This window comes from Sus scrofa, chromosome 9 (genome assembly GCF_054392235.1).
Source record: "Sus scrofa isolate SSC_HxYL_T2T_F1_AM1 chromosome 9, Sscrofa_HxYL_maternal_Yorkshire_Landrace_v2.0, whole genome shotgun sequence".
In the NCBI taxonomy this organism is placed as follows: domain Eukaryota; kingdom Metazoa; phylum Chordata; class Mammalia; order Artiodactyla; family Suidae; genus Sus; species Sus scrofa.
The window spans coordinates 32,824,541-33,050,864 of NC_139391.1; the positions used below are offsets into that span (position 1 = coordinate 32,824,541).

At 39.0% G+C, this 226,324-nt stretch overlaps 2 protein-coding genes and 1 long non-coding RNA gene across 24 annotated transcripts; all 3 read left to right on the forward strand.

The window, feature by feature from the left end:
* Positions 1-2,241: 2,241 nt before the first annotated feature.
* CFAP300 (cilia and flagella associated protein 300) lies at positions 2,242-44,453 on the forward strand. 15 transcript variants are annotated; one of them, XM_084975835.1, is made up of 9 exons: positions 2,242-2,472; positions 2,815-2,951; positions 14,510-14,858; positions 15,084-15,165; positions 25,614-25,689; positions 31,931-32,097; positions 35,934-36,106; positions 42,854-42,920; positions 43,909-44,453. In XM_084975835.1, exons 3-9 carry the CDS (start codon positions 14,749-14,751, stop codon positions 44,035-44,037), a joined length of 804 nt encoding a protein of 267 aa, XP_084831961.1. In that variant the 5' UTR covers positions 2,242-2,472; positions 2,815-2,951; positions 14,510-14,748; the 3' UTR covers positions 44,038-44,453. The 15 variants fall into 15 exon arrangements, 14 of the variants coding, with proteins under 14 accessions (XP_084831961.1, XP_020918361.1, XP_084831966.1 ...); XM_021062702.2 differs by having other exon boundaries at positions 14,510-14,606; XM_084975840.1 differs by lacking the exon at positions 35,934-36,106 and having other exon boundaries at positions 14,510-14,606.
* A 16,217-nt stretch (positions 44,454-60,670) lies between these two features.
* Positions 60,671-174,695, forward strand: YAP1 (Yes1 associated transcriptional regulator). Of its 8 annotated transcripts, none has more exons than XM_084975826.1 (9): positions 60,671-61,428; positions 64,220-64,470; positions 114,507-114,622; positions 135,407-135,526; positions 151,869-152,062; positions 155,006-155,053; positions 164,935-165,065; positions 169,001-169,113; positions 170,928-174,695. In XM_084975826.1, exons 1-9 carry the CDS (start codon positions 61,105-61,107, stop codon positions 171,164-171,166), a joined length of 1,536 nt encoding a protein of 511 aa, XP_084831952.1. In that variant the 5' UTR covers positions 60,671-61,104; the 3' UTR covers positions 171,167-174,695. The 8 variants fall into 8 exon arrangements, with proteins under 8 accessions (XP_084831952.1, XP_084831954.1, XP_084831953.1 ...); XM_084975828.1 differs by having other exon boundaries at positions 151,869-152,050; XM_084975827.1 differs by having other exon boundaries at positions 135,407-135,520.
* A 13,042-nt stretch (positions 174,696-187,737) lies between these two features.
* LOC146399827 (uncharacterized) lies at positions 187,738-193,237 on the forward strand. The gene is made up of 2 exons (XR_014816725.1): positions 187,738-187,953; positions 188,736-193,237. It is a non-coding gene; the product is annotated as an uncharacterized LOC146399827 (long non-coding RNA).
* Positions 193,238-226,324: the final 33,087 nt, after the last annotated feature.

Sequence of the window (226,324 nt, forward strand, 5' to 3'; positions counted from 1 at the left end):
ACAAAAATAGTTCACCCATTTCTCCCCCCTCACCCACTCACCCCCCAGCTCTTGCTGACTTTTCTCTGCATCTATGAGCTTGGGACTTTTTTAGATTCCATATATATGAGAGATCATACAATATTTGTCTTTCTCTGTCTAGCTTATTTCACTTAGCATAATACCTTCACTGAACATATAAATCTCTATGAAATAGACTATTGGAATTCTCATAGGGCTTGCATTGAATCTCTAGATTTCTTTAGGTGGTACAGACATTTTAACAGTCAGCACCCATCAGCATTGAGGCAAGACTTTATCATTCCTGTGTTCACTGGAGTAGCACTTTCAATTTCCTTCAAGATCTTTTCCCTTGCATTCACAACTTGGCTAGAGGCCTAGCTTCAGGCCAAACTCAGCTTTTGACGTGCTTACCTCACTAAGCTTAGTCATTTCTAACTTTTGATTTAAAGTGACAGTCATTTCTAACTTTTGATTTAAAGTGACAATTCTTCCTATCATTTGAACACTTGGAGATCATTGCAGGGTTATTTATTGACCTAATTTCAACATTGTTGTGTCTCAGGAAATAGGGAGGCCCAAAGAGAGGGATAGAGATGGGGGAATGACTGATCAGTGGAGCATTCAGAACACATATAACACTTACTGGCTAGGTTTGAAGTCCTATGTGGGCATGCTTTATGGTGCTCCAAAACAATTACAATAGTACCATCAAAGATCACTGAACATAGATCACCTTAACAAATACAGCAATAATGTAAACATTGAAATTTTTTTAGAATTACCAAAACGTGACACAGAGACATGAAGTGAGCAAATGCTATTGGAAAAATAACACTGATAGACTTTCTTTATGCAGAGTTGCCACAAGCCTTCAATTTGTTTGCAAAATGCAATATATGTGAAGCGCAACAAAGTGAAGCACAGTAAAATGACATAAACCTATATAATGGAAGCAAAAGTGGAAGTAGATCAGTTGGAAGATTATTTATAGTACAAGTGAGAAATGATGGAAGGTTGGACTAGTTCTGAACAGTGGAATAACAAAATCTCACTCTGGTTTAGATTGTCTTTTCTCTAATGACTAATAATATTGGGCATTTTTATGTGTTTATTCGCCATTTATTTGTCATGATTGGGGAGGTGTCCATTTAAACAATTTGCCCTTTTGTTGTTGCTATTTTACGTTTAGGTCCAATACTCATTGCAGGATTTTAAGTAGAAGAGTGACAACTCTCATTGCAGTTTAATTGACATTTCCCCAATATCAAATGATGTTGAGCATTTCTTTGCCATCCATTTAACAGCTTTGGTAAAGTGTCTGTTCAAATCATTTGTCTGTTTGTCTTTGCATTTAGTTCTATGATCCATTAAAGGATTTTAAGCAGAGGAGTGACAAGATCTTTTCACAAGATCATACAGCTGCTATGAGAATGGATTATAATGAAACAAAAGTAGAATCAGAAAGATTAGTTAGGAGGCTATAGTCCAAGGGAGAAAAAATGGAAGCTTGTACAAGTGTGAGAATAGGAGATGGGAAAAGAAAGGGACAAGTTTGGAATGTTTTAGAAATAGAATTGATAGAAATTTCTAGTAAATTTCTGTGGAAGATAGGGGAAAGACAGGGATTCTTATATTTAGGACAAACACTACGAAGAAGATGGAGAGACTATTGACTAGGATGGAAAAAACTAGAAATCAGTGGAAGAGGCAGGAAAGAGAGGTGGCCTGTTCTGGCCACGTTAAATATAGGTACTTGTTTGACATCCATGCAAGATGTTAAGGAGGCATTTAAAGATATAAGTCTGGAATTTCAGAGAGAAGTCAGAGTCAGGGAATTCTTTTTTTTAATTGACATCTAAAAGGTATTTAAAACCAAAATGACTATTATGTACAAAGTTGTGCGTCCCACCCCAAATTTCTTAGGTTGAAGCCCTAACCCACAATGTGATTGTAATTAGAGATAGAGCCTTTAAGGAAGTAATTAAGGTTAAATGAGGTCATATGAATGGAACTCTAATCCACAGGGCTAGTCTCCTTATAAGGAGTGAAAGAGACACCAGAAGTACATAGCTGCTAAAAGGTCAAGTAAAAGAATAAATAAGAAACAGTAAGATTTAGAAATGTAGTCACTAAATTCCTTGACAAGACAGTCTGAGTGGATTGGTGCAGACCAAAGTTTAACTCTCCAGTTAAAGAGCAGATGGAGGAGAAAATGTGAAGTAGAACAGTGACTAAGACAAGTTTTCAGGATGTTTTGCTGTGAAGGGGAGCTAAGAAATGGGGCAGTAGCCAGAAGGGCATATGGAGTCCAAGGAAGTTTTTATGAGTTTGTTTTGGTTTTAAGGTGGAAGATAATAGTGCAATTTGTGTGGATGATCAAGTAGAGAAGATCAAATAGAGAATCAAAGTACAAAAAAAAGAATCAAATAGAAAGAGCTAATGCAGGAGAGAAGGAAGCAAATGCAAAAGGTAAGTTCTTGAGGAAGTTGAAGCTTTAGAATACAAATGAAGTGTTTGATGTTTCATGGGAGACATGGCAATGGTGTTTCAAACAGGTTTACAGAGTTGATAGTGTGGAAATGAAGAAATTCTCTCTAACTGCTTCTATTTTTCTCATTCAAATATGAGGCAAGGTCACTAGCTAATGTTAATGTAGAATTTAGGGGCTATCAGAAAAGGTATGATATAGGTGTTGTAGAAAGTGGGAGAGTGAACATACTAGAGAAATTTCATAGGATTGCTCAGCAGTGTTGAAAGTCCAGGGAGGAATATTTCCTGGAAACATTCCAGCCGATTTCCCTTCTATTTCAGCATCTTAAATGGAATTCAGATTTATCCTTAAACCAGAGACTGAAACTGCCTTCACTGAGAACATCAAACCTCTACCCCATTTGAAAACATAGCTATGATCCTGTTAGCAAAGAAGAAGGCTGGATGGTGGCTTTTGGGTAAGTAACCAACAGTATCTGCCATACTTTGCCAGGTTAATATGTGGGGGAGAAAAGGATGTCGTTCTTTTAAGACATCCTTTTCTTTGATTATTAGAAATTTCTTTGATTCTTAGAATTTTTTATTGTGGCTGGTATTTAATATTTTATCTTTTATGAATTAGTGGTTTATATAACTGCCCAATTTTTCTATGTTTAAGTTGATCTTTAAGAACTTACGGTCAGAATTGTAATCTTTATTTTATTTGTTTCCGAATATATTTACCATTTATCATTTGGCTTTCCTTTTTAGTTATGGTGTTTTATATGTGCAAATGTTTCTAATATTTCATCTAAATCTGTCAAATTTTTCTTTCTTTCTTGAGTGTCATGCTTTAAAAGGTAACTCCTGTGATATCACATTTTTAAGGAAAACCCCAAGATTTTGTAAATATTTATGTATTGTATAGTAATTTTGTGGTTTCATTATGTGTCCATATATAATCCACCTGAGAACTGTTATAGAATGTGAGGTAGAGATTTCATTTTTTTCCCCTTACATTTAACTGTTTGCCTCATTGCGGCTCTGATCACGTCATTCCCTTAATTAAACACTGTCAACACTCTCTACCCTCCTACGCTCACCTCCAGAATAATGTTCAGACTTCCTATCCTGACATTCAAAGCATTCAATGGCCTGGCCCTGGTTTTTTTCTTACCCTATCTCATGGATTCTGTGATTTTCCTACTAGTTTTCAAACTGTACTCAGATGACACCCAGTGGGTGTGTAAAGCCCTCTGAAAATCATCTTGGCATAGAATCAGGAACCCAAAATTGGCAAAGACAGTAGCACTCACTCCCACTTCAAGTACAGAAACTCCTCTTTCACCTGATTTACATGATAGTGCTTCCAGACAAGAATTTTATTGAAGAGATTAAACTGCTTTGAAAGGAAAAAAAAACCATCTCACACTTCTCTAGACCAACTCTTCCTCCTGTGCAAGTCTCATGATGTCTGCATTTATTTATTTATTTATTTTTGTCTTTTTAGGGCCATACTTGCAGCATATGGAGGTTCCCACGCTAGGGGTCAAGTCAGAGCTGTAGCCGCCAGCCTACACCACAGCCACAATACCAGATTTGAACTGCATCTGCAACCTATACTGCAGCTCGCAGCAACACTGGATCCTTAACCCACTGAGTGAGGCCAGGGATCAACCCTATATCCTAATAGATGCTAGTCAGATTCGTTTCCACTGAGCCATGACGGGAACTCCCCATGATGTCTGCCTATTTTAGGTCGAGGTGCACAGGAAACAGACTTTGAGGCAGAGATCTGTGCACCAGAGTTTTATCAAGGTGTGCTATCTGGTAAAGGAGTGAAGGAAGTAGGATGAAACAGAGAGAGATCTTTGAACTATGGAAACAGTTCCAACAGAGATTCCAGTCAAAACTAGAAGGAACTCTGAAGCTCAAATGAGATGCCCCAAATCAAGGCAAGGGTCAATGTCATCCAGCCATTGGACTGTGGATATACTGAAGAAGTAAACTTGGGTGAAGGAGCTCCCTTTGGCTATGGGTCTTTCCTGGAGAAAGACTCACTTGTAAGCCACCTCAGACCACAGTTCCATCAGTTGGACGAATGAGTGGCTCACCCAGTTCGGCAAGGCTTTCTGGGTGGTACACACAGCATCTGCACCGTTTCCAAGCACTGGCTCAGGCTATTTTGTCAAGGGTGATTATTTCTCACCACCTCTAAAGCCTACCCACCCATTAAGCCCAGCTCTCAAACTATATCCTCCGTTGAACACTCCCTGATTCTTGTCATTGTGAATATTTGTCTCTACATTTCGAGTACTTTGTCTGTACTCCTCTTATGGCACTATGGCATTTATCCTGATGTATCTTCCAGGAGAGCTATTTTTCACTTCAATAAATTGAGAATTTTCAGTGATCTAGGCAATAAATTGGGACCTGGGGATATAGAGTGAACAAAACAGATATGAGTCTCTTCATTCTTTAAACAAATAATTGAAAGTTTTAAAGTACACAGGAGTAAAGGAGCATGCGGAGTGAAACTGAATTCAAACAAGGGTGTCAGGGAATGACTCTCTAAAGAAATGATATTAGGAGTTCTCATTGAGGCTTAGCAGGTTAAGAACCTGATATAGTGTCCATGAGGGTGCAGGTTCGATCTCTGGCCTCAATCAGTGGGTTAAGGATCCGGTGTTGTCACAAGCTGGGACGTAGGTTGCAGATGCGGCTCAGATCCAGTGTTGCTGTGGCTGTGGTGTAGGCCAGCAACTGCAGCTCTGATTCAACCCCTAGCCCGGGAACTTCCATATGCCACAAGTGCGGCCATAAAGAGGAGAAAAAAAGAAGATAAAGAGCGATATTAAACACAGACCAAGAGGATAAGTAGAGGGTAGCTCAGTGAAAAAAGGTGATGAGGATAAGAAGTGGGTTGTATTCAAGTAAGAGAGAGCCACGAATTCTAACCCAGACACTTATTCAACAAATATATATGTATATTGATCTCTTCCTGTGTGTCAGACCTCCCCTTAGCTGCTGGAGCTCCATCACTTAAACAAAACAGAAGAAAATTCCTTCCCCTCATGGACCTTGCATTCTAGGAAGCGAAAAAATCCAACATAGTTAGAGTTTAGAGAACAAAGGAGAAAGTGGTGCAAGGTGCTACAAGATGTGGTTGTTTTGGCAGGTTAGAAGCAGATGACTAGTGGTCTGGTACGAATTTGAAGATTTTAATAGCACAGGATATGGTCAGATTATTTTTTTAAAATAATAACCCTGGCTGCTATGTATATGTCCTGTCTCCCCTACTATATTGTAAGCTTTTAGAAGACTGCTCTCTAAGAAGCATATAAAACCCCTTTGTAAATAATGAGCACCCAGTAAATAATAATAGTTCACACTTGAATGCTTTCTGTGTACAGGCGACTGGTCTAAGCACATTCCATGTGTTAAATCATTAATCCTCACAATCCACCATCTCAGTTGACTGGCTGCATGAGAGGAAGCATGCTTATTCATTTGCAGCACTGGTACTTGGACACACCTGAAAGTCTACAGATACCACTCTATGTGCAAGGGAAGGGGAAAAGGAAGTTGCACAGGGGAACAAAAAAAAATCGGAATGCCACATGCACAACTCCATATGCCTTGGCATCTTATCTGAACCAAATCATTGAAAAACATTCACAGTGAGCTACAAGATGAGAAATACATGGACCAGAAAACAGTGTGATCCTAGAGCCAAAAAAGACTGATGTACCCACTGGCACATCTCTAGGACCCTCATTGTTTCATCCGTATTAATAACCATTTCAGGAGTTCCCATTGTGGCTTAGTGTGTTAAGAGCCCAAAAGAGTGTCCCTAAGGATTCAGGTTCAATTCCTGGCCTCACTCAGTGGGTATTGCTGAAAACTGCAGCATAAGTCAAAGATGCTGCTCAGATCCAGTGTTGCTGTGGTGTAGGCCTGCAGCTGCAGGTCCAATTTGACCCCTAGCCTGGGAACCTCCATATACTGCAAATGTGGCCAGAAAAAGGAAAATTAAAAAAATTTTAAATAATAGTAACCATTTAAAAGTATGTCTAAAGAACATGATGAGCTGGTTTAAAATATTTCTGAAGAGCCATTTATTATAAATCATAACAATCACTTAAAGCATCACCAATACTCCATCCCTCTTGTAAAAAAAAAAAAAATGTTTTAATTTTTTTAAACCTCGAGAATTTGTCTCCTGGAGTCCACAAAGAGACCTGCTCTGATTGGGGGTCGTCCCACCCCGTCCCTGCAGCTCCCCGACATGGCAACACACAAATGAAAGAGTCCCCTACAGCCTGGAAAGAGCAGCCATGCTTGCCTGCATGAGAAGCTAAATATTCCACTTATGAAGAGGCACCGAGGAACAAATAGCTATTAGACTTAAGTCTCACAAATTAGTTCTTATTTCCAAATAGTAAACAACACAATGAGCCAGGACTTCTCAGAAGATGAGGAAAGGCAGTTGAGGTGGGAGGATACAGTTGTGCAGTGAAGGGTGGTCAGGGTTAATAGGTTACCATGGAGGATCTTTGACCAGAATTTTATTTGAATTCAAAACAAGTGTGAAACAGCTCAGGGGACCTTTCCTTCAAGCAATCCCAAACAAGTCAGATCTTGGATCAAGTGTAAGTCTATCTATAGACTTATCCGTAAAGAAAAATGTCTAAGTAATAAGGAGCCACACCCTCCCCCACTCAAGTTTTATTTCTGCTCACCAATTTCCCTAAGATTTCACCCCCTGCTTCCTTTCCTCAGTGTTTGCCTCCATCTCAGGCAAGAGGTATAGCCCCTCCCTGCGCCTTATCCCTCTTGCAGTGCTGGAGGCATGGCAAACTGATTGGAGTAGGAAATCAGGGTACCCTATTTTATAACATTTCATAAATTGTGTTTGAACAAGTATAAACCAAAACCAGAATTTTGCAATAAAAAGTATTTTTATAGAAACCAAACAAGACTAACAAGAGCTGTACCCAGCCATTAGAAAGGCAAAGGAACTGCTTTTCTTGACAGTCCTGAAAAGCTTTAATGTCAAAGACAGGAGGCCTATCCCAGACCAGAGAGACAAGTTCCAGCCCCTACTTGTTTATATCTTCCCTGGCCATAACTCCACCCCAGCCCATCCCCCCTCCTCCACCCCCAGGCAGAGGTCTTCCAGAAATGAAAGGCGTCAGGTTTAACCCTTTCCTTTACCACAGGGCCTTTTAACTGCCCGCAGATACACAATGTGATGAGCTACAGGCTGCTGCTGTGCTAAAGCATCCAAGTCAATACGAAAGCAAATAATGATAATGTTCATTTAGTTCAGCACATACCAGACACAGCAGATAAAGGAGTATATTCTTGCAACAACCCAGACGAGGAAACTGAGGCTTTAAGAAAGTAACTTGCCAAGTTACCGTCACATGATTAGTACGTGGCAGAGCAGATCACTTGACCTAAAAGTCTATATTTACCCACAGTACTACACTAGCTATAAATTAAATTTATAAAATGTTATCCTTTGGGGGGGGGGGCTCTTCTGTAAGCCATATGGAAGTTCCCAGGCTAAGGGTTGAATCAGAGCTGCATGCAGCTTCCTGCCTACACCACAGCCACCACAACTCCCAATTGGTAATCCACTGAGCAAGGCCAGGGATTGAGCCTGAGTCCTCATGGATACTAGTCAGGTTCATTACCACTGAGTCACTATGGGACCTCCTATAAAATGTTATCTTTAAATACACTTCTTAATCCTTAGAGTGCAAATTGTTTAATTTCTTTATTCATTTGGCCAAGCCCACAGTATGTGGAAGTTCTTGAGCCAGGGATCAAACCTGCGAGGCAGTTGTTACCTGAGCCACAGCTGAAGCAACGCCATACCCTTAACCCACTACCCTGCAAGGGAACTTCCTCAAATTGTTTTAAATACATCCAGGTAGCAAGTCTGCCTGTGGCAAAAATTAATACCACAAAAATACAACTTAGTCCAGTTATTTGTCTTATTCATATATAATATAAATCAGTAAAAAGATTCACTGATTTGCTTATTCAATAAATGTTTTGGAATTTCCTTCTATGGGCCAGCCACCAAGAACACATGTTGAACAATCTCTGACCTCTTGAATTGTACTAGCTAGTGAGGGAGACAAACATTAACTATGGAAGCACACAAATATTTAAATAATTGCATAGGGTTATAAGCATTGTGAGGGACAAGTATGTGTTATGAGAGTATAACCAGGAAAACCAGTGTTAACTGGTCTGTCAGAAAGGTCAGCTGAGGGAAGCAATTAATAATCTGAACCGTGAAGAATGCATAGAAAGTAGTTAGGCAGAAAGTGCAAAGAAGGAAGGTGGTCCAGGCAAAGGATTCACTTTTTACCAAGGCCCCGATCAAGAAGAGAGAGTTGCTTTTTCCAGACCAGTGATCCCTGTGTAGGGAGCCCAGGAAAGAGACAGGAAAAGAAAATAAAAAATAAAAACCATGGAGCAACAGGAGTTGGATTTTATCCCGAGGGAAATGGAAACCCATTAAAGGATTCTCAATAGTATAGTTTTAGAGTCTGATTTTTTATTATTAATTTTTTTGTCTTTTGAGGGCCACACCTGCAGCATATGGAAGTTCCCAGGCTAGGGGTCTAATCGGAGCTGTTGCTGCCAGTCAACACCACAGCCACAGCAACACCAGATCCCAGCCACGTCTGTGACCTACACCACAGCTCAGGGCAATGCCAGATCCTTAACCCACTGAGTGAGGCCAGGGATCGAACACGCAACCTCATGGTTCCTAGTCGGATTCGTTTCTGCCGCACCATGACAGGAACTCCTGATTTATTATTTTTAAAACTCCGTCTGGCTGCTGTTGTCAGAAGGGCAAAAATAGAAGAGGAAGATGAGTTAGGAAGTCTTGCTTACAGTCATCCAAGCAAAAAGATAGTGCTAGCTTGGACTAAAGTGTCAATAGAGGAACCTGGAGAGAAGTGGACAGATTGTAGTACATACATTTAAAAGATTATATGATTTCATGATGAGTTTGATTTGGGAGAGGATGGGAAGGGGTGAGACAAGATGGGATCAGAGATAATTCTAGGTTTCTGAATTGAGCAGTTAGGTGGACAGAGGTGTAGAATAGCTTGAAAATAAAGGTGAAAGGGGGTAGGACTGTTGGATAGGTTTTGTCTAAACCAGCACTTCTCCTTTAATATGTATATGAGTCACCTGAGGAATCTGATACTGTAGGTCTGTGGTCCAGTCAGAGATACTGCATTTCTACAAGCACTCAAACGGTATCAGTGCTGCGATCAATCGACCACACTTTAGGTAAAAAGGCTCTACTCTAACATGCCAACAGACATAGGGTTTTAAAATTTGTATTTAGTTGTCATGATTTCCTAAGGAAAGGAGATCTCAATTATTAAAAAGAGTATAATTTAAAAATAAAGAAGTTTTTATGAAAAGCTAAAAGTAACTTAGTTTTATGAAAAAGTAGAGCACCCTAGGAGTTCCCGTTGTGGCTCAGTAGTAACAAACCTGACTAGTATCCACGAGGTTTCAGGTTTGATCCCTGGGCTTGCTTAATGTATTAAGGATCTGGCATTGCCATGTGCTGTGGTGTAGGTCACAGACATGGCTCAGATCTGGCTGTGGCTGTGGCGTAGGCCAGAGGCTGCAGCTCTGATTTGACCCCTAGCCCGGGAACCTCCATATACCACAGGTGTGGCCCTGAATTTAAAAAAAATAAGTATATCACCCTAAGTGTGTTCATTTGGCCACGGATGAAATGAAATATTGATTATGAACAGACTTTGAATAGCCACAGATCTAAACAAAATAACTTATTGATAAGCAACATTTCTCAGATTTCAAGTAGTTGTGATTACAACTATTATTTCATTCCTCCAGAAAAGTAAAAATTCTATCACTATTTATCAGGAACACACAACCACTAGAATCAACTTAATATTGTTCTTGGCTTCTGTGTTCAGTAAATCTTTTTCATATCATTAGAATCATAGAAAATTTATACCAAGTAAAAACATAGAAAGAAAGAAAATAAGTGTTACATTAATATAAATTAATATTTAAATTCATTAATTCTAATCATTAATATTTAATAATTTTGTAATTAATAATTAATATTAGAATTAGCTTGCTCCTCACGTTATTGAATGTTTTTAGTAAGGCTTACTTTCAGTCAAATATATGTGTATCATAAATTATCAAATAAAAGCTGGTGGCTTGGCAACTTTAAACAGTGACTAGAGAGCAAGTAAATGGTCAATGAGAAGAGTAGATTGAATTTTGTAAGGATGAGAGGAAGCAAGTTGAGTTTAAAAACATGAAATAGCAAGAGACAAGAATTTTTCAATAATTTCCAACTAATTTATAAGGACTTTTCAGGCAGAGATGGATATTTTATACATCTTGCAATTCCCATAGCGCCTAATAATATGCAGAGTATGGGCTACCTAGTCAGATGAAAGGAATGTAAAAAAACTGAAAGAATAATAACATCTAATGACCAAATATTAGAACAGTGGTATGTTTCACTTGGTAAACTTTTACGATTAAATTAAGTGAATGGGAGCCAGTAGTAGTAATTAACACATTCATCTTGTGGCAACAATTAATTACACAATCCAATAAGACAAAGTCCATGTTTTAAGGATGCAAAATTAAGATTCATAGCTGGAGTTCCTGTTGTGGCTCAGCGGTAACAAACCTAACCAGTATCTGTGAGGATGAATGTTCAATTCCTGGCCTTGTTCAGTGGGTTAAGGATCTGGCGTTGCCATGAGCTGTGGTGTAGATTACAGACAAGGCTCGGATCTGACATTGCTGTGGCTGTGGCATAGGCTGGCGGCTGCAGTTCCAGTTCAACCCCTAGCCTGAGAACTTCCACATGCTGCAAGCGTGGCCCTAAAAAGACAAAAATAATAAGATTCATAACAATTAAGTAATGAAAAACTTGAAACAGCTAACAGCTAGAGGAGAGAAAGCAATAATTTCTAACCCAGTTATTCTCTGGGGGATAGTCATAATCTGAAATATGACAAGTCAAACCTCATTTCCTATATACACAAACTATATATTGAGATTCTGTTCTTAGAAGTCCATATGAAAATAGCCATTAATATTAATAACTACCATACATTGGACTTTTAAGTGTCAGTCATTGTGATAAGCACTTCATACAAATTAATTTAATCCTTATGGTAACCCCATAATGTAAAAAAAAAAATTACATTCAATTTACAGATGAGGCTACTAGACACCACAGCTGCAGTTGGATTTCTAATCTGACTTCAAGCTATCAAACATAGCCATACTGAGATAGGCTGGGATCTGGGGCCTGGGACCCTTTGCTGCAGTGCTTGCACCTGGACAAACATCTCCTCCAGCAACAGAATATGAAGAAACTATAAAGGACTAAAAATAACTTCACATTTGCAATTGGGCCAAATTACTAACAACAAGATACAAAAAGGCCAATATCCAATTGCCACTTCTGAGGTGGTTGGAGCAAAAGCAGAGTATTGCAGGTGATCCCTCCACACAGCACTACAAAGGGCGTAGGCAAACCACCTAAGCACCTTGCTGGCCCAACCCACCACTTCACCCCTACCCTCACCCCGTAAGAGACCAGCTCCCTCAGGGAGTGAGCAATGAAACCTGTTACTTGTTTTTGTTTCCTTGTGCTACAGTCTCAATAAAGCCTTTCCTGAATTCCTTTTCTGGCCTCTCATCAGTTTCTATGGATAAAAGAGTCCAAGGACCCTGATTAGTTCCAATACTGTGAAAATACCAAAACTGATCATAAAATATAAAACAAACCACAAATATATGCAAAATTAAACACAATCTGATAACTGTATTGTAAATATGGAAGTTTTTTTTCCACATATACTTGTCTGGCCAAGGCTCCTTAAAGTGTGAGTCAATGAAATTTAGACTGAAAACATGTTTTTTCTGGTAAATCTCCCTATGGAAAATGTTCTTCAGTGCTCCAAGAATTTGAAAAATTATATGTCTGGGATTATGGGTGTTTTTATTCTTTTTGCTTACTTGGTTTTTTTCCTCTCTGTTAAATATGTGTCACATATGCAGTTTAAAAAAGAAAAAGAAAAACTTAAAGATGATTCGGAGATTCAAAAAATGATTTTCCAACTGAATTAATAAAGGTTATATAGAACATATACCAATCATGCATATTTGTGGCAAATACCAATTAGAAAACTATCATTTTCCAAGTAAACATTGAACTTAAGACTATGTAGTCAAAGTATAATCACTGATTATAGGGCTGAAAAAAAGAGGATGAATTTCATTAACAATGCAATAAAAATGATTTACTTTTGAATAATACAAAAAAAAAAGTTCCTAACTTAAATTAGCATCTTAAATCCAAAATAAATATAATTATATCTTTATCATGTATTACATATTTGAGGAGTTTTTAAAAACACTTTTTTAAAAAGACTTTTTAAACACATATATAAAATTTAATCACATGGTATACTTTAAATATGTGCAGTTTGTTGTATGTTGTTTATACCCCAACAAAGGCCAGAAAAACCTAGAAAAAGAATTAACTAAACAAATACTATATCTTTAGGCCCTGTGCAAAATGTTCTTATAAAATGTTAAGCAAATTCCCCCATGTTGAATAGCATGTAATCTGTTTGGAAAGATGTCTACAAAAAATCAGAAAGATAAAAGTACAAAGTAGTATATGATCAAATATTTGTCTAGCAATAACTAAATATATTCGAAATTAAAGGTAATGGAATAAATTTATTCATGAGATGGGATTTAAGATAAATTTGTGTGTGTGTGTGTGTGTGTGTGTGTCTTTTTAGGGCTGCACCGGCAGCATATGGAGGTTTCCAGGCTAGGGCTCTAATCAGAGCTACAGCCACGGGCCTATGCTTATACTTTTTAAATATGCCAGGAGTTCCCCTTGAGGCTCAGCAGAAATGTATCTGACTACCATCCATGAGGACTCAAGTTCGATCCATGGCCTTGCTCAGTGGGTTAAGGATCCAGCGTTGCCCTGAGCTGTGGTGTAAGTGCCAGATACGGCTCAGAACTGACGTTGCTGTGCCTGTGGCATGGGCTGGTATCTGTGGCACGGGCTGGTAGCTGTAGCTTCAATTTGACCCCTAGCCTGGGAACCTCCATATGCCTCAGGTGCAGCCCTAAAAAGACAAAAAAAAAAAGAAAAGAGAAAGAAAATAATCCCATATTCAGAATTGCACGAAAGGAGTAAGAAAAATGTAAAGGGTAAATATACTGGTAAATATGAAATAATATTGGCTGTTTAAAATAATAGTAACAAAAATAATGTATTTTGGATGAAGGTAGAAGTAAGTAAAACACTGACCCCTCCCCCACTAAAAAAAACCACAATGAAAAGCGAATAGATTTTATATGTTGTAAGTTTCTTGTTTGAAAGTGTGTGTCGTGTGTGTGTGTGTGTGTGTGTGTGTGTGTGTGTGTGTGTGTCCCTCTCCTACTGTTGGCTGGGTAATATCAACATCAGTTTTTGGAGAGCTATGGGAAAGGGAGAGGGAGTTAGCAAAGAAGTGGAAAAGAACTGTATTCCTCCCTCCCCTTTTCAAAGCCCAGATTCACAGATATTAGGCAAAACAAAACTATAGATACAAAAGGTAATTTTTAGTAGAAAATAAGAAATACGTGTTTCTATTAAACAGCATATTGTACTGCAGTGTGTATGGAAAAATTTGTTTAGCCTTCAGATGTAACTTTTAAGGGGGGAAAAAAAAGCCGTAGGTGGTAAAAGAGAATAGTTTCCCAAGTAGTCATACAAACATCTACCTTCCAAAATAGATAGCACTAATTAATTCAGAATAATTTTTTCTGCAAAAATGTTTGAGTCACTAAATTTAGATGGCTATATATCTAAGATTACAGGGTTTGAGACTAAGAAGTTAACCCACGTTGAGTAATTATTACTGAGTTCATTTCAACAAATAAGTACTGGCAATTTTTCTCCGCCCCCGACCCCTAGTTTCCAGCACCGCGGGCTGGGGTGGAGAAGCCAGAGCGCCGGGTCGCGAGAAGAAAGGAGAGACTGGCAGGTTTCCTCCCTTGCCCACCGCGGATAGGTAGGGAGGCGGGGCTCCTGGGTTGCCAAAGTCCGTGGCCCCGCCCCCCGCAGCGTCCCCCCCCCCCCACAGCGTCCCGCCCACCCGAAGGCCGCCGCGTCGCTATGGAAACGGCCACGGCTTTGGCGCTGCCAGGACCAGGATGGCGGCTGGGGAGCCGGGGGATTTGGGCGGCTACTACTTCAGATTCCTGCCTCAGAAAACCTTCCAGTCTCTGAGCACCCCGGAGACCACCAGCCGGCTCCGCCAGTGGTGAGAAGCCGAGAGACAGGGAAAGCAGAGCCCCTCGGCCTGCATGGATGTGGAGACTCCAGCCGACAGTCGAGGCGGCCTGGACCCGCCCTTAGGCCCCAGCCTGAATGAAATCCAGAAGAGGCAGTAACACTGTCGAGGGGCGGACTCCGTGGGTGGGGCGGGCTGGATGTGCCCTCTCTGGGGATGCTACCTCACAGACTGCTTTTTCCTCCTCTGCCTCAGGTCCATGCTGGGCAGAATCAAGGTGCAGGCATTCGGCTTTGACCAGACGTTTCAGGCCTATCGGAAGGATGATTTCGTTATGGTTGGTATGGGGGTTGGAATGTTCCTTGAATCACTGCTGATTTCACCTTTTTACCCACTTCAGGCATAGATTCGTAAGAGCACACTGTTACTTAGTCGTTTTCTTGGAGTTTGAGAATAATTAAAAGTTCAGATGATCAATTTGAGGAGGAACATTTCCCATCACCACAAATTAGCTCATCTACGGTATCCTGCCATAGAGAACTTTTCAATTTTGAGACGTCAGTGGTCAGTGTCTCTTCTCTTAGAAAATCTCTTTTTTTTTAGTGAACACACCGTCAATTTTAAATATTATCCAGCTTTATCCCCAGCTTTATTTACTAGGCTTAGCTTCAAATTACTTTTGGTTGTTTCTCAAAATCAAATCTACCTTGTGAGAACAGGCTCTATTAGCAGTTCCAAATGAAGAATTCCAAAAAAAGTTTTAAGCAGTAGCAGAGTTGTTAGAATAAGTCTTTCCCTGTTAAAGGTAGCTGCCTTGAAAAGGGAAAAACTCACTTGAAAATACAAATCCTGATGTGTTAGTTGAATTCCAGTCACACTATTTAAAAGTCCTGGGTTTTTTTATCCTCAATTAAATGGAAAATGCTGTTATTGTTTGTGATATTATCTTTGTCAATAATGTTCTTAAGGTACTGACTCTAGTGTACAGTTGGCATAGTTTATTCACTCATTCACAAACACTTCCTTAGGGCCTACTATGGGCTAGGAATTCTGTCAAGTGGTAGGGATGCAAGAAGGAGCAAGACAAAGAGGAACCTGGCTTCCAAAGATCTTACAGACCCATGGCAAAACTGCCAATAAACAAACAAATCATTCTCATACAAAGTGATAGTACAGTGAAGAAAATATTAGCCTAATTAATAAACCAAAATATTTATTGTGAGGGTGTATTAGTTTCCCAGGGCTGTTGTAGCAAAGTACCACAAAGTGGAGGTTTAAAATAGCAAGAAATGTATTGTCTTACAGTTTTGGAGGCAAAAAGTGCAAAATCAAGATAGCAGAGTTATGCTCCGCTCCCTCTAAAATCTATAGCAAGAGTCTTTCCTTACCTCTTCCTAACTCCCAGTGGTTGCCAGCAACCTTTGGCACTTCTTGGCTTGCAGCTGCGGAACTTCAATCTCTGCCCCTGTCAAGGTCACTTACCTCTCTCTCCTCATCTCCTCATGTATCGATGGCTGTGTCTCTTCTTTTATAAGAACATCAACCATATTGAATTAAGGGCTCACCCTACTCCAGGATAACCTCATTTTAACTAATTATATCTGCAGCAAACCTGTTTCCAACTAACGTCACTTTCTGAGGTTCCAAGGAGAACATCAATTTGAGGGCTTGGGGGAGGCTGGAGGGACACTATTCAATCCTGAACACAGGGTAGATTGATTAAATGTTTATTTTCCTTTACTAAGATAATGTTACAATGTTAGTGTAATATACTACTGATGATGGCATTAATGATATTTCTCAAATATTTATGGTTAGTCTTTTTATATTTTTCATTTATGCCAGAACTGGCTTTCAAAGTAATATTTTTAAAAAGAAGATCAGAATTTTAATTCACTGAATTTTATTAGAGTTCTGTAAAATGTTTAATGTAAGCAATTCATTCATATTTATTCAATATTTATAGAGAGTTCCCACCGTGGCTCAGCGGTAACAAACCTGACTAGTAGCCACGAGGCTACAAGTTCAATCCCTAGCCTCACTCAGTGGGTTAAGGATCTGACGTTGCCGTGAGTTGTGTGGCATAGGTTGCAGATGCAGCTTGGGTCTGGCCTTGCTCTGCCTATGGTGTAGGCTGGCAGCTGCAGCTCCTATTTGACCTCTAGCCTTACTATATCCCTGCGAGGAGGCTGTTAAAAAGTTGAAGAAACCTGATCCCAGCTTGAAAGTATATGTACAGTTTTGGAAGCTAGAAATGTGAAAAGTTCTCTATAAGACAATAAAATAAGTGCTATACTGGAAGATGTATAAGGTGCCCTGGACACAAGGCAAAAAAAAAGATCACTCATTGGAGGGGCATTAGTGTCAGAAAAATTTCACAGAGAAGTGTGTAGAATTAATTTGTGTTGTTCAACAGACACACAATTCTTCAACAGAATCAAGATTTCATCCATTAAGCACAATAGATTTCCATAATACCAGGCAGGTTTCTTTAACTTTTCAATGTCGTCATGTTTATTCTAATTTTTTTCCTGTGAGGTAGACAGTATCATTCCCATATTTCAATTTAAATATATATGCTCAGGAGTTCCTGTCGTGGCGCAGTGGTTAACGAATCCGACTGGGAACCATGAGGTTGCGGGTTCAATCCCTGGCCTTGCTCAGTGGGTTAAGCATCCGGCGTTGCCATGAGCTGTGGTGTATGTAGGTCGCAGATGCAGTCAGATCCTGTGTTGCTGTGGCTCTGGCGTAGGCCGGTGGTTACAGCTCCGACTGGACCCCTAGCCTGGGAACCTCAATGTGCCGCGGGAGTGGCCCAAGAAATGGCAAAAAAAGACCAAAAAAATAATGATAATAAAAAAATAAAGATATATGCTCATAAAATCATTATTTTTGCTCATGTAACTAATTTGGAGGAAATACAGTACTGTGGCTAAGAGCATGACCCAGAAGGGGATTAACCTTGAAGCTCATAAATCTTCAGGTCCCCTCATTAGCTCATGCTCCTCATTTCCAGAATACCCTTCCAAGGAACTCTCAATTATTCCAAGCAGTATGTTTACATGGTCATATGTTTTTGGAGTTTCTCAAAAGTAGATGGTTTTGTATTCTTTGAGCCCCTAAAATTATATATACTTCAGGTCCTATAAAACCTGGATCCTCCCATCAGTTGGACTCTCGGTAGCTGTCTCTTTTCAAATTCCAGCTCTGCAAGTTACCAGCTACCAGCTACATGACATTGGGCAAGTTACTTAACCTTCTACAGCCTCTATTTACTTTTCTAAAAAATGGTCACAGTACTTGATGCTTAATAAGTATTTTTGAAAATGAAAATAATGCTGAATATCTGATGGTGCATTATGAATATTAAATGAAATGTATAAAATAGCAAAATGGATGAAATATTTAGCGATACAAAAAATGTGTAAAATATTATAGCACTATTATTATTATTAATATTTTTATACTATTTTAAAAAGTGTTTTCCCAAAGCAGTAGTGACTCCTCTGTGCCACATTTAGCTTTCAGCACTTTTTATCCATTTATCACTAGTCTTTACAACCTGGTAAGTTTGGTGTTTTGACCCCCATTTTACAGCTGAGGAAACTGAAGCTCAGAATGGTTAAATAATTTGTTCAGATTGCCCATTTGGTAAAACCTAGGCCGTTTGATTCACACTTCCATGTTACTTCTACAAAAACTGTAACTGAACAAAGGGTACTGCTTAAACAAGGATTCTAGATTTTGAATTTTCTCTTTCAATTTAAAAACAAATTCTGTTCCAAAAGTTTATTTTTGAGAAAGTAAGTGGATGGAAGGAAGGAAATATTCATCCAGCAAACATTTCTTTACTTCTTAAGTCTGTACACAGGCACAAGACACAGTCAAAGAGAAGGAAACAGACCAAAAATTGCATTGCAGAGTGAGAAGTGATATAAAACAGCATGTGTACAAAGTCGTGTGGTAGCACAAAAGAGAAGATGGTCATTTTTGAATGAGAAGGTTAAAGGAGAGTTTTAAAAAGGCAAGCACCTTGAGCTAGGGCCTGAAAGATGAGTAGGAGTTTGTCAGGTAGACAAAGTAGATAATGTTAGACAAATGGATGGGACAATATAAGACTTTCTGTGCCATGCAAAGGAGTTTGGGCTTTATCTAGCTGAGGAGTTGCCAAAAGGTTTTCAGAAAGACACTAAAATTTGAAGTAATGAGATCAGGAGCTCCCTGATGGCTCAGAAAATTAAGGATCTGGTGTTGTCACTGCTGTGGCATGGGTTCAATCCCTGGCCCCGGAACTTCCATATGCCACAAGTGTGGCTAAAAATAAAATAAAATGTATATCTTACTGTGGGTCAAAAAGTACTGAGGTCACCTGGCAAAAGTATGGAAGGTGAATTGTTAGGACTGAGTCTGGAAGCAATTAGACCAAATTAGAAAGTTATCCTCCAGGCAGTGTATGGTGATGCCCTGAATTAAGACAAGAGCACCAGGGAGGCTCCCCTCGTGGCTCACTGGTAATGAACCCAACTAGTATCCATGAGGACCCGGGTTCGATCCCTGTCCTACTCAGTGGGTTAAGGATCCAGCATTGCTGTGAACCATGTGGTGTAGGTTGCAGAGGCGGCTCAGATTCCGTGTTGCTGTGGCTATGGAGAAGGCCAGCAGCTGCAGCTCCAATTTGACCCCTAACCTGGTAACTTCCATATGCCCTGGGTGCGGCCCTTAAAAAAACAAATAAAAAACAGAAGCACCGGGATGGCTTGGAGGGATATTTATGAGAAAGGAAGGTAGTACTTATGGACTGATAAATTGCTGAGGTTAAGTCAGAGGGCGATATGTAGGATGACCAAGTTTCTGATTTGGTTGACTAGAGTGGCAGATTGCAATGCATAGCAAATGCAAAAGAATAAACAAGGAAAAAGAGTTCAGTTTTCGGCATGCTAAATTTGAGGTGCATCCAAGTGGCAATATCCTAGATAGGTGAATGTAAGATCTCACTTTGAGTCTCAAGTGAGAGTTCTGGGCTCAGTATATAGAGCTGACATCCTCACCATGGACTAGGGATGATGAGTGGAATATTCCACGTACACTGCAAGGGAGCTCGTTAATTTACAGAGCTTTCTAAAGGTCTGCAGAGCACTCTGCTTGTATCTCATGACCCATCTCACTGAGACTACTAGAAAGTGCAGACATTTAGCTGAGCATATTGCTATTCCAAATACAAATGGGAATCCTTAAGGAAGAAGGAGAGATTTGATATTGAATCAGAAACCAGCAGTCTGCCAGATAGATGATAGAGTCAAACATCTACTTATATGTGTGACATATAATTAGCATATGTTTCTACTTTCACATTTTATGAAACAAGTTTATTCAAATCTTCACATGCATTTTGACATCAGTATCTTTTTATCATGGGACCTCGTTTGTGAATCAAAATTTTTCCAAAGCACAGCAGCTTTCCTAAAGTTATTTGAGATACAAAGAATCCCTTCCAATGCCTTACTGGAAATTCTATAACAATCCCAAAATACCATTTACACACACTAGGGCAGGGTTTGTTTTTTTTTAATCCATCAGATATTGACTGTATGTATAATTGTGATTTAAATAACGTAATAATTATTGCTTTATTTGAAGGACCTTTACGAAGATTTATTTCCATTGCCTCCAGGCCAATTCACTTTAGGCCACTTAATCTACTTCCATTTATAATGACATTTAAAATGTAATTGTAGATGGATATCCCCCAGGAATAATTTCTAAATGTGAATTAAATTTTCCCTTTTACTGATTCTTTCAGGAAACCTAAAATATTCAAAAACAGTATTGATTGAGATTAATTCCAGAATATGTCTTTACACAAAGTGTGTATTATATAAATTAAAATAGTTGAACAAACACTCTTTAGTTTGACTTTTTAAAATTATAAGGCACCTTCCCTAAAAGAAGAAAGACTGAGGAATAATTTTGGGGGAAAATATTTTTTTGTCATTGGGTATATATGATAGCTGTCAAGTATTTACCTTTAACTTCCAACATTAGAATGTAAACACCACAGGAGCAGGGACTTTGTCGTATCCAGCATAATGTAGACATTCACAAATACTTGTGAAATGTACTGATCTTCACCCACACACTTTGTCTTCTTCACTGTTGCCTCTCATTAAACGACATTCATTCTGCCTGGCTTTTCATGCAAATATTTCAGGAGTCATAATTCCTCCTCTCTTGGTCCTTTTCTTCTAAATATTCATTGAATCTGTCCACTTCTTTCCCTCCCCCCACTTGCTGTCATTTTGACTGATGTGAACTTCCTGGATTACAGCAGTACCATCCCCTCCTAACCAGTCTCTTTACAGCCCCTCAATTCATTTTCCACACTGCAGCAGGAATGAGCTTTTAAAAATACAACTCTAATCACATCTTTCCTCTGCTTAAATCCTCCAGTGTCTTCCAACTGCCCTTACCTCAAAAATACAGCTTAATGTAGATCAATCTTAGATTAAGATAAAAAATTTTGACTTAACCTACAAGGTCGAGTTTAATTCCCCAACCTCATCAGACCATCAACCCATCCACTCTGATCTCACTGGGCCAAACTACTTTTCTTCAATGGGATGTCCCCTTCTTTCTCACCTTACAAATTTAAATTTGCCATTTTCTCCGTGTTAAGAAATAGTCTTTCCAGTGTTGTGCTGGAACCAACACAAGACAGCCTAACTGCTAAATTTTCAGGAATCTTTGCTGGTTGTTAAACTATTGGCAACTTGAAATCCACTCTGAAAATCAGCAAATGCTATAAATCAGGCCTTTGGGGGGAGGAAGGGGAATCAGTTGATAAGCATTTGCCCAGCTGACTCCTACTCACATTTTAGATCTAAACCTAAATGCCAAAAATCATTAGAGTAGGTCTGTCTATTACATACTTCAATAATAGCACCCTGCACTTTATAACACTCATGGCATGTTAATATCTTCCCTTTTAGTCTATAAACTCTGAAGCTGGGGACTGTGTCCATTTGATTTTTAGAATTAGGATGTCAAATATATGGGAGCAGGAGCCAATGCAGAAGGAAAAACTGGTAGAGAAGTGAAACGATAGACTCCTCTTTCAAGAAGCTATTTAGGAAAAGAGAGTGTCAAAATAAGAGAAATACTTATTGCAATAATCTGAACAACAGAGAACAATTCACAGATTCAAATCCCAAACAATCTTTCAATATCCCAAACTAATATCCCAAACTAATCCAACCCCCTCAACCCCTTTCTTCTGACAAGCCTACACTTAGTTAACTATTGTGAATGGTTTGATGTATATTCTTCCGTACTTGTCTTTATGTTTGTGAAAATAGAGGCTTTATCTTGTCTTGTTTTTTTCATGTATATTACTCTTAAACTACTCTCTTTACTCAGAATACTTATGGCTTTCCTTCAAAGTCAGTACAATAAATGGGGATATAGCAGTGAATAAGAAAAACAAGGTTATGGAGCTTACATTCTATTCTAATACTTTCTTTTCAATAACTGTATCATTCAGTATAGATGTAGTATATTCAATCATTTTTTAAATCGTTATTATTCAGCCATATTATTCAACCATTCTGTTGATGGGCATTGAAATTTCCAGGTTTTGACATCACAAGCAATACTATTAAAAATCCCTACACATAAATCTTACGTACTAGTGATTTCATTTTTGTATAATACATTTCCCAAAGTGGAATTTGTTGGATCATAAGTTACACATTTTATTTTAGGGCTACACCTGCAGCACATGGAAGTTCCCAGGTTAGGGACTGAATTGGAGCTTCAGCTGCTACCTATACTGCAGCTTCTGACAACACTGGGTACTTAACCCACTGATTGAGGCGGGGAATTGAACCTGCATCCTTATGAATACTAGTTGGTTCTTAACCTGCTGAGCTACAGCAGGAACTCCAAGGTATACATGTTTTTAATGTTCAAGGTAATATCAGTACTTACCCCCAAAAGGTTGTAAAGATTCACACTTCTACCAGTGATTTGTAAGACTGCATATTTTCTGGTACTCTTACCAAAAGTTACTAGTCTTTTAAAAATATGCCAATGAAATTGGTGAAAATGATGTCTTCTGGTTTTTATTTTTCTCTCTCTCACTCCTCTTAAAGATGAGCATCTTTTCATACATTTGTTGGCTATTTGGTATCCTTTGGCTACATTGAAATCATGTTGTCAGTTTTTCTTATAAATATTGGGCATTATTTTAGCCATTGGGGATGTTAGCCTCCCTCTCCCCCATCACCATGTGAATCATATTGCAAATATTTCCTCCCAATCTATTGTTTTTCTTTTCTTTTACTGCTGATTATGAACATCATTATATTATCTTACTCCCCAACACCTTTTGAATATACTTGTGATTTCCACTACTCATTTTTAGGAAGTCCAAAGTGGAACCCAAAACCCTTGTCTTTTTTTAGGTATAAATGACGTATGATATTATATTAGTTTCCGGTGTTAGCATATACTGTGAAATGATCACCAAAGTAAGTCTAGTTACCATCTGTCATGTTACAAAGTTACATTTTTTTCTTATGATGAGAGCTTTTAAGATTTATTCTCTTAGCAACTTTCAAAATGCCTTACAGCATTATTAATAATTGTCACCATGCTGTCCATTACATACCCATGACTTACTTATTTTATAACTGGAAGTTCGTACCTCTTAACTCCCTTCACCCATTTCATCCACTCCCCAACCCATCTCCCCTCTGGCAACAACCAGTGTATCCTCTGTATCTATTTGTTTGATTTAATTTTGTTTGTTTATTTTGTTTTTTTAGATTCCACATATAAGTGAAACCATAGAATATTTGTCTTTCTCTTCCTGACTTATTTCATTTGACATAATAGCCATAATAACATCCATGCTTTCACAAATGGCAAGATTTCATTCTTTTATATGATTGAGTAGTATTCCATTATATATATGTAGCACAACTTCTTTATCCATTCGTCTGTCTGTGGACATCTAGGTTGTTTCCATATCTTGGCTATGGTAAAAAATGCTGCAGTGAACATAGGGATGCATACAGCTTTTTGAATTAGTTTTCACCTTCTTTGGCTGAATACTCAGAACTGGAATTGGTAAATAATATGGTAGTTCTATTTTTAATTTTTTAGGAACCTCCATACTGTTTTCTATAAGGTATGCACCAATTCACATTCCCACCAACAGTGCACACGGTTCCCTTTTCTTCACATCCTTGTCAATACTTGCTATTTTTGTCTTTTTGATGATAGCTGTTTTAACAAGTGTAAAGTGATACCTCATTGTGGTTTTACTTTGCATTTCCCTGATGATTAGTGTTGAATATCTTTTCATGTGCTTATTGACCATCTATTTGTCTACTTTGGAAGAATGTGTAGATTCTGTGCCCATTTTAAATAAGATTGTTAGTTGTTTTTTTTGTTTGTTTTGTTTTGGGTTTTTTTTGGTTTTTTTTTTTTTTTTGTCTTTTTGCTATTTCTTGGGCCGCTCCTGCGGCATATGGAGGTTCCCAGGCTAGGGGTCGAATCGGAGCCACAGCAACACAGGATCCAAGCCGCGTCTGCAACCTACACCACAGCTCACGGCAACGCCGGATCCTTTAACCCACTGAGCAAGGCTAGAGATAGAACCCGCAACCTCTCGGTTCCTAATCGGATTCGCTAACCACTGAGCCACGACGGGAACTCCGATTGTTAGATTTTTTTTGTTACTGAGTTGTGGGAGTTCATTATGTCGTTTGTTCATTATGTATTTTGGATAGTAACCCCTTATTGGATATATAATTTGAAAATATCTTCTTCCTTTCAATAGGTTGCCCTTTCATTTTCTTGATGGTTTCCTTCACTGTGTAACACTTGCCTCTTTTGCACCGAGAGCACAGATCTGGAATCTAGGGTTACCAATCTGACTTATCAGTGCAAAACTAGTTTTTCAAAGTGAGCCACTTAAGACGTGCACACTGAATCCTGAATTTTAATGGCAGAGGTGGTGGCAGAGGCATCCAGTTTTCAGGCAGGGCAGTCCTAGCACTGTAGTGATCTTGATGAGAAGATGGTAGCTTTTTTAGTGCTTGATGGGGCTGTAGCAAAAGTGACGGTTTCCTCAACAGTGCAGTTCTACATATGATTTTTGTATTATTCCCAGGGCCCAACACTTAGCCTGATTCTCTACATCTCCTGAAAATTATGTGGGCCTGAGGAACTTTTAATAAGTTTTTCTTCATACCTTTTCGGACATTGTTAGCTACTGATGCCTGGAAGTAAAACTTGTGGCTACTTTTCTTTCTTTTGCCATGTAGAAATTTTTCACTTATTAAGAAGTCAAGTTTATAACTTTTTCTATGTGTGCTTCTTGGGTAGAGTTAGGTTGACAATTACATTTAGATTTAGATTTAGTTGGGGAGAGTGGGAGCAATGGTTACTAAGTCAATTAACTGGGAAAACAAGGTTGAAAGAAAATACAATTCTCATATATATATAACCTCCTACTTTTCACTGTAAATCATTACTTTTTATTTGTTAAGTCACAAAGATACCTAATTGAACATAATAGTACTGTTCATACTTTTCTACCTTGTAGGTAACAAAGCTTCATTTCTTTATGAAATATTTTATCACTTAGACATTTTTCCTATTTAAAATTATCCTTCCTCAATTTGAATTAAATGAGATTTTACTATAGTTATGTTAGAAGTTAATTCTTGTTATTCTTTGTAATAATGTATCTAACTTTTTTTCCTCAAATTTGTATTTTAGGCTTTTTTCAAAGACCCAAATGTTATTCCCAATTTGAAGTTACTTTCAGATTCTTCTGGACAGTGGATTACATTAGGTAAACAAAATTTATTTGGTTTTTCTTCAGATTATTCTTTTACTATTATAACAAAATTTTACTTCAAGAATTTTCATTTTTAAAATAAAAATTGTTGGAGTTCCCGTCGTGGCGCAGTGGTTAACGAATCCGACTAGGAACCATGAGGTTGCGGGTTCGATCCCTGGCCTTGCTCAGTGGGTTAACGATCCGGCGTTGCCGTGAGCTGTGGTGTAGGTTGCAGACGCGGCTCGGATCCCGCGTTGCTGTGGCTCTGGCGTAGGCCGGTGGCTACAGCTCCGATTCGACCCCTAGCGTGGGAACCTCCATATGCCGCGGGAGCGGCCCAAGAAATAGCAACAACAACAACAAAAAAAAAATAAATAAATAAATAAATAAATAAATAAAATAAAATAAAAATTGTTAATAATGACTTGTTTGATAGAATCAAGGTCAAAAGTCATCAGCTGTGCCAGGCCTGCTCTGATCTTTCTCGCAGAAGTCCATTGCTGCTATCCTGGCTTAGCACATAAGAGCAATTTTTCTCTCTTTACATTTGTCTGGAAAGTATTTGTTGTGTACCTTTCATGGATTCTGCCAGATGCAGAGAACATTAAGGTGAATAAGAGAAAAAAACCTTTACTCAAGGAACTCATTGATATATTTTTATTTGTCTTTTTTTTTTTTCTTTTTAGGGCTGCACCTGCGGCATATAGAAGTTCCCAGGCTAGGGGTCAAATCAGAGCTGCAGCTGCTGGCCTACACCACAGCCATGGCAACGCCAGATCTGAGCCACATCTGTGACCTACACCACAGCTCATGGCAACACCAGATACTTAACCCACTGAGAAAGGCCAGGGATCAAATCCGAATCCTCATGGACACTAGTCACATCCTCGCGGATACTAGTTGGATTCTTACCCGCTGAGCCACAGTGGGAACTCCTCATTGATAGGTTTTTAAAACTGTGCAATTATATATCACAGGTTTTAATGTAGTAACAGGACAAAAAAGAGGGGAGTGATCAGTTCTACTCAGAAGGAAAGGGTCAGGTGAGATTCCATTGATGTGAGGATCCTTGGGCAAAATCTCAGTTGTGACAGGGGAATGGATTTCTTACAGAGAAAGCAGCCACCTTGGAACATTCTTAAAAATGACGACATATTAAATCATAAAGAGTCTTAAATTCTCAAAAGCAGCACTCTATATAGATAATATTTTCATAGTACATTGAAACCCAGCTAGAAATCTTTAAAGAAAATTACCCAAGTACTTCAACACTTAACAACACAAATATCTCAACTCTCAAGGAATAAAAGAGTTAATAAAAGACTTTTTTTGTTGCTTTTTAGGGCCGCACCTGCAGCACATGAAGGTTCCCAAGCTAGGGGTGGAATCAAAACTATAGCTGCTGGCCTACACCACAGCTCACGGCAACACCAGATCCTTAACCCACTGAGGGAGGTCAGGGATCGAACCCTCAACCTCATGGTTCCTACTCAGTTCCGTTTCTGTTGTGCCACAACAGGAACTCCTAGAAGACTATTTTTAAAATAGAAACATAAACACTGTATTTTAAAATTTAGGTTGAGGCCTTTTAACAATGGAATAGATCATCCCAACTAGAAGGAGAATCTGGTTGGTAATGAGGATTTGTGCTCACAAAAATGTAAATTAGATGGAGGTGTTTTGGTAAATTCTTAGACTGCATTTTCATGGAACTCTGGTAGCCTTACACAAAAATAACTTGTCATAAAATATTAGTCAAAAACAAGTTTACAGATAGTTCAGCATATTAGACTTAGTAGATCATATTTATTGATTTTGACTAAAGCAAAAATTATAGAACAAAAAGCTGGTACAGTGTGCTCTTTAGACTACTTATAAGGTTAGGCTGAATATCTGAGCAAATTTGTTTACAAGTTCAAAATCTTCAAAAGGAAATAATTAGAGTCAGGGGTCACAGTGTTTACAAAACATGTTTACAATAACTTCAGTAAACTCATTTACAAAAAATATAGTTCGTTGAAATAAGTGTTCCACCTTCCCCGATTTTGGTACATATGTCATAAAACAGCACTGGCTTTTTTCTAATTTTTGAAAAAGGCTTTGCAAAAAGAGGTTCTAAAATTCCACATGTGCCTGACAGAGTCAATTAGAAGTACTCTGAGAAATAAGGCAGAAGAGGTAGCGCTCCATTTCAGAATCAGAAGTTTCTAGAAGATTGCTTGTACTCTCACATTAGCTGGTTTTTATCTCCTCCTACTTGCTTTTCTTCTGCTTTTTCTCATACATCAGCTGTCGTCTCTCTAATTTTCCTCTGAGGGCCTTTATAAGACTAAAAATCACTTTTTAAAATAAAAGACATTCTAGCAAGTGTACCAGTTTTAAAAAGAGTGAAGATGGAATCTCCATCACTAGGCTACATGCCCTAGGTTGCCAACTCTTGGTACCAATACATCCCCTCAGCCAGCTGCCCAGCCCCCCTCACTTAGAAGTACTTTGCCTTTTTTGGCTGACATGTAATGGATGCTTCCTATGTGCTCTGCTAAGAGCATTATGTACATTTACCTCCTTTGATTCTCAAAACAGCTCTGAGAGAGGTACCGTTATATATCCCTATTTCACAAACGAAGAGTCAGAGGCATGAGCTAAGTAATTTATGCAGTTTTACGCAGCTGGCTGAGTGGAATTGAGATTCAAATCCATGCTCTAGAATTTAAGACCTTGACCATCCTGCCTCTTCACTTCCACATTAACAGGGGTGCCAGAAAGGCACCAGCTTGGACACTAGATAAAAAAGAGATACCCAGTGTACTGAGGAGAAAGAACAATACATTCTTCTTCTGTGATCTCAGCGATGCACTGTAAAGCTTATATATGCTGGAGATGTAATTTAACCAAATTCATACATGACAGCATGGATTATGCACTGGATTGTGACCCCTCCCAAATTCTTACGTTGAAACCATAACCCCAGTGTGTTTGGAGATGAGGCCTTTGGGAGATAATTAGGTTTATAGGTAAAGTCTTGAGGGGCCCCCGTGATGGGATTAGCGTTCTTGTAAGAAGGGTCTGTCATGTGCAGACATAGCTAGAAGGCAGCTGCCTGCAAGCCCAGAAGAGAATCTTCACCAGGAAATGAACCAGCTGATATCTTGATTTTAGACTTCCCACCCTCCAGAACTGTGGAAAAACAAATATCTGTTGTTTAAACTGCCCAATCTATGGTATTTTGTGATAGCAAATACCTAAAAATGTGGAAGTGGCATTGAAATTGTTTAATGGCTATAATCTGTAAGAGTTTTGAGGTTCATGCTAGAATATGGTTGATTCTGGTGAGGAACATGGCATTAGAGACTGGAGGAATGGCAGTCCTCATTATAAAATGGCAGAGAACCTGGCTGAACTCTGTTCCAGTGTTTTGTGAAAAATAGAACTTGCAAGTGAAAAAATTGATATTTGCTCAAGAGATTTCTAATCAAAGTATTGAAGGAGTGGCTTGATTCCTCCTGAATGGTTATAGTAAAATATGCAAGGAGAGAAATTAATTGAACAAGGAATTATTAAGCAAAAAGGAACCACAACTTGAAGATTTGGAAATATCCACATTGCAGAAAATGAGGAAGCTTGTTCTGAAGAGACCACTAAGTGTGTCATTGAGCAACCATTTGATAAAGAGATCATGGGTGCAATTCATGGACTTAATCAGCCATTTCAAAAGAACCCTGAGGAGTTCCTGTCGTGGCGCAGTGGTTAACAAATCCGACTAGGAACCATGAGGTTGTGGGTTCGGTCCCTGCCCTTGCTCAGTGGGTTAACGATCCGGCGTTGCCGTGAGCTGTGGTGTAGGTTGCAGACGCGGCTCAGATCCCGCGTTGCTGTGGCTCTGGCGAAGGCCGGCGGCTACAGCTCTGATTAGACCCCTAGCCTGGGAACCTCCATATGCCATGGGAGCAGCCCAAAGAAATAGCAAAAAGACAAAAAAAAAAAAAAAACCTGAAACAGAGATAGGATTGTACCAGCAAAGACACTGCTGGTTTGAACTAAAAGGGACAGAAAAAAATGAGACAAAATGGTAATCAGACTTTTTAGATCCTACAGGACCAGATCATGGAGCCATTCAACTGCAAGCCACGTGCTTTTCTTCAAGAAAAAAGAAGAAAGAGAAGGCAATTCAGAAATCACCAGAGCTACCCTCTCCATTTCAACAACACCCTCCCCTTGGGGGGAGGACTGTGGAGGTGGGGCCCCAGTAGTTCTGCAAGGCAGAACATTGAACCAAAGAGGATTATTCTTGAGTCTTAAAGTCTAATAGAATTTTCCTTGCCAAGTTTTAGGCTTGCTTGGGACCATCACCCCTTTCTTCTTTCCTGTTTCTCCCTTTTGGAATATAAATGTCTATCCTATAACTATCTTACCCTTGTATTTTGGAAGCATGTAACTTGTCTTGTTTCACAGGTTCATAGCTAGAGAGGAATTTTGCCTCAGGATGAATTGTACCTCAAGTCTCACCCATATCTGATTTAGATGATGTTTAGATGAGACTTTGGGCTTTAGCCTTTAGAGTTGATGCTGGAACGAGTTGAGACTTTGGGGGCTGCTGGGATAGAATAAATGCATTTTTCATGTGAGAAGAACATGAATTTGAGGGGCCCAGGGGCGGAATGCTATGGACTGAATTGTGTCCCTTCAAAATTCATATATGGAAGGCATCCTTATCCTGCCCATGACTTCATCTAACCCTAATTACTTCCCAAAGACTCCATCTCAGAATACCATCATCACACTGGAGGTCAGGACTTTAACATATCAATGTCAGAAGGATACAGTTCAGTCCATAGCCAGGGCTATTTCTGCATCTCAAATTAAGTGGTTTGAATTGAATTATACTCTCACACCACCCACACCCTCCTACCACTCCCCAAGTCGGAGCTAGGGTAGATTTATTGAAATGGCATATTTCCCAGTGTCACTCCCCCATCCTGTTGCCACCAACCCATCTTCAAAGATTGTCTGGCTTTACCCTTGTTCTTTAGTCTTCCAATATTGCCCAGATCTACTCTATCATTTCCTATGGTCTTTTCACTTTAATCCCCCAGAGGATTTGCCTCTGAAACAAAAGGAGCTTTACTTAGCAGCATAGCTTTTGAAATAACTGAGGCATACACAGTTCTTGGCTCCAGGCTAGAGCTCCTTGCTTCCACACTAGCCCAGCTTAGGATCAGAACAAGAGTAACAGGTCCTAGCAGGACTATGGGTGGACAGCCAGAGAGAGGAAGTACAATCACCAGAATTCCTCTTCTCAAGCTTAAACTGCTTCTCAGGTCAGTGATCCAGCAAATGTACTGGCAAGAGGACACATCAGGGACCACCACATCTAGGCCGGCAATCTTCCTAGAACTTTAAAAAACGGAAAACACCACCCCTGTGTATCTAGTGGGTGTATGTGCAAATGGATGCTTAAAAGAGATTGTTTCACTGAGGCAATAATACAATGTCTTTCTATAATTTAATAGAAACTTTAGTTACACACAATCCATTCCTGAAAGACACATTCAGGAAATGAGTACAGTGTAGGGGAAAATGTTAAAGGGGGAAGAACTGGAGTTACAAGAGAAAAATAGAACATTATGATTTCAAATTTCTCTAATTCCAAACTTGCAATAACTTGATTAGGGCCGGGTTTGAAATTTACCTTGACTTGGAAAACCTTTTTTTTTGTGTGTGTAATAAACATGTCAGTGTGTAATATGAACTGTAAAGCATTAAGCATAATACAAATCCAATCTTACGAAACAATTTCTATGTTTTTATAGGCAATTCTGATACATACATTAAAACTGATATAAGTACCCACTACTTCATTTTCAAGAATTTTCTTATTTATACCTCCTTCATCTATGCCTGAAATGATAAAATTTTGTTGTAAACTTTTAATAATTAGTAGAAATAAAAAACCTGAAAAATAAGATTATAATAAAATTCCTGAACTAATATATCTTTTCAATATTTCAAAACTTAGGAATTCCCTTGTGGCACAGCAGGTTAAGGGTCCAGTGTTGTCATCGCAGCAGCCTGGGTCATTGCTATAGCATGAGTTTGATCCTTGACCCAGGAATTTCCATATGCCATGGCGCAGCCAAAAAAATAGTAAATATTTCAAAACATATGTCATATTTTGTTACTTCTTAGTAATTCTGCATAGTGATATTTGTTTTGGAAATCACTGAGAGTACTAAATTTTTATATCTCTATTCAGGAACGGAAGTGAAAAAAATTGAAGCTATCAACGTTCCTTGCACACAGCTTTCAATGTCATTTTTTAATCGGTTATATGATGAAGATATTGTACGAGACAATGGCCATATTGTTAAATGTTTAGATTCTTTTTGTGATCCCTTCCTTATTTCCGATGAGTTACGCAAAGTAAGTACTGAATTTAAAATTTTTACAATAGAATTTCATTTCAGAAAATGCTTAGTGTCAAAAACTTTTGCCTGCTTAAAACCCATAAAATACTTCCTCTCGATGAATAAGGATCAGCGAATAATCATTCCACTACTAGGTTTCTTCTTGGGTGGCACTTTTCTTAACGACTTGATTATTTGTGGATTTTATTAGTTCTCAAGGGGGTTCTACTGATATCTAAACATCAAAGAGTGCATAGGAGAGTCCCCACAGCAAAGTTATCTGGCCCAAAATGTCAATAGTGCTGAGGCCAAGAAACCCTGGCCTATTTAATTGATGACTTTTTTCCTCCAGTATTTTCTCTTAACATAGCAAATGAATATTTAAAAACATCCCTGGAGTAAAATAATCTTTTTATATCATTGCCAAGATCAAAAAGCCATTCGATTAACTCAGTTAATTTTTATTTTAGTGAAAGGTATACTGAACTTTACCTAATTCTGGTTTATTCTTTATAAAATAATAATAACCATAGGGAAGTCATTCAGTATATTGAGATTCAAGATCTTATCTGTGCCGTATGAAGATTAAAATATCCATTCTACCATATTCTTAAAAATGTTGAGAAAATGTTTTGAGAAAGCATTTTATGAAATGCTGATAAAGTGAAATATTAGCATTATTTTAATTATTGAGAAAGAGTATTATAAAGTGGTCAAAAATTAGGGCTAAATAGACATAGGTTCATATCCAAGCTGTGCAACTTAAAAACTGTCATATTTAACCCGTTTCAGTTTTTTATCTATAAATTAGAAATAATATAAGAATTATGTGAGATAATACATCTAAAATGCTTTGCCAAATGTCCAATACTTAGTAAGCTTCCAATAATATTAACAACTACAACTGATTACTATTACTATTATCATTCTACATTAAGAGAGAAGGAAGATGTGCAAGTTTAATGTATTACAAATCCAGATGGAAATGAGCTAGGGAAGCTGTTGATGTACCATTCTGGAATGGTCTTATCTGCACTAAGACAATACCTAAAAGAACTCCTAGTTTAAGAAGGAAATAAAATTAACTAATTGAGAATAACCAAACTCACTGAATTAAGTGAGACTATGTATTGTTTGCTCTTTAGTTAAGTGAAGTATATTTATATGTAACACAAGATGATATAAACACTATACAGTGAGGATCTGCTATTAATTTTTACTCCTTACTAACGATTGGAAATTAATATTCAGAAAGTGTCTGGTCTAAGTTTGGGTTTCCCTCCTTTTGGATACTACTTACCTATCTCAGCTCTTCTCTCTGTCACTAATCTGTGGAGGCATACTTACCTCTTTGTCTCAAGGCCCTTACTCTTAATTTCAGAGAGTTCACCGTCACTTCTGCAGGGAGAGCCTCAGTAATGGACATTTTAAAAGGAGGATTTCCATTTCAACAGAATACTCTGCAAAACTGCCTGTTGCTTGCCTGTCTTATTTATTGCCAGGAATAGCATCTCTATTTAGGAAGTGCTGGGACTTGGTGTTTTTTGCTAGTTGCCTGTATGCTCTTCCCTTGTGTTCCTTGCTACTCCGTGGCAACAGGGAGGGCTTTAACTTGGTTTGCTCTTTGGCTGAAAAAAATATAAATAACTTCTAGCTTTAGCCTGTACTAAAAAGGGCCCTCCTGTTGTGTAGCAACACAGATTCTGTTGGCACACTGTGTAATGGAAGTACTGATAATAACCTCCTTCCTGACTGCGGCTCAGAAGTTGGACTCATTAACTCTTGCGTATCTACTCTCTGAGAGCTACACAACTAAATGGATTTGTATGTGAATATAGAGAAAGATCAGACATAAAATGTTATTGTGTTAACATTAACTCCAAATTTTTTATTGTAATTTTTTAATTGCACAGCCTAATCAATTTAATATATATGAGTCCTGCAAAAGGAATGTATAAACTGTTCATCTGTAAGGACTTTTGTCACCCTTGTATTAAGCCAGATCTTTAAGTAACTGCAAACTTGAGCTTCAATATCACGTCATTTCCTTGGAGAGAGAGAGGGAAGGAGGGAGGGGAAATGTGTAAGCACACAGAGAGCAATAAACTGTGGACTACTTCCCCTTACCTATCTTTTATTATATATAACTTCAGCTTTCATCAGGTCATTATAAGTAAACTATATTTAGACAACACTATAGAGTTTATTATTATTATTTTGTGGCCACACCTGCAGCATATGGAAGTTCCCATATGCACAGAGGTTGAAACAGAGCTACAGCTGAGGCCTACGCCACAACTATGGCAACACTGCACCCAAGCTGCATCTGTGACCTGTGCTGCAGCTTACAGCCATGCCAGATCCTTAACCCACTGAGCAAGGCCAAGGATCGAACCTGCCTCCTCATGGAGACAATGTCGGGTTCTTAACTTGCTGAGCCACAATAGGAACTTTGAGTTTATTTTTTAAATGCCTCTTACATAATGACCTTGTGATGATTTTCATTTGAGATTGGGGTAAATAAAATGTTGCTTTTAATCAATTTTCCTAATAAAGTGTATTTCTTGCTGCTATACAGCAATTGTTATCTGACTCTTATTTCCTTCCTTTACCTGTATGGTAGTCTTAAATGTTAAGCACAATTTTTTTTTTAGCTTTTCTCCATCTAGAATTTCTTGCATGTATTTATTTTCTCTTCCCACTTTGTATCTTGGTTACTGTCCTTGTCTTATTACTTTTATCTTTATATTTTATTGTTAGCTGTTTCACATTCTTTTTCAAATAGGTGGGTTGTAAGCAATTCAATAAAATGAATATGTTTTATAGTATATATTCATCAGCTTGTTCAAGTCTACCACAGTCAACAAATTAAGCAATTATATGTAATGCCCAATGGTATAAGGAAATCCCTCACATCAGGCCCAGCCAGTTTGTTTTCTGAAAAAGGGAGCAAGTTCTCAAGCGAGCAAGAGTCCATATAGATTGGTGATGTGTAAGGTGATAATATTAGAAGAGAGCAAGAAAAGGAGAAGTGATCATGAGGCTCCAGCTACCTGAGTAGTTCAGAATTAAATATCTGTGGGCATAAGGAAAATAGTGATCCAGACACTATGAGAGGCCTTAGAAAATGACCATTTGTGTTTAGCCTCTAGGTAAAAGCAAAGACTATGGACTTTATGGGATGGAGAAATTTCTCCATTTATTTATACTCCCATTGTTTCCAAATGAGATTCAGGGTGACTAAGCACTAAAATTGCAGTAGCACTAAAACAATTACTAAAAATATACACTTGGGCAAGAAGTAAAGCAGAAGAAGGGAAAGCCTAGATTTAGACTTATTCCTTTCCCTGAGTGATGAAATAAATGGAGGGAAAATCAACACAGGTCTCACAGATCACTTTCTCCATTGACTCAGGCTTGGTTCTTGAAATAGGTCTTAAATTATTTTTATTTTTATTTTTTTTTATTTTATTTTTATTTTTATTTATTTATTTTTTTTTTTTGTCTTTTTGCTATTTCTTGGGCCGCTCCTGCGGCATATGGAGGTTCCCAGGCTAGGGGTCGAATTGGAGCTGTGGCCGCCAGCCTACGCCAGAGCCACAGCAATGCAGGATCCGAGCCGCGTCTGCAACCTACACCACAGCTCAAGGCAACGCCGGGAGCGTTAACCCACTGAGCAAGGACAGGGACCGAACCCGCAACCTCATGGTTCCTAGTCGGATTCGTTAACCACTGCGCCACGACGGGAACTCCTTAAATTATTTTTAAACATATAAATTGAAACTTTTGAAAACATAACAATTAGAATCTAGAATTATGTTACATTAAGATGGAATTTATCATCTTACATAGGTTTTGCTAGTGGAAGACTCAGAAAAATATGAAGTATTCAGCCAACCAGATAGAGAAGAGTTCCTGTTTTGTCTTTTCAAACACCTTTGCCTTGGTGGAGCCCTTTGTCAATTTGAAGATGTGCTTAGTCCATATCTGGAAACAACAAAGCTTATCTATAAGGATCTAGTGAGGTAATGTTGCTCGACTACAATACTTAAATCTCTGGTTAATAGAGCAAATTACTTGTTTAACTCTGATGGGATTACCTAGCATCTGTTTGTGGATTTGCTAACAACTAAAGTGAGTAAACCCCCTGAGCCCTTTCTCATAGCCTCCTCCTCCTCTTCCAGACTATAAAATTTCTAGATTCCCCTAACCCTCTTTTAGTCCTTAGTCTTCCTATCTGCTTCTTGTCCTTGTTTCCTCATCCAGATTGTTCCTTATGAGCAACAGGCATTTTCTAGGTCTCCCTTTTCCTCCAGGCCTCCTTTTAAATCTCAAGGCAACACGAAATTTCCCAGGATGTTTGAAGTTGCTTGACTAATACTGATAAATAATAGTAAAAATATGTATATATTACCTTTGTTCTAAAGAGGTAGAAGAATTTTCACCTAGGTGTTAATCTTTACCTTTTCAAAATTAATCCTAGTCTTGTTTTAGGTATTCTGCTACAGCTTTTTTTTTTTTTTTTCTTTTTGAAGATCAAATGAGGATTAAAACTTTAAATCTTTTATTTATGCTTTTACTTAAAGTGAGCATTCTTTAGTTGGGTTTTTCAATGATGAAGATACTGGATCATCTTTATAGGCAAAAAGGATAGGAACAAGAGAAAGCAAAGGGTCTCAGAGTTTAGTTTAATACAAAAACAACAGAATTAGCTTCTCTTCAGACCCTTTGTTTGTTTGTTTGTTTGTCTGCACCCACAGCATATGGAAGTTCCCAAGCCAGGGATCAAATCCAAGCCACAGCTGCAGCCTATGCCATAGCTGCAGTAATGCCTGGACCCTTAACCCACTGTCTGGGGCCAGGGATCCAATCTGCACTGCCACAAGCAACCCAAGACGCTGTAGTCAGATCTTTAACCCACTGTGCCACAGCAGGGACTCTTCATCAGATTCTTGATTGAAACTTTACTTATCCTCAGCATCTCAATTCTCATATCCATTATGTGTGTTGTGTAGGTACACGGCAAACTACGGGATTTAATTATTCTATTGGGTTTATTTCTGATGTGGTTCTAAAAACAGAAAAACATTTCTGTAATGTGTCTCTGATTTTTAAGAAAAAGTTATTATGTCAATACATAAAGATTATTGGAAGAGAAATTATAGAAACAGAATTTCAGAAACAGCATGCACATACATCAGACATACTCTGTTCTTATCATTTCCAGCTCATGAAAACTTAAAATACTACTTCTAACACTCCCACTATATACTTACTCTTCAGTGTACCCTAGATACACACACACACACACACACAACACACATGCACACACCACTGTGTATTCCAGTGTTTTGTACCTCCTCAGCCACATGAACCTGTGGAATTCCTCACTACCATGTGCTGTGGAGGAAGAGATTATGTTGGAGATGTTTGAAATAGAAATAACTTCAGACCTAAACATTGAAGAAACTGCCTTTTCTCCCTGCCAGTATTCCCTTGCCTGAATTCTTACTCATATAATGATTTTTATTTTTTTTCCATTATAGCTGGTTTACAGTGTTCTGCCAATTTTCTACTGTACAGCATGGTGACCCAGTTACACATACATGTATACATTCTTTTTTCTCAAATTATCATTCTCCATCATAAGTCGACTAGACAAAGTTCTCAGTGCTTGCTACACAGCAGGATCTCACTGCTTATCCATTCCAAAGGCAATAGTCTGCATCTATTATGGATTATCACTTGTGATTCTCTTCTGTACTTTTTGGGTGCTTAGAAAAGGTATGACTCAAATTATAAAATGATTATAAAATGAATAGCCAAAATTCATGACATCTTACAGAAAAAATAGGAATTGTGTGCATGGAATCACTTCAGCAGGCAACCAGCAAGCGTTAATAGACTTGGGCACAGAACTCTGCAAGCCCTGAAGAGGGCAAGAGGAGGAATCAGGCAGTCTTTGACCTTAAAGAAATTACAGCAAGTTAACATAGTAGCATAAATAATAGTAAAGTAATTGTTTAAATATTTTGTAAGTAAATATTTTTATATAATCAGATGCTCAGTTTATAGGCAGATTTTTACAGCTCTTTATACTGTGATGAAACCCCCAGAAGTTCAAAAGAAGAAATTGTCAGTGCAGGTGTGAGCGGTCAGGGACGTCCTGAGGGAATGGAGTTCACAAGGGCCAGCAAAGAGGAGTGCGGTCTGTTCCCAGTTCAGGGGCAATGCATCACAAGTCTGTCATTCTAGGGGAGACTAGGAAGGAGACCAGTCCAGTCACAGTATTACTGTTGTTTTGTTGTTGTTTTATTGTTTTGTTTTGCTTTGCTTTTCAGGGCCGCACCTGCAGCATGTGGAAGTTTCCAGGCTAGGGCCTGAATCAGAGCTGTTGCTACCAGCCTAGAACACAGCCCCAGCAATGCAGGATTCAAGCCCCCTGCCTGCGACCTACACCACAGCTCACCGCAACGCCGGATCCTTAACCTACTGAGTGAGGCCAGGGACCAAACTCACGTCCTCATGGATCCCAGTTGGGTTTATTAACTGCTGAGTCACGAAGAGAACTCCACAGCATTACTGTTCTTTTGAGAACCACGAAATATTTCTCTCGATAATCCAAGTTTAAACATGCTTGTGAATTTCTTTGCTGAATGAGGAAAGGATATGAAACTGTCTTCTTAAAGTGACTTGAGTAAAAAATTAGGATTAGAATAAATATTTGAAATGGCTTAGGTGCCAACACAAAGCAATTGAATGGATTAAATGATCTCAGCATCCCTTAAGAACTATGTTGGTTTGCTTATCATATGCACTTTATGTCGCTTCTCTAATGTTAATCGTGCTGATTTGGGTCAGATGCTGTGTCGTTTGGTTAAGGTAGAGATGTAGGATGGTTCAGCATAGCAGTAATCAAGGTGTATATAAGTAGAGGAAACACAGGTGGAACTTGAAGTATCGTAGTAATTTCTCAGAGTTCTGAGCCATATATCCAATTCAGTCATCAGTACAAGCTAACTTAACCAAGCAGGATATTTTTTCCTATCCTTTACTTGAATTTGGGGTGTTTTTATATACTTTAGAAAAACATCTGCTATCTTTCTAATTATACATGCAGTAGCTACCTTCCAATATCAAACCTGCACTTGTAGATAAACGTTGTCATTAGTTCATTCTAGCGAATTCCATCTCTTATGTTTGTAGATACTGGGGAAACAAACATTGAGCCAGGGGTCTCTGGCTCAAACAAAAGGGTAAAAACATTCTTAAGATATTTTCTCCCTCTTTCATTGTTACAAGTCCTATAAAATACAGCTTTTAAATGTTTTGGAAAATGCCTTATTTTCAAGGATTATGATTCCTTTAAATCACATAGGCAATATACGTCAGAACCATTTTCCTGGAGTGCAAATGTTTCATTACATTTCAAAGATGTCTTTTCAGAAATAATTCTATAGTTACTAATGGTGCCTGTTTCATTCCTACTTTAAACATTAAACACACGTTCTTGTCAAAGTTTTTGGAGAGGTTCCCCAAACTACACATCCACCTCAGATTTTCTTTTTGAACTGAAAATCTTAGATCATAGCCTTCAGATGCTAATTAAGCAGTGGGACCCTTTTTTCTTAAAATGAGAAGAGTTACCTAGAATGGTCTGCATACCATGATCTTTAGAGTAAATATGGGATCCATCCTCAGAAATTAGCACAAATGATATTAAGAAACCATTATATTATTTTATTTCTAAACCACTAATATAATCATACTTTAAAAAAGAACTGTATGGAAATTATGTTCTAGCATCCTTAAAAACCGTGGTTACTTAGAGAGCGACTTAGTGACTGCAAAAACTCTGATAAAATGCAATTATTAGTAGAACACCCTAGGACACAAATTGAATATCACTTTACATTTCCTTTTCTTTTTCTCTTAGGAGATATAGGACAGGTGATATTATACTACTTTGCTTGACCTATAAAAAAATCAGACAAAACGTTTTAGAGATATTTTAAAGTAACAGTAGGAGTTTCTGTCATGGCTCAATGGAAATGAACCATGGGGCTGCAGGTTCAATCCTTGGCCTCACTCAGTGGGTTAAGGATCCGGCATTGCTGTGAAAGCCACGGTGTAGCTCACAGACGTGGCTTGGATCTGACATTGCTGTGGTGTAGGCCAGCAGCTGCGGCTCAGATTCAACTCTTAGCCTGGAAACTTCCATATGCCACAGGTGCAGCCCTAAAAAGACAAAAAATAAAGTGAAATAAAAAATAAAGTAACAGTAATACAGGATCAGAGGTAATAAAATTGAATAATATGATTTATTTCTATTAGGAACCAACTTCTAATGTACAGATGATAGTTTCTTTTTTAAATAACACACTTATGGTGTTTGGTGTGTTAAGTGATATGTGTTAAGTGATTACTATATGAAGTATCAAATGCTAAATTTTCCTTTAAATTTATTTGATAAGCACAAACTTTTACAAGGTTCATTTTTTTTTAGAGTTTTTTTTTTTTTTTTTTTTTTTTTGACTATGCCCAACGGCATGAAGAAGTTCCCCAGGCCAAGGACCAAGCCTGCACCACAGCTGCAACCAGAGCCACAGCCATGACAGAACTGGATCCTTAACCCACTGAGCCATGATGGAACTCTTAGATTTTTTTTAACTGAGGAGTAATTTACATTCAGTAAACCAAACAAATTATAGTGTACATATATATTGGTGAATTTTTATATATGTTTATACCCATATAACCACCTCCAGATCAAGATTTAAAATTAGATATAACCATAGATATGTTCTATATTTTGACCTGGGTGATCATACATAGGCATACACATACATTTTATATGTAGTGGTTCTAGTCATCCCTTGGGTAAATAAAAATTTTTTTCCTTTCTTTTGATGACTGCTCCTGTAGCATATAGAAGTTCCAGGGCTAGGGGTTGAATCAGAGCTATAGCTGCTGCCTATGCCACAGCTTACAGCAACACTGGATCCTTAACCCACTGAGCCAGGCCAGGGATCAAACCCACATCTTCACAGAGACAACATCAGGTCCCTAACCCACTGAGCCACAATAGGAATTCCTAAACATGAAGTTGTAAATGTGGTCTCCAACTTTAAAACTGTGTTATCTTAAGCATTATAGAAATGAAAGACAATGACCTCAACTCATGTCATAGAAATATATGAATTAACTGCATTATTCCTAGATTTAAATCTGAATGAAATGTTTTAGAGATGAAAACCACCTAAGAATCTTGAACTCCAAACCCTGAAATGGCTTAGGTCTGGCCATTTCCAAGATGTGCACCAGCTCAAACATACATGCACGTACACCTTTCCACAGAGTTCCCCTTCTTCCTTCTCCTCTCTCTTTCTCCCCATTACTTTATGTCGTAGTGGAGGGAGAGCAATACTTTCACCTGAAAAAGTGAAGAAAAGGGATAACTTCCTTTACATTTAACCTACACATGTAACACATGAACAATACCTTTGATGCATGTAAATGTATAGAGTGGATGTAGAATAAACAGGTGAGATGTAGGGAAAGAAAACTGGATTCTGTATCACCTAAATTCTGTTCCCAGAGATACAACTTTTCGTTGGACATCTTAAATATCTCATTTAACTTCTCTAGTCTAGAAAATTAGCAAAATAGGAGTTCCTGCTGAGCCTCAGTGGTTAGGGAACCTGACTAGCATCCGTGAGGATGCAGGTTCGATCCCTGGCCTTGCTCAGTGGGTTAAGGATCCAGCTTTGCCGTGAGCTGTGGTGTAGGTCGCAGACATGGCTCGGATCCCACATTGCTGTGGCTGTGGCATAGGCCAGCTGCTACAGCTCTGATTGGACCCGTAGCCTGGGAACCTCCATATGCTGCCAGCACAGCCCAAAAAAAAAAAAAACAGACAAAAAGACCCTCCCAAAAATAATAAAATGAAATAAATAAAATAAAATTAACAAAATAATGCCTCCCTCACTGAGTTGTGTGATCTTTATGGAGGTAAAGTATATCAAGGTATTTTGCAAATTGTAAAGCATTATAAATATAATGTATATGTATTTATATATTAACTATATATGTTTTTTTTTGTTGTTGTTGTTTGTTTTGTTTTGTTTTGTCTTTTCTAGGTCATATGGAAGTTCCCAGGCTAGGGGTCTTATCAAAGCTATAGCCACCGCCCTATGCCAGAGCCACAGCAAATCGGGATACGAGCCACATCTGCAATCTACACCACAGCTCATGGCAACACCGGATTCTTAACCCACAGAGCAAGGGCAGGGATCGAACCCGCAACCTCATGGTTCCTAGTCAGATTCGTTAACCACTGAGCCACGACGGGAACCCCCATATATGTTTATAGCTTATATATTAGTTTATTTCCTCAGTCCTCAGTTGACTTCCTCACTATACACCGCCACAGGTAATCTTTTATGGGGAAAGTAACTGAAAGAGAGCTATGAGAGAAAATGATGTTAATATGATTTAGTAATATATAATTTAACAAATAGTTTTCATGTATATTACTCCACTTAATTCTCATATAATTCTAAAGGTACCTATATCATGTCTAGTTTACACATGAGACAACTGCAGTTCAGAAAGGTTAATGTTGCCTAAAGTAAAATAACAAATCTGTGGCAGAACCAGCATTTATGTTTAGGTTGTTTAATTCTTTAGTTTAGCATGCTTTTATCACTTACAGCTGTTTATACTTCAATCTGACTTTAACCAATTCTTGTTCCCTTCCCACCCTATTTTAGTGTTCGAAAGAATCCTCAAACCAAGAAAATACAAATTACCTCTTCTGTCTTTAAAGTTACAGCATATGTAAGTGTGGAGGGGAATCTTGCAACCAATCAATTTAATTACTTGTTATTTAGAAGATTGTTATAAATGGAGTCAGCAACTTGGATAATGTTATGCCTCAGAGAGGTACAGTTAGAAGAATATATGTATATACATATATTCTATATAATATATGTATATATTATATATATTACATTATATAATATAGTTAACAGAATATCTTTATTCTGTATATTATATATATAATACATATATTACATTAACAGAATATAGTTAACTAACTAGTTTTCTATTAAAATTAAAAGTTGATCATGTATGCCTTTATTTGGAGAACAGTGTAAACGTTTTCGCCTGGATTCTTCTTATTATCCATATCTAATACTGGTTCTTTCTTATTTTAAAGCTAAATCTGTGGCTCAGATGAAGTAGAACACAGTTCTTTAGATTGTCAAACCATAATTTATAGGGCAAATGGGAAAGAATGACAAAAATGTCTTTATATCACAGACTCTGATACTTGAATTTTAGTATCACAAAAAAAATTAACACATATGAAACAGTTTCTAGATATCTGCCTTCAGTTACTTAACAAATATTTATTGAATATCTGCTGCGTATCAGCTACTGTGCTGGGCTAAGGCCCAGTGAGAAATAAAAGAAACACAGTTCCAGCCCACGTAGTATGTAAAGACTATGTTCTCAAAAAAGCAAAGACAGAAGAAAAATGCAAAACAAATTTTTGTAATATTAGCATTTTTTTAAAGATAGGATTTCCTTTGGACTATAAATTCCTTAAGGTCAAGTATTATGCATGTTTGTATAGTAGATATGTATTTTTAGCATAATAGACTGTGCTCTCCACAAATATTTTAAAATTAGTTAACTGCCAACTTATTGTCAAGGATTTGATACGTTTCATGACATTTTAACAGAAAATATATGAGCAAAATATGTTAATTATTATTTAAATGCAGTCGTATACCAAATAATTTAGGTTTATCTTTTTCAGGATTCTGTTGGTATGTGCTACCCTTCAACAAAGAGCCATGAACAGACATTTTCTTACTTTATTGTGGACCCTATCATGCGTCATGTTCATGTTTTATACCACTGTTACGGTGTCGGGGAAATGCCTTGATGATTTTTTTTTTTTCAGATTTTCTCTATTTACTATTTTTTATTCACCAATTTTACATTTTAATACTGATTTATGGATAAACATTTACTTTGAAAGTTAATTCAGGTAAAATTTAAGGAACTTGCTTAAAGCAAAAGAAAACAAATACCAAGATGCCTTTTTTAAATTTTTCTGGAATACACAGGAATCAAAAATCATCCCTAACATAATCTATACAATACAGGAATGGAATTTTTACAGAAAGTTACAAAGAACTAAAAATCTACTAGTTCATGTTTGTTGCATTAAGATTTGAGTGAGTCTTCAAGTTTTCTATGTATTTTATTTTAGAAGTGAATTAATTCTGGATTGAAACTGTTGCAGAAAACTAAATAAAATCTCTAACCACTGGTCATTAATATCATTAACTTTAAAAATGAATTCAAGCTTTCATTTGATTATGTTTCTTCATTGCAAAGATTTACATCTCTGAGGCTGTGAAAAGCATAACAATTCCTTTGCTTCATTTGTCCCACTTAAAATCCTCAATAAAAAAAAAAAATGATATTCTAGGAGTTCCCATCATGGCTCAGCAGAAATGAATCTGACTAGCATCCATGAGGATGAAGGCTCGATCCCTGGCCTCGCTCAGTGGATTAGGGATCTGGCATTACTGTGAGCTGTGGTATAGGTCGCAGACATGGCTGGTGTTGTTGTGGCCATGGCCAGTGGCTACAGCTCCAATTCGACCCCTAGCCTGGGAACCTTCACATGCCTCAGGTGTGGCCCCCCAAAAAAGACAAAAAAGAAAAATCTGAACATAATTGTAAACTCTTTTGTCACATAATAAATTAAAGTTGGAGCTGCCCCCACAGCTAATACAAGAGCTACATATAAACAAAGAAGGTTGCCCTGATATTATTATCAAGTTAGCAAAACGAGTAAAGTGTTGGGTGGTTTTAGTACTGTTCCTTTATTACCTTCATCCTTTGAATATATAACTTAGATTTTTTTTTTAATGGAAAACTTAATGACCTGTATTCCAAAGGTGATGGTGGAGAGCCTGTTAGAAATGTTGAGACCTTGATAAAAGGGCACGTTTGGAATATGTGTTTCTAAGTTGTAGGGATAAGAATGACAGCCTTAGATTTGAACCTGTGGCTGTATCTGAAAGGCAGCTGGCAAACACAGCTCAGGAGAGAGAGTTTTGGGTTGTTTTTTTGTTTGTTTGTTTTGTATTTTTTTCTTTTTAGGGCCCTCCTGTGGCATATGGAGGTTCCCAGGCTAGGGGTTGAATCGGAGCTATAGCTGCTGACCTATGCCACAGCCACAGCAACGCCAGATCCGAACCACGTCTGCAAACTTCACCACCGCTCATGGCAATGCTGAATCCTTAACCCACTGAGCAAGGCCAGGGGTGGAACCTGCGTCCTTAGGGATGCTAGTCAGATTCGTTTCTATTGAGCCATGACAGGAACTCCCTATTTTATTTCTGATGCTTAATATAATGCTTTGGCACATTAAATGTTTATTGAATGAATACTTTCCAGATATGTTCATAATATCCATAGATTTTTTTTTTGAAAATCATGTGAAAAACATCAAATCAAGAACTAAAATGTCCATTTGCTACCAGCTTTGCTGCTACCACATAGACTGCTATAATCTGGGGACCCTCTCTTAACCAATCAGCAATTCTTTTTGAGTACCAATTCTGTGCAAGGCACTGTACTATTTACTTTGGGAAAACACACTCCCTATAAAACTAGGAGACAAGGTAATCTGTAAGAGTGTGTCTAGAGACAGTGATTGTTACATGAATTCAGAGATGGAAGTGATTACTGTGATCTAGGCCTAGGAAGGATTTTGTCTGGCTTCTGTAGAACTGATGGTGTTTCAGCAACTAGAAAGGAGAGCAGTCCAGCCATGTGAAGCATGATATGGCTCTGAGCCTGGCCCTGGGATGAACTGCAGAGGCAAAAGGTAGGAATGCACCTTTGAGGAAAGATTATGTAAATTCTCTGTACTGAGAGTCATAATAACATAGTAGTAAAGAATTTGGGCTGGGCAGTCAGATTGCCTGGATTCTGAATTCTGCCATTACTTGCTGTGTGACTTTGAGCTAGTTATAACCTTTCTGTGCTTAGTTGCCTCATCTGTGAAATGAGGAAAATAATAAGTCTCCTTCATAGGTTATTGTGAAAATTATGTAAATTTGTATATATATATATATGGTTCAGAATGGTGCCAAGCACATCGTTTAAGCATTCATGCATTTTGGGTCTTTTCATTCTCCATGCAGGAAATATTTATTTACTTATTTTAATTTTTTTATTTAATGATTTTTTTTCCATTATAGCTGGTTTATAGTGTTCTGTCAATTTTCTACTGTACAGCAAGGTGACCCAGTCACATATCCACAGATACATTCCTTTTTCTCACATTATTATGCTCCATCATTAGTGACTAGATATAGTTCCCAGTGCAATACAACAGGATCTCACTGCTTCGCCATTCCAAAGGCAATAGTTTGCATCTGTGAACCCTAAATTCCCAGTCCATCCTGCTCCATCCCCCACGGCAACCACAAACCTATTCTCCATGTCCATGATTTTCTTTTCTGTGGAAAGGTTCATTTGTGCTGCATATTATATTCCAGATATGTGATACCATATGGTATTTGTCTTTCTCTTTCTGACTTACTTCACTTAGTATGAGAGTTTCTAGTTCCTTCCATGTTGCTGCAAATGAAATTATTTTGTTCTTTTTTATGGCTGAGTAGTATTCCATTGTGTATATATACCACATCTTCTTAATCCATTCATCTGTCAGTGGACATTTAGGTTGTTTCCATGTCTTGGCTATTGTGAATACTGTTCATGCAGGAAATATTTAAAAACCAGGAGCTAAACTGTCTGTATAATAATGTAAAATGGTGTCTTCCTTAAGGTCATAATTGCTTTTCTATAGATTATACCATTGTTAATTTGATCAGACATCCTGTAAGAGATGGAAACATTGGGGTTTTTTCTTCTTTCTCTGGGCCACAGAGAAGATAGAGGACCTAAAATTGTACTCCAAGCATTTCTTTGGCAGCATTATGCATACTTAGAATTTTTTTTTTTTTTTTTTTTTTTGCTTTTTAGGGCCGCACCTGTAGCATATGGGAGTTCCCAGACTAGCGGTCAAATCAGAGCTACAGCCGACAGCCACAGCCACAGCAATGTAGGATCCAAGCTGCATCTCTGACCTACACCAGAGCTCAGGAATGCTGGATACCTGACCCACTGAGTGAGGCCTGGGACGGAACCCGCACCCTCATGGATACTAGCCAGATTCATTTCCACTGAGCCACAACAGGATCTCCCACATACTTAGAATTATTTTCTCAACTATTTGTAATAATTTATTTAATGTCTGTCTTAAAAACAGGAACTGTGTCTATTTGGTTCATCTCCAATACCTAGCACAGTGCCTGGCACTTACCTGGCACTCAATATCTGTTCCCCAAGTGAGTCCACTTGCTAGAAAGAAACTGGCCCTTGAAGTGTGACCGCAGGTGTGGAGAGAGAGGAAGTGGGAAAAGGTAGACAACTAAGGTCTGCAAATATAAGTAGTGCAAGAGTTTCTCTAACTATCCCTAAGGCTTTTGTAAAATTTTGCAAACTGCTATAATCTTGATTTAGCTGAACTGTGTGGGATTAGATATGTAGCCTCAGAACATGCCTTTGGACAAAGTTGTCCCTGGAGAACAGCAGCAGCCTGTGAAACCAACTTTGAAAGAGCAAGCTGTGATCAACTGAGGGTGGAGGGTTTTTCTGAGGTCAAAAACTGACCTTGAAGGAGTTCCCATTGTGGCACAGTGGAAACGAATCTGATTAGGAACCATGAGGTTGTGGGTTCGATCTCTGGCCTCACTCAGTGGGTTAAGGATCTGGCATTGCTGTGAGCTGTGGTGTAGGCCACAGCTACAGCTTGAATTTGACCCCTAACCTGGGAACCTCCATATGCCACAGGTGCGGGCCTAAAAAAAAGACAAAAACAAAAACAAACAAACAAACAAAACCTGACCATGGAGACAAATGACAACAGAATGGTTTGGAGGGATTTGAGAGCATTCTTCAGAAATTTTGAAAATTACTTAAGGAGAGAAGGCTCACAGAATTATAATTTGGACATTCAAAAAAGGCTTAGGCCAAAGATAAGAGAACTTGAGAATCTTAGGGCCCATGAGCAAAAAAATGAATACGGAGGCATAGAAACACAAGGTGGCTTGGGGAGGACATACATGCATCTGATTAGTTGGAACTGAGGGGTTCTGTCCAGGAGTTCTGGGCAGTAACACAGGGGAGACAGATTAATGGGATCTTAGTCACTGAGGGCTATGGTTACAAGGCTGAGAAAGTGGGTGATGTATAGGAGTTTTTGAAGACTTTTGAGCAGGAAAGTAGCATCATGAAAATGATATTCTGAAAAGATTAGTCTGGCGGTGGTAAGTTGGGGTGAAGAAAGTCCAAGGTCTAGTGATTAAATAGAAGAATACATGAATTGTCAAAGCACAAAATTGAGAGTGGTCTGAGTTAACAGCAATGGAAACCTTTCTGGGCATCATCACGATGTATTCTGTGCTCATTAGAAAAAAAATCAAATATGGCCCCCCTAAAAAGGTTAGTTATTGGGTGAATTATGAAGTGTTGAGTGTTTGAGGTACTAAGAACTAGGAAGTGGAAATAGTAGTAGGAAGCTGTGGTCAGAGAGGGGAAATCCCTTTTCTGCCTGTCATTCCTGTTCCAGCCTGTGCTCAACCAACTTTGGTCCTTAAAACTTAGAAAACCTAGGTCTGAAGTTTCTGCAAAATGACTGAAGGCTTCTCAGTCATCCAATTGTTCAAGTGTTTGTTAAGAAGTAATATCCTTCATCCTTCCACAAATATTTATTGATTACCTACTATGTGCTAGGTGGGTGCTTTGCAGGTACTGCAGAAACAGTGATGAATAAAAAAGACAAAAATGTCTATATTTGGGAGTTTACATTCTAGGGCCTATGACTCTTGTTAGATGCAATGAGAGAGAGAAATACCCAGCTACTCTTAAGAAACTTGAAATTTTTTTGGAAACATGACACACTCAATTTTTAATTTTTTTCAATGTGATGGATGTGAAATGGTATTTATTGTTTTAGTTGTTTGACTTTTTCTTAATGAGGTAAAGCATTATTTTGTATATTTCCTTGAACATATATCGATTCTACTGGGCAACTTCATAGTCAGGAAACACTACTGTTCTCTACTTCTCTGGTTTAAAAAAAAGGAAAAAAATAGACGAAAACAGAAGAACAAAGGAAAGAATAAAAGACAAGGAAGTGTGCTGTATCTTACAATAAAAGCTGCCTTAATTAGCACTAAAAAGCTGCATTTAGTGCCACATTTAGCAGTGTCCAACTGGCAAACTCTAGCAGCTGGTCTATCTGATATCCTCTAATGTAAGTCTTCAATCTCCAGACTTGGCACACATGTCGAAGTTCATTGGGATAGGCAGGCTAAACTGGGTTTCAGTAAAGTTGAAACCTACCATTCCTGTTTATCTTTTTTTTTTTTTAAGAAAAAAAAGTAAATCACTGGGCTAAGAATCTGTAAATTATTTTTCTTATTTTTTTGTCATTAGAAAGATATGTGAGAGAAATAGTAGAATAGAAACCACTTATAACATTATAAATTAACTTTAATGCAGCCAAATTTTAGATCAGGCATCACCCCTTATCCCCTTAACATGTTATAGCGTAAAATACTTATTCTGCTTGAAACTACTACTTCCTACATATAAAATAAATATTACTTCATACAATGTAAAACGTACCACTGAAGTTCTTAGGGAACCTAGAGAGATTGGAGTCAAGGACAATCCACAAGGAAAGGCCTCCTTGAGAAAGGAATTGAGGCACATTTTAAAAGGATTATCATGGATTGGCTTAGGAAAGGAAAGAGTTCTAGGCAGAGAGGATGTTGCAGGCTGTGGTATAGAAAGTACATGTGGGATTACAAATTTATTTGAATAGAGCAGCAGATATGCTGAGAAAACTAGATCATTTATCTAATGTCCGCTGTGCGCCAGGCACAATGATAAGCCTGGGAACACAACGATAAACAAAATACAAAATCACTGTTTCCAAAAACATACACTCTAGTGACCAGAAATATATTAAAATATATAAATTAATTATAAATTATGATTTTTCTAGGAAATAAATTAATAGTGGTTAGTCTGATAATGTTCTCAGATAAAATACAGCAAATATGAAGGCCCTGGGTGGAAATGAGTTTTGTGTATTCTATGAATTAACAGAAATCATTGTGAATGGAGCATAAGAGGCAAGAAAGAGTGACATGAGTTGAAATTGGGAAAATAGAAAGACAGATCATGTATATCATATTAGCCAATGAAGTGGCTTATTTAATGGTAATACAGTGAGAAACTACTGTAAGTTTTTTAAAAAAGGGAATGATGTACTTTTTCAAAAGATCACCATGGCTATTGAATGATAAATGGATTGAGAAGATGTGGGGAAACTATTACCTCTGTCTAGTGATAAATTAAGGTAGTTTGGGCAAGGATGGTTTTGGTGAAGATGGTGGGTTACGGGCTTAGTTTTGTCCTTCCCAAAGCTCATGTGTTGATGTCCTAACCCTCAGTACCTCAGAATATGACTTCGTTTGGAGATAAGGCCTTTATAGAGATAGTTGAGATAACATGAGGTCACCTTTATGGGCCCTAATCCAATATGACTAGCATCCTTATAAAAAGAGATGGTGGTGGTTCTTTTGTGGCACAGTGGATTAAGTATCTGGGGTTGTGACTGCAGTGGCTTGGGTCACTGCTGTGGCATGGATTTGATCCCTGGCCCAAGAACTACATGCCATGGCAGGGCCAAAAAAAAAGAAGAGATTAGGATACAGACTCCAAATGAAGTCTGTGTGAAGACTCCAGAAGAAAGCCATCTACAAGCCAACGAGAGAAAGCTCAGGAGAAACCACCCTTGATGACACCTTGTTTTTGAACTTCTAGCCTCCAGAACTGTGGGAAGGTAAATTTCTGCTGGTTAAGCCGCACAGTCTGGGGCACTTTGTTATAGCAGGAGAGAAGTGGATATATTCCAGCTGATTTTTTGAAGGGGACCCAAGATTGACATTAACTTGCTATTGTATTGAATTGGGGGATGAAAATTAGAGAAGACAAGAATGACTCAATTTCCTGGTTTTAGGACTTTTAGAAAAAAAATCTATTTAAAATATTTAGCAAGAGGAGTTCCCATGGTGGCGCAGTGGTTAATGAATCCGACTAGGAACCATGAGGTTGCGGGTTCAATCCCTGCCCTTGCTCAGTGGGTTAAGCATCCGGCGTTGCCGTGAGCTGTGGTGTTGTAGGTCACAGATGCGGCTTGGATCTGGAGTTGCTGTGGCTCTGGTGTAGGTTGGCAGCTACAGCTCCGATTGGACCCCTAGCCTGGGAACCTCCATATGCTGCGGTGAGCAGCCCTAGAAAAGGCAAAAAGACAAATAAAATAAAATATTTAGTAAGAAACAATCTTATGAAATAAAAGGACAATAGTGATTGAAGGTCTTGAAATCTAGAAAGAAAAATGGGAATAAATTAAATGAGACAGTATATGGGGGAGTAAAGCTATACGCAAATGTAAGTAGTTGACTATAGCACAGTTACCGTTAGTGTATGATACGCAATAGGAATCTACTACAGTTTTGAGTAGGAGATCAAGAGTGAAATGGCCCTTGAGAGAAATGAGTTTCAAATCATAGAAGATTGATGGGATCAGGAAAGGCCAAATGTAGCCTAGGCAACCAGCCAGGAATTGGCTGCAGGAATTGAGGTGTGAGCTGAGAAGTGTCTGATGTCTCTGAAAAATCAAAGGGACGGAAGACATTTCAGTGAACATTCAGTGCATTCAGTAAATGCACATTTGCCTACAGATACAGTGGACCCTTGAACAACACAAGTTTGAACTGATTGGGTCCACTCACATACAGATTTCTTTCACTAAATATACACTATGGTACCACATGATCCAAGGTTGGTTGAATCCTCGGATGCAAAACCAAGGGCCAAGTGTAAAGTTACATGTGGATTTTTGGACTGTGGGGAGGGTTGGCAACCTTACCTTTGCATTGTTCAAGAGTCAACTGTATATATTAAATAACTGGAGACCAGAGGGAGATGTCACTAACCCACCTGCCATTTTCTAAATAGGCAATCCTACCTAAAATTATTTTCTTCAAACCTTCTGGGGGTCAGGATCCATGCCTCACACAATACTTTGTACAAAAACTTAATAAATGTTGTAGCTAGGATAAGTAATCTCTTATATTTTGCCTTTTTAAAAGAGAGTAGTATGGTGGGCTATCTCTGGACCAGAGCCAGAACCCTGGCTCTGTCACGCAAGAGCGGTATAGCTTTGGGCAAGTCACTTACCCAGTGCTATCCAGTAGAACTTCCTGTGACGAGGGGAATGCTCCGTATCTGTTCTGTCTAGTACTGGGGCTGCTAGCCACATGTGCAGCTACTGAGCACCTGAAATGTGGCTGGTGTGATTAAGGACTTGAATTTTCTATTTTAATAAGCGGCTAGTAGCTGCCGTAGTGGATGGTGCAGATTAACTTCTCAAGACCACAGATTCTTTTTATGTAAAAGGAGGGAGTTGGACTGAGTGACCTTCTTGGCCTTTTAGTTCTAAAATGCCATCATTCTAATTCAGCCTAAAAATTCATGTGCACATCATAAGCGTTCAAATTTTAACATCCTAAAACAAAATGTGTTTCCAAAGAACAAATTATACACTTTTACACATGAAAAACATGTAAATAATGATCTTCACAAATTTTAATCAATTGTGTATAAATGATGTTTTGGGCATTGTATAGCATATAGTGGGACATTAACAGCTGGAGAAGAACATAGGGTACTTGGAGAAGAGTCAGGACTGCAAGGAGATTAAAGAGTTGAAAAACAAGACATTGAGTAAAGGTTAAGAAACTGGGATTGTTTAGGAAAAAATACTAACAGGAGGCTTAATAAATATATTCAAGTATGAAGTGTTGTTAGAGATGGTATCCAGATGTTCTCCATTAGAACACTAGAAATGTAAGTTAAAGAGGAAATAAGTTAGATATTAAGAGGCACATTCAGAATTTGGTTTGTTAAATTCTCAAAAGAAATTTAGACTTCAGTTGTTTTTAAAACATTTTCATGCTGTATGTCATGTTGAAGATATGCAAATGTCAAAATAATAGTCATAGAATGCTAAAACTATAGGCAAGTTGAAATCACTGCTTAATAGATCATTTTAAATAGGATCATTGTCAACTTTTAGGTAAGATTCAAGACATCCATCACTTTTTGAGATCCTTTACAATGTGAATCAGTTACCAAATAAGTAGATTTTTTTTCAATTATCAAATAATATAAATAGAGATAATTCTAGAACAAATGATGAACTTAAAGGGATAGTTATCTATAAACTGTACAGCATGGCGTTTACAAGCATGATATTTAATAATTTATAGAATAAAAACAATGTGAAATACAGAGTAGTAGTTCTCTACACTACTCTACACAGGATTGTTAAAACTCAGATTACTGTATCTCCAGAGTTTCTGTTTCAATAAGTTTGGGTTATGGCCTGAGCATTTATGTTTTTAACAAATATAAAATTTTATATTTTACATTTTACACTTTCAGTGATGCTGATACTGCTGGTTTGGGGCCCACACCTTGAGAACAATTGACAGAGAATATAATATATTTAGTATTTTCAGAGGACACCTTTCCATTTTTAGCAAATTTAGAAAAGTATAGTAAACGATGAGACTAGTAGCCTTTACTTTCAAGCCTGGATGTGGAAAGCACAAGCCTGAACTTGACAACCTGTGTTGCCTACAGCATTTTCCATTATATGCCCCACTTGTTTCTGCCCTAAGTCTGAAGGGCATCATATGCCAACATTCTTCACATCCAGCTCTCAGAACAATCTTTAATTTCTCCCACATGGAAAACTTTAGCTATATTTTAGAAGAAAAAGAGATATGATTTAAAATGATTTTTTACTCCAATATATATGACATTATGTTAAAAAAGAAGCCTGTTAATCAAAATACATCTATAGTGGTAAAATAGGAAAATTTTATACATTTGAAAGGAACAGTCTTTCTGTAATAGGCCTGTCATGTCCTCCAGCACAAAAGAACTGAGCAATTTCCCTGTGCCCCCAACCTTTTCTTGAAGGTTGTTATACCTTGGTGTATTATTTATTAGTTTAGGCAACAAGCTCATCCAGATAGTAATCTGGGTAGAGTTGCTCATAAATATTTTTTCTGCTATCAGGGAAAAGTGTCCACTATACAACCAATGTCAGAGGAGGCCATTGAAATGAATGAAAATTTGGCATTATACAAAGTATTGTCACATACTGTGGCTTATCTTTTTCTAACCCTAGCTTCCTATCCCAACTGATACTGTGGTGACTAAACAGGGGCGAATGTTATTCTGATTTTTAAAATAATTATTTGCATATAGATGTCCATTTTTAAAGTACTTTAAAACTTCCTGTTCCCTAAAATTGGTAAATAAATAACGCTTTGAGATCTTGCTTATCTTTCTTATTTTCTTAGGCTTATCATAGCTGAAACTATGAAAAAATCCAGACTAGCACCATTTATTGTCACATTTCTCAAAATAATGTATCCTGAATTAAGAAAGTTCCCCAGGAGTGGCAGCACATACCCTTTGGCTGAGTATATAGCTTTGCAGTAACCTGTCTTTAAGTATCCATCTGTGTGCTAAATCCCTTTTCCAGTTCTCCTTATATCTGTTCAATAATAAGATCAGGGAGTTCCCTTGTAGTACAGAGGCTTAAGGATCCAGCAATGATACTGCTGTGGCATGGGTTTGATCCCTGGCCCAGGAACTTCTGCATGCTGCAGAGTTGGCCAAAAATAAAAAATAAACAATAAAACATCAGTAACTCGTACTAGTTTTAGAATTTTTTTTCAAAGAAGTGGGTAGTGGAGTTCCCGACATAGCTCAGTGGAAATGAATCTGACTAGCATCCATGGCACGCAAGCTCAATCCCTGATCTCAGTCAGTGGGTTAAGGATTAGGCACTGCCGCAAGGTCACAGACACAGCTCAGATGTGGTGTGGCTGTGGCTGTGGCTGTGTCGTAAGCCACAGCTGCAGCTCTGATTCGACCCCCAATCCTAGGAACTTCCATATTCACTTCCGCATGCCACAGGTGTGGCCCCCTGCAAAAAAATTAAAAAAAATAAAAACCAAACTGTAGATTCAAATTCAGCTCCACCATCTACTAGCAGTACAACTTTGGGCATATTATTTAATCTGTGCTTGATTTCCTTACCTGTAAGAGGTTAGTTTTTAACTTTAATTTTTAACTTAAAAGACTTTTTTTTTTTTTTTTTTTTTCTTTTTAGGGCTGTACCTGCAGCATATGGAGGTTCCCAGGCTAGGGGGCAAATCGGAGCTACTACTGCCAGTCTACACTACAGCCGCAGCCACACAGGATTCAAGCCATGTCTTTGACCTATACCACAGCTCACAGCAATGCCAGATCCTTAACCCACTGAGCAAGGCCAGGGATCAAACCCATAACCTCATGGTTCCTAGTCGGATTCGTTAACCACTGCGCCACGACGGGAACTCCTAAAAGACTTTTTATAAGAATTAAATGAGGGAGTTCCCATTGTGGCGCAGTGGTTAACGAATCCGACTAGGAACCATGAGGTCGCGGGTTCGGTCCCTGCCCTTGCTCAGTGGGTTAACGATCCGGCATTGCCGTGAGCTGTGGTGTAGGTCACAGACGCGGCTCGGATCCCGCGTTGCTGTGGCTCTGGCGTAGGCCGGTGGCTACAGCTCCGATTCAACCCCTAGCCTGGGAACCTCCATATGCCGCGGAAGCGGCCCAAGAGATAGCAACAACAACAACAACAAACAACAACAACAAAAAAAAAAAAAGACAAAAAAAAAAAAAAAAAAGAATTAAATGAGATACTCTATTTAAAGTACTTAGCACAATATCTGACATAATGTTAACTGTTGCTTTCATTTCATTTGAAAATTTAGGCAAATTCATTAGCATTTCTTAAATGTTGTTAAGTAGTAAAGGTATATGATATAGAAACATCTGGTCTGTGAAGACTGAATTGTCAAAATTGGAATCATGGCAGCAAACCCATACCTTTAGTTTTGAGCTCTGAAATCTCTCCTTACCCCTCTCCTCTCCTTTTCTATATTTATTGAGCACCTATTGTTAAGTGGTGCTGGCATGGGAATAAAGAGATGGGAAATAAGGTTGAGAAAGTACCCAGGGTGGTGTTGGGGACACAGAAACATTAAAAAGAAGTGGTAGCTGGATTCTGTGAGAGCCCAGAGGAGAAGCCTCCTACCTACTGTGGGGTGGAGACCAGTGAGAAGGGGAGAACCAGGAAGACTTCCCATTAGAGAAATCTTGCAAATTGAGAACCAAGGAAAATCAGATGAAAGGGGGAGTAAGGGAGTTCCAAACAGCAAGAATATCATCTGCAGAGACCAAAGGGTGAGAGAAAAAAATGGCTTTTTCAAGTGGAAATACACCTGGAGTTGGGCAGCAGGCTTTCAAAGATGTGAAAGAAAATTAACACACATTAATAACTGGTCAGATATAAGTGATGGTAAGAGGGAGGTGATTAAGAGGACATTCCATTTTCCAGCTTGAATAAGTGGGTAGATCCTGATGCCATTAACTGAGATGGTGAATCAGAGGAGGATGTGTCTTGGGAGGGTGTGTGTGTGTTAGGAGGAGGAGGGTAGGGGTAAAGAGTTCAGCTTTAGATGTGTTGAGTCAAAGGACAGATGAACAAAAGATGAGGAAGTGAAGAATAGGCATGTGGGCTGCTCTTTCCAAAAGTCTACCTGTGGTAGGAAGGACTTTTATACAAGATGTATACATATTTCTGAAGCTTTGTGGTGGCCTCCACTTCCCTGAGCAGCTGGAGGTGATATGATTTTCTGAAGAGCAGGGGGATGATGAATAAACATGATAAGGAGAGTGGTAAAGTTTAGACTATCATATGAGTGAGAAGCTGACTATGGACACAAGGAAAAATGGTCAGAGGTTATAGATATGGAGGGGCATCAAACTACCAGCCTGTGAAATTACCTCTATTTGCCCCCAGGAACCTGGGTGCCAAGCTAGGCTTTCCAGAGGCTGGGAGTGGGAGAGGGCTGCACACTTTCTCTTTTCAAGCCCCTAGGATACTCCAGCATGCTGGAATGCCAAGAGAGGGTTATAAAATCAGTGTATGTTTCAAATGCTTACGCTTAGGAAATTAATAACTTTTACAATCATTTCAATGCAGTATAATTATGCTCTTCAGATAATTACTGAATTTACTTAAAATATTAATTTATAATGCATTACAGACAGGTGCCATTTGGTACTAGACAGGGTTTAAATTCTACAGTGAATGCTTTCTTATAATCGCATAGGTATATCTGTGGGATGATAGTATAACTTTATTTAGCATGTCAAAAGCTTTGACTGAAGCTTTTAATGAACGTGGGACTCAGGTCCCCATAAACCTCAAGTGTTGGAGTGGAAAAGACAGATGACTGGATTAATCCAGTTTAATGGATACAGTTCATTGGAATACATGGGACAATAGAATTGAGGGCACAGATGATTATGAGAGGTTGAATGAGTTATGATTTCTAAACTGAATTGGAAAAGAAGTGAAAACAGGAGTGATAGGTTGGTAGAAAAGAGAGGTTAATAATAAATGAGGTGCAAGTAATTATGAGAATAATATAGTTTGATTTCACAACTGGAGTATTTCTGGATGATAGCAAGGTGTGGACATAGACACACATAGCTAAAGTGAAGTGGAGAAAAGGGTCTATTGTAGTTGAGAGGGCAAGTCATTGTAAGGCTAATGCTCTCAGATAGTGATCTACATGGACATTGAAAATGATCCAGGATAACATGGATCTTCGTATGAAGAAGGCAACTCCCTACATCAAGTTTCCTTAGATTGATCATTGCCCTAAAAGTGGGGCTGAAGAAGGAAAGGGTGGACAAAGGGTTGAATATGTATTATTTTTATTCCTTACTAACCTGTAACTGAATTTTTTTTTTTTTTTTAAATAAGGCCACACCCGAGGCATGTGGAAGTTCCCAGGCTAGGGGTTGAATTGGAGCTGCAGCTGCAGCTGCAGGCCTACACCACAGCCACAGCAACGCCAGATCCAAGCTGCATCTGTGACCTATGCCACAGCTTGTGGCAACTCGGATCTTTAACCTGCTGAGCAAGGCCAGGGATCAAACCTGCATCCTCGTGAATATTGGTCGGGTTCATTACCGCTGAGCCACAACAGGAACTCCTGAAATTTTATACATGAACAGTCAATTACAAAATCTTGGTTGATACTACAGAGGAGCTTATGGAATATAAAATCACTCCAAACAGCCTTTAAATCCACTTATCAAAGTAATTTTGTTCTCAATTGAATAGTAGGTGAAACAATAGTGAACAAAGCAACCACTGCTGTACCCTAAACCCTTTAATTATAGTGTTCATGGTAATAAATACTCTAGTAAAGGGACAGCTTCCATTATAATCCCAGGTTTTCAGTCACTGTGGATCTTAAAGTTTTGTTTTTTTTTTTTTTACTTCCGGTTGAAAATTTTAATGCATGGTTTCTGCCCAAAGCCTTTGTCTGTGTGAATTAATTATTGGATGTGAGAGGAAGGGGTTAATTACTGGATGTGAGTGGTCCCTGGGGGTCACTGCCGCAAAGGAGAGGCCATGCCACTACCTGTGAAGAAACCCATGAACATGAGACAACACAGATAGCTGACATTTATGCAGATCTCAACACAAAAGCCAAAAACTGGGCCAAGTGCTTACTCTATGTCCATTGACTCATTTTATTGTCTGAACTTATGAAGTAGGTGTCATTATCCATGATCTTGATATTAAAGAAATAAAAGAATAGGAAAAAACTTGTCCAGTGTCACAGTGCTAGTAAATGATGGAACTGGGATCTGAAAAATCTCTGTAACTCCAGAACCTATACATTCGTGGTTAAATATACTTGACATTTGGGGATGGGGTAAGGGATAAATATAAGCAGCAGTCATGGGCATCATGGAGGTAGATCCCTTTCTTCAGTCAAAACTGGGTCCAGAGTAGTTGATTAGAATATTGCCTTAAAATCTTGAGGGTCTGAAGTCTTTTTCCCCGGCAACATCAAGTGATGAAGATCCTTCCTCAGAATTATCCAGGGCATGTCCTGGCTGGAGGAAGAGGTAATTATTATTATTGTTATTTTGCTCAGGGGACCTTTTCTTGCTTAATTCTATTTATACATCTGTTTGACTAGCATTGCAGACAAAATCATTAAAACAGGAAGCTAGTTTTCTTCAGAATGAACTAGTGGATTTAAAAATCAGAATGTTGCATAACCCTTAGAATACTCTAAAAACATTGGATTGCTTAAATGGACACATAGTAAGGTGTGTGAACTATATCTCAGTAAAGTGGCTTTTTAAAAAATCAGAATGTATGAATTTAAAAAGTCTCATTGCTTCTGAGTGATTTCAAATGGACTCCTTGCATTTATTAACACTGCCACAAAGAGAACCAGGTGCGTGGGGTGAGCTTCTCACCTGTTCATTTCTTACTGCTTACCGAGTCCGTGCTTGTGCCAGGCACAGGGATAACAAAGAGGTAGGCGCCTATCCCTTGGAGGATGAATGACAGGTACACAGATGACCGCTTATAACCCAAATTAAGCTTTTTTTTTTTTTTTTTTTTTTTTTTTGCGTTGAGGTTTTCATAACTCTGCTGCAAGTTTGAGCACTAAAAAAAGTTTTCACTTTTTAAACAGGCAATTTTTTTGTTTAGTAAATTACCTTGTCACAGATCTGGTCTTCGAGCTTCAAATTACAGTAATCGTTTACTCCATTCAAGTGTGTTTTGCATATTAATAAGTTAAAAAAATCAAGTCGTTAAAAAAAAGGACCCTTATTAAAATCAGTGTCTGTTACAGGTACCATTGTGCTCCAATCTAGTCCTGAGGCTTTGAGCCCATACTGACACTCGAGTTGGTCAAGTAGAGCTAACGCGGGGAGGGTTTAAGTGGATTTACACGTCCTCTCTAGACTTCTCTCGGCCTTAGCTGTTTCGCATCTACGAAGCCTTTCAACCTTTCCCGGGGACTGGCGGGGAACGGGCCGCGCCGGGCGGGAGGACTTCCTGCGGCCAAGGGCGGCCGCGTTCCCCGCAGAGACCAAACTCCAACCCAGTCTAGACCCAACATTCGTCGTCGGGCCAGCCGCCCTCCTGGTGCGGATCCCCAGGCACGCTCCCGGCCCCGGCCCGAAGCCCGGTAGAGTCCAGGCCGGCGGGCGGGCTAGTCACGTGCGGCCGGGAGGGGCGTTGGAGGCCCAGAGTCTGCAGGAATGTAGTTAACTTGCTGGGGAAAGTTTCCCTCCGCGGCCGGCCACAGATTCGGTGCGGGCGGGCGCGCAGAGGAAGGAAGAGCCGCGAGGAGGCGGAGCCGCGCGCGGCTCGGGCGGGCGGTTCTCTCAACTTTAGTTTTGGCGTCCGAGGCAAGTTTCTGTCTCAGTCGGGCGCAGCCGCCGCCGGGGAAAAGAAAGGGAGGAAGGAAGGAACACGAAAAGGAAATAAGAGAGAAAGGGGGAGGGGAAAGGCAACTAGCTGTCCGGCATCCGTCAGGGGAGTGAAGGAAAAAAGTTCTCGGGCGCTGCAGGTTCGGGTCTCTGGCAGCCCCTCCCGAGGCTCAGCCGCCGGACCAGTGGAGCCGGGGCGCAGGGCGGGGGCAGAGGCGCCGGGGCGGGGGATGCGGGGCCGCGGCGCAGCCCCCCGGCCCTGAGAGCGAGGCGAACGCCGCTCCCGCCTCTGGCCCACTGCCCTTGCCGCTTCTCCCCTCTCGACCCGTCGAGCCGGGGCGCCCGGGTGGAGCCGTTGCCCGCCTAGTCTGGGTGCGCGTCGGGGGAGGCAGAAACCATGGATCCCGGGCAGCAGCAGCCGCCGCCTCAACCAGCCCCCCAGGGCCAAGGGCAGCCGCCTGCGCAGCCCCCCCAGGGGCAGGGCCCGCCGTCCGGGCCGGGGCAGCCGGCACCCCCGGGGTCCCAAGCGGCGACGCAGGCCCCCCCCGCCGGACACCAGATCGTGCACGTTCGGGGGGACTCGGAGACCGACCTGGAGGCGCTTTTCAACGCCGTCATGAACCCCAAGACGGCCAACGTGCCCCAGACCGTGCCCATGAGGCTCCGGAAGCTGCCTGACTCCTTCTTCAAGCCACCGGAGCCCAAATCCCACTCCCGACAGGTAACCTCGCCGCCCCTCACCCCACTTCCCCGTCGGCGGGCCCCAAGCCCGGGGGCGCTCGGGAGCGGCGGCCGCCAGTCCTAGCCGGCGGTGGGGGGGTTCCGGGAGCGCTAGCGGTGGCGGGACGGGGGCTCGCGGAGAGCCAGAGGGACCGGAGACGCCCGCCCGGCCGCGGCTCCCCACTTCTCCCAGAGTCCGGGGCCGAGATTTGTTTTTCCCCTCGGAGTTTCTCTGCGGTTGCTGCCCCGGGGGGCGTGCTTTTCCCTTTCCTTTCTTTCTTTCTTCCTGGGGTTCCCGGGAGGTTGGCGGGAGTGGCGGGGGAGGTGGGGAGGAAGGAAGGGGGTGGGGAGAGTCGGCCCGGGCCACGGTGGGCTTGCACAATGCGCGCGCCTCCGCGCGCTCCGCACCTTCGCTCCCGCCGCCGCCGCCGCCGCCGCGGGCCCGGGAAGGGGGAGGGGGGCCTCTGGCATCTGTGTGTGGGTGAGCTGCCAGCGGCGGCCGAGTTTGTGAAGTTGAGCCCTGGGCCCCCTTTCCTTCGGGGCCTCTCGGTCCACTTCAGTCTCCTGGGGAGTCAAATAATTGTTCTCTTGTTTTCCAGTGTTGATTAGGGGTGGGGGTTGAACTAGTCCATTTAGTTTCTCGCTCTTTCTCCCCCTCCCCCTCCCGAAAGCATTTATTTTCCTCGCGGCCCCGGCGCTTTCTGAATACAGGATCCAGACTTTCCTGGAAGTTGTTTATGGAGTTAGTGCTTTCACCCCTGCCCTTCCCTTGCGCCTTGGAACTCAGGCAGCCTCACTCTTATCAAACCTAGTAGGTTCACGTGTTGGCTTCCCAATTGCAGACTATTATTTACAGTCTGCTGAAATGCTTTTAAATTAGCCACATCTGCACGTTGCGCAGGACCTGAGTTGTGCTTACAGTGCCTAGGTTTTAACACAAGCCTTTGATAATGCACTGCAGGTTGACTCATAGGCCGAGTCCTGCCTGGTTCAACTGTGATTAGAAGTTAATGTTTGGGAAGCGATGACTAATTCGAGGCTCGCCATTGCTTTGTAATTCTCACTGAGGATATGAACATGGCTGTTCCACATACACAGCATTCGATAATTTTGACAACTTGATCTAACATTGAAGTGAAACTATTATTGAAAGTGTTAACATTCTGAACGGTCCCAGTAGATTTGTTTAGTGTAGGTTTTTCTTTCTTTCCTTCCTTACTTTTTTTTTTTTCTTTAAAGAGAACTTGCTTCAGGCTAAACTTCAGCATAAGAACTTTGCCCAAAAGTTAATTGGTTTTCCAAATACTGCAGTGTAGTTAGTCCACTCGGCTGTAACTTGAGTGGAAAGAACAGTTATCGCCCCCACTCCCTTCGCCCCTCCTATTTGCAGGCCTGTGGTACGTTCTCTTGCCGCAGACCAAGGGGTTTTGGAACTTAGAAAAACTGCCTTAACCTGCTGGCAAAAACTTGGGTTAAGGAGTCGGGAGGAAAAAACAATTTAGGTGCTTGCCCTAAATAGTTCAATTTGAAAGGTGTAGACTAAGGTATGCTTTTTTCTCTTATCCCTGGAAATGAGCTTCTGGACTCATGGGCAAAAATGGATGTTGGCATTGCACCTCACAGTCTAGTTACAGCTATGCTGCTAGTTACTTAATATGTTTTGAGAGTATAATACTCAGAGGAGATTGTATTCCGAATTTTGTGGTGTCTATAAGCCAAAAAGACGTGCAGCTGAAAAGTGTACTTACTCTTCATGTAAATAATTGCACAAGAATAATAGCGGTTTATAGATTCATTCTGTTTATAATCCCCTGTAGTTTTTTTTGTTTTAATGAGTTTTTTTAATCGTGTTGTGCATCTATAAGTTTGACTTTTATTTCTACTAATAATTTCTGATTCAAATTTATTCTGATTGGAAACTCAGAATGTACATGATTTAACATCAAGGCATAAATGCCTCTGCTGATTGCTTCCAGTCTATATCACTCTAAGAAATTCTAACTTTTGGTAATCAAGCCCTAACTCTAATCAAGGAATTTAAATAGCTATACTAACTTATGAATAGTACAAATGTGGATTGTAAATACTATTGCCCACAAATTATTGGATATAAATTCATTCATGTCCTCATTTTTTCATCATGAAAATAAGCTCTTTTACAAGTGAGAAAATTTGAGGCTCAGAGAATCAGATACTCAGTGTCACACTAGCCAGCTTGGATAGAACCCTGATCTTTGGAGTCTTGAGTGCAGAATTTTTTCTGCTGTTACACAGCTGTAAATAATGTAAGCATGCAAATTAAGTGATGTTACAGTTGAATTCTTGACGTCTTTATCATTTAGATATATATATATAAATGGTTAGGTATTCATTCATTAGGTGGCTTTTAAGAACATATGGATGGTTTTGGATCTTTTGTATTCGTTAAAAGTTATGTTAATTTTGGTGGTTGCTTTATTGATGACATTTGTCCGTAATGGGGGAAAAAAATGACTACCATCATATGTTTAGGGCTTGGCTTGGGAAAAATATTACTTAAAACCTAGTTTAAAGCATAGTTATATCCCTTGGGTTTTGTTTATACCCAGAACATTTTAGAATTTGGAAAAGCACTCATACTGTCTTGGCCTTTACATAAGCAAAGTATCCATCTGCAAATCTATATACCTCTTTGTCAAATACTAAATGCTGAAATTTGTCTTTGGTATTTAGAGTTTCACTGCAACCAAATATCTAAGGAATTTAAAGTGAAAACAATTTTTAAGAAATTTTCATTTTAATATTCCTAATAGGCCAGTACTGATGCAGGCACTGCAGGGGCCCTGACTCCACAGCATGTTCGAGCTCATTCCTCTCCAGCTTCCCTGCAGCTGGGAGCCATATCTCCTGGGACACTGACCCCCACTGGAGTAGTCTCTGGCCCAGCAGCTACGCCCACTGCTCAACACCTTCGACAGTCTTCTTTTGAGATACCTGATGATGTACCTCTGCCAGCGGGCTGGGAGATGGCCAAAACATCTTCTGGTCAGAGATACTTCTTAAAGTAAGTGAAAATAATGATGGGTGATGGTTTTCTGAGGGGGAAAAAAAAAACCTATTTTGGAAAACATAGGTGGTACCAAAATATAAAATGTCATTTGCTTTTATATTTTACTTAATATTTACATCAAGCTCAGTTATGTCTTCTGTAACTTTTTTTTCAGTTTAATAAGACCTAAATACCTTTTTTGGATAATAGTTTAAAAGCTTTATTGATGCCTCGTTCATAGCCTTTTAATAATCTTTTGTGCCAACTTTGGATATATGTTTCAAACCTATTAATTAACTTAGCTCATAAGGAAAGAATCCCATGAAAAATTTCTAATTGTGAGAATTATGGGTTTGGTATAGTTATATGAAATATGTATGGCACTACTTTATAAACAAACATTTTACTGGCAGAAGGAACTATAAGTGGGACTTACCTAGGAATTTAATTTTATAGTATTTTAGGTTGTAAAACAACAAGCCATTTACCTGCAGTTTGATGTGACTTATCAGTTTGTTTTTCCCCAAAAATGTAATGAGAAGTATGAGTTTTCAGGCTTGTTGTCCAGTAGTTCTTTGGCAGACTCCTTTCAAGTTAACAGATCTTGAAAACAGAATCCCTCTTCTCTGAGAAAACAGAAACAAGGCTATTGGGTTATTTGTTTTCATCAGCTTTATTTTTTGGGTATTTAACAAGATGGCAAAATTTCATTAAAGCTAAAAGGATCAAAATAGAATTTTGTTCCCTCTCACTGTGAAACTATAGGTAAGACCTTAATATTTTTATTTGGCTTGTTTGATTAAGTATATACAAAAAGTTTTCTAAAAGTAATTATAGACCAAAGTTGATGTTTTCAAAGACTTGCTTACTTAGTACTATTTGATCATGTTGAGATAATAAAGGAAAAAACAATCCAGGTTTTGATTGAGATCTGTCTTGACATTCTATTACTAAGGCAAATGTAACCTTCATTGATTAGATTAGATAATAAATTGGTGATACAGTTCTTTTGTGTGTCTTAGTATTTTATATTGATTGTCTTTCAGGGCAGATTTTTTCTTTGCAGTGTAAGATCCAGTTTTGTGACAAGCTTATTTAGTAGGAGAGAAGAGGAAAAAGTCTGATCTTGAAAAGTTTCTATAGTTTTTTGCCTTCTTTCCTGCAACTTTTTTCTTTTTAAAATTCATTTTCTGGTATCCTGGTATCCATTTCAAAGGGTCAGGTTTCAACCAGAACAATAAAGGGCCTGAGACTGGAAAGTACACACAAGTCTGGCAAACTCATCTGCATGAGCAAGATCATTTGTTCTCAAGCAGACATCCAGAGTAAATGATTGAAAGAGCTTCTAGCTGTGAGGGATGTGTCTTGAAGGGAAAAGGAGTGGAAACAAACCAGGTTGTTAGGAAAAAGAAAGGCTGTACTTTTTTGAACCTCTCCCTGCTGGGTCACATGCTGACCTGGGGAGATTTTTAAACAGCTTAATAGCCGGCTTGCCTCTCTTCTTTGGTTGATGTTATAGCTAAAAGTATGTGATTAAAGAGCAACATTTATGCTTCTCTCTTAGTCTTTTGTATTTTGTAATACTGCTTCTAGGTGACATCTGTCTACATTTTCATTATTTTGAATGATCATTTTGTTTTGACCTGAAATAATTTATTCTTAAAAGTTTCTAGTGGTTCTTCCTTGGAGAAGTTTCTCTCAAAGATGGATTAATGAAGGGTACACACACACCCCCCCCCCCCCCGACTCCAGATACTCTGCTCCAGTGGGCCTGTAGCAAAGGTAAAAGAGGACAAAATGATATGAAAATCATGCCATATGAGTAGTGGTTTCAGGAGTGGAGAAGCTTACCTGGAAAAGAAAAAACTGGGAAGAAGAGAGATATAAACATGATTATTCTTAAAGATTTTTGAGGGACAACACATGGAAGTAAAATTAGGTTTATTAGCTGATAAGAACCATGAAGATTTTTTGACTCCAAGGAATAATTTTCTCAAATCAGACCTTCAGAAATAGAAGGGTTTTTCCTGATAGATGGATCTCAGTAAAAGCAGACAAAGTCATGGAATAGTTGGTACCTGTCAGGAACTGTAGAGAGGGCCCCTGTGCATTTAATGTGGAGGATGGATGTGGGCTTATAAAACTTCATAATATTCTAAGGGATCTGCTTTATGAGCAGTGTGCAGTTTGGAGAAAAATTATGAAAAGATTAGTTCACATCCAGTTGTTAGCCATTTCCATGATGTGTGACATGTGTGTTGTCATAAAGAATTTATTTTTGTGTACTGCACAGGTGAATGAGATTAGCATTGGTCCTGACTATGAATCAAAGAAGATGATGATAAATGAAGCATGTGGAGCCAAGTTGTTATCATCAGGGTCCATTTTGTTCTAGTTTTCATATTTTAAAGTCAGGCTTTCCTTGCGGTCAGTACTTAACATATTTTCTTCATGTGTCTAAAGAAGGTGCTTATTATTAGCTAGATGTAGAATGAAGATTTAAATTAGTTGGTGATTTTACAAGCATTTCAACAATGAAAGGTGTGTCTTACAATATACACTTTTTTAGATACTTGTTGGAACTGACTTTTAAGTTACAAAGTACATAATATATTGAGATTTATAATTGGCATAAAGAAACCTGACCATAAGTAGTCCAAACATGCAAACTTGATTGAAAACTTAGAAAAGTTGACTGTGGAAACAACTGATTGTTTTTCTTGTGATGATTAATGAATGAGTTTGAAGTCAGTTGGCCCATCCTATAGTTTCAAGGCAGTACAACTACTAAAGGATTATAGGCAGGCAATTATTGAAATTTTTAAAGCTCTGCCTCCATCAGTGAGATTTTCAGAAGAAGATTTGTAGCCTAGGTTGGCAAGTGATAAGGTGGCAGTGTAGTACTAGCTACGACACATGTTCAGGCTCTGGTATGATTGTGGGGGTATTTTTTAAAAGTCTGTATATTGGGTATAACATTTCTTCTGTTGAGTTTGCTATTTAAAACTAATTTCATAATACATTATGTATTGAGCTTTATTTTAAAAGAATTATTTTATTGCTCTGAGAATTATTGCCTTCTTCATCTGTCTTATAGTTTTCCTACAGGAAATAGTTCTTCAAGTAGTTGGTCGACAACTTCCTATTTCTTTATAGACTGCTGAATAACTTCCTGAATTAGTATTCTGTAATATCTCTGGTTACAAGGAGTGTTCTTACTTCTTAGGTTTATTTTATTGACTCCGATGCCTTGTAACTATTACCACATACAAAGAACTTCTTGTGTAAAATGTACCACATAGGACCTTATAATTTAAGAACTCTCATCCAGTGATTTTAAAAGTGTGTAGATTTGCATTGTTTTAATGATCTAATTTTTAAAAGGGCATTTTGTTTCATTTCTGTTACCATTTTTGGAATAACTGGTCTCAGTGTTTTTAGTCCTTGAAGATTCAAGGTTTCTTGTGGCTGTGATTTTATTAAAAGTTAGGTTGAGTATCTTGATCCACAGTTTAAAAAGGCATTTTTTCCAGAGATTTTCAACATTCTACAGCATATAACTTAGTCAGTATTCCAACATTAAGTGAACTTGCCTTACAGATGTTATTAATTGCTATAAATGATTTGATTCTTTTTTTGGGGGGGGGGCCACATATCTTGTTTCAGAAGTGAAAGCTCCACTGCCTTAATTAAAGCTTCTTCAGACATGTATCAGTTAAAGGAGAGGAATTAAACTGTTTCTTCTTATAATAATTTGATCTTGTTTCTTCTCCCAAACACTTGCCCAGTAAAAGACTCTGAACACATACAGTGTATATTGTTACCATAATAGAGTAGATGTTTTTAAAAGGAATGGTTTCATAGAGAGTAAGGCTATATTTTGTTCTTGGTTTCTTCCTATATCAAGTGTAGCCCAAATGATTTCTCTTTAAAAATGAAAAGCTTATGATATTGCCCTTAACTGTTGGTTAAACTGCAACCCCCCCAAAAAAAACTGAAAAAAAAAAAAAAAACAAAAAAAAAAACCCCAAAAAACCCAATTCGTAAATTGTTGAAATTGCAATCAGAAAATATTTGCCTAATATAACATTGTCAGTTATACTTAAGTTTTAAAAGTGAATGTTTTTAATTGCAACAAACTCAATTAGCTGAAAGATGGTAGGCAAATTATCTTTAAAAAATGTTTCTCCACCAAAGCCTCATGGTTACTATTAAGAAAAAGGCCTGGAGGATATTTGAATAGTTAAAAGTTTAAAACCAAAGTATTTACCTAACAGAGAGTTTCCATTGTGACTCAGTGGTGACGAACCCGACTTAGTGTCCGTGAGGACACAGGTTCTATCCCTGGCCTTGCCCAGTGGCTTAAAGATCCGTGAGCTGTGGTGTAGGCCAGCAGCTACAGCTCCAATTAGATCCCCAGCTTGGGAACATATGTCATGGATGTAGCCCTAAAAAGACAATAAATAAATAAAATTAAAATATAAAAAAATCCAAAATATTTCCCTAACTGAGGGAAGGGCCATGCCTAAGTTTGTCTTGCTGATTGAGGCTGAGTAGAGAGAGAAGATTAAAGAATGCCCTCAGCTCTCTGAAAAAAATGCTTGCTTGTGCTCAGTGGGTGGGCACTCCACTCTGGGAAGAAGAATGGCCTGCAGTGCCACAGTGATTTAGGCAGAAAAATGCCGGTGAAACTGTTGAATATGGTGGCAGGGAAAAAAAAAAAAAAAAAAAAGAAACAGTTGGAAGATAGTGGATGTGACGGTAAATAGAAGATACAGATTAGTTTATTCCTTGGAAAAACAATGAGTTTTTTAGTGCGAACTCTAGAAAGGCATTTAGTTAACAAACTAAATGCTTAATTGCAACAAACTCAATTAGCTGAAAGGTGGTAGGCATATTATCTTTAAAAAATAGTGTTCAAGAAATAGTTCTCCCCCAAAGCCTCATGGTTTCTATTAAGAAAAAAGCCTAGGTAGTAATTGAATAGTTGAAACTTAAAAAAGTTTTTGAAACCCTGAGATCAGTTCTCATTAGTAATGTAGAGAAATAAGTTTTACTTTAGAGTTGGAGAAATAACGTAAATTAGCATTCTAAAATAGTAATGTTAGCATGACCATAAACTGCATTTACCTTAGGCCTTTGGGAAGAGGTAAACTCTAAACCTGACCTTTTAGTTATCAAAATAAGTAGTGAAGTTGAAGCTTAGTGCAAATCAAAGTGAAGTCATTTTAAAAATCAGTTGTAAAGATTTAGGATTATTCAAACTTAATTTGCTCCCTTCAGTAATAGCATAATTTAGCCATTAATTATGGCTTGAGAGTTTAATAGTAGTGGAGTAGCATTCTATAAAGGAGGGTCTTAAAGAGCTGTATGGTTCTTTATGGTTACTAAGTGGTGGCAGTTTTTACAAAAAACGGCTTCTAAACTCTAGGAACTTCAAGACGTGAAGGGGACATTGTTTTTATCGAAGAGGAATTGTTTCATGGTTCTGGTTGCTCCTGTACTGTAGTACTAAGTTTCCTGGGAATAAGTACTGCCACCATGGAAGCACTTTTATTTGCGTAGGGCCTGACCCCTCCTAAAAGTAAACACGTTTGGGATAAATCACAGTGTGTTGTTTTTGTTTTTTTTTTTTCCTTCCTTTTACTATTTTATACAAGAAAAAGTGGTCAGTGGTTTAATTCTTATTTCGCTTTTAGTATGAGAAGAATCATAGTCTTCAACACATCAAATGATAAGATGTTCCTCTGAATAATGTTGGAAATTACCAAAATGCAAATAGGGGTATCTATTAAAAATATTGCCATTTTCTTCCACCAGATGTTTTCAGTGCTTTATTTGTGGTTAGTCCTATTACTTACCTGTTTTCACTTCAGTGTGCTTCTTTTTCTCTTCACCTGCCAGGTAATGTTAGTCAATAGACATCAAATTTTTTAGCTGGGTCTTGATTGGAGGGCAGTGAGGGTACATTTTGTTAAAAGCGCCTTCCTCTTGAAATTGCTTACTTAATGTTAGGAAATTTTTGTTTAAAAAGGTTTAAAGTAAGTTTGACCAATAAATATACTTTTAGAGAATGTCATTTTTGATACATGCATGAAAACTTATAATAGACTAGTTGATCTGGACTTGAGCACAGTGGCTTTCTTCGTTCAGAGTGCTACTTCGTGCTTTTACACAATGAATGTGGATTTAGGAGTTTGTTTGAAATTTAACTTTTTTGTATCATAAAGCGACTGACTGTAATATGAAGCAGGGTTTGGTGAAGCAACTAAACCCTATCATCTAGGAAGTGGGGATAAGAGGTGGATTTTTCTTCTTTTTTGTACAAGCATGAATGTGAGGTTCTTTTGTTTTATGTTTATAAAATTATCCTTCCTTCATTTCTTCCCCCGTGTATCTGATTTTGCAGATTTTTGAATGAGGTGTATGCTTTTTATTATAAAAATAACGCATGTTCATTAGAAAGAATTGGAAAATTCAAAAAAGGAGAAAGTATGGGAGGAGGCACCTAGATTCTGCAAAGGAGAGAGATGTTTGAAGATACTTGTTTTTATTATAGTCCCATCTATAAACACCTATTTTGAAATTTAATTTTTAGGGGAATAACATGTACGTAGATTTAGAAAATCCCTTAGTGCTATAAGGGTTATAAAGAAAAAAAGCAGTTCTGACCCCCTTTTCTTTCTTTCGCACTCATTCGTTCATTCATTCGTTCGTTCATTCTTTTTATGGCTGAACTGGTGCCATATGGAGGTTCCAGGCTGGGGGTCAAATCAGAACTGCAGCTGCGGGCCTCCACCACAGCCACAGCAACGCAGGATCCAAGCTTGCGTCTGAGATGTACACCACAGCTCATGGCAATGCTGGATCCTTCACCCACTTATCTAGGCCAGGGATTGAACCTTCGTCCTCGTGGATCCTGATTGGGTTCATTAACTGCTGAGCCATGAAGGGAACTCCCTGACCCCCTTTTCTTTATCTCCAGCTTGCATTCTCCAGAGGTAAAAACACTTCCAGTGCCTTTGAGATTTCCTCCCTCCCCTTATAAAAATTCCGCTGCGCTACTACTTTAAAAATTTTCTGCATCCCCTAAAATCAAAATTTTAGGATCCTAAATTTACTAAATCCTAAAATTTTAGGATTTAATCCCTAAATTAAAATTTCCTTAATCTTTCCAGTGTAATTACTGTAACTTTTTTGTTAAGTATTCTTACATTGTTATGACTCTTTAGGGTTTGCCTGCAGCTGAACTGTAAAATATGATTTTCTGAACAACTTTGGTATTTTCTTGGAACTGTTAATTACTTTGTTTTTTCATTTGTAATTGTGTTGCTTTTTTGGCCCCTTGGAGACATCCCTGAGTCCTTTGTCTTCCTGCTCTGGGCTAGATTGGTTACTCTCAGCTTGCTTCAGAGTTGTCTGTCACTGGGAGTTGTCTGTCACTGGGACTTCCCTTCAGTCTGATCTTGGCAAGTCCTTGCATTACTCTTTTTGGTTGGATACCCTATTTATTGCTTTTCTCTTTCTTGATTTGTGCACTCTCAGAGTTGGCTCATCCCTCAGGAGTTTGTTGAGAAAAAGGGTGCATGATTGGTAACTGCATTGAGATTTTTAGGTCTAAAAATATCTTTATCTGTAGGCATTTGATGGCAGTTCTATTTTAGAATTCAAGATTGAGTTATTTTCCCTTGGAGGTTTTTTGTTTGTGTTTTTTTTTTTTTTTCTTTTGCTTTTTAGGGCGGCATGCATGGCATATGGAGGTTCCCAGGCTACGGGTCCAATCAGAGTTGTAGCCTCCAGTCTGTGCCATAGCCACAGTAACTGGGGATCCGAGCTGCATCTGAGACCTAAACCACAGCTCACACATCGCTGGGTCCCCCACCCACTGAGTTAGGCCAGGGTTTGAACCCGAGTCCTCATGGATACTAGTGGGATTTGTTTCCACTGAGCCAGAACAGGAACTCCTTCCCTTGGAGTTTTGAAGGCAATGCTCCATTTTATTCTAGCCTCTTTTTTTTTTTTTTTTGGCTGCCCTTGTGGCATATGGAAGTTTCCTGGCCAGTAATCCAACTTGTGCCTCAGCAGCAATCTGAGCCACTGCAGAGACAATGCCAGATCCTTAACCCATTGTGCCACAGCAGGAACTCCTATTCTAGCTGCTGCTGCTACCTTTTTTTTTCCTTTTCATGGCTGCACCTGCAGCACATGGAAGTTCCAGGGCTAGGGGCGGAATTATAGCTGCTTCTGGTCTACATCACAGCCACATCAGTGCAAGATCCAAGCCACATCTGTGATCTACTGTGCTAATGCCAGATCCTTAACCCAACTTAGTGAGGTCAGGAATTGAACCCGCATCCTCCCAGACGCTGTGTTGGGTTCTTAACCCTCTGTGCCACAATGGGAGCTCCTATTTTTTTTTTTTTTTTTTTTGCCATATTCTAGCTTCTCGATGAACAGTTAAACTTAATTTGCTTACTTTGAGAATTTTAGAATCTTTTCCTTTATCTTTGGTTGCGGGGGAGGTCTTAAATTTCATGATATGTTTTGGTATGTACCTTTTAAACAATTCATTGTAAAGATTGAATTGTTTGGAAACTCAGCCATCAATGTGAGTGATGCCCCTTAAAGTTTTGCAGTGTAGTTGCCCTAACGGTCCTTTGGTCCTGGGAAAGATTATTTTATTAGTCCCTGTGTAATTTGTTTCAGTCTTCTTTATTTTAAAAAATTTTTTTTAATGTAGTTTTTTTGTCTCTTTGCCGTTTCTTGGGCCACTCCCGCCACATATGGAGGTTCCCGGGCTAGGGGTTTAATCTGAGCTGTGGCTGCCAGCCTACACCACAGCCACAGCAACACCAGATCTGAGCCGCATCTGCACCTATACCACAGCTCACGGCAATGCCAGATCCTTAACCCACCAAGCAAGGCCAGGGATCAAAGCCGAAATGTCATGTCCTAGTTAGATTCGTTTCCACTGCACCATGACGGGAACTCCTCTCTAAGGGTATTATAGTGGATGTTTCTTTTAAAATTTTCTTCTGCTTTCACTCTTAAGTGGGCTTCTCTGGAGAGTGATATAACAGGAACCAAGCAGTCCCTGAAAGTTGTTGGGAGGGCCCTAAATATCAGTATCTTAGTTAGGTTCTCTTGTAGCGGCCAGTTTCTCCAGATAAAACTTCCAGTCCTCTCTGGAGAGCATTGATGGTGATAATGGGTATTGAGACTGACAGCCAGTGTTATAGGGCTGAAAGTGTGGGGCTTCATCCCTGCTCTTGTCTGTGCCATGTATCTAAATCTGGATCCTCTGAGTCTACTTCTCTGGAACATAAGTTTCCTGTTTTCTGCTTGGGCCAGGGAGGAGGGTGTACAATAGATTTTTTTTTAAATGGCGTGTAGGCTGTATTTTTATGTATGCAATTTTTAGTTATTAGGTTTACTATATAAAGTTGCCAGTTTTCTAAGCCCCAAACAGTAATTATTGACAGTTTATATGATTTGATGTAAATATTACAGGATCACTTTGTGTGTGTGTGTGTGTGTTTGCCATTTCTTGGGCCACTCCTGTGGCATATGGAGGTTCCCAGGCTAGGGGTGGAATCAGACCTGTAGCCTACACCAGAGCCACAGCAACACGGGATCCGAGCCGCGTCTGTAACCCACACCACAGCTCACTGCAATGCAACATCCTTAACCCACTGAGTAAGGCCAGGGATCAAACCCGCAACCTCATGGTTACTAGTCAGATTCGTTAACCACTGAGCCACGACGGGAACTCCCAGGATTACTTTTAAATCAATACTTAAAGTAAATGCTTTTATCAGGCAAATGATTAATCCATTTGTCTCCTTCAGCATCAGTTTTGCTACATTAAATCTTCATGTTAGATTTTCTTAAAGGAATTACTGTATTCTGTTACACCAGGGTGGTTGGCATTGGGCAGCATATGAATCAGTTTAGAGGGTTTAGATTCTGAAATAGTGTAAAAGGGCAGAGAGACTGGAGACTTAATTCCTATATATATATATATATGGAGCTGATCCTGTCTGTTTTGTCATTTTCGAGTTCTTCATCCAGTATACATAGCTTTTAAAAGTAAGGCTTTAAAGTAAAATAGCCTTATGAAATCAGTGCATCTGTCTTCCTGCTTTCATTTCCTCCCTTCCACCTGCTTTTCATCAATTTAGATGGTGGTAGGATAAAGAAAATAGTTATGTCTACTTAAATTCATTAAATCGTTTATTGGTATGCTTATGTAGGCTAAACTCCTGAGGTCTGTAACTTGGTTTTATCTTCGTTTTGGTTAGTGCTTTCCCTGGCAGGTGCACTTTTGATAGCTCAGAAGAGTAACCTATGCTGTCTTCAATAGGCAATTGTAAATGTCCTGGAGGAATATTAATATTTCTGTGTGTAAACTAATCATGGAGATGTAAGTAGTTAGAATTTTATGGAAACTGGGTTTAGGTTAAGATAGATTCAGCATAGGTAGTAACAGATGTTGTTGATCTCAAGTTCAAATTCTTAAGATCCACTTTTTCTCAGCAATCCTTTCCTTGAATAGTTAAAAAGTAGTTCCATGTGGAAATTTTTTACAAAAAGAGGAAGCAAACCCTTTAAAAATCTGCATAAAATCTTATGTGACCAATGCAAAACCAGACCAAAACACTCTAACATAGAGAAGAGTGTTAAATGATACTGGAAATGTGTATACTTTGGGGTTATAAAGGATATTAAAGTGTGGAAGAGAAATGAAACAGAATCGACACATCTTAGTTAAACACTTAGAGTAAGGAAATGTGTTCAAGTAGTCCTGTGCTAAGGTTAGAAATGAGCTAAATAAGATTTCTGAGGCCTTACCTGGAACTAATCCTTACTAGTGATGGGGTCACAGTTAAAATTTACCTAACTCTCCTGGATAACTTTTTTTTTTTTTTAAAGATGAAAAATAACTCTGAGGAAGAGTTGGCCAAAATACATATGTTTCTGTTTTTCCTCTACACATGTTCAGACTGATATAGGTTATGTTTCTGAAATTGTGTTGTTTGAATGGGCTCCAGATGATGTAATAGGATCACTTTTAACCCCTCCCAGCTGGAGGGTGTTGAGACTTTCCTGTTGAGACTGGTACAAATCTCCTCTTAGGGTGACAGTAATCACTGTTTCTAGACAATGATATATAAAATTAGTATTTCCCTCTGAAGACAAGGATGCCCTTTGTGTACCTGTACCTGCCTTTCGTGAACACTTTTCAGTCAGTACCCATCACACTGCAGATGAGAATTTGCATAGCTCCTTCTACCTCAGACACAGTGATTTTTCTCAAAAAAAGACCCACTTGGTTCTGAATGGTGTTTGTTGAATCAGTTATATTGATGTGACTGTGGTTTCTTGCTCCCTGCTATTCTTACTGTCTTTGAAATCATTATATGTGCCTAGTGGCCTCTTCATTTCCTAAACACCTACTTCTTGGTTTTATATAGCAGGCATCGTTTGAAAGTTTCACTGGGTTCCCTTCTCTGTGGAGTTGGAACAGAACTAATAATATGTCAGTCTTTATAGACTGCATATATCTCAAGATACCATCGTCATCTTTGCCTTTTCTTTGCTCTCTCACTGGAGAAGCTGTGGCAGCTAATTACAAGCTCAGTAAAGTTAGATCTTGCCCTCTTTGTTGAATATTAATGTATGTAGCACTTGATGTATTTATTGGTAGATGGCATCCCTTAGGCTGCTGATTTATTTCAGTCTATTGGTTGACAGTCACTCTGATTAATGCCTCCTTAATTATTATTGCTATGTAACTCCATGCTGAAAATATGCTAGAGTATTTACTTTTGAATTCTAAAGCTAATTTTATAAGTTTGAGATTATTCTTCAACTCAAAAGTGATACCAGTGAGTAGATTGCTGTGGGGATTCAGGGGAGAAGTAAGGTGGCAATAGGACCTGGAAGAGACAGTATTCATATTTAGCTTGTGGAAATAGCATTTTCAATTCTATAGATGTGGCAGAAGAGGTGAGGAGACAAAGATAGGGGCCACAGGGTTTCCTGGTAATAGCCAAAGGCCTGCTCTTCCACCTTGAATGACATTTGCATCTTAAGAGATTCCTTCCTTCATCAGAATGAAGTTGTTAATTGTTAAATCTGTACCCTGACCTTGGGCATTAAAAAAAAAAGTTCTAATATCAAAACATTTGAAATACTACTTAATGCTCTGGTTTTATTCACTGCTTGGGGAAAATGTTTTAAACGTGAGACCATCTATTACAGATTATCCGTTACATGAACATTATCAAATTCAGTTGTAGCCTGTATTCATTTCTTAAGTTTATTTTGATGTTACAGCCTATTTAAGATTTTTTTTTTTTTTTTTTTGGTACTCTTTAACATATTATCTGTCAGGAAATGCTAGTTGAAAGGGGATTGTTTTCATTTTTCTGGTACTGTTTAAATTTCATTTAATGTTTATTTGTTTATCAAGTAAATGTTATTTATGCAAAATGAACATAACTCCTTTTCATTCATTGATATTATTGCTGAACAAATTGAATAGTAAAATATGCCGTAAGATTTTACTTTTTAAAGTTGATAGGAAAGCTGCTGATGACTGAAATACTTTCTTTGAGAGATTTAAATAATTTTTAAAATTAAGCTTTAGAATTTTAGACAAGAATCACATAATGTAGTCCACTTTACATTGCTAAAACCAAATAAATATTTGAGTGCATATTTATTAATCAACTTTATTAAAGTAAATTATAAAACAAACCTAATACTCTGCCTGTCACCAGTTATTGTGGAGACTAAATTTTGTCTTTTAAAAAACTCAGATTTTAAATTTATTAATAAAACTTTTGTGGGACATGGAGCAGTCAGAATTCTTCACCTAAAACTGTTTAATATGGTTCTGGAAGGAGGGAGTTTGAGGAATGCTAATAATTAGTCAGTAGCAACACATTAGACCATCAGGATTTCCACTGATTTTATTATAGTAAGCCACATGGAGTCATTTGCTCTTACTGGTTGAATTAAACTGGGCTCCATCACAAAAAAAGCATAGACTGGTGGCTTAAACTACCACCAAGTATTTCTCATAGTTGTGGAGGCTGTGGAGTCTAATATCAAAGTGCTGACAAGGTGCCTTTCATTCTGAAGCCTTGGCTTGTAGGTGGCTGCCTACATGTTGGTCAGAGCCTTCAAGTGGACCGAAGGTAGAAGCTGCAGAGCCTCCTGAGGCCATTATTATTGCATGTCACTTCTACTGTATTCTGTTAGTTGAACCAAGTGACAAGGTCAGCCCAGATTCAAGGTCTTGGAAAGTAGACTTTGCCTCTCGATTGGAGGAACTGCAAACTATTGTGGCCATGTTTTTCAACCTGCCACACTTGGATTGGAAATTTTTTTAGAAATAATGTTCAGGGTAGGTAAATTATCACTTAAGACCTGAAAAGTCAGAGTAGAGCATAATGTCATGGGAAAACAGTTTATATTGTTAAAATGTAAAAATCTGATTTTTTTCTGAATAATGTAAAATAAAATAACATATATAATACATTGTAATGTAAAATAAGAATTTCCTCTTGAGATGCCATCAAATTAGTCAGGTTATTTATAAACCATTCAGTAAGTTAGCAGAATATGGGCTTTTTGATCATCATCAGCATTTACATTTTAGCCCATGACTTCTCATTGATGTCTAATTATAGCTATCCTCTAAAACGACTCTAGTGTTTTATTTAAAAACAAAAACAGGAGTTCCCATCATGGCGCAACAGAAACAAATCCGACTAGGAATTGTGAGGTTTCTGGTTCAATCCCTGACCTTCCTCAGTGGGTTAAGGATCTAGTGTTGCCGTTAGCTGTGGTGTAGGTCACAGACGTAGCTGGGATTTGGCGTGGCTGTGGTGTAGGCCAGCAGCTGTAGCTCTGATTCGACCCCTAGCCTGGGAACTTCCAGAAGCGGCGGGTACTGCCCAAAAAAACCAAAAAAACCTGCCTTATTTTAGATTAATTTAGTCATGAATTCACATGGAAAACTGTAGCAGAAATGGCGCCTGGATTTCCTCATACTGGTGTTTGATTATGTTGCAGCATTCTTTTTCCCTACCTGAATTCAATTAAGAAAAAAATCTTCTTTGTTTTTGCAAATAAATTTGACATTGCTCATTGGTTTTTGTTAATTTACAAGTCTGAATTATCAAATTACATATGAGTAATAAACATATGTAGTGCAGGAGTTGAGTGCTCTCAGTGACTTCAGAATGTTTAATTTTTAAATTTTTTTTTTTTACTTTTTTTTGTTTGTTTTTTGTTTTTTGTTTTTTGCTTTTTGTGTTTTTTTGTCTTTTTGCCATTTCTTGGGCCACTCCCGTGGCATATGGAGGTTCCCAGGCTAGGGGTGGAATTGGAGCTATAGCCGCCGGCCTACACCACAGCCACAGCAATGTGGGATCCCAGCCAAGTCTGCGACCTACACCACAGCTCACGGCAACGCCGGATCCTTAACCCACTGAGCAAGGCCAGGGATCGAACCCGAAACCTCATGGTTCCTAGTTGGATTCGTTAACCACTGAGCCACGACGGACGGGAACTCCCCAGAACGTTTATATTTATGTGGTTCCTGCTTCCCCAAAGCATTTTCCGTGACCACACCACATGTGTCTAGGTTTCCAGGTTGCTTATGAATGAACACTGGAGGAGCATTGCTTCAGTGGGGGTTAATGAAGACATTCTTAAACATTTAAATTAAAAACTTAGGATACCTCCTTTTTTCTAAAGACCTATAAGAACAGTAGTTCTTTTTCCTCTTCATAGAAACGCTTGATTGTAAAAACTGACTTAATCCCTTGTAATTTTTGTTACTTAAAAGTTGAATTTAAACAGTGGATCAGATTTCAGCACTGTGATTCATACTCCCAAATGAGTAACCTGGTTATTAGCAGGATATCCCTACTTGTTCTCTTGCCTTTTTTTTTTTTTTTTTAATGGTCCATGGTGACTCCTCCATTTTTGGTAGTGGAGTTCTGTTGGGTCTATGAAGAGGCTTTACAAGAAAAAAAGAGCAGCTATTTATGGAGCATTTCCTCAGGCCTGCAATTTGAAGCCATTACAGCAAAGTTGCTGAGCAAGTCAGTGATTGCACGCCAGCAGTCACTGAGGCCCCCACCCTTCAGTTGTGTAGAGCAAGAGTTCAGGACTGCTGCTGTGCAGTTTGCCCTCTTCAATTATTGTCAATTGCTTACTTTTTAAAGAGCAGGAGGGTTTCAAGCATTCTAAACCTACTTTCTTAACATTAAATGATTATAGAGTAGAAGCTAGTTTTTTAAGTTTTCAGGAAATAGTTCAGCATCCAAGAATTGAGTGATTCCTCCATCCCCCACTCCCTGTTAGTTAAAACCAGGTCACCTTATCAAATGCGGAACTTATCTAGCAATCTTGCTTAAGCTCACAAAAACAGATGACAGGAGTCATCTATTACAGGAATTCCAACTTAATGTATACATCCTTTAGATCTGGAGTCTATGTTTGAGAGGAGTTTGATTTTCAGAGTTTAGTAACTTTGTTGCCTACCTATGAAAACATCATTTCTCTAGAGTTTTTCTTTTTTCAAATAGTAATAGAAAATAAAATAAAAGGTCTCATTTGTGGGAGGGTTTTTGGGTCATTAAGGGATGAAATTGGGTTATCTGAATGTGGTTGGATTATATTTGATTATTAACAGCAAATGATTAATTGAAAGCCAGTGAACTTCAGGTCACTCAGGATAAAGTAGTAGCTCTCGTAAATCAATGTAATAATTTTTTTTTTAATTAGTAGCTCTTTTATCTTAAACAGGACACTTCTAATATGTGAATATAAACTTCCAGTCTTTGTTGTCAAACTTTAAAACTTAGTAGATTGTGTATATTATAGTCTGTCTTAAAAAATTTAGGCATTGTTCCACAGTTTTCTCCATTCTATTTTTTTTAATCTATTTTTTCTATTGTTCTGGATTCAATTTCAGGGAAATTTTAAATGAAGAAAATTGTTTTTAACAATACTTATAATTTTAGTTTTAAGAAAGCATCAAATGATAAAATCAGGAATCATGTTAAACTGAAATATGCTTTTAATTCAAATTCTTTGAAAGTGTTGAATTTGGAACTCTAATAATCTAGGATATTTGAAGTGGTTTTCTAGTCACTGACATTATCTATAAAAGGTGACATCCTAACTTTATGTCTAATATATCCTAATATTATGTCTCTAATCCCCCCTCTCTACTCATAGCAAACCACCATGATAGTCAACAGCATGGACTAAAAGGAAAAGAGAACAGTATCATTATAGGATGACCCTCAAATTACTAGGCCTTTTTAAAATGGCACCTCAATCCCTGAATAATCCTTCTGAATTTCACAGATCGAGTGAAATAATGAATTTCTTAATTGTGGCAGTTATAGTTGAGAGAAATTTCCTAGTTCTGTGACCAAAGTCAAGATTTAGTACATTTCGTTCTGTGTTTTACTAGGGGGTAGCTTTTGGGAAACTGCTTTTTGGATTTTCTCACCCTCCAACTCCTACCCCTCTTCCAGGAGCTGTTTAAATGAAAGACTCAGCTCTGGATGTTAAATAATTCTCTAGAGGATCTTCCTGGATTTTTCCTAGCCCCAAGTCTGCCTCAAAGTCCAATTTTCTGGCCTCTTATGAACCTTTCTGCATAAGGAGTATGTTTTCATTTACAGACTTGCTGATGGTATAGCACCTAGCACTGTGCCAGCACATACTAACTGCTCACCAAAAAATGTTGAGAACTGTGTTTAAGTTTTGTTGACGTTCATTTTGGAAGCAATGAGTTATTTTAATCTGTTTTGATACTTTCAGAAAGCATCAGTATCATGCTCAGAGCTATGGACCTACAGATTAAAAACAATGTCCTCCCTGGCTCAGTTAGGAGGCAAGGCATGTGGAAACAAAAGGCACTAGAAAAAGCCTAATGACATAAAGTGATGCGGTCAGCCCTAGGCAGTATAGATTAGTAACCCCAGAAAAAGAAGAGATTGTTCTTAGAGAGAAAAGGTTTGTGGAAGAGTTTGGTCTTTGGTTATATTTGAAGGATAGGTAGATGAAGGATTAGGTAGATGAAGATTTTATTAGGATTTTAGATGAAGATTTTAATAGGATTAGGTAGATGAAGATTTTATTCTATACTGAATATTGAGTCCTTTGTTGACTTTGCTTTATTTGTGAATTGTTTTGTAACTTGACAATATGTGATTTTTAGTAAGATCCTATATCTGGTAAAAAGAAAAACCCTTCTTGAATTTCATTTATCTGGATTGCTTGTCTACACCACTGGATATTGCAAGGCCCATTTGTTTTACTATTATGTCTCAAACACTCAGCATAGGGTCTGGCATATAATAAATGCTTGATAATGTGGCTGGCTGGCTGACTGGCCGATTTACTCACTCAGAAGCCTTGGTTTTCTCATTCGTAAAATTAGTAGATTGGATATATGATTTCTAAGAAATTCCAGCTCTAAAATGTGAAAATCAATGAGAAAATTCACAGAAGTAGTTCCCCTTTGTGGGTCAGTGGGTTACGAACCTGACTAGTATCCATGAGGATATGGGTTGGATCACTGATCTTGCTCAGTGGGTTAAGGATCTAGTGTTGCTGCAAGCTTCGGTATAGGTTGCAGATATGGCTTGGATCCAGCATTGGTGTGATTGTGCTGTAGGCCAGCAGCTTCAGCCCCAATTCAACCTGTAGCCTGTAACGTACATAAGCTGCAGGTGCAGCCCTAAAAAAAAAAGAAAAAAAATTCACATGAATTTCTAGTCTAAATATAAATATCATATTAACTTTCTGATATGTTGTATTTACAGTGATTTCTATTTATCATAAAGTATACTAAATTTAATGTATAAATACTACCATTAAGTGAAAACACTTAGTAATGTTGGCAATAGCAGGGGGTATATTTGAAAGAGGAATTTTTCTTACTGTGATTTAACTGTGAAGGAAAATGAAAAGTAAAAGAGCTCTAAGAGTGATGGTAAGGGATTTAGGTAAAAATTTTAAATGAAATTGATATTTAGGGCTGAAGGAATTCAAAAAGGAATAGGAAAGAGAAGGCTAACCTTCCTAGATCAAGAATTGGTGATTAAGAGTTCCCGCTGTGGCACAGTGGTTAACAAATCCGACTAGGAACCATGAGATTATGGGTTCGATCCCTGGCCTTCCTCAGTGGGTTGAGGATCCGACGTTGCAGTGAGCTGCCGTGTAGGTGGCAGATGCGGCTCAGATCTGGCCTTGCTGTGGCTCTGGCGTAGGCCAGCGTCTGTAGCTCCAATTAGACCCCTAGCCTGGGAACCTCCATATGCGGTGGGAGTGGTCCTAGAAAAGGCAAAAACACACACAAAAAAATAAAAAAGTAAAAAAAATAAATTAAAAAAATAATTGGTGATTAGTTTGGGGATGTAGTTTTGGTAAAAACGCAAATTGATTTTAAGAAATTTTTGTTTGAGAAAATACCAACATGTGGCTAATTGTTTATCATCTATTAAACTGTAAAATAGATATTAGGAAAAAGAAATTAAAGATTTAATTTTCAGCCTATTCTCATTGGTATCTCTTCTGTTAGCACAAAAACTGAGAGTCAGTCACTGTCTGAAAGTCAAAAAAAAAAAAAGGCTTTAGTCTTCTGAGAGAAGAGCAATTTATTTATTTATTTATTTATTTATTTATTTATTTATTTATTTATTTATTTTTGTCTTTTGCCATTTCTTGGGCCGCTCCCACGGCATATGGAGGTTCCCAGGCTAGGGGGTCTAATTAGAGCTGTAGCCTACGCCAGAGCCACAGCAACGTGGGATCCGAGCCGCGTCTGCAACCTACATCACAGCTCTTGGCAACGCCGGATCTTCAACCCACTGAGCAAGGGCAGGGACCGAACCTGCAACCTCATGGTTCCTAGTCGGATTCGTTAACCACTGCGCCACGAGGGGAACTCCAAGAGCAATTTATTGTTGTCAGTGTAGTAGTCCCAGACACTTTACATATTTTCAGAATCTTTTTTTATAGTCAGTTTTAATTTTGGACTGTTTTGGTTGTCAAGTGCAACTTAAAAACTTTTTAGCCCATTGTCAACAGTAATGCAAATTGTTGATGCTTTATAATGCAAGTTGCTTTATTCAATTCAATGTATGGAAGAATGTTAATATTTTGTGAGTAGGGTAGGGATTTATATTTAATTTCAAAGAAACACATTTAGAGGAGTTCTCTTTGTGGCTCAGTGGTTAACAAACCTGACTACTATCCATGAGGACTTGGGTTTGATCCCTGGCCTCACTCAGTAGGTTAAGGATCCAGCATTGCCATGAGCTGCTATGTAGGTCTCAGAGGCAGCTTGGATCCCGTGTGGCTGTGGCTCTGGCTCTGGCTCTGGCTGGCAGCTGTAGCTCCGATTCTATCCCTCAGCTGGGAACTTCCACATGCTGCAGCAAGTGTGGCCCTAAAAAGCAAAAAAAAAAAAAAAAAAAAAAAAAATCCACGCACACATTTAGAGAAACTCCCTTTTGAACATGTAAAATTTTGTTATCTGTACCACATTTGATATCACTGCTTTAAAGTTAGAGTAGGGAGTTCCCGTTGTGGCTCAGTGGTTAAGGAATCCAACTAGGAACCGTGAGGTTTTGGGTTCGATCCCTGGCATTGCACAGTGGGTTAAGGATCTGGCATTGCCGTGAGCTGTGGTGTAGGTCACAGACGCGCCTCGGATCTGGCCTTGCTGTGGCTCTGGTGTAGGCTGGCGGCTACAGCTCCAATTCCACCCCTAGCCTGGGAACCTCCATATGCCTCGGCTGCGGCCCTAGAAAAGACAAAAAGACAAACAAAACAAAACAATAAAGTTAGAGTAATCATGCCTTGAATACTTGCTGTGTGAATACTTAACAAATGAGTACTTACCAAACTTTATCTCATTTAGTCCTCTCTGTAGTCCTGTAGGTGTTTCCTGTTTTATAGGTTGGGCTTCTGCCTTGAAAAGATGAAGTAACTTAACCGATTCACCTTTTCAGGCTTGTGTCATTCCATCGCAGGAGCTTTTTCTGTTAAATCTCTTTTTGTTTCTATCCTACAACAGACAGAAGTAGGACAGGTAGGCTGAGCTACAATCTATGTATTTGTCATAGAGTTTCATTCAATATTGTGTACTCATTTGGTGAGCAATAAACACTTGTTGAATTAAACTAGGGTATTTTAATTTCTTTACCATGTTCCTTAAAAGAACACCAGTAAGGATGAATTATCTGTTCTTTCAAAAGGTAAGCTTCCAGAGTGATTCTGATAATGATTCCACTTATTATTAAATAGTTGATAAATCATACTATTTACATAGCCTCTACATTCTGTTATGTATTAATAAGTAACCTAGATGTGATTTGAAGTATATGAGAGGATGTATGTAAGTTATATGCAAATACTATACTATTTTATATGAGGGACCTCAGAATCCTCAGATTTTGGTATCTTAGGGGGTTCTGGAACCAGCCTTCTAAGGATACTGAAGGAGACTGTACTCTTTCATATCACTGAAGACATACGTTGGTTTGTATTTCCCTAATTGCTATGATAACAGTGACATTGAACATCTTTTCATGTGATTATTAACCATTTATATATTTTTTTGGGAAATGTCTATCCATGCCCTTCTTTATCTTTTAAGTTAGTGTTCGTAGTGAACATACTCATTTATTCTGACTTTGTTTTTTTGTTGTTAAGGCCCGCACTTGTGGTGTAGGGAGGTTCCCAGGCTAGGGGTCCAGTTGGGGCTACAGCTGCTGGCCTAGACCACAGCCACAGCAGCGTGGGATCTGAGCTGCATCTGCGGCCTGCACAGCAGCTCATGGCAACACCGGATCCTTAACCCACTGAGCAAGGCCAGACATCGAACCTGTGTCCTCATGGATGCTAGTCAGATTGATTTCCACTGAGCCATTATGGGAACTCCTATTCTAATTTTCTTAATAGAAATGTCCTAGTTGGGATTCCCCATTTCTAGGAATGTTAAGCATTAGGAATGATTTGTTTCATTGTACCTGATTAAGTGGCCTTCATTATGAAAATGATTAAAGAATAAGCAAACATGCAGGCAGCAGGTGTGTGTAGAGGGCGTTCCAGCATTGGCAGTCCCGCATGAGAAGAGGCAGGATGACCTTATGGATGACTTTTGGCTCCAGACCTGTGATCAAGAGTTAAAACTAAAACTAAAACTCCTGGAATGCTGAAAATAGGAATACCAGACAAACTCACTTAAAGTGAAAACTGAAAAATTATGGCATTATATCAAGGATTATTTACTCACACACGTTGAGGATTTTTTTCCCATGTGCAAAATTATTTCAAGTTATATAGTTTTTATCCCAGGGCTGAATTACTTCCCTGGGATTAAGGTATTTGATTGTATAATTTTAAGTAGGAAAAAAATAATTCTATTTAAGGAAATTTACCTTGAGCCATTTTAGAACCTTTTGTATTCTTTGAGATACCTGTTGTATGAATTTTAAGTAAGGCTTATCGATTTTACTAGGTTGCTTATTTTCAAGTACAGAATACATTTCTGCTTTCAGGAATACAGCCTAGTGTTTTCAAATGAGAGCTCATGTATTGCAACATTATTTATCTATTTTTGTAAAGGGCTGTTAATCACTTGGTGCCACCCTGTCTGAGTTGTGTGCTTGTGGATTGTCTACATGAAATCACTTGATAGGGCCTCTCATTTCTGCAAATTTTTTAAAAATATTTTTTAGCCCACTGCCCTAATATAAATCTGAATTATTTAATGGAAATATTTACAGACCAGAAGCTTACTTTTAACAAAATCTTTATTGCAGATGTTGCCCTACCCTTTTTTGGAACAGGACAGTGTTTAAAAGCAAATGTCAATGTAGTTATGAAATATAATTCATTTACCCTACCTTTGGCCAAAACACATGTACTCACACACACTCACACTCATGACTCTTTCTCCCTTTCTACTATTCCTAAGCTACATAGTCTTTTGCCTAAAAGAAGTGTTAGTGTGCTCAATTTATTTCTGGATTTCTAGATTTGAATTTTCATTGGATACTTGGTTTTTGATGAAACTGTCATTTAATCCCTCTTGAATTATTCTGCAGGAGTCTTAGCAAGAGTTGTAAACTAGAGTTCTTAGGTGAAACGTGAGACTGTGACCTCTTGATCCAGAGGCCAGGAGTGTTGCCAACTGAACCAAACCCTGCTGTTTCCTAAGAATAGAAGTACTCTGCTTAATGATTGGAGTTCGACCAGTGCTTATGGTGTTCTCCTATAATTGGTCAGAATCCCAGATACACATGTTGGTTTGAATGTCTTTTGAGTGCAGAAGCAAGTATTTCTTTGTAGGAAGGATGAGAGGGGAAATGTGAATACTTTCTTCAAAGAGTTTGGGAAGGAATTCCAGTGTACTGTGTACCTAAGACCTACCTCTGCCAGAACCCCATAGAAGTTGTCTTTGAGTGTGGAAAGGAATGTCTATTTTTATGTTAAATTAAGCAACATTTAAACATGTAATGTATCATCTTAGTCTATCATCCTTGAAAAATTAAGCCCTAGAAACCATAAATATTGATCTGGAAGAAAAGAATTAAGGTAAAGAGAGGTTATTAAGAAGCATGAAGAAATAGGTTTATCTGCATGAAGAAATAGGTTTATCTGTGAGTCATGAAATTTTTTTTGTAAAATGTTGACCATATTTTTCCACCTAAGAATTTAACTGTTCAAAATAAAAACACAGCAAGCTTCACAGGTCTTTGTTTGATAGACAAGGTTAATAATAATTCATAAATTGAGTATTCTTGTTCTTTATGCTTTTCAAAATTTGTGGTGTTTCAATATCTGAATCCTTTGGGGTCTTTCAGGACAAAGGTGGTTTTGAAAGCTACTGTCCACCAGAGAGTGATAGAAGAGAAGCCCATTTACCTGACCAGGTAGTTACGATAGGTTACATAATCAAAATTTAGTTAGGTTGAGTTAGTTGAGTCATGTATGTCAAAGAATTAGTTCAATTGAATTAGTTATTAAGTCACATATAAATAATGTACAAATTAGTGGAACCACTAGCCTAGAGATTAAGTTTCATAGCCTGGCCCCAAATTTCCCTTCTGTCCTCATCTCTATCTCCCACTTCTTCCTCTCCCGGTCTCCCACTACGCACTGCATATCACCAGTTGGTTCCACTGCAGAGACCCTGCTTTTTCATGTGTTTATAACTTTGAGCATGGCATGTTCCCACTATTTGGGCTGCTTATCCAAGAAGGGTTTCCCAACTTCTCTTAATTTTTATTTTATCATTTAAGGCTCAGCTCCAGCCCAGATGTTAGCACGATTTTTCTTTTTCTTTTTCTTTCTTTCTTTTTTTTTGTAGCTTGCATTAACAATATTTGAACCTCCTCCCCATCTCAACTTTTGTAGCATTAACTTCACTCATTTTTATTCCTATAGCTTTTCATTAATTCTAATATGTGTATTTTTCACATTTAAACCTCTGAAATTAGGGTGCTTCTTACAATTCACGAGACCTTACAATTCTTGATTAAATAAGGTATTTTTTTCTGCTGCATATTATAGAGAATTAAGATTCTGTGGTTGCCTTCCTTCTGGAATTTGCACTCTTGTTTGCACCTCTTCTAACAATTTATGCTAAAATATTGTCAAATGAAATTGAAATACTTTATTTGGCTCTTAATGCATTTAGGTAAATTTCAAAGACAAGATTTATTCTAAAATAAATCAATAGTGCAGTAGTAGTAGTGATGTTTTTGTTGAATGTTTATTATGCGCTAGGCACTGGTTTAAGTCCTTTATATGGAGTAATTAAATGAATTCTTGCAACAACTCTGTTATCCTCATTCTGTTGATGAGGAAGCCAAGGCACAGTTCAACCAAGATTATTTAGCTAATGGCTGTGTCAGCATTCTAATTCTCAGTCTGACACCAAAGTCCATACTCAACCACTATTCTATACCAAAATGTAATTGAATATTTATTTAGGCAGGCACTATGCTGTGTGCTTTAGCTGCATTTCTCATATAATTCTCAACATAGCCCCATGGAGATTTATAATGTAATATCACAGAACACTCCATCTAGTCATCTCTAGATGTAAATTCTTGTTTTGGCATGAAAAAGAGATAAACAAGATTAAGTGATTTCCTACCGTTAAGTAGTATGCATAATAGAGTATGGGAGTTACTAAAATGATCTCTCTGGGTCTAAATGATCTCTCTAGGTCTCTTCCATCTTTTTTTTTTTTTCTTAAGGACCACACCTGCGGCATATGGAAGTTGTCAGGACAGGGTCGAATTGGAGTTACAGCTGCCGGCCTATGTCACAGCCACAGAAACACCAAATCAGAGCCGTGTCTGCAACCCATGCCAGGGCTTGAGGATCCTTTGACCCACTGAATGAGGCCAGGGATCGAACCTGCACCCTCATGGATACTAGTTGGGCTCTTAACCCGCTGAGCCATAACAGGAACTCCCTCTCTCCCATCTTTTGAAATTACTAAAGTCAATTGTGTAATTAAATTCAGACTTAAAAGAAATGAACTAACATTGAGCATTTTCCACACTTAAGGAAGGTGGGCATCATTCCTGTTTTACAAATGAAGAAACTGAGGTTCAAAGAGATTAAATAACTAATTGAATAAGAAATATAGGCTGAGTTCAGTTTTAGCATTGGAACTCTGCCTCTGAGAATGGCTTCTAAGCAGGCAGAACTTCTGTGGGGTTTTTTTTTTCTTCTTCAGGTTTTGGGGAAGTCTTTTTATTCATCTCATCATCCTTTTATTCCACCAAGAAATTATTGCAAAACTCACCAGCTTTTATCCCAAATTTCATAACCTTATTTAATATTAGCCACGTGCAGAGTTCCAGTCATGGCACAGCAGAAACAAATCCAACTAGGAACCATGAGGTTGAGGGTTTGATCCCTGGCCTTGCTCAGTGGGTTAAGGATCCGGCGTTGCTGTGAGCTGTGGTGTAGGTTGCAGACATGGCTTCGATCCTGTGTAGTAGTGGCTCTGGTCTAGACCAGCAGCTGTAGCTCTGATTGGACCCCTAGCTTGGGAACCTCCATATGCCGCGAATGCGGCCCTAAAAAAGCAAAAAAAACAAAAACAAAAACAAAAACAAAACCCAGCCACATGGTATCTATCAGCAATACCATGAACTTTAAAAACTGATATATTAAAAAAAAAAAGAGCGATTAGAATGATAGTCATGAAGAAGAAGGAAAATGTTTACTCTTTTAAGTTTTAGAAATTATTTGAATATATTGTGAAATTTTGGTAAAGCTGTAGAAAAGTCTTTTAAAAGCTTTTAAAACATTCATGTGAATTTTCTAGTTCTGTACTAACTTTGGCTACCCTTGATTATTTAGAATAATTAACATAGGGTTCAGTCTATATTGGAAAAAAGAATTTTGAATGTTTTTAGTCTCTTTTAAACTCCAGCCCATCTGAAAATAATAGAGCATCTTAAACTTGGGAAACTAGGGAAATTTCTTAGTTGACTCTTACGAGAAAGTGCAACTTTGATCTCTAAACTGCAGGTAAATGTCTTACCTGTAAATACCTGGTTTCAGGGAACCTAAGAAGACCATTGGTTTCAAAGCTGAAATAAGTGTACGTTTATGACAGCCTGTGTTCCTATAAAAGGAGAGTAGGTTTGGGTTTTATCTCTGGAAGATCTTGTATAATATAAAAGAACTGAATAAGCAAGACCTGTAAGATGTAGTTTATCAGAGGTTTATTCAGTTCAGTAAGCCCTATGTGCTCCCTGTGCCACACACCAGCAATTTCTGGATGGCGTTAGTGTGCCAGGTTTAAGGATCACATAAGAATCAGTGATACCTACTCCTTGTTGGTGTCAATTTTGGGGTGACTGTACAGCACTAGAACCATTTTAGAGTGTCTACTATTTGATACGCCTTTTTAAATACTGTCTTAGTACTATTCTTGGATAGCACACCAATGTCTGAAATGTCTTCTGCCAGTTCCTGATCATTGTATCAATCCACTTTTAAAAGTAGACACAATTATATTGTACATAATGGAGATGTTTTGCAGCTGGAATTTGAAGGGGCTTTAGGATAACAGAAAGACTAGGCATGGTTTGTACAGGGAGACGGAATAAGACGAGCATAACTTGTGTGCTGGGTGAGATATGGGGGAATCCAGTTAAGTGTTAAGCCAGGGGCAATGAAAGAGGACCCCAGATTTATTGTTGTAAAGAAGGGGAGGAACCAGATAATGAATTGTGTTTAAGGGAAGCTGGCCACGCAGCTTGTATAGAAGGTGGCCCCTGAGGCAGGGAGTCAAGTTTAAGTCTTTTTAATTAAGATGCATTTGAAATGGTTGGTCACATTTGCTATTGCTGAGTATAGGAGGTTAAAAAAAAAAGGATATGTAATGTTTAATATTGCTCATGGAAAGATGGGAAAAATTTGGGAAAGTTAAAATGATTGCTTTTGTTTGCAGTTATGTCAAATATTAAATTTGTTTCCTTCGTAATCTGTCTTCTGTCATCTTGGGACTCTGGTTGGGAACTGGATCTCCCTTATTCCATACTCCAGGTCACCCCACATGATGGTTTTGCCATAGTCGGTGCTTAAGAGCATTCATTGTATAATTGCACAAATGAATGAATATACTTTACTGGGGTGTATTTTAACACCAAGACACTCCTGTGGAGGGGCATGAGCCTGTCACTGCGTATAACTTCTCAAAGCTAAATAAACAGGAAAAGCTGTCAGAAATGAAGTGAGAAGATAGCCACAGGGCCAGCTAATCAGTGCCAGAGAGAACTCTTGAATCCACAGAGCGCCTAGACCAGAGGAGAATAGAAACCAACTCCTCTGTTATTATTTGCTAAGAAAGAGATTGAAAGCAGTGTGCGCACTTCTTTCCACAGAAATTAGAAGTGTCATTTTATGTCTTTTGTCTGTGATGTAAGAAGTTTCAGGATGTTTTGATCTTTGGCCAGCTGAAATATTGCCAACCAGTATTTTGGGAACTTTAGAAATGATGGCTTGTGCCCAGTTGTCTTGTGTGGCAAATTGTTGAAATATGAAGTCTAATGACACGTAGCTTTGGTTATCACATTAAGCCTGAGTTAAACCATATATTTGGTTATCTAATAGTTTAATCCAGCTCTCTTTCTCCCTTTAGATGGCATCCTCAAGAGAGTAGGGGGGTTCTATCTTACAGTATTTATTTTGTAGTTCCTGCAATGTCTGTAGTTGTTCATGGTAGGCAGTAGTTGAAAAATACCTGTGTATTGACCTCATGTATGCTTTAATCCTTGAAAAAATTCTTACACATACAAATTTTTTGGTCCACACATCCTTAAGAAAATACATGTCTAAACAGTAGTTGTAGTCATAGTGTGAAATTTCATTTTCTTAATTTTGATAAAATTATCAGATCATTTTTCAATCTACATAGAGTCTTTGCCACTTATAATGGCTTTAGGATTCCCTTAATAGGTGCTTACTTGACTTTGTGGGAGAAAAAGAAGCAACAGGTATCTTTCTTTCTTTTTTTTTTTTTTTTTAGGGCTGCACCCACAGCATATGTAGGTTCCCAGGCTAGGGGTCTAATCGGAGCTATAAATACTGGCCTTCTCCACAGCCACAGCAACACCAGATCCTTAACCCATTGAGCAAGGCCAGGGGTTGAACCCACAACCTCATGGTTCCTGGTTGGATTCGTTCCCGCTGCACCATGATGGGAACTCCAACAGGTAACTTAATGATTAAGTTCTTTACCTTAATTTTTTTTTTCAATTGTCTATAACATATATATCATAAAATTTACCATTTTAACCATTTTAAAGTGTATGCTTCAGTGGCATTTAAATGCATTCACAGTATTATGGATATTGTTCATCATCCCAAATAGAAATTCTGTCCCTATTATATTGACAGTAGCTCTCCATTCTTCCGTTTCTCCCAGCCCCTGGAGGGAGGTAGCATAGGGGAACCTTTATTCTGCATTCTGTCTCTGTGAATTTGCCTATTCTAAGTCCTTCTTTTAAAAATAAAATAGCACAATGTTTGTCCTTTTGTGGTGTATGTTATGGCTGAATAATATTCCATTGTATGCATTTATCACATTTTGTTGATTCATTCATGTATTGGTGGGCACATGGATTATTTCCATCTTTTGGCTGTTGTAAATAATGCTGCTTACACATATCAGCTGGAGTCCCTGCTTTCAGTTCTTTTGGGTATATATCTCGAAGTGGAATTGCTTGATCCTATGGTAATTTTATGTTTAATTTTTTTGAGGGACTGCCAAATGTTTCCACATTGTACATTCACATCAGCAATGCACAGAGTTCCAAATTGCTCCCACATATCTGCCAACACGTGTTTACTGTCAAAAACATCACAATGGGTGTGAGGTGGTATTTCATTGTGGTTTTGGTTTATGTTTCCCTATTTGCTATGATGATGAAGAACATCTTTTCATGTGATTATTGACCATTTATATATTTTTTTGGAGAAATGTCTATTCATGCCCTTTATCTTTTAAATTAGTGTTTGCAGTGAACATTTTTGGACACTTACTTTTCTCTGTGTGATAGGTGAGGGGTTTAGAGCCTGTGAAGTTTCTTCAGAAAGTACAAACTTTGTGTCTCGAACATCTGAATGGACTTGTGCTCAGATGCTAGCAACACTGTTCTGCATTTTGAATTGGGACAGGCTAGGTTATGCTGGGTAACGAATGATCCAAAAAAATGATCCGAAAAAAATCTCGGTGTCTTAAGTGCTTTATTTCTCATTCACAAGATACTTTTTGGTGATTTGTTGGCTTTCTGTAGTGCTACCTTCTTAGCAGTGAGTCAGACATCTCATATGTAACTCTCTTGATATATATTGACAAGTTGCCTTCATTATTATCACACAAAGGGAAGAGAAACACGGAAAAATCACAGGTATCGCTCTATGCTTTGGTCTGAAAATGAAGCACAGAACTTATCATAACCTACTGGTTTGTATGTATGTGTGTGGTACCAGCAGTGGTTGTGGTTGTGAAGAGAAAAGCTGATTGGCAGGAGACTTGCCTTTTAGTTCTGCCTTAACTCTGTAGTGTCATCATCTCAGTCAGGTGATTGAGTGACCACTGGGTCTCAATTTTGTCATTTACAAAATGAAGGAGAATTGGACTTGCAAGATCAAGAATAGTGCTCAACCTTTAAGAAGTGTATCACAACCTACGTAACTGGAGGCCAGACAACTCTGTGTCCAAGACTAAATGGAAGAGGCCTTAGTGTAACTTCTGGAAAATTTCCCCATAATTTAAGGTAGGGGATTATAAGCAGTAGTTAACAATAAATAAACACCAAAAACTGAGAGTCCAAATGAAGAGGACTAATTGCACTTCTTTGTAAAGGAACTTTTAGGGTACACTTTTCTTCTTTATTGGTGACGTGGATAAGCGAAGTGTCTGGTTCACATTCGGTCTTCAGTGAGCACCTGGCTAATACTGTAAGATGCTGATGAAATAAGCTTGTGAGTTGTTTTTCATCCTCTGAATCATAGGCATCAAAGCGGTTATAGATGCTTCTTCCTACCAGTGACCCTGATGTTAGCAGTTGTTGGACAGGTAAGGCAGTACGCAGGCCCCCTTCACTCTGACCTGTCTAGGCCAAGCTCTTTAATTTAGGAGATCAGCCTGGGTGTTGCCGAAGGAAGCCATGCTACTCTGTGAATCAGAAAATTTGTGTTACAGTCCCATTGCAAGCATTGAGTTAAATGACTGTCCATTTCCTCATCTATAAAATTAAGTGGTCAGATGGTCCTCAAATTTCCTTTTAGCTCTAATATTGTACTATCCTATCTAAGTATTGATAATTACTAATTTAGTGATTCAAAAGATTCAGGTCATGCCTAGAACATAAATGAATGATACAGATGTAATTTCGGGTTTGCTTCAATTAGTAGAAGTTGTGCTGTCTTTGGGTGATTAAAGGAAATTTTAACAGCCCATCTTGGCATATTCTTTTTTTTTTTTTTCCTCCCAGTCAGTAACTTCGGTCTGTTGTTCTGTGCGTTGACATAGTATATATACAAGAATGGAAAATAAATGTTTTGTTTATGAACAATAAGCAAATAATTATAAGCATTTTGTTTATAGTTTAGTTGGTGAGTTAAACCATACCAAACATCTTGTAGTAGACGCAGAATCCCTCAAAACCGTGAAACATTTCTATTCATCTTTGTTTCCCCTGCACATAGTACCATGGTTAGTGTTAACAAATCACATGTTCGTATGATTGGATGGTAAGTCACACACACTTGCTACTGTAACAGTTTTGGAAAAGAAAATATCATTAAGTGCTGAGGTAATTAAGAAGGTTTTATGAGACAAAGCAGACCTAAACAGGTTAACATTTGGAATTTTCCTCCCTGGTTTTATTGAGATATAATTGCATTGCAGCTTTGTGTAAGTTTAAGGTGTAAGCATAATGATTTGGCTTGACTATATTGTGGAATAATAACTTAGAATAAGTTTGCTTAATGTCCTTCATCTTGTAAAATAAAGGAAAAAGAAAAAGGGTTTTTTTCTTCATGAGAACTCTTAGGACTTGCTCTCCTAATGTTTGTATGTATCACAGAGCAGTATTAACTGTAGTCACCGTGTTGTACATTGTATCCCCTGTGCTTATTTACCTCATAACCAGAAGTCTATACCTTTGACCACCTTCATTCAGTTCCCCCTGCCCACACCCCCCAGCTCTGGTAACCACAAGTCTGATGTCATCTTCTTTGAGTTTGATGGGTTTTTGTTTTTCCTTAAGATTCTACGTATAAGTGAGATCATGTAATATTTGTGTTTCTGCATCTGACTTGTTTCACTTAGCATTATGCCCTTAAGGTTCATCCATGTTGTTGGAAATGGCAGAATTTGCTCTTTTTTATGGCGGAATGATGTTCGTGTGTGAGTGTGTGTGTGTGTGTGTGTGTGTGTACACCACAACTGCTTTATCTCTTCACCCACCCATGGACACTTAGGTCATTTCCATGTTTCAGTTACTGTAAATAAAGCTGTTACGAATATGGGAGTACATATATCTTTTTGAGTTAGTGATTTTGTTTTCTTTGGATAAATACCCAGGAGTAGGATTGCTGGATCATATGGTAATTCTGTTTTAATTTTTTGAGGAGCTTCCTTAATGTTTTCCATAGTGGCTGCGCCAATTTACAATCCCACCAACAGTGCACAGGTCTCACTTTTCTTCACATCGTCTCCAGCATTTGTTATCTCTTGTCTTTTGATGCTAACCCTTCTCACAGGCATGAGATGGTATCTCATCATGGTTTTGATTTGCATTTCCCTCATGTAGCAGTTTTTTTGTTTTTTTGTTGTTTTTGTTTTTGTTTTTGTTTTTTTTGCTATTGAGTTGTAGAAGTTCCATGTATATTTTTGGATAGTAACCCCTTATCAGATAATATGTTTTGCAACTATTTTTTCCCATTCTATAGATATCTTTTCTTTTTGTTGATTGCTTCTTTTGCTGTACAGATTTGGGATCTATTATGCTGCTTAATGTTGATAGTTTTTGCAAGGCTTTTACATGGTTTTGGAGATTACTTGAACTAGCAGGGTTCTTCTGTTTATTTTAACTGTCCTTCCTCACTTTCCCCAACAATATGTTGCTTATTTGGGCATCTTTGATTATAGATAAAAAAGTCAGTTTTACCTTTTGTTTGCCATTTTCCTCCTCTGTTACATGAATGTGTTGGATTAAGTAGTTAAGATCTTAAGGAGCTCTTCTGAACAAATATTAGGTCTTCTACCTGCTGCTGCTTGGCTGATCACATTAAAAACTCTTGATACAAGTGTGTTTCTACTTTAATTTTTGCATCTGAAATGATTCATGAAATAGATTAAGAGCGTACTAATAAAACTAAACCCTCAGACCCTTAGATGTTTTCTCTGCCTTAATATTTATGGTGATATACTTTTTTTCCCATACTGCCTCACACTCTCATAGAGCTTTATAAATCTATAAGATTCCATGAATATCCTCTTTTGTTCCTTAAAACATTTATGAATGCATATTATAGATATAAAGTCCTAAGCCTTAATGAGCTTGTAGTCTAGTGGAGGTTGAAGAACATGTATGCATAATAACCCTCTGATCAGTGTAGTTGTAACTCTAAAGAAGTTCCCTTGAAGACAGGAGGGGGCAGTTAGATCTGTTAGGGGCTTTAATGGAGGTGGACAGGAGTTGACATTTGAGCCAGCTCAAAGCTTTTGACAGGAGAGGAGTGTGCGAGAAAAAGGAATTGAAGGCCAAGGGTATACTGTATATGCAGAGGAGATGTGAACTAGTAATTGATGTCTGAAATTTTCCTTTAGGTGCAAAGTGTTTTTTGTATTTTGAGAACTTGGTATTTTTCATATTTCATGTATTTCTTATTTTGAGAAAGAGTTTTCCTTTCCATTTGTGATTTTAATCATATATCTACTTGGACTTCATCTTTATTGACTGAAGCATTCCAAATAGGCCTGGTCTGTTCCATCCCTTAAGCCGTTTTAATAGTTTGTCTTTGTCCAACAACTCCATTTTGTGAGTCTTGAGCAATAGTGACAAAAACTTTCCACAGTTTCACAGATATAAGTGATTCATAATATACTGGCAGATGTTATAGCTCACTTTACCATTTGACTGCTGCTCCTTTCCAGAGCTGTAGTGGACAAAATATTTTGTGAAAACTCTTATATAGAGGTGGTTTTTGTTTTTGTTTTTAAGAGACAAAGAAATAATCTTCATAATTCAGGTATTTCAGTCTTCTTACCTTAAAGTCCAGTAGTATGTTCTGATACTATGTTAAAGAATCAGTTATTTTCTATATGTACATTATATGTGAATTAGAAGTTTTAACAAAATGAGTTCCACAGATAACCAAATTAAATTCCTGCTTTGGGATCCTTTTTCAGTTACTGATTATTTTAGTTATTAAATAAGAGAATTTTAAAGATAATTTTAGTGAAACTCCCAAAAAGGTTGAATAGCCCCTTCCTTAATTTTTTAAATTCCTGGAGCTTGGATTTGTTCTCAGTAAGCTAGTGAATATTTAACATCCTAATCAGAGTAGAGCTAAGTGCATAGGAACTCTCAAAAACAAAACAAAAACCTGAAAACTTAAAAACCTATGAAGTTACTCTTCGGGCTATGTCTCGTAAAATTGAGGATCCAACCCAGTAGCGTGGTTCAGAGATTGAGGCAGTCCTTAAGTGATCATGTTACTTAGTGTTTACAGTATAACCTTTTTGTTAATTTCCTTTTAATGACCATGACTGTAACATTTTCTACCAATATCCATAAAAATCCTCTTCAAAAAGGTGTTAATATATTTCATAGTATAATTGAATTTCATAGTCATTTAACTTGAAAGGTTCAAAGAAGAAAAGAGTATTTTCACTGACAGGATCACATTTCAATTGCAGCCTAGAAAAACCTAGTTGAATCATAGTTTTCTGTCTGAACAAATGTTCTTATTGTGGTAAACTAGGCAATTTACGAAGTGATTTTTTTTTTCTTCTTTTTAATGACCATAGCCCAGAGGAGACGGAAAGGAAACTTTTAATCTGTATTTATAATTTAGTGTTGGCACACTACTGAGTATTTTAGGTAAGCCATCTCTACCTAATAAGGTAAACCTGGTTTGGATGACTGTCCAGCATTTGTTTTCTTTAATTAAAAAAAAAAAAAAGTTAGCATGGCATGACCATACAAAGAGAACTTAGAGGTTGGAAGAAAAGTGAGTGACTACTTGGCCATGGATGAAAGAATTCTACTCCTCCTTGCCACATTTAAAATGCACAGGCCTGGAAGTTCCCATGGAGGCTCAGTGGGTTATGAACCTGACTAGTATCTATGGGGGTGGGGTTCCATCACTGATTGCTCAGTGAGTTAAGGATCCCTAGTTGCCGTGGACTGTGGTGTAGGTCACAGACGTATCTCAGATCCTGTGTTGCTGTGACTGTGGTGTAGGCCAGCAGCTACAGCTCTGATTCAGCCCTTAGCCTAGGAATTTCCGTATGGCACAAGCGTGGCCCTAAAAAGCAAAAAAAAAAAACAAAAAACCCAAAAAACAAACAAACAAACAACCACAGGCTTGGAAAACCACGTTATTAATATCTGTAATAGTCCTATGTATAGATTTTATTTATTTATTTATATTGTTACCAATAACCTTAATTTAGCTAAGTGGTTCTATCACTCCAGTCAAGATAATTTTTTCAAGTGTTGCCATCAGATATTAATTTATTTACTTTAAAAGTGATTACATGGATAAAATACTTGGTTTTCATACAGTAGGTTTGCAAAAAGTGAAGTATTGGTTATTATTTAATGGAGCCCTATCATGTATCACAGCTACTGAAAGTGAGGTCCAGAAAAGATGAGTAACTTGATTGAGGTTGGTACCTTAAGTCTCAAGTTAAGGAAATAAATATAGCACCTTTCCATCAGTGTCCTGCTTCCTCTTCTGAGAAACTCCTTGTGGAACCCCTGATGGCATTACTAAATTTCAAAGTACCTAAGCAACTAGCATCCCTCAAAGTGCCATCGAACTATTAAATAATTGAAACATCAAATAAAAAAGGTTTTATATACCATATTTAATGAAATACAGTTAAGATTAAATAAGACTGTTTATTGTGCATTTGTATAGAAACCATCTCTAATTGTTCAGTGTGCATTTTATCTAGTCATTCTAAAAATGCAGTATAGAGTTTAACTGTTAAAAAATGTTGGGGTCCCTTCCCCAGTTATTTTGCTAATTTTAGTAAGAATCTTTTTAGATGATTGAAAACCTACATTGTTATCAAACTATTGTTTAAAGTTGTGATTAGGGAGTTCCTGTCATGGCTCAGTGGTTAACAAATCCTACTCTGAACTATGAGGTTGCAGGTTCGATCCCTGGTCTTGCTGAGTGGGTTAAGGATCCCGTGTTGCTTGGCTCTGGCATAGGCTGGCGGCTACAGCTCTGATTAGACCTCCAGCCTGGGAACCTACATATGCCATGGGTGAGGCCCTAGAAAAGGCAAAAAGACAAAAAAACAAAAAACCAAAAACCCCAAAAAACCCTTGTGATTAAAAGGAAAAATATATATAAGAATTTTTTAAAAAATGTAAGACTCTTTAATTGTATTATTTTCATCAAAATGGTAGTGGTAGGTGTGCTGGTGTTTATGTTAAAAGTAGGGGAGTTCCCATTGTGGTGCAGCGGAAATGAATCTGACTAGGAACCATGAGGTTGTGGGTTCGATTCCAGGCCTCACTCAGTAGTTAAGGATCCAGCGTTGTCATGGGCTGTGGGTGTAGGTTGCAGACTTGGCTCGGATCCTATGTTGCTGTGGCTGGGGCATAGGCTAGCACTTGCAGCTCCCATTTGACCCTTAGCCTGGGAACTTCCATGTGCCACAGGTGTAGCCCTTAAAAAAAAGTAGGGCTATTTGCCTACTTTGTTTAGAAGTGTTTATTACAGATTGTCTTGACTGCCTTCCTGGTGATCTACCATTTAGGAAATATTTTCTAGGCTGTTAGACTCATGTTAATATTTTGGGTGGCTTAAGCCCTGTTGTGTTGATAATAGTTGAAAACTTGAATGTAGCCATAAATATGCAAAGAATATGATTCCAGGTTTGTATCTTAATGTGATTTCCTCACGGTAGACCCATGAGCCAACAGACTGAACAGATCCTTATTTGGAAGCCAACTGGTGTCTGATGAGACACAGAAGGCTGATTATAGCTTTGTTTGACTGCCTAAACCTGTCTCCCCTGGTCCCTGGTTGAGGGCCTCAGGCCTAAGTCATGTCATGGCAGATGAAGTCGGAGTTGGTACTCAACACATTCATTTCCTTACTCTTCACAGTTTTTTGTTTGTTTGTTTGTTTTCTTTTTTTCCTACCCCTAGACTGACAGCTATAAAATGAAAGGGTAATACTGCCAAGGTTTTTAACATGTATAAGAAAGTTCACTTCTTTTTGACATCTGACATGTAGTAGTTGCATTTAAAGCAGTATTTCCTGAGGAATATCGCAGTAAGCATAACTGTGGAATGTGAGAAAATCATCAACCATCTTTAGAAGAGATTATATTTCTTATCTAGTGCCTCTGGATAAATAAATGTCTTATTATTGTATATAAGGATCTCAATTTATGAAAGACTATGTAAAAATATTAGATAAATTATTCTCCAGTATTACTGTGCTTAAAAGTACTGAGGAGCTAATGACTCTTCCAGGTAATTGTGATGTAAGTGGTTTCAGGACCACATTTTGAATAATGTTTATAGATTTTCTGTGTCTTAATATTTCTTAGAGCTTTCTTAAAAAATTTTTTTGGTCTGGAGTTTGTGTCGTGGTGCAGTGGAGAACGAATCCGACTAGGAACCATGAGGTTGCGGGTTAAGGATCTGGCATTGCTGTGAGCTGTGGTATAGGTCACAGATGCAGCTCGGATCCCTCGTGGCTGTGGCTGTGGTGTAGGCTGGCAGCTACAGCTCCGATTAGACCCCCGGCCTGGGAACCTCCATATGCCGAGGGACGCAGCCCTAGAAAAGGCAAAAGACAAAAAAAAAAAAAAATTTTTTTTTTGGTCATAGTTCTGCCATTCAGCCACTTCGGTTTTCCTTTTCTTTTTTTTTCCCTCAAAAGATAACACTTAGGGAAGAATCTAGGTACACCTCATAGTTGAGAATCAGGAGACTTGAATTCTGGTCTTGTTCTGTTAACAAGATTTTGAGCCTCAATTCAAACTGTGATGACATCTGTCATTTTTTGTAACCTGAAATAAGGCCAAACACTTATTTTGAACTTTTGCAGAGAATGTTCTCAGACATTATTGAAAGAATGTTGCTGAGCCTAACTAAGATAGAAGCCATCTGGGACCAAGATTGAGAGAACTGTGTGTGTTTTCAAGAAGCCTCTACTAGAACTTTGGCTGTTTATTCTCCTAACTGCTCCATCCCATCCCTTCCTTAGGGAAGGATATTTCTAAGGGGAGATGTATATAAGCATGTCAGTCCTATATGGAACCATGGTTAAGTTGTGTTTAAATTGATTTCATACTTGTGAGCAAATATTAATTTTATTCAACCTAAGGCTATAGGGTCAGATTGCAGTGTAGTTATATAGTTTGTAGTGTGGAATATAATCAGTTGTCGCATTTGCTTTTACGTGTTTCTGCCCATACTTGTTTATAACTTTAACCCATTTTTAATAGCCTTTAGTGATTGTCCAGTTGTTTAAATTTCAATATGGGTATTGATTTCCAGTAATATAAAAATATGCTATCACAGAGGAAGTATGTAAGTTTTCTCATCCTTATCAAAAAATTATAGTATGTGCATATCTCTGAACTTTTGAGGGTTCTAAAAATAGTCTATGGTAGACATATAGGAATATAAAAAGCATATGGTTGTGGCTTAGGAAATGTAGCTCATAGAAGGATTAGCTTGAACAATGTATCATTGTTTCTAGGGTCAATTAAGCGTGTAGGTTTAGCCAGCTTGGGAACAGCCTCTAGCATGTGACTCTATAAATAACACTTGCACAACAAACACAGGCTTGATAAGTGAGCAATAAATCTGGGCTGACTGCCCACTCTTCTAAATTTTAGAACCAGTTCTGCCATCATAGTATTTTGAGGGCCTGACAGAAGTAACAGAAGTTTTAAAAATTAAAATGTTTTTCACATCTATTTTGTGTTTCTGGCTGTCTAGTTTTTTTCTTATTTTTGTTGTTTCCTAAAAGTCAGCTTTTCTTGATAAAAAGAATTTTTAGTTTGGTCACCTGGCTTCTAGTTCGATACTTAGGGTTTTGTGGTCTTACGTATACTTAGTACAAAGTATAAATTTTCTCACTTTCTTTAGGAGTGGTGGTGATTTGGTTGCCCAGATGTCTATAACCATAAGAGCAGAACATCTTTCTATCTTTTCATCTTTGTTTGCCTTTATTAGGAAGAATTAGGAATTTCTAACAATTCTCACAATGTAGTTGAATTACAAGCCCACACAACAAAAGATAAGTTCACAGAGATGAATTTTTAACAAGGACCTGTCTAAGCAGATCTTTATTGCCCCCCAAAAATTTCTTTAATTTTGGTTTTTCTCTATTGCAGCACAGTGAGGACGGTCTAAAGGGTGTGTTAGGAGATTAAGCTTTTGCTAGATGTGATTTTTTTTTTTTTTTTTTTTTGGTCTTTTTAGGGCCGCACCTGTGGCATATGGAGGTTCCCAGGCTAGGGGTCAAATTGGAACTGCCACTGGCCTACACCACAGTCACAGCAACTCAGGATCTGAGCCGCATCTTCAACCTACACCACAGCTCACAGCAACGCTGGATCCTTAACCCACTGAGTTAAGGCCAGGGATCGAACCCAAGTCCTCACGGATGCTAGTTGCGTTCGTTAACCACCGAGCCACGACGGGAACTCCTTGTTAGATGTGATTTCTAAAAGTTTCTATTTGTTGTTAAATTCTTATGACCAATTCGTGCCATCTGATGCCTCAGAATCTTGGTGGAGTTGATTGTTAGATGTGATTTCTAAAAGTTTCTATTTGTTGTTAAATTCTTATGACCAATTCGTGCCATCTGATGCCTCAGAATCTTGGTGGAGTTGAAAAGAACCAGTTAGCTAGCTGTGCACAGGCAAAAACAATTTAGGACTATACTGCTAGGATTTTGTGCAAAGTAAATTTTATGGTTTAGAAGAAAAGCATTTTCAGAAGTGGATTATGAAAAGGGAATAAACCACACATATGATATAGTTAGACTTAAGTTTATGACAATTTCATTTTACTAGTACTAGTTCTAGATTTTAACCAAGATTGCAGCATTTAACAAATTGGGAGTCGTTACACTTAACATGTTATGTTGAAATACTGGTGTTTATTTTTCACTACTTTGAGTTTGGGGCAGGATTTTGTCTTTAGTCTCAAGATTTAGCTAATTTATTCATTACTCACAAACGTGCCATGCCCTACATGTCAGTGGACCCCTTTAGGATTTAGGTCATAGTATTATTCCATGGTTAAAAAATAACCCAGTTGATTAAATTTTCAGTTCATCTGACAAGTTACTGAGCCTTATGCAGAGCACTGTGTTAATGTATGAAACATAGAAAGGAGGAGAGAGTGAGATTGTTTACCCTCCAGATATTTCATGACCTGATGGCAAGGACATTTTAGATGTTGTAGACTTCAGCTATAAAAGTGCTCTCTCTCAGAGTTCCCTATGTGGTGTAGTGAGTTAAGGATCCAGCATTGGCACAGCTGCGGCTCAGATTCAGTCCCTGGCCTAGAAACTTCCATGTGACATGCTGGGGTGCTGCCAAAAAAAAGCTCTTTATTTGTAGTTTATGGTCTCTTCATAGAGTGTTTCTTACCCGTTTCAGTCCCATCAGCCTGTTTTATTAATTTTTTTTAATTTAACTCATTTTATTTTCTCCCAGCTTTTATAGCTCGTTTTTTGTTTGTTTGTTTGTTTGTTTTTTGTCTTTTTGCTTTTTCTTTTATTTATTTATTTATTTTTTTTGTTTTCCCTCGTCTTTTTTTTTTTTTTTTTTTTTTTTTGTCTTTTTGTCTTTTTGCTATTTCTTGGGCCGCTTCCGCGGCATATGGAGGTTCCCAGGCTAGGGGTCGAATCAGAGCTGAAGCCGCTGGCCTACACCACGGCCACAGCAACCCGGGATCCAAGCTGCGTCTGTGACCTACACCACAGGTCACGGCAACGCTGGAGCCTTAACCCCCTGAGCAAGGCCAGGGATCGAACCCACAACCTCATGGTTCCTAGTCAGATTCATTAACCACTGAGCCATGACGGGAACTCCCCATCAGCCTGTTTTAGTAAGAAATATTTCAGAAAGAGTTTATCATCCTAAAATGAAATTCATTTGTAACATAATCTAACTATATACATAACTTTAAAAAGTCAACATTGTATTAGAATTATGCAATATGGAGGAGAAATAATTTATAATAAAATAAATGTATCTTAATATGTAAATGCTTGTGCATTCCTACATTAGAAGCTGTAATCAAGTAGTCAGGTGCCTGCATCTATACCTATAATTGCCATGAACGTGACAGGTTTTTGTTGTTGTTGTTGTTGTTTTCTTTTTAGGGTTGCACCTTTAGCATATGGAAGTTCCCAGGCTAGGGGTTGAATCAGAGCTTCAGTTGCTGGCCTGCACTACAGCCACAGCAAGGCAGGATCTGAGCTGCATCTGTGACCTACACCACAGCTGTGGCAGCTCGGAAACCTTTGACCCACTGAGCAAGACCAGGGATCGAACCCACATCCTCACGGATATTAGCCAGGTTCTAAACCTCCTGAGCCACAACAGGGACTCTGACAACTTTGAATAAATGCCACATGTGTTGGATTGGTAATTAAAATACCAAGGGGGCATTGCTATTGATAATGTGATTATCCAAAAAGAATAAACTATTAACAGATTTCCAAACAAAACAGTCAATTGATTGCCTTCCAGAAAAATTTTGTATATAACTAAAATTGTGCAAAACATATTTTGTCTCTAAAGTAGAGTTTTAAATAAAATTTGGCTTTTTGCCCACATGAATGTCTGGCGTGGCATTCAGAAGCTGTGGAAGACTATCTACTGTATTGCATCCAGTGCCCTCTCCCCCATTAAATGTTTGTAGGACTGTGGTAAACAAAAATGCCTCTCTCTTCCCATTCCTAAATTGCGAACTGTTGCTCTAAATAAAAATACTTTAGTATGGATACCAAACCAGGTTTTGAAATGATGCAGCTTTTTGTTTTGTTTGTTTTTAATGAAGAGTAAAGCATAAAGGAGTAAACTACCACCATTGTAGTCAGTGGTACAATACAGTGAGAAAGCTGCTTCCCTGTGATGAAAGTGGTAGTTTACTGTGGTATAATCAGTGGCTGGTGGATTTCAGTGTACCCTTATGCAGTAATGATGCAAATTAAACTTTGAATTTTTACCACAGGATTTTGGTTTTGCTTTCTTTAAGTCTGATATCTAAACCATGTAGTTCTTCACATACACAAAAATTTGCCCGTCAGGCATTAGTCATCCTTAAAACGGTGTAGGTGGTTAAGTCCCAAAGTAGTGTCTAAGGCAGTGTTTCTAAAACTTCAGAATGCATACAGATCTATGGATCTTGTTAAACTGTAGATTCTTAATCGATGGGTCAAATGGAGCCTGAGAGTCTGCATTTTTAACAAGCTTCCACCTAGGTTTTATCAATGCTGCTGGCTCAAGGCCCACACTCTTTTTTTTTTTTTTTTGTCTTTTTGTCTTTTTTTGTCTTTTTGCTGCTGCTGTTGTTGTTGCTATTTCTTGGGCCGCTCCTGCGGCATATGGAGGTTCCCAGGCTAGGGGTTGCATCGGAGCTGTAGCCACCGGCCTACGCCAGAGCCACAGCAACGCGGGATCCGAGCCGCGTCTGCAACCTACACCACAGCTCACGGCAACGCCGGATCGTTAACCCACTGAGCAAGGGCAGGGACCGAACCCGCAACCTCATGGTTCCTAGTCGGATTCGTTAACCACTGCGCCACGACGGGAACTCCAAGGCCCACACTCTTAAGGAGCCAGGAGTGTAAGGCATTTGTTAGTTACCCATTCCTTAAGGTGTGTAAACTCTTAGCAGTATAATGTTAATCACTAAAATTATCTTACTAAACTGCATTAGCTTAATTCTCTAGTACTTTCACTAATGAGTGGCATAGAGTTAACCCTAAATTCTGAGGATAGAGATAAGGAAATTGTCAGTATTTTTCTATCACTGTAATATCCATTTCCCATTATGTTGCTCATTATCCCTTAAGGGTTATGAATTTAGTATCTGATAGATGAAACATTATAATTAAGAATTTGAAGAGCACCTTAGAATTTGTTGGGATGGGCTTTGCCTGTTTCTTAAGAAATGTTGCTTTCTCTTTGCCTTGGTTTACATTGATAGAGTTGACCATCTAAGGCTTAAATTAAAAAAAAATTATTTTCAACAGTGAATATTTTAAGAAATTTCATTATGTGAATAAGATTGTTCCTTTTTTGCCTTTTGTTTGGCTTTTTAAGGCCACACCTGTGACATATGGAGATTCCCAGGCTAGGGGTCAAATCGGAGCTGTAGCTGCTGGCCTACACCACAGCCACAGCAACACCGGATCCTTAACCCACTGAGCAAGGCCAGGGATCGAACCTGCATCCTCATGGATGCTAGTCAAGATTCGTTAACCGGTGAGTCACAACAGGAACTCCTGAGATTGTTCTTTTACTCCCATATTATTTTGCTTCTCTTCCCCTAGGAGGGAGTATGTCTGTAGTTGTATGGTTTCTTTTCAAGTTCATTCTTACTCTAAGCTGCTTACCCAGTGCAGGTTGACCCAATGGTCCAGAAACATTCTGTTTCTTGCCCTGAAACCTGTATTGTCTACCTGTTACATCTCTTCATCACCCTATCAGGGGAAACCAACTCTGTTTCAGAGCTCTTAACTGCCCTGATGCTGTCATTCTTACTTAACTGAAGTCATCTCATTCTTAAACATCTTTTGACTTAGCCTGTCTACCATGAAGTTTTCCTATTTTAAATACTATTGGAGTAGCACCAGAATGAAGTCAGGAAACATATTAAGGGCCTTTTGTGTACCAGGAGCCATAATACTAGTTGCTTTTGTATATGCTATTGAATGTAACCCTCAAAACCCTGTGAAGTAAGTAAATAAATCAGTCCTATTTTATTGAAGATGATAAAGTGACCTGCCTGTACAACCCAGTTTATCATTGGCAAATTTGAGACTAGGATTCGAATCCATGTCTGCCTTACTCTTCTTACTATTGTATAGAGGAGACCTCTGAAAGGAAGGATCTGGGTCTTGAAAAATTAGGTAGAAATTAAGTGTTTTGTAGGCTTGTTGGGGAAAAGATCACCTGAGGAGAAATAGTAGTCTCAAGAAGTGTGGCAGATATTTCAAAAGGATCAGAAATTTATATTAAGCTTATATAATGGTTGATTATATAGTGTTGATAACATTTGATTTGCATAAAGGATTTTTTTTTTTTAAGTAACGCTAGATAAGCTCTTTTTCCATGACCCCTTCCAAAATGGTTTCACTGCTCTCTTAAAACATTTGTTTATGTGCCATTGTGACACACTCTGTTGAAGTAAATTGTAGGGAGAGTTCCTTACATTAGATTGTCAGGAATGACTTGATAGGAGTCTGAAAACCTACACTTTCTTAGGAGTTTAGGTATTACAAATAACAAGAAAACAATCACTAGATAGGGAAGCGCCTTGCAAGTTATTGTATCTGTATCTTAAGTTATACCAGTGCCAGGAATCTTATTTCTAAAGTAAGGAAAAATTTTATTTTGCTAGAGCAGCAAATTATCATATTAGAAAATACTTTCCTACTTACAGACCCCAGTAAGATAAAGTGAAAAGAACACTGAGCTGAAAGCTAAAAGACATTTATTTTAATCCTGGCTATGTTGCTTACCAGCAGTGTAACGGAAGGCCAGTTACTCAGTTTTCCTGAGCCTCTGTGTCCTCAGTTACGGGAGGTTTATTCTGAGAAGTGAATGAAAATTACTGTGATAGGTTTACATTCTTAGGTAGCAAAGTCTTGACTCTACCCATCTCTGCTTCTTACCATTCCAACACCAAATTCTCCTATCTCTTTTCATTGTCTGCTGTCATTGGCTCCTTGAAAGAGCCACATAGTCCTAAGAGTAGTCAACAGAAGTTGCCAACTGTTTCCTGGACAGTGAACCTGGGATTTCAATATGGAGGCAGCACCTGTATCTCATAATGTGAGAAAGTATCTGTAGGCTGTTTCTCTGACCTTTGGTGTCTATGTGTGTATCCATAGATCCCAGGAAAATTTTTTTTTTTTTTAATCATTAGTTCTTTCTAAAAGTCCTGAGAACTTCTCTCAGTAATCATACTCCCTTTGTATTTGAGTGGGAAAGATGTGGAGGAGTGTGATCCTGGGTCTTTAGTCTACTGAGTGTTGTTGCAGAGGAGATGTTTGTCTCCTTGTACTTAATTATTGAAAGGATTGGAGGAGGAGAGATGATGACGTAGCGATCAGGCTTAAGAAATCTAAACAACACCCAAAATACTCTTGCAGCATAAGAGGAAGTCCAATAGAGTAGAAAGAATGCTGATTTTTGCATTAATTATTTCTGAGTTTAAATCCCATTTCTGTTGCATACTGGTCAGCTGTCCTTGGGTATGTCACTTAATAAATTGTGGAAAGTGATTATATTGTTCAGGCTTTGTGAAAGAGTCCTGAGGCAGTAGCACAGTATCATCTTCCCCATTGAACACTGGTCCCGGGGTGATGAGATCTTTGGGTCTCTCTACGATAGCTGCAGGCAGCATTTTGTGTACTTATGGTTTTCCCAGTAATTTGAAGATGTGACAGTAATATTGTTACAGTTTATAAGGGTCCAATCTCTTATGTTCCCTGCCAGTGGTTGAGTTTCATTAAGGTTTACATTTCACAAGAGGATATAAAGCTCTTCAAATATTTCTATATACTGTAGCCTCAATTAACTTTTGTGGGATTATGCAAAAAGTCATTTTACTGATTCACTTTTGGTTTTTGCCCCTTTTTTGGTTCTCTCTGCATTTTGCCAAGTCATCCATATGTAAGACCAAATTCTTGAGTATAAAATAAATGAGACAAAAGCCAATAGGAGAGGTAGCTCTGTATGCACAGGAGGAGCTGCTGTCGTGGAGTTTGATCAAAGTACAGCTGCTTATGTTTTGTTTCATCAGTCCAAACTTTGACAAGTTCACTGTTTCCCAGCCTTAGCTGCTCTAGAGTAAGATCATGGGGTTTATCTTGGTGATAAATCCACTTGCCTTTTCTGTTCCAAAGTAATAGCAAAGAATAATTTATTTACATATCTTGAGGGGGCTGGAGAATTTCACACTTAATATTTTCCTGTAGTAAGTTCAGAAGCTAGACTATTCTTAGAAACAAGATAAACTAAATTATTTTCTATGTTATGTATGACCACTCATATTTTTAATGCTGAAAATACTGATTTATGAGTTGTCCTTAATTACCTCTCCTTGGTTTGTATATTTTGATTCTGTTATTTATAATTTGATGTTTTTGAGAATCTGTAGTTCCGAAAGTGAAAATTCTTTTCAACTCTTTCTCATATTAGCATTTATGTGAACTCTTAATCACCTGCATTCTTAAATAATGCACACTGCTTTCATATTCAGTTTATATATTTATTGAGCCCTATCATGTACCAGGCACTCCCAGGTACACCTTCTTTGAGAAGCTTATACTCTTCAAGTAGTAACAAATTGTGTTTTGTAATATTCTGGCATCTTTTAGTGAGTCTTCAATACCATGCCTTTTGATTCTGCTCACTCTTTAGTATTTTGTATTTATGCAATATTTTTATAATTCAATGTATACTACAAAATTTACATTTTAATGATATTTTCCTTTTGACATAGATGTCTAGTACAGAAACTGTTTTCAACATTCCCGAATACCAGATGCAGTCCTGTGTGTACTGAATATGTGACTCTATGTCAGTCCCTTAATTTTTTGTTTGCATAGTGGGGGTACCAATACTGCAAGCCTTGTTTAATCTTCTTAACTCTCTTGATAGGAGAGTAGAAATCATCACACCAGGATGTGCTCAGCTTTCACCAACCATTGAAATTAATTGCTTCTGCGCTATCCTTTCCTTCTCATCCTCTAATGGATCCTCAGTGATCCCTTAGCACATCTTCAGTGATTCTGTTTCCATTCTTTTTTTTTTTTTTTTGGTCTTCGTAGGACCACACCCAAGGCATATGGAAGTTCCCAGGCTAGGGGTTAAAATGGAGATGTAGCTGCCAGCTTACACCTCAGCCACAGTCGTGGCAACTTGCACAAATATCCGAGTTACATCTGCCACCTGCAGTGTAGCTCACGGCAACGCCAGATTCTCAACCCCACTGAGTGAGGCCAGGGATCGAACCCACATCCTCATGGGTACTAGTCGGATTCTTAACCTACTGAGCTGTAATAGGAATTCTCCATTCACATTTAAACACTTCTATATTCATCCATTTGGTTTTTGTTTTCCTCCCTGTACACAAATAAATTTGTCTGCTTTCTTACCTCCTACTTAACTATTCCCTCATCATGCTGCTGAAGCTGCTTTTGCCAGTGTCACCAGTAATCTCCGTATTGCTATTTCTAGTGGGCCCATAATCCTTACCTGCAATTACATTTTTGGAAAAGAAGGTATGATAAAGTCAGTAAGGCTATAAGGACTTTGGGAGAAAATTTGATGTTCTTAGGGCAAAAAGAAAAAAATGATCTTATTAATTAATTTATAAGTATTTATCAAGCAGTCTTTTAATTATTGAAGATACAGTAACTAATAAAATGGTTAAAAGTTCCTTTTCTCCTGGAGCTTGTTAGTTGAAGGAAATAGACAAAACAGGTAAATTACATGTCAGGTAATGATAAAGGGCTATCAAAAATAAAGACAGGAAAGTAGAAGTTTAAATAGGGTGAACTTCTGTAGTTCCCCGTCATGGCACAGCGGAAACAAATCCAACTAGGAACCGTGAGGTTCCCGGGTTCAATCCCTCACCTCGCTCAGTGGGTTAAGGATCGTTGTTGAAGCGAGCTGTGGTGTAGGTTGCAGACGCGGCTCAGATCTGGCGTTGTTGTGGCTGTGTTGTAGGCCGGTGGCAACAACTCCAGTTAGACCCCTAGCCTGGGAACCTCCATATCCACAGGTGTGGTCCTAAAAAGACAGAAAAGACCAAAAAAAAAAAAAAAAATAGGGTGGACTTTAGATGACGTGGCTGGGGAAGGCCTCACTAAGAATAAGACAGTTGAGTAAAGACCAGAAGAAGATGAGGGAAGGTACTTATGAGTGGGCCTGGCAAACTGTTTATTTAATCTTAGCAAAAATACTTCTTTGTCATATGGAATATTTTTATAAAGATTCTTATTCTTAGGATAAAAAGGAGAATGCTATTTTGAGGACTACTGCTGCAGATTGACTTTTTAGGACAAAACAGTATTTTTCATGATTTAACTTTATAGAATAAGCAAAGACAAAAATCCAAAAGTTAATCTTACTGCACATTCCCTTTGGCATCTGCATGGTTACATGCTTTTATAGTTGGGACAATTTCAATAATGGCATCTTTATTCCTTAAATGTAGATCTTTTTTGAGTAAGTGAAAAACATTAGCTGAGATAACATAGGATAGGTCTCTAAACTAACTTACTGAGGTTCGACAGAACCCTTTTCAAGAGGGGAAATTCTAGCGTTTGCAAACATAGTAGCATTTCAGCAAAATAATTGCTCTTTTGAGAGAAGTAAAACTATGCATTCTCTGCATTATATTCAAAATCATAATTTAAAGAAAAAAGCTTTAAGAACAAATTTACTAATTGGCTCCAATATTTGGACCCCTAGGTAGTTATAAATGGATTAATATGTTGTATATAATTGTTTAGTTTTCAAAGAAACCCAACTGTTAGATCTTTAAAAAACCTTCAGCAGAATCCTGAACTTGCTTCCTCCCTCTTCTCTTTTACCAAACAAATATAAGGGATTTTAAGAAGTACTAGCGATAAGGAGTAGGCAGTGGCACACAATTTCATTGAAATTTAATAAGAGCCAGTAGTAATGAATCACTGGCCATTTTTCTTGGTTTCTTAACACTGTAATAGCTAATGAGAAACAGAAACATTTACATAAATTTTGATTGTCTTATAGATTTCAAGCTTCTTTCCAATAAATATGACTTATTAATTATCATGTGTATTGCTTGATATTTCTAAGCATGAGAAGCACTGTATATCTAGAAAACAATTGTATGGTTTAATTTGTTCAGTGGCTCACATGGAGTCTCAAAAAGGAAAGGGAACAAGCTCTCAATTGGGCTTGATAAGGACTTGATCTTTTGGAATGAGGTGTGTACATATCCAGACTTGAACAAAGTTTTACCTATATTTTCTGAGCAGTACTAGTGCAGCTGCTAAAAAAAGCATATATGACTGGTGGAAATTAAGGGCTGATGAGGTAACATTTGAGAGACTATATACTCTATTAAATAAATAAATATTTTCTGTTAGCATTTTTAGTAGTTCTACAATAGCCATGAATTGGCAGGTACCACTGTCATTCCCAAGTGTGCAAATCTTCCACATTTTTATCCCCCTATTTTCATCTTCTTTTTGCTTGCTTAGGAAAAAGAATTCTCCCATCTCTGGTAGATAATATTTAAGGTCCACTCTAGCCAGTCTGTGATCCTTTTTTTTTCTTACTGTGTTATTGATGAGATAGCATTCTAGTTCCATTTCAGGAAGGTTAATGACAGGGTATCATTTTCTTACTCTTTAAATGGGATGATTCAAGAAGAGAGAGATCGGAGCAAACAGCCGTACAAGGGAGTTCCCATCGTGGCGCAGTTCCGACTAGGAACCAGGAGGTTGTGGGTTTGATCCCTGGCCTCGTTCAGTGGGTTAAGGATCCGGCGTTGCCGTGAGCTGTGATGTGGGTCGCAGACGCAGCTCGGATCCCAAGTTGCTGTGGCTCTGGCATGGGCTGTTGGCTGCAGCTCCAATTCGACCCCTAGCCTGGGAACCTCCATATGCTGCGGGAATGGCCCAAGAAATGGCAAAAAGACCAAAAAAAAAAAAGAAAAAGACCATACAAAAATGATTTGAGTGTTTTTTTTAATAACTCTTAGTTCTGATGTCCTCCCTCACTCGTTTCAAAGATAATGATTTCATAATTGTCTTTCTAGGTTTTCTTGTTATTAAATAGTTCTGTAATTTTGTTTTCTAGAGAAAAACACTGTTAAAACATTTTGATTTGTATCCTTCTCATATGTTTTCAGTACACACACATACATATTTAAACAGCCTCATACTATATATACTATTTTAAAACCTTTAGAAAGCTGTATTATGAATATTTTTCTTGCTGTTAAATATTATTCTAAAACATTTTCAGTAGCTGCAATATAGTACATCAGATGTAACAATATTTATTCCCTATCATTAGATGTTATTAGTTGGCTTTCAAATTTTTGCTTTTATAAATTATACAGAAGAGATCTTTGCATGAATCACTTTCTCTGGCTATTTTTATTTCTTCAGGATAATATTTCAGGTAGTTTCATGGGTATAATATTTTTAGTTTTTGTTTCACTGAAACAATTACGTTTTGCTAAAAGAAGAAAGCTAATATTTATTGAATGCTTGTGTATTAGATGCTTTATGGTTTTATATTTCATAGAATTTTTAGCTGTTTTCATCCCTAGTTTAGTAAATGAAGATATCCATATGCATATAAAATGTTTTACAGTTAACAGTATGTAGAAATGCTTAAATGTTTTATTTAACAAATAACAAAGGCCTTCAGTAGTCACCAGAGACAATGAAAATTTAGTTTGTAATCTTGTTTTGGCTTTGGAATATGTGTTATAAGACACTGTCATCTTTTTATGTTTTATTTGTTCAGTGTAAAGGGTTTTGGGTCTTAAAATTATATGTTAATTGGCATTTATAGCTTTGGAGAAAAAAAGTGTACGGACTCATGAATTTTGGGTTTTGCTCATATGACTACTGTTATAGACGATTAATTTATAAATCACATTTCATCTTTAAATTAGAAGCAGATGATAATTGTTTACGAGGTGAAAATAGTTTCCCTTCATTTAAAATTCCAGACATAACTTTTTTAAATCTTGCACTTATAAGATCTAAGAAGTAAAAGTTGAGTGGTTGGAAAAAAGAAAAAAAAAAAAAAAAAGGTTGCAAAGGTAAGGGTGGGAGCAGTGAGGTGACCAGACTCTATACTTTTACAGAGCTAATTTAAAACCTTTTGCATTCATATATCTACCCTATTTTGGTAAGTCAGGTTGTTGTTTTTAGGGCCTCATACTTGTTATCTAAAGCAGTGGTTTGTTTTGTCTCAGTCACATAGATCAGACAACAACATGGCAGGACCCCAGGAAGGCCATGCTCTCTCAGATGAACGTTACGGCCCCAACCAGTCCACCAGTGCAGCAGAATATGATGAATTCGGCCTCAGGTGAGTGAGATGTTAAAATTAGAGCACGCCAAGTAATGCTCGTGCGGTGGCAAAACTTTCTGTGGAGAAGAGTACCTTTTCTTTTGAGGAAACTGGAGCATGGGTAATGATTATTTTCTGTCTACTTTCTTATGAGAAACTTAACTTTATTTCAAATAACCTGTTGTACTAAAGCCCTGTTTAATCATTAATACATGAGGTGGTTGGTAACTGAAAGCCAACAGTTTTTATAGTTTCAGTTCTGAAGTGAATATCTCAGATTCCTAGTTTGGCTAATTTTGACATGCTTCTGTTTTATTCTACTGCTTTCTTGTGTCTGGGATCTTAGAGTTGACGTTTCCCTCTTCCTTTTTTGCTCTGAATGGGAAGCCAAGCTATGGTGTTCTTAACCCACCTCTTAAAGTAGATGTTTGCTCTACCTTGGGAATAGCTGGAAGGTAGCAACTTATAAACACCAAAGCATCTTTCTTGGGTCTGGTATTTATCAAATTGTCACCTTTTTCACTGATGATAAACCTCAGTATAAATCTTTTTTTCTACCCCCTCTTTGGCATTTTACTTAAATCTACTCTTTTTCTCATCTATATAATGGGGAATAAAAATGCCCCTTACAGTAAATAGAGAAGAAGATATTATGTATAAATAATAAATATAAGGCTTTTATATTACAGTTCTGGTACAGGGTAGGCACTAAGTAAAGGATTAGTTCTTTTTTCCTTATGTCAGTTAGATACTGTCTGGCTTTTCTTTGTTTCATGGACCCAGGGCCATAGCTACCCATTATGCATCTTTGTGCATATTAGGAAAAGGTGCCCCTTCCTCTGGTAAGAGGCGACCTCATGCCTGGCATCAGAGATCGGAGCATTTGAGTTAGATTTCTGACCGTTCCTCTGCCCCCTACACGTTATCCCTTTTGCTGAGTGTCCTCTCTCAGGGCATAGATGATAAGAACAGTTCTTGGCAGCCCTTGTGGCCTTAATGGCTTTCTCCTTCACAGCCCATCCATCTTCCCTACTAAAAAAACTGATCAACGCATGAGTATAGGAAGCTGCATTCTAGATTTTCTTGAGCAGCAGCCTTTGGAAAGGGACTGGTGGAGGTGGAGAGGATGGTACAATTCATTATCAAAAAGATTCTTTGACTAGGAAAGCTCACAGAATCTGAAACATCTTTCTGCCTCTAAAGGTAATGACAGTGTGTTAGAATGTTTCTGCTATTATATAACTCTATGTTCTTGCCTTTGGGGGGTTGAGCCCTTGAAAGAATTCAAGAATATGAAAATCAAGGCAAGGTTCATGACTGGGCTTTTCTTGTCATAAGTTTTCTTTATAAAAACTCTTGAAGAGTTCATATAGTCTTCCATTTCAGCATTTTTTAATATGAATATATTATACTCAGAATGTTTTTTGTTTTTTAATTACTCAATGAACTTTATTACATTTACAGTTGTACAAGGACTGTCATAACCCAGAATGTTTTATTTATTTTTTATTTTTATTTTTTTATCTTTTATTTATATATTTTTTTTTCTACTGTACAGCATGGCGACCCAATTACACTTAGATGTATATATTCTTTTTTCTCACATTACATGTTCCATCATAAGTGATAGAGTTTCCAGTGCTACACAGTAGGATCTCATTGCTAATCCATCCCAAAGGCAACACAGAATGTTTTATATGTGACATTTAAATTAAAATTTTTTCAAAGTTAAAAAATTATGCAAGCAGTTATTAGCTAATATTTTTACTTGACAACTATTTTTTAAATTATCAAATTTCCAAGTAAAAATTGTGAAAACTACTTTGTATTTGTAGTCCGAAGAAGATGATACACATTATTCATTTTGTCATAATCCATCTAAAACTGTACCTGGGGAATTAGTAACAAATGACTCATTAAGTTTTATTCTGGAAGATTAGGTGTTTTGCACCTAATGGTTATGATTCTTCGAGAACATTGGTTTGTCTATGTTGTTTGTGTTAAATTTTCTAATAGCAATAGTCCAAGGAAATGGGGAGAATTTGTATTACGTTTATATTTAAAATAAAAAATGTGGCTCATTGGGTTAAGAATTTGACTGTAGTGTCTCAGATTCAATCCCTGGGCAGGGAACTTCCATATGCCATGAGTGTGGCCATTAAAAAATTAAACAAAAATTTAAGTATCTACAAATTTATTTTTATGGATTTTAGGCTATTTGCGTATATTTTATTTCAGCTCTGTGTTTTGTAAAATAAGAAATGGGTTTTTATGTACCACACATGAATTAACAGACATGCTTATTGCTGTATTAATTAAAAAGGCAACTTTGGCAACAACAGCTTGAGTTAGAGTGGCAAGAAGCACTGGTTGTAATGGGTTAGTGATGGGGGGAGATGTATGAAGAGGCTTAGAGAGTTGGAGGGAGGACCTGAAATGGGAAAAGCCACTCCCAGAGAGACTTGAGCATGTTGAAATGGTGACAAAAGGTATTTAATAGTAATAAGCCCTGTTAATATGCCAGGCTTTCTGCTGAAGTCATTTTGTACTATCTCACTTAATTCCCATAATGATCATTTAAGTTAGTGCTATTATTAGTCTCACTTCACATCTGAGAAAACTTGAGTGACTCCTGAAATTACACAACTTTTAAGTGGTGGAAGCCAGAATTCAGACTTTGGTAATAAGGCTCCAGAGCCCATGCTCTTAATCTTCAGGTGAACTCGGTTAAGTGACAGCTGTTTCTCAGAGAAAGCAGAGGGGATAGGACCTCTCAATGCCCTGGAGGAGCTTTTTTCTTTTTTCTTTCTTCTTCTTCTTCTTTTTTTTTTTTTTGTCGCACCTATAGCAAATGAAGTTCCTAGGCCAGGAGTCAAATCCTACACCACAGCTGTAATAACACTGAATCCTTAACTAACTTCACTGGGCTGAGAATTGAACCCGTGCCACCCAGGGACAGCACTGGATACCTAACCCCCTATGCCACAGCGAGAACCCCTGGAGGCACTATTTTAAAATACTAGTAGCTATAATGGAGAACTACTTCCACAGAAGGTGGTGGGTGTAGGGATGATGTTTGCTTAAGGAGGCTTTGTAGCGAATAAAATACACACTGGATCTTAAAGAGGACACTAGAGGTCATTGTCTTTACTGGGACAGTCAAACAGTATAATGAGTTAAAAGGAAGAGAGGTGTGGTGAAACCAAAAAGCCACCTTCTTTTATTTTTTTTTAAATTTTTTTATTTTTTGGTCTTTTTTTGCCTTTGCTAGGGCCGCTCCCGCGGCATATGGAGGTTCCCAGGCTGGGGTCTGATTGGAGCTGTAGCCACCAGTCTATGCCAGAGCCACAGCGACGCAGGATCTGAGCCGTGTCTGCAACCTACACCACAGCTCATGGCAACGCCAGATGCTTAACCCATTGAGCAGGGCCAGGGATCAAACCCACAGCCTCATGGTTCCTAGTCAGATTTGTTAACCACTGCGCCACGACAGGAACTCCCACCTTTTTTTTTTTTTAAACCAAAACCAAAAGCTGATCCTGAGAAAGGAAAGGAGTCAGCAGAAGTTTTTAAAGGTGTTAAGTTGATATGAAAATTCTCAGATTGGGACAGATTTTAAGTTTGGATTATTCTGAATTTTGTCGCAAGTATAAATGAGGGCTTAACCGGCAAATCAAGTGTTGAGGCTATTGATAACATTTGTATAGTGCATACCTCTTTTTACTCTGAATTACATGTACTCCACTGTAGTTTTTCATTTCTTCCATTTCAGTGGACATTTAAAAATAAATAGACTTCTACGTGGTGTTAAACTGCTTTGGAGTGAGTGTCATGGGAACTGTAATTTTGGTATACCTCATATTCATGTAAAGTTATAGCTATAACGTCATTTTAATAAGGTTTCGACCTAGGAACGTCTTCTCCTTCTGGAGCAAACCCGTGGTGCTTGGTGGCTGTGCATTCCCCATTGACGTACCCCACATGGTTTCTCAAATAGCTTTAAGAGAAATGATCTTATCTTAGCCGAGGATTTCTCCTTGAGAAAAGCAGCAAAAGTGATGTTCCTCTGTGCAAAATAGTCTTTTGAGTTTTTAGAGCCTGGAGACAGCAAAGATTGTGAGGGTATGTAAATAAATTTTGAGGGTTTACTGTAACAAGCAGCAAATCTGTTTCCAGTTAAGCAGGGTATCTACAGACAGTTTTCACCCTGAAGGGAATGCCTTCTGAACCTCCTAATCTGAAGCCTTTAGATAAAAGAGAAAGCTACACAACTCTTTTGAAGCACCTTACTGGGTTTAAAAACATTTTTTATCATCAGTTATTTTAACAAGAACTTTTCAGTGTTGATCTTTTTTAAAAAAGACCTCTCCTTATTCAGATATTTGAATTCATGTTTGTGCTGTTCTAATTATTTCTTTTTCTTTTGTCTTTTTAAGCGTGTACCTGAGGCATGTGGAGGTTCCCAGGCTAGGGGTCAAATCAAAACTGTAGCCACCGGCCTACACCACAGCAATGCCAAATACGAGCCACATCTGCAACCTATGCTGCAGCTTGTGGCAACGCTAGACCTTAACCCACTGAGTGAGGCCACGGATACACCTGCATCCTCATGGATGCTAGATGGTTTCTTGCTGAGCCCACAACAGGAACTCCTGTTCTAATTATTTCTAATCAGGCCAATTTCTTTAAAATAGTGTATGTCCTCTAGACTCCTGAATTTTCTGCATAATTATTTTTGTCTTTTTTTTTCTTCTCTTTTGCTTTCTGCATAGTTGAATGATATTTTAAGATTTTCTCCAGTTCTAAGATTTTATGAAATCCTGTTTCTTTCCCTCAGTCTAGTTTGGTTTAGCATAAATGATTAGTTTACTTTTGTTTTTTTACAAGTCCTTTTTCAAAGTATGAGGTTGAAATGATGACTTTCATTGCTAGAGACTGGAGATATTTCATTTGTAACTGGCCAGCTTTCTAAATATATATAAGTAATTGATAAGTTACTTAAAGTGACACCTGGAAAGAGTTCTAGAGGCAAGGCTTGATTCTTTGAAGTTTAACTTATATTCTTTATCTGTCCATTTAATTGTTAAGACGCAGTGAACTTTGCAAAAGGAATTCGAAATGTGAGGAAAAGGAAATTTGAATAATTCAGTAAGAAAATGGTTCTGTTTTACTTTATGTGGAAATATATACACATATAAAAGTATATACAAACCCTATTCTATTAAGTGACTTAATGATTGCCCTTTACAAGTTATGTTAAATTTATTTTGCTTATAGCATTTTAGTAACTTTTTGGTGCATGCTTGGGATCTGTATAAAATAGTTCTTCTGCATACTAATAGTTGGGTAAACATTAATGATTTTTGTTTTAGACATTAGAAAATAAGGACTTGGGAAAAGAAAAGTGGTAATTCTTTAAATAATCAGTTCTATCTATATGAAGATGTCAAATTTTTTAGTAATAGCTTGTTAAGAATGACCTATAAGATCGCTGTATCTTAAAATGGTAAAGCCAAGAAAATATACTCTGTGATAACCTAGAAATAGCTTGGTGCCAAAGGACTGGTGACTGTTTAGGACCATTACAGATGACATATGCTTTGGGAGCTCCCTGATGGCCCAGCAGTTAAGGATCTGGTGTTGTCACTGCTTTGGCTCTCGTCACTGCTGAAGTGCAAGTTCCATCCCTGGCCGGGGAACTTCCTCATGCCAGGGGCACAGCCCCCAACCCTACCCCCCAAAAAGTGTTGATTTAAATTATGGAGAATCAACAAATCCTTTTCTCTGCTTTTTAAATATTTATTTTTTTATTTTTATTTTTTTGCCACTCCCACAACACATGGAAGTTCCTGAGCCAGGGATCAAACCCATGCCCCAGCAGCAGCCCAAGCCACTGCAGTGACAAATCAGATCCTTAACCTAGTCACATCAGATTTTGTGCCAAAATCTACCTTTGGTAACAGTCCAAAGTCAGATGTTGTTACAGGTACATTTTATTTATTTATTTATGTATTTTATAATTTTTATTTTTTCCACTATAGCCGGTTTATAGTGTTCTGTCAATTTTTTACTGTACAGCAAGGTGACCAGTCACACATACATATATACCTTCTTTTTTTCTCTCATTATCATGCTGCATCATACGTGATAGATACAGTTCCCAGTGCTATGCGGCAGGATCTCAATGCTTTTCCATTCCAAAGGCAATAGTTTGCATCTATTAACCCCAAATTCCCAATCTATCCCACTTCCTCCCCCCCCCAGGCAACCACAAGCCTGTCCTCCATGTCCATGACTTTCTTTTCATCACAGGTACATTTTAAGGGATTCATTATTTTCATATTTTAAAGTTAGATATTTATTTAACTAATGCCCAGATCTATTGATGCAGCACTTTAAGATTTCCCCATCATGAAAACCTGCATAGAATTCCTAGGAAATATCTCAAGATGGGTGGAGAACATGCCCTCTTGATCGTGAAAGATGATCTATGTTAGAGGAATTTGCTAAACACCTTCACTGCAGTGGGGGAAATGTTCAAAAGCAAGCAAAGTGGGTAATACAGAGCTGCCTTGATATTTGCCTGCAGTATTACTGCTGCTTTGTGTAATCTATGCCAGAGGATAAAAGACCAGATGGGAAAGAGAGATTGTTAACAAGAAAAATATGACATAGAACAGATGTGAAATGTAGAAATAACAGGTAAAAAAGTTGATAATAAGGTTTTTAAACTTTACGGAGCACAGATAAGGTAAAGATGTGTGAGAAGTTGCAGAGCTGACTACAAGTTTTAGGAGTTGATAATTCCTACTTCTAAGTTCTTTTCGCCTTTGGAGAGAACTGAGAAGGAACTTAGAATAGGAGTTAAGGTCAGGGGCTCTGGGGTCAAGTGGACATGGGTTTGAATCCCAGCTCTTTCACTTAGCTGCCGATGAGATCTTGGATATGTTACTGTATCTACTCTCTTCACTTGGAAATGGGAGTGACAGTAATTACAGTAACACTGAATTTATAGGGCTGTCGTGAAGATTAAATGACTCAATCTTTTATTTGTTATTTTAACCAATAGACTAACTTAGAAGATTAAGATAAAATATTGTTAAAGAATATGTAAAGGAAAAAATTTGATACATATCATTGCCACCAGCTTTCTTCATAAAATAAGTTATTAGTGGCATTTAAAATATAAGTGTCCGTGTTCAACTTTTCTCTAGTGATTATTTGTAGAATTTTTCAAACTTTGCTCAGCTTTGGGAAGAAAAGATGAGAAAGAGATTAAATTATTTACATTTAAAAACCAAATAAATGCCTGTTTTATTTCTTCTCTTGATAAGTGTTAGAATATTATTTTTGTCTTTCCACTGATTTCTAAATCCTTCTGGATACTCTGTTGCTGCAATAATTTTATGACTCATAGGAGGAATATTTGTGTGAAAGATGAAGATGCTAATTCTTTAAAAATGATATCCCTAGACTACCATATATAGGCAGCTATCGGTGAAATGAAAAAAATGCAACAACAACAGACAAGAGTTTTCTAAAATTATTTCTTTAGATGTCAGTAAGGTAAAGAGGTGATAAAACTTTAGGTTAAAAATTTAATTAAAGGTCATTGCATTATTTGAACATTTCTGAAGTCTAAATGAGCTTATAGAAAGCTCATCTTTTAAAAAACATACTAAAACTCTTAAGCTATTTTTTTTAAAAAAGGCCTCACCTAAGGCAAATGGAAGTTCCCAGGCTAGTGGTCAAATTGAAGCTGCAGCTGCCAGCCTATGCCATAGCAACGCAGGGATCTGAGCCACATCTGCAGCCTATGCTGCAGCTTGTGTCAATGCCATATCCTTAACCCACTGAGTGAGGCCAGGGATCAAAAAAAAAGGATCACAGACTGGCTAGAGTGGACCTTAAATATTATCTACCAGAGATGGGAGAATTCTTTTTCCTAAGCAAGCAAAAAGAAGATGAAAATAGGGGGATAAAAATGTGGAAGATTTGCACACTTGGGAATGACAGTGAAAGACTCAAGTTATGGTGAATAAAGTCTGGAGAGTTGTCTATTAGAAAGTTCTTTAAAAAAATTTTTTTTAAGGGAGTTTCCATTACGGCTCAGTGGTTAACAAATCCAACTAGGAACCATGAGGTTACAGGTTCGATCCCTGGTCTTGCTCAGTGGGTTAAGGATCTGGCGTTACAGTGAGCTGTGGTGTAGGTTGCAGACGTGGCTCGGATCCTGCATTGCTGTGGCTCTGATGTAGGCTGGCAGCTACAGCTCCGATTCAACCCCTCGCCTGGGAACCTCCATATGCCGCGGGAGCGGCCCAAGAAATAGCAAAAAGCCAAAAAAAAAAAAAAAAAAAGAATCTGATATAGTGTCCATGAGGATGCGGATTGGATACTTTGCCTCTATCAGTGGGTTAAGATCTGGCATCAACACAAGCGGCAGAGGAGGTTGCAGATGTGGCTGGATCCCTGTGTTGCTATGGTTTTGGTGTGGGCTGGCAGCTGCAGCTCTGATTTGACCCCTAGCAGGTGCAGCCATTTAAAAAAAAAAAACTTCTGAACTTATATTTGGCCTTTTCCTCTAGGACATTCACCTAGCTATAACAGACAAATAATTTTTAACAGTCTTATTATTCTCCTTGAGACAATTATTCCCTTTCTGAATCATTCAACAAATATCAAATGCTCTGCTTTGTACTAGACATGGTAATGGCCACTCAGGCTGTGGAGTCAAGGTAAAATAATTTTTTCCCATATGTTCACAACAGTAAGTGTGTACCGAGTGCTGAGAGAGTAGAGGGAGGAATAAGTGAGTCAGTAATCTGGAGGGTAGAACAGACATCTTTAAGGAGCCAGAGTTTCTTTCATTCCCTCAACAAATACCGAATGTTTAGTATGTACAGAACACTATTCTAAATCATGAATATAGAATAGAAATAAATAGTATGTCAGTTTAAAATAGAGAAAAATAAACCAGTTAAGGGTCAGAGAGTGATTGGCTGGGGATGGAAGGAAATGATAATTTTAGGTAATTTCTGCAGTGTAGGCCTCTATAATTGATGTTTTCTGAGCAAAGATCTGAATGAACTGAGGGCAATGCAGATATCTAGGGAAAAGGGGAGGAATGTTCACACATAAACAACAGCCAGTTCAAAGAGTGTTGAGGCACATTGGAGGAATAGCAAGAGGACCATTGTAGTGGGAACAGAGTCAGTGAAGAGTGGTATGGAAGCCATATTATAGAGGGACTTGTAGGTTTTGAATAGAGGGGTGATATGCTCAAGTAAGTTTTTTTAAAGTAGGGAGGATTAGTTAGGGGGCAATTGCAGTAACTCAGGGGAAATGATGGACCAGGTGGAGGTGAAAATGGTGACAAGTGGTTGGATTCAGGACCTGAATTTTAGTAGATGAGCAGGAGTTAAGTTTGTTAAAGAAAAGGGAAGATAAAGGTAGCATTATATGGGAGATGGCTGAGTCTGAAACTCCAGCAGCATAAAATTAGTGATGGAGTAATGGGGAGATGAGACTGAGGACAAGACCTTCAGAGGAGAAGGCCTTCATGTGATCAGCTAAGAAGTTTGAGCTTGATCCTGAAAAATTGGGAGACTATAGAAATGACTCCTCTCTAAGGTCCTTCCCCTAAGGGAACACCTTCTAAAGGTCTCCTGATTTTCTTATCCAGTTATTTCATCTTTGAGACCCATGTTTATTTTTTCATAACCTTGCCTCTTTATTATTTTTGTTGGTAAGTTAAATATATTGTTGGAACAGAGTGGCAGAACTTCCAGGAAAGAGTAAGGGAACATTTACTAAAGTATCTACTGTACACCCTGCCCTTTGTTAAGCACTTTACCCATTAATCCTTTCAACAATTAATTGAGAAGATGCTTATCTCCATTTTCTGGATAAAGAAAGTGAGCATCAAGCAAATGAAGGAACATGCCTAAGGTTAGAAGGTTAATAATTATAAATATTGGATTCAAGACTTGAACCTGGTTCTGTCTGAATCTAAATCTTTCACAGTTTTCTTTAAACTATGCTATCTATAGAGTTTAATTTCATTTATAGTGCATCACGGATGATTGTTTTTTGTTTTTTAACCAAGTAAAATATCAATTGGTACTTTTTTTTTTTGTCTTTTTTGCCATTTCTTGGGCCGCTCCCACAGCACATAGAGGTTCCCAGGCTAGGGGTCGAATCGGAGCTGAAGCCGCCGGCCTACACCAGAGCCACAACAACGCGGGATCCAAGCCACATCTGCAACCTACACCACAGCTCACAGCAATGCTGGATCCTTAACACACTGAGCAAGGCCAGGGATCGAACCCGCAACCTCATGGTTCCTAGTCAGATTCGCTAACCACTGAGCCACGATGGGAACCCCTCAATTGGTACTTTTGCTATACTGGTAGAGTTTGGGTGGTTGGTCGTTGTATAAAAGAATGTTCGTTTTTTTTTTGAAAGTAGTAAGCCTTAGTTTTCTGTATTCTAGATCAGTGGTTCTCAGTTTGTAATGTGTAGAGGAATCACTTGGGGATTTGTTAAAATGCAGATTCTGACTCAGTTAACTCAGGGGTAGGACTTGAAATTTAGCATTTCCAACAAATTCTCAGGAGGTGCTGTAATCCTGGCTTATGGACCACATAAGTCTGGAGAAGACTCTAGAATGGTAAACTTAAAAGCATAGAAGTGTTACTAAAGATTCACTTTTTTACTCCTATTTTTATTTTATTCCTGTTTTCAGTTGAAAAAAACCCTTTACTTAAGTGCCTATTACATATGGAAGAATGTTATGGACTTATTAAAAAGTCTGTGATTTGTAAAAGCACAAACTAAGGATCTGATAAACTGAAGGGACCAAGACCAGTCAATCATTCTTTTCACAAATAGTCTTAATCATTTCAGCTCAATAAACTTTGCTTGCATTTGGTGGCAGGGCTACGCTCTTAGGGTTATTACGAAGACCAAAAAAGTCAAGGTGCCTTTATTACTTAGTTTGATGGGGAGAAAGCTGGGGATATAGGCAGATGAGTAGAGTACAGTGAAGTGTCTTCTGAAAGGTGACATGAGACCTTGGTTGGGGACACAGTGAGTAGATACAGGAAAGTAGCAGTGCCAGAATTCCAATCTAGGCCTTCAGTGTTTGGGCCAGAGTTTTATCTTACCCTGTGCACAGTGATTCATTGGAGACTTGGGATTCATTGAGCAGAATTTTCTAACTATTTGTAAGACATAGGAGAATACCTGAACTCAAGAGGAAACAAAAGAAATGATTGAAGTGGTTTGGCTACCACTCTGCATTTTTTTGCCTGAAGTAGATTTTTCTCCTCAGTTTTATAATCCTTTTCTTTTTCCAGCTTCTAGACCAGTATGCAAAAATGAGAAAGCCTGAGCTCATGACTTAGAGCTGCATGGTTTAAACCAGTTTTCACCTGAAGATAGAACGCTTACTATGGAAACCAGAAGGGAAATCTTTTTCTTTACTAAAACTTGATTTTATAAACTGCTTTTTTTTTCCCCAGTAAATTCATTTATACACACTTGTCCCATGTTTGGCTTACTAAAGCCACAAAAAGTTAATAATAATGGTATCATAATACTTATTATATGTGACAACCTTTTCCGTTGAGTCTACCTGAAAATTTTGGTGTTGTGGTCAGAACTTTATTAAGGATTGTTTAGGACTTATAAGGTCAAGCATAAGAGTTTCAGAGGTTAATGTTTATGGATGGCTCCTTTTTAAAAAATAACTTCATTTTAATTATCTTTTGATGCATCTGTAGCATGTGGAAGCTCCCGGGCCAAGGGTCAAAGCCATGCCACAGCAGCAACAACACCAGATCCTTAACCTTCTGCGTCACCAGGGAACTTCAGAAGACTCTTTTGGAAACAAAACTGTAGAAGAATCGGGGTGAATATATTTTAGTTCTCACATACTTTAAAAACCACAAATCTGCAGGATCAAAGAATCACAGTCTAATCTGGTGGTCGTTTCCAGTGAAGGTGGCCGTCATTGTCCTAAGCAGCCTTGTAAAATTGAGCCTCCCTACTCATTTAAACAAACAAGCAAGCAAACAAACATCTTTTTTTCTTCTATATTCTAGGGCAGAATGGTAAATTCTTCCCATACCTGGCCTATAGTTAAACTTAGTGTAAAGGAACAAATACAGGACAGTTTTCAGTAAGCATCCACGAGATCAAAAACAAGTGTACGTTCATTTCATAGGTCCGATAGCAATTGAGAAAAGCTTCTCAAAATTACCACATGAGAATAGAGTAGAATTGCAGTGGGTAACAGTAGTGGAGGCTAGGAGGAGATAGCCTATAGCCTGGGGGGTATGTGGAGGTGAAAAGTGCATAACCCTGCTGAGTACTGGAAAGACAGGACATGCAGCGGGAGGACTAACACCAAATGGATGACTAAATTACTGATGTGAGAGGATCATTTTACCCAAGAGAAAGTACCTGGTGCAATGGGAGAGGAAACTATATGTAGGCAAAGTCATCTTGAGGAAGGGGCATACCATTAGAGAGGGTTGAGTAAGGAGTTAGCTAAGCAAGGAGGGCAGGGAAAAGAGTACCTGCAGGAAGGCTCTGGAGAGGGGAGAAGAAGAGAAGTTTGAAGGATGGTAGTGGTGATGCTTTCAGAACCTGTGCAATGCTGCATAACACATGATGACAGAGGACCTTGAATAACCCGATAAAGATCCGAGAATTTTCCCTGTGGGCAGGGAGCCCTGAGTCATAGAGCTACTTCTTCAGAGGAGGTAGGAGGCAAGATGCTCTGAGTACATATAATGTTTAATGTTGCAGTGGATTAAAACTAATTGGGAAGCTATCGCTAAAATTTAGTCATGGAAATATGAAAGTCTACCTTGAAGTTTTATTTAAGGCATTATATTTTAAAGTAAAATCAACTCAAAATATGAGGGCATGTTTTGTGAAGTGTCGGTGTCCAGTTGGTGGAGGAGGTCTAGTGTTGGCTCTGTGAGAGGCATTAAAGATGTAGGAGTCATCTGTATGTCTATGACTGAAGCAATGGGGTTTCATGAAAGTTCCAGAAAAGGAAATTTTTGAAAGCACTACTTTGGATTAATGTTTGTCACACTTTCAATGTAGTACTTAAGAGCATGAGTTCCAGAGATTATCTGGGTTTGTCTCCAGGCTCTGCCACTTACTAATCTGGTCTAAGTGATTTAGGGCAGGTTTTCTGTGCCTTAGTTTCCTCATCTTTAAAATGGGGGTAATAATAGGACCTATGCCATGGAACTGTTAAATGAATTAATACTCACGTGTAAAGAACTTGAAACAATGCCTTGCATGTAGTAAGCGAGTACAGTTTGTAATTTGTCATAAATACAAGAGACCAGAATTTCAAAACTGGTCAGAATTAGAAGTTGGTCAGGATTAGATTCCTTTGAAAGGTGCATGGCATTTATTTTTCCAGCTACTCCTCTTACATTCTGAAGAAACTGCTTCTTGATATTCCTGTACTTTGAACCACTCATCAGGGTGTGCTTAGTAAAACTTCCAGTATTCTGAGTGACTTCTTCCTGAATTGTGGGCCAAGCAAGAGGGAGAGGTTGATCATGAAACTTTTGTGGCATAATCAAGACTTTCTTGTTTGATTAGACATTACAGATGGTTTCTTAGTCATTGCTAATGTAAGAGGGTCCTTAGGCAAGAGCAGGAAGTTGATTTTGAGTCATCTTCAGTATTATGACAGAGTTTATGTGTCATTTTAAAAACTTTATGTTTTTAAAATACTGCAGGAAGTTAGTATTTGCTATCGTAGTTATCATCTAACCAATAGTTGTAAATCCTACATGAAAGTGTTTTTTTCCCAAGGATAAGTAATTCTAATTCATGAATTAATTGTAGCCTACTGCTCTCTCTTGCTTTTCCTAATTCCTAATTTATCTTGTTAAAATGATACCTTTTAGAGTTAGCTCATGACTCAGCAGGCTAAGGATCTGGCATTGTTGCTGTGGGTCTGGTTACAGCTGTGACATGGGTTCGATCCCTGCCGTTCCCTTGTCTAACGGCCTACCTCTGGTATATACAAGCATGGTCTGGGCTAAAAATGTTTATTACCCACTCTTACGTGTTTAGATGTTGGCCATGAGTTTGGAGAAATTGAATTACCCTTTCATTTTAGTGATCCCCTTTAAGGATCAAGTCTGGATAATAAAAACAAAGTGAACCACAAATCCCTAACTCCTTGCTTGCTCTGCCCCTTCCTGCTGGCCTCCACACTACCCCCTGACCAAGTCGCCTATGCCCTAGACCATCACATGCTTGGCTGGCACTGGGTTTGAGTCTCAGCTTTAAGGTCACTTTGTCGGTGTGCCCCTTCTTGGTCCACATTTCTAAAAGGCTGTTTTGTTGTTGGGTTTTTTTTTCCCCCTTTTTTTCTTTTTTTTTCTTTTTGTGCTCAATGGTGTTTTTTGGTTTGGGGATTGTTGTTAACTGTTTTTCACTGCACTTATCATTAGCCAACATTAACTATACATATCCCTTTGTCTTCTTGGCTAGAACATAAATTCCAAGAAGCAGGGACTCTTTTGCTTATTGCTGTATCTCCAGGGCCTAAAATATAGTGCCTGAATATAGTAGGGGCTCAGTAAATACTGAATAAAATAATTCGCTATGTCCCTATGGCTTTAAGTAATACCAAATAATGGAGAAATTGAACTTACATGGAAAGGATAAAACAGGACATTCTATCTCACCAGCACAAAGGATTTCTCTCTCTCTCTCTCTCTTTTTTTTTTTTTTTTTTTTTTTTTGCTTTTTAGGGCTGCTCTTGGGGCACATGCAAGTTCCCAGGCTAGGGGTCCATTTAGAGCTGTAGCCACCAGCCTACACCACGCTCATGGCAGTGCTGTATCCTTAACCCACTAAGCGAGGCTAGGGATTGAACCTGCATGCTCATTCAGATTCATTTCTGCTGAGCCACCACGGGAACTCCAAGGATTTTAATTGAATTTTGCTTGATGATATTAATGTCAGCCAACATTTATTCCCATGCTTTGTGAATAGTTGGCAGTCTGGCTCAACAGTAAAAGAGAAAAAAAATGCATAATAAACACTCTTGTATTCACATATTTCACAGTGTAGCCTGGAAGAAAACCTCCATAACCAAATAGCACTGTGTGATAAGTATTATAGCATTAGATATAAAGAAAATATTTTGCCAGAACAGAGGAAGGATTCTTCATTTGAATTGAGAAAATGGAGAGTTCTCAACTAAAAGTGGTTTGAAGCCAAGTTACTAGTAATAATTCCCATGGGTCACATCAGTTTACCTGCCTCCAGAGTCCTACTCTTCATTTCCATCTGGTCATGAGAGGACAATCAAGAAATGTATTTTAGTCTACTTATCCATAATAATTGCTTGGGCCATTTCAGGGGTTTTTGTTTTTGTTTTTTTAAAGAAGGATCACCCTTCGTACGACTGCCTTATTTATCTTGATAGCTATTGAACCGTTTGCCTCATCCCATTCTAGCAGATGTGGCATTTTGCCATTCTCACACATGTAGTGCTTGGTTGTTTAATCTTTGAACTGCCCATGATGCCTAATGATGAATAATTGTAGTTTCCTATAAGTTAGATAAATTCAAGAAAAAGTTTTGTACCAGCTAAAGAATTCTAAATAGTTATTTTTAGGTCAGTGTTTCTCAGAGAGTGTTCCTTAGCGTCTTCTGGGAATTTCAGGCCCAACCCCTAACCTCTTGAATCAGAAATGTGAGGGATGGGGCTCAGCCTGTGTTTTATCTTAGTTAAACAAAACATTGCTATTTCTTTTTTTTTTTTTTTTTTTTTTTGTCTTTTTTGGTCATTGAACCTCCCGAGGCACATGGAGGTTCCCAGGCCAGGGATCCAATCGGAGCTGAAGCCGCTGGCCTACACCACAGCCACAGCAACGCCAGATCCTTAACCCGATGAGCAAGGCGAGGGATCGAACCCGCAACTTCATGGTTCCTAGTCATATTCGTTAACCACTGAGCATGACGGGAACTCCAAAACATTGCTACTTACATTTGCTTCGTTTTATATATTCCATATTGGAGAAGTTATAATATCTATGACACACTGAAATCAGGATATAAATTGAACTCAGCAGTATTCTAAATTTATTTTGGTCCATCCCTGTAGTCTCTTCCTATAAATTTAGTTTTGTGAGAAGCCAGATTTCCCCTTGGACTTGCTGACTGTACTCTAGTCCAAACAGATGCTTGCATCGAACTTTCAGTAGCCTGTGTAACTTGATGATTCAGAAAATATATCACTCTTGCTTTCTTAGCTTCTCATGGTTATTCAGCAGTTAGCTTGGTTTAATGTGATGACTTAGAATCCTGCGTTATCAAGTCACTGAATTTCTTCTCAAGAGCATTTAACTAAAAAATGTTTTTTGTGTGAATAAAGCCCATATCTGTTATTGTTTAATTCACATTTAAGATTAAAGATTTGTTTCTATTCTGTTTCCTTTTATTTACTGCCAAGAGTCAATTGTGGTACAAAGCTTTATTTAAAGGTAACCTTTCCTCATCTACTCCTTTGTCTTTGATCAGTAGCTTTATTTTTATATAAAGAAAACATCCTATTTTAGACCGTCTCTTTCCACACGTTAAATTTTTACCCAGTGTTAAACGAACAACATAAATGAATATAAAAAGCATTCTTTTCTGTTGAGCATATATATCTGGTATCAATTTGAGGCTTATAAAATTAATTATACAGTATAATTCTATTTCATATGTACATTCTTCTTTAATTAGAAATATGTGAGAAAATAGCTGACAATCACTACATTCTTTATTTGTACCAGGCTTGTTTCTCCTTTATACTAGTGTCTAAAATTATTTAGAGGTTTGCTTTTGGTTATTTATGGTGTATAAGAACAATACCGGTGAAAAGTTTTCTGGATTTAGTTTTTGAAGTCTACTCTTTTTAGCAAAATACTAAATACTTAATGACTTATATGTGAAAAATACGTGATAAATATGCCTAACAATTTAAACTTGTGTATGAATGGATAAAGTCACCATTCCACCTTGTCAGTTTAATGTAGGGAAACACTTGCATAAGTTTTGGGGAATGTGTTTATATCTTTGAGAAGCAGCGTATTTTATGGTTTAAAAACAGAAGCTTTGAAGCCAGAGTGCCTGGGTTCAAATCTTTACCTTGGAAAGGTTTACTGTCTACTTTGCGCAGTGATCTATCTGACTGTCACTGTTTCATCTGCATGGGAGGGCTAAGAACAGAGCAGGTGACAGTAATGAGCTGGTGAGTGGTGGAGAAGCTGATGCCGTCACTGCCATCAGGGATTGTGCACTGCACTATTAGAATAGCAAAAAAAAATTTAGAAGTAGCTCTGATAGGTAACACTGGGAAAAGGGCAAATGAATTTTAACATCTGTGCCGTAAGATCTGTGAAGCCATTAAGAAGAATAAGAGAGAATTAGGTGTTACATCAAGAAAAGATGTCCATAATATATATTAAATGAATAAAGTAAGTATGGTATAGGAGTTCCCGTCATGGCTCAGCGGAAATGAATCTGACTGGTATCCATGAGGTTTGATCCCTGGCCTCACTCAGTGGGTTAAAGATCCAGCATTGCTGTGAGTTATGGTGTAGGTCACAGACACGGCTCAAATCTGGCATTGCTGTGGCTGTTGCATAGGCCAGTGGCTTCAGCTCCAATTCAACCCTTAGCCTGGGAACTTCCATAAAGCTGCAGGTGCAGCCTAAAAAAGGCCAAAAAAAAAAAAAGTATAGTATAGATAAAGCATCAGTGCTTGTGTGTTACAGAATGTGCACAAGAAAAGAATCCAGAACATGTCACAAAACTAAAGTTGTTTAGTTCCTGCTGTTTAGCACTGAGAACTATGTCTAGTCACGTATGATGGAGCGTGATAATGGGAGAAAAAAGAATGTATGCATGTATGTGTAACTGGGTCACTCTGGTGTACAGTAGAAAAAAAAATTGTATTGAGAAAATAACAAAAAAAAATTTTTAAAAGTTATTTAGTTTTTCCCCTGGAGAGTTGTTTACAGAAAACTTTTGCTTTTCCGTTATGCATTTCTACAAACTTTAAACATTTTTTAAAGATTTCCAATGAACTGTAAAAATGATACATTTATGATGAATAACAGCCTGTCATTCACATATTCTGTTTATGCTTATAATTGGAAGTAATGTGTACTACGTGATTTTAAGCTCACTTATAGAAAGTTCGGAGTATTACAAGGCAATATACTCATTCTTCATTAAATATCTAGTGAGCAGTTACTCCAATACTAGCCTGTGAGTTAAAAAGATCAGTCATTGTCAAGACAGACATGTAAACAAGTAAATACAGTTTTATCTACTGTTAATACAGAATAGAAAAGGAAATTAATAATTTTATCTGAGGTAACCAGGAAAGGCTGAATTGAAGAGGTAACACCTGAACTTTCTCTTTTAAGATGAATAAGGGTTTATAAGAGGTGGAACATTACATACAAGGAGATGGCATGATTTTACAAACTTGGGGGTGGAGTAAGGTTTCAGTGTGTGAAAAAGACTTACTAAGAAATGAGTCCATCTGTCATTTTCCTTTTGATGGTGGGCAGTTATGGAAATGTTTTTAAAGGCAGTGAGTGACATGTAAATGTTAATTAGGAGTATTTTAAGAAGAAAGCCCTAGTGGCTGTTTGATAGAAGACACTGGAATTAGGGGAGGAGATCAGAAGTCAGGCACCAAGGAAGGACGCTCTATAGTGGTTAGGAAAAAGAGCTGGAAGTGGTTGAATTCTTAGAGATAGATTGCAACAGATCAGTCAGAGAGTTGAGTAGGTGGAGCAGAAAGGGAAAGTTGGATTATATCCAAGACACTGCTCTTGCTCTTGGTTTTAACTCAGCAAAGGGAGAGGGTGGTAGTATTTTTTTTTTTTTTTTTTTTAAAGGTAGGGAATCCATTTATTCAGGTAGGTTTGGAGGCTATAATGAGGTCCGTTGAGGCCATTGGGTTGATACTTCCCAAGGCATGATGAACTCCTGTTGACTTGTTCATCATCATGATATCTCAGGAACTTAGTTTTAGTTACTTTCCAGAAACATTTTACAATTGAGTCATCTTCCCAATTAAAGGTAGTAACAAACCTTAGTATTTAGTTCTAGAGATTCTATCTTCCTAGTGGGAAAATAGAACCCAAAGTGACGGTGAAGTCTACTAAGAAAATTGGTTGAATTTATATATGTTAAAAAAGTTTGCTTTCCATTCACCGGATAGTAAACATGGGATTCTTGTGGCAAACTCCAACTGGACATTGTTAGAATTGAGCTCAGAACTCCGCATTCAGGGCTAGAGTAGGGTCTTCCACCTGTGGCCTCTCTAGGAGCACAGAACACTCCCGTTTCACATGCCTGCATTCCCTAACAGGATTTTGACCCCATCAAAGCAGATCTTTGATAATAGTGTAGTAGCAAATTGGTCTGTTCCTGATACAAGCAAAACTAGCCTAGAATTAGGGCTCTGGGTCCCAAGGGCCTGTTTGAGTGGTCTGTTTAACCAAAGTTACTTATTCAGCACCGCTCGTAATTACGGCTGTCTTGGACTGCCAATATAGAAGGAAGGAACATGTTCCATTTTTGCACAGGAAGCATACTTAGTCTCTAATCTTGGATGTGGGTGATGAATCAAAAGTGTAGTTAGGAGAAAAATGAGGGAAAAGGCTGCTGGCTTTGAATATCATCTTGACACTAGCTTTGTGATGTCCCGCAGACTGAACCACAATATGCCTCAGTTTCTGCATTAGATTGGAGACAATACTACTGCTTTTCATCACTGGTCATTGTAAGGATTAATGAATTCATGCCCTTAACATGCTTAGCACAGTGACTGACACATAGTAAGCAGTCAGTTCATGATGGTCCACAAGTGGCAAATTTTAGGCAGTTACTCAAACTCCAGTTTACCCTTGCTTCTCCTGACTCCTGGTGGGAGTGGGAAGTGGAAGGGGGGAGTGGGGGGAAAGAAGAACCATGCTTGAATTCAGTAATTTATTCTGGGCCTCTCTTTTCATTGTTGTTTACCTCTCAAAAGCAACCGTCTAGTTTCCCTACCCTCATAAAGATAGAATAATCTTCTTATCCTTTCTGTATTCTTTAGTCCTATCTTCTAGGAGTTGTTTACTCACTCTAGAGCTTTGAAATTGTACCTTTTCTCTTTTTCTTCCTGAGAAATTTGCCTTCCAGTAGTTTGGGTACTTACCCAGCCCCCTTCCCAAGTCTCTGAAAATGTTAAATTTCCAGCCACTAACCCGCACCTCCTAGCAACTTGGGTGCTGCTAAAGAATAAGCAGAATGTTATGTATTAAGTAGAATGTTTATGATACTGTAGGTGCTCTCAGAACACTTGGGTATATTCCTTAGTAAAGAACCTTGAGGTCTATAGAAGGAACTCTCACAAAACTGACTAGACTTGGGGATCCCTGAGCTACAGCACGTCATGTCTTAAATTAACAGTGATAATAATTCTTCAGATCATGTCTTAAAGAAGATTTTTCAAAATCTGACCCTTTTTTTACATCTGTGTCTTTGGGGATATGAATTTTGTTATTGTGTAGTTTCTTTTTAGTGGAAAAGAATCAAGTATATATGTTTACCATTCTTCTCTGAACACATGCTTAATTATATTTTAATGAGTAGTTTTATGTCAGGATGTGTTTTCTTTTTAAATTAGCACCCTTTCCACCTTTTTTTAAGGTGCACCAAATAAAAACCAACTGTGATGTTTTTCTGTATTTATAGGTCCTCTTCCTGATGGATGGGAACAAGCCATGACTCAGGATGGAGAAATATACTATATAAACCATAAGAACAAGACCACCTCTTGGCTAGACCCCAGGCTTGACCCTCGTTTTGGTAAAGGTTCATCTCAATCTTTTTAGATACTTTTGATTACTAGGTTTGATATGTGAATTTGGGGAGGTACATTTAAATTAAATTGCATTGCTTTATAGTTTTAAAAAATGACTGCCCAGGAGTTTCTGTTGTAGCTCAGTGGTAACAAATCCGACTAGTACCCATGAGGATGCAGGTTCAATCGCAGGCCTTGCTCAGTGGGTTAAGGATCTAGTGTTGCTGTGAGCTGGGTGTAGGTCGCAGATGTGGCTTGGATCCTGCGTTGCTGTGGCTGTGGTGTAGGCTGGCAGCTGCAGCTCCACTTTGACCCCCTAACCTGGGGATTTCCATAAGCTGCAGATATGGCCCTAAAAAGCAAAAAAAAAAAAAAGACTGCCACCTAACTTATCTAATACTATTTTTTATACCTTTCACTTTAAAGTTGAGAAATTCAGGTCTAAATCAGCTTTTTAGCTTAGATTTCTCAGGGTAGAGTTAGAGAAATGTTGTAGTGGTTTACTAGCCAGACTTTCACATCTATGAGACACGGCAATCTTTTTAAAAATGACTTTTCTAGCTGTAATAAAATCACACTGTCTCTTCATCTAAAACCTGGGATATCAGCTTTGGTCTGTGACCTGGTATCTGCTTATGCCTAACTTCAGAGACCATTGAGTCCCACCCTGTGCCTTGCTAGATGTCATAATGTTTTCTATGCTAAGTGGGTTGGGGGGGAATACCCTGTCATCCTTGAGATAGACCATTGAAAGCATTTCTTTTCCTCTTCTCCCCCCATCCCTGTTTTTTTAAGAAAGGGGTTTTTTGCTTTTCATTTAAGAAACAACAAGGCCATATTTTCCTCCAAATTAAATGACAGAAATTACCATTTGCATAAAGGAATGCTCCCCCCAACCCCCAACAAATGTGCATATTTTGATAATAGTATACAAGCTGGTTAGGGCCTTTTTATCCATATTTTTCCACTGTTTTCAGTTTCTTTAGTGGGTTTCTGAGATGTTTTTCCAAAGCCATGGAAAAATGAATCTAAAAAGGAGCAGATCATTGTGGTTTTAAAGCTTTTCGTCTTGGACTGGATGCAGCTAAATGAAAACAATGTGCAGATCACTGAGTAGGTCAGACTGAGGGGACTCGGAACCTTTGAAGCTTTACAGGGGTTGACCTAACAACAACTGCAGGGCCCTTACGGGAAAGAGGAATTAACTCTGTGAATGCCATCAAAACACAATGGGGGGGGGGGGAGGGAACTACCCAGAGATAGCTGGGTAGAATAACTTCCCTGCCAGGAATGTTCTGAACAGTTCTCCCAAGTCTGTATGTATGCCTTTTTAAAACTCCAACATTTGGGTTTGCCTCAAACTGACTGACTGAACCCCATTCAAGTAAAGTCAAAGGTGGGATCAGGGCAAAGACTGTCATTTTGATAGATATCCGGTTTGGCTAAAATGCAAGCTAGCCTTTTGAGCTTCAGGACCTTGTTTGGGTGTTAAAAAAGTAATATGGCATGTTAATAATTTGCAACTTCAGATTCTATTTAATACTTGAATAAGCCTTTGTGGTTGAAACAGGAAACCAAGTAAGGTAGAGAATCTAATAAATGTTGCCATTTGTATGGACTACAATAACATCCATGTTTCCTTAAATCATCTTTAATAAAATGAATTCAGCTTGTCCACGTTTTGAAATTTTTTAAAATGGTACTGTGAGGTTTTTTTCCCCCTCTACATGAGGTTACAAAAAATGGTGATTAACTCTTAGCTAACTGCAGGAATCAGCACTTAGAACAAAGCTTTTTTCTTTTTCTTTCTTTTTTTTTTTTTTTTTTTTAAGTATTTTCAGTTAATAAAAAGGGAACTCAAACAACTTGGCTGTGAGCTTAAGTAGATCCATTAATTATACACACATCTTGGTCTTTTGTTTTAAGTGGAAGACTGTACCAACACCCCCAGCCCCCCAGCACATATGTACGCACAAGCATACAATTAGGTATGCCAAAAAAAGATTTCATAAAATACTCTTACTGCTTTTAGTTTCCCTTTTTGGGCCCACTGTGTATGTGTACTCCAGACAGGCTTGACAACATGCCAAAGCTTTTTATTTTGTGGCCCGACTTTTAATCTGTTCCAGACCTTTTCAGTCAGAGAGCTCAAGTGTAACTGAAGGGGAACAGGAAAGGGAAAAAAAAAAGTGTGGGTTTCTCTGATCCAGAGTGACAGCAAATAGAGACAAGCTGTTAGCTGTGAATTTGAACGAGTTTTCCTTGAAATCTGAAGTTCTATTGTGGATTGTATTTTATCTGCCAAAAAAATATAAACTGTCCCCTTTCTGACCCTTTGAGCCATGCAAACACCAACAAATGATAGGTTATTGCTTTCATGGTTGTGAAGTTTGCTTACCTATATTCCCCAAATCTGTATTTAAGAATTTACCGTTTCTCACCCTAAGTCAAATTGACCTATGTCCTTTGACATTTCAGAGTGGGAGATAACACCTCACCTCTGTGTGAGTTTAACTTCAGCACTTGCCTCCTTCAAACACCAGCCTCTTTTGGATTTCTGTTCTCTATCAAATGCTTTAGATTAATTATATTTAGAATAATTTATCAGTCCTTCACATTCCACATGAAGTTAATAAATTATCTGGATATTTTCAGGAAATAGTAACTTCTGCATTGTTCCTTTTTAATCTGATTTTTTTATTCTTTAACATTTAAAAGCCATCTCTTTACAATTTTTAAATTAAAATGTTTGTTATGTTGATTTACAGTATTAGTGTTAGGAGTACAATGTAGTTATTCAATATTTTTATAGATTATACTCCATTTAAAGTTATTATAAAATAATGACTTACTCTGTGCTGTGCAATATATGCTTTTGCTTAATTATTATATTGAGTAGTTTGTATCTCTTAATCCTGTACCCTTATCTTGTTCCTCCCTAAAAACTATATATCTGACCTAAAAACTATATTTCTTTGACATTTGTATTATTTTGGAGCACTGATTAATAATTTGTAACAAAGCATGAAGTAATGTCCCATGGCAATAAGAATTACCTGATAATTACTGACATTGAAAAAAGGAGGGTTTTTGTTTGTTTTTAAAAATTATATTAGTAATGTTTTTTATTCTGTATTAAAGTTGATGCTTGAATATTATGCAGGTCATTAAATTATTTCATAAACACTTTTTTTCCTACAGATTTTGTGCTTGCAAACATGGAAGAGTCTCAAATTTAAACATTTTCTTGTACATTGTGACTCATTTATTGTTTGACGTAATGTAGTCATATTTTCCAGTAAAAGTCCTAATGAAAACACACCAAAAAATTACAATTCCTGTTCTTCACAATGAAAAATCTACTCCAAAACGCTAATAGTCAATGCACGGATCTTTAATGTAATTTTATTATCCCTATTTATAAAGGATATATTAAATAGTGCTAGAATCTGTTTCTGGAAGTAAATGCTGATGGCACCACCGGGATGAAAACACATTTGGTCTAAATAAAATACTAGAACTACAGATTTGGATTAGAAGGTATATCTTTTGAATCTTAAAAGGAGATAATAACCTATGGTGGCAAAAACAATATGTTTTTACAATTCCTAATGCCAATTCTGTGCATAGAAATTCTGCCCATGGAAATGTTGCAGGTAATTAAAATCTAGATGTTGATTTTGATCCTTGGTTTCAAAGTTTCCCAAAACTTGCTATTAAGTCTCAAGCCAAAAGTTGTTTAGCACATCTTTCTTATCAAAGTTAAGTACTTTGCATCAATAATTAGATGGCTGTTAAATTTTTAACTGTTTAGACATTCATTAACCTTTTCCCTCCAAGACCAATTATTTCTGATGGCTGTTAGAAGTAATATTTTACTTTTGATGAAAATGCACCTAATGACCAACTAAATACCCAAGCCTGGTGATTAGAGGTAGAAAGCACTAAAGGCTGTAGAAACTAAATCTGTAATTCCTTTAATGAAGTCTTGGATAGCTAGATACCAACATCTAATCATTTGAATTTTACTGAAGCAAGTTTCTTGATATCCGCACATTAAATACAGGTTTTTTGTTTTCTTTACCCTTTTTTAAAAATCTTTGCTGGTGATCCTAAATGTCAATGTCAGTATTTGGTTGCAAACTATGTTACAATATTAATTACTTAAGGTAGGGAGGAAAAGATGTTTCTGTGTGGTTTAGGTAAAAAGAGCTGTTTCTAACTAAAACTTCTAAACAGATAAACCTCATAAAATTCGGCCCTGAAAAGGAATTTATAATTGTTCTAATAAACGTTTCTCAAAGGAGAAGGGAGGGTTTAGCAGAGTTAGGAAATATTGCCCCAAATCTGAGTTTCTCTGAGATCCAGGGACATTATGACTTACTCTGGGTTATATAGTTAAGTGACAGAACTAGAATCTGAACTTGATCTTTTGATAACTAGAATTTTAAAGAAATTTGGAATACATGGAGTTAATCTTTAAGAAACACACCTAAGTCACCAACACTAATACATGGAAAGTTCATCAGAGGGAGGAAGATGACAATGGTGAATGCGTTTACTTGTATACTGTGCTGTGACTCATCTTGAGGAAATTACCCAAAGATAATGATTTTCCAGTTACAGAATTGAAATATAAACTCTCTGATTGGAGCAGACTGTGAAGCGTTCTAGATGAATTATAATGCCTCACATCTACCTTACCTTTAAGAGATCTTCCAACCTCTGCTTTGACCTTTCCCTTTCCCACATTGCAAGGCAGCCCATTCTATTTAAGGAAGATTCTAATGACCAGAAAATGTATGTCCCTTTATTACGCAGAAATTTACTTTGTGAATACAGTTCTAATCCCAGAGTGTTCTCTTTTTAATTATGGTTTCACCAGTTTTTTCATGCATTAAGAGTTCTGCATTCTTGAGCAGTTTACTCCCCTCCTCTGGATGTCTTTCATTTTACTAGTGCCTTTTTAAATATGATATTCAGTATAATTTTTAAAAGTGTACATTATCCAGTGATAAAAATAATTACAACATTGCTCTGACCTGAAATTATGTATGCCTTCCAAAAATCTATTAGAGGTTAGCTGTCATCCTCTTTTCTATATAGTAGTTATGTAATATACTGAATTCAAATAAGTTAAATAGTGATATAGAAAAATTGACTTCAGTTGGGAATCAAGAGACCCAAGTTTTTGGATATCATTATATAACCAACTCATTCAGAAAAATACCTGACTTCCCTTGACTAAATTGGACCACATACTGAATGCTTTTAAGAATATTTCCAGTCCTTAATTAATATAATATGCTAGATTATGAATTTTTCAGTGACTGCTTTTCACCCTTCCTTAAGGTTGCTTCTCAATAGCTTTATAGATTTGAGTGCACTGAGGTTTCAGAGATACTTTTGAACTATTTATTGCACCATTTAAGTTTAGCTTTTAGCCCTCTGGTCACAGCTGGGGAATTACTTTTGAAGAGGAGACAGGGAAATCTTTCAACCTTTAATCTAAAGATAAGCCTTATCACTTAGTGAGTATGCTCAGGCAAACAAATCTGATGGGGGATGGGCAGTGCTGGATGGAATAGTTAAGTTTGGTCCACACGATCGAATATCAAACTCTTGGAAGCATATAGAAGTTTAAACATGCATTGTTATCAGGGCTCGGCTTTACTGCCTTAAAGATGGTGCATTTTTGGTATGCTTTTTTTCTAAAATTTAGAACTCCCATAAAGTTGCCATGATAGAAAGCCTGATGTAAACTGATTTGAAGTGTAATTCCAGGCCATGTGCTTAGTGAAGCCTGATTTAAAACATACTGTGGAAGATTGTTCCTAATTGTTGCCCTCGCTACATTTTTTTTTTACTTAAGAAAAGTTACTGAAATGAATATTTTATTGTGTAAGTTTATAGAATAGAAAATATCAAAATTAGTTCACTACTTGAGGTTTGCAGTTTTTTCTTTTTTTCTTTTTTTTTTTTACATTATATTCAGGAGGATAATGTCAAAATAGTTTATCAGTCATAGTGAGCATTCTCTCCTGCTCACCAAAGGTGAGTAGACATACATGAATGAAGTTAAATTGATAAGTAGTTTCTACTTGATGATGGGTCAGTGATACAAATAATTGTATAGTGAAGGAGTATTTTTCTTCACAACATTTTTCTGTGTTTACATAGTGAGTTTTTCATATAGAATGTTTAAAACTTAAAGCTTAAGATCATGATAATGATTGATAAATTTAATGGTTACTAAAGCCCTTCACATCAAACACAAGAAAACTTAATTCATTTTTAAAAGAAAATTATGTTTCAAGTTATATTTGTGCCAACTGTGCATTAATAGGAAGTATCTTACAAAAGGTGCTGGAGAAAAGAGCATTGTAATGCTACTTTTTGTGCCAATCCAGAGATTCAGATACAAGAAACAGAAAAAGAGATTATAGACTTCCTGAAGAAAAGTAAAATAGATCTCTGTTGAAATAAATCAGAATGACTTCAAAGAGGAGTGGTTCATATTCTTTGTTTTGTTTTATACTCATGTTGTTTGCTACCCTGGTTGCTGAGGTCACTTCAGAACTCATTCTGGACTTGCTTCAACTTGGAGATTCTCCTGTGCATTGCTAATAGCATCCTACTAACTAGGAGTAGAAACCATTTCCATATTTATTTACCCATTCAACAAATATTTGAGTGCCAGTTATGTACCAGTCACTATGCTAGCAATCAGGCAGGAGCTTACAAGGCTACTAAATAAATACATTATTACAAAAAACAAGGAAAGATAATAAACAAGGTGCTATGACATTACTGTGAGGTGGTCAGGAAAGGCTTTTTTGAAGAGGAACATTTAAAAATGAGAAGAAGCCAGTCAAGCTCTAGACTATCTAAGAAGGACCAGTTTTTGTGCTTATCAGTCAAAACTCAGGTAGTCATCTCTTCTAAATTGCCCTAGTAAAGTAACATTAACAGTAATAAACTACATGTAATTAGGAATAAAGCTATTATCAATGGGACTATTCATTAATCTAACATAAATAGTAGGTAGATTTTTAAAATGTAATTGCCCTTCTCTTTAGACCAGTAGTTTTAAATTTTTTTTCATAGTGAAGGGAAAACAAAACAAAACAAAACCAGTTATATCCTGAGGACAAAGAGAGCTGAAAGCTGGTTAGAATGCTTCCTCCCGTCTCCTCACCTCATTTGACAACTCCTGTGCCCTGCCCCAAACTGCTTAATGAGGTGATGAGGAGAAAATGTTCTATTGGATGTTTTTTAAGCTCCATCCACAACTGTATTGTTTGAAAAATACCGTTATGATGAATTTCCATGCCAGACTTTTGATAAATGATGGCCGAGGGAAGCAGATATCAAATTGGCCTAAATAAAGATGTTTGTTGTTGATATTTTTGAACGGTTTAAAAATTCTAATATTTAGCCCAGTTTTGGGGGCCTGGAGGTTGATACTTGCGAAGGGAGAGACAGAATGTGGGAGGAAGAGATTACTTTGCCTGTGATGAGAATGAGACCTGGATTAGAGTTTTAGAGAAGGTGAACTGTTCCATCATCATACAAAATAAAACCACAGCGAGATACCCTTTTTCAGTGAGATGGCTAAAGTGAATGGCATTAATAAGTGTAGACCAGAATGTGGAGCAGTTGGAACCCTCATGCATTGCTCATGGGATTGAAAAATGATGCAGCCACTTTAGAAGACGCTTTGGCAGTTCCTCAAAAAGCTAAAACATGGAAGTATCCTATGACCTAGCAGTTCCATTCCTAGATATATTTGCCCCCAAAAGGAAACCATGTGTCCACACAAAACCCTGCACATTTGAATGTTTATAGCAACATGATTCATACTAGCCAGAAAGTAAAAAATAACATGGATGTCCCTCAGTTGATGAACAGACTAACAAGATGTAGGACGTCTGTACAATGGAATGTTAGAATACGATTCGCTGATAAAGGGGAATGGAATACTGATATGTACTATAACATGGATGAATCTTGAAAATATGCTAAGTAAAACCAGTCACAAAAGAAATTGCTTGATTCCATTTATATGGCATGTTCAGAATATGCAAATCCTTAGAAACAGAAAATAGATTAATGGTTACCAAGGACCAGAGAAGGGACAATAGGAAAAATAGTGCTAAAGGATACAGGGTTTCCTTTGGGGATGATGAAAATGTTCTGAAATTGTATTGTTGTGATGGTTATACAGTTCTAATAAAACTACAATTAAAAGGGTGATATATTTCATTATACCCTTTTTTATTTTTTTAATATCATTCCTGGCTGGCATTGTCACTTAGCTATAGCTTAATTGAATGTTAGGAAACATTTTTCATATGTTGATAGTAAAAAGGTCTATTTAGTCATTAGGTTTGGACCTTGGCCTTCTGCTTTTTTTTTTTTTTTTTTGTCTTTTTGCCTTTTCTAGGGCTGCTCCCGTGGCATATGGAGGTTACCAGGCGAGGGGTCTAGTCAGAGCTATAGCCGCCGGCCTGTGCCAGGGCCACAGCAACATGGGGTCTGAGCCACGTCTGCAACCTACACCACAGCCCACAGCAACGCCAGATCCTTAACCCACTGAACGAGGCCAGGGATCGAACTGGCAACCTCATGGTTCCTAGTCGGATTCATTAACCACTGAGCCATGACGTGAACTCCCTTTTTGCTTCTTTTTTAAGAGACAGGTTTCAGGGTGAGTCAAATAATTTTCACTGAAAAATCATCATTTTATATTTAAATACATAAATTATTGTGCTGATTAGTAGCAACTTTTTGGAGACAATTCAGTCCCCTAGGTCATAGCAAAATACTTAGCCAACAGTGGCTATTTTGTATTTTGTTGTGTACATTTTAAGACTGACAAATGGTTTATTGGTTTGTGTTTTTAGAAAAGCATTTATTTTAATAAGCCTACTATTATAGGCTATTATAGTACCCTTGTAGGTATGGGAAAAACCAAAATTTGTTTCTAAATGTTGTGAACAAACTATTCTAATAGGTAAATATATAATATCTGAAACTTGGTAAATATTAGACAAAGTAAAGAAGTAAGTGCTTTCCTGTGTTATGGGAGACTTGATATAAATTAATGTTTTAAAAGTTTTATTTAGGATTTCCCGTTGTGGCTCAGCTATACTGAACCCAGCCAGTATCCATGAGGATGCAGGTTTGATCCCTGGCTCCATTTGGTGGGTTGAGGATCCTGTGTTGCCTTGAGTTGTGGGCCTAGTTCACAGATGAGGCTCAGATCTAGTGTTGCTGTTGCTGTGACTGTGGCTGTGGTATAGGCAGGCAGCTGCAGCTCAGATTTGACCCCTGGTCTGGGAAATTCATATGCCTCTGGTGCAGCCCTAATACATTTTGTGTGTGTGTGTGTGTGTGTGTGTGTGTGTGTGTGTGTGTGTGTGTGTGTGTGTATGCAAATGTTTTTAAATTTAAATTTATAATTAATAAATTTATTACTAGGATTGATTACTAGATCTGTAATACTTTATAATATTCTAAGGTTGAAGACATAAATTAAGCAAATCTAAAAATTGTCTGAAGTTTGAAAATTCAGATGTTTAGAAAGAACCCATGGTGATGACCTCCTTTGTTTTTGAGAAAGTGTTCTCTTATTTTTCAATAATTGCTGAGTGAATGGTTTGCTCCCATAAAACTGTCAGGACTGATTTGTTAAGAGAAACCTGAAATAGTTACTATTTTATAGTCCAGGCAGCAGACTCAATTTAAAAATACAGCATTTTTTTTTAATTCTGTCGTATTTTAGGAATTTATTTTCACTTTTACCTTTTAGAAATTTTGTAACTGGAAACTGGGATTTTGGTAGTTGATCACAGAGGGAAAGAGGTTGGTAATGCAATTCTTTTCTTTTCTAGCTGCCCTGCCCCCTTTCCCCAGGAAACAAAGCCTGTTTTGTTTCTTGCCTGCCTGTGAGGTCTCTGCTGCACCCCATGTGGGTGCAGTGCTCTGTGCTTTGTTGAAATGCTTGAGATACTCAGAAGGTAAAGAACGGGATGCTTCTGAAGAGAATAAATCCCAGCTTCAGTAGATAAACAAGGTTGTTTGAATTGGTCATTTAAGTGAGCTCTTTAATGGAAACTTGTAGCACTGCTTGTATCCATAGGTAACAGCGTTTAGGTAAACACAACCAAGTGTTCACCATTATTAGCCAGAGAGACTATTCCTACTGCAGGTTTTGTGCAAATTTCGGTTTAATTCTGTGGAGTTCTTGCTCCACCTTTTGATACCCTATTTTCCCCTTTCTGTGGTTTTTAATAGGCAAGTTTAGATTTGAAAAAGAACTTACCAGCCAGTTCAGTATGCCATCAGCAGTGATAACTGTCATTAATGATTACTGCTAATGGTCTCTAATTCTGGGAAACTGGTAGGAAGCAGAGGATGTTTACTCGTTTATTTTCATGCAGTATTGTTATTGTCCAATTAGTTTTCACAAAGACTATATATTAACTTATTAAATGCTGTATTACTTAATAAAAATCCAGGGTGGAAGGAAAGCTCTAAAGCTTTTTCTAATGTTTCTTAATAGATGAAACATTTAACAGTATATAGCTCTAGAATCTGTTTTGAAATCAGTCATGTTTTATAATTTCAACACTTCACAACTTAGTAATGGGTTATTTCCTAGAAGTTTTTAACAATTTTGATTTTTTTAATTGCTTAGAATGGAGAACATTTTTCCCCAGTAGTGTGTTTGCTCTGGGCTCAATTTGTGAGATGTTGAGTGTATGTGATAGATATATAGACCAGTCCCCTAATTCGTATTTAACTCATATTATCGAACCTGACATAGCACAATGTATAAAAAAATTTCTGTGGGGCAGTAAATATGTTGAATGCCCTACAGGAATGCCAGCAACCTTTTAACCAAAAGAGAAGGAGCTCAAGGGAAGTTGAACTAAGGCTTAAATTCTGCCACCTATTTTTTTTTTCCATTTAGATCTTACAGGAAAAATAAGTATGCATATTTTTGTGCATCATAGAATACTTCGAAACAGTGAGTGGTATGGTGGGGTAGAAGGGCAAGGAGGGAAGGAATGGGAATTTAAGCTAAGATGATTACCTGTGGTAATCTAGAAATTTAGGAAGAGCTATTTGGAAAAGGGAAGAGACGAACATTTTTCAAGCATCTGTTGTATTCCAGGACTACAATAGATGCTTTACATGTATTGCATATTATCCCCACAGTGATCCAAAAGGGCCGTGTTAATGTCCCCAGGGATAATCAAGGAAACTGAGGATTAGACGAATTGCTGAACTGGTGCACCCAACTCTAATCATGGTTTGTTTGACTCTTAAAGACCGAGTTTTTGTGTCATACTATGACAACTATCAGTTATGGATCTAGTAGAGTCGGTGACAGGTAGACACAAGCAACTGTATTAAATGAGGTTATTGATTGCCAACTCTTAGATGTTAAACTTTTTGGCTTTTTTCCTTTCTATTCCCCTGTTAGATTCTGACTGTAAACCATTATTATTAAGGTTCTAGCCATTTATACTTTGTAAAGACATTTCATAAATAAGTGTGATTTGGGTGGGGGCATGCAATAGAGAATAAGGCTTTAAACAACATAGAGCAGCAAGTCACATTTTTTTGAGATCCCTTCTCGGTTTTGTCAGACAAAACATTCAAAGAGATAATCAAAAAGATGTAACTTGGCATCATAAATTTAAAAAAAAATAAATCTCTGTGAGTTAAAAGATAAAAACCACACAAAGCTGTGATCAAGGGCAGGGCTAGCGGCCAGTCAGCCAGTCAAGATATCAAGAACTCAGAGTTGTTAAGAACAAAGAAAGATACATGAAACAGGCTCAATGGTGAAAGCCAGGCCTGCAGCCGAATGCGGCCTGGCCTGGTACAAAAGCAAGGATTGACCACATGTCAAGTCACAAATTTCAAGAATCGATATACAGACTAAATTATTTTAACCACACTGCAATGAGATTAGATCCCAGTAATAAAAAAGTTAGCTTCAGGGAATTCCCTTGTGGTGGAGCAGGTTAAGGATTTGATGTTTTCACCGCAGCAGCTGGGTCACTGCTGTGGTCTGGGTTCGATCCCTGGCCTAGAAACTTACACATGCCACAGGCACAGGCAAAAAAAAAAGTTAGCAGTCAAAAAATATGGCTTGCCTTACCAGCTATTAAAACATACTATAGGAGTTTCTGTCGTGGCTCAGTGGTTAATGAATCCGACTGGGAACCATGAGATGTCAGGTTCAATCCCTGGCCTTGCTCAGTGGGTTAAGGATCCAGCATTGCCATGAGCTGTGGTGTAGGTTGCAGAGGTGGCTCGGATCCCACGTTGCTGTGGCTCTGGAGTAGGCCGGCAGCTGTAGCTCCGATTGGACCCCTAGCCTGAGAATCTCCATATGCCACGGGTGTGGCCATAGAAAAGACCCCAAAAAATAATAATAATAAAACGTATAGGTTGCAATTAAAACTGTGGTAACTAATGTAAGAGAAGTTAATGAACAGAGTAGAAAATCTAGAAACAAAATAGCAAGTATGGAAATTTAGTCTATGATGATGGTGACTGGGCAAAGGATACACTTTACATGAGTGGTGTTTGTACTAAAGGTTAGCCATGAAGAAAGATAAAATCAAATCCATTACGTACACCAGGGTACATTCCAAATGGCTGAGGTTGAATTTGCCAAATGAGTATGTAAAGTGGAACCATGTAATTTTTGAATTAGAAAACTGATGAATTCGTCTATCATCTTGGAGTGGGGAAGATGGCTCAAATTTTGAAAAAGATTGATACACTTAACTATTTAAAACATACACTTTAATGTGGGAGAAAAAAATAAGCAAACTGAAAATACAGAGGATGAACTAAGGGAAATTATTTGTTACTTAGATATTGACAAAGGTTTTCTATCTCTGGTATATAAAGATTGTCTAAAATAGAGGAAGTAAAGACAAATAACACTGTAAGAAATTATATGAATGCAATTCATGTAAAAATGTGAATGGCCCCTTTAAAATAATTATTGATTGAACTCTTGTAGTAAGGCCTAGAGAAATAAAATCATACTGAGAAACCATTTTTCATCTTTCATATTAGCAAAAAATCCAAAAGTTTGGCAACAAAGTACAGCCCCGATGTGTGGGAAGAAGAGGAAGATTTGGTGATATTACTTAAATTTTCAGCCGTTGACTTAGCAGTCTCTCCCATATAGGATTCTACCCCAAAGATGGTGGTAGAAATGTGAAATTATGTATGAGCATATTCTATATGGTACTCTGTAGTAATAATGAAAATCTAATAGGAAATTGGCTGAATGAAATACTAATCAGAAAGATTAGTAAGAAAATGGGGGGGGGCTCTGCTGCTTTGGAGTAGTCTCAAGGATGTCATTAGAAAAAAAGCAAAAGTGAAGTTAACTATTCAGAGTATGCTACCTAATATCTAAGAAGTATGCTACCATATCCATGTCTTTGCGTAGATTTTTAAAAGAGAATAAAGTAGCAACAGTCAGCTGTTACCAGTTGGGGGCAGAAGGGTGGTAGATGGTAAGTAAACAAAGTGTCTAAAATTCAAAAGCACAGTGTCACAAGCGAACCTGTGTAGTGAGTTGGCAGTTGAATCACACAGAGAATTATTATTTCAGGTGACTTTTAACCACAGTGATTTGGCTGGATAAACTTAATGAAATAGCTTAAGGACAAATAAATCAAACCTTTAATAGTCATTTGTTGATCATAACTTCACTAACTTCGTGTTATTTTGAAATAATTGCATCTTATAGAAGGGTAATACATATTAATGTCATTGGAACCAAGTCTTTTAGGAACCAAGTCTTTTAGCGTAAGACAGAAAATCAAGATCAAGGAATCCAAGTAAAAACCCTGAGTGATACATACTGAGATTATTTATGGGTAAAATGCTGTATTATTTGCTAAAAAATAATTGAGGGAAAAGCCAATGAGAATAAATAAAAAACAAAACTAGCTATGTATTTTGTTTTTTGTTTTTTTTGTCTTTTTGCCTTTTCTTGAGCCGCTCCTGCAGCATGTGGAAGTTCCCAGGCTAGGGGTTGAATCGGAGCTATAGCCGCTGGCCTACACCAGAGCCACAGCAACTCAGGATCCGAGCCATGTCTGTGACCTACACCACAGCTCACGGCAATGCCAGATCCTTAACCCACTGAACGAGGCCAGGGATCGAACTGGCAACCTCATGGTTCCTAGTCGGATTCGTTAGCCACTGAGCCACGACGGGAAGTCCCCAGCTGTGTATGTATTGGCAGTTAAGAAGCTAGGTGATAACTACATGAGTATTCATAATCTGTTTTTTGTACTTCTCTGTATGTTTATGAAAATTAATTTTTAAAATTTTGAAAGTATGTTTGAGAGCATAAAATGCACTGCTAAATAACTTATGAGTTAAGTGGAAGTTACTAGAAATTACAAATATTTGGAATAGAGCAATCACAAATTATAAGTACTATTTCAAATGTAATGCATGTGGGAAAAACAGTAGTTGAAGGTAAATTTATTGGCTTAACTGCTCCAAGAAAAGATTTCAACTAAATATTAAGTTCAACTCAAGAAGTTAGGGGAAAAAAAACTAGAGAGGGGTAAAGAAGGAACAAAAATGCCATCACCTTATGTTAGTAGCTCAGTAGGTCAAGTTGAACTAAGGCCTTCTGAGAAGGGGTTGGTCTGTAATTTTCCTTTCTTACAATATCCTTGGTTCTATATCGAGGTTATGCTGTCTCATGAAAGAAGTGGTCAGTCTCTGGGGAAATTGTTAAGATTTCTGTAGTGTCATTTCTTAAATAGTTAAATGTCTGCTTCATGAATACTCAATTAAGAAACGTTTCAGTGGTTTTTCAACACGAATTTGGTCCCAAGACCCTGTCCCGTGTTCTAATATATACGTTATTAGGATACTGCTCTGGCCCTGAAGTCAAATTTGTTAATACCGAATTACAATCAGGTGAGAAATGTCAACAGACAAAATGGAAAGTGCCCTGAAGGAAGATGATTTTTAATGTGCATGGTGGATTCAGAAAGGCTGTGGAGGTCTGCTGCAGTTGCCTCCAAGAAGAGTTGTCATTTACCAGGCAACTTCTGTGATACAATAGAGGACATGTGAAAAACCACCACAAGGAGTTTGCTGCGTGGCCAGGAGCCAATAAGTCAGGAGCTGTCAGCGAATGTCATTTCAGATTTTGAAAATGTCGTTTTCAGTAAGGTTCATAAGAGAGATTGGTCTATAATTTTTCTTTCTTTTAATGTATAAGGTACAGGAGTTATGCTGGTCTCAAAAGTGTAGTGAAGTTTACTTTGCTATTCTTCTTCCTTAAATGTTTGTGAAGTCCTTTAGTCCAGATACTTTCTTTGGTCAGTATGTATTAAACATTTAATAGAAATAGTAACGCGAAATTTCACCTTCAACAGTTGAATATTTGTCTGAAAAGGTTATATATCATTCTTACTGATATTTTTACATAATAACGCTTCCATCTACTCACTGAAGGTTACCACAATCCTGTCCGATCAGTGTTGGGTCAGTGACAGAAATTCACTAGTATGAGAATCCAGTCCATTCCTAATTATCATATGGTGTGTTACAGATTCAACTGAAAAATACAGCCCAGCATGACTACCTGGGCAGTATTGGGGGTACAATGTTGTTGAATAAGACCAGTCTCTGCTATCCAGATCTTGCAGCCTTGTTTTATCATGAGTATGCATGGGATCAGTTTTAATGTACTTGATTTATTAGAGGTATATTTAAAGATTAATAATCTTGAACTTTATTGCTTAGGATACTTTGTCTCAGTTGCTTTGAGAGATTTATTTTTAATGTATTATATTTTATAATTAGCAATGCATTCACATTATTCAAACTTGAGAAGTTATTTTTAAAAATGTCTTTCTTGAAACCAGTCCTTTAGTCACCCAGTTCCCCAGCTCCAGAGCCAACAAATGTTAATTGTTTCTTGGCTGTCCTTCAGTTCATATTTCCAGATATGCATGTAACATATATCCCCCCCCTTTTTTTTAATGCTTTCTGTTCTGTATTCTGCTTTTAGCATAATATGTCTTAAGACTGTTCCATGTTATTGCCTGTTAAAGCTACTTCTTTCTCTTCTCTTATGGATGCCTTGCATCTTATGGTAACAACAAGGATGACTTAAATGATAATAAATTAACGTAACCATTGTACTATAGGTACATTTTTAGGTTATTTCTGGTCTACAGAAAAGGCATGTTGAATATCCCTGGTTGGTTTTGAATAACTAAATATCCTTTTCCTTTGCTAGTTTTTTAGGATAGATCTTCTATTTCATTTCAGCCATGAACCAGAGAATCAGTCAAAGCGCTCCAGTGAAACAGCCCCCACCACTGGCTCCCCAGAGCCCTCAGGGAGGAGTCATGGGTGGTGGCAGCTCCAACCAGCAGCAACAGATGCGGCTGCAACAGTTGCAGATGGAGAAGGAGAGACTGCGACTGAAGCAGCAAGAACTGCTTCGGCAGGTGAGGCCACAGGTTAGAGACCAGCCTTCCACTTTGGGGGTTTTGTTTTCCTACATGAAATGGGCATGTTTCATTTTGGCACTTATTAGTTACTGAGGAATGTTGTTTCTCTAAAACCAGAGTGGCACAGAAACATTCTGCCCAGCTCTGTCCTTGTCTTAGTTTCTTGACTGGCCTTTGGACAAGGGGGCTGTAATTTGTATCACAAAGAAAGAGATGTTTTGGCCTTTAGTCATTGGAGTCAAGCAGAAATTGAAGGAAGCAAGGGTAGTACTTTTCCTCAAATATCCAGGCATACCTCAGAGATATCACAGGTTAGTTCCAGACACAACAATAAAGCATTACAGTAAAGCAAATCACACAAATTTTTTGGTTTCCCAATGCATATGAAAGTTAATGTATATACTATATTAAATATGCTTCTAGATCACCACAATAAAGCAAATATTACAACAAAGCAAATCAGATTTTTTGGTTTCCCGGTGCATATGAAAATTAATGTATACACTACACTAAGTATGCACTAGTGTATACTTAGTGTATACCTAATGTTTACACTGTGCTATAGTTTAAGCGCAATAGCATTTGTCTTAAAAAAAAAAAAAAACCAGTGTGCATACCTCAGTTTGAAAATACTCAACTGCTAAAAAATGCTAACCATCATCTGAGCCTTCAATGAGTCATAATCTTTTTGCAATGGTAACATCAAAGACACAGATCACCATAACAAAAATAATAATGAAAAGGTTTGAAATATTGTGAGAATTACCAAAAATGTGACATAGAGGCATGAAGTGGGCAAATGCTGTTGGAAAAATGACACAGATAGACTTGCTTGATGCATGATTGCCGCAAACCTTAAAAATGTGTTTAAAAAAGAAGTGCATTGTCTGCAAAGTGCAGTAAAATGAGGTATGTCTATACATAGAATAGTAAATTGCTATATATCTAAGGATTTCACTAAAGGGAAACCTTTGAGACATCACTTGGAGAAACCTCTGTTACTTTAAATGAATTATTTGTCCAAGGGAATACACCAGTATGATATTTCTCAAATATGTTTTAGTATTGCTTAATATAAGATGTTTTATTTAAACATAATACCGGCTATCCCAAGTTTAAAAGATTCCAAAGTACCTTAAAATTACCTGCTTATGGATGTTATTTCATGTCGGGAACAGTAGGTGCTACCATTAGAGAGTCGGAAACCCTTTATGACCATTTCTATCAGTTTTCTTTCATAAATACTGTTGGTCATTAAGTTCCATGAGAATATATAATCCCTCATCTCAAAATGAATGTTTATCTTATTTCATAATAATAAAATCTAAGTTCAGATATTGGGGGTGTGATCTTAACAGAGCAGTGTATTAAATGTTATATATATGTAAATATTTTGGATAATAAAAACATAGTGTGATTTTGAAAGTGTGCAAAAGGAGGAAGGTACAGTGAAAATAATATCTCCTTTTCCAGTTCTCTAGTTCTCTTTTCTGGATATAAATAGCTATCAATTTCTTATATTTTTTTTTCCAGAAAAATTCTCTCTGTTAGAAATCATGAAATTCATGTATCTATACTATTTGTCCCTAGCTAAATCATAGGATACTAAGGGTAGGCATTAAAAATACCGTTATACTCTACATTTCTGTTGCTAGGATGTAGATATTTGAACAGGTACTTTTTTAACACAAGGGTTATTTTTTAATATTGTTTCTTGAGTGTTAACGGAAATACAAGAACTTGATAACAGTCATTGAACTCTGATTTGGAATTTGAAGAACTGGTCCCTAAGAATTAAACTAAGCCATGGAATCCCATAGAGCCACACCTCTTAATTGTTTGTGCTATCAGTAACCTGTCAGTGTAATTCTAGTGTGATAGGCACCGAAAGTGAGTGCGAGAAATGATGCCAGCATAACATGTCAAGAAGTGGTCTTGAAAGAAATATTTTTTTCATCTGCCTTTAAGAAGGTAGAGACAGGAAACACATTAACACCGTTTGCTGTATCTCTAACTTTTTAATAAATGACTGTAAAGGAAATATATTTTTCATTTAAATAAAACTTTATCATTGAAGCAGGGTAGCACCATCAAGAATATAATTACATAGCTATTAGAAGAAATAAAGCAATTAAAGGGTATGTTTTACACAGTCTGTTTTTCTTGCTTGCTTTTCATTTTGTTGTTACTGAGTACTCGATGGTGTAAATAAATGTAATTTGACATATGAATTGAAGACTTTCAAAACCAAAAAACCTTATTAACAAACATTAAGTCTAGGAATGGCCATCTGTCATTTTGTTGTTGCCATTGCTCAGCCTCTCCCCACCCAGTGGGCAAAATGCTGCTACTTATAAAACTCTTCATTCCAAAGAATTTTTCTAAGTCTTATTCTCACTCTTACTCTGGGTGATGGGTCCTGAACGGAATAGCTTCCTTTAAGGTTAACTTCTTTGTTTCTTCCTTACTACCTATTGTGTTGCCTTTTCCTTTGTTGAAGTGACAGACCTGCTTTATTCTTATACTAATGGTCTATTTTTTAGGATTTTTGTTTTTGTTTTTGTTCTTTAGCAATCAGTATACATTCTTAGTCTTTTGGCTTCCTGTGAACTTCTTCCATTGACAGTTTCTCTTATCACTGAAACATCCAATTATATTTTTCCTGCCTCATCTCATACCCAGAAGTAAAGAACCTACCTGACTAGTATCAGGTTTTATTTGAATCCTGATACCTAAAGTCTTACTGTCCTATCCTCAGTGCTGTGCAAAACTTCTCAGGTCTCCGTTTGTTGTGTGGTGACTGTTGGCGCTTGTCTTCCTCAGTCTGCTTCTTGGGCTAGCTTGGGAATTCTGTGCTATGGTGATATGTCTGGATACAATTTGTAACTCAGCCTACACAGCCAAACTATGTGGCTTAAAATAATTTTTATCCATCTTATTTTTCACTCTTAGGCAATGCGGAATATCAATCCCAGCACAGCAAATTCTCCAAAATGTCAGGTAGGCTCTTGTCTGATGTTTTAGTATTGAAAACAGATATTAAATTAGGAAAGAGAAAAATTGTGCTCCAGTGGCCTGTCCTCACTGAAGATTAGGCCAGAGTGACTTTGAGCCATCTTTCTGCCAAGCTACTTAGGTTAACATTTCTGTTCCTGGAAAGTTTACCCTATCTGCTCCCTCCCCTGCTTCTCCCAGAGAGCTTCCGGTATTCACTTTGAATCTGTGGAGGTCCTTTTTTATTCCACATTTGAGATTATTGTGTACATCCTATCAGCTTTGAAGTGTGCCTGATTTTTATTTGCATAGCCTAAAATAGTCCTTACAGTGATTTCTGGAAACTTATAATTCAAACAATAGCAAAGGTAGCATAGATTATTTACTTGAGTAGGCTACTTTAGGAAATCTTATTAAGAGTTAGAATGATAACTACTAGGAAAAGAAAGTTCTTTCTGGTGAACATTCCAAAGAAAGAATATCAAAATTATCAGAAGAGAAAAGGATCTATCTGAATACTGTCCCAGGTTTCTTTGTTGGCTTTTATCAGTATTTCTCCCTGATGAATCCAGGGAACACTGATTGCAAAGGTATCGTATTTAGATGGAAAGATTATGGCCATTTTTTCCTTCTATAACACAGGCAGTTTCTTCTAACTCGTGGCAGGAATCTCATCCTTGAAACCAAAGAGATTCTCTGTGTTCAAGATTCACAGATTTGAAGCAATTCAAAGCTAGGGGATTATTGCACCCTTCTCAGGTGGGCAGAGCAGCCATGAAACACGTAGTACTCTATGTAGGTCTCCGCAGTAGGGCAGCAAGTGCATTCTCTTAGAATCAGCCGTGGAAGTGGGAATTGGCAGAACTCCTCTCATTTTGGATGCTGTTAACTTGTCCATTGGAGCACCAGATAGAATCCTCATAGAGACCAGTTAACTTTGTGAGAGGAAAAGCTCTCTTTATCTGTCTCATAAATAATCTCCCTAATCAAGAAATCAAGTACGGGAGTAACTCATGAAAGTCATCTTGCTGAAGCAGAGCACAGACGTTCTTTTTTGTCTTTTTGGACCTGCGCTCACGGCATAGGGGGTCAAATTTGAGCTGTAGCCGCTGGCCTACGCCACAGCCACAGCAGTGCCTGATCCTTAACCCACTGAGTGAGACCAGGAATCAAACCTGCATCCTCATGGATACTAGTCATGTTCATTGACCACTGAGCCATGATGGGGAACTTCAGACATTCTTATGGTGAGGGCCACAAATACCACACTTGACTGGGAAGAACACTGTAGTATTGGATCTTATAAAATGAAGATGTCTTCCCTTGCCTTTTTCTCTAAAGTGTTCCTTTTATTTGTGATAAATAAAGTGGAAACTAACATAAGAATAGAAATTAACTCAAATGAGTTTCAGGATCAAGCAAAAAGTTCTCCATGCTCAAAGTGTTTTGAAATTGTTTCCTTTTTACCCTGAGATCTTAAACTTTAAATCTGAAAAATAAATACCCCCAGGTCTATATTTCATATATCAGTGTAAGTGCAAATAGTTTTTCTCATTAATATTATCATCAGGAATTTTTAGATAAATTTTTTTTTTTTTTTTTTTTTTGCCTTTTTCTAAGGCTATACCCGCAGCATATGGAGGTTCCCAGGCTCGGGGTCTAATGGGAGTTGTAGCCACCGGCCTACGCCAGAGCCCCAGCAACGCCAGATCAGAGCCGAGTCTGCGATCTGCAACACAGCTCACGGCAACACTGGATCCTTAACCCGCTGAGTGAGGCAAGGGATCGAACCCGCAACCTCATGCTTCCTAGGCGGATTCGTTAACCACTAAGCCATGACGGGAACTCCCTAGATACTTCTTTTAATAGTAAAGCTTTAGAAAAAGTAAGGCTTAATAAATTAAATTTTATTATATTTGTATGGTATTAAAACTAGAGTTAATTCCTTAATTCCTTAGATTTGTCTAAGCCATAGCAGGAAACCAGAAATAGATTTTATAAAGGGTTTTATAAAATCAACTTTGTATATGTGGACAATAAAATACTGACTTGTTATATGAGTTTTGATTGTCATTGTATTGACCTGACGCAATTGTGAAAATGTATGAAATTCTAGTATAGGTCTAAGTTTGGAGTTGCTCAAATCCATGAAATCCGGTGGTGTCTGTATTGAGCACACATTTGTTTTTCTCATCTTATATATTTTCTAGGTGATCTTGAGGTAGATGTCAGGAAAAATTTCACAAAGAAGGGGTCATATCTTAAGCGAAAATGGCTTTAAATAAGGTTACTAAGATATTCAAGAAAGCCAGAAAGTGCTTTCCAGTCTCAAAGAACAGTTTGAAGAGAAAGGAGTGGATCCATTCAGTATTTGAGTGCCAGGCAGTCTTGTTCAAAGTTGTGCAAGTTTGGGGGGTTTAGTTTGTTTGTTTTCTACTTTTCCAATAGAAATTAGTACATATGAGTTAATAAACCATGTGAAATCTGTGACATTATTTTTATAATTATATACTCCCATTTGCTGTGAGCTATTGGAAGGTAACAAACTTGTAAATGTTTACAGGTTTCTTGTTTCAAAAGCTGTCTTTAAGTACTTCTTATTAGGATTAACAAAACATGTCTACATTACAGAATTCTCTGGCGTGTAAACCAGTGTCATTACGGGTGACGTTAATGCAAAATTCTGAAAAATTAAGGCAGCTTTAAAGGCATAAGCATACTCTTAGTTAAAAATGGGAAATTATTACCTTTATTTGTTAGGATTTATTTGCAGAATTTTGGGAAAAAACTTATAGAGCTTTTAATTTTGAAATTTCACTTGATTATTCACTGTTTTATACTTCTAAAGCATCAATTGCTATTCTTGGGGGGGGGAAACTTTTTAAACTATAAACACCATCCTTGCTCCATGAGATTGAACATTGCATGTACTGCTCAATTTTCTAAGTGTATCTCTTTCTAACACATGGATTTCTCCTTTATGACTGTAGAGAGAGAATGGGTTAGGAGTGCATCCCAGCTTCTGTTTCAGAGTCTTTTGAAACTAACACTTTGAGGAAAGATAGTTCCCCCTGAGTATGAATGTTTTTACCTTCTTATATGCTTAAGATTGTGGTTCCCAATGCCTGTGGTTTCCGGATACCTGTGAGATCAGCCGAAACTCTGCAGCCTAGCTCATTCATGGTCTGTGGTCAGTAGCTTTCTTCCTCTCCCCATTCTGGTCAAGTCAGTTACCTTTCTTCAGCCAAGTGTACTCTTCTGTCTCATTGCTATGGTTCCTTTCTTGAGCTTTGCTCCATAATGAGTACCTGACTTTTCCCCTTTCCGCTTAGTGATTAAGATTCTCCATTCCCTTCATAAGGCCTAGGTCCAAACTCATCCCCAAGTGCCCTCATCAGAATTCTTGAAACTACCCAAAAATTGAAACAAGACTGCTATGTATAGATATCTTTATTTCTGAGCAAATGATTGCTATAATCGTCATAGAAATTATGGCTATAAATATTTTGCAACTAGTAAATCTTGTGTAGTTGCCATTCCTTCTGGGTAGTAATAAATACACACCAGGTTCAGTTACTGGTTCAATGAGGGATAAAAAAACACACAGTGTTCATGTTGAGGGTATTGTACTACACTGTTAGCCCAAAATGATGAAGAGATTCAGATGTGTCCATAGTTTTAGTCAAATAGAGCAAAATAATACCCCTATTCAGAGCCATGTGAAAATAATTGCCACAAATTTTGTTTCTGTATTTAGTAATAACAAAGGTTTGGCTTTATTCCCTCCAGACTGTCTTTTATGTTACCATATGCTACAAAAGCTATTTTAGAATCCATTTAACACCTTTTCCAAGATTCTCTCTCTTCTTTTTGAAGTCCTAGTATTGAATAAATCATAGATTCAGTTACATGTTTTCCCATGAATGTTTTGTTTTATTTTTTTATTTTAGTTTAAATTTGTTGAAATATAGTTTTATTTTTAATGGACATTTTGAAAACTTTGTATGAAAGGGGAGGAGTTTTGACTTCACACCCTGCATGCTCTAATAGATTATCTCATTTGTTTTATTCATTAAGGTCATGATAATTTGAACAGTGCTATATATATTATATATATTTGACACCATAATTACATAACACAAATTACAACAGAACAATGTAAATCAACTGCAATAGAAAAAATAAAAACCTTAAGGAAGAAGAAGAAGAGAAGAGAAGAAAAATGGGGGGGGGGGGGATTACAAAAGACCTAACTCTAGAGATCTGTCAGAGGTGCTGAATCTCAGGATAATGCTGGGAACACCAAATTGCATATCCATTTTGGATATCACTTTTCAGAGTTTAGGACTGTCATATAGTTTGGGGATATCATAGCTATCCATGGACACACATTTTTTAGTCAAGAAAGTTCTAAAGTTAAATACTTTGGCGAATAGCACAAATAATTAAAAAACAAAAAGGAGTTCCCATTGTGGCTCGGTGGGTTAAGAACCCGACTAGTATCCATGAGGATGCAGGTTTGATCCCTGGCCTTGCTCAGTTTGTTAAGGATCTGATTTGCCACAAACAGTGGTGTAGGTCGCAGACGCAGCTTGGATCCAGCATGGCTGGTGCTGTGGCATAGGCCAGCAGCTGCAGCTCTGATTCCACCCTTAGCCTGGGAATTTCCATATGCTGCAGGTGCCACCATTAAAAAAAAAAAAAAAATTAAGAAAAATATTTAAAAAATCATTCTAAACACTGGCTAATGTTTTAATAACTTCCAATGTAATGAAATATTCTGTGACCGTTTACAGCTATCTTAGAAAATAGGCTATGGCAAAACCTATCTGTAACAGTTGGGGAGAAATAGCTTCCCCCCCCCCATTTTTAGAATTATTGACATAAAGTGCTATCACTGAGAGAAACTGTTTAAAAGATGCATATTTTTAGAGTTGTTCTCCATTTCTAAACTTGGATTTCTAGTTCACTAAACTACCTACTGTAAGGGAATTGATTGGGTTGAGGAGGGTAGACCTTCACTTGTGTGCTATATATTCAGAAATGCTGCACTTTTCCATAATATTTGCTAAAGATAAAATTGTTTTAAGAAAGTAAACATTAATTTTATGGACTTCTCTATCGGTAGAATCATACTTAGTCACCTGGCGTGATTATTTTGAGAGTCATTCACGTTGTACATAGTTCATTCTTTTTATTGCCAACTGGTATTCTATCATACAAATAAATATACTACAATTATTAAATCTGTTCACCTGTTGATGGACATTTTGGCTTGTGTCTAAATTTTGACTTTGTGTGGACATATGCTTCCATTTCTCTTGGATACTCTTAAGAATTTAATAACCTAAAAAAGTTCCAAATGTTTCCAGACTACTAACTTCTAGTGCCTTACTCCTTATATTTCTCAATGATAAGAACCAAAGCATTGATTTTATATGAGGCCAAAATACTTTACTACCAGATACGTATTATCTTAAATTATCTTTTTTTACCCTATGGGAAATGATACTGCTGTTTAAATAAGAAGAGGGAAATATAAAAAGGATCAATGGCTCATGGCTGGTTCCTGAGTCCATAAAAGTCCCCTGTATGAAACAGGCAAATCATGGTTTCCTTTCTAAACTGTCCTGGAAAGTTCCCTCCAGACCAAGCTGAGACCATCAGTTTTACTTATAGTGGAGATAGCTCTGACTGCATATGTGTCCCAGATTAGCTAAGATTTACAAGCTCAATGGGAAAAGCCACCACATTTTTGTATTATTACAGAAGAAAATGAGCTAAAAATACTTGCTTCCTTCAGAAAAAGTTAAATTCTCTTAAAGAACTCTTTGACCTTTGAAATACAGCAGCATGATTAAATTTTGGCTGAATTTCCTATAACTTGCTTACTTCTCCATTTTTGAAAGTCTGTCAGACTATTCATTCTGACTACCTTTGGGAAAAGAGAAGCTTAACGAATTTGTATTTTTAGCTCAGTATTCTAATTTTAGGCATTTGTTCAGGGTAAAAAAACTCCTTGGAAATAGACATAACTTTCAACATGAAATATTTCAACTGAAATCCGTCTTTGTAGACAGTCCAATTATGTCCCAAGGCTAATTTTTGAAACAACTCTGCCAGATTTATAAAGTTACAAAATGTTCACGTTCATCCAAAATGTGTTTTGATAAAATTACTTTATTACAATAGAATGGGTTTATTCTACATAGGTATGTATAGCTATATATAGGCATTATTTTTAAATATATATGAGAAAGTTTATGTGCTATTTTTATTTAAAAATTCAGATTATGTAATTTCCATATTTATCCATTATTAAAATAATTATTTTTCTCTAAAGTCACTAGCAAAAGGTATGTACATTTCTGAAATAAATTTTCAATATTTCACTTCTGAAATTACTAATTTTTATGCAGTATATTCACATTCACATTTACAATCCTTGGCTCAGAATACAAGGAATTATAAAAGTTACTCACATTGAAAACCCATGATTTAACTATTCCTCTCTGGCAGCAGGACAGCTTAGGAAGGAACTCTCTCAGTTAGCTCTGACTCCAAAAAATAAAAAAAATAAATAAAAAATTAATGATTCGGGGAGAGGGATGCCAATTCAACTTCAATTACTTAAAGCAATGTTGTCTTTAGAAAATCCTGAACTATGTAAGAATGTGCCCATTTTTGGATAATATGTGTAAGTTGTTGCATATCACTTATATATCAGTAAAACTTCTAAAATTACATAAGGCATCTAATTAACATTGGATGGTTGGTTTTCGGATTTTTGTTTTTCTTCCAACTAGAAGTTTCAGAACTGAGCTAAATATTCATACCTGGTATGTGGGTTCTGTAATGTATGTGTATATCATTTGTATCATTGGCCTTATCACATTACATATGTTTTCATACCTGATTCTTCACTATTTGATTGATAATGCTAATACCATCCTGCCACCACCAGCAGTAAATAAAGTGGCTTTTTTTCCCCCTTGATCCTTTCAGTTCGGTTAAGCAAATCCCTCGGTTAGTTACTCTTTACTTGTGGCTCAAATGTGGATTTTATGAGAAGTATATTTCCATAGCCCGTCAGGGGGTTGGCTGTCTTCTTAAACAACTTGGAATGATTTGCTGCCCTTTTTTTTTTCTCTTCCTTTTTTGGTGCTGTACTCATGTCATGTAGAAGTTCCCAGGCCAGGGATGGAACCTGAGCCACAGCAGTAGCAATGCCTGGATTCTTAACCTCCTGAGCCACCAGGGAACTCCTGGTTTGCCTTCTTATTCACATTCCTAAATTACCTTTGTTCATAAATATGGATAGTTGGTTCAATAAATAATAAGAAAGAAAAGTGTTCTAGTCAAGAGAAGTGTATGGAAAGACGTGGTGCCAAGAGAGAACATGTCAGATTACAGACCTGCAGTGAATGCACCGTCACTGTTTGAAAGTCACTTCTCACTTTGTAAGATGAAAGTGCAGGGCATCAAAGACAGAAGATACAGAGAAAACGAGCAAAATGGATCCCCAGAAGCTACTAGGAGTGTGGGTTGGCCTAGAACAGGAGGAGGAGGGAGGAAACCCATTTTCTGAGATTGGAAAGAAAAGTAAAGGTGAGTATGAATGAAGATGGCTTTGGGGGAACAGAAAGGGATGGTAGGAGGATCCAGAAAACTACAGATTGTGTTTGAATGAGAGAGAGATGGAAGAGGGCTTGAGTGATGGGGGCTTGAAAGAATGCCAGATCTGTAGTAATAACCATGAGAATGTGACCAAGAACACCCTGCCCCCCCCCAAAAAAAACCCCAAAAATAAAAAAATTAAAACAATGAGTGGTACTGAGGGCCCAGCCAAGGCCAAAGACTATTAATTTGTAAGTCTGGATAGTTGTATGATTTTTCTGTAGCATTTCTTAGCAGTCTCAGTATAGAAATGAAGCAAGCATATTTTTAGTATTGATTCATGGCTGGAATTTTCTGTGTTGAAATAAAATTATGTGAGTTTTCTGCTGGCTGAGTGGTTAAGGATTCAAATGTTGTCACTGCTGTGGCTGGGATTCAATCCCTGGCCAGGAACTTTTGCAGGCCATGGGCATGGCCAAAAAAAGAAAGAAAATTGTGCATATCAGCAATCTGAAAGGTACTCATGTATGTTTAAAATGATCAGCCCTGAATTCAAGCTTGTAGGGACGGAGAGCCAATAGGCTGGAATAGTAGGAGGTAGAAGGAACTGAAAGAAAAGAAAAAATACAGTCCCAGAAAGTAGAATTGAGTACCTGTGAGATTTCTGGGGATCGTATTTCTAAACCAACTCCAGGGTATGAACGAAGGAGTGACTGATTGCAATGCAATGGTGAAGTGGTCCGTATCCTTGCAGTTTAGAAATCTGGAATTTCAGTGGTAGATTCCTGTATAGATTTTTGTGCATGGGTTTTGACCGTTCCCGAGTAGTGGATGAGGTTGCCACGAAGTAAAACACTGATCATTGTCCCAAATGTGAGTGAAGATTGTAGAGGTTGGTTTGGTTTTGAACAGCAGGGTCTTGGCTGTAAAAGTGGGTAATTGAGGTGGGGGGGGGGGCGATGATTGGAATCCGGAAGGTCAAGGAGCTGTCATGTTGAGCGAATCGTCTACCTAATGTATAAATACTAAGATACATTAGTGTGTCTTAAAACGCATATAATATTGAAATAGTAATGAGCATAAATGGTATTTTAAGATATTTGTAACAACTACAGCATGAAAAATCAAAGGTACAGTAAATACTAGTTTGTTGTCTATGTTCATAACTGAAGAAAATGCTAAATTTCAGTTAGAGGTTAGTGAAATAAAGATGTAATGTTTTTCTCCATCCAAGTTCACAGACCCTCTCCATTCTGTCATGATCATCTGCTTAAGAAATCCACTTAAGTAGATCCAGAAGGGTAAAGCTGAGTAAAAAGAAGTGCTTGGTGCATAGTCTAGAGGTGGTGGTTGCAGAGCGCAGAGAATACGTCCTCTGCCTCTGGGCGCAGGGGTGACCGTGGGAGAGAGGGTCCTAGAGGTGGTGGCTGTGTGCCGCAGTGAATAGGCTTGGCTCAGGAAGGCTGCAGGGCATGGGGCAGTGTCCTCTGTGATCCTCAGGGAAGGTAACAGTGAATGGATGAAAAGGTGAGAAAAAGGACAGGGTAGTAATGAAAGGTGTAGGGGTTGGCCAGAGTGAGGTGAACTAGCCTTGAAGCCCCAGGCGGATAGAAAGTCAAGGCCTGGAGCATTGGGAAGCATGTTGAGACAGGCCTTCTGGAACCATCAGAGTAGTTAGTAATGGCCCATAGCTTTTGCTTAGTTTCCAGGTAGAATCCTGCTTAGAAATTGCTGGATACCCCTGAAGATAGCTCAAGATAGAAAAACCTGAAGGCAAAATGAGTCACTCAATAGTGAAGTGTAAAGCAGTCAATGCAGGGGGGCAGGAGGGGATATTGCTGTCTTGGTAAATCATCAAGTTTTGTTCTTCTGACTTTATTTTTATTACTGGTGCCAAACACACAAAACCATATAAGGGTTGGTGAGTAAAAATAAACTTTAAGAAAAATTATTTTTTTAAAGACCAGACTTGTCATCCTGTCCCAAAGAAGAGACTTAGGAGTGGGTGCCAGAATAAGGAAAATTATGAAAGGGGACTAAGCAGTTAAGTAAATATGTTTTGGGGTTAATAAAACTAGATAAACTTTCAGTTTATATAATGTTCAGTCACTTGAAGTGAATAGAAGAACTCGGTCTTTCTGCCTGGAAAACTCATTAATTTTTAGATGTTAATGCTTCAGCTTTCTATGTACATGGTTATTACTTTAAACCTAACAATAAGTTTGTTAACTTGTAGATTGATTCTATTTGTTTGTTTCGATTTCTTCTAGGAATTAGCTCTCCGTAGCCAATTACCAACACTGGAGCAGGATGGCGGGACTCAAAATCCAGTTTCTTCTCCTGGGATGTCTCAGGAATTAAGAACAATGACGACCAATAGCTCAGATCCCTTTCTTAACAGGTTAGTGAGAGTTGCTACTGGCCAACATCTGAAAAAGATTATAGCTTTAAAATGATTCTCCTTAGTACTTGTAATGAGCTGGTTGAACATTTGTGTGGGCCAAGAACCATAGCTGTAAATGAATCTCTCCATAAATGGCTAGTACAATAAAACTCGAGGATGAAAAGACGGCTCCTGTGAGAGGAAATGAGCTGTTCAGACTTGTAGAGGGGATGCTTATTCAAAGTCACGTGTTTGCTTGTGCCTATACTGTTGACTAACAGTTACGTACAGAATCATGAAGGAACATGTGAATGCCTTTCTATGAAAGCAGATGAACTGCATCTTAAACCTACTTAGGTTTAGCCTTGTAAGGATCATTGGAAGGACTTTTCCACACAGAAATGTTCAACCTGAGAGGGAGAACTGTAAGGCCTCATGTTCTGAAAAGGGCTGTAGTTCAAGGAGACAGAGGTAAGGTTGTGTCTCTTTCAAAAATGCATTACTATTAAAGAGTATTTGAAAATAACAGTTTATTTTAACAGATGCCTTTTAGTGAGTTACCACAAATCTTGGGTTTCAGGCACATTGCAAAGATGTTATTATGTGAGTGCTATGTTAAAAGCTGCATGCTGAGACAGATCATAGTCTTTGCCTAGAAAGCCATTTAAAATTAAGATTTGACTACAGTTCTTTTCTTCTAGGCTATAATATATTTATTGAGTTTCAGTTTTTGAAAATATGGAAAGAATGCTTTCTCATTTTTGTGCTTTTGATTTTTTAACCAACTTTGAACAGTGTACTTTTTAAAATGTTTAAAGGTAATTTTTGTATAGAAAGGATATTTGCTGCTCTTTTATTAATTCTCACCAATTAAATTGAAAGTGTCCTGATCCTTAAAAAAAAAAAAAAAAAAACCAAAATATCTTGTTGTACCAAAATATTTAGTACAATAAAATTTCTCATTGTTTGCCCGGTCTTAAGACCTAGTGCTTGTGTCCTAATTGATAGCTTTGGTTTTGAAGGCCATCTAAAATGTGTTTTAAGTTTGTATTTATTCTTTTGGTACATGCAGTTTAAAGTTCTGCCAAAAATTGAGTGTATTGGAGTTCCCATCATGACTTAGTGGAAACAAATCCGACTAGGAACCATGAGGTTGCGGGTTCGGTCCCTGCCCTTGCTCAGTGGGTTAAGGATCCGGTGTTGCAGTGAGTTGTGGTGTAGGTCACAGATACAGCTCGGATCTGGTGTGGCTGTGGCTGAGGCGTAGACTGGCAGCTGTAGCTCTGATTAGACCCCTAGCCTGGGAACCTCCATAGGCTGTGAGGGTGGCCTTAAAAAGCAAAAAAAAAAAAAAAAAAAACGAGTATATTTATATAAGATTTTAGTTCTGAGCTTAAACTGAAGTTAATTGGGAAAGGGCACAGCCACAGAACTTTTGCTTTTTTCACAGGGGAAATTTCAGATCAGTACAATTCCAGTACTCAACTCATTTAAGGCCTGCATTGATCCAGGGATAAAATTAGACCATTTAGAAAAATGGATAGGTTGTATATCCTCCTAATAGGTATTTGTGCAGATTCTTTTTTTTTTTTTTGGTAAGGGAGTTCCTATTGTGGCACAGCAGAAATGAATCCTACTAGTATCCATGAGGATGCAGGTTCGATCCCTGGCCTCACTCAGGGGGTCAGGAATTGGTGTTGCTGTGAGCTGTAGTATAGGCCTGCAGCTGCAGCACCAGTTCCACCCTTAGCCTGGGAACTTGCATATGCCACCAGAGTGGCCCTAAAAAGCAAAAAACAAAAACAAAACTTTTGGTAATTGCTGAGCTGCAGTTTAAGATTCTCTTTTCTGGTAAAGATTACAGAGTGAAACATCACTACTATTCTCAGTCTCAGGGCAGAATCCTATGTCCACTCTCTGTTGTACCCTAGTTTCTAAAACACGCATCTGACTATAGCATTCCCCTTTTCAGAAACTCTTGCTGGGTTCCCATTGCCCATTATTGGATTCGTCCATACTCCTTAAGCTCTAAACACTTGTCCTCCTGACTTGCCACGGAGTTGACTTTTGGTGATAGTGGAACATCCTCTCCTTTTCCTTTGACTCAGATCTCAAAGCCAGCTCTGACGTTCCCCACTGTGAAACCTTCCCCCGTATGTTTCAGGCTTTCTCCTCTTTGTTCTGAAAGCACTTTGCTCACATAGCCCTTGTATATCATTCATAAATGTATTTGTTCACCTCCACCCCAGGGAAGTTATGAACCTCTCAGAGGGGAGCATCATTTGTAGGTGTTTGTTGTTGTTAACCTCTCTATCCTTAGAGCCTGGTCTAATGCCTGTCACATAGTAGCAGATGCTCAGTGAATGTTTATTGAGGAGGGGGATGCACTGCAGGCTGTAGGGTCCTGCAGGGAGCAGTTCCTAATCAGGGAAATGGCCCTCTGAACTCTGTCCTCAGGAATGCCCATGTGCTTCCCCTGAGGCTTGGAAAGAACTGAGGACTTTGTAAATTCAGCTATTCTGTAACAGAGTCTTGAGTATCTTGATGCTTACCCGGTGCTTAGCAGTGGAAATAGAGTGATGACTAGGACCAGGCCCTTGTCCCAGATCAGGACAAGCAAAATAAAAACAAACCACATCCTGAGACCTTCTCCGAAGTAGCTGCATTGTATACAGATGGTCTCAGAGGCAAATTTGTGTTTTCTTGGAACTGTGTGAGGCTTTTGAATCTTGCCAGAATCTGACACAGAAGCATTAGAGTCAACTCGTGGTTGCGATATACAGAGTGAAGGAAAGGGAGAACAAGGCAAGTACATTGAGTAATTTAGGAAAGAAATTTGGGAGACTGAGCCTTCAACCTTGAGCAACTGTTAAAGCTGTTTTTAAAGCTTAGTTATTTTTTTGTTTAACTTTGTGTAAGCTAAACACAAAATGTCTGTTTTAATGTCTAAGCTTTGGGGAAAAGTTAAAGCTCACGTTGTGGTCGGAGACCATTAAGAATAACAATTGCCTTTATTTAACACTTTGCCATAAGATTTTCCAGAATTAGTAGAACCCCCAATTTTACATTTGATGCCACCTGGTATATATGTGCTACTAGCTTAGAAAAGTGTTCTATTCATGAGTGTTCTGAGGATATTTACCATAGTTGTGTGTATAACTTTTCATTTAGCCTCAAGTAAAAAATCTATCTTGGCTCTTACCTGTTTTTCTCAAGGTATATGCCTTGGGTTTTTTTGTTTGTTTGTTTGTCTGTTTTATCTTTGTTTTTAGTCTTTCCTTCAGCTGGAACTCTTAGGACTCGTGTCTTAAGTTACGGGGTTTGTTTGGGGTCCCGACTTCAGCAGAAGCCAGGATATCAAGATCAGGAGTTCTTATCAGCAGCAACTCATCTATTGTGGCCCAATTCAAAAATGAATTCTGGGTCTTTATTTTGGGTTGATTTTTTTTCCAACTTAAACTCTGCATGAGAGCTAGAAATTTAGCATGAGTCTAGTGCAGACCTGTCTCACCACCCACCTGGAGGTTGTGTTTTGACCTATGCCTGTGACTTCTAGCACTGAGGAGTAGAGATCTTGAAACAGATGAGCTATATGGAGCCCCCAGATTCAGGTGCTATTAGAGGGAAAATGCTTACATCGAGATTTTTCTGTCAGGTAGGAAAAAAACTGACCATATATTTCTTTTCCCTTATTGTCACCAAGCCTAGAACCTTAGGGGAAGTCTTGACCCCTTAAAGTTGCCAGCCTCGATGAGAATTAACTTGTCTATTTCCCTTCATAGCACAAGGGCTTTGTATGAATCCTAAAGGAGGGTGCTTGTTTCAGACGCTGCAGGGCAAGAATCTTCACTGATCCTCTCTGAGAATCATGTTGGGACTCAGCAGGTGTTTATTTTTAGTTTGAAGTAATTTTTAAGTTTCTTGTGTTGGTCTTTAACTCTCATTCTTTGTAGTGGCACCTACCATTCTCGAGATGAGAGCACAGACAGCGGACTAAGCATGAGCAGCTACAGTGTCCCTCGAACCCCAGATGACTTCTTGAACAGTGTTGATGAAATGGATACAGGTAAGTGTTTTTATTCCTCTTGGTAATCTAGCCTAAGTCAGGTATCGTCATTTTATCACCAGGTCTAATAAACTATTGTGAGCAAAGATTATTTAGAAAACGAATTAGGAGTTCCTTTGTGGTGCAGCTGGTTAAAGATCTGGCATTGTCGTTGCTGTGGCACAAGCGTGATCCAAAAAAAGGAAAACCAACTAAGGTCCTATAAACTTTAATTCAAATTGAGCCTGCTTTGTTTTATGGCAATTTATAATTTATCTTTTCCCAGTCGTGAGTTTGGTGTTAGTAGATGCAAACTTATATTTAGAATGGATAATCAATGAGTCCCACTGTATATAGCACAGGGAACTATATATATATATATATATATATATATATATATATATATATATATCTCCAATCTCTTTTGATAGGACATAATGAAATACTGAGTTAATTTAAAAAACTGAGTTAGCAAGGTAGTTGAGGATTTGTTTCTCCTTTTTTTTCTTTTTTTTTTTTTTTTGTCTTTTTAGGGTCACACCTGCAACATATGGAGGTTCCCAGGCTAGGTCTCTAATCTGAGCTACAGCTGCTGGCCTACACCACAGCCACAGCAATGCTGGATCCGAGTGGAGTCTGCGACCTACACCACAGCTCACTGCAATGCAGGATCCTTAACCCTCTGAGCGAGGCCAGGGATCAAACCTGCATCCTCATGGACACTAGTAAGATTTGTTTCTGCTGAGCCAGGACAGGAACTCTGAGGATTTGTTTCCTTAATTTTAGAGAGAGATCTCTATGTGTGATTCATATGTCTCTTTCTATATGTGATTCATTATTTGTGTTCCTCTTTTTTGTAAGGGTCTTTGGTCCAGCTTAGGAATTAGGGGCCCAGGAAGCTAGGGAAGGCTAGGTGGTGGGGCTCATCTACTTTATTGTTAGAATAGTTGCAGGGGTCTTTTAGGATCCTCACGGGGTTATTACTCAAGTAACCCTTTCTCCTGTGGCTTAGCTGGTGACCCTGGACTTGGTAGCTATCAGAGGGCATGAATTGGCAGCGAAATGAAGCAGTTAACCAGCTAACTAGTTCCTTAGCTGACAGCTTCTGAAAAAAGTGTTTGGCAAGTCTTTTGTGCCTTGTGCTCATCCAGCTCTTTGCTCTGATGAATCCACACCACCCTCTCTTCATCTAAATATTATATTATCCTTAGGAGTCAAACCCAGCTCATTCGTAACACCTTTCCTTACTCCTCAGTCCTCCATTAACCTGTCTCTCTAATCCTTTTGAACACTTAATGGTTTGTATTTGTTTTTCTGAAAGCACATTTCATCGAAATGCTTAGGAATGTTTTAACATTGTCATGGCCAGGTAAGTGTGACCTAGAAGCAAAGCTAGGAAGATTTATTTATCCAAGGACTGCTGGGAGGCCTGTTTTTACTATTACGAATGTGAGTCTCCCAAGAGTAGATTAAGAGTTTTATCCAGCCCTTTCATTGTATTCTGTTCCCCGGTGTGTACTTAAGAGAAAGATGAGTCTGTACCATTCATTTTCATATTTTCTCTTATTATGGCAGTGCATATCTGGAAGAGGGCCAAGTACTGATGCTGTTGTCTCATACTTATTCTTCCTTTCTTGCTGTATGTAATTTATCAAGGGATTTTTTTTTTCATGACCCCCTTCAGTACTCAGCACATTGTAATAAGTAATCAAGCTGTTGGTTCAATGTCTGAAGCTGAAACAAAAGCAAATGTGCATTGTTATACTCAGCTGATACAGCTCTGATGTTAGCTTTTCAGAAAGGACCTATTCTCTCTTTCTCTGTGTTCCAATTAGGTGACACTATCAACCAAAGCACCCTACCTTCACAGCAGAACCGTTTCCCAGACTATCTTGAAGCCATTCCTGGGACAAATGTGGACCTTGGAACACTGGAGGGAGATGGAATGAACATAGAAGGAGAGGAGTTGATGCCAAGTCTGCAAGAAGCTTTGAGTTCTGACATCCTTAATGACATGGAGTCTGTTTTGGCTGCCACCAAGCTAGATAAAGAAAGCTTTCTTACATGGTTATAGAGCCCTCAGGTAGACTGCATTCTAAATCTGTGAAGGAGCTAAGGCGATTAAGACATACACCTGAAATTTCCAAATAAGCCAGTTGCGACCTTCTGGCCAATACAGAAAAAGATGAACAAACGTCCAGCAAGATTCTTTCATCCACTATTTTGCTCTTCCTTGTCCATTGCTGCTGTTAATATGTTGCTGACCTCTTCCATAGTTGGCTCTAAAGAATCAAAAAAACTTTTTTTGTTTCTTTTGCTATTATAACTACTGTTTGTTTTGGGGGCTGGGGGAAGTGAGCCTGTTTGGATGATGGATGCCATTCCTTTTGCCCATTTAGACGTTCACCGATCATTTTAACTCGATACTCAGACTTGGAAGTCAAATGCTTCATGTCACAGCATTTAGTTTGTTCAAGCAATTGTTTTCTTCAGCTGCCTTTAGCCAGTGGAAAAACATGACTTACTGGTCTGACAAGCCAAAAATGTTGTATCTGATATTAAGTACTTATGCTGATTTGGAGAGATTGCTGAAACCAAGGCTGAAGACTGTTTTACTTTCAGTGGTTTTTTTCCCTCCTAGTGCTATCATTAGTCACATAGTGACCTTGATTTTATTTTAGGAGCTTTTAAGGCTTGAGACAATTTCCATAGAAATATATTAATTATTGCCACATACTCTAGTGTAGGTTTTGATGAGTTTTACTGTGGGTATTTTTTTGTTTAGGTTGATTGGGGGGTTTGGGGTTTTGTTCATTTGTTTTTGTTTTTCCAGAACATAGGCAAATTACCATAGTAGTAAATCTGTTTATAGTTGTAGTTTGGGGAGTTATTGTAGTACTTTGGTAAATCTACATTTCCGGTTATTTCTGGTTTTTTTTTTTGGTTTTTTGTTTTTGTTTTTGTTTTTTTTTTTTTTACCATCTTATTTAAATCTTGATTATCTGCTCTCTCTATATGTATAACCACACACACTTATAATGTTTATGGTAGTGTGATAGCAGAATGTATTTTTTTTTAAGTTTTCCCATCTTTCCAATTTATTTTAAAATGGTAGCTTTGTGAATGTATGCATTTAGAATACATGACCTAGTAGTTTATATTTCACAGATAGTTTAAATCTGGTTGGGGCAGTCTGCAGATGTTTGTAGTAGTTTAGTGTTCTAGAAAGGGCTGTAGTTATTAGTAGTGCCCAGAGGAAGGAGTTCTGTATGTCCTCTGGGCACAGAGTGGATATTTGATGAATTTGAAAGAAGCAAACAAGAAATGGCTTTATTATCCCCTGGTTACTCTCTCAGACTAATACTAAGTCTTGATGGGAAATCACTGAGTTAGGTTCATAATGTACATGACAGAAGTAAGCTTTATATAGTGGTTTACCTTCCTTTAGCTTTAAAAGTTTACCTTCACCTTAGTTTTGGACATAAATTCTAGTCTTTAGTTCTCATTTGTAATGAACACATTAAAGACTACATTGAAATATTGCCTACAAGACTGTTCCTACTTAAAAGACTTGCTCCTACTTCTATATGCTGAGAATTTTTTGACCCTGAATAGTATGTAGTATACTGTAAGGTCATGAGTTAGCTGGTAAAGTGCTCAGATTAATGTATATTGGTAGTTGAATTTAGCAAAGAAATAGATAATCATGATTATACTTTTATTTTTACTGGAAGAGATATTAACTAGAGTATGTGTCTACAGGAGTAATAATGGTTTCCAAAGAGTATTTTTAAAGGAACAAAATGAGCATGAATCAACTCTTCAGTATAAGCTACGAAGTAATATTTGATTGTGAATTATAGTGGCATCCACTAGCACCTCTATGATTAAGGGTCTTTCAATGTTTCTAGAATAATCCCTTATTTTCAAGGGTTTATAAGACATAAAATCTCTTCGTGGCCAAAACTGATATGAAAAGCCTCAGCTTGGGAAGATAGGTGGGTTTTTTTTTTTCCTTTCTAATTAAAAAATCTAAGTATTTTGACCCTTCAATTTAGAGGAGTGCTAAAGTTGGATAAGAAGGTTTAAAAGTTGGGTAAGAGGGTTTATATTAAATACTTTCAGTGCTCAAAATGCAATCACTGTGTTGTATATAATGATTCATTGGTTGACCTTTCATAATAATTGACTCTAAGGCTATAAGAAAGCAGCAGAAAGATTAAATCTTGAATGAGGTCTGAGGGAAAACGGCCACTGCAGATGTATTGATTTTTTTTAGAGGAATAATGAAATTTTGCCTAGAATGCACAATTGATTTTATGGACGATATAGCATGTTGGGTTTTTTTATGTGCAGAAGATCAAAGCTACTTGAAAGGATGGCCTACAATTTGCCATTAAGCCACAAATGAAGATCGCATCTCATATCTCAGCAGAGTAGCTGTAGATTAGGGAAGAGGGTGGGAAGATAGGAGGGGGGTTGTGACGATTTAGTGAGACCTTGATAGAGAACTTTATAAGCTTCTTTTTCTTCAATAAAGTCTGGCATCTTGCTGTCATTAAAGGCAGTTGTTCCTAGAGTTTCAATCTCTTAAGTACACCCACAAAACAAAAATACGGAATTCTTAATTTCCCTTCAACTTTAATTTGCCTGGTTATACCTCAATGTTGTAGCAGCACCGTGGCACTGACACATGGTGCTTTGATTTTATCGTAGCTTCTGTACTGACCTGAAGGAGACCTGAGTCCTTTCTGAGTTTGAATCACAGCCCTGATGTGGTCTTTCTTGTTTTATGTCCTTGTTCCTAATGTAAAAGTACTTAACTGCTTCTTGGTTGTATTGGGTGGCACTGGGATAAGATTTTAACTGGGGATTCTTGAATTGCTTTTACAATAAACCAATTTTATAATCTTTAAATTTATCAGCTTATCACATTTGTGTTCTTTTTAGTTAGGGCTTCTTAGATCTCCTTACGGTTGATGGAGCACATTGATTTGATGTTTCAGATTTTCTAGAGCACTGTTTGTTGTAATAACTTTTTTCTAAATATAGTGCCTTTTTTAGAAAAGAAAAAAAGGAACATAAGGAAGTGACTTTTATACAAATAATGTTGCTGTTTGAAGTATTCATACTAAATAAAATTCTGTATGGAACTTTGGCAGAAACACTTTAAAAAAAAAAAACTAATTGTGTAATTGATAATTCATACCAGTCAGTGTTGAAACTCAGTGCAGAAGTGGGAGGCAATATTCAGTGATTACCAATTTCACAGCTACACATCTGAGAAATGAGCACTCAGATGAATTTTATCTTCCCATGAGCACGTTTTTGTAAGAATTGTGGGTGTGCCTATCTTGACAGTTGTTTTCTGTATCTGGAAAGAGTATTCTCCGCATTTTAAATGTTTTATATTAGAGAATTCCTTAATGCACACTTGTCAAATATATATATATAGTACCAATGTTACCTTTTTATTTTTTTGTTTTAGATGTAAGAGCATGCTCATATGTTAGGTACTTACATAAATTGTTACATTATTTTTTCTTATGTAATACCTTTTTGTTTGTTTATATGGTTCAAATATATTCTTTCTTTAAACTCTTCTTTGTTGTTTTTAACAGTTAATATATTTAAAACTTTTTTGCTTCTTACTGGTCTTCCAATAGAACAAGTACTAGTAGTAAATCGTGATTACAGTGGTAACCGGTAGGTTAAACTTAAGGTTGATTTGGCTTTTGGAACCTTGGTAGTAGGGATATAAATTTTGAACTTTATGTTCTGTACTCTTCCTGTAGGCCATCCCATTAGTAATAGTGTGTAAGCAGATTGTATCTCCTTCATTCTTAAATGATTTTACTATACTTGAGAGCACAGAAGAAACTGCTGTTCCTTTCAAAATAGCCTTAGGTTTTATTTTTCCAAAATATTCTCTCATGATCTCCAGAATATAAGACTTATGAGTATCCAGTGTGGTGCAGTGGGTTAGTAATCTGACTGCAGCAGCTCAGGTAGCTAGCTACAGGGGTGCAGGTTCAATCCCCAGGCCTGGCACAGTAGGTTAAGGGATCTAATATTGCCTTTAGGTTGGTGTAGGTTGCAGCTGCAACTCAGATTCAATCCCTGGCCTGGGAACTTCCATGTGCCATGGTTGCGGCCATGAAAAATATGTGGTGTGTGTGTATAATGTTTAGTGAAAATTATTAGTTACTGTTTTATAATTTAAAAACACAGATTTAAGTTGTAGGTTATGAACTTTGAATAAGAAGGAGAGTTGGGAGTTCCTGTTGTGGCTCAGTGGAAATGAACCCAGCTAGTATCCATGAGGAGGCAGGTTCGATCCCTGGCCCTGCTCAGTGGGTACCTAAGGATCTGCAGTTGCTGCAAACTGGTGTAGGTTGCAGACACAGCTCAATCTGTATTGCTGCGGCTGTGGTGCAGGCCAGCAGCTATGATTCCAGCTGACCCCCTAGCCTGGGAACTTCCACATGCCATGGGTATGGCCCTAAAAAGCCAAAAAAAAATAAAGATTTAAAAAAGGAGGGATTTGACTATCTTTGAAAAATGGCTAATTTCTGTTTGTGTATGTAATATCTTCAGTTATTCACCAAAACATTTTTGGTGAGGCAATTCTGAAAATAGTATTTTATTATGTATAATTTCTTTATGATAGTAGCACACTAATTTTGTGGAGACCAAAATTTATCATCTTCCTTGTGCAAAATATAGTGATTGTACATTTTAGCTCAAAACTATACTTGATGGCTATAGACATTGCACCTCTTCCTAGGGAGTTGCTCTTTTGAGGTGGTGTGCTTTATGTTGGATGGTTTGAATCATTTTGGATCCTGTGAACTAGAATTGTACAACCTTTAGATAACTGATTTAGTCCAATTGAGTAGAATATGCAGAAGAAGATATTAACTTAGATTTGGGAAAAAATATCCTCTAGAGAGAGAGCAAGGACTAGTAATAAAAGGAAACAGTGATGATAACTACAGAAAGATGGTCAGCAGATCTGTGAGTTACGTTTAATCTCTCTTGGTTTATCTTACGAGCTGAAGTTCCAAAAGAGGAACAGCTCCAAGGACCCCCATCACATTTTTTTTACCTTCTATAAAGGCAACCAGACTGTCCCTGATCCTGGCAACCATCTCTCATACTGAGAATCTGGCTTGGAGTTCCCGCTATGGCTCAGCAGTTTAAGAACCCTACAGAGTGTCCGTGAGAAGGCAGGTTCAATCCCTGGCCTCACTCAGTGGGTTAAGGATCCAGTGCTGCTGTGGCTGTGGTGTAGGCTCTAGCAGCAGCTCCAGTTCTACTGCTAGCCTGGAAACTTCCATATGCCACAGGTGTGGCCATAAAAAGAAGAAAATCTGGCTTTATTATTTGGTTTGTATGGATACATTCATGTTCTCCTTTTCTTGGGCTTCAGGGTTCCGTGTACACTGTTGCTTCTGGAACCAACCGTGTCTCTGGCAGAGTATCTCCTTGGTATACCTACCCCACCTTGAACCATTGGCATTTAATTGCTTTATTTAAAGAATCATGCAGATACTTGATAAATGTCTTCTTCAGTTAGAATTTTACTGAATTAGAGATGAGAATTCTGTGGCCTTGAGTACTACAGTTTTTCTCTTTCAAACATGGAATATTTTTTGCCATAGTATATGGATACAAAAAGCTCTAGAATTGTACAACCTTTAGATAACTGATTTAGTCCAATTGAGTAGAATATGCAGAAGAGGATATTAACTTAGATTTCCCCTCATGGCTCAGCGGTTAACAAACCAGACTAGGATCCATGAAGATGCAGGTTTGATCCCCGACCTCGCTCAGTGGGCTGAGGATCTGGTGTTGCCATGAGCTGTGGTGTGGGCCACAGACTTGGCTCGGATCCAGTGTTGCTGTGGCTCTGGCATAGGCTGGCAGCTACAGGTCCAATTGGACCCCTAGCCTGGGAACCTCCATATGCCATGGGTGCGGCCCTAAAAAAAAAAAAAAAAAAAAAAAAAGCTCTGATGTAAGTGTGATTGATAATTTTCTAACCATAAACATATCCTTAAACTGGGAAACTTAATACTCCCACAGATGAAAACAGTTGCAGAATCAAGACACTAGCAAAACAAGATGGCATTGGAAAGGTACTCTAAATTCTAAAATCTGTCATATCTTAACCAAAAACAAAACTCTTCGCCTATGGTGACCTGTCATCTAAGCTGCGAGGATCTTGTTACAAGTTCAGAACGAAACAACTGGATCTCTGTACTCTTCAAAGCAATGTTTAGAAATATCCAAGTGACAAATCTACTTCTGCAAAATTCCTAAATAGCTAACCTGGCGCTTCAAAAAAAATTTTTTAAGTGAAAATATTAAGTACTAGAGTTACTATAAGTTTGTGAAATTGATACTTGTTCATATGCAAAGTAAATGAATGGACACTGCTTGATTCTTAACCAAAGGAAACCTCTCTAAGAAATAACAAAGGAAAAAATAGCTCCTAAATCAGGAGAATACCCTTTAGTATGACTTTTAAGACTGTCAGCTTATGTTTTAGGATTAGCACTCAACTTACCCACATTTCCTCATATCTCAAATATATTTTATATTGAGACTACTTGCTGTACCTTCATAGAATCTGTATAAATGAGTTAAACATTGCCATCTGGGTACAGTTTTCATTGTAGGCTATTAGAAATCACATCTCAATTCTAATTAGGGATATTTGTTAGTTACAGATCAAGTTCTTGATTTACACAGGATTAAAGTGATGCTCTAGCCAATTAGAGAAATTTAGGACTTCCCTGATGGCTCTGTAGGTTAAGGATCCAGCGTTATCACTGCTGTGGCTCTGGTTACAGCTGTGGTGTGGGTTTAATTGCTGACCCAGGAAGTTCTGCATGCTGCAGGAGCAGCCAAAAATAAATCATTTTCTCAAAGCTGTAGATTAAGTGGCAGGATCCAAGGAAAAAACACTGTTGCATTTCAGTACTATCTCTGACCTACTGAAGCCAACATAGTGATAAATGCATTAGGAAACCGGGCTAAAGATCATTTCCTTTAAGCTTTGTAGCAGCTTGTATTTAAGCACTGCTTTCTATCAGTTAAGAGGTAAGCCATACCTACAGCTGAGTTTCAACAGAGGCATCTCATTGGCTCAATGGTGAGGATTGGAATGGCGGTCAAGGTATCACATCTGTCTCATTCTTCAATCACTGGAGTGACCATGAATCAGGATCTTAGTTTTGGTTTTTTTTTTTTTTTTTTTTTTGTCTTTTGTCTTTTGTCTTTTCTAGGGCTGTACCCACAGTATATGGAGGTTCCCAGGCTAGGGGACGAGTTGGAGCTGTAGCCACCGGCCTACGCCAGAGCCACAGCAACACCAGATCCGAGCCGAGTCTGCAATCTGCAACCTACACCACAGCTCACTGCAATGCCGGGTCCTTAACCCACTGAGCAAGGCCAGGGATCAAACCCGTAACCTCATGGTTCCTAGTCGGATTCGTTAACCATTGCGCCACAACAGGAACTCCAGGACCTTAGATTTTATGAGAGATACAAATAATCCTATTCACGAGCTGCCAGACCACTGAGTAGTGTGAAGTCACACTGCAAAGCCACATGTACAGTATCTTCTAAAGGAGGCCATTTGCTGAAGTGTTTTATCTGGACACCAGGAAGTCTCGAACTCTATAAAATAACCTCAACAAGACTGGCCATAGGAGAATATGGACTTGAGATTTAGTTGTTTTTTACATTACAAACCTTAAACAGCATGAGCCAATACATGGTCCAGTCAAAAAACAGCTAATGCCTCTGGGGACGTGTGTGTCAGATGGCTCAGAACTCCCCTTGGAGGGCATATCTTTGCTGTGGAATGGAGTGGGATGCCCTGGCCAAATCTGGAATATTGTATAGGAAATTTCACACTGATTTGAACTAAAAATGAACTGTTGGCCAAATCCCTCTGTCTTCCAAAATCATTAAAGCAAACTTCTCAAGGCCTGTGCATTTCCAATAGTTTCATGGTTTACCCTGCTGTTAAATATGGCAAATTTCAAAAGCAAGTTCTTCCCAATCACATTGTCCCACTGCCATCACTTCCTGTGGGACTTGAGCACTCTGAGTTTTTCCATCAAGGGTATAGTGAAAATACTATAACTTACACAATCTCTGACACTGGTTATGACAATTCTTGATACTGGTTATGGAGACGAAGACAAAATGTTATAGCAGGAGTTCCCTTGTGGTGCAGCAGGTTAAGGATCCAGTGTTGTCACTGCTGTGGCACAGGTTCGATCTATGGCCATGAGCATGGCCAAAAAAAAAAAAAAGTTAAAAGAATCACTGGTAAGCTATTGACATTCTTTAAAAGCAATGTTGTTTTTCAGAATGAATGTGATCTTTCTCCAGTAAGATATACTATTATTGAGTAATTTAAAATGGTCCTTAAAACTTAGAGTAGGTCTGCTCAGTGCATTTGTGTAGGTACATGAGCCACTGCCTACCCTCATTGGTAGGAACCTACCCCTTCCCGTTTTTAGGTCACGGTATGATTTTCAACAACAATGAATGTTTTAATAGTCTATAATAATTATCAAAACACTTCTTTTTTTTTTTTTTTTTGTCTTTTTTTTTTTGTTGTTGTTGTTGTTGCTATTGCTATTTCTTGGGCCGCTCCCTCGGCATATGGAGGTTCCCAGGCTAGGGGTTGAATCAGAGCTGTAGCCACCGGCCTACGCCAGAGCCACAGCAACGTGGGATCCGAGCCGCGTCTGCAACCTACACCACAGCTCACGGCAACGCCGGATCGTTAACCCACTGAGCAAGGGCAGGGACCGAACCCGCAACCTCATGGTTCCTAGTCGGATTCGTTAACCACTGCGCCACGACGGGAACTCCAAAACACTTCTTAATGTTACCTTATTTGATCATGCCAAATCATATAATATGTATGTATTATTATTGCTATTCCTAACTTAAGTGCCTCAAACCTAGGTCCAAGGCCCACCCTATGGTCATGAAGTGACTAGTAGATGTTGAGGGCGTAGCCCATAACTGGGAAACATGTATCCCTGGGGCTTCTTCCCTATTGCTCACCCCACCCAGAGGCAGTCCTAGAAAGGCTGCCACAACAATGACAGAGCTCTAACAGATTATTAAGTCTAATGTCCATTTTTAAGAATCGTGCACATTGATTCAACAGTGTCAGCTATTAGTCTAGTCTTGAGAAATAAATGGTGTGCTAACCTCAAGTTTCTTACTAAATAGAGAAGGCTGCTAAACGCTGAAGAACACTTCACCCAGTGTACCATGCAAGTGTAGTCTAGGGAAAGATTCCTTCCTCCCGGGATGATTAGGAAAGGCCTCATGCTGCCATTTAAGCTGAGCATTGAGTGGTTATGACCAACCACTAGAAATGGTGTTACAAGCAAAGGAAAGAGCACAAAGCAGGACATCTAAAATAGGTGGGAATGGGAAGTATTTCATTTGGCTGGTCTGTAATAATGGATTAGCCCACTTAACATATTTGATGAATATGTTCTAGGTACTATTCCAGTAATAAAGCAAACAAATCCCTGTCCTCGTGGAGTTTACTGCACTCTATCCAGGCCAGGATCAGATGATAATATGTTCTCAGAGCGCACTATAGGCCAAGTACTGTCCATGTATTAACTCAATCCTGAACAACTCAGTGAAGTAGATCCCAGACTAATTTTGCAGGTAAGAAAACTAGAGGTCACACACCTTTCAGCAGTGGATTTAGGCAGTCTAGCTCCAAGAACTAGGCTTGAATTCCTGGGTGAAAAAAAAAAGTCAATATCCAACAAGCAGTGAAGGCCTTTGAAGGTCTTTAAAACAAGAGGACAGTACTATCAGAAATGACTTAAAGTACAGGCTATCCATGGAGTTCCCATTGTGGCTCAGTGGTTAACGAATCCGACTAGGAACCATGAGGTTGCAGGTTCTATGGCCTTGCTCAGTGGGTTAAGGATCCCCCGTTGCTGTGAGCTGTGGTGTAGGTCACAGACTCGGCTCGGATCTGGCGTTGCTGTGGCTCTAGTTTAGGCTGGTGGCTACAGCTCCAATTCATCCCCTAGCCTGGGAACCTCCATATGCCATGGGTACAGCCCTAGGAAAGACAAAAGACAAAAAAAATTTTAAAAGTACAGGCTATCCAATCGAGATTTAAGGAAATTATGATTGAACTTAAACCAAATAGTAACAAAATGGGCTGGACACTCAAGTTGAGAGAGAAAAAAATAGAGGTATCTCCATGCACATTCCCAGAAATTAACAGTGAACTCAGGGAGTTCCCGTCGTGGCTCAATGGGTTAAGGATCCGACGTTGCTGGGAGCTGTGTTGTAGGTCACAGACGTGGCTCAGATCCCAATTTGCTGTGGCTCTGGAGTAGGCTGGCGGCTACAGCTCCGATTAGACCCTTAGTCTGGGAACCTCCATATGCCGTGGTCATTTTCTGAAGAAAACTAAAGTCACAAACCAACTCTTAACAAGAGGCAGGGTACCTCCATATGTGCTAATGCAAAAACTCAATCTAAACTTACTTCTGCACTGCTCCTGAGTCAAGATGTGATCCTGGCACTTGAGTGCCAGCGCCAGCATCTCAGCGGGTGTGCAGTAATCACAAGCCAGTATGCGCAGAGGTGACACTTGAAAAGTATCTTAAGAGTATTACCTCAGCTTAACCTTGCTCCTCTGTGGCTCACTGAAGACCAGTGGCAACAAACCAGTGCAACTATCCGCCAGAGTCGGGTATGTGGTAGTAAGAGAGGTGGTTCTAGATGATCTCAAAGGTGGCTCCCCATAAGAATTGTCACAATGGGAATAAGACCTCAGTGGCTCTGTGTTGACAAGTTCCCAAAACCCTTCCCAGTTCACTCCTCCGGAGAGGGATAAGTCCTGAAGGAATTGTCTCAGGCCTCTCCATCCAAGAGAACACTGAATCAATTCTGGGAAGAAGATAAAGGAATTTGTAGAGGTAAAACAAAACAAATACCACAGGGTAAGTCACCCACACAGGAGAAGCCATTCATTCATTCAACAGAGAGAGTACCCACTAGGTGGATGGTATTCTGCCAGGTGTGGAGTTACAGCAATGAGCAGGACAACAATCCCTACCCCCATGGAGCTGACTGTCTCAAGGGAGAGGGCAACCTGAAATATTTCAGTTATATAACTATGATTGTGATCATTAGTAACCCATAAAGAGTTCGAGAGCCATGAGAGATGTGTTGGCTAAATGAGGATCAAAAAGAAAGGTTGCGGAGTTCCCGTCGTGGCGCAGTGGTTAACGAATCCGACTAGGAACCATGAGGTTGCGGGTTCGATCCCTGGCCTTGCTCAGTGGGTTAACGATCCGGCGTTGCCGTGAGCTGTGGTGTAGGTCGCAGACACGGCTCGGATCCCGTGTTGCTGTGGCTCTGGCGTAGGCCAGTGGCTACAGCTCCAATTGGACCCCTAGCCTGGGAACCTCCATATGCCGCAGGAGCAGCCCAACAAATGGCAAAAGACAAAAAATAAATAAATAAAAAATAAATTAAAAAAAAAAAAAGAAAGGTTGCTCATTGCTAATTATTAGAGAAATGCAAATCAAAGCTACAATGACTCACTGGTCAGAATGGCCATCATTAAAAAGTCTACACGTAACAAATGGTGGAGAAGGTATGGAGAAAAGGGAACCCTCCTGCACTATTGGTGGGAATGTAAGCTGATCAAACCACTATGGAAAACAGTATGGAGGGTCCTCAAAAATCTAAAAATAGAGTGGCCGTATGATCCAGCAATCCCACTGCTGGGCATAAACCCAGACAAAACTATAATTCAAAAAGATACTTGCACCCCTATGTTCATAGCAGCACTAATCACAATAGCTAAGATACAGAAACAACCTAAGCGTCCATTGACAGATAAATGGAATTGTGGTACATATATACAATGGAATACTACTCAGCCATAAAAAAACAAAATGCCATTTTGCAGCAACATGGATGGAACCAGATATTATACTAAATGTGGAGTTCCCATCATGGCTCAGTAGTTAACGAATCCGACTAGGGACCATGAGGTCATGGGCTCAATCTCTGGCCTTGCTCAGTGGGTTAAAGATCTGGCGTTGCCATGAGCTGTGTGGTAGTTTGCATACGCAGCTTGGATCCCATGTTGCTGTGGCTGTGGTGTAGGCTGGTGGCTACAGCACCAATTGGACCCCTAGCCTGGGAACCTCCTTATGCCGAGGGAGCATCCCTAGAAAAGGAAAAAAAAAAAATTATACTAAGTGAAGTAAGTCAGAAAAAGAAAAATATGATATCATTTACATATAGAAGCTAAAATATGTCACAAATGGACCTATCTACAAATCAGAAACAGGCTCACAGACAGAGAACAGACTTGTAGTTGCCAAGGGGGAGTGGGGCAGGGGGGAAGGGATAGGGAAGGATTTGGAGTTTGGGATTAGCAGAAGCAAATTATTATATACAGGATGGACAAACAACAAGGTCCTACTTACAGCACAGGGAACTGTATTAAATATCCTATGATAAACCATAAAGGAAAAGAATATGAAACAGTGTGTGTGTATGTATGTATAACTGAATCATTTTGCTGTACAACAGAATTTAACTCAACATTGTAAATCAACTATATTTCAATTAAAAAAAAATTGCTGCCTGGCCCAAAGAGAGGTTGCTGCTCTGTTAATCCTGTTTTGTCATGAAGAGCAACTGATTTAGATGATGGGCTTAATGGGCAACACTAGATTGTGTTTGATCTCATTAAACTCTAATGTGAGACACTCAGGCAACTCCACAAATAAGATCAGTCCACAACCCCTTTAAAAGCCAAAGGAAACCCAAAGGAAACCCAAACTGGAGTTGTCGTGGCACAGAGGAAATGAATCGACTAGGAACCATGAGATTGCGGGTTAGCCATGGCCTCACTCAGTCGGTTAAGGATCCGGCGTTGCCGTGAGCTGTGGTGTAGGTCACAGACATGGCTCAGATCCGGAGTGGCTGTGGCTGTGGCTGTGGCTGTGGCCAGCAACTGTAGCTCTGATTAGACCCCTGGCCAGGGAACCTCCATATGCCGAAGGTGTAGCCCTAAAAAAAGAAAAGGGAAAGAAAAAACCCAAACTAACATACACCAGTCCCAATGCACAACATGCATTGAAAAGATTTGTCAGTTTGAAATTTCTAAATGCAGGTCAAATCCCATTAGAGCATATCTATATATGGTTAAAATAAAAATCCCTGGTCCCATCCAAAGATTCTCAGTTAAAATAATGTAAGTACAACAAGAGAATATTGGCAATTCTGTCATCTCCAATTGGCTCTGTGTGTTTTAAAATTGACCAGAATGCCATGTGTGTTTGATTAGCACTTTACACCTTGTTTACAATGTACAGGGGTTGGGGACAAACTTGTTGGCATCTGTCCATCCGTTCCTGATGAGCCACCAGGCTGAGAAACCTCCCTTGATTGGGATAAATAGGGCAAAAGCCAAGCTGACTTTGTGAAACATCAGAGGGTCCTTTTAAAAGAGAGAAAGAAATGTCCCAAAACCTGAGCTGGACTCCTAGAGCTCTCCTGACTCCCCAGAACCAGCATCTAGGAAAGAGGCTCATTTATGGTGCTACCCCTTCCCCTGGGCCACAGCAGTGTTTTCCCTTTGGGCTAAAGTTATAAATCACAGCTGGTTTCCAAGACTACTTAGTCAACCCCCATGGCTGCTGACCTATTCAGAACTGTTACTAAGAATATCTGCTGCACCACCCCAGGCCTGGGGAGGCCTCATGAGCCATGGGGTGGGGAGAGAGCCTTGACCAGCAGCTGCACAGAGTAGCCAGGAGTGAGGTCAGCACAGTCATGACTGGGGACCCTGATCTATCAGGCTCACAGAGCAGACAAGGATGGACTAAGACAGGGTTCATCCAGGTTTCAAAATCAGAAAATAGAGAACTCTGGAGAAAAGAATGAGGCCCAGAAGTTTGGAAAAACTTGCTCAAAGCACACAGACGTGTTAGCCGGCACTGACAGTACCGCAGTCTGGGGCCTCCCTGAAAGCTAAGGGAGCTGGGACGTCTGATCCAGGTACTGAGAGTCAGAGATTGATTCCCAGAGGAAGTTCAGTGTGAGGTCACTCCAGGCCTGCCTCACGAAGGTGTGTTCAAAGGGAGTCTTGTGCCCATCATGTGCTTTGACTCAGCTACCAAGTTGGTCCTGCCACAGATGGAAACTGTCAGTTTTAAAGAGCCTGAGCTAGGGAGCTCCCATTGTGGCTCAGTGGGTTAAGGACACAAGGTTGTCTCTGTGAGGATGCAGGCCGATCCCTGGCCTTGCTCAGTGGGTTAAGGAGCTGGCACTGCTGCAGCGTAGCTCAAAGATGTGGCTGGGATCCGGTATTGCGCTGACTGTGGAATCAGCCTCCGCTGCAGCTCCAATTCGACCCCTGACTGGGGAACTTCCGTATGTCACAGGCGCAGCCATAAAAAGAAAAAAATTTAAAAATAAATAAAGAGCCTGAGCCAGTTAAGGCCAAGCAAGCACTCGTGAGGGTAAGAGGTCCCCCTGTGAAACCAGGCACTGGTTTTCACATCCAGCAGGAGGTACCTGTTTTCTGCCTGGCTTTGCAGTTCAGCAGCAGAGTCACTGTCCCCAAGATGGACTGAATAGGACTGGTTATCAGGGAGAAGGGTGCTGGCTTGTTTGAGAAACTTCCTTTGTTGGTGTAACTCTCCAAAATCCAATATAATCTTCAGGGTAGGAGTTGAGGTTTTGACTCCTGGTTAATATTGCCGATGCACTATAAATCAGATGGATTATATGTGCTAATTTAGGGACTGAGAACTATTCATAACACTGCTTTTGATGGGTAAATTCATTCTGGTTCCAATCAACTGGCAAAGAATGCTTAGAATATGTTCCAGCTATGGAAATTGAGTCTGTATGATATACATTATAATCCGAGATATTAATCAGAACTGATAAAGTAGGTATAAAATGGAAAATATTTTATTTTAAAATCCGTATTTGGCCTGACTACATCCATGTTCCTACCCTAAATGGTTTAACATATGGAACAAAATGGGAGGGGGTTGCTGATAAAATGCAGGTTTCTCACTGTTGGAGGAGTTGCAGATAAGAAAGGGGAGGAGACTAAAATGACCCCCGTGGAAATGGAGACATCAGTACAAATTCATGTTTAGTTAAATATAGACACAATTGACTTTGTATTAAAATACTTACAGATATGTATATGTACATGGTTAGTAAACACATATATTTTCCTTATTCTGTCAGCTCAGACCTATAAGCAACAGTAACAAATATTCTTACTCCTGTCATTTTTACACAGAGTAGCATAATACACACCATTCTGCACCTTGCTTTTTCACTTACTGCATCCTACATATCTTCCATATCATCACATAGGCTCACAATTTTTTTTTAATGGCTGCACAGAATTGTGTGTATATAACAATGCAACAGCTTCCTATTAGTGAACATGTATTATTTCCTATCTTTTGCCTTTTCAAATAATGCAGCAATAAATCCCCTGGTACATACATCATTTTGTACACACACACATATATCTATAGCATGGGGTTCTAGAAGTGACAATACTGAATTAAAGGGGACGTGCATTTGTAATTTAACGAGTACAGATTTTAGAGCATAGAGCTCGTTCCATTTTTATACTCCTGCCAGTAATTTACAAGACTGCCAGTTTTCTCACAGCCTTAGAGTTTGATGTCCTGGTTCTGGCATTTTGCCAATTTGGTAAGAAATGATACATCTGGAAGTTCCCGTCATGGCTCAGCGGAAACGAATCTGACTAGCATCCATGAGGATGCAAGTTCGATCCCTGGCCTTGCTCATTGGGTTAAGGATCCAGCGTAGTGTTGCTGTGAGCTGTGGTGTAGGTCACAGACACGTCTGGGATCCCGAGTGGCTGTTGCTGTGGTGTAGGCCAGCAGCTGTGGCGCCAATTCAACCCCGAGCCTGGGAACTTCCATATGCCGCAGGTGCAGCCCTAACAAGCAAAAAAGAAAAGGAAAAAAAAAGAAAGAAATGATACCTCTGTAGTTTTAATATGCATATCACTTATTATAAGTCAGACTGAGCATCTTTTATAAATTTAAGGCTCATTCGCATTTCTTTTAATTTTTCACTCAGGTCATTTCCCATTTACTATTTCCTATTACTGTTCAGTTGCTGGATTTTTTTTTTTTTCTCATGAATACAAAAGGGTTCTTTTTTTTCTTCTTTTTAGGGCCGCACCTGTGGCATATGGAAGTTCCCAGGTTAGGAGTTTAATCAGAACTGCAGCTGCCAGCCTACACCACAGCCACAGCCACGGCCACAGCAACGTGGGATCTGACCTGTATCTGGGACCTATGCCACAGCTTGTGGCAACACCAGATCTTTAACCCACTGAGCAAGTCCAGGGATTGAACCCACATTCTCAAGGAAACTATGGTGGGTTCTTAACCCACTGAGCCACAGTGGGAATGCCACAAAAGAGTTCTCTATAGGAGATTAGCCCTCTGTGACATAAGGCATAGAAACATTTCCCAGTTTGTCACTGGTCTTTTGACTTTGTTTAAGATATTATGTTGATATAGGAATATCTTTTTTTTTTTTTTTTTTTGTCTTTTCTAGGGCCATACCCTCAGCATATGGAGGTTCCCAGGCTAGGAGTCTGATTGGAGCTGTAAGCCACCGGCCTACGCCAAAGCCACAGTGACATGGGATCCAAGCTGCCTCTGCGACCTACACCATAGCTCACAGCAATGCTGAATCCTTAACCTTCTGAGTGAGGCCAAGGATTGAACCCGCAACCTCATGGTTCTTAGTCGGATTTGTTAACCACTGAGCCATGACAGGAACTCTGGGAATATATTTTTTATAGTATTTAACAAACATGTTAACCATTACTTAGGTAAAGCTGCTGCAGAGCACTAGACCCTTAGAAACATCATATGATGTCAGGCCCCTGTGTTTTTGTGGGGTTCACCTATCCTTCCGGGATGTGAAAGTGTCTTGCTAAGGCATCTAGGTCATCAGCCATTTCCTGCTTACCAGGTCCCATCACTTGTGAATCTAACAGTGATTCAAGACAAACTCATTCACCAAACCCAGAGATGTGGGTGTTCTCTTTTGTTTGTTATTATTATTACTATTATTATTATTATATAGATCAGGCAGGACCTGCATGGGCTGCCCTATAATTTGGCCATGGGGAACTCATAATTACCAGCTTCTGCCAGCTCCAGCAGTCCAAATTCTTCTGAAAATGATTCTGACCTTGCTGCCTATTCTTGTCATGACGCTCACTTTGCATCTGTCCATTAATGGCCTCTCCTGAGCCTCTGCCATATGCCTTGTGTCATGTTTTTTGTCCCACAGAAATCAGGGTGCTCATGTCAGTTAGGTATTTCCTGACACCCACTCTAGCAATATTTAGATATGCTGGTGCACCCCTTTCCAATATTTCCTAAGGTCTGGGTGGTTTCTCATAGATGTCTTGGTGAACAAAGTGTCTTCTAGCCCTTTGAAGGATATAGCTAGGAGATGAGTGAGAATTTCACCATTAATAATTTACTCTAAGAGTTCCCATCATGGCTCAGTGGTTAACAAATCTGACTAGAATCCATTAGGAGGCAGGTTTGATCCCTGGCCTCGCTCAGTGGGTTGAGGATCCAGTGTTGCCGTGAGCTGTGGTGTAGGTTGGAGATGTGGCTGGGATCCTGTGTTGCTGTGGATCTAGCTCTGATTTGACCCCTAGCCTGGGAACCTCCATATGCCTCGAGTGCAGCCCTAAAAACAACAAAAATAATAATAATAATTTACTCCAGAGTTCCCAACATGGCTCAGAGGAAACAAATCTGACTAGCATCCATGAGGACGCAGGTAAGGCCCTAAAAAGACCCACACACAAAAAAAAAGTTTACTCCAACATTCCTATCTCCCTAAGTCTTTGAATTATTCTTTTCACGTTACACCAAGGAATTTCCAGCTTCTCAACTTCAATTAGCATGGGTAAGCTAGGGCAGACCACAAAAGTGAGCCCATGTGTGTACACCGATGAGAATGACAACAGACTTGGCTAAGACTTCCCCAGCTTAGGTTTGCAGTTGCTGCAAAATACACACAAATGATTGCTGTTACACATTGGTGTGAGCAGTCAAAACCTAAGGATCCCCATTGTTCATCACAGAGATACATCAGGCCTCACAGAATAATGAATTCCTCAGGTCAATAGAGTTTAGAACATGGCTGGCTGTCTTTCATATCAATTTAAGCTGGAAATGGGAGTTTCCCATCATGGCTCAGTAGTTAATTAACCTGACTAGTCTCCATGAGGACTCGGGTTTGATCCCTGGCCCCATTCAGTGTGTTAAGGATCTGGTGTTGCTGTGAGCTGTGGTGTAAGGTCACAGACATGGCTCAGATCCCGAGCTGCTGTGACTGTGGTGTAGGCCAGCAGCTACAACTCCAATTCCACCCCTAGCCTGGGAACCTCCATATCTGCCATGGATGCAGCCCTAAAAAGACAAAAAACATAACAAAAAATTTAGACTGAAAGAAGGAAAGCCCTTGCCATCATTTAGGGGTCCCCTTATTTCCATAAAAGGAATTTCTTAGTCAACCACAAATATATAATCTGGTTCCTGCTGCTTTTATAGCTTTCTGCATCATCAAGCCTGTTTGAAAATTTGTCATAGCAGGTCTGGGCAACGATTTGCCTCCATTGGCTTCAGTGAGCCAGATTTTAATATAAAAATGGGCCATGCAATTAAATCGCCCCTAGCTGTTTGATCTAGCCCAGTGTTTTCAGAATCTGTGGTAATTTCTTCCACATTGATAATTTCAGTCTAATCTAAAATTTTTACCTTCTCTATTGGACCCAGCACCATCAGAAAACCACTTAGGTATTCCATCTTTTTTTTAATAATATAAATTAGCAAAACCATCTCCCTTCAATTTGACTTTGTAATTGGCCAGTCAGGGCAATGTGGGCTCTGATAATAGTTATATTTTGGCAAGCAATGCAGGGCAGAGGGCAAGTGAAGAAGTGACTTACTCTTCCAAGCAGGTTAAGCTGTAGGGTCTTCAAAGAATGCAAGATAGAGTCGTAAGAATGGAAGCAGGGCAACTTCCTCCAGCAAAGGAGGCTCAGAATATGCTAGAGATTCCAGACATGATATATTTCAATTGTGGGGAGGAGGGGCGGGGCAACACTTTCCCAGACAGAGTTCTAACTTTCACTTTTTTAGAACTGAGGAATCTGTGAATTCTCCTAATAGAGTTTGTCAATCGAAAGATCCAGCTTTGAGTTTGGTTTTATCTACCTTAGCCCAGTGGCTGCAAAAGACAAGACTTTTCTTTTTTTTTTTAAGTACCACCATAGAAAGTTTTTTGTTTCCAGCTGGTCCTTAGCCAGGAATTTAGGACTCTGAGCTGGACGTTCTCTTTCTTGAGGCTGTCCAGCAGCAACTACCCACTTGTACAGATCTTTAGTCCCTCATTGCTTTCATATTGATCTCTGTCAGCCGCCACTTGTTTCTCCAGGGAATTGCCTTTAATGAGCACTTCAGATGCTCTTCTGGTTGACAGTCTTGCCAGTGTGTGGCATGGGCTCCCAGAGATCTGTCCTTGAATACTAAATGGATTTTTTTTTTGCTGTCACTGCCGAGTGTTCAAATGATGAATCACAGATTCTGATTGTTTCCTGAGAGGCTGTTGCCTGCAGTTGCTCCTGTCATTGGTTTCTATATGAATCAAAGTCTTGTTATAAGCAATAGAAACCAACTCAAACTATTTCGAGCGGAGAGCAGATTTATTTTTTTAAAAAATACATGGAGTAGATAAAAGACTCTGCAGAAGCCAGAAAATCGGGTTTAGAGATTGCAGATGAGCTGGAAACCATGCCTAAACTCATGCCATAGAAGGAGCCCACTGGCCACACACACTGCCACTTGCACCATTAACTTCAGTCTTGGACAAGGACAGAAAAAAAGTCTGTTCTTGCTGCCTCTGGGACATGGTTGCAGGAACCACCACTGTGGTCTCCTGTACCAGAATAGAAGCAGTGTGGTCTCTACTTTTTTGTATCACTAGTTTCCAAATGAAAGTCCTGAAGAGAGGCATCTACTTGGGAGGACTTTGGTCACATGTCTCCTCTCTAGATGGAAGACTTACTGGCAAATAGTACATTCAGCTTCCATATTGGAAGTGGAGGTTTGCAAATATAGGAACTGGTGCTTGAATGCTGAGGAGCCAAAAGGAATGACAAATGACCAGTTCAGCTTCTAAGATCAACTGACATTTACAAAAAGAAGAAATTTCTCTTTCAAACTCAACAGTAAAAAGGGCCTTCAAGTTCTCCATTTTATTTACTGGTTTAGAGTATATTTTTGCTCATCTTTCCTTATTTGCACTCAGTAGGACAGCTTTTTATTTTTTATTTTTTTACTTTTTATTTTTTAGTAGGACAGTTTTGTTTTTTTTTAAATCAAATGGCTATATTTTGCTGTGAGCCACAAGGGAAGTCCAAATAGCTGTATTTTGTCTCTGTACTTTATTGATATACTGCACCTATGCCATCTTCAAGTATTAGATTTTATACAGATTAATTCCAATTTTTATTTCTTACATGTTAACATGTTTGAAAAATAGTGGAGTCATAAAATAAAATAGAAGCGCAGTCTTTTTTTTTTTTTCGGCCACACCTGCAGTATGCGGAAGTTCCCAGGCCAGGTATCAAATCTGAGCCACAGTGGTGACAATGCAGGATCTTTAACCTGCTGCACCACACAGGAACTCCAGAAACACGCTCTTTAAAAAAAAAAAAATTTTTTTTTTTAAGCCTTCCCGAGTTTGCTTTATTGTAAGTAGAACTGATGATGGTCCCACCCCTACACAGGAAATAGGATTTAGTGAGTGGCAGCCACAGCCACACAGTGAGTCCTTAAGTGGCGGTCCATTTCTAACCCTGAGCCTCTAGACAGCACACTAATCCTGGCAACATGAGAGAGCACGCAGATCAAAGCCCATTTGGAGAGAGAAAGAAAATAATCCCAAACTGCTCCTTTGTTGTCACATTAGGCCATTAATATACATCATGTCTGTTTAATTTAAAACTCCTGCCTAGTGCCAGTACGACTTAATTGCACACCTCCTGAAGACCCGGCATTAAGTTACTGTGTACTTGGATGGGAAACATGATTTGTGCCATAGTTAATGATGAGGTTTGGAGTCAAGTCCATGGTCATGCATCCTCTGTACTCTCTTCTGGCCTGACTACATGTCCCTCATAAATAACATCTTCAGTGGATGAGAGGACCATAAATCTGTCCAAAGAGGAGTCTCTCCACTCTGTCCTGCTTTCTTCCTGGACACTGCCTTTTGATTCTCTAAAGTATAATGAGAAGTCTGTTAAGTAAGTATCTTTCTTTTCTCTCCCAGTGGGCTGCTCATTTCCTTCCTATCCTTCTTCTGTCTTATGTTGGGGAGAGTGGGATCAGTTGTTAGGTTTTTAACAGTATCTTTAGAATATATCCATCATTCAGACTATCATCTCTATTCCTATTCTAAGTAATTTTACAGCATGGTCCTATTTTTTTTATTATAGAAAGTTTCTCTTAGTCTTATCAAGCTTTGTACAAAAACTGGAGGAGTAGTTGAAATAATTGAAAAAGATTAAAGAAAATACAAGGGCTTAAAAATTATATTAAATGGCATCATGAACTATATTTACCTCTAGCCAACTCAGGAAATGCAGAAATGGCATATCAAATTTTAGCAGAAAAAAACCTCATGCTTTCACCTCTTGTCCTTATAGAACAGCAGAAGAAGCAGCTGGAAGTTCATAGAAAGAAGCTGGGAGGAGAAACCAGAGGTGCTGTAGAGAGATTAGAGTTATGTGAACAGCTCTGAGTCAGGGGTAAGGATGCTGAATAAGAAAAGCTAGTGTGCATATGTGGGAATTGGTGCCCTCAGGAAAGGGACATCCAATATGAGATAACCAGCCTGGTCTGAAACCATGAGCCTCATGCACAATACTTAGGCATTTACAGACAGTTGGAAAAAAGAAAGAAAGAGAAAAAGAAAAAGAGAAGAAAGAAAAGAGAGAGGGAGAGAGAAAGAAAGGAAGGAGAGTTCATAATAGTTTGGCACTATTCTCTTAGTCCTCAAAGTCCTACGAGCTTTAGATGAGCTCCTTTTGTTGTTAGCATACCTAGGAGATGGAGAAAGGGAGAATGATAAAGACCAAAACACAGCCAATATCAAGGCTGGCTAGCTTTTCTCGAAGTCATTTAGTGAGCTCTGACTGAGATCAACATATTAGGTTAGAGCATCTTAAATTCTCCCAATCTCAAGGAAAAGGAAAGTGAACACATATCCTCAGGCAATTGGAGAGATGATGCCAGCACTGCGAGCAAAATTTTCTTTAAAATGTCCTGTTTTATCTTAAAACAAACAAACAAAACCTGTACAAATATTACATTCTCTTCATAATGTAGTTTGTTTAATGTAAGACATTTTAGGTTAAAGGGCACTTAGCAAAATGAACATTCCTGGAAATGGTGCCCCATTAGTCTGTGATTTGCAAAGTCCATAGCCCATTGCCAAGGGTATCTGAGAGGACTGTGCTAGCCATTTGAGAAGCCAAAGAAGAACAATTAGTTCAATTCCAAATGTTGTATCTGAAAATATTGTGACTTTCAGTTAAGTGTATTCAGCCATTTAGCCAAATATTTTAATAACCTGTAGAAACCCAGGGAATATAATTTTAAACTTTGGCCCGCTCTGCTCTCAGTTGAGCAAACTGAGCTTTGCATGACTCCTTTCCGGCAGGAGATGCTTAGTTTAGTCAGAGACATTGCTCACTCTCAAAATGTGATCCAAATCTGGACTTAGTATTAAATGGCACCATGTGTTTCCTCTGGTTAAATAAGGTCAATAAATCATGTTCCTTTTGTTTCAGAAAACTGAGAACTTTGAGTTCGCTCACATTGAAATTTGAAGTTTGCTTCAAATTTAAGAAATCTGAAGGAGAAGTGGGGACTCTAATGCTGTGTTTGGCATGCCCACTCCTCTTACCTTCAGAATTCCAGGGTATTTGAGGTGTTACTATCAAGAAGCAAGTCTGCTTTCCTTATGGCCTAAAACATGTCTGAAAATGTGTTGAGAAATGCCAGATGGCATTGTTAAATAGGCATACAACCTTGCAGGAAAAGGGAACACACATTTGACTATCGAAATGAAAATTTAAAAGCACCTATAACTGAACAACTGTCAGAGATGAGGTTGAGCAGAAAGTCCTTCCTTTGAAAAATAAAAACTCATACTTAGGCAGCTATGATCACTAAAACTCTACCCCCAATATTAATATCTCTGTGGTACCCATTATTGATTCTGCATGGAAATAAGTGGAGAAAGGGGCGGGTTGCTAAAGATGACAAACACTTAATTGAATATAAATAAATTCTAAATAATTTAACAGTTCCAGAATTCCCAGGGTAATTTATATCTACATAAGCGTGGGTTAGAGGTGAGGAAGAAAGGCTGAGAGATGTGACAAGCAGTAATTTTCAGTTATTTGGCTCAAAACCTAGCCTGAGTGACTTCAGTGTATAAAAGATCTAATTAAGAAAATGCTAGCCACTTATTTCCGACGCCTCACACTTTATCTGGGTTTATCTTGCTGTCTGACCTGTTCTCTGGGGTCCACCACAGACCAAGGATCCTCACCATTGGAAAGCTTTCCTTCCTACTAAAGGGACTTATTCATTCCACAACCATCTTCTAAGTGCCAGGACAGTGCCCACAGAGAAACAACAGAAGGTCAGTGGTCTAAGGAGCTCCTAGCCTGGTGGGGGAGACATCAATAAATAGGTACATTTAAAATGGGAGTTCTGGGAGTTCCCGTTGTGGCGCAGTGGTTAGCGAATCCGACTAGGAACCATGAGGTTGCGGGTTCGGTCCCTGCCCTTGCTCAGTGGGTTAACGATCCGGCGTTGCCGTGAGCTGTGGTGTAGGTTGCAGACGCGGCTCGGATCCCGCGTTGCTGTGGCTCTGGCATAGGCCGGTGGCTACAGCTCCGATTCAACCCCTAGCCTGGGAACCTCCATATGCCGCGGGAGCGGCCCAAGAAATACCAACAACAACAACAACAGCAACAACAACAAAAAAAAAGACAAAAAAAAAAAATAATAAAATGGGGGTTCTCTTGGAGGTAGAATGTATGGTGCTGTGGGGCACAGAAGGCACCAAACCTAGCAGCAGGTGCCCCAAAAAGGCAAATGCAGGGCAGACCCAGAACCAGAGCCTCCTTCCGAAATGTCCCAGCGGAAGTCCTGGTGAGGCATCGAGTTGTAATCAGAAGAGAGGATATGTGTGACTTTGGCTACTGCCCCATGGTGGGCTTGCAACACACAGGGTGGGCTCTGGACACAGACAAGGCCAGTGTCAACTAATGGGAACAAACAAAGAGGGGTAGAGCATGGAGAGCTGTTTCCAGTTCAGGGAGAGGAAAACATTCTCCAAGGAAGCACCAGATTCCTGAAACGTGTCCAGCCTTTGTGGAAAAGATACGGTTCGGGCTGCAATTCAAGTCAACTTCTGAGGAGCTTCAAAAGCTCGGACTTGGCAATGCAACTCAAACGGCTCTTGCAAAGGCGTCCTATTCAACCGCCGCTTCTAAGGCAAAGTCATTGTTTACAGCCTGGCAGAGCTGGAATATTGTCGAAAAAACAAACTTGTCCTGACAGTTGGGTTTTATAACCACCCTTGGACTTAAGCTACAGGCGAATCTGAGGAGCTTCCAGAACGGCGGCCTGATGGCTTCTGCAGGCCCGACGGATGTCTCTGTGTGAGGCTGAGGACGATTTGCGAGGGACTCCTCGTCAGTGAACACCCTTCCCGTCTGCTACGCCCCTAGCCCACCTGGAACTGCAGTGTCGCTATTTTCCACCGCATTTCCGCTGAGGAAGCGCTGCAGGTGCCGCAGCCCAGCCGCCCAGCCACTGTTCCACCGCCCGGCGTGGGTTGGGCGGGGCACCTTGCGGGGGCGGGACCCCGGGCGGGGTGGGCGGGGCATCCTGGTGGGAGGGGCGGGATCTGGATTCGCAGCCGCGCGGGCGGGGAAGGCGCCACCCTCCCGCAGGCAGTCTTGCTGCTGCCCTACTCTGCGTCTTAGCCCCACACCCGACAGGACCTCTTTTAAGTGACTGAACTCTCGAGACTCAATTTCCTCCTCCGCAAAATGAGGTTAATGACCCTTACATTTCAGAGCTGTTTGAGGATTAAAAGAAAGACGTGTCTAAATTACCTACGTGCCTAGGACTGGTAGATACTCTTCAGCCCTAGTTACTTTACACATTCAATCTAATTGAACGCATAGCTACCGAAGGTCTAGGAGTTTTCAGATCCTGAAAAGGTAATATTTAATAACCCTCAAGGAACTCGTTGGCCAGTGGAGAACACGGACAAGTAAACGGGCCGTGCTGAGTGCTGTAATGGCCGGATTGCTGGGTGCTCGCGGAGCAACCGAAGGCCAATAAGCCAGTTTCAAGTTGTCAGGGGAGCCTTGGGACGGGAAAAACAAACAAGTCAGGAGGCGCTGGCAGGGCAGGAAGGGCTGTGGAGGGAGAAGAGGCTGCGGTTGGAGATCAGAGATGGGATGAAAGCAAAGACAGAGGGAAGCCGACTGGAAAGGTGAAATTGCAGGGCTGGCTCATGAAAGAGCTCCTAAATTATAAAATTTTAGTGGCTATAGATTTTTATCTTAAAGGGAAACCATTGAAGTATTTTAAGCAAGAGAGTTACATGATCTAACTTGGATTGTAGAAAAATTCCTCTGAGTAGAGATCACATAGATGCAAGGTTCAATTTAGCTTCCCAGTTCCCCACCGTTAGCAGCCTCTTGTGGAGGGTCAAACGAAGAATTCTTCTAGAGTCTAAAAAAAACATTTGGAATTTTTCAGGTCAGGTGATCCTGAGTTCTCAGTAACAACCAGAAAGATTTGTTAATTCTCTCTCTTCAAGTGGGATTGTGTTGGGTTTCAGTATCCCCTCTATGAATCAGGCTTGGTTCCAAGGCAAATTTTATTACTCAGTTGGGGGGAGGGTAGCAAACTTTTATACCTGCATTAATCAACTGCCTCTTGGTAAACCTACTTTCTCCCTCACCTCCATGTGCCTGGCTGCCGGGATCAAGAAGCTAGGAGGCAGTGAAAAGTGTTATCAGACTTGTGTTAAGACCAGCCCCTCCCTAAAGATGTTCTGGAGACCAAGCCAAACAAGGTGGAGTTAGGCAGGGCAGGAGGCTTCAGGCTCAGGCTTGCAGGCTGGCTTGGGGGATTAGAAGCCTAAACAAGTTAGAGGGGTTATTCTGCTCCCTTTGTTTCCTGTTAGGTGATATGTGAGTTGGTTATGTTTTTATTTCAATGATTGGCCACCGAACATTTCTTTTGAAACAGCAGTTTGCAGGATTAGCTAATAACCATGCTGCCATCCTTGTTTAAACCCACTGAACAGTGGTTTAATGTCCGATTGCTCTGTGCAAGCTTCAGGTGCTCTCAGCCTACCCCTAGCCTTGCACCGGGAGGGTGACTGAGTGGGTCTGGGGAGAGGTTATTTGGCTTCTCCTGAGAGATCCTCCAAGTGGGGGAGTTGTGAGAGAGTGAGTCTTGTCAACATCAACTCCTGTTTTTTTTTGTTTTTTCCAGTTGATTATATGGGACATGGTGCAGATCTGGAATTTAGCCTTGAGCTGCTCCTAATTTGTTCTGCAGTCTGGGATTATTCCTTCCATTCTCTGAGGCTTAGTTATAAAATGAGAGTTTACTAAATGCTAGAAGCTTCCTTCTGGCTGGCTCTAGGAGGGTCTCAGTCATCAAAACAGTCAGTTTCAAATCCCTGTGTTTAAAGGCATAGCTTGAAATTATAATCTAATGAACTTTCTTCAAACACCCCTCTGGGTCTACATTTTTGCCTGTCAACCAGTCTCTGTCATTGCAAACTGATTTCTGAGTGAACCGCAAATCTTGTCATATACAAGATTACGTAAAGTTGATGAAAGTAATGTCGGAGATGGCAAAGCCTTTGACAAAGTTTAGTCAGGTCAGAGTACCTAAAAACTGAAGAAAATAATCGACAAAGATGGTGACAAGGTAAGGGTTTCAAAAAGAGAATGATTTAATTAGCAAAAGATTCAATACAGATCTCTGGGAAAAATTGGTGAAGCCCATTCACATTTTTATAAAAATGATCATTCTGTAAAAGTCAAACATGTTGATGAAGAATGTAAGAAAGTGATGCCAATAAAACAGCAAATAATTCTTTTGTTGTTGCTGTTAAGGTAGTTCTCTTTTTTAAAAAATTTTTTGGAGTTCCTGTTGTGGTGTAGCGGAAACGAATCCAACTAGTAACCATGAGGTTGTGGGTTCCATCCCTGGCCTCACTCAGTGGATTAAGGATCCGGAGTTGCTGTGAGCTGTGGTGTAGGTCGCAGACGCTGCTCGGATCTGGCGTTGCTGTGGCTGTGGCGTAGGCCGGTGGCTATAGCTCCGATTAGACCCCTAGCCTGGGAACCTCCATATGCTGTGAGTGCAGCCCTAGAAAAGATGAAAAGACAAAAAAAAATTTTTTAAATAAAAATAAAAAATAAACTAAGAATACTTATTTTTATAATTTCATTATATTTTTCAAAATAAAATGGCAATCAAACTTTTTTCTATGACATTTTTGTTCCCTATTAGAGTCTACTCTAATGTATTTTTTATTTTTTTATTTTTTTTGTCTTTTTGCCTTTTCTAGGTTGCCTTTCCTGCGGCATATGGAGGTTCCCAGGCTAGGGGTCTAATCGGAGCTGTAGCCGCCGCCCTACGCCAGAGCCACAGCTACGCGGGATCCGAGCCGTGTCTGTGACCTACACCACAGCTCACTGCAACTCCGGATCTTTAATCCACTGAGGAAGGCCAGGGATCAAACCCGCATCCTCGTGGATCTTAGTCGGGTTGTTAACTGCTGAGCCATGAAAGGAACTCCCCTAATTGGCATTTTTAAAGTAGTGATTTTTCCCATACTAGACAAAGTTTTGTATACGTGCCTCTGATTAGCACCGCAGAGAATGGCTATAATCATAGCTAAAAGATGAGATGTCCCTCTGGCCCCCAGTCACCCTCAGTGTTGGACCACCATGGGGTTGAGGGAGACAGAGGGCTTCCAGGATAGATGGGCATCCAGCACTTGGTCAGGACACAGGATCAAAGCTGTGGAGAAGCGGGCAGGATAAGAAGAAACTCAGATGATAAGGTGGTCACTCAGTTGTGATTGGCCTCTCAGGGTCTAAATCTTTCCAAGTCCGAGGAGTAGAAGAGAGTGGAGGACTCTTAATTCATGCCCAGCCTGCATCAGAACTGGCATGGTTTAGTCTGAGTGCCAGTGAGATGACTAGGGAACATGAGGGAGGAAAGTGAGAAAAATATCATGTTTGAGTGGATGGGGAATTTCAGTTGAGGACTAATAGCAAATGTTTATCTCTTTTTGTCTTCCCTAGCATACTCAGGGGAAGCTGAAATTATGACTTTATGCCAGGCAGGTTTTTTACTTTCATCTTTCTTTTCTGTCTAGATCTGCCTTCTCTTTTCCTGTATCAGTACTTGGGGAGGTATCCTGCATGGTAGTGATGACACCAGCTTTGTTAGTCAAGTGTAAAATAGTGACTATAGCTTTAAAATGTTTAAAAGTATGTATAATTAGGAGTTCCTGTTGTGGCTCAGAGGGTTAAGAACCTGACTAGGATCCATGAGGATGTGGCTTTGATCCTTGGCCTCGCTCAGTGGGTTAAGGATCTGGCATTGCCATGAGCTGTGGTGTAGACAGGCAGCTGCAGCTCCACTTCGACCCCTAACCTGGGAACTTCCATATGCTGCAGGTGCAGCCCTAAAAAGAAAAAAATATATATAATTAGTAAAAAATTAGTAATATTGACACATTTAAGAACACATAGAGAATAGATAAAAAAGAAGAAAAATATCAACTAATAAATTCACCTCCTTAAACCACGACCAATATTATCACTCTGGTGTGTTTTCTTTTTTTTTATTTCTATGGTTTTTGCTTTCTTACGTATTTTTGTACAATTTTTCTTTCAATTACTGTTATATCAAAAATATGTTCCCAGAGTTCCCATCGTAGCGCAGTGGTTAATGAATCCGACTAGGAACCATGAGGTTGCAGGTTCGATCCCTGGCCTCGCTCAGTGGGTTAAGGATCTGGCCTTGCCGTGGGCTGTGGTGTAAGGTCGAATTCGCAGCTCAGATCCTGCGTTGTTGTGGCTGTGGTGTAGGCTGGTGGCTACAGCTCCGATTAGACCCCTAGCCTGGGAACCTCCATATGCCGCAGGAAAGGCCCTAGAAAAGGCAAAAAGACAAATATATATATATATATTCCATGTTGTGATATGGTCTTGATAACCATCTGTTTCAGAGGGCTTATAGTTTTCTTTATTATTGGACATTCAGGTGGCTTTAAACTTTTTGGTGTTTTCTTTTTAAGATATTGCTTTTATGGGAGAACCCTTGTGGCATATTGGTTAAGGATCCAGCATTGTTACTGCAGCAGCTTGGGTTGCTGCTATGATTCAGGTTCTATGCCTGGCCTGGGAACTTCTGCATGCTGTGGGCATAACCCCTCTCACCCAAAAAGATATTGTTTTGTGGGATTTTAGAGGACTTAAAACCAGTGGGAGAAAAAAATAACTTCATTAATTCATTCACTCAGTAAATGCTAATTGAGTAAGATACCCTCTTAGGTTCTGAGAATAAAAGGCTTCAAGGAAAAGTCCAGTTGTTCTTTGGTCATAGTACAAGTTTTAAACTTACCCTGACTAAACAATGACTACATCAAGTATCCACACTTCTGAAGGCCAACAGTCAGCTTTAGGCTCCCTCTGGCAATCACACTTTCACAGCTAAAGCTCAGCACACCTTAAATATATACAATTGGTATTTGTCAATCAGACCTCCAAAAAGAAAAAACAGATTAACTTTCTGCTTTGTTTAGAGAGACACTGCACAGCTCTCTCTTGCTTAGTGAGCCATAAATTTAGCTTTTTCTTTTGGTGGCTTCTTCCTTCAATAGTGATATCAAGGATAAAACTAAAATTAAAACTATTTCTTGCCCTGAAAGACATTATGATTTAGCGATAGCTCTCCTACACCCAAAAATCCATTATAGCTGGGTATGCCACAGGAAAAATACTAACTAAGAACCACAGGAGTTGATAGGAGAATGCTTCCTACTAGGAAATTCAGAGAAAGCCTCACAGAATGGGCCTAGAAGAAGGTGCAACTAGCATTGCTCATACCTAGGAATAAAAATATCGCAGGAACAGTCACAAACTAGATTGGTTCTATTTTCACAGCATATTAGTCTGCTCAGATCGCCAGAACACAATGCCATGACATAGGTGACTTAAACAGAAATGTATTTTCTCTCAGTTCTGGAGTCTGGAAGTCCAAGATCAAGATGCAAACATGGTCAGTTTCTGGTGAGAGATCTGATCCTGGCTTGCGGAGAGCTGTCTTTTGGTTGTGCTCTCATATGGTAGAAGGAGCAAGCTCTTTGGTGCCTCTTGTAAGGTTACTAATTGTGTTGGATGAGGACCGTGACCTTATGAATTACTCCCTTGCAGTTCCTATCTCCAGCTATAGTCCGAATAGGGAACAGAGCTTCAACATATGAATTATGTGTCCATAGCACATAGGAACTTTAAATGTCACTCAAATCACAAGTCACATATAAATTATAGACTTGACAAAGCTTAGCATGTGATTTGAAATAGATTTAGGAGAGAAGCAGAGAGAGAATTCTGAGGGGAAGATGGTTTAAAGGTTCCTGATTTGATGACTGGAAGCAGATTAGTGAACACAGAAGAAACACTTTGCAAAACAAGTGTGAACCTGTGGATGCTCTACCTGCGGAAATTCAAATAGGCACTGGCCTAGGAACAACATGTGGCCAGCCTCCTTGATGGCCCCCAACGAGTCTCACCTCCAGTATCCATGCCCTTATGTAGCTCCCTTCCACCCAGACTTAAGTAACCAACAGGACATGGTGAAAATAATGGTGTGTGTCTTCCAAGGCCAGGTGTTAAAAGATTTTGGAGCTTTTGCTTTGCTTCTTCTTGGATCACTCAATTTGGGAAACAGCTGCCGTGCAGTGAGGACACACAACTTTATGGAGAGTTCTAAAGGGCAAGAAACTGAGGCCACCTGCCCCCAACTAGCACTAGTCTGGCAGCATGTGAGTGAGCCACTTTCAAAGCTAATCCTCAAGCCTTTAGGTGACTGTAGCCCCTTATACCATCTAGATCTTGAGGCAGGACCATCCAGCTAATAAGTTACTGTCTGATTCTTCATCCACAGAAACTGTATGAGATAACAAATACTTATTATTTGAGGCCACCTTTTCCGGGGGAGGGTAATTTGTTAAGAAAAGATAATACATCTACTTTAGAGGTTTCAGAGTCGTTAAGCAGCAAGCTATAGAGATAATATGTATTGGATTTAGATTAAGAGTGTATATTCCTGAACCTGTCTAGGCTTATGTCATGTCTCTGCCATTCAGCCTCTGGCCCTCTATTTTCTCATTTGCAAAGTAAGAAAATAAAAATGAGGCGCTCTCACTGTGGTGCAGTGGGTTAAGAATCCACTGCAGTGTCTCGGGCAGCTGCAGAGGTGCAGGTTCTAGCCCTGGCTCAGCGTACTGGTTAAAGGATCCAGCGATGCCATAGCTATGGCTTGGATTCAGTCCCTTCCCTGGGAACTTCCATAGGCCACAGGTGTGGACATAAAATAAAAAATAAGAAAAGGAAAATTATACATATCTCATTTTTAAAAAAGATTAAATGAGACAATGCACAAATTAATTAGTATAGTTCCTAGGACATAGTTAGCATTCTTCTTTAGCCATTCTCATTAGATGATGCTACTTAGTATTATCATCTAAGTGGTACTGTAGTTATTGGCAAGCAAGACAATTGAAAGTTCTCTGAGTGAGCATGTGGTGTAAAGAGAACCTGGCTGTATATATCAAAGTTGCAGGGCTTCAGGTTGCTCCAAGTTCAGTTCCTGCTACTTTCAAGGTCGAATGGACTTCCAGAATTTGTCAAAATATTTCTACACCACCATTTCCCCAGTGAACCAAACCAGAACTCTGAACTTATCCTAAATCCTTTCCTGTACCTTGTCCCTCCTTCTACATATGTTTATTAAGACTCCAGTAGTGCCAGGTACTGTTTCCAGGGTCCAGAACAGGGAATAAGACAAAGTCTCTGCCCTAACACAACTCACATTTTATGTCATTCTAGTGAGGGACACAGCCAACCTACAAACAGGAACAGATTGTACTGTCATCTAACAGTAAGTGCTGTACGAAAAGTAAGTGAGGATAAGGTGATGGAGGAGGGAGCTCTTTCAGGAAACATATCCACATCTGTTCACTTTATCTCCGAAGTTCCCACACCACATCCTTTTCTTCCCACTGCCTGAATCAAGACACTCCACCAGCCTTTGCTTGGACTGTTCCACCTGTCTCACCGCCTTCACTTCCTGGATCAAATTATATCCCAGCTCAAAGTATTTCATCATTTCCCTGTCCCCACAGAAGATAACACAAAGCATCTATAAACTCTCAGTGGATAACCTTTCTTATTTCGTTGAACACATCAAAGCAAAGAAGAAGATAATGTTTATTCTCCCGTTGGAGCTACATGCACGCCTGTGTTTGTGCCCATATGCTCTGCCTGGCCCTGCATTTTTGTGGGTGAACTGCCCTCACTGCTGTCTAAGTCCACCATTTCCACTTGAACAGGAGATCCCATCCTCTCAACCACTCAAGGGCATTGCTGTATGTCTTCCCCTTCCTTCTCTACATCATCAACTTCCCCCTATTTTCAGGACCATTCTCACCATAAACATACTATTTCTGACCATTAAAAACTACTCTGTTGAGGAGTTTGCATGGCGGCAAAGCAGAAACAAATCCAACTAGGAACCATGAGGTCGTGGGCTTGATCCCTGTCCTCACTCAGTGGGTTAAGGATCCAGTGTTGCCATGAGCTGTGGTGTAGGTCATAGATGCAGCTCAGATCTGGCATTGCTATGGCTCTGGTGTAGGCCGGTGGCTACAGCTCTGATTCGACCCCTAGCCTGGGAACCTCCATATGCTGTGGGAGCCGCCCCAAAAAGACAAAAAAAAAAAAAAAAAAAAAAAAGAACTACTCTGTTGACCTACTTCTCCCCTGGTTACTGCCCCATTTCTCTTTAAAGAAGAACTACTTAGGAGTTCTCTTGTGGTGCAGCAGATGAAGGATCCAGCATTGTCACTGCTGTGGCTTGTGTTGCTGCTGCGGTATGGGTTCGCTCCCTAACCTGGGAACTTCCACATGCAGGATGCACGGCCAAAAAAACAAAAACCAAACCAAAAAAAAAAAAAAAAAAACCTATTAAAGAGTTATCTGTGCTCATTGGCACTAAATCTGCCCTTTCCATTCTTTCTTGAATCCATTCCAATCATTTTTGACCTCAAAACTGCTTTTGTGAAGGTTACCGATAACCTTCTCATTGCTAAATCCTGATGACATTTCTCAGTCCGCATCTTTGTTGAGTCACAAGCATAGTTTGGCACAATTAATCAGACTCAACGCCTTGAAAGACTTTCTCAACTTTATTTCTAGACATTGCAAGTCTTCTGATTTTCCTCCTCCCTCATTAGCTTCTCTTTCTCAGTTTCCTTGCTTTTATCCCAAAGAAAAGGGAGGGACTGATACTCTCAATCTCTTATTGATAATATTTAGTCTCATGGTTTTAAACTCATCTGCCAGGATTTGCTTACATCTCCTAACTTCCTATCCCAGCCCAGAACTTCTTAGACTTCTACTTCTTCTTTTTGGGGTTTTTTTGTCTTTTTTTTTTTCTTTTTAGGGCAGCACCCATGGCATATGGAGGTTCCCAGGCTAGGGGTCGAATCAGAGCTGTTGCCACTGGCCTACGCCACAGCCACAGGAACACTGGATCCGAGCTGCACGTGCAACCTACACCACAGCTTACAGCAATGCTGGGATCCTTAACCCGCTGAGCGAGGCCAGGGATCGAACCAGAAACCTCATGGTTCCTAGTCAGATTCATTAACCACTGAGCCATGACAGGAACTCCTTGGACTTCTACTTCTAACTGCTCTTCAAAACCCCATCCTCTTTCCTCTTCATCTCAGTAAACGACAGTGCCATCCTTCCAGATGCTCAAACCCAAAGCATTGGAGTCAATTTCTTACTTTCACACCAACCCTCATGGTCTCCAAGTCTTTGCTCAAATGTCATCTTTTCTTTGAGTTCTTCCTGGACAACCATGTTTTAAATTGCAGCCTCCTTCTCTGATTTATTCTCTGTAGCACTCATTGCAATTTGACATGGAATGTTCACTAATTTATGCCACTTTCCTATGAATGAGATAGTGTTTTTGACTTAGAATCTTGGCTAGGAGTGAAGAGAGGGCAGTTGTAAGGGCTTCTACTAGGCTTTCCCCTCTAGGGTAGTTTTTATCTCCTAGGCCAAGGACCCAGTTTGGGTTTTTTCCAGGTATGTCTCTGGCAGTGGTAGATGTGGGGCTAGGGAAATGGACATTGGGTGGGGACCCACTGTGAGTTGAACTCCACTTCTTACTTCACCTCTGTATGCCTCCCTCTGTGAAGGGATCCATGCTATCACTCAGGTCCCTAGGAATCATTTTCAAGTCAGGTCCAATATCCAGTGGTTCTTGAAATATCTGATTATTCCCTTTCCCTGGTGTGCAGTGACTCAGGTACCTACTGATTGGTTTCTTGGGCTGGGGGAATATTTTCATGCTCCATAGTATTTCAGGGGTCTTCTTCTTGGGTATGTGCCTTCTTTTTTAGTTAGTAGGTTCCAACCTGGAAAACCAGTTCAGGTTCAGAACCTTGGCAAAAGATTGTGACTTTTTATGGAGCTAACTATCTTCAGCCTCCTGTATATCCTTGATTTTTCTTTTCTTTACAGTAGCTTTATTGAGATAGAATCCACATACCACACAACTCACCTGTTTAAAATGTACAACTTGGAGTTCCCTGGTGGATCAGGGGGTTAAGGATCCAGCATTCTTGGAGTTCCTGTCGTGGGTCAGTGGTTAACGGATCCGACTAGGAACCATGAGGTTGCAGGTTGGATCCCTGGCCTTGCTCAGTGGGTTAAGGATCCAGCGTTGCCATCAGCTGTGGTGTAGGTCACAGATGCGGCTCGGATCTGGCGTTGCTGTGGCTCTGGCGTAGGCCGGAGGCTACAGCTCTGATTCAACCCCTAGCCTGGGAACCTCCATATGCCAAGGGTTCGGGAGGGTGCAGCCCTAGAAAAGAAAAGAAAAGTAAAAAAAAAAAAAAGGATCCAGTATTCTCTCACTGCTGTGGCTCTGGTTAGTGTTGTGGCACAGGTTTGATTCCTGGCCTGGGAACTTCTGCATGCCACAGGCACAGCCAAAAGAAAGAAAGAAAGAAAAGAAAATGTACAAGTCAGTGGTTTTTAGTGTATTCAGATATGTGCAACCATCTCCACAGTTAACTTTAGAGCATTTTTGTGACCTCAAAAATAAACACTGTGTCCTTTAGGGATCACCACCTTACCTCTCCAACCCCTCACTGTAGCCCTGAACAATCACTGAATTTGCTTTCTGTATTTATGTTTCCCTATTCTGGACATTTCATGTAAACTAAATCATGTAATGTGCTTCATCCCCCTTTTTTTTAGGGCCACACCCACAGCTTATGGAGATTCCCAGGCTAGGGGTCCAATCGAAGCTACAGCTGCTGGCCTACACCACAGCCACAGCAACATCAGATCTGAGCCACATCTGCAACCTACACCACAGTTCATGGCAACGTCAACGCCAGATCCATTGATCGAGGCCAGAGATCAAATCTGCAACCTCATGGTTCCTAGTCAGATTCATTTCCACTGCACCACGATGGGAACTCCTGCTTCATCCCTTTTTATGGCCAAATACTATTCCATTGTATGGACATTCCGCATTTGTTTATCCATTCTCCGGTTGATGAACCTTTGAATGGTATTGCTATAAAGATTCATGTGCAAGTTTTTTATGTGGACACGTGTTTTCATTTCCATCCTTGATTTCTTTGGTTTATACAGATTAAGTAGTACCCATGTTGGCCACTCATCTATTTTGCCCCAGGGAGGTGGTGTTCTATGAACTATCTCCATGATTCTCTGTGAATCAGGCTTTCCTGGCTGCCCCTCCAGTCTTACCAGTCATGACAATAATTACATCCACCGCCTTTTAATAGCTAAGTGCTTCCACCTGGCCTCTATTGTCTTTCAGGATCCTAACATTTCCACAGCTGTTAGTGACTCCTGTTGTTTAATGATATCGCTCACCATCAGCCCTGGCCTAGAGAGAAGAGCCACATTTGACCTTTTTAGTGACGCTGGAGCCCCTCCCCCAAGTGCATTCCTCAGTGCCTTGGTAAATGATGTATCCTTTGGCTCTTCCATGGAACATAGTGCTCTGATGGATTATTCATGGTGTTTCCTCACCAGCATACCCATGTCTCTGGGCCTTTTAATCCCTTCTACTTCTTGGCATGTTTACCTCACTCAATGTGGGCTTCTCTTTTTCCTGCATCTAGCCACCATCCTAGTAGCATATCTGCAACACTTCCTGGCGAGGTGCTAAATCCTATATTATGATTCAAGCTGATAAACTCTAAACTCTATTATCCAGCCTATGCTTGGCTTTCTTTAAATCCAATCTCAAGCCTAGTCTCCTGGCTGTGGCAAGTACATGCTGGCCAGGACCTGCAGCTTCTTTGTAACAGTCCCTTGCCTTCCTCATCAGCATGGCCCCATCTTAACCTGTGACTTAACCTAGTTATTATTCTTGAGGCCAGAGGTTAGATGAGTCCAGATCTTGGGGAGGGGCTAAGGGAGAAAGGGAGGAGCACAGGTTGTCTTCAGGGGAGGGACCTTTGCATAATCCTTAGCTCCTAATCGGACCAGGTGGGGTGGGGGGGTGGTATTTTCTGCAGGCTCATATTTGAGGACTGGCGATTTGGGGGTCATCAATTCAGATGAATCCTGTCCCATAGGAGGGTTCTATCCTTTCCCAAACAAGATTCTGATCTTGGCATAGAAGACGTGCCTCAGTTCTTTTTATGATGAAGCCTTAGGTCTGGGCCTTGGCTTTCTCTGCACCCCCACTTCAGCTGATGAGAGCCTCTTCATGTGCTACCAAGGGGGCCAGATGGTTTTCAGTCCCCCTTTCAGTGACTCTTGGTCTTTTGAGTTCTTTTTCCAAAGCATCACTCCTGCCTAACAAGAGCTGCCTATAAGGTACTGTTTACCTCCGTGTTTCTCAAATACCTGATACATCACACCTAGTGCTAGTGTCTATCCATGTACAGAAATACCATTTTACTTTATTATTTTATGCAATATATTTTATTTATTTTTAATTAAAATATATTTGATTTACAATGTTGTGTCAATTTCTGCTGTATGGCATAGTGACCCAGTCATACATATATAAACATTCCTTTTCTCATATTATCTTCTACCACGTTCTATCACAAGAGATTGGATATAGTTTCCTGTGCTATACAGCAGGACCCCATCGCTTATCTGTTCTAAATGTAATAGTTTGCATCTACTAACCCCAAACTCCCCATCCATCCCATTCCCTCCCCCTCGACCACCACAAGTCTGTTCTCTATGTCTGCATTTCACTTTATTATTGGCACCAGTTTTAATAACAGCACTGCAGTCTGTGCTGGGGCTACCTGTGCTCCCTCAGCTACCATGGATGAGATCCTCATTGCCAAGTGGGTGGTGGGTGATCCAGCTCCCAAAGCCCATCCCGGGGTTGGTACTTTTGATAACTGCTGTTGCGGGTTGGATTCACCAGCATGCAGACTCTGAGATGGAAATCGGTGTGTAGTAGGCTGCCAGGGAATGCTCCTGGCATCAATTCCCAGAGAAGAGAAGGGAAGGGAAGGACAGGAAGAAGGTTTGAGCAGAGGGAGAAGTTGAACAGCAATGCAGTTTCAAGGAAGTCCTCAGTCATACTTCTCGGCAGCCCCGAAGTTAGAATGACTCTTCTGGATTGTCCCAAGTTGGGGTGAGGGTCCTGCGCCCCACTTGGATCAGCTGTGCTGTGTGGGCTCCTCTGGGAATGAGGTGCAGCCTTCATTACACAGGCAGTCCCTGTAAGGTCCTGAAAGCTGATGGCTTTCTGCCAAGGGCCCTTCTGGCAGTTGGGGAATAAGTCCTTCATCATCAGCAGAGAACAGGGTAACACACTGTAGCATCCACATATGGATTCCTATTTGCATCACCGAGATTTTGTCTGGTGACTAGAGTACAATGTGTACTCAAAAAGCTTTTTCTAAATTCATCAGTGTTGCCCTGTGGGCTGAGTTCTGCCGTGCTTTGTGTTTTCCTCTAATTATGGCTTCTAGGACTTAGGGCCCAAGGTCTGCCAACTCTGTGTCTTCAGGCTGCTGACGGGTTGCTCCGATGGTCAGTTACTAGCTGCAGACGCCTTCCCCACCCAGCGCCCATCATAAGGCAACTTCTTGTCTAGATACGTACATCGCAACACAACAATGGGAGGAAAAATATGTGTACATGTATGTGTAACTTGGTCCCCATGCTGTACAGTGGGAAAAAAAATAATAAGGCAACTTCTTTCTCCTGGACTTTCTTCACTTGCTGCTTCCTCCAAGCCCTGGTCTACCGTGGGGCCATTGTGGCATCTGTATCTGAATTTGCCCAGCGCCCTGGACTCAAAGCCCAGTAAGAATGAGCCTGACTTGACTCCCAGTATTCCAGGATCTGCTTCTGCCACTCATTCATGGCTTTCTCAATTTTAGCCTTTCGGTTAAAACTTCATTTGGACTCTACTTAATTCTTTTTTTTTTTTTTTGGTCTTTTGTCCTTTTTAGGGCCACACCTGCAGCATACAGAAGTTCACAGGCCAGGGGTTCAATCGGAGCTGCAGCTGCCGGCCTACACCAGAGCCACAGCAACGCAGGATCCGAGCCGCGTCTGCGACCCACACCATAGCTTACAGCAACGCTGGATCCTCAACCCACTGAGCAAGGCCCAGGATCGAACCCGCAACCCCATGGTTCCTAGTCAGATTCGTTTCCACTGCGCCACAGTGGAAACTCCTTACTTAACTCTGAAGCTTCACTCTGGATGGTGCCTTTCTGGTATTTCCTGGCTCTAAGCTCTGGAGCTCATGAGCAAAAACAAGCAGCCCCACACTCACTCCAGCCCCTGCTTGCCTTCAAATATGCTTTGACAACAAGGGGCTGAAAGACTTAGGAGCAACTCTGGATTCAAGCAATGTACTTTTGGAACCCAATCCTCATTTTTTCCATCCAGAGCAGTGCCTATTTCCAGCGTTCCTGTAAGCCAACAAATGTGAAGGAACCTGTTTTGCACTCTGTAAAACCCCCCAAGTAGAAATTACCATACAACTAAGCCAAGATCTAACTTCCAGAGAACACTGAGGGGTGTAACTATAAACATTGTATATAATTAGGGTTCTTTCTTCTGATGCTAGTTTGTTATTTTTTTTCACTTCAAGGTAATGGAAGGCATTTCCTTTATGTTGTTACTCCTGCTTTTAACCTGTTTACACCTGATTTTCATTTTCCATATCATCTATTTGTTTTCACAGCATAAATGCTGTGACTTCCCATCATTGTATACTTTTCATTATTTACCAGAAATGGATAACTTCTAGACTTATTGGCAGGCAAAGAAAGCACTGTGAAAGTTGATCTCTGTTCCTACTACCTAGCAAATTGGTAGTAATCACTTAATAGAAGTGGAAAAGTACAAATTTTATTTGATGCAGCAAAGTGGTAATTTCTCCAGATACACAGCAGTGCTCGTTCATCCTTATTGTAAAGTTAACTCAGACTGGCACTCGAGTGGCTTCACGCCCTGGCTCCCCCTACCATATCCCTCAGAACAGCCAGTCCCGAGCTACATATGGGCTGTGTTCCAAAAATGTGTTTGAAAGTCAGTTTAGGACTCAGATCACTTTTCCCATGGAAGCAATGTAATAAGTGAAAGTTGACTCCAGGGGCTGGTCCCCCAAAGTCAACTGAACACACAATGTAGCTGAGATTGGGAGGGCAGGAGTTCTATTCCCAATGCCCCCCCCCCCCCCCCGCTGCCTATACCCCTAATCCCATCTGCCCTTCACACAGCTGTGGCCAGTGATCTCCCTCATGATAGGACTCAGTGCTTAAAACCCTACCTCTCCCCCAGAGCCCCATGTCAAATCAAGTTTCAATTCTATCCCCTAAATATGTCTCTAACCTTAATGGTTTTTTCCATCCTCAGTGCTAAGATCTTAATCTAGGCCGTGACCTGTTCTTACCCAGACTGTGAGAAGGGTCTCCCAGCAGGTGCCCCTCTCCCCTTCCCACGTGCCCACGACACTGCTGCCACCCTCTGGAGGATGGCCCAGAAAATCTTTCAGTCTTGTCACAACCCCCTGTAAAAGCCCTCATCTGCTGCCACAGCAAGTCACATGCTTCTGCACATGATATTTGCTTAACTAGGAATTCCTGAGAAATGTCTGCTTAAAGCCAAGTGTCAGCTCCTCTGGGAAGTCTTCCCCAACAACCCGAGAGAGAAAACCACTCACTCCTCATGCTGCCAACGCACTTTTATTACAGCCGCCGCGCAGGACTCGTGACGGGTCATCAATAGGAGTATGAGGAGGACAGATTCCCTCTCCTCATTCCCCAGAATCTCATTATAGATAGAAGCAGAAATCAGTAATCACAGAACATTCACTTTACTTATGTAAGTGTGTTTATGGTGCTGTGGATTCAAGGACAAAGGAGTAACTAACTTTTCCTTAACTGAGGGCCTGGAAATAATTAAAGAGGAAGTGATATTTGAGTTGATACTTGAAGGGTGACTAGAACTTCACAAAGTGCTTCAAGGGGAAAAGGGCATTACAGGTAGAGAGATTAGTGTTTGCAGAGGCACAAAACCATGAGAAAGTTTAGACTGTTTGGGAAAGTGTAAATAGTTTCATATGGTTCCAGGGCAAGGCAGGTAAGAGAGAGCAATGGAAACCAGGCAAAATCAGATCATGAAAAGCTTTAGCAGCCAAAGTAGAAAGTTTCAATTTTATTCTATTTGGATGCCTATGAGAGTTAAGTCTGCTGGGTTACCCTTCTTTGTTATCACTTCCGGCAGCTGGCACCAGGTGGGCACATAGTAAGCTAGCTATTTATATTTTTGTCGTGATTTTAATAATGCTTTTTGTTATCTCTTTGTGATAAGGTCTGGGGAAATATAGGCAAAATTAATAGTTAAAGATAATAAAATTTGTAAAGCAACCTATTATTATTTTTTTTTCTGGAGGGTTTTTTCCCCCAGTTTTATTGAGGTCTAATCAACATATAATAACATCATATTAAAGCATATAGCATAATGATTTGAGAGATACATATTTTTCCAAAAAGCTTACCGCAGTAAGTTTAGCTAACATTCATCACCTCACATAGTGTATCTTAAGACTAAAAATCCTATCAAAGGGTTAAGATATATTCGATTTTATTTGCTATTGCCAGCTCTTCCTCCACTGGGTTGTATTTTCTTTTTTTTAAAGCAACCTATTATTTCTAGACATTTGCTTCCATTATTTTATTTTATTTTAGTCTTTTTGCCATTTCTTGGGCCGCTGTTGCGGCATATGGAGGTTCCCAGGCTAGGGGCCGAATTGGAGCCATAGCTGCCGGCCTACGCCAGAGCCACAGCAACATGGTATCCAAGCCGCGTCTGCAACCTACAACACAGCTCACAGCAACGCCGGATCGTTAAGCCACTGAGCAAGGGAAGGGATCGAACCCGCAACCTCATGGTTGCTAGTCGGATTGTTAACCACTGCTCCACGATGGGAACTCCTGCTTCCATTATTTTAATACTAAAATAAATCAAGAGACACAAGAAAATGGGTATTACTTTTTCCCTTTAGTTGTATGTTTCTGTACAGTTTAAACATTTAGAAAATCACGTTCATATGCTTTCCTAATTTCCAAAAGAGTTTATATTTTGTTAATTTAAAAAAGCAAATGGAGGCCTAAATATTGAAGTTTGAAAAATGATTCCCTCATTAACTTACATTCCCTTTGAGATTTATTGCACAGTAAATTAGTTAATTGCAAACCTTCCAGCAATGTTTTACTCCATTATAGATTACTTTGGAAAAACAAATTTGAGTTTTCCCTCTTGAACAATGAGTGGTTTATTTTAAAGTAGGTGAAAGGTTATGTGAAGGAAAAAAAAAAAACCCAGCTTCACAGATGTATGGCTTAAAGTTTGCCAAGTACTTAGAGAAGGGTTACACTAACTTCAAACGGTTGGAAAATATAAGGTAATGTGAGAACATGAAGGTCTTGTTTCTTTTTCAGCTCTTGCTCTCCCCTCAGTTCCCTGCAAACCATCAACATAAAGAGCAGAGAGTGCTAGAAATCACATCCACTGGTGGAGAGGAAATGAACACAATGGGACCGAGAAACGCAATGCAATGCATGTCCTCTATTATATTTGCAATTGGGTTATGCTGTCCTTGGATACGAATTTTACATTCCCCAATGAGCCTGAGAGTCTGTCTGTGCTCCAATTACTGTGTTGCTCAATTCAAGCAATGATCCACAGCCAGTGACAGTGTACAGAGCTGTCATTTCTTGGTAGGTTGTGCACTTGTTTGTATATTTTATGTACCTTATAAAAGGCACAGTAAATCTTGGTGCTATAAAAGTTGATATTCCACATGAGTTGTCAGTTGCTAGTCAAGTGTCTCAAGCCTTTCCCTTTAGGTGATGGAGCTTAAAATCTCAGCAGGGAGAGGTTCTTGAATTTGAATTCTCTCCCATAAGCACTCCAGTAAGACACTGCTTTTTTCTAAGATAGACCTCAGGGTGCTAGTGTGGAAGAGAGCAGAAGATGCCATCCCAAGATAAACTTCTTAGGCAGAAGGATTATTTTGAACTGATTATTTGAGAAACAGCAGATACAGGAGAAGCTCTTAAAACAGTGATGTTTTCCTTTGGAAAAGGGCATTTACATTGATAAAGAAAATTTCCATTTGTAAGTGGAGTCAGGAAGAGAAGGGTGATTAAATCACAAAAGAATCTTGTCAGTGGAAAAGGCACCAATTTAAATCTATACCACAAATGGCACCCTTTTCCTGGTCGCCTCCCCATAACCAGCTCTCCATCCCACACCCCTTTCTTTCTTTTTTCCCCCCAGTATTATGTTGTTTTTAAAAATTATTACTACTATTTTAATTGAAGTATAGTTGATGTACAATATTAGGTAAGTTGGAGGTATACGATGTAGTGATTAACAATTTTTAAAGTTTATACTCCATTTATAGTTATTATAAAACATTGGCTACACCTTTCTTTTTTTGTCTTTAGCTGAAGATGGCATTTAAGATGGTGTCTTGGGCCACCTTGGGAAGTTACTTAGAGAGAAATGGGTGTGGGTTGGAGAGTTGGTTATGGGGAGGCTACCAGGAAAAGGGTGCTATTTGTTGTATAGATTTAAGTTGGTGCCTTTTCCACTGACAGGATTCTTTTGTGATTTAATCACCCTTTTCTTCCTGACTGGGCATCTCCCCTGTGTACAGGAGATCTACATGTTGATAAACTTCTGCATTGCTTTCCTCTTGTGAATCTGTCTTTTGTGACAGAAGGTCTGGGTCAAGAATCCTGATGAATAGAGGGAAAATTCTTTGTCCTCCCCTTCAGGTGTTCTCCAGAAACAATCCAAAGGACAGTCACTGTCCTATTTGTGACTCCTCTTGGAGGATACTGTTTGCCCCAATCTGCCCCAGATCTGGGTAGAAACTAGCCTTGACGGGAGCCTTTGCCTGGGACCATGCATGATTCCACTACAGGCAAGCTGTTTCTACCCAGTAGCAAGCCTTTCCTTATGGATGAAGGAAGTGACTTCCTGTGGGATGTGATTTTAGGAGTGGAAGTTCACCTGAGGTTCCTGGAAGAAATGCTTTTCCTAGCTGCTGGCTCCCTGATACAAAGCTTCATTCCTTCTGTCAAAAAGCAAATGTACCCTAGAGAATAGTTAAAGATGTTTGTTGTTATAAGTCATTTACATTACAGTGAGAATGAGGCTCTTATTTAACCTGAGCACAGGCTTTAATAAAAAGTGGAAGAGGAGTTCCTGTCGTGGCGCAGTGGATAACGAATCTGACTAGGAACCATGAGGTTGCAAGTTTGATCCCTGGCCTTGCTCAGTGGGTTAAGGATCTGGCGTTGCCATGAACTGTGGTGTAGGTTGCAGACGCAGCTCGGATTCCGAGCTGCTGTGGCTCTGGCGTAGGCCATCGGCTACAGCTCTGGTTCAACCCCTAGCCTGGGAACCTCCACATGCCATGGGAAGTGGCCCTAGAAAAGGCAAAGACACACACACACACACACACACACACACACAAGTGGAAGAAAAAAAAACATGAAGGTATCGATATCTTGGCAAGAGAAGGAAAGGGAGAAGGTTGGTTTTAAAACAATAATAATGCCAGAGGGAAAAAGGTGGAGGGATAAATTAGGAGGATGGGATTAACATATATACACTACTACATATACCATACATAACCAACGAGGACCTACTGTATAGCACAGGGCCCTCTACTCAATCTCTTGTGATAACCTATAAGGGGAAAGAATCTGAAAGAGTATATATAACACATACATATATAATTTATATATTGATCTGAATTGCTTTGCTGTACATCTGAAACTAACACAATATTGTAAATCAACTATGCTTTAATATGAGAAAATAAACTTTCCATTTTTTTTTTTTTTTAGAGCCGCAGCTGCTGCATATGGAAGTTCCCAGGCTGGGGTTGAATTGAAGCTGCAGCTGCTGGCCTACCTCACAGCTACAGCCATTTGGGATTTGAGCTGCATCAGCTTGCATCAGCTTGCATCAGCTCCTTAACCCACTGAATGAGGTCTGGGATCAAGCCGCATCCTCATGGATACTAGTTGGGTTCTTAACTTGCTAAGCCACAATGGGAACGCCCTTATTTTCTTTTATCACTTAAAAAAAAAACCCCAATAATAATGGTCAATAGACATAGCATGTAAAGACAAAAAAGGCCAGCTGAAGATGTTCAAGATAACTTCACTACAGTTTTGCCTAAGGTGAGGCTGAATACAACATTACTCTTTTCATTTTATTTTTTTTCTCTGTAATGTTTCCCTTTAAACTGAGGGGATAATACATTCACTCAACAAGAGAAAGAATTCTAGAGAAAGAATGATAATTCAATTTTTAGAAATTTTACAGAGGAAAATAAAAACCAATACTGAAAAAAAGCCAAATTTTTTCCCCCAGTGGTTCTGTTATCAAAGTATAATTAGAATTATGAGTGCAGAGTTAAATTCTGTTTTTCTATCAAGAGGTAATTTTAAGGGGCTATGTCTTAAAATGTGGTTTTTCTTCTGAATACTCTTTGTTCTGCCTCAAAGACATTTTCTGAATATGATTTGTAACCCCTTTTTTTGGTCAAGACACCAGCACCGTGACTTTACACAGTGTGTCATTAGCGTACATTTTAAAAATGTACCACTTAAGGAAAAAATAGGATAATAGTACATCTCTCTAAAGCAAAGGTTGGCAAAGTATAGCCCGTAGTTTGTGTCAACTGAAAAAAAATGCACAACCTAAAAGTTGAGAATTACCTTTTATTCGGTGGACTTACTAAGGACTTAGGCCAGGAAGACAGGCTCTCAGATTGCTCTAAGGAGTAGCTCTGAAGAGTTAGGGGAGGAGCCAGGATGTACAGGAGTTTTTACAACAAAGATCAGGTAGTTGGAACTTGAGATTATTGTTAATTAAAGAAAACCAGAGAGTTCCCATTGCGGCTCAGCAGAAGTGCATCTGACTAGTATTCATGAGGACATAGGTTTGATCCCTGGCCTCCCTCAGTGGGTTAAGGATCTAGCATTGCCATGAGCTGTGGTGTAGGTCACAGATGCAGCTCGGATCTGATGTTGCCATGGCTGTGGATAGACCAGTGGCTACAGCTCCGATTCCACCCCTAGCCTGGGAACCTCCATGTGCTGCAGGTGCTACCATAAAAAGACAAAAAAGAAAAAAAGAAAGAAAAAGAGAAAAAGGAAAAGAAAACCAGACATCTCAAGTTAATGAATGTAGCACTTTTCTACATATGGGATGCAAGAGTCCGGGCTCTCTGAAATCATTCCCTTGATATGCACCTTAGCTACTTCCTGCTTTTCTCTGTCTTGAAGCCCCTCAGGGTGCACAGTTGGGCTGGCTGCAGAGGCTGATGGCTTGATGGCTGCAACATCCTTTGTTTATTGATATGGCAAGCAATATTATTCATTCATACTTAAATCCAGTTTCTTACCTGTTTTCGTGTGGCCAGTAAGTTAAGAATATTTTCATATTTTAAAGTAGTTTTTTTTTTTTTTTTAAGGTCAAAAGAAGAATAACATGTCATGATATGTAACAATTGCATTAAATCCAAGTTCCAGTATCTATAAACCAAGTTTTATTAGAACACAGCCACACCCATCCATTTACGTGTTGTTTGTAGCTGCTTTCAAGCCAAAATGGCACAATCAAATAATTGCAACAGACCATTTGGCCCCCAGAGCCTATAATATTTACTATTTGGTTCTTTGTAGAAAAAGTTTGCCAGCTGCCAGTGTGGAGTATTTGTTCCCAACGTGTGTTCTAAGGAATAGTCTCAACAGTTGCTTTGCATAAAAAAGGCTTCCATGGTCGATTATGTTGCACAGAGTCTGCAAACTACAACTCACTTTCAGATAATCATGTCTCCATTGGCATAGTAAAGGATCTGAGAAGTCCTAAAGTAAATAAACCCTTTTTAACTATTGTAAGAGAGCTTCCAAAACTTCTTGGACCCCAGAACAATTTCTCTCCTTCTCTTGTACATTATACCTAGAAACTTTCCATGGGACCAAGAGAAATTCTAGCCTAAAAGTTTTGTGTTGGGACCTCCTTACATGTGGGAAGTATTTTCAAGCAAGATCCCTGCTGGTCATTCCACTGAACCTGCTCCCACATACACATTACATTCCTAAGGAAGGTTTAAAGTCATTTGTCTGATCATCTCACTTTATAGATGGGAAGGTGCAGGTGCATCATGGGCCCGTGCTTTGTTATTCCTTTTGCCTGGAAAGCTCTTCACCCTAGTCATCCACGTAGACTCACCCTTTGCCTCTTCCAGGTGTTGGCTCAGGTGTCACCTTCCTGCTGGGGCTTCCCTGACCTTCCTGATGAAAAGTGAAACCTGCTTCCTAGCACTCCCTACCCACCTTTACTGCGTTCTTTTACTTCACAGTATTTGTTCCTATCACACCCTGACATTGACATTTTTTTATTATTACTCAATGAATTTATTACATTTATAGTTGTACAATGATTATCATGATCAACATTTTTTAAAAGTTATGTGTTATGTCTCATGAGCCTATCAACTCCCAGGGCTTTCTGTCTGGTTGTACCCCACGGCCTAGAATAGCTTGTGACTCACATGCATTCTATTCAGTATGTACGTGTTGTTGTGTGCAGTAGCGGCAAAACCAGGGGCTTGTTCCCAGACCTCCTGTATCTTCCGGTAGGAAAGCAAGTGGGCTCGGAGAACAAATGTGAGATTTTACCTTCATGTATGTTCAGATTCATATCTTAATTCTTTTTTGGGGGGGGGCACCCCTATAGTGTTGGCCTACACCACAGCCACAGCAACTCGGAATCCAAGCCTGTGATCTACACCACAGTCATAGCAAGGCCAGATCCTTAACCCACTGAGCAGGATGGAACCCACATCCTCATGGATACTAGTCAGGCTCTAAACCACTGAGCCCCAACAGGAACTCCCTCATACCTTAATTCTGACACTGTAGTGGTGGCAATTGGGACTAGGTTTCACCCAGATAGCAGTGATACAACGAGGCATAATTTTAATTTTTATTATTATCCTGTGATAAAGAGGTCAGGGCAGATATGGCAACGCTACAGCCATCAAGGACCCAAGTTCCTTCCACCTATTTGTTTACCCTCCTTAGACTCTGGTCTCCTTCCCCGGGTCCATTTCCCCCCCCCCCCCCCCGCCCCACGCCTTGGGGGCTCCAGGCACAACATGCCCTACTGGCAGGAGGAAGAATTCCATTTCCTCTTTGGAGTCTTCCCAGTGACTTCTGCTTCTTTCTCATGGACCATCCCTGGGCTGGGAAATGGGGATGTTTTTAATCCCAACAAAGCTTTGCTCTGCTGGTGAGGAACAAGGAGAGGTTAGCTATTGGGTAGTCACTGGTAGCTCTGGAACATTGGTCCTGCGCCTTAATGATATCTACCTTGTAGAGGGTTTTCATTTGCTAGGGCTTCCAAAACAAAATACCACAAACTGGGTGCCTTTAAACCACAGAATTCATGTTCTCACCCTTCAGGAGACCTGAAATCTGGAGTCAAGGTTTCCAGAGGAATAGCAGTAGAGCTGATGGCTTGCTTGAGGCTCTGAGAGCGAAACCACACAGATGAGGGGAGCGCTTTCTTCCACCCTCATAATGTTCCTGGCTACGTCTGAAAATTAAACAGACAAAGACATACGCAGGCAGAAAGCATACAAATATATTTAGAATCTAATTTTATGTGACCCAGGAGCCTTCACAGGGAAATGAAGGCCTGAAGAAATGCTTACGCATGTATTTGTATGGCACGTTTGCTGAAGGGTGGAAGGTATAACAGGACAAGGGGAAGGAGGTGTGAGCAGAAAGCTGGGGGAAACTTGGCAAAGCCTGCTCGTTTGGATTCTTGGCAGCCCTGGTCTTTGGAGATAAGGATGTTCCTTCCCTTTGAGTATAGGGAAGGCATCTCTTACTGAGAGTTTTATGATCTGCCTCAGGGGAGAAGGGCAGGGTGATGCTGGTGGTGAGGTCAGCGTGACTTTTTGTGTCTGCTGTTTCTGCAAACTCCTTCAGCCTATGCCTAGGTGCCATATTTTGTTTTTGTGTTTGTTTTCTTTTTAATGGCCACACCCACGGCATATGGAAGTTTCTGGGCCAGGGATTGAATCTGAGTTGCAACAGCAATGCCAGCTCCTTTAACCCACTGCCCTGGGCTGGGGATCAAACCTGCACCTCTTTAACGACCTGACTTGCTGCAGTTGGATTCTTTTTTTTTCTTTTTAGGGTTGTACCTGTGGTATATGGTAGTTTCCAGGCTAGGGGTCCAATCAGAGCTGCAGCTGCCAGCCTACACCACAGCCACAGCCATGCCACAGCCAAGCCACATCTGCGACCTGCGCTGCAGCTTGTGGCAACGCCTGATTCTTAACCCGCTGAGCAAGGCCAGGGATCAAACCCACACCCTCATGGATACTACTCGGGTTCTTAACTCTCTGAGACACAATGGGAACTCCCTGTAGTCAGATTCTTAACCCACTGCTCCACAGTGCCAACTGCCAGGTGCCATATTTTGGAACAGTGTGTCCTGGACCTAGCCATAGGCAATCCTTAGCCTTTCTTGGCTTGCAGGTTCATTTCTCCAATCTTGGCCTCATTTTTTTCTTCTTCTGTGTCTTCAGTGTGTCTTTTTCTGTACCTTGTCTAGACACTCTCTTTGGATTTAGGGCCCATCCTTCTCCAGCATAATCTCATCTTGATCCTTATATCGGCAAAGACCCTACTGCCAAATAAGGTCATATTCTGAGGTTCCAGGTGGGCATGACTTTTGATGGGAAACACTCTTCAATACATGACATCGAGTTATGGTGATGCTTATAGATTGTGGATATAAAGTGCTGGCACAGACTGTCCTATCAGGAAAATAAATCTTTTTACGGAGATGTGACTATGAATCTACATACATGGTCACAAAACTCTTTTTGCAGGTTATATGAGAAAAGATGAACTTTCCTGCCTTTCTTAGGCTTATGTATATTTTCATGCATTTCAAGCATATATCACAGGCATTTGGTTCTATAATATAGCATTTAGTTCTGTGATCCTGAGGATTAAACCCAGGGAAAATTAGGTGTTGTACTTGAGAAATATCATTCATCTGTATCATGTGAAGAAATTTAGGGAAATTAATAGAAGTGCCCATGGCCGCAAGTGCCTCTTGGGTGGATGCCCTGCTCAGAATCACTCCTCCCTTTGTAGGAAATGCCAACAGCTCAGCCAGTGGTATAGGACTGCCCTGGAGGCCAGAGATGATTGGTTTAAGGATGAACCCTGATAGACTTATCAGATCCTCTTTTTAAAGTATCTGGGGAGTTCCCGTTGTGGCGCATCAGAAGCGATTCCAACTAGGAACCATGACCTTGCAGTTCGATCCCTGGCCTTACTCAGTGGGTTAAGGATCTGGCGTTGCTGGGAGCTGTGGTGTAGATTGAAGACGTAGCTTGATCTGGTGTTGCTATGGCTGTGGCATAAGCTGGAGGCTACAGCTCTGATTAGACCCCTAGCCTGGGAACCTCCATATGCTGCAGGTGTGGCCCTAAAAAAACAAAAAGACCCCCCCAAAATAAAATAAAAAATAAAGTATCTGGATTTTTTTTTCTTTTGTCTTTTTAAGGCGGCATTGGAGCACAGGAAGGTTCCCAGGCTAGGTGTCAAATCAGAACAGTAGCTGCTGGCCTATGCCACAGCCTTGTGGAATCTGAGCCTTGACTGTGACCTATATCACAGTGCATGGCAACACAAGATCCTTAACCCACTGAGCAAGGCCAGGGATCAAACTCACATCCTTATAGATACTAGTTGGGTTCTTTAACCACTGAGCCATGATGGGAACTCAGATTTTTTGTGGGGGCAGGGGAACTGCACTGTGGCATGAGAATGTTTCCAGGCCAGGGATTGAACCCTTGCCACAGCTGTAACCAGAGCCACAGCAATGACCCTGCTGAATCCTTAACCCACTGAGCCACGAAGGAATGCCAAAGTGACTTTCTTTAGTATTCTCAACAGTGTCTTGTCTTTAAACTACAGATATAAATAGTGAGTGAGTGGAGCTGAGCCCTGTTGCTACAGCCTTCTGGTCCTGCTTCTTGCTTGCTCCGAGGGCAAACCCAGATCTTTGCAATTCATTTGTGCTTTGGGGTTCATTGAAGCTGGTACAAGTCATTTTCTGCAACCCAAAGAACCTTACCTAATAAAATACTGAATTCTCGGGTTACTAAACCCAATATGCAAAGGATGGTACACAAATTACATATTTTAAAAAATTTTTATTTAAGTATAGTTAATTTACAATGTTGTGTTAATTTTTGATGCATAGCAAAGTGATTCAGTTATACATACATATATGTATTCTTTTTTTTTCTTTTTTTTTGATTTCTCTCTCTCACACACACACACACACATACACGTGCGCGCACTCCTGCATGAAAAGTTTATTTATTTATTTATTTTGTCTTTTTGCTATTTCTTTGTGCCGCTCCCGTGGCATATGGAGGTTCCCAGGCTAGGAGTCGAATCAGAGCTGTAGCCACCAGCCTACACCAGAGCCACAGCAACGCGGGATCCGAGCCGAATCTGCAACCTACACCACAGCTCACGGCAACGCAGGATCGGTAACCCACTGGGCAAGGGCAGGGACCGAACCCGCAAGCTCATGGTTCCTAGTCGGATTCGTTAACCACTGTGCCACGATGGGAACTCCCATATATGTATTTTTTTCATATTCTTTTCCATTATAGCTTATCACAGGATATTGAATATAATTCTCTATGCTATACAATAGGACCTTGTTGTTTTTCCATCCTATACATACTACTTTGCCTCTGCTAGTCCCAAACTCCCAATCTTTCCCTCCTCTACCCCTTTTCCCCCTTGTCAATGACAAGTCTGTTATCTATATCTGAGAGTCTGTTTTCGTCTCATAGATATGTTGATTTGTCATATTTTAGATTCCACAGGTAAGTGATATTATATGGTATTTGTCTTTCCCTTTCTAGGTTTACCCATGTTGCTGCAATTGGCTTTTTTTTTCATTCTTTTTAATAGCTGAGTAATATTACATTGTATGTATGTATCACATCTTCTTTATCCATTCATCTGTCAATGGACATTTAGACTGTTTCCATGTCTTGGCTATTGTGAATAGTGCTGCTATGAACATAGGGGTGCATGTATCTTCTCAAGTTATAGTCTTATCTGGGTATATACCCAGGAGCAGAAATGCTGTCTTATCTGGCAACCCTAATTTTAGTTTTTTGAGGAAGCTCCATACTGTTCTTCATACTGGCTGCACCAATTTACATTGCCAACAGTGTAGGAGGGTTCTCTTTTCTCCACACCTTCTCCAGCATGTGTTATGTGCAATCTTAATGATGACCCTTCTGATTGGTGTGAGGTGGTATCTCATTGTAGTTTTGATTTGCAATAAAATTACAGACTATATCTACTTTCATAAGTTTTTTATTTAAATAACCGTATCTATTTAATTTTATGATAAAGAATGAAAACCTGATTTTAAAGCAATCTTCACTGTATGGATAAACATCAGCACATTGAAATCCTTAAGCATGTCACTGGACCTTCAAGTGTCAAGACTTCCATTTTTCTGAACCCTGGGAGGGTGGAGCTAAAAGAGCTGGGGCAGGTGCAGATAGAATTGGCACCAATGCTGTATTTATCCAACATGTAATGTGTCCATCTTTTCTCCATTAAAAGAAAACTTTCACTTAAAATAGAAGTTCCCTGGTGGCCTACTGGTTAAGGATTGGGCATTATTATTGCTGTGGCTTGGGTCACTGCTGTGGTGTGAGTTCGAGCCCTGCCTGGGAATTTGCTCATGCTGCAGACATGGCCAAAAAAACAAATTTTTTTTGTTGTTTTTTTTGTTTTTTTTCTTTTTAGGGCTGTACCCGCTGCATATGGAAGTTCCCGGGCTAGGGGTTGAATCGGAGCTACAGCTGTTGGCCCTGCACCACAGCCACAGCAACACTGCATCTGAGTGTCATGTGTGACCTACACCACAGCTCATGGCAATGCCAGACCCTCAACCCACTGAGCAAGGCCAGGGATCAAATCCTCGACCTCCTGGTTCCGGGTTGGATTCGTTTCCACTGCACCACAACAGAATCTCCAAGATTTTCTTTTTTCTTTTCTTTTCTTTTTTTTGCTTCTTAGGGCCGCACCCTGCGGCATATGGAGGCTCCCAGGCTAGGGGTCAAATTGGAGCTACAACTGCCAGCCTACACCACAGCCACAGCGATGCTAGATCCTTAACCCACTGAACAAGTTAAACCTGCAACCTCGTGGTTCCTAGTTGGATTCCTTTTCGCTTTGCCTTGACGGGAACTCCCTCCCCCCAATTTTTTTTAAAATAAATTTTAAAAAAGGAGAAAACTTTCACTTAAAACAAAAAAGTGAGCAAGTAGTGTTTTTTCTTTCTAGGGCCACACCTGTGGCATATGGAAGTTCCCAGGCTAGGGGTCAAACCAGAGCTGTAGCTGCTGGTCTACACCACAACTTGGCTTGAACGGAAACACGTCTGCGGCCTGCACCACAGCTTATGGCAACACCGGCTTCTTAATCCACTGAGCATAGGCCAGGGATCAAACCTGCATCCTCATGGATGCTAATCTGATTCCTTTCGTCTGAGCCATGCCAGGAACTCCCAGCAAGTAGTGTTTTGTCTTTATTGGGCTTCCAATTTTGTGACATCTGAACTAAATCAGTTGCTGAGGACTACACTACCACGGTGCGGCTTGGGACTAGGCTGTCCCCTGTTAGAATGTAAGTCTCACTAAGGCTGAGATTCTAGTCTCTCCTGTTCACGGTTTCCTGTTACACAGTACCTAGCTCGTAGTAGACACGCAAAAAACATTGGATGGATGAATGGTAAGTTGAAGGGAGTTGCCACTAGGTGGCGATGTTTTCTTGGATCTGTACTACAACTCTTCACAGCATCAACAGTCCAAGGATAGGTGGTGGCTTGAGGCGGAGTGGGCAGAGGGATGATCTCATCAGTCACACGCGTTGGAACCTCCGCCAGCCAGCCCCCTCGTGGCTGAAACTTCATCCCCCACCGGCTCCCCCCAGCCCTCTAAGATGCTAGGGGTTGAGAATCACAGATTTTTCTTCATAAGTAATCTCAGATATAACTTGCTCTATTCCAACCTGTTGTGTTCCGACTCCCAAATTTTGCAAACCAACAAAATGGGGAACGGCCAAGCTGTAAGCTCCACAGTGGTAGCTTAGCCTACAGCAATTGATTTAGTTCAGTTATAACAAACTCCGGAGCCCAAAATAAAGCTAATACACCAAACTACTGTATATATAGTGTGTGTGTATAACTATGAGTTTCCTGATTGTGACATTGGAAACTGGAAGAATGAATGGGAATTTGGAGGCACAGAAGTAAGAGAAAGTTCCAAAGGAAGAGAAAGGCAGAGGACAGAGCAAAGAGAAGCACATCAGTGGGTTCTCTGGGCAACAGCTGCAGTGTTAGGAGTGCACTGCCCAGGGCTCTTTACCTGCTGTCCCTTGGCCCAGCCCCCTTCCCTCCCATCATGGCTCACTCTGTTACTTCACATCCTCCGGCAGGCTTCCCTGACTGCTTCCCTAGAATAATCACTGAGACCTACCTCCCATCTTGTTCTCTTTTCTTTCAGAGCACGTCCACTAATCATCTATTTGTGCAAGATCTGTCTCTCCAACTACAGTATAAGCTCACTGAAGGCAGGACTTTGCCTGTCTTTTCATGGGGCATCACCAGTCCCTAAATTAGAGACTTTAGTGAACACAGAGAAAGGCACACAATACCAGTAATAAAAGTGAGCCACCTCTGCACAGCAATGACTGTCCTTTCTATCAAATGCAGCCTTCCAGAAAGGAAGGGGAGGATTGTGCAATCCCATCCCCTACTTAGAGCTACCACATTATCTGCTGTGAAGATCAGGTTATGAACCAACTGTAAGATGAGCTTTGCATGTGTCCTCTCACTGTCAGCCTGTGGTGTCATGAAGAGTAAGAGAAGTTGCTTAAGCTTCAGATGAGGAGGAATATACTGGAAACAGAAAGGACACAACTAGAGGCAGTTAAAAATTTATCT

What these genes read in the sequence shown, in the direction of transcription:
- CFAP300 (XM_021062702.2), top strand. Translation starts at nt 2,909, where the DNA reads ATGATCCTGTTAGCAAAGAAGAAGGCTGGATGGTGGCTTTTGG. An exon ending in ATCTATAAGGATCTAGTGAG is followed by an intron (nt 36,107 to 42,853) that starts GTAATGTTGCTC and finishes ACCCTATTTTAG; the next exon opens with TGTTCGAAAGAATCCTCAAA. An exon ending in TCTTTAAAGTTACAGCATAT is followed by an intron (nt 42,921 to 43,908) that starts GTAAGTGTGGAG and finishes TATCTTTTTCAG; the next exon opens with GATTCTGTTGGTATGTGCTA.
- YAP1 (XM_084975826.1), top strand. Translation starts at nt 61,105, where the DNA reads ATGGATCCCGGGCAGCAGCAGCCGCCGCCTCAACCAGCCCCCCAGGGC. An exon ending in GGTCAGAGATACTTCTTAAA is followed by an intron (nt 64,471 to 114,506) that starts GTAAGTGAAAAT and finishes GTTTTGTCTCAG; the next exon opens with TCACATAGATCAGACAACAA. An exon ending in TGTTGATGAAATGGATACAG is followed by an intron (nt 169,114 to 170,927) that starts GTAAGTGTTTTT and finishes TGTTCCAATTAG; the next exon opens with GTGACACTATCAACCAAAGC.